At 41.9% G+C, this 288,358-nt stretch overlaps 3 protein-coding genes across 16 annotated transcripts in view; 2 read left to right on the plus strand and 1 right to left on the minus strand.

Annotated features, from left to right (window-relative positions):
- Window positions 1-223: 223 nt before the first annotated feature.
- WWC1 (WW and C2 domain containing 1) lies at window positions 224-150,929 on the plus strand. Of its 2 annotated transcripts, XM_038412492.2 has the most exons (23): window positions 224-943; window positions 69,957-70,066; window positions 80,359-80,562; window positions 89,283-89,359; window positions 90,252-90,331; window positions 94,434-94,563; window positions 95,031-95,159; window positions 97,546-97,619; window positions 105,963-106,205; window positions 110,137-110,226; window positions 113,227-113,759; window positions 124,656-124,764; window positions 125,373-125,453; window positions 126,514-126,600; window positions 127,542-127,734; window positions 129,267-129,419; window positions 133,200-133,297; window positions 134,261-134,414; window positions 136,325-136,489; window positions 139,467-139,559; window positions 140,746-140,976; window positions 147,698-147,819; window positions 148,383-150,929. In XM_038412492.2, the coding sequence occupies exons 1-23, from the start codon at window positions 825-827 to the stop codon at window positions 148,447-148,449; spliced, it is 3,342 nt and encodes a 1,113-aa protein (XP_038268420.1). In that variant the 5' UTR covers window positions 224-824; the 3' UTR covers window positions 148,450-150,929. The 2 variants fall into 2 exon arrangements, with proteins under 2 accessions (XP_038268420.1, XP_043346946.1); XM_043491011.1 differs by lacking the exon at window positions 125,373-125,453.
- Window positions 150,930-153,307: 2,378 nt separating this feature from the next.
- Window positions 153,308-183,668, plus strand: RARS1 (arginyl-tRNA synthetase 1). Of its 3 annotated transcripts, none has more exons than XM_038412495.2 (15): window positions 153,308-153,462; window positions 159,467-159,601; window positions 160,584-160,772; window positions 167,798-167,909; window positions 169,032-169,132; window positions 172,858-172,979; window positions 173,263-173,383; window positions 173,752-173,881; window positions 174,832-174,936; window positions 175,967-176,145; window positions 176,860-176,969; window positions 178,517-178,622; window positions 181,121-181,293; window positions 182,468-182,715; window positions 183,454-183,668. In XM_038412495.2, exons 1-15 carry the CDS (start codon window positions 153,418-153,420, stop codon window positions 183,561-183,563), a joined length of 1,986 nt encoding a protein of 661 aa, XP_038268423.1. In that variant the 5' UTR covers window positions 153,308-153,417; the 3' UTR covers window positions 183,564-183,668. The 3 variants fall into 3 exon arrangements, with proteins under 3 accessions (XP_038268423.1, XP_038268422.1, XP_038268424.1); XM_038412494.2 differs by lacking the exon at window positions 153,308-153,462 and adding an exon at window positions 153,497-153,606; XM_038412496.2 differs by lacking the exon at window positions 153,308-153,462 and adding an exon at window positions 156,630-156,729.
- Window positions 183,669-187,711: 4,043 nt separating this feature from the next.
- Window positions 187,712-288,358, minus strand: part of LOC119859806 (rho GTPase-activating protein 7-like) — a 114,848-nt gene continuing 14,201 nt past the window's right edge. The window contains exons 1-15 of one of the 11 annotated variants that reach the window (XM_043491010.1): window positions 273,292-273,413; window positions 268,446-268,524; window positions 214,373-214,444; window positions 211,686-211,767; window positions 210,724-210,787; window positions 205,061-206,445; window positions 204,449-204,619; window positions 203,507-203,666; window positions 201,462-201,660; window positions 199,813-200,044; window positions 197,365-197,479; window positions 193,793-194,005; window positions 193,086-193,303; window positions 191,664-191,837; window positions 187,712-188,875 (exon numbers count right to left, since the gene is read on the minus strand). In XM_043491010.1, the coding sequence (XP_043346945.1) occupies window positions 188,758-188,875; window positions 191,664-191,837; window positions 193,086-193,303; window positions 193,793-194,005; window positions 197,365-197,479; window positions 199,813-200,044; window positions 201,462-201,660; window positions 203,507-203,666; window positions 204,449-204,619; window positions 205,061-206,445; window positions 210,724-210,787; window positions 211,686-211,765 (3,129 nt within the window). In that variant the 5' untranslated portion in view covers window positions 211,766-211,767; window positions 214,373-214,444; window positions 268,446-268,524; window positions 273,292-273,413 and the 3' untranslated portion in view covers window positions 187,712-188,757. Of the gene's footprint in view, window positions 188,876-191,663; window positions 191,838-193,085; window positions 193,304-193,792; window positions 194,006-197,364; window positions 197,485-198,422; window positions 198,611-199,812; window positions 200,045-201,461; window positions 201,661-203,506; window positions 203,667-204,448; window positions 204,620-205,060; window positions 206,446-210,723; window positions 210,788-211,685; window positions 211,768-214,372; window positions 214,447-216,668; window positions 216,830-221,920; window positions 222,483-222,651; window positions 222,787-259,916; window positions 259,928-268,445; window positions 268,525-273,291; window positions 273,439-288,358 lie in introns of those variants that run through there. The other 10 variants (XM_043491008.1, XM_043491009.1, XM_038412486.2 and 7 more) reach the window with 10 other exon arrangements.

The following is a 288,358-nucleotide window of genomic DNA, read 5'->3' on the forward strand; positions in this document are numbered from 1 at the left end:
CTAGCCCAATCTGCCGAGGGGCGAGGCTAGCTTGCAACGCCCCAGCCCATCGCTGCCTGGGGGAGTAGATGCCTGGGGTGCGGCTGAGGGCCCCCGCCGGAGCCCGGGGAAGGGGTGCTGAGCGCCCACAGCCGGTGCTGCTCTGTGCCCAGCCCCCAGCGCCTCTCCGCCTGGGCAGAGGGAGGCGCTGTGCTGTGCCCACCCCCGTGCCCTGGGTAGGGGGAGGCGCCTGCCTCCGGTGCACCGTGTTTACAGTAGCGGCGGCGGCAGCTCCGCGGGGGCAGCGCTTGTACCTGCGTTACAGGGAGCACCTGGAAGCGTGAGGCGAGTCCCGCGCTCCCCGGGGCAGGCGGGGCCGGGCCGCGGCAGGGCGCTCGGCCCCTTCCCGGAGCAGCTCCGCCGGCGGAGGTGCCGGTGCCAGGCTGGGCCGGGAGCGGCGGGAGAGGAGCCAGCCCCAGGCCCCGGGCACTCGCCGGGCTGCAGGAGCCGAGCGGAAAATGGAGGCGTGAGGGGAGCCGCCGCCTCGGGGCGCTGGACAGCGCTGGGGAGCCTGTGCCGGTGATCGCCTGGCACCGCCCCAGCGCCGGGCACCTGGCGCCGCCCTGCATCGCCCGTTGGCCCCCCGAGCGGAGGATGTGACTCCCGCCGGTTCCTCCTCGCAGCGGCTGGGCGGATCGGTGCTGCCCCCGGAGGCTCTGGGCCTGGCAAGGGAAGGGAACCCTCGCCCACCCCACCCCGCTCTCTTCCCCCCACCGGCTCCTTCTGCTCTTGCGAGGAGCCGGGGCTGAGCTCTTTATGGGGCAGTTCAACCCGGCCTGGAGAAGATGCCAAGGAAGGAGCTACCTTTGCCAGAGGGCTGGGAAGAAGCCCGGGACTTCGATGGGAAAGTGTATTATATCGACCACATCAACAAAACCACCAGCTGGATCGACCCGAGAGACAGGTATGAGGCCGGACCGGTTTGACGCCCTCGCTGCCTTTCAGGGAAGCCAGGCAGGTGCAGGGAGAGAGGTGTCTGTTCACCCAGCCACCGCCTGCCCTTGGGCCGGAGGGAAGAGGCAGTGCAGGAGCACAAACAAAGAGCCCGATGCTAAAGGGGGACCTTCTTGAGACCTACACGGGGGCTGGCTGGACTTCCCCGACAGCTGGCCCAGGAGATAGCTGTGTTTGTTCAGCGTGTGTTGCTTCAGTTGCCAATGGCGCAGACCAAAGAGGCTTTATTACCAAGATCTGTAGAGCACCCAGCCGGGTGCACGTTTATATGGCTCGGATTACTTTGATTTACCCCCAAACCACTTCTCTTTCTATGGGGAGGGAGCTCGCACCGCTGTAGGATATACCGGCAAAAGCTCAGTGTTAGGGGACCAGCGCAAAGAGGCTGGAGAAAGTGATGTAGCTAGCTTGAATTTTGCTTGATCCCCACAATCTTTTGTCAGGGCACTGCTAGGTTGCAGCTTGACTCATAATAGCTTTCATATGGGGGGGGGGGGAATGAATACACCAGACCATATTTTCTGGTGCTAATCTGCTACTCTTGGTTAAGGTTTTTAGTAAACAAGTGATTTGGTTTTGGTTGATGAATAAATGCATTGATCGACCATATTTATGTATTGATCCTGATTGGCATTTCTAAACGCTTTTCTCATACAAATTAAAATGGTTAGGACTAAATTCTCTGTACCTCCTTCAATGTGTGGTATGGGGACTTTAGATTCAGAGGGGTGCCTGTTGCCACCTCTGCTGAGGAAAGGCTAATACACACAGCTGAGGTTTAATTGAATAATATCAGTATCTTACATTCCTCAGTCCAAATGCATCCGATGAAGTGAGCTGTAGCTCACGAAAGCTTATGCTCTAATAAATTTGTTAGTCTCTAAGGTGCCACAAGTACTCCTTTCCTCAGTCATATGTATCCCAGAAAGAGGACCTGTACTGTTTCAAATGTTTCCAAGCTGCCCCTCAACTTAAAGGAAGACCACACCATCCCAAGCCTGCAGTTTGACTCTATTGAGATGATTCAGTTTATAATCTTTGATGGAAGAGGGGATTTCCACTCCTGTAACTTTGGCTACTCAGAGCCCGACTTATAATGTTCTTTTTGCCCTCTAATCATAAAAACTGACTTTTTAAAGTTTTGATCCTTAAATACACCATGATAATATCTGACTATAAAAAGTGTGACTTGGGAAGTTTACCTTGGAATATCTTAGTTGCTTTAAATTTGTCAAACTATTAACATTCTGCAATTTTGGGCCACATTCTTCTCTAGTTAAACAGGTGCAACCTGACTGATTGCCTTTATTATTTTTGCACTGCTGACACTCAGAATTGAGTTTAGTCTTTTGTTTAAGTGTGTTAAACAGTGGAGAGTTAAGTGGCAGTGTAACAGCTACTTGGTAACCATTAGAGTGTTAATGAAAGTGAGAGACATCCCTTGGTTGATGTCATGACTTTCTAATTGTCCTGTATGCTATAGTCAACCTCTTGCCCAGCTCCAAAAGCACCCTTTGCTTGAAGAGTTGTCAAAGATCTGTTTTGGTGTGCTAGTAAAGTCCTCTTATATGGCTACCCTTCAAACTAATTTAAAATACATAAAGCCACCACCTTATTCTCACTCTCTTTTTTTAAAATCTATTTACAACCTGCCTCTGTCATGATGTCTAGAAATCATTTATGTCCAGCATTGGTAGGGAAAGTGGTCAGCTGAACTGTTTTTCATTTTCCTCAGCCTTCCATCAATCCCTCAAACCTAGACTGTAAATTTTCTGTGGCAGGGACTATCTTTGTTACATGATGTACAGTGCCTAGCACAATGGGGTTCCTTGATTGAGATTTCTAAATGGTATTACAAATATTTGGGGGAAGGGTCCTTGTTCTGGCTTTTGTTTCCAATTTCATACTTTTCAGATAAGTGTCTTGTCCCCTTTGTTACTTCAGTGCTCTTGCAGATCTGACATGCAAGCTAAGCTATTCGTGTTATCAAACATATTGAGATCACCCTTGCTATTTGCATTGTGGTAACATCCAAAGAATCCAGTCAGGATTGGTATCTAATTGTGATGTACTCTACAAACACATAGTGATGATGGGGCAGGGACTAATGATCTAAGATCAGTGGTGGTATTACTATATTATACTAGTGCTATACTATAGCACATTCTAGGCTTTGGCCCATCTCTTTAAAACAAATATCATGACCTACGTTCCCATATATTATTCATGGAGTCATTCATCTCCCACAGTGCTTTTCTTTTCATTCATCTCCTTGTACACCTCTACCCCGATATAACGCTGTCCTTGGCAGTCAAAAAATCTTACCGTGTTATAGGTGAAACCGCGTTATATCGAACTTGCTTTGATCCACCGGAGCGTGCAGCCCCGCCTGCCCGGAGCGCTGCTTTACTGCGTTATATCCGAATTCATGTTATATCGGGTCGTGTTATATCGGGGTAGAGGTGTATTACTCTTAACCTTCTTTCTTGACCTCTTTGCTCTGATGTGTGCACTATTCTTGTGTTGATCATTATTATAAATTACAATCAAGGTATTAAAAGCACCTGCTGTGCATGCACCATACCAATTACAGACTTAAGTAGACAAAACATTTGAAAAGTAAGCCTCTTTTTAAAATTTTACAGTTAAAATTAGCAACATATGATCAATTCAGTTTTCTTGCTAAACTATGGAAAAGTCGCTGAAACTGTCAATTATACTTTAGGAGATGTAGGGTGTGGGGAGACAGAGAATGTTAACAAATTTTAATTACTTGTATGTTTACTGCAACTGAAGAAGGGAACTGTGCCTCAAATACTATGTTAAAATTTCTAAATGCAATAGTGATCTACATCTATAAAATGTCACACTTTGTACTTTGATGAACTTCAGGATTCTCTGACATAATGAAACAAAATGCATCCGATGAAGTGAGCTGTAGCTCACGAAAGCTTATGCTCTAATAAATTTGTTAGCCTCTAAGGTGCCACAAGTACTCCTTTTCTTATTGTTTTTTTAGATGGTCATAGTCCAAAACAATTATAACGAGCACAAGGTGTTACAGAATGCTCCTGTAATAATTTTAAATAGTTAAATGAAGTAAGTCTCTTAAGAGAGTCTGTCTTGTTGTGTGTTAATTTACAGGTCTGGTTCTAGCTAACTTTTTAAATTGATTATTTCTCCTTCCCCCAGCAATTGATTCTTTGTATCAGTTTTCCATTATATTTGTCAGGCTGTCGGTGCCCACACATTTGTTTGATTCTAGCTCAGTTATTCTCCGACAGCCAAATGTTTGTTAGCCATGAGAATGGATGATTTGTCCAGTTACTAACTTTACAGGATTTCAGGGAGCAGCTGCATTCCAGGAGTAGTCTTTTGTGTGCACCCTTATTCTTCTAATGAAACTAAAAACAAACCAAAAATCTGTTAGCACTAGTGAGGACTAATAGGGGCATCTAAAAATCCTGGTCTTTTCCCATATAGGTAATCGCAATAAAATATAAACAATTGCAATGTACAAATATGAACCTTATTTTAGTTGCGTGTATTGTGCTACTGCAACAACATGGACTGTTTTCATAGTAGCAGCCGTGTTAGGCTGTAGCTCACGAAAGCTTATGCTCTAATAAATTTGTTAATCTCTAAGGTGCCACAAGTACTCCTTTTCTTTTAACATGGACTGTGTATTTATTTACTACTGATAACCAGGTTTTCACTGTTTTCTACAAAACAACCGGATATATGAAATTTCTCAATGATATTATGCTAGAAATACATAGGCCTTGAACCTGAAGCTGTTCTTTCACTGGTATGAATTAGGAATAATTACTGAAGTTGTTGGAGTAACAGCAGTGTGAAACTGATGTGAGGAGACCCACCAGGCCCTAGCATATTTTCAGACTGAAATGATTTTTTACCTAGTACTGTTACAAATAACCTTTAAAATTACCGTAACATGATTCACTGCAATTGATAGCAGTTTGTAAATAGCGGCAAAGAGTCCTGTGGCACTTTATAGACTAACAAACCTATTGGAGCATACCCTCTTCATTGGATGCATGTATTCACCCACGAAAGCTTATGCTCCAATACGTCTGTGAGTCTATAAGGTGCCACAGGTCTCTTTGCCACTTCTACAGATCCAGACTAACATGGCTACCCCTCTGATAGTTTGTAAATAGCTACTATTTTTTTTTTTTTGGTGTGTGTGGGGAGGGTCTTTCGTGCAGCAAAAAGGCAGAGCTATTACATAAAAAAGTGATTTGTTGTAAAACAACAGATTGCAATGGATATGGTGGCAGATATGACTTAAAACGCCTTTTTGAACTCATTTCCTTCAAATTGGCCAGATTTCAAGTTGACAATGCGCATATAATATCTCGTCAATTCATTCAGTGAGACACAACTGGTAACTAAAGATAAGAGACTCAACTTTTAAAGCTTCCCTAAATCTCTCTTTGCAGTTTAATTTAGTATAAAGAAATATGATTAGGGATACTGTATAGGGGCAGTGCTTAAGTTTGTCTATATAGTTTTTGTTATATTAGTTGATGTTGGATTCGTAGTTAGACATGTTTTGTGTTAACTGAAGCTTGTTAAATGAATTATTGCAGGAGTGTGTCTGGGTGCAGACATAATGGAACACCAGGAAACTTTAGATACTTAGGAGAAGTGACTGGCAGAAAGTGGGTTCTATAATCATCTAAGAATCAGCTGAACTACTAGAGTTGATTGTATCAACTGAAATTATCCAATTTAACTGTAGAATAGAATCTTTGGCAAATTTTTTCAACAGTCTATCATTCTCCTGTCCATTAGAAGCATGGTGTCAGAGCATCTTCTTGCTTATATGTATAAACAGACCTAAATGATGTATGACAGCACCAGAAGGATTCAGAAGTTTGCTCTCAAGCCGAATAGAATGAGCCAAAAATTGTATGGTGTGCTGCAAGAGACCTGCCTTCAAAAGCTGACCTGAATTTCAAAGCCCTGAAGGCTTCTGTAGCCTTTAAAGAGATGAGGAAGGATGGTCTAACTCAGGAGTTCTCAAACTTCATTGCACTGCAACCCCCTTCTGACAACAAAAATTACTACATGACCCCAGGAGCCTGTGCCCCACCGCCCCAGGTGGGGAGGCCAAAGCCAAAGCCCAAAGGCTTCAGCCTCAGATAGGACACCTCTAACCTCAGCCCCAACATGCAGGGCTGAAGCCCTTAGGGTTCAGCCCCAGGTGATGGAGCTCAGGCTTGGACTTGGGCTTTGGCTCTGAGTGGTGGGGCTTGGGCCCCTGGCCCCAGCAAGTCTAACGCCAGCCCTGGCGACCCCATAAAAAGGGTTCGCGACCCACTTTGGGACCCAACCCACAGTTTGAGAACCGCTGGTCTAACTTATTGCTTTGAGCCTCAGTTTTGCTTTGGCCTGTGTTACAATGTTCCCTTCTGCCTTGAATCCATAGCTTTGGTCAGCACAGAAACAAGTGTGAGGGATCCATGTCTGCTTTCTCAATTGGTCATTGCAGAAAGAGAAGGATGTATAACAAGAGTGGGCAAACTTTTTGGCCTGAGGGCCACATCTGGGAATAGAAATTGTATGATGGGCCCTGAATACTAAAAAAAAATTAGGGTTGGGGTGTGAGAAGCGGTGAGAGCTCTGGTTGGGGGTGCGGGCTCTGGGGTGGGGCAGGAAATGAGGAGTTCAAGGTGAGGTAGGGGCTCTGGGCTGGGGCTAGGGATGAGGAGTTTGGGGTGTAGGAGGGTGCTCCGGGCTGGGACTGAGTGTTTCGGAGGGCGGGAGGGGGATCAGGGCTGGGTCCAGGGGTTGGGGTGTGGGAAGGGGTGCGGGCTCTGGGGTGGGGCTGGGGATGAGGGGTTTGGGGTGCAGGAGGGTGGTCTGGGCTGGGACCAAGAGGTTGGAGTGGGGGACGGGGATCAGGGATGGGGCAGGGGGTTGGGGTGTGGGGGGAGACTCAGGGGTGCAGGCTCTGGGAGATGCTTACCTCAAGCGGCACCTGGATGCAGCTGCATATCCCTTCTCCAGCTCCTACCTGGAGGTGCGGCCAGGTGGCTCTGCACGCTGTTCTGTCCATAGGTACCACCCCTGCAGCTCCCATTGGCTGTGGTTCCCGGCCAATGGGAGCTGCGAGGGCAGAGCTTGGGGCAGGGGCAGCATGAAGAGTGGAGCCCCCTGGTAGCCCCTACGTGTAGGAGCCGGAGAGGGGCCATGCCACTGCTTCTGGGAGCTGCGTGGAGCAGTCCCCAACCCCGCTCACAAGCTGGAGTGGGGCAAACCCCAGACCCCGCTCCCCAGTGGAAGATCAAGGGTTGGATTAAAACAGCTGGTGGGCCGGATCCGGCTCGCAGGCCATAGTTTGCCCACCTGGGTATATAAGGAGTGGAAGAACTTTTGAAAACTACTGTTTTGAGCTTAAAGGACAAAGATTAAGAAAAAACAACTATAATAAATTGCTTGTATGTTGCATGTATGGCACCATTTTAGTAGCATACAAATGTTGTACAATACAAATATTTTGCAATGCAAATATCTTAATGTATATAAACAGTGGATGTTCACATGATGGTAAATCTTCTCTTTCCAACAACATAAGTTTTAGACTAGAAAGCTGTCAGGCATTTCTAATGGCCTGCTAAATTATTTCACCTAGTCAAGTGGCTTAGTCACAGTGTGTTTCTGCAACATGAAGTTGAAGTAGCTACTTATTTATGAAACTATGAATGATGAATTCTGTCCTTAGGGCTAATTCAGGATTAGGCTTCCTACAGACTGGTGTTCCAGAGACCTTCATTACTCAATAATGCATGTTCCTGAAACAATCACATTTTCTGAATGCATCCGATGAAGTGAGCTGTAGCTCATGAAAGCTTATGCTCCAATAAATTTGTTAGTCTATAAGGTGCCACAAGTACTGCTTTTCTTTTTGCGAATACAGACTAACACGGCTGCTACTCTGTAACCATTTTCTGAGTGACCGCTTCCTTTGTGCTGACGTAGACCACTCAGCACACATCTTGATACAATGGAATTAGAATTCTCATGGTCATTTTTCTTATGCAGAAGACATACCTGAATAGTAATTTAGGCCCTAGGTTTTAAGCTGTTTTTATGATTACTGCTTCATTTTTACATAAGATAAGAGCAAAATCCTAGAAACATGATAGTTCAGGCTTGTATCTGATCTCAAACTTAGCTGTAAATCAGGAATTGCACCAGTACAAAATTAGCTTGATTTGAGACAAGAATCTCACTCATCTTTATAGAATAGAGAAGAGTGCTTTGATTCCAACAAAGGTGTTGTCCCTGGATCCTGCTAGGGAAATGAGGGTATAGTTCCATCTTTGGAACCTATGACTAGCTGGAGTCTGATCAAGTCTGAAACCCCCTTCCCCTCTGGAATGGAGGAGCATGTTCCCCACTGCCTTCTCCAATTTTAGGTCCTCACCACAGTAAATAGTTCTATGCATTCATGCCATGATATGTCTTCCAAGTTTACCTCAGAGTGAAATCGACTGAACTCTGATGAATTCACCTCTGATCACTAAGCAGTGAAAACTGGTAAGATTCTGGCCAGTTCTCACTTTTCTGCAGCAAAGCTGCAATAAGCATCAGAGGCATTAGAACTCTGTAGACTCTGGAATACAACAAACATTAGTTAGCCTTCCAAATGTGGAGTATAATCTCTGCAATCCTAAAGGCTAGAAGACCTTATAAATTGAGAGTTTAGATTTTGCAGAAGTTGATGTTTGGCTGGGATAGCTTTCTACTCCAAGTTCAAATGGATTTCCAAACCTTGGCTATATGAGCCTACAGAACATTAACTCTTCTGAAAGGGAATAGAGCTTCCAGGAGGAGTACATGACTAATAGGAGAAAGATGCCATTTAGGGAAAATGTAGAAGTTTTATTCGCTACAGGTTTAATTTTCTTGTACAGGAATTAAGATTGAAACAAATCCTTAGAATTTAGGAGTCATACTTTTGAAAATGCTGGCTATGGAAGGGTTAGACCAGTATGTATCTATGGATTGCAATAGCCTGCATAATACTTTTTCAGGTTTGATGCGATACTTCAGTGTGTTTTAGCTCCTCTGTTTGGTTTTACTTTTGAAACAAAATTTCACAGCCATAAGTATAGCTCCGTGATTCACTGTCCATCTCTGCTATTGGCAGCTCAGTGCATTAATCTGCTTCAGTGGAATGCAATTAAATTTAGCTAACTAAAATGTGAAAGCTCTCCAAATGCCTCAAAATAAAAGGGCAATGAGAAGCACAAACAACAAATAATGGTGCCGTGCTGATTTGCAAATGAAAACCAATAGTGTAAGAAGGAAAAATCTCAAAGATGTGGGGCATTTCTTCTCTGCTTTTGTTCTGTATCCAGACTATTTTCAGCATGCATACTGGAAGAAAGAAATGTGGTTTATGCAGCTGCAGGCTTTCCTAACCTAATGCCTGCTGTTGTCCTTTTTTATTGGTAGCCAGCCAAATACCCGGTTGTAGTTATGTGAATCTGTTTCCCTCTCACATATACACTCTCCAAAGATAGTTGTTAAATTCATTATAAAGAGCAGTCTGTTTAAGTTACTGCTAAGAGCCAGAGTACAGATTTCACAGGATTCTGAGTCTAGCCCTGACTGTGTGGGTGATAAAGGGAACTGAAGACCCTTTCCTTTTCTCTATGAATTTTGTGTTCTTGTGTTCTTCAAGTACTGTGCTTGAATACATTTGTTGTTTTTTTTTCCAGAGGAATAGGGTTGAGTGGGTTTGTACTGTACATATGTATGTGTGTACACACATGCTTGAAGGGGGAGGATGGAAAGCAGAATTATTGACAGGTTTCAGAGTAGCAACCGTGTTAGTCTGTATTCGCAAAAAGAAAAGGAGTACTTGTGGCACCTTAGAGACTAACACATTTATTAGAGCACAAGCTTTTGTGAGCTACAGCTGTAGCTCATGAAAGCTTATGCTCTAATAAATTTGTTAGTCTCTAAGGTGCCAGAATTATTGAGGCATTTAAGACTTTGTTTAAACGAGAAACATTGAATCTTACAAGATGAACTGAATGTAATTGGTTAGGAGGTGCTTCTAATTGAAGCAAGTCAGTGAATCAGAGCTTGAATGGGGAGCTAAAATCAATTTAACCTCTTCAGGCATGTAAATCAAACTTTCTTTTGTTTATCTAAGACTAATAAGACAAACCCTACATTGGAATTTGTGATCATTTTATGTGGTTGCAAAGACTACTTGTAGTAAAGTATGGTTCTGTTTTTAGTTGAGTTTTAACACTGTCATATATGGGTTGGGGGAGGCGTATTACTGTTAAGCATGTATCGCACAATTTACCCTCTGAAGTATACTGCTATGGCTTTCATCTTAACTATAGTAGCCTCTGTCACTAGCTTTGTTTCAGTATGAGAAAAGCCTTGTTTTTTTCTCCTGTGTTAGATTGATATTAAATAGGCTGCATTACTTGCCTAGCCTCCTCATTGATCTCACTGCATGGCCAATTGACAAGGTATATCCGCTTTATTATATAAATATTAGTATTAAATAAGAGTGTGAGCTGAAATATCAAAAATATTTTGATTCTGAGAGAGCTTCACGAAACTGAAAGAGGATGGGTATAAGAACAAGTCTTTCCTTTCCCCAACGGGGAAGTATATGTGTAACTCAGATGAAAGCTGCTGAAACATGATTCTTTTCCAGTCAGGTCCTTGCTTATTCTTAACTCTTTCGTTAAGAAATTAATAGCAATGTGCACTTGGTCATATGGTAAATTGCAGGAAAGGCATAAGCATTTGTCTCTGTCTAGAAACTTAGCCCTGATCTATGCTACAAATTTATGTTGATATATCTACATTGCTCAGGAGTGTGGAAAATCCACACCCCTGAGTGACATAGTTATGCTGACCTAACCTGCAGTGTAGACAGCACTTTGTCCACAGGAGGGCTTCTCCCATTGGCATAGCTACTGCCTCCCAGGGATGTGGAGTACCTATGCTGACAGATGGAGATAGCATCTTCACTAAGTGCTATAGTGCCTGTGCCACTGCAGCACTGTAAGTATAGAGAAGTATAGACTACTTAGTTGTAGTCTGGAGAAAAAATATCTACTTCCAGGATCCTTAATTTGTCATCAGTGACATTACTATAAAAAGAAAAGGAGTACTTGTGGCACCTTAGAGACTAACAAATTTATTAGAGCATAAGCTTTCGTGAGCTACAGCATCATGCATCCGATGAAGTGAGCTGTAGCTCACGAAAGCTTATGCTCTAATAAATTTGTTAGTCTCTAAGGTGCCACAAGTACTCCTTTTCTTTTTGCAAATACAGACTAACACGGCTGCTACTCTGAAACCTGTGATTACTATAAAATACTCCCTCCCAGAGAACATTTCTCTTCCTTGCCTATTTATCTCCAGGAGATGTGCCTAAAAACTTCTTGATTAAATCTTTAGTCAGGTATTATACTACATCTCATTAATCATCTCTTTGGTTAAAACACAGAGTGATGCTTTGGAAACTTTTTGATACATCTCATTTTAAAGAACTCCACAGCTATGAGAGCACTAATATATTTTTGGAAACTTTTGCATCAGCCAACTTCAAGACTTTGATAGAAGAGTTACTTTATCTGATATCCTCAAGAAGAATTCAAGGTTGCAACTGGTAGTCAACTCAAATATGGTTGAAGCTCTAAAAAGAGCTGTCTTGTATCCAGACTTCACATTAAAATGTTTGATCAGTGGCGGATTTAGAATTAATGGGGCCCTGTGTGCAGCTTCATTTTCAGCCACCCCCGCTTCCCCCCAGGACCCTGCCAAGAAAAAGAACATTCTTTCTCATCTCCCCTCCATTTTTCATTCTTTTTTTTTCATCCTCATCCTATAATGTCAAGTAAATGAAAATAACATGAGGTACCTTGATTGGGTCAGGGAGTTGGGGTGCAGGAGCGGGGGTGGGGTGCAGGCTCTGAGAGGAAGTTTGGGTGCTGGCTCTGGGCTAGGGCAGGGGGTTGGAGTGTGGGAGTGGGGCAGGGGGGCAGTGCTTACCTTGGATGGCGTGGCTCTGGCGCACACACCCCTCTGGCAGTGGCTCCTAGGTGAGGAAGGCCAGGGGGTCTCTTCGTGCCGCTGCCCGCAGGTGCTGCCCCCACAGCTACCATTGGCCGCAATTCCCAGCCAATTTGAGCTGTGGAGTTGGCACTTGGGGCGTGGGCAGTGTATGGAGACACCCCCACCCCAGGGGCTGCAGGGACATGCCAGCCACTTCTGGGAATGAAGTGGCATGGAGGGAGGGTAGCAGAGCGCGCAGGGAGCCACCTTAGCCCTGCTGCTGCACGTCTCTACACACTCCTTGAGGGGAGGGGGCCAGCAGGTCTCCGTGCACTGTCAGAAAAAAACCCAGAATGGTCAAGGTGAACATATCTGGGCAAGATGACTGTCAGTATGTTTGCTAGCACCCTGACAAAAATGTTAGTATCCATGTTAATTAGAGAAATAGATCTGTATAATGCATAGTTGTTAAGCTCTTTTCCTGCTTTAGGAATGACCACATTTTTGTCTCTTTCCATGAATCTTGAATGTCGTTCCCCTGCAATATCCCATTAAACAATTCAGTTGAAATAGAGGCTATCACTTGCTTCAGGGATTTATGCTCCCCAGTAAACTCATCGGGACCTGCAGTTTTGTTGGATTTTAATTCCCAATTACAGCTTCATTTGGAGCAATTTGCCCATCAAGAGCTGCCACATCATCTTCTGAGAGCTGATGATGTTTCATGCTTCTTATATATCTATAAATTCAGGATTTGGATGTTCTGAAGTGTACAAAGTATGGTAAAAGTTAGCAGACGTTTCAGAGGTCTGTTTGATGCCAGTTCCTAAATCTCCCTTTTTATTTCTAATCAGTGAGATGGCTGATTTATTCTTTTTCTTTAACTTTCTGGCTAAAAGCCTGTCAGTTTTATTGCCCTTTTCATAGTGTTTTTCTTTTAAGTATTTGCTTAGCCTTACCTGTTTGTAACAGGCTAATCTTATCTCTTACTCTTATAGCTTTCTTGCAATTCTTGTCCTTGCACCCAGTACAACCTGAACAGTTTTTAAGGAACCATCTCTAGATCTACTTCATTTCTTTCATTGTGGTGTCTGTACTAAACCTGGCACCAAAACTACTAATGGTCTAAATGTTTGGGAGGTTAACTGTTAACATGCAAATTATCTTGAACTGCTTAGCTGTCTTCAGTAACTTTGTCGTCTCAGAGAGAAAGCATTTGTGTGTTAAGTTTATTTTTTTTGAACAATCAGTACTGCAGCCATACTAACTTGCCTCAGTCCGTCTTTGGTAAAGTTTCCCAAGGTTCTTTTTTTCTCTTCTTTATGTTGCCTTTTGGATGATCTTATATTAAAGTGGCCTTTCCTATTGCATACATTCTGATAGCATTCAAATACTTGTGCATACTCTTCTTACTTTTGACTTTTCCTAATTGTTGCCTACATTCAAGCAGAAATGCCTAGAAATGCTAAAATTGAGTCAAACTTCTATACTTTTCCCATTCTTTAGGGCAGTCAGTCCAAATTCAGTTTGCTTAAATTACCTTGAGTTTGTTCAAGTTTCAGAGGCAGGACATAATGTGCTTTACACCTGCATCATGTCACTAACCTGTAAGATGAGCTGACAATGTTATCTCTTCAGTGTATTCAGGGTAAGGTTCATGCTTAATCAAAGAGATGCTGCTTCATTCTTTAACAGCTATAAGATTAGAATGTTGTAAAGCTCTTTAGTCAAGCTTTACACTGTTCAGACCTGATCTTCGTTCAGAATGTTGCCACCTTTTTCCCTCTGATCTGATCATGTGATGCTGTCTCTCTCAGACTTTCACTTGTGTATTTTAATTTCTGGATCTATTAGTGTTTGTGACCCAGAAGAGTTCTTTCATCCAAGTACCTGTTTATTTCCTTCTTAAATATATATTCACAACATTAGCCTCTGTTGCTGCCTTTTATTATCCCAATTTTTCACATTCAACCCATCGGTGTAGGAAGGCATACATTCAGAAGTTGGCTACATAGGTATGACTCCATTAACTTGCATTGCTCTGAATGTGCCCCATGTAGCAGAGACCAGAATCTCTCTGAATAGAGACTTCAGTACAAGTAGGGCAGAGCTTTAAGTTGGAATAATATTTGTCACTAATTCACTTTGAGTGAAAAGTCCTTGAATTCATTTTTGAAGTTATTTGTAGCGATATTCATGTAGGCTGAAATCAATGGAACTACTCAGAGTATTGTCCTATTCAGAGGAATTATCATACTGAATAAGACCCAAGATCAATCTGGTCCAGTGACCTATCTCTGACAGTACCAGCACTAGATACCTCAATAGCTTCTTGTGGCAGTGAGTTTCACAATTTCATTACATATTTTGTAAAAAATAAAATAAAATAAAATAAAAAAATTTTGTTTGCATTTCCCACCTTTTAATTTCACTGAATGTCCTCCTGTTCTTTTGAGACCAGGAAAATAAAAGCTCCCAATATACCTTCTCTAGACCATTTGTTGTTTTACATACTTTTGTCATGTTCCCTCTTCATCTCTTTTCTATGGTGAGCAGTCCTAGTCTTCTCAGTCTCTTCATATGACAGTTTTTCTGATCATGCTTGTTGCCCTTGTCGGATCGCACTCCCGTTCATCAGTTTCCTTTTTGAGATGTGGTAACCAGAACTGCACACAATATTTCTGATGAGGCCATAGCAATGATTTATATAAAGGTAACTATAACCTATGTGTTGTTGACTAGCTCATTCTTTATGCAACCTATCATCTTGTTTGTTACTTTGATCACAGCTGCATGTTAAGTGGAGTTCTCATCAAGATGTCTATAATGATGCTCAGGTCCCTTTCTTGAGTTGATTTAGTTAATTTAGAACCTTGTCAGACGTAAGAATAGCTTACGTTTTTCCCTCCTGTGTGTGTTGCTTTGTATTTATTGACATTGAATTTACCTTGCCAAGGTGTTGCTCATTCACCTGGCTTGTTTGATCCTGACTAACTTAAATAACTTACCCACCTGAAAAATTGTGCTGCCTCAGTTCATTCTCCTTTTTTTGAGATAATTAATAAGTATATCAAACCACACAGAACGTTGTATGGAATCTTGAGGCACCCGCTCCTAGTCTTTTTCTCTTGCTTCCAGTGACTGTTCCACTGTGGATAAATACTTTAAATAGTCATTGGGCCAGAAAGAAAGAGGGGGAATGACTCTGTAGTCTTCTAGTTATGTTACTGACCTGGGAGGTGGCAGACCCAGGGTCCAGTCTCCCTGCTCCAATCACTCTTTCATGATTTATCCACAGTGCAGACAGCATCAACTGAGGAAGTCCCACATCAGAATATCCTATTTCTCAGTGGCTAGAGCATGTCTCCTGTGAGGTGGAAGACCCCTGCTCAAATCCTTCTCCTCTGGTGGCAGAGAAGGGGGAACTTCATCCCAGGCAAGGCCTCTGACCACTGGGCTAAAGGTTCTAAGGTGGGTGGTGGCACCTCCATCTCCTCCTCCTCTGGTTAGATTTTGAATGGTACCTGATCTTGTAGATGACCTCTGAGAACACCTCCTCAAATACCTACAATCAGTCTGGGGACTAGGTGGGAGATTGGCAGCTGGATTCCTGGAGGGAGGCAATAGTTTGCATGCCAATGCAGAAACATGGTCACCTGAGTGAGGTGTAGGTGCCTACAAGGTTCAGCAGCAGTTTTGTGGATCACAGTGGAGCCAAAGCAGGGAGTTAGGTACCTATGTCCCCGGTGTAGGTGCCTAAGTACTTTTGTGAATCAGATCCCTAGTCTATTTTTGTTTAGGTTTTTGTTTAATTCCTTCATCTGACACCCTAGTGACATAACAGAATTTACTTCCATTCTTATCCTTTCCCTGTTCTAGTTCATTTGTAATTTGCACCCTAGCTGTCATTGGATACACCGATACCATTGTGTTACTCACTCTTTTAACAGACGTCTGTCTGACTTAAGTGCTCCTCAGCTCCCATTTGCTTTCCCAGAGCTCCTCCACCCCCCAGCTATTTATTTTGCATTCCAGAAGACTGTTTCTATTTTAAAATGGAGACCACCCCTCTGTCTAGGCTCCACCTTCTTCCAAATGTACCACAGTACCTAATGACAGGTTTCAGAGTAGCAGCTGTGTTAGTCTGTATTCGCAGAAAGAAAAAGAGTACTTGTGGCACCTTAGAGACTAACAAATTTATTTGAGCATAAGCTTTTGTGAGCTACAGCTCACTTCATCGGATTTTCCATGAAATGCATTTTTTTTTCCACCAAATGCATCCGATGAAGTGAGCTGTAGCTCACAAAAGCTTATGCTCTAATAAATTTGTTAGTCTCTAAGGTGCCACAAGTACTCCTTTTCTTTTTGCGAATACAGACTAACACGGCTGCTACTCTGAAACCTAAAACAAAAATGTTACACACCTCTTTGGAGATCTCGGTCTGTCTTTCCCTTTAACCATCCCCTCCCCTTTTTAAATCCAGCCTAAATTCACTCCACTCCCACACACAGAGTTGGAGCTCTGCAAAAGGGGATCAAGACAGTTAATCAAAGAAAATTTCTCTTGCATAGTCTCTTAAGCATTGGCCAATGAGTTGCTATCTGAAACCATTACACACTTCCCTGCCTGTGTGCAGTTAGCCATTTCTTGAATTAACCCCAGGTTTCCTTACAGTAACCCTCTTACAACAAATTTTATTCCTAAACTATTACAGGCTGCTCCAAATCTGTCACAACTGCATACCCAGCCATCTCAATTCTTGACTGAATCACCTATCATCACAGCTTGTTTCTCCATTGTAATTCCATCCCCTGGAGCAACCTCTTTGTTGCATGAGGAATTGTCATTCATCTCAGATTGAAGGAGGGCTCCCTTGAAGGGTGTGTGTCCCTCAATTCCACTTCCCCAGTCCTCCACTTGAGCAAGCCAGTTTCATGAAGCCTGTTCTGAGGTGTGCCCACTGAGCAATATCCCTAAGCCATATATTTAAACAGCTCTGTCCCACTCTTCTTTCAGCTCAGCAACACTGAGCTCTACAGACCATGAGCTGCTTGCACAGGGTGCATATATAAATCACTTGGCCACAAAGGAAGTACTGATACGTTCTGCACTCTGTGCAATAAATTGGGTAGCACTCACCCTGATTAGTCTGCTGCTGGTCTCCTTCTGCAAAAGAAGACTGTTATTTTTAACTCTGAGTAGAGATGGATTTAACTTTTGTGAACTGCTAACTATTCAGAGGAACTATTAACTATTCTCCATGCATCTGAAGAAGTGGATTTTTTTACCCACGAAAGCTTATGCCCAAATAAATCTGTTAGTCTTTAGCCACCAGAATCCTCATTTTTGTGGATACAGACTAACACGGCTACCCCTCTGATATTCAGAGAAAAGGTATATATATAAAGGTTTTTAATTTCTCAGTCTACTAGCCTATTAATCATTAAATTTAGAGCCTGCTTCTCCATGATGCCTAATTCCCACTTAATCCAAGATCCCCTGTGCTCCTCCATCTGTCGCCTATTCACTCTGTCTGGGGCCTCTCTTCACTCAATGTGAGAGGTGGCAAAATCTGGCCCTAAAGACTGTTGGATGATGCCTCAGGCTTAGTGCCCAAAATCTGTTCTTCTGTTTATTTATAGGTTTCAGAGTAGCAGCCGTGTTAGTCTGTATTCGCAAAAAGAAAAGGAGTACTTGTGGCACCTTAGAGACTAACAAATTTATTTGTTAGTCTCTAAGGTGCCACAAGTACTCCTTTTCTTTCTGTTTATTTATGTAGCTCCCTTCTTGGTGTAGGCTTGCACTAATTTTAATGTACAATGTTTGGGAATTTGACTTGGTCATCTAGGGTGTTCTTTTCTGATTAAGAGTACAATATTAAGATAGGGAACTTTTTAATTAGACATGTATTCACAAACAGACTTGCAATGAAATGTTTAAATTAGTTATTTCTGTTCCAGTATAGACAAATGCTTAAGTATATCTTCATGTTTCACTTTAAGGTTTTGCCCTGACAGATAAGAATATCTGATTCCAGGGCCTGATCCTCCTCCTCCTCCTCTTATGCTAGTATAAATCAGAACTAATGCCACTGAAATAATAGAATTACACTAGCATAAGGTCAGAATTGGACCCCATGAACCTAAATTTACAGCCATAATTACAGAAGTTCTGATCATACTTAACCTTAAACTTTTTGGCTCCTCTGACTTTTACAGGCAGGATGCATTTTACAGTCCAAGATCAGAGACTCACATGTCATTCCTCACCTTCATACCCCTTGCTTCTCTTGAACGACATCTCTACAGAGAAGTGCTTGGACCAATTTCCCCACGATTCTCTTTCCCTTCCACTGACTTCAGCTGGAGTTGTGGGTGCTTAGTACATCTAGAAATCTAGACCTACAATGTGTCAATTTGGGCACCCAAAATTTGGCCCTTTTTTGTGTCAAGAAGATGCACTTGGGGCCTGATCCTGTCTCTGACTCGGGAAAAGAAAACTCCTTTGGTTTCTTTTGATCTCTGAAGGAGGCTGCCAGTGTCAGCCAGCTGAGGCAATGGTATTTAGTCCCATTTGGTTTCCCAGTATATTGGGAAACTTTCAGCAAGGGTATAGCTCGAAAGCAAAAAAAAAAAAAAAAAAAAAAAAAAAAAAAGTTCTCTGGTAAAAATAAAGGTAAAGCTTAGGTTCTGACAGACATTTTGGAATAAAGTAGAAAGAACAGATCATGGTTAAATGGTCCTGGACCCAGCCTGCAGCAGAGGATAGCCATTAGACTTGCGGTCAAAGTGGCATTCTGAACAGTCACAGGTGGTGTTTTTACAGTAACCACCAAGAAACACACAGAATGAGAAATATGTTTGCACTACTGTTGGGTTGTAGATGTACTGCTCTGCTGCACTTTAACCCTTGTGCCCCATCGTGATTCTTCATGGTGTCTTGTGCCGAGGGTTTAATGGACTTATTGTGGCAGACTAGCATCTGTGTGACTCTCATGGCTGGCCTCTTGGGGTTTGTGTACATTGCAGTATAAACCCAGGGGTTAGTGGAACTCAAGTCAGCTGACCCGTGTTAGGGAATCCTGGACTTGAGTGTGTGTGCTGTTTTTTTAACTCATGTTTCTAACCCATGCTCTAATCTGGGGCTTTGGCATCCATGCTGCAGCATACATAACTGAGTCAAACCAACCATATTCCAGAGCCTATAGTGTCCTTCCAAAATGTGGCTGCTGTAGCCCTATGACCATGACACACTGTGGGCAAGCTTTACTGCCTGCTCTGCACGTTACAGGAAGTTTGAACAGCTCACCAACACAGCCTGCTGAGCAGCCATTTTGGCCTGTGAGCTTCCAGCTACCAGACGAAGTCAGCAACGTGGAGGAGGCACCATTTGAAGAATTTCTCCTGCTTGTGCTTTCACTTCTGTGTCAGGAAACTGGCAGAGCATCTGTGAGGTGCTAGTGGACATTTTGGCACTGTTTTCTGTCCCACCGAAGGTACCTGACAGATTTCCTGATGGAGCAGCAGGAGGAGGAGGAGTACCCTGGAATGGCAGATCTGCACTGAGCAATGCTGCTCAGTACAATTGACATATCTGCTGATGCTCCCTCATAGGCCAGCTCTTCTGACGCAGGGTAACAAGCACATCCTCATGAAGACCTGAGTTAACCAGCAGTGAGTCCAGAACTTTTGCATGAAGGCGGCTATATAAAGAGACAGAGCTGAGGTCACCCTTGCCAGTCCAGAAGCGGGTTGCTATAACCACTTGTTCCCTCTATAACCACTTGTTCCCTGCTATAACCAGTGTTCCCTCTAATTTTTCCCCACGTGTGTGCGGAATGAATTTTATGTGCGCCAATATGGAGGTGATGTGTGACACATCACCTCCGTATTGGTGCACATAAAAAAATTCATGTGGTGGGGGTGGAGCTGAGGGGTTCAGAGTGTGGGATGGGGCTCAGGGCTGGGGCAGAGGGTTTGGGTATGTGGGGGGGTGAGGGCTGTGGGGTGGGGCTGGGGATGAGGGGCTTGGGTGCAGGTTGCCTCTGGGTTATCGTGGGGAAAGAGGACTCCCCCCAGCTCTCTTCCCTGCAACACCTGGGCTGGGGCTGGGGGAGGTGTCTCTCCCCAGCATGGCAACTCTGGGGCTGGGGTGCCTCTCCCCTGGCCATGGCAGATCCAGGCTGGATTGGGGCCGGGGGTGGGATGCTTCTACCCCAGCTGCGGCAGGTCCAGGGCTGGGCTGAGGCCAGTGGGGAAAGGTGCCTCTCCCCACTGAGGCAGGTCCGGGGTTTGGGGGAGGCATCTCTCCCCACTGCAGCCTTGCATGCCTGCGTGGCACTTAATAGGTTGCTGCAGCTTAGAGGGAACTTAGCTGGCTACCCTAGATTGCTACAGATCCATTGTCAGGTTGGGGTAGGAAAGTCAACTGTGGGTAAAGTGGTAGTGTAGGTAACTGAGGCAATCAGATGTGGTTTACTCCAAGGTGGCAGGCACTAAAGGTATCTCGGATGTAATTGCTGGCTTTGAGAAAATGGGGTTTCCAAATGGCGCCAGGACTCATGTGCCCATAATTTGACCTTGTCAAGGAGCAACTGAGTACATAAACAGCAAAGGGTACTACTCTATTGTTATGCAGGCCCTCGTGGATCACAGAGGCCGATTTATGAATGTCAGTGTGGGCTATACTGGAGAAGTTCACAGTGTTTTTTCGATGCTTGGGAGTCTATATTCATGGACAGGCTGGGACCCTCTACCCACCAAATGACATTGACACAAACGGAGTTACTGTACCCTTGTTATTCTGGGGGTCGTCCTCACATACCCCATTTTGTTTTGGCTTATGAAACTGTGCTTGCTTCCTTGCTGGAACCCTGACCTCTGTCTTAGTGACAAACTTTCCTCTTTCCTCCTGCCTGTCAGCATGCCATTGCTCCAGTCTTGTGTTCCTCTGCTTCTGGTATAGGACTGGCTGGTCTGCCTTCTCAAGAGCATCAACCATAACTTCATCACGAAAACGCTTCCTTTTGGAATGCTCTGTGAAGATACATTGGGCCAGGGATTAAGTTCCTTATAAACGGTGGGCAGTAGAAATTGAGGGGCCTGAAATAGGACAAGAAACAGAGGGTTACTGTCTAAAGTAGCTCAGTGGAGGACCACAAAATTAATTCTTGTAGACTCTCAAGGACCTAAAATGTTATATTTCTAAACTGAACCATCATATATTGTGATGGGGATGCTTCAGTCCATCTACTCTCTCTGAACACAGCCTTGTTAATCACAGTTACAGAATTGCAGAGACAATGGTAAGGTTAAAATTACAAATTTTTTTCTGTTTTATAAAAATGTCGTCATAACTAATCGGCATATGGAGCGTGTGTAGCGAGGTGTGGGTAGTGCCATTGCTGCAAACGTCTTTTTCTATCATTTCAGGTCTTTCACACTTTGGAGGCCATGACTGTTCTTGTGTGCCCTACTGGCAGAGAGAGATGTTATTCCAAGCTGCTGGTGGGAAACTTGCAGTGTATGCAGCCAAAGTATGCGAACATATAGTGATTGAACAGCATATTGTGCTCTAAGATGTGAGGGAGTTGCATTTATTCACTTGTGAGAGGGCCCTTTGCCCTTATGACTAGTAAAAATTGGTGGGGAGGTTTGGGTTTCTCTGTACTGGCTATGTTTGTTAATGCTTCCTCTTGTGAAATCAGGATGTCACCTGCTTTTACACAGCAGCAGAGGCCCCCGCTCAACAAGCCATCCTGTGACACTAAGAAGCTTCCCATTTCCCACCCCTCACCTCCTTATTTCTAACCTACCATCCTAAGGTGGTGCTGAAACTGCTGCAGTCACACTGAACTTGTCCTTGACCTCATACAGTCTGACTGCAGGCATGAGTCCACTAAAGTAGCATTGCCATTCATGGTTGTCTCTTGCTGAGAGGTGTAAGCATCAATGCATTTTTAACATTGTCCAGTAGGCTTTAATTTTCATCCACGTCAGCCAGATTGAACAGGTGAGACCCACAACAGTGTCTGTTCCTTCTTGGACATCACATCGGGGGTTCTCACACAAAGTAGAAAGGTGCCATTTTGTCTAAGGATTTGCCTTCGGTGTTCAGTGTGTTTGGCTAGTAAGGGAGCTAGCACCACTGCAGACACTCACTAACATTAGAAGGCATTCAAATTCTCTCCTTTCATTGATCCCAAACACTGCAGTTTCTATTATCTCTGTATCACCAGTTCTTCAGACAGATCAGAAAGCATAAGTTTATTAACTTGTTTAATCTGGAAAATATTGACACTGATGCAGGAGAAGCATTGTAATTAAAGGAAAGTGCACACTTGGTGTCTCAATCTTTTACTGGAGATCCTTGCAATACAGTTTGCAGTTAACATCCTATAGGATCCATTGCTACTCCTCAAATCTCCTAGGAATTACCATACTGGATAAGACCTGTGGGCTTTCTAATCCAGTATCCCATCTCTTGTCAGATGTTTGTCTTGTCAGTACCAGATGTTTCAAAGAAAGATGAAGAAACCGTATAGTAGGCAAATAGGGATATTATATGTTCCCTCCTGAAGTCTCATCCTAATAGCTAATCATGTTTTAGCCAAACTATTTGGTTAGCTATGGATGAGATGATGTGGGCATACCAACACTCATACTGAGCATTCTGCTTTACAGTTCATAAAGCCCTGGATGATGTGGGCTCCATTTAATCTTAAAGCTAGCCTCTCTTTTGATGCTCCATTGTTGGAGTTAGTCTGGATTGCTCTGTTGGTTCCAAAGATCAAATTGAGGCTGGTTGCAAGGCATCCTCTGGAGGGCACATATTTCTGAAATCTGTTCTCCACAGTAGTCAGCCGGGCCTCATCTGGTATGCTTCAGGGAACACTGCAAAATCTAGATAGCCCTTTAAATAAACCTATGGATGTCTATAATAGATTTTAGATAGGTACCCACATGCTTTAGCAATAGCCAGCAATGTATATTAACACATTCCTTAACAAGTATTGAGTGATCCATAAATTATAACCAAATAACTGGGTCAGGCAACTTCCTATATTTGTACTGTGCCTACTGCAGTGGGGGTGGGGTCACTATGCACTACTGCAACGCAAATAAATACATAACCGTGTCCAAGCACAACAGAAAAACAACTTTCCTCAAATGATTAATAGACTCCACACAAGTAATAAACACCATAACTGTTGTGATGTCCATTCTGAGGCTTGCTTGATCGCTTGGTTCCAGGTGAATGCAAATGGCCTTTCAGGATACTAATGACTTCTTGTGGTGACCTTTCAGATAGTATCTTTCTCTCTGGCTACATTGTTTTTACTTCGACCAAATGTTTATCTTCATGCTATCAGTGTTCGCTTCTTAAGTGCTATTTGAAATGGTACTTGCTTTGTTTCAACTTCTTACTATAATTGTTTGTTATAAAATGTTACAGAAGTAGACATTTCAGCAAAAGTATGTACCAGTTTTTCCCTTCCATTGGTCTTGAGCTGCTGGTTCAGAACAGTGAGTTTCTTACATTCACTTTGAGGAGTATTTCCATTTCCTCTATTTATTTTTTTTCATTGCTTTTTTGGGACTGTGAGGTATGCCAAAGGAGTCATGTGTAACTTCCAATAATGTTAATCTATAGTGAAGAGAATCTTAAAAAATGTGAACAAAGGTAATGGGTACAGAGATGTCTGAGGCTGTGTAAACACTACAAAGTTTGGTCGACTTTAGTTATATCAGCTTACAGCCCTCAACTTTTGTATGTTGCTTGAGTGCGTGTACCCTTGGCTGCTTATTTGAGTGCTGAGTGTCCTCAAAGAGCTGGAACAATAGCACATGAGGTGTGAACTGCCCTCTTCTTCTCAGATGTGACACAGCAGTGATTATTTAAATAGTCAACATTGTCAATTTCCTTCTTGAGGTAGGGCTTGTCTACACTGGCACTTTACAATGCTGCAACTTTCTCACTCAGGGGGTGTGAAAAAACACCCCCCTGAGTGTAGCAAGTTTCAGTGTTGTAAAGCGCCAGTGTAGACAGTGCACCGGCTCCCAGCGCTGGTAGCTACACCCCTCATGGAGGTGGGTTTTTTAGAGCGCTGGGAGAGCTCTCTCCCAGTGCTCTGCCATGACTACACAAGCCACGTTAAAGCACTGCTGCGGCAGTGCTTTAACACTGCTAATGTAGATAAGCCCTAAGAAGCGGGGCTGTGTGTGTGTATTGCAGATCTGCACAATTTACTAAGTCACCACTCCTTTTGGTGTCCCAAGTGTGTGGCACTGGGAAAATACCACCACTCGTTTTCCCTAGTCCAGGAGCCAAGAAGGCCCATAGGTATAATCAAGCCCCACTGAGGGGTAGTAGCAATATTCAATGAGTCCAGCAGAGCCCACATAATCATACTCTGAACATCTGCCTGGTGTACTATGAGCAGTATCTCACTTTGCTGACTCTTGTGGGCAGAGCTTGTTGGGTGGGCGGAGCGTGGAAGAGTACCACCACCTTAATGCCCCAGTTTGAGCCCATCTTAATTGGAGCTAAATGCTTCAAAGGGAAGAAGACTCTCTATGTGGGCTATCGATAAGCAGATGCAGAGACCATGTCTATACTAGGAAAAAACTTGTGTTTTTACCTTGTTAGGTAAGGTGTTAAATTCCTAATGTAGATAACACAGTTCTGGGGCTTGCTTTGTTTAGTTCACATGTTAAAATCTTTTCTTGTGCATAACACCTGAAGAATTGGGCTGCTAATCAGCCATTTTCTCCTCCTGGTGCTTCCCCCAACTTTGTGAGGAAGCTGTGGGAACAGTTTTTAAAACTGATGCTCACAGGTTTGGCTCTTTACTAGATCCTTAAATAATCATATGCTTTTTTATATTCACCAAAGAGTCTGAAATCCTTAACTTTGAAGCTTACTTTAAACAATAATCCTATTTTTAGGATCATAGCAGTTAGAGAGGGGAAAAGACTATATCTGAGTATTTAGTGTATCCCTGTGAAAGTGAAGAATAAAATTTCCCAATAAAGGATTTATCTGATAATAAGCCATTCTATGGGGGTTAAGCCAATCAAAGGAATGGACTTAGTTTTCAGGTACTACAAATCACTTCGATTTTATTTTGTCCCAAAATAGTCAAACTCTATCCCAAAGAGTGTGTTTAACCCAGATAGGTGCCAGAGCCTCAGTGAAATCCACTAGGGATTTGGTCTTTAGGGTCATGACTTTATGTGGAAGGTACTCAGATATTGCAGTGATGGATGGCAGTTTGAGATCTTTGACTAGCTAAGGGACGAGAGCGCAGGTGGCATTTCAGAAGTAGCTCTGAATTTCCTGGTTTTGTGCCATTATTTGTATTATCCTTTACAATTAACAATATTGTAACATTACAATTTACAACATTTTCTTTGTTCTTTAACATAAAGATGGAAATGTATCAATGAGCACTTGACTCTCCAAATCTGTTAGGGTCTCTTGCATAACTGTATACTCAGTCCATTTTTAAAGAATATATTGCTTATGCATTTGTTAAAGTTAAAGTACATTTTTAAAAAAAATGCAGCTTAATCCCACTCACACTGAAGTCAATAGAAGCAGGAGTAAGATCTTACAAATAAGAACAAATAAAGCAATCAAAGGGAAAGCCCAGTGTTTTAAGGGCTGACAATTTACAGTGCTATCTGTCAGGTAATTCCCTAGGACAAGTACCTCCATCTGGCATCGTCTCAACCGTACAGTACTTCTTAATGGCTCAGAGTGGCTGCTGTCATAGCGACCCAGGGATTCCCTCTGTGCCAGAGCAGAGTCCAAAGGGACCTGAGTTTGGGATTAAACTCTTGATTAGTTGCATGATAGTGAATGGTGCCACAGGCTTAATAACTGAGCTGCTTCCGCCTTTAAAGTAAAGCAAATTACCAATTTCAGTCTCTCTCAACCTTTAATTACACCTTCAAAGGGCATAGTTTTTTATTTTTTAAAAAAGGTTTTTACGTTAAAATCTGTGCAGTGTCAGCTTGTTGTAAAATGTTTCTTTTATGTTGCAAGCATCAGAAAATATGGAGGGTTAAAATCAAACACTGACCAAACTTTAAATTAGTGATGCTGTGCAGGAACTTATAGGTCACACATATTCGGTTCACTTCTTGGAAGTCTGTCACTTTCAAAGATACTCTAATATACTGAACACAACTGTTTTTAATATGTGAATTGTACTTGCCTCCTCGTGATATGTCTAGGCACACAGATTTCAATAGTGAGATACATACAAAGCATAAATCCCAGTGTGTTTTGACAACTAACGGTAACATACTGCCTGCCTGCATACTTTCCCCTGTGAGTCCGGGGACAGAATAGGCTCACTGCTCCTCCTGCATGTTGTAAGAGGTGACTAAAAGGGGGCTGCCTGGAGAGGGATGGACTCCGCCAGGTTAGAAATTTGCTCAAGACACGCCATATGATGAGCAAGTCAACCATGTCCATACCGGATTGATCGCAGCCTGGGTTAACAATGACGATGCCATCTGTCTCACACCAGGGCAGACGTGACAAGTATACTACTGGTGTAACTCCAACAAAGAGGATCTGTGGAAGAGATAACATCACTATAGCCACATGGAATGTAAGGACATTGAGACAAATAGGGAGGTTGAAGAACTCACATACAAAATGGAATAATATACCTGGCACCTTCTAGGAATCTCTGAGGTCAGATGGAAGAATTTTGGAAAGGTACTAACAGAAGAAGGCCACGTACTCTATTACAGTGGAGAGGACAAACGTGTCAATGGTGTAGGATTTCTTGTGCATAAAGATATCAAGAATTCAGTATTAGGATGCCGCCCAGTGTCCAGCAGATTTATTTCCATCTGTCTAAAGGCAGTATCATTTAATATCACAGTGGAACAAGTCTACACCCCTAAAACAGACTATGACGATGAGAAAACTGAAGATTTTTACAATCAGCTCCAAGACATAATCGCTAAGGTACACAGGAAAGATATCCTGATTGTACAGGGAGATTGGAATACTAAAGTGGGTACTGACGCACAGGCAGATTGGCGAAATTATTGTGGCCCTTTCTATAATGCGGTAAACAATGAGAGACAATTTAGACTTTTGGAGTTTTCCAACTATAACAATCTGGTTCTTGCAAACACATTAGGAGCACATAAAGCATCCAGATGATCAACACGGCATGTACCTAATGGTCAACATCACGGCCAGATTGACTACCTCATGGTGCAAAACTGATTTCATTCTGGGATTAACAGAGCTAAAACAAGGAGCTTTCCCAGTGCTGATATTGGAAGTGATCATGACCTTGTGATGCTAAATTTTTGGCTGCGGCTAAGGAAAATAGTCAGGCCAAAGTTCACCAGAACCAAGTTTTGACTTAGAAAGACTCAGAGACAAAAACATTGCAGAGTCATTCCAAGCAATGATTGGTGGAAAATTTGCCCTGCTGCTTGCTTTAGAGGAAGACATAGAAACAATGACCAACAATTTCAACGCTGTAATGAATGAGGCAGCAATGGACATTCCTGCGAAACACTGTAAGAAGACAAAAACCATGGGTCACAAATGAAATACTACAAATGTGTGACATTAGAAGAGAACTTGAGAGACAAGAACAGCACGGAGGGAGCTGATAAATACAGAGCGATAGGCAGAAAGATCAAGAAAGGAATGAAGGTGGCCAAGGAGATATGGACTGAAAAACAATGCTCTAAAATTGAAGAGTGTATCAATAATAAAAATAGCAAACAAGCTTTCCAGGTGGTAAAAGATCTGATGAAGGAAAAATAGGCCAAAGCTAACGCAATTCAAGACAAAGAAGGAAAGAGTCTTACAGAAGAAAGGGACATCATCAATAGGTGGACAAACTACTGCTGTGATCTATATAACCACCAGACAAATGGAGATCCTAGTGTCTTAGACAGCCCAGATTCAACAGAAGAGAAGGATTTTCCAATACTGTGTGAAGAAGTGGAGACAGCTGTGAAATCGCTCATGAACGGAAAGGCTTCAGGTATTGACAACATCCCAGCCAAACTGATGAAATTCAGAGGAAAAATAGTAATAGATGTACTCACCAAGATTCGCAACAAGATCTGGCAGACCATTGAGTGGCCCTCCGCGTGGACACAGTCACTAATCATCATTCTGCCAAAGAAAGGCAACGTGCAATTGTGCCAAAATTACTGAACCATAAGCTTAATTAGCCATCCCAGCAAAGTGATGTTGAAAGTCATTTTGAACAGATTGAAGCCACAAGCGGAGAATATTATTGCTGAAGAATTGGCTGGCTTTCATGCTGGAAGAAGTATCACAGAACAGATTTTCAACCCTTTGTGTTCTATATGAGAAGTACACCAGCAGGACATCTACCATGTCTTTGTTGACTTCAAGAAGGTGTTTGCCAAGGCCAGCAGTGCAGTTCTCATCAATGGCACAATAGGAGAGTGGTTTTGCACCACTGTTGGAGTCCGGCAAGGCTGCCTTCTTTCGCCCACACTGTTCAACATCTACTTGAAGCGCGTAATGACTGATGCCCTAGAAGATCATATATGCACAGTCAGCACTGGGGGGGGGGGCGAACAATCTCAAATCTTCGGTTCACTGATGCCATTGACAGCCTGACAGGCAGCGAAGATAAACTTGCCAACTTTGTGAAATGATTGGATGAAACCTCTGCAAAATACAGCATGGAAATTGGTGAAGAGAATACCAAGCTGATGACAAACAAAGGTGACAGGATCAGCTCACATATCACTGTCAGTGGACAAGAGCTGGAGACAGTGAAACAGTTTAAGTATTTGCAGGCAATCATCTCTGATGAAGGATCCAAGACAGAAATTCTGGCAGGAACTGCGCAAGCAGCAGCAGCAGTGGCAAAGGTAAAGCCAATTTGGAGAAATAAAAACATCTCCTTGGAATCCAAATTGAAACTGCTGCATGAATTGGTCATCTCCATTTTTCTGTATTCATGAGAGATATGGACCCTTACAGCAGAACTTGAATGGAAAATACAGGTAGTAGAGATGAGATACTTCTGTAAAATCCTACTTTTTAGGATCTCCTACTTCAACCACGTCACTAATGAAGAGGTTCGCAACATCATCACCCAATGTGTTGAATCATATGAAGACCTCCTGATGACTGTGAAGAAGTGCAAGCAGAAGTGGTATGGCCATGTAACAAGATGATCTAGCCTATCCAAGATCATCCTCCAAGGGACAGTTCTGGGGAAGAGAAGAAGAGATAGACAGAAGAAGAGATGGATTAACAACATAAAAGCATGGACAGGAATGGACTTCATGGAGACTCAAGCACTGGCACACAATCATCAGGAGTGGAGACAATTGGTTGATTGCTCATCAATGATGGTACCCCAACTACCAATGCGGTTATGAGAGTGGTGGTGGTGGTGATGATTGATAGGTGCCCTGTATTGTAAACATGCTTCAAATATTATTCTTGAACAGTTACCTCTAAATTATATACTCTGTTTTTTTTCTCTGATACTATCCCTAGATCATGCCAGTCCTTGAACTTCTCTAACACAAGCACAAACATATGCATGCACGCACCTGCACACATAAGAGTGGGCCACAATTAGAGTAATCTCTGTGCTCTCTAACTCTTCCTGGGCTGCAAATTCCATCAAGAAGGACAAGGAAAGAGGAGGGACTGTTGTCCACTCCCCTTCCCATGCTGGCCAGCAGAGCTGGTTTCATAAGGGACCATATGTTGCATTCCCTAGAGGGGAGTAACAGCAGTCGCACTGCGTGCCAGGGATCTATGGGAAGTACAATGGCTCTGGGAAACCCCACTGGAGCAGTGCAGGGCTGTGACTGACTCAAATAGAGCACTAGTTTGTTAAACACCTTAAGTTAGTGGTGGGCGACCTGCGGCTTCCAGTGGACGGTCAATGTAAACAAACTGTCTTGCAGCCTGCCAGCTGATTACTCTGAAGGGCTGCATGCGGCCCATGGGCCGCAGGTTGTCCACCACTGACTTAAGTGCTGCACACCACTGGGCTGGGACTGAAATGAGTTTTCTGGGGCTCAAGCTGTCAAAACTATTGCTTTTCCTATGTGACTGAGCTAATGGAGCCGTGGGGGCAAAAACCTAACTGGCTTCGAGACTGAGCTTCATAAATTTTTGGAGGGGATGGTATGATGAGACGGCCTACAATAGCATGTAGCTGATCTGTGACCGCTGGCAGCAATATCTCTAATGGCCAGTGATGAGACACTAACCTGGGGAGGGCTCTGAGTCACTACAGAGAATTCTTTCCCAGGTGTCTGGCTGGTGGGTCTTGACCATGTGCTCAGGGTCTAAATGATCAAATTTGGGGTTGCGAAGGAATTTCCCGTCAGGTCAGAATGGCACAGAACCTCAGGGGCTTGGGGCACAGGGCACTTGCAGGTTTCAACTAATGTAAATGACAGAGGAGGTAAGACTAGATGATCATGATGGTCCCATCTAACATTAAAGTCTGAGTCTATCTTGTTCTGCTGCCACAGGCAGAGAGGATGGGTCAGCCTGTGAGTTGTCTGCATTTGGGATTGTGTGTTAGGGAAGTCCCAAACAGCTGCTATGCTTAAAGATAGGCCTGATCAGTCCTGTGTAGAAATGTGCTGTAAGCATACAGTGGGAATTGGACAGTCACAGTATCAGGATGAGTTTTTTCTTCTGACTATGCCACCTTCCTGTTAGCCTTGCAGATAAGTATTTTGTTAATTTGCATTAATACCTTGGATGTATTCAAGGTGCTTGCCCTTGACTCTTGGTCTGCCTGGAGGCAGGTAATATTCCTCAGCTCATCCGCTCTGAAGAGGAAGGTGTATACCAGCCTAGGTAGCCAATTTTAAAGCAAATAATAAGGCTGAGGTTTACTGGCTCAATGGAATGTGACAGGTTGAACTGGTATCCAGGATACATAGAAGGTGGGAATATAAACAAGGGCCTACCACTACATTCTTGGAATTTTACTTCAGCTGAGACAGGAGGGAAGTGAACAGGACTCTGAAGTGCTTGCAAATTCTTATCTAGATAAAAAAAAGGTGCAACAGTGAGCACATTCCTCCTAAAGAAATGCACTTTACACTGTACATTACCTACCTACTGTAACAAACTGCTTCTTATTAGAGGTCCTGTAACTTCCTTAGGAAGTTATTTTCTTCTGTAGCTCATGAGAGGAGGGTATAAACATTCCTCTGTTATTTTAAAGTGCATTTTGCCAGGAGGAATGGCTCTAAGTGACTGTTTCTCTAACATTTTTAAATGGAGTGCAGTAATCTGATAAAGTATAATGTGGGCAAATATGGCATCGGGGCAAAGTTAGAATGCTAGAGGAGATAGCAGCCAAGTCACAAACTCGGAAGTGTGTTCATTCTGTTGTAAAAAGAAAAGGAGTACTTGTGGCACCTTAGAGACTAACAAATTTATTTGAGCATAAGCTTTCGTGAGCTACAGCTCACTTCATCGGATGCATTTGGTGGAAAATACACTGGGGAGATTTGAGAGAACATGAAACAATGGGTTTTATTATACACACTGTAAGGAGAGTGATCGCTTAAGATGAGCCATCACCAGCAGCGGGGGGGGGGGGGGGGGAAAGAGGAAAACCTTTCATGGTAACAAGCAGGTAGGCCATTTCCAGCAGTTAACAAGAACATCTGAGGAACAGTGGGGGGTGGGGTGGGAGGGAGAAATACCATGGGGAAATAGTTTTACTTTGTGTAATGACTCATCCATTCCCAGTCTCTATTCAAGCCTAAGTTAATTGTATCCAGTTTGCAAATTAATTCCAATTCAGCAGTCTCTCGTTGGAGTCTGTTTTTTGAAATTTTTTTGTTGAAGGATAGCCACCCTCAGGTCTGTAATTGAGTGACTGGAGAGATTGAAGTGTTCTCCGACTGGTTTTTGAATGTTATAATTCTTGACGTCGGATTTGTGTCCATTTATTCTTTTACGTAGAGACTGTCCAGTTTGACCAATGTACATGGCAGAGGGGCATTGCTGGCACATGATGGCATATATCACATTGGTAGATGCGCAGGTGAACGAGCCTCTGATAGTGTGGCTGATGTGATTAGGCCCTATGATGCTGTCCCCTGAATAGATATGTGGACAGAGTTGGCAACGGGCTTTGTTGCAAGGATAGGTTCCTGGGTTAGTGGTTCTGTTGTGTGGTGTGTGATTGCTGGTGAGTATTTGCTTCAGGTTGGGGGGCTGTCTGTAAGCAAGGACTGGCCTGTCTCCCAAGATTTGTGAGAGTGATGGATCGTCCTTCAGGATAGGTTGTAGATCCTTGATGATGTGTTGGAGAGGTTTTAGTTGGGGCTGAAGGTAATGGCTAGTGGTGTTCTGTTATTTTCTTTGTTGGACCTGTCCTGTAGTAGGTGACTTCTGGGTACTCTTCTGGCTCTGTCAATCTGTTTCTTCACTTCAGCAGGTGGGTACTGTAGTTGTAGGAATGCATGATAGAGATCTTGTAGGTGTTTGTCTCTGTCTGAGGGGTTGGAGCAAATGAGGTTATATCGTAGAGCTTGGCTGTAGACAATGGATCGTGTGGTATGATCTGGATGAAAGCTAGAGGCATGTAGGTAGGAATAGCGGTCAGTAGGTTTCTGATATAGGGTGGTGTTTATGTGACCATCACGTATTAGCACCATAGTGTCCAGGAAGTGGATCTCTTGTATGGAATGGTCCAGGCTGAGGTTGATGATGGGATGGAAATTGTTGAAATCATGGTGGAATTCCTCAAGGGTTTCTTTTCCATGGGTCCAGATGATGAAGATGTCATCAATGTAGTGCAAGTAGAGTAGGGGCATTAGGGGACGAGAGCTGAGGAAGCGTTGTTCTAAGTCAGCCATAAAAATGTTGGCATACTGTGGGGCCATGCGGGTACCCATCGCAGTGCCGCTGATTTGAAGGTATACATTGTCCCCAGATGTGAAATAGTTATGGGTGAGGACAAAGTCACAAAGTTCAGTCACCAGGTTAGCTGTGACATTATCGGGGATACTGTTCCTGATGGCTTGTAGTCCATTTTTGTGTGGAATGTTGGTGTAGAGGGCTTCTACATCCATAGTGGCTAGGATGGTGTTTTTAGGAAGATCACCAATGGATTGTAGTTTCCTCAGGAAGTCAGTGGTGTCTCGAAGATAGCTGGGAGTGCTGGTAACGTAGGGCCTGAGGAGGGATAACTATTTCCCCATGTTATTTCTCCCCCTCACCCCACCCCCCCACTGTTCCTCAGATGTTCTTGTTAACTGCTGGAAATGGCCTACCTTGCTTGTCACCATGAAAGGTTTTCCTCCTTTCCCCCCCCTGCTGCTGGTGATGGCTCATCTTAAGTGATCACTCTCCTTACAGTGTGTATGATAAAACCCATTGTTTCATGTTCTCTGTGTGTGTATATACATCTCCCCACTGTATTTTCCACCAAATGCATCCGATGAAGTGAATTGTAGCTCACGAAAGCTTATGCTCGAATAAATTTGTTAGCCTCTAAGGTGCCACAAGTATTCATTTTCTTTTTGCGAATACAGACTAACACGGTGGTTGTTCTGAAACCTGTCATTCTGTTGTAGAATAGCTATGGAAATCCTAATGCACATCCCAGCAGTATAAGTAGCTTCATGACAGAGAAAATTATAGGACTTGCAGTGGGAGAAATCCCTTTCTCTACCAATATATCCAAAAATAATCAAACTTTTACCATTGATCCTTAAGTACGCACTTATCTTCTAAGCTCTACCCCTGCTGGTTATCTCACCCAGTATGCATAGAATAGTAGTACAAATCCCTCCCTAAAAATGCTTTCCACTCAACTTTTAAAGGGCCACTAATGTTCTTTTTAAATTCCTCTCTTCCTCATTCCAGCTATTGTACTTGTAAACTTGCTTTCAGCAGTGGCAATTTAGTGTTTACTATCTTACCACAAAATTGCTTGCGATAATCTGACAGAACTATGCAATGTGTGTGCACATAACTGTTTGAATAGCAGTAACTTGGGCAATGTCACTACGAGGACAACTCATGACAAATAACTTGTCACTGTTGTGTGCATATGGGTAATAAAAAATCATAAATACGTGCATTCCATTAAACACAAAGAGCTTTCCAACTTGCACGTGATGATATGGTATTCTTGGCATTTAGCTTAGAACTAGGGGGTATGCATCTGATATAAACTGCTTAAATCTATTTTATTTTTATTATCTTTCTGGAGGAGGGAAGGAGAGCATTCCCTGTACAGTATGGGCTCTTTCCTGCTCCTGATTAAGTCAATAGTAATATTCCCATTGCCTCATCCTGATCCCAGTAAAATCATATATTTGTTCCAGAACAGTGGAAGAAATAGTTGCTAAACAATGTACCTCTTGCTTATTTAGAAACACCATAGTATCTATGGGAGAATGAAGGGCATACTTATGTCTCTGTGAACTTATGTTAATTTTTCAGTTGCAGTTGTTGATGCCAAGAAAATCAGGACAACTGCATAGTCAGACAGAGAAGGATCTGAACTCCATAAAGAGAGCTTAGATTTATGTGCCGCTGTCAAAACTTTGTTAATCAACTCTAGAAATTCATTTTCTCCCTATAGCATGTTATCCACTTAGCCTTCCCAAAGTTATGCAGGACCCATTATGAAGGCAACATCAAAGACATTTACGCTCTACTATATAAAAGACGAGAGAGGAGACACAGAATCAAACACTGTTTCTTCTGAAATTACTACCAACCTCCTTTACCCTGAGCCAGGGGCATGTGCAGGAATAAAAATTTGACCATTTTTGGAGGGGCACGTTCTGTGCTCTCCCACCACAGCCTCAGGCTGGAGGAGCTCTGTGCCAATTATAGAGGGGGGGCATGCCTCTGTGCATGGCTCTGTTCTGAGCTAATGTCCGAAGCCACAAATCTGATGTACCAACACCTTTGATCTCAGATTAATATTTTTTTTCTTTGGCTGTCTGCAATCTTCAACCAAATATTATATGCTAATTATCCTATCTGTTGACACTGTGGTTTCTCGTGAACATAATATTTTTTTACAAATGTCCTGTATTTCTCATTTAAACAAGTGGAGTTACTTTTTAACTTAAATCTATACCAGATTTCTAACTAGAAGCTTGAGTGAAATGCAGAGTCTTCAGTTTCTCAAAGCTTATTTTTGGTAGGTTATAATTATATAATCCCTTAAACCCTTAATAATAAAAACAAACTAATAACCAGGCATCCTACTATGATAAGAACAAATCACTGGAAGGAGAGCATCATCAAACACTGACCCATTTACATCTTCCACTTCAGAGCTCTGAAATAAACAATTTGTGTGGTCATCCATGTATTGTTGTATAACCCACTCCTGGGTGTGGTGCTCTGTTGTGTGTTTATGTGCGTTCCCCAAGGAAATGGCAGAGTAGATCTATGGTACAATTCTTTCATGTCCACCCCTCTTCATTTCAATAGAGTTGTATTGTTGTGACTGAATGAAGAATTTGGTTCTGGGATCCCTGATTGGTCCTGAGCCTGTGTAGTTCCTATTGACACCTGGAGGCGGGTGGTGTCCATCTCTCTTAATCAGGCCTGTAGTTCAGAAAACACAAGGAAGAATATTACAATCTGCTTTTGTAGTGTTTGGAGATGTTCCTTTATCTTGCTGGAATCTTTCAATAATTTCAGGAGTGACATGACATCTATTTGAAAAGCAACGGATTCTGATTGCAGGGGGAGATGTTATTTGAGAATAATAGGGAGAGCTTTTGTGCTTTAGTTTCATTAAACAAATTATAAAGGAGTGGAGAAATTATAAGAAACAACTTTTGATGTAAGTGGTATCTTTTGTCTAGTATTAATGGGGGAGTATCACGGGGTGGCAGGATTTATGACTTGCATCGTGATTCAGGGCTCTTCTTAAACTCCTGCTGAGGGAATTTTTTCAGACCTATTGTATGGGGGTAACCTCTTTACTCCACCACAGTATAAGAGGTGGGCATGAAAGAGCTATGATCAGATTGGGAGGTCCTGTAGGAACAGCGGGGCAGTTGTGGGCTGAGGTTTATGTTCTGTTGTCTGTCACCCTCTTCCTGGCGTTTGGTTTCATTAGCAGTTTGACCTTATGCTCTGTTCATACCATACTCCATATGAAGTCTATGAAGACATTTTTGCCCTTCCATTCCCATGCTTCCTACTAACAAGAATGAGTTTGTATTGAGTGTATAGAGATTGCTAATACCAAACTGTGTAAAATTTAACAGGTGAGAGTAAGGTTTGTACAGCACTCTCATATTGCTTTATTGCGTAGTCATTAGTTATTTAATGGTATATATCACTGTTAAGTGGTCAAGGATCAAATCATTGTAATAAGCAGCTTACATCTTGCAACATTTTTTTAAAAAAGCTTTTGCAATTGGGCTTTACAATTCAGAAATACAAATAGGAAGGCAATGTGGCCTAGTGGAGAGAATACTGGACTGGGACTCAAAGACCTAGGTTCTACTTCTGGCTTTGCCACTGAGTTGCTGGTTAACTTTGGACAAGTCATTTCACTTCTTTGTGCCTCATTGTTTCCATCTGTAAAATGGGGTTAATGACTTAACTCCTTTTGTAAAACACTTTGAGATCTACAGATGAAAAGAACTAAATCCTTGGTAGTGTCAGTCTGACTTGCTCTTTTCCACATTGGAACAAAGGGTAGTGCCAGAAAGTCTTATTTGTACTTGACAGAGATTGCATGAAGGAAAGGTATGTAAATAGGCAACTTGCTAAATAAACATTCAATAAAATGTTTTGACTCTGATAAACTGAGATTTGTCACTATCTAGATATACTGTGGCAGAGCAGAATGTGTATAGGCATCTTATAAGAGGCTGGACCCATGTAGTATAGCGTTGTTTTCCTATCTTGCTGGACGGTTTCTATAGAACTCCATAGGCTTTTTGCAGAGCCTTCAGGGTTAAAGCTCAAATACTTGAATTTTGGACTGATGATAGTGTAGATGCTAAGGGCCAAATCCTTCTCTTAAATGCATAGGTGTGACTCCTATTTAACCTCAAGTCGGGCCCCACATGTATATCCAAAGGCATTTAAAATGTGTCCTCATACATGGCTCAGGAAGGGTGTAGAAAAGGAAATGACTAGAAAAGAAGGCGGTTAAGAAAGGGGCAGTGCTAGCGCTGCCTATGTGCTTATCTTTCAGCCAGAAATCAAATATGGCAAATCCATGATATAATTTGGAAGAACAAATTTGTATTTAAAGTTTATATGGAAGATATAAAGATCATATGCAATAGAGCAGTGAGGTAGCACAGGCAGAAGAGTTGAAGGGGTAAGAGGAGTTGCTTACATTTAGGACAGACCAATAGCTAAACTCCAGAATGAGTCTCAATGCTTTTGACAAAATACGTTTGTCTCTTGTCTTGTTGAGTGCCTGCCTGGGAAATGCAGACTTACACCATTTCCTTAAAAGAACAAATTGCTGGTGTCTGGGTAGCCACATGTCTCATTTATCAAATGCAAGTAGCAGTACCAAATCACTTGGGCTTTGTGTGCACCACCAACAAGGTAGGTTTGTGTGTGTGTGTGAGTGTAGGATAAGGTGTAGTGGGTTTCACATTGCAGAATCCTAGTGGAGACAAGGCACCTGTAGTTTTTACTGTTAGGTCGCTAGGTGAGGTCAACACTGAATCGAAGCCTGTGATTGATCTCACCTACCTATCTCACAGGAAAAACGAGAAAGGTGTCTCATCTCCAGTAGGAGAGCTAATGCATGTTTGCTATCTCACTGCGAAAAAACCCACTTCCTTTGGACTGAAGACATGATCTGTTTCTTCCAATGCTCTTGGTGCCCATTTATGATTCTTGATCACAGACTGGTTTATTTCTAGTACTTAGCTGTCATGGTTTGAATGTTTGTATTTCTCTTAGGTTGGACAATGAAAACTAATGAAGTCAGTAATGTTTGTTCACAGACAGTTTCACTTCCAGGTTCTCAATGCTACAGTATTGGGGATATATTTGTTTTTAAGCAACTGTTTCTACTGATATTCTAAAAATGTTGTGGGGTATTTTCATGGTCTCTGCTTGACATATTTAATCGTTGGTTCAAATTTGAGTTGAGTATACCTTTAGAGGACATTGGCAAGTCAAAATCTAAACAAATTTTGTGTTTTCCAAAAGGGGAAAAAAAAAACACTCACAAACAAAAACCTTTGTTTCAGGTATGACTTTTCCTGGAGTCTCCTAACCAATTTGTGTGGTTTTTACAAGCACATTTGTTTTGTTTCTTAAATATTTTTCTTTTACCTGTGACTGTGAATTGCCCACAAAGAAAGGCAATTCAATAAATATACTGCCAGTGTGCTATGAAGGATCATTCAAAATAATTACAATTAAATGATGCTTGTCCAAGTAAATGAATAAAACTTAGATTGTGATTAAAAAAATCTCCTATTTGGGTGCCTACTTGCTGTTTGCAAGTTTCAGTGATTATTGATTTGCACTAATGCCTGGGACACCTGAAATTCTTTTGCATCAGAACCTGTATGCAACTTCCCTTCTCTGTACTGGTCAAACTATAGATGTACTTCAGAAGTTTTTAATTATCAGTTAGACCTTATTATAAATACAACCTCTGGTTCATGAGAGTAAAACCAAGGTTGTAAGATTGTACTGATGAACCTGTCTCTTTGTCCCCTGAGCTTAAATTTCCCATGATGTTTTTGCACAGTTTGTCCATACACCCTATGCCCTCTGCTGGTTTTGACTTTCTCAATAGTTGATCTGAATTTCTATTTGTCCTGACTTAGGCATTCAAGGAAAACCATTACATCAGAACCAACACCAGGGATTATAGGGCTAATGCACAGTATAGTGGATGCTGCTTATTAGCAATCCTGACATTAACAACTTCTGGTGAATTGCAGCGTTTTGCTGGGAACCAATCCCATCCCATTGACTTAAATGTTAATAGGATTTGGATATTGGTAACAGCATGCTGCTTATTGACAACTTTTTGGTGTACATTCCCTGGCTGCAGCCCTACAAACCTACTGTGGCTAGAAGGGGTGACTGTGGGCAGGGCAGCAGCTGGGCGAGGGGCTGCAGCCCAGGTGTTGGGGTTTCCACAAGGTGTGTGGTATCTCTGTGCTCTTTGGGTTGTGCTCTGCCCTAGTACCAGGTCTGGGCTTGGCTCATACCAGCACTTCCTTCATTGGCTGCAGCAACGCACACCTGCTTGTGGCTCTGCAGAGAGGGAAGGAAATGCTGGAATGGGCTGAGCACCAGCCATAGGCAGGTTTGTGGGACTGCAGCTGGAGAAGGAAGCTCTGGGACATGCCAAGCACTGGCTGCAGCTAGGCTTGTGGGGCTGCATTCAAAGAAGGCACGTCCCAGCGCTTCCTTTCCTGGCTGCAGCTCTGCAATCCTGCTTTCCAGTTATTGGCAACCTTTGGATAATAGCAACTTTTTGTTGAGAACCAAGAGGTTGCTAATAAGCAGAATCTATTGTATGTGGAGTTGAAGTCTCCTACATTAACCGTTGTTGGACCAATTAACTAGGTGAATTGACTTTTTAAGCTTTCCTTACTCACTTGAATAGCTACTAAAGTCTCGTATCACACCTTTACTATGAAATCTCTTTAATTCAGAATAGAAAAGCCAGAGAAGTCCCTCGCCTAGGTTAAGGTGATGGATACTTTTCGGTACATGGCATATCCACTTAACTTCTTCCTTGAAGACTTGGGATCCTCACACTTTTTTTTAATTAACCATATTTTATAACAGGTAATCTTAAAAATACTGTGGAATACAACAGCCATGCAAAAATTTGATTCCATTATCTTAATCCTCCACTGCAAATTACATTGTGTCTCTGCATTCATATTAGCTCAGTCTGATGTGAGGGACAGGGCTGATGTGCCCTGCAAGGTTTCATTTCATTTGAGCTTAGGTGTTTTTTGTGGTATCTGAAGAGACTGGGCAGGGAGCGGAAGATAAGCAAATGCCAGTTGATGATCTTGATGCCACTTAAGGATTTGTTTACACAAGAGGTTTTATTCTAGTTATACCGGTTTAACTCCCTTGTGGGGATCCTCTTTCTTATTCCAGAATAAAATGGACCTTTTTAGACTTCATTTAAACTGCTTCCCAAGTAACATAAGCTAAACCAAGAAAAGATAATTTTATTATGGAATAAGAATGACCACCTCTGTCTAAATTCACAGTATACCTTATTTATACCATTTCCCATTGTTGACAAGCCCTGATTGAAAGGATTGAGGACCAAAGCCTGAAGAAATGCAAAAGAAACCATCTCTTAGCTAATGGGCATTTGTGGGGATGTTATTTGAATATAAGCAAAGATCAAATATTTCCAAGTGCTTTATGAAACTGCAAACCTGTAGTTTGTTCCTCCCTTCTGTGTGCCTAATTCAAAGATTCAGAAGTTCAAGCTTGTTCTCTTGAGACTTTTTACAGATATTTTTGTGAGTTTTCCAGAACCATATAGATTACTCTAAATACAGCATATGGGCGGTATATTAAACAATTGTTCTGAAAATATTTCAGTCTCTGTACAGGGGTGCTGGAACAATTTGTAGAGTGGGAGGTGCTGAGAGCCACTGAACCACACTGTAAACCATGTATATAATGGAAACAACTTCAAGCCAGGCGGTGCGGCAGCACCCTCAGCACTCCTAGTTTCAGCATCTATGTCTTTTGTATGCATGGGCGATGTGACTTTCATAGATTCAGTAGCACCAATATAATAAATTGCATGGGAATTGCTGTACCAGGGCAGACCAGTGGCCTGGTCATCTGTAATGGCTAAAATATTAAACTCTAGAGTAGGGGTGGGCAAACTATGGCCTGGGGGCCACATCTGGCCCTTCAGACGTTTCAATTTGGCCCTCAAGCTTGTGCCGGGGAACGAGTTCCGGTGCTTGCCCTGCTCTGGTACTCCAGCTAGGGGCTTGCCCTGCTCTGCTTGTGCTGTGACTCTGCGCAGCTCCCGGAAGCAAAGGCATGTCCCCCATCTGGCTCCTATGCATAGGGACAGCCAAGGGGCTCTGCAGCTCCCATTGGCTGGGAGCCATGGCCAATGGGAACTGCAGGGGTGGCGCCTGCGGACAGGGCATTGTGCCGAGCCGCCTGGCTGCGCCTCCACATAGGAGCTGGAGAGAGGACATGCTGCTGCTTCTGGGAGCTGCTTGAGGTAAGTGCCACCTGGAGCTTGCACCCCTGACCCCCTCCCACGCCCCAACCTCCCACCCTGATCCCCCTCCACCCTACTAACCCCTTGGTCCCAGCCCACAGCACCCTCCTGCACCCCCAACCCCTCATCCCACACCCCATTCCAGAGCCTGTATCCCAAGTTGGAGCCCTCACCCCCCCCTCCGCACCCATGCCCCAGCCTGGAACCACTTCCTCCACCGTGAGCTCCTCATTTCTGGTCCCACCTCAGAGCCCGCACACCCAGCCAGAGCCCCCAGCCCCTCCCATACCCCAACCCCCAATTTCATGAGTATTCATGGCTTGCCATACAATTTCCATACCCAGATGTGGCCCTCGGGCCAAAACGTTTGCCCATCTCTGCTCTAGAGGAAGATGCAAGAAACCCTTTGGTTGATAATTTACAGAATAATCTGCCCGTAGCAAAAGTTTCTTCTTTGCCCCTATTGGTCAGTAGTTGAAATATGTTCAGAAGCATTGGGTTCATATTCCTGATAAATATTTTAGCCCAGCTAATGTTACTCTGGTCTTAACCATAAAAGGGCTCCATACATATAAATGCTTAATCTGCTTTTGCATATTGCTAAGCTTTTGGCCTCTGTCGCGTGGCAATGAATTCCACGTGCTAATTATGTACTATGCATTATTAAAAATCCTCTTAGTTTTGAAGGGTACTGCCTTTCACTGGCTCACTCCTTGTTGCTGTATCATTAGGATAAATAGAAGCCTTGACATTATATCATGTCTGTGATTTATTTCCTTTGTAATATTTTCAGTCTCTCAGTGCCCCTATCTTCATTGTGGGTCTCCCAACAGACTCTTCCTATTTGTGCTATATCTGTTCAGGTACAAAAATGCACAGTATTCCAGGTGACTGACTATCACTGATGGCACTAAATTTTCACTGTTTACTATCTATCATCTTCACTTGCGGTGGCTGCTGCACACTGAGTTTATATGACTCAGCCTGTACTGAAATACAGGCTTTTCCTACGTGACTACTTCATTTAGAATCCAGCAATGTGTGTTTTAACAGGTGTTTCCTAAACTGTATCCACCAACAATCCACTATCTTCCAAGAGAATAATAAAATAAAATGAGATTCTTAAATATAAAATGTCTTCACACGCAGTGGGTGTGGAGAACCAATAAGGCCAAATTGTGGCATTTAGCCACTATCCTGTGGGCAGGGGAGGGGTGCCATGCAAAGCTGTACCACCTGTGCAGAGAAACTTTGTCTCTGAGGGATGCTATCCCTCTCTAAGTGGCTGGGTGCACGTTGGGACTAGGCTTGCTGCATGGCCTTTAGAACGATACAGCTTGTTTCCTCTCATACAGCTGGCCTGAGTACTTGGGCCAGTGACCCCCTTTGGACAAACTCTGGGAGCACTCCTTGTAAACTGCATTTATGACAGGCTCCAGAGAACCAGAGGCTCCCTGCATGCTCCCCCTGTGTATCTATTTAAGGGCCTGTCACAATCTCTGGCTCTTAACATGAATTTAGCATGATTGGGACTCAATTATTGTTCCTACCTTTAAAGGAAGGGCAGTGGAACTCCTCGTGGACCCAGATGAACAGATCCCCAGTGATCATGAACATGGGGAGGGAACAACTTTTAAGTATATCACTCGGTTTTGAACTTTTCATATTTGTCTAATTCCTTAAGTTGATGGACTAACTGATGAGTTGATCAATGCCAAGAAGAACCCAATTAAAAAACAAAACTTTTAATTTAAACTGTTTGTGCAAGACAGAAATTACTTGACAGATGGAAGTGTTTATATGTGCTCCAGAAGCATAAAACACTAGAGGGATGAAGAAGTTTGGCCAATTGGATTCCTCATGTGAGTAAAATTGTTCATGTGGCAATGACTGTGATATATCATTTGTGGCATGAATGGGTAAAAGGTACGGTGGGTACAAATATGTTGCAAACCTCAGGCATACTCAGGCTTTGTGGTCTTGATAACCAAAGGCCAGATTGGCAGAGGCCCTGGAGGTTTTTCGTCTTCCTCTGTAGCATGGAGCATGGGTCACTTGCTGGAGGCTTCTCTGCTCCTTGAAGTCTTTAAACCACGATTTGAGGACTTCAGTAGCTCAGACACAGGTGAGAGGTTTTTCGCAGGAGTGGGTGGGTGAGATTCTGTGGTCTGCGTTGTGCAGGAGGCCAGACTAGATGATCAGAATGGTCCCTTCTGACCTTAGGATCTATGAATCCGTTTTGTGGAACGAGATATTCTGAGACTTTCTGAAGGAGCAAGGGAAGAGTACTTTGCTCAATTTAATTGGGAAGCTGTTCCAGGCACAAGGAACAGAATGAAAAGCTAAATCAGGAGTGAACAAAGGGAGCAGTTGAAACCTTGAGTATATACCAGTATCTATATGTGACTCTAATAGCATTTATACTGAGCTCCTCACAATAGTATTGGAACCCCTTTCAGCAGAAACCTAAAGAGTTGGCTGGAGTGCCCTGCTTACTTTGTGCTTCAAATTTGAAGGCTACACAGCTTGCCAAAGCTAATCTGTTCCCATAAGCTGCTCCCTGTAAATCATTGCTGGAGGGTTACATATGTCGCCATCAAGACATTATTATTTTCAAAACTAATGACTGTTTCATAACCCAAGTATATTTTGAACATGCCTATGCTAGACTTGAACTTAAGATTTCCTACTATGGCATCAGTGGTGTTGAGAGTGCTAATGTAGGCAATCTGCCAATCTCTAAACCACTGTATGGTGGTGCTGATCAAAGCAGGAATAGACACGGTGAAAACACTGGTGGCTGCTTGTGTTCAGTCTACACCAGTGTATCTAGCATTGGCAGCTATCACTGTGAAGAAAGTGTTTTGGCCTCATCTGTACTGAAAGACAATCCTTCATGGCCTAAAACAACCAGCCCAGTTGCATGTTAGTCTTCCTTGAAACTGTAGCATTAACGTTTCTCCACATTGTAATACAGTACAGTAAAACATTTCAGGTAATTGCACAAAATTAGTGAATGCTGACTGGATTTTTTGTTGTGCTTATTAGTGCTTCACCTGAAGAGAGAATGCTATAGTGTTCATGCTAACATACAGTGACAAATTTCAAATTCCAAAACAGTTTCCTGAACTGGAATTCAGACTATCAGCTAGAATGGAAGGCACTGAATTATGATTACTGTAAAACAAGTGTGGGGTTCCTAAAACTATCTATTCCATCATTCTATTATCGATAGACATGAACCCACATTTTAGGGTTATGTTGTGACTTGAGACCATCTCTCCCTATGATTTTGTATAGATTCTGGCTCTGCTATTCATGTCAGTGAGTTTTGTATAATAGAGCAGGACTTGAAAATTCTCCACCCACATCCATAGTGAGGGATGGTGAGATGAGGAATTAGAAAATTATGAAGACATTAAGCTCATTTAGTTGTAAAAGGAACCTCCCACAAGTTGTGATCTCTTCTTGAGTCTGTGCAAAGATGGCTCATAGCTTTGCCAAGGAGCTGCAGAGTGAAATTTAAAAATAGTTAATTTCTTTCCTGCTATTGGGAACTCTAGGGGAACCAGTGAAACTGTCAGGAATCAAGTCAGTTTCATTCTGCCACTCCTTTGGGAAATATATGAACAGCTGTTGAGGAAGACAGTGGAACTACTCACTGTAGAGGGCCCAAAGAAAGGAAGCTGCAGGAGGGAGAAAGGAAGAACTCTTCTTTCTGCAATATTCAGGAGGCCTGGGAATGTGTAGTGTTACCATCAGTGATAATAAAGGAAACCAGTTCTGAGGAATACTGCTGTCTACGTTCCTTTGCATCACTTTATTCTGGTTTTGGTGTATATTCAGTTCATGACTACAGACATAATTCTTAGATTTGTTTCACTCAAACAGAAGTTTTAAAAGGAGCTGCAGCATTTGCCAGAGCTGTGACTGCAGCCTTAAAGTAGATAAAGGGCATGATCCTACTCCCCCTGGTCCATCATCTTAGTGACACCAGGGTCAGGCCTGTAATGTCATACAAATTCACAAGCATCGAAGTTCTGTGTTAAGGGAGCCAGAAATTCAGAGAGAATGTGAAGCAGGAGTGGCTATACTCAAGGCTTAGAACAAAGTCCAAGTTAAAGTCTTCAAAATCTTGTGCCATTTGATCTCTCATTCAGTTTCCTATATGGTTATATGATAAGCTGTGTCTCACATTTTTCACTAAGCAAAACCACTGAGATCTTGACTGTAAAATTCCCCAGTGTATAGATAACGAAATGTAAATTTCATGTAATTTGAGTCCTTTCTTCCTATAGCATTCTCCCTGCTTGCCTGGAAAGAACTTTCTGACTCAGTTTGTGTCTGTAAGCATTTATCTATTTTAGGAATTCTTAACATTTCACAATGCTGTTGCTAGTGTTCATATGTTATAAGAACATTCTCAAGTGTTGCACCTTTTTATGAAATAGCTTGGGTAAAAGCTGTGGTTGGAATAGGTAAAGAGGCTGCCTACTTGCAATGCATGCACAGACTGGATTAGAAAGCTATACCTTGGACAACTCTGTTGCATCACACTATAAAAAAAATTCATATACATTATTTAGTTTAATAAAAATCAAATTATTATGATGTAATTTCTTGTATGGAATACTTCTGAAGTTGTTTTAGCGTTACGATGGGCACTAGCCAAAATTCATCTGATCCCAGAGCTAGGTGGGAGAAGTTGGCATTGCTGTCTCTTTTTATATAAGTTCCTCTCAACCTGTATGTACTTCAAAGCCCTTTACAGAATGACCAGTTAGCTCCTGGAGGGGCAGTTACCATGTAGTTAAATGAACCTGCCTTCTCATGACTAATGGCAGCCTGGGATATTAACCTGTTTAAATTAGAATATTGACTTGGAAATGAGGGTTACCGCTCAGCGTATGTCTATGCAGCAACTAGACCCCCGCAGCTGACCTATGCCTGCTGACTCAGGCTTGCAGAGCTCAGACTGTTTGATTGCTGTGTAGACCTCCAGGCTTGGGCTGTAGTCCAAGCTCTGGGATCCTCCCAGCTTGCAGGAGGGAGGCTCCTGCTCAAGTCCAGAAGTCTACACAGCAATGAAACAGCCCTGCAAGCCTGAGTCTGCTGGCTTGGGCCAACTGTGGGTTTTTCTTTGCTATGTAGACATACCCATAATCTCTTCATAAAGTGCAAAGGCAGCTTTAACTTGCACCTGGACAGCTACTGGAAATGGTTCTTAGGGTCTCCAGTTTCAGGGTTTATCAGAAGGATGCCCCTCTTAATCACCAATGCTGCAGAATACTGCACTATAGGGTGGCTATTAAAATATGAACCCCATCCTAGAAAAATTTTAAAGAACTCTTACCTTATCTCAGCCACCTAAAACACATGGGATTAGGTCATTCTTATGCTAACGTTTTAGCAAAAGATCGTAGTAAGGTCTTGCAATCCTACTGGGGTTGGTGTAACTAAGGGCACAATTCGGCCACATGCATGGCTGTTGCTTCTTTGGATACTGATAATGGGGCTTGCACTCTGTTCTCATCACCTCTTCCCTAAATTGTTGGAGTTGGAATCCAAGAGAGTGCTTAGTAGTCTTAGGTTTATGGTGTCTGGGTGAAGAAAGACCTGGCAATGATACCATCAAAAAGAACAAATTTATTTGAGCATAAGCTTTCGTGAGCTACAGCTCACTTCAGAATGCATCCGATGAAGTGAGCTGTAGCCCATGAAAGCTTATGCTCAAATAAATTTGTTAGTCTCTAAGGTGCCACAAGTACTCCTTTTCTTTTTGCGAATACAGACTAACACGGCTGCTACTCCGAAACCTATCAAAAAGAGCCTCTTTGCTGCCACCCCTCTGGCCTCCAAAGGTAATTCTATCCACTCTGAGAAGGCACTCAGAAGGAAAATCAAGTTACTATAGTGACTAACTGCTCTGATGTTCTTGAGGATTGGAGCAGAAAACTGAATAATAAATGTGTAGGTGTATATACATCACAATTGCTCTTGTAAAGAGAGGATTTCTATAGTCTTAGCAAACTTCTTGCTGCGATAACTGTGCTATACAGTCTAGACCAGACTGTCACCATGAATCTAAGAATAAACTGCATTACTTTTATTTATTTTTTAAGGCTTGAGACGAGGAAAATAAAAATTCTTTGTACTTTAATATTGCCTTTCATTAGAAAGGCTCTTTACAAATAGTGTGCCTCCTACCATCTATGTGATGAATAGTAGTTGTTTACGCTTTACAGATTGGCAGACTAAGGAACGGAGACTAAGTAACCTGCCCGAGGTCATCGTATAGCTCAGAGGTGGGCAAACTATGGCCCACAGGCCACATCCAGGCTGCGGGACCCTCCTGCCTGGCCCCTGAGCTCCTGGCCTAGGAGGCTAGCCCTCGGCCTCTCCCCTGCTGTTCTCCCTCCCCTGAAGCCTCAGCTCGCTGCGCCACCGGCTCTGTGCTGTGCGGTGGCATGACTGGCTCCAGCCAGGTGGCACAGCTGCCTGTCCTGGTGCTCTGGGCGGTGTGGCTGTAGCACCGCCAGCCACCGGTGCTCCGGGCAGCATCATAAGGGGGCAGGGAGCAGGGGGGGTTCGGGGTGGTGCAGAGGTGAAAGTAAGCCAGTACGCCCTGGTATGGCGTACTGGTAAGAGTCGGTGCACTGTACTGGGGCAGCCCAGCTTCCCGATGAAGTGAGCTGTAGCTCACGAAAGCTTATGCTCAAATAATTTTTTAGTCTCTAAGTTGCTACAAGTACTCTTTTTCTTTTTGAGTATCATAAAAGATTTTATGTGAGATCATGTGATCTACTCAGAAAAGAATTCTGAATTCATTAAATAAGATTACAAATATAAACACACCCTTCATTTCTTTGAAGGTATAAGAGGGCCACATGCCATGGGGGTCAAAGAGGATTTAAGTGAAATGTAGAAATTTGAAGCTCCATTGTTATCTGAGGAATGCTCAGCACTGGAGAGCTACACAAACTGTGCAGTACATAGACACATCACACCAAGCAGTATGTGTGGCTTCGGCTATGACCCTTAGGGACCAGGAAGACGTACTGAGACCAAAAGGTTATAAAGATGACTTAGTATCTTAAAATGTAAATGAACTTTTAAAATAAATGCCAAATTGATACATTGAGTGTATTATTAGCAACCTATTCTGATATATAGAGGTACAGTTCCATTATTCTGTAGCTTCAGTCAAAAACCTTATTGTATATGGATGTGATGTTTACAGCCACGTGTAACAAACTGCCTGTCAATCGAAAGTCTTGTTATACATGTATTTACCTTCAGATTTATATCTAATGAGGTTTTTGATTGACAACTGAGGAGCTGGATGGAATATATAGAGACTTTCTGAATTTGAAATGAAGGGCTCTCTGATCTAATAGTGTTTACACATGATTGTGTGCCCGTTTATATATTATCTGAATTAATAAAAATGAATCCACTGACTTTAGCTGCCTTGGTAAATAGAAACATACAGAAAAAGCACTGAAATGTTAAAAATCAACATAACTTGCAATATTGAATCAAGGAGACTATCTGTATGCCCTTCTGCATTGGGGAACTTACTTACTTATAAAGCATTTTGATGCATAAATATTTAAGAATTATATGGAGTCTTAAAATCTTTCACAAATTAAGGAGATGTTTAATTCTTAACTTTCTAGTTCCTGTAGAACATGAGGAATAGCACTAACTTAAAATTTTTTTTTTACTAAGTCTAAAAATCCTAAATTAGCTATTACATATAAGTGTATTCTCTTGCAATGCAGGAGCCTTTTTCATATGCTAACAAGATTGGTCTCTGCCACAGCATATTCTATCCTGTGCTCACTATGCACAATTCAATAGCATGGTTACCAAGTGAGAAATGCTAAAAAATAGAAGCTTTTCAGAACAAGTAATTCTGGGCCTCCTAAAAGCCTAATAACATCAGCTTCCAAAATATTTCATTGTTCAATTCCACTTAGGGTATGAACTGTATCAATTGAAGACAATTGTTTCAAAGTTGAGGCTGATTGATTACAGAGGAAATTAAGGAAAGAGAAAAGAAAGCAGTGAAACAACTGACACTACCTTGTGTGTCAAGAAAATTAGTCTTGAAACTCCAACTGAAACTATTACACTGATGTCTTTTCTCTCTCAAGCAGAGGTAAAGCAGCTAGAGAGGAGATGAACGTAGGTGTTTCCTCAGCAGATGCTTGGGAATGACTTCAGGTGGCCTGGAAGCACTGAGTTAGGCTATAATTAACAGGAATATCGTTCTTGTCAGGCACTGTCTGGCTGAGGTTACTTGTGCCCTCTGGGTTACTGAAAGTGCTTCTCGGTCAATGACAAATCTAGGTGATGACCAGAGTTAATGGTTTATAGTAGCAGAGAAAGGCAATGGAGCAGGTTAATCCAGAAAATAAGGGAAAATATTCCTGTGCCTTTGTGTCCAATAAAATATAAGTAGGTTTATTACAGTCTTAAACTTCTTATAAACTTTTTAAATTCTGTATAAATCATTGCTCAGTTAATGGATGCCTAGGACTGATCCCAAATCTCTTATCCTTCATTTGAGATCACTGCCCCCAAGTACCGATAACTAACTTAATTTGGGGGCCAGAGTTGCATTGGAAATCATGGCCAGACCCCTTGGGATGAGTCTGGAATAGCAGTGTCCGAGAGCTGTATGAGCTAGATCTATGCTGTGTGCTTGGTTAGATTTCTGTTGTGAAAACATTACTGGGCAAGCTCACCAAATGGTGCTGGGCACGACAAATCATTTGGAGGTGGGCACGACAGATCATTTGGAGGTGCGCACAACCTGATCATATGTCATAGATTCATAGATACTAAGGTCAGAAGGGACCATTCTGATCATCTAGTCCGACCTCCTGCACAGCGCAGGCCACAGAATCTCACCCACCCACTCCTACGAAAAACCTCTCACCTATGTTTTTAGGTTTTAGAGGAGTGAAGTTTTGGAATAGCCTTCCAAGGGAAGCAGTGGGGGCAAAAGATCTATCTGGTTTGATCTTTAAATATTCAGGGTAAATAGGCCAAATCCCCTGAGATGGGATATTAGATGGATGTGATCTGAGTTACCCAGGAAAGAATTTTCTGTAGTATCTGGCTGGTGAATCTTGCCCATATGCTCAGGGTTTAGCTGATTGCCATATTTGGGGTCGGGAAGGAATTTTCCTCCAGGGCAGATTGGAGAGGCCCTGGAGGTTTTTCACCTTCCTCTGTAGCATGGGGCATGGTTGACTTGAGGGAGGCTTCTCTGCTCCTTGAAGTCTTTAAACCATGATTTAAGGACTTCAATAGCTCAGACATGGGTGAGGTTTTTCACAGGAGTGGGTGGGTGAGATTCTGTGGCCTGCACTGTGCAGGAGGTCAGACTAGATGATCAGAATGGTCCCTTCTGACCTTAGTATCTATGAATCTATGTCTGAGCTATTGAAGTCCTCAAAACATGGTTTAAAGACTTCAAGGAGCAGAGAAGCCTCCCTCCAGTGACCCATGCCCCATGCTACAGAGGAAGGCGAAAAACCTCCAGGGCCTCTCCAATCTGCCCTGGAGGAAAATTCCTTCCCGACCCCAAATATGGCGATCAGCTAAACCCTGAGCATATGGGCAAGATTCACCAGCCAGATACTACAGAAAATTCTTTCCTGGGTAACTCAGATCCCATCCATCCAATATCCCATCTCAGGGGATTAGGCCTATTTACCCTGAATATTTAAAGATCAATTAATTACATTCAAATACATAAATCCCATTATCCCTTCATACCATCTCCTCCATAAACTTATCGAGTAGAATCTTAAAGCCAGATAGATCTTTTGCCCCCACTGCTTCCCTTTGAAGGCTATTCCAAAACTTCACTCCTCTGATGGTTAGAAACCTTCGTCTAATTTCAAGTCTAAACGTCCTGGTGGCCAGTTTATACCCATTTGTTCTTGTGTCCACATTGGTGCTGAGCTGAAATAATTCCTCTCCCTCTCCTGTATTTATCCATCTGATATATTTAGAGAGAGCAATCATATCTCCCCTCAACCTTCTTTTAGTTAGGCTAAACAAGCCAAGCTCCTTGAGTCTCCTTTCATAAGGCAAGTTTTCCATTCCTCGGATCATCCTAGTAACCCTTCTCTGTACCTGCTCCAGTTTAAATTCATCCTTTTTAAACATGGGAAACCAGAACTGCACACAGTATTCCAGGTGAGGTCTCACTAGTGCCTTGTATAATAGTACTAAAACCTCCTTATCTCTACTGGAAATACCTCTCCTGATGCATCCCAAAACCGCATTAGCTTTTTTCACAGCCATATCACATTGGCAGCTCATAGTCATCCTATGATCAACCAATACTCCAAGGTCCTTCTCCTCTTCCATTACTTCTAATTGATGCGTCCCCAACTTATAACTAAAATTCTTGTTATTAATCCCTAAATGCATGACCTTACACTTCTCACTATTAAATTTCATCCTATTACTATTACTCCAGTTTACAAGGTCATCCAGATCCTCCTGTATAATATCCCGATCCTTCTCTGAATTGGCAATACCTCCCAGCTTTGTATCATCTGCAAACTTTATTAGCACACTCCCACTTTTTTGTGCCAAGGTCAGTAATAAAAGATTAAATAAGATTGGTCCCAAAACTGATCCCTGAGGAACTCCACTAGTAACCTCCCTGCAGCCTGACAGTTCACCTTTCAGTAGGACCCGTTGCAGTCTCCCCTTTAACCAATTCCTTATCCATCTTTTGATGTTCATATTGATCCCCATCTTTTCCAATTTAACTAATAATTCTCCATGTGGCACGGTATTAAATGCCTTACTGAAATCTAGGTAAATTAGATCCACTGCGTTTCCTTTGTCTAAAAAATCTGTTACTTTCTCAAAGAAGGAGATCAGGTTGGTTTGGCACAATCTACCTTTTGTAAAACCATGTTGTATTTTGTCCCATTTACCATTGACCTCAATGTCCTTAACTAATTTCTCCTTCAAAATTTTTTCCAGGACCTTGCATACTACAGATGTCAAACTAACTGGCCTGTAGTTACCCGGATCACTTTTTTTTTCCTTTCTTAAAAATAGGAACTATATTAGCAATTCTCCAATCATTCGGTACAACTCCTGAGTTTACAGATTCATTAAAAATTCTTGCTAATGGGCTTGCAAAATGTCAATCAGATGTTGGCTATTGGTGCATATTTCTTTTATCTCAGTTGCAAGAACAAAGCAGAGATATTCTTGCAGTTCTCTGTCAACTTCCAAAACTCCCTAGATTACAGAGAGTAATCTGTTGTGCATAAAACTGTATTTGTGTATGTATTACAAAATACATGCAAATGCTTATATGAACACCTATCTCTTAAAGGGAAAAGAGTAGAAGACTCCATGATGTCTACCATGGACCTTGCCATATAGATGTAATTAACCTTTGAACTGTTTGGATACTATGCCGATGGACACTATTAAAAAAGCTTAAGATCTCTAGCACATCTTTCCGTGTGTGCCTTTTTCTTAAGCATGGAATGGAAGTCTTCATGTATCTGACTTGGTTAAACTAGACTTAGAGCAGTAGTGAAATTCATCCTCTAATACGTTTTTGGCTGTCTTTCTGATATTTGGCTCCTGATGAGTTACGTTTTCAATACCTATTTGGAGCTGATTAGTTAGGAAGAGGTGATGTTCCCTTGCCATGTTTCTTGCTGCATTGTTGGCTAAACTGCTTGGTGTATCTTCATGAACAGCTCCAAGAGAAGGAAAGGTAGAGGTGGTTCCTTTCTGGCTCCCCTCCTGACTAGCTCTTGTCAGACTCTCTCCCACTACTGTTCTGCTGCTTCCTCCTCCTGCTCTTGTCTGATACCAGGAGGTGAGAACAAGTAGGCCCCAGATCCGAGTTGTGCCTGTAGCCTCTGCAGGGGAGCTTACAGTCTCATTCTTCTGTTTTTCAACACTATTGTTCCGTCACTGGGAAAGGAAGGAATGGCCATGTGGTTAAGACACTGGACTGAGACTTATGAAATCTGGGTTTAATTCCCTCTATAAACATCTCATGTGACCTTTGGTAATTCATGTGCAAAGGGATTTCCAAGAGGCCCTACGAGGTGCTCTATAGAGGATTTGGACACTTGGGGCATGGCTACACTGGGAACTTCAAAGCGCTGTCGTGGGAATGCTCCCATGGCAGCGCTTTGAAGTGGGAGTATGATCGGGCGCGAGCGCTGAGAGGGAGTGCTCCTGGTAATCCACCTCCATGAGAGGATTAGCTCCAAGCCTGTCTAAACTAGCGCTTTAAAGCGCTCAGACTTGCTTTACTCAGCGGGGTGATTTTTCACACCCCTGAGCCAGCGAGTTAGAGGGCTATAAAATGTAAGTGTAGATAAACCCTCAGTAAGGTGAATCTTCCATGCAGAATGTGGGTAGTGCTGTGCTGTCTGGTTTCTCAGCTGATTGCTCATCTCCTGGTATTTTTAAACCCACAATGTTGTTATGCTGTGCCTATGCTCTCCGTTTCTAAATATCTCCCACTTCTGAGTCACTTAATTTATGACACTGGATTTATAGCTTATTATAACAAGCTATAACCCACTAACCCCCTCTTTTTCCCCCTATAACTGCAGAGGTGTTAATAGGCTGCTCTGCATTGAATGGTCCCTTACAATATGTGCTAACTACATATGCTAAACAATCTGTTCCACCTTGCATTTTGCTGTGAGGCTGGGAGTACCTTTCCCAGACCTGAAGAAGTGTCTCTCTCAAAAGCTTCTCTCTCTCATCAACAGCAGTTGGTCCAATAAAAGATATTTCCGCATCCATCTTGTCTCTCCAGAGTCACTTAAGGGATTTCAATCTTCTTCTGGGATGTCTCTGGCCTGCTAAAAGAGTATCCTCAGCACCCTCAAGACCAATAACAAATAAAAACATTCAGAGTAAGGTCTTTAACCTTTCCAGTGAATCAGTTTAGTTCTTCTTAAAAACAAAATTAGTCCTTTTTTGAAAAAAAAAAACAAAAAACAAAAAAGAAACAACTTTGCAGATAGGCTTTTCTGAGAACTCTCCTTAGAAAACTGGAATGATACATGGTTATTAGTAATGTAGTGAAATTCTGCTATGCTCCTTTAATCAAAGATAGACTTTTCTATTTGCAGTGATGCTTTCATTATGAAGATGACACCAGCAAGTTAGCCAAAGAGAATTGTAAAAGTAAGGTCTAAATTTTTGTTGCGGTTGACTGACTTTTGGTGGTTTTCATTCTAGTGCTCTGCAACGATAAATAAAAATATGTATGTGATTTATGTATCACATGTACTCAGTGCTTTGGCTTGTCATTTGCCTCTGGCTGACTACCATTTCCAATTATTTGGTATTAGGATAAACGGTACAAAAACAGTTGAAACACCTAAGTAATTTAATTGTTTTTGTTTCTCTAAAAAGAACACTTCTCTCTAAAGCTAGCCCAAAAATATATTTTGTGAGCACAAGATTTTTAATAACCCTAAAATCAATAAAAGTTACTCAATTTAAAAACACACTTATGACAACAATTTTTTTTAAAGAGAATCATTCCCTTGATGTTGAAAATCCAAACTCTGTAGTACTAAGGATCTGAATGTGAACAGGACTATAAATAGAAGTGTAACCACCTTCATAGATTTCCATTTTCCAGAGGAAGAAACACACATAAAAGGGTATAACAGTGACAAAGGAGACTTAAACAAACAAAACACTTTCCCATTTAAGAATTCCAAGGTGATGGTAACAAATGTGGGTTTAAAACATGTACCTCTTTAGTTGAAAGTATCTCTTTAAATCTGACTTAGGACCCAACGCTTAGTTGATAAGTACCTTCAAAGCCTGACTTGAGGGTGCTTGGCTCATTGCAGGATTGGGCCTTGCATACCTGGGGTGAAATCCTCCCCCAGAGAAATCAATAGGAGTCTTGTCATTAACTTGTCTTTAATTTTCAAAAATACCCAAGTGACTTTGGATCGTAAGTGCCATTGACTTCAAGTTAAGACATGAAATTCAGTGAGACCTGCTCCTACATCACTTGGGTGCTTTTAGGTAATCTCTCCCCTGATGATGCAATATGATCTAGTCTCATTAAAGCCAACCTCCAGAGTCACCCACATGGAATAGCTAGCAGGATTGGGCCTTCATTTGGAACACCCGATAGAGCTGCATTTGATGGCTACACTTTACCTTTCTGTTTTAATTATACCCTTAGTCTTAACTGTCTCTTGCATAGGGACAGCATTATTCTGTAGCATGAACTTGACTAAATGTGAAACTTCTTTCAAGTGAGTAGGAATCTGAGGATTAAGACATGGCAAAATGTACTTCTCTCCAGCCAGATCAGTCTCTGAATAGAAGCTCTTTCAAATGTACAACTTTCTTAACTGAGAAACTTTCATTTTAAAATGTGCTTTATGCACTGTCTGAGTGCAGGACTGGAGCACGGGATCTCTAGAGTTTAAATTTGTTAACAAGACTATGTATAAAACATCTGGTTGAGATGTGACTTTGGACAAGTCCTATAAATTGTGGTTCTGCTCTGAGAAGTGACTATAAAAATGGCATAATGGGGTTCCATGTTCACTTCTATCAGGGTCTCATCTGGCATGATGCTAAGCACCACCCAGGAGATGCTACTTCCATGGATTACAAGGGAATTGAGAATGATCAGCACCGTGCAGGGTGAGTCATTGAGGGTTTGTCTAAACTAGGAAAAGAGAGGTCAGGGTCAGTGAAACCCTAACCTCAAAGTCCCTTCCTCATCTAGGCAAACTTTCAGCATCTTCCTTATCACATCTGATCAGTTTCAGTAAATACCCTTTTTCTTTTTAATTCAACTTATAATCTGAGACAGCTCAGTCATTTATTTTTTCATAAATTGCCACCAATAAAATTCTTTTTACATCTATTATCTTTGTAGATCCAACATAGCTAAGAGTGAGCAGGATTCTCTCTTTTTTTCTGCATCAATAAGGAGTGTTCATCAAGTTCCAGTTGGTTACACTTACTCACACACACTGAAGACTAGTGGTCACAGGTGTCACTGAGCCAGTAGTATGGTGACAGTAGGGTTATATGAGTGTAACCCAGGGCATGGCTTGGCCTGCAGATCTTAAGTCACCAAAGTTAGTCTGCCAGAGTGAATAAACAGGAACTGATTCACCAATGCTCCCTGGGCAATTTACACTGGCTACCCTAGGACAAAGTTGGCAGCACAACTTTGGTAAGGCATCTCTTGAGCAGAGGCAGATTAGGGGTTTGTGGGGCCATGGGCCAGAGCAAATCCCGCCCCCCCTCGCTCCACTCCAACACTCCTGATGGGGAAATGCGGTTGGGACATGGGGGCTCACTCCACCCTGCCCCTCTGCCCGGCACTCCTTCTGGGGAGTGGGGTTGGGGCGTGGGGGCTTCCCACGCTCCCTGGCAGGAGCGCCGGGTGAACAGGTGGAACAGAGCAAGCCCTCACGCCCTGACCCAGCTCCCTGGCAGGACTGCTGGGCAGGCGGGCAGAGCGGGTCAGGGTACAGGCATTTTTTGGCCCAGTGGCTAATCTGTCACTGCTCTTCAGGCTGGACCTTGTTGTCTGGGGAACAGCTGGCAACTCTGCATCTGCATGTTTCTGGTGTGGCAAGTGTTCCGGGGATGTGGAAGAGGCGTGAGTGGACTCTTTCTACAGTTCGAATGTTTTATGGCTGTTGTGAGACCAATAGGGCTCACACTGGGACCATAGCAGCCCACGTACAGAGGAGGCACACACTGCTTTCTGCTGTCCTGGTGCTGGAATGAATTGGATCCACAGTAAAACCTGATATTAGCCTTTGTCTCAGTTTCCCATCTCACAGTGGTATTGTGTTCTATTAAATTGGTGCTTATTCAGCTCTTTCAAGATGAGAAATGCTATACATATGTCATGTCATAGTGGGATATGTTAGGAACACTTAGTTGCATCCATTACATGGATCTATTTTATTGACCCTTAGGTAACTGAAAATCTGAGAAGGCATCCTAATGTATCAATGATTTGGACAGGAGAAAACAAGACTTGCTAAGCTTCCCCAGTTTATACAGCTATTTCACCAGTAAGCAAACCCTTCACTGTAAGCCTAGAAGAAACTGTGAAGTGTTTGTTGCCTGAGAAGTGCCTCTTCCTCTCAGCCACATACAATCTCTCAGAAGGTAGTGCATTTTTGATGGTGCTGGTTTATGCACAGTGTATGGAGTGAGCTTAATATCTGACTGTGGACTTGTAGGGGCACAGGGAAACTAAAGGAGGGTCTGAGGAGTAGCAGATGAGATGTTAAAGGTCTATCTCAAAGGAGCATCAATGAATGCATGGCAGTATGCTTGTTCAGTCTTAATCACAGAACAGGGGGAAAGTGTTGACCAAAGTAACCTCATGAGTGTAACTTCATTTGTCAGGCAGACACTGCCTGGAGTAAGGACCTAATCTTGTAGCGCTATCTCCCACAAATAGAACTGGGCCTATAATAGAAATACTGTTTTGCTACACACAAAAATCTAAGTGTTACTAACTTTCTCAGATGCTTCTGGGTCTATGCTTGGAAGCCAGAAGCCTGGCTTAAAAACCTTAGTTTGTTTTGCAGGTGGAATTTCTTTAGAGAAACTTATAGTAATATATGCACTAACAGTATGAAAGATAGATGGACAGGTGGGAAGGTCACAGGTGGTAAGAGCCCACCTTCCAAGTGGAATAACACTTGCACAACTCAGTTGGTAGAGTCCTTTAAGAATGTGTGTGTAGGGTGGGAAGGAATGGAATCTTCAGTATAGTTCCTGCTGTAGGAATGGTTACCACAGGGTCGTTTCACATAATGAGACATAAGGACAAACAAGGTTTGACTCCGATTCTGAGAACTTCAGAGACTACCTAAGACTACTAGTAACTGTCAGCGGTGATCTCTGTGTTCAAATCAAAGAGTAAGTTTCCAAAAAGGAGAATTCTGCAATTTTACCTTGACATGAGCTGTCCAAGTATTGTGCAAAAATGACATGTCGGTAACTGAAAAGAGCCTCACCTTGTAAATGCCTCATTAAATTCCTATTGCATAATGACTGTACTTAAGGAGGGAGACACCATCATCTTAAAACTACACTTGTCTGAAAGCTTGCCTATCATGCTATAACGACAAAATAACTGGAAATATCCCTATATCTGACGGAAGAGAGAACATTTTTTCCCTTCCTTTTTTACGTTTAGTTCATTTCATGAATCTGGCTATACAAAATACTGTCAAGTTCAGTTTCCACTATATATATATATATATATATATATATATATAACATCCCCGCCCCTCTGCGCCTTTCAAATAGTAACGGGGAGAGGAAAAATGGATGATAATTAGGAATCTCCTAAGTTTCATTAAAGTCACAAATATGTAAGGGGAGTAATAGCAGGCAGATGTAGTACCTGAAACAAAACTAGGTTTATTTTGTCAGCTTTAAACTATTTCCATCTCTTCACCATCTTGAGGTATCTATACTTGTATTTGAATCTATAATAATGCCCATCAGTATAAGAAATATGTCCTTATCTTGATACACCTCTCAGATGAACAGGATGCAACTTGCATCCCCTCCCTTGGGGGCACCTGCACCAAAACAGGTATAGAGTGCGGGAGAGGGCAGTTGGTACCTTTACACCTTGCCTAGGGACAGTAGCTTCAAACTGTCTGGTCACATATATATAAGAACCTTGTAAATGGATGCTACCTGAATCATACATCTTGCAGATGCTCTAACCCTACACAGTTTGTGGACTGTGCTGGCCATCTTCAGATCTCCCAGCAGATCTGGGGATGTAAATGGCTTGTACTGCTGCAAATGGATTTTCCACAGCTGGGGGACTTGAGCCTGGGTTCCCAGGGCAGAAGTCAAGGCATGAATCATATCCACTATCTTTAATATAAAAACAGGAATGTTTTGTAGCTTCTTCATACTGGACTTCCCACCATTGTAGATATGGTATTTTACTATTGGTCATATTGTCTCATCTCAAATGTCTGTTTACACCTATTTTTAAATGTCTGTATTAATCACAGAATTGTAGGACTGGAATGGACCTCAAGAGGTCGTCTTGTCCAGTCCCCTGCACTCATGGCAGGACCAAGTATTATCTAGACCATCCCTGACAAGTGTCTCACCTGCTCTTAAAAATGTCCAATGAAGGCAATTCCACAACCTCCCTAGGCAATTTATTCCAATAATTAACTACCCTGACAGGAAGTTTTTCCTAATGTCCAGCCTAAACCGCCCTTGCTGCAATTTAAGCCCATTGCTTCTTGACCTATCCTCAGAGGTTAAGAAGAACAATTTTTCTCCCTCTTCCTTGTAACAACCTTTTATGTATTTGAAAACTGTTATCATGTCCCCTCTCAGTATTCTCTTCTCCAGACTAAACAAACTAATTTTTTTCAATCTTCTCTCATAGGTCATATTTTCTAGACCTTTAATCGTTTTTGTTGCTCTTCTCTGGACTTTCTCCAATTTGTCCACATCTTTCCTGAAATGTGGTGCCCAGAACTGGACACAATATTCCAACTGAGGCCTAATCAGCACAGAGAAGAGCGGAAGAATTACTTCTCGTGTCTTGCTTACAACACTCCTGCTAATACATCCCAGAAGGATGTTTGCTTTTTTTGCAACAGTGTTAAAACTGTTGAATCACATTTAGCTTGTGATCCATCATGACCCCTAGATTCCTTTCACAGTCCTATATGTGTGCAACTGATTGTTTCTTCCTAAGTGGAGTACTTTGCAATTGTCCTTATTGAATTTCATCCTGTTTACTTCAGGCCATTTCTCCAGTTTGTTCAGAACATTTTTGAATTTTAATCCTATCCTCCAAAGCATTTGCAACCCCTCCCAGCTTCATATTGTCCACAGACTTTATAAGTGTACTCTCTATGTCATTATCTAAAACATTCATGAAAATATTGAACAGAACCAGACCCGAATAGATCCCTGTGGGACCCCACCTGTTTGTTAGACTCAGACCTGAACAAAAACCCCAGTCCAAACATCCTGGAACCTGGGAAAGGTATGAACTGTAGCTTGCCCCTGTTTTAAAAAATAGGGTGACCCAAAACCTCAGATCCAATCACCCCTGAACTTTGGAGGAGTACAGTTCAGAATTTTGCTTCTGAGGTGCCTCGAGGATGCATAGTAGAAATTTAATTTGTAAGATATACTTTGCACCTGCAGGACACATTCCACTGGAGAATCTAAAGCACTTTACAAGCATTAATTTAGCCTGGTAGCACCCTTGTGTGGTTGGTACAGCATTTAGTAGTATGCCCATTTCATAGATAGAGAAACTGAGGGTTACAAATTCAGGTCACTTGCCTAAAGTAATATAAGAAAACAATGGCAGATGTTGGAACAAGAGACAGGGAGTCAGGTTTCCAAGCTTCTTCTAATTAAACATATCCTTATGTTCAATGGAAAATAGTGCATGCAGGTATCTAGAACAGTGTATGAATATTGTAAGATCATGTATAGATTTTGAGCTTGATCTGCATGATGTAAACAAGTTGCTAAATAATCATTGCTTTTAAATCTATTTGTTACATTAATCCTGTATTACTAATCAAGTAAACCACTGGAAAGACTATTTTGAGGTTGCTGAGTGACTCTTTTTTGTGAGTGCTAAACATAGTTTTCACAAATAATTGAGGTTTATTGACAGAATGATTTGACTTCCTCCAGGTTCTGAATTGTCACTAAGCAAGTGTTCTGCTTATCATCCAGAATGAATCTACTTCCAGTGGTGAAAAAGCCTCTTTTGCCTTGGTTTGGATTGAGCAGAGAAAAATCACCCACCCAGGAGGAACAAAGAAATATAATAATACACAATGGCCCTAATAAAGCATCCAGTAATGTCATTCTTCCACATGTTTCCCAAACCTGTATAGAGATGGGAGCCCATCCACTAGAGGCTTTCATATTCAGCCATTATGGGGTAAATTACCAGAAAATAAGCGTGCAGTGAACAATTTAGGAAATGGGTCACCTTTCAAATTTATTATTTCAGCCATAAATAAATCCAGGGAAATGTTTAAATTTATGATAGAACAGAATAGGAGTGCAGTCTCCTTAGAGCATCATTCTTTTTAAAGAATAGGATTGTCCCTATTTAAAAGAGGAAAGGTTTCTGCTTAGTAACAGTGTAAATGCTCTCTCAAAGCCTGGAGGTAAAGGAGTGCCATTCTGAGACTTGTTGTGCAATCTGAATTATGGCAAGCATGCATGTGAATCACCCAAGGCAATAAGGAAAGGCCAACTCAATTTCTTGTTTAAGCTTGAATGAGAAGAATAATTAAGCTTGTAGCTTATGTTTTAAAATGTGACTTTTAGGATCCTGCCGTCTTGCTAGTCTCTGGTTTGTGGACCAAGGGATTGGAGGGGATGCAAAGAGCCCTAAACCTATGAGAAGAGAGGGAGGAGCCAACAGACCATGCTGACTTCTTCTTTCACAGGGAATTCTTCATACCTGTTCTGCACAGGTGGGGCTGTAAAGAGGGGATGCTGAGCCAAGAAGAGTGAGGGTGGGGAGTAGCCTCTGTTTATTTCTCATTATTATATATCTTTCTAAAAGGTGAAGGGTATATTAAATACTTTTACAATTATTTTACAGGGTTTCTATTTGAGAAAAGAGAGTACTAGCTTCTGTTGAGATGATTTTTCCTGGGTTAATTTGGAAACCATAAATATTTAAGTAAAATGTGATGGTCATATTGAGGCCTGGAACTGGAAGACCCTGACAAATGCTTTTGTATATATAAAGTGGGGTTCACAGGGTAGTATATGAACATTTCCATTGTCACATTGCTATAACCTTTCATCATATTATGCTGTATTAATCCTGTTCAGATTAAACCCTTCATTATTAGAAGTCTGTATTTTGATTAACAGCATCTTTGTATTCAATGGGAATTTTGCCCGAGTGAGGGCTACAAGATTGGGTCTTTGGGGCCAGATTAATGCCTGTGTTGGGAGAGACGGAACGCTGGTTGGACCTCTCAGTATGGTCTGCTGCTGAGAGCCAAGGCAAGGCTAAAGCCTCTCTGGGGCTGCTCTACAATAATAACCTGTGTTGTATTTGCAACAGGAGGTAACTGTCAGAGTGTGGTCATGCTCCCTCCAGTTCACCTCGCAGGGGCCCTTCGGCCAAAGCGTTTTCAGAGACAGTGCACAGATGTTGGAACTAGCTCTGCACTGGGCTGTGAACTGCTCTGCACCTGTGTGCCCCTCTGAGCCAGCATAGCATAGCTGGTGTGAAGTGGCTACACTGACCTCACATATATCCCATGTAAGGCCCATAGTCACTGGGGAGAGAATTAGACATTTTCTTGTGAAATGAAGTCAATATATTTAATGCTGCTGCTTTTTATAGCTAATGACCTTTTCACTTTAACCTTTTGGAATCTAATAGAAGCAGATGCAGTTGTAAGAATGAAAAATGAAAGATATCACTTTAGCTTACACAGAGATTGCCAGCATGCTTGGAGCTATTCCACCTATTTTAAGATACTGTACTTAGTTTTAGATAACTGATTTTGATTAATTGTTAATCAGGACCTATTTTTGCCTTCTTACATGTCTCTGACCTAGTTGGTTTAATTGGGTGGAGAAGAATGCAAATATTAGTATCTTTTTTTATAACATTCAGCATGTGTATATGGTGCTTTAAAACAATTGCCACTCGATACAATCATGAAAAAACTAAGTTGTAAAATTGCTGTAACTACACTAAACTCATCCCATTTTAAGGAACTGTAGATGGCCCAATGTTCAGGGCTTAAATGGAATCTTGGGCCTTGAGTGAGTTCTTACGGAATTTTGCTTAAATCTCCTGATGTTAGTTGGGGTAAACTTCTGTGCATATCAGTGGCATAACTAGCATGAGACGTTTGGGTGGGTCCCGACTTCGGGTGTGTGAGCAATGGCGGAGGGCAGGAGGAGGGAGAGTAGGAATGATCGGGGGGCCCACCTGTGTCCACCCCCTCTAGTCCAGCCAGCCTTCTGGGGGACAATGGATGCTCCAGCATGCATGGCTCCTGGCATCTATCCCCATCACACCGCCACACGCCAGGCCCGGTTCCCCGAGGTGGCAGGCCTACATTTTTGATAATGGTTGCTGCTGGGTGGGCCGGCTGGCCACTCTTCTCCTGCTGCGGAGTGCATGGTATGTGCATCGGGCACTCCACTGCTATGCCGCTGCTGTCCCTCTCCCTCTGGACATGCTAGGGAGTGGGGTGTGTGCATCCAGTGTGCAGCATCCTCCAGATCTGGGTGGGGCTAATGCTGGGATGGGAGCAGAACTGGTGGGAGGATGGGCCTGGATGCTAAGTGCGTGGGCCCACCACACCCACCCATAGCTAAGCCCCGGTATATATATGCATTACATTTTGTTATTCATTTAATGAATAATTGATATTCAAATCTAATATCCAAATCTAATCTGAATTTTTGGTGCCCAAGGAATGCAAGATTGGATCTGTGCTGGGAAAAGAAAACATTCACAAAGCAAATGAGCCATGAAGTGCAGAGTAGTGTAACACTGTAAAGCAAAACACATAATGAAATGAAGAGGAAAACTATTGTATAGAAACATTACAGCAATCAAACAGGTTATTTTAAAGGAATACAATAGTTTTGTTTCAGCAAAATGTTTGATTTTTTTTTTTTAATTATACTGATCTCTTTTGGTTCATCTGGCAGGTTGGTAAAGGCTTATTTGTTAAACATTGCAAAGTTTATTGAGGAAACCAATAAAGCAAGAAAAAAATTCTAGATTTATTCTGAATATGCTGCTGGAGGGTCAACTCAGTGACTGAATGGGGATAGTCTGAAACCTTTGTGTTTTAAATGTTTCATAGGGCCATGTCCTCCCCTGCATGTGCTGTTTCTGCCTAGGAAACAGGGAAACTTCCTTTACATTCTCTCATTTGGGGGTGTCTTTGTGGGCAGAAGTAATGGGGTTTGTTGCCAAAATCTCACCCAAGATCCCTGAAGGCCGGAGCCATCTATGTGCAGGCCTTATTTCCATGCTGGCTCTCAACTTCCTCCAGGCCTTAGTAGCATGGTTCCTGTGAGAACCATATCTCCAGATGGTTTAACCCATTGGCTTAGATCCCTCCCAGTAATGGAAGTTCTGCAGCCTGGAGAAGGATGGCAAGTACAGTGAGCTGCAGTGGAGGTGGAATAGCAGTGGAGATGGCAAATGATGGTGCAGAGTGGTTCCCTGTGTGCGGAGGAGGGTACCATGCCACAGAATTTGGTGCTTTTTCCTCCTCAATGGGCCTTAGTTTTGCCAGCTTTTTGTCTCCTCTGCCCATACTGAGAGGGCTGATGTGTCCTAAAGTGATTAACTTCCAAAAATATGATTAGATAGTGTGTCTTATGACTTCTCTAAAAATTTCTGAAGTCCAGTTGAATATAATTATACATGGGGGCCAGTTTATTTTGGAAAGAATATTCCATTTCTATCCTCCCTTGCTTTGTGGATAGGAAATAATAGTGATGTGCTAGCTATGACTATGGAGTTATAACTTGGTGAGGTTATAAATCCATAGTCATAGCTGACAGACTGCTGAAACACCATAAAATCTTGTGGGTAAACATGTAGGTTTCAGAAATAAAATAACTTGAGCCAAAGGTACAACATTGCAGCCAAGATTAGGAGAATAAAATCTCATATTGATAATATCATGAAGTTGCTTTGGACATATTTCTTTGTTTTAAAATATTTGTAATAGAATTTTATAGCTGTTTACCTCGTGATTTATAGTAATCCTTTACTGATGTGAATACTTGAAATCTATTTGCATGTTTTGAGTTTTGCTAGGAGTACATATTTAACAATTTGCTATAGCAGACTGACTGCTTCAAGGGAACACATCTAATAAGGTTAAACTAAAATGCAACAGAGATTAGGCTTAGAGACCTTCTTGTTGCCTTACATAGCTTTTATATGGGATCAAGGTTCGGGATCTGGAAACCTGTGAGACCTAGACAGTGACCAACTGTATTTTTTTCCTTGTCAAACATATTTTAAATGTTGGTTTTACCAGGCACATAAAAATACCCGTTTGTTCTAAAGTGCTCCTCTACTCTGAAAAGAAAAAAATATCCGGGATGGGAGAAGTGACGTTCCTTGTTTGTCCCCCAGTGATTCTAGATTAAATTTGCTCAGTTTACAAGTAAAGATGTTACCTACCTAGCCAGCCTTGCAAACTTGCCCTTGGATCTGAAAGCCGTGCTGGGTTCATCCAGGCTCATGTCTCGCACCGGTAATAAAAGTTGTGTAATAGGAATATAGTTAATACATCTGTAAATGTGTGAGCCAGAATAGAATCCAGCGCACTCTCCCTGCTAGCTCTGCAGAGCAACAGGTGTAAAATGCAGTACAAATGACTTCACTGACTAAACTCAGCAGAACTGACTCTAAATGTTTGCAGGGAGTAGGTATGTTGGGTGTATTCTCTATATAATTGCTTTTCTGACCATAACTGTATTTGAGTATAGATCACAGGTAGACTCTACTAGAAAAGCTAATAAGAATTGTTCTTACTGAAGTACATTAGAACGGCCATACTGGACTAGACCAGCGATCCATTTACCTCAGTATCCTGCTTCTGACAGTGACCAGTGTCAGATGCTTCAGAGGGAATGAAGAGAACAGGGCATCCCCTGTTGTCCAATCCCAGCTTTTGGCAGTTGGAAGTTAGGGATATCCATCACAGAAAGTTGTGTCCCAGATCACCTAGGCTAATAATCATGGATGGACCTATCCTCCATTAAATTCTCTAATTCTTTTTTTTTTTAACCCAGTTATACTTTTGGCCTTCTCAACATCCCATGGCACTGAGTTCCACAGGTTGACTATGCATTGTGTGGAAAAAATACTGGCTTGCGTTTGTTTTAAACTTGCTGCCTATTATTGTCATTGGGTGACCCCCGGTTCTTATAGATTCATAGATACTAAGGTCAGAAGGGACCATTCTGATCATCTAGTCCGACCTCCTGCACAGCGCAGTCCACAGAATCTCACCCATTCACTCCTATGAAAAACCTCACCCATCTCTGAGCTATTGAAGTCCTTAAATCATGGTTCAAAGACTTCAAGGAGCAGAGAAGCCTCCCTCAAGTCAACCATGCCCCATGCTACAGAGGAAGGCGAAAAACCTCCAGGGCCTCTCCAATCTGCCCTGGAGGAAAATTCCTTCCCGACCCCAAATATGGCAATCAGCTAAACCCTGAGCATATGGGCAAGATTCACCAGCCAGATACCCAGGAAAGAATTTTCTATAGTAACTCAGATCCCATCCATCTAATATCCCATCTCAGGGGATTTGGCCTATTTACCCTGAATATTTAAAGATCAATTACTTACCAAAATCCCATTATCCCATCATACCATCTCCTCCATAAACTTATCGAGTAGAATCTTAAAGCCAGATAGATCTTTTGCCCCCCACTGCTTCCCTTGGAAGGCTATTCCAAAACTTCACTCCTCTGATGGTTAAAAACCTTCGTCTGATTTCAAGTCTAAACTTCCTGGTGGCCAGTTTATACCCATTTGTTCTTGTGTCCACATTGGTGCTGAGCTGAAATAATTCCTCTCCCTCTCCTGTATTTATCCCTCTGATATATTTATAGAGAGCAATCATATCTCCCCTCAACCTTCTTTTAGTTAGGCTAAACAAGCCAAGCTCCTTAAGTCTCCTTTCATAAGACAAGTTTTCCATTCCTCGGATCATCCTAGTAGCCCTTCTCTGTACCTGCTCCAGTTTGAATTCATCCTTTTTAAACATGGGAGACCAGAACTGCACACAGTATTCTAGGTGAGGTCTCACCAGTGCCTTGTATAACGGTACTAAAACCTCCTTATCCCTACTGGAAATGCCTCTCCTGATGCATCCCAAAACCGCATTAGCTTTTTTCACAGCCATATCACATTGGCACATAGTCATCCTATGATCAACCAATACTCCAAGGTCCTTCTCCTCTTTTGTTACTTCTAATTGATGCGTCCCCAACTTATAACTAAAATTCTTGTTATTAATCCCTAAATGCATAACCTTACACTTCTCACTATTAAATTTCATCCTATTACTATTACTCCAGTTTACAAGGTCATCCAGATCCTCCTGTATAATATCCCGATACTTCTCCGAATTGGCAATACCTCCCAGCTTTGTATCATCTGCAAACTTTATTAGCACACTCCCACTTTTTGTGCCAAGGTCAGTAATAAAAAGATTAAATAAGATTGGTCCCAAAACCGATCCCTGAGGAACTCCACTGGTAACCTCCCTCCAACCTGACAGTTCGCCTTTCAGTAGGACCCTTTGCAGTCTCCCCTTTAACCAATTCCTTATCCACCTTTTGATGTTCATATTGATCCCCATCTTCTCCAATTTAACTAATAATTCCCCATGTGGCATGGTATCAAATGCCTTACTGAAATCTAGGTAAATTAGATCCACTGCATTTCCTTTATCTAAAAAATCTGTTACTTTTTCAAAAAAGGAGATTAGGTTGGTTTGGCATGATCTACCTTTTGTAAAACCATGTTGTATTTTGTCCCATTTACCATTGACTTCAATGTCCTTAACTAATTTCTCCTTCAAAATTTTTTCCAGGACCTTGCATACTACAGATGTCAAACTAACTGGCCTGTAGTTACCCGGATCACTTTTTTTCCCTTTCTTAAAAATAGGAACTATATTAGCAATTCTCCAATCATTCGGTACTATTCCTGAGTTTACAGATGCATTCTTGTGTTATGTGAAGGGATAAATAACACTTCCCTGTTCACTTTCTCCACAACATTCATGATTTTATAGACCTCTATCATATTCCTCCTTAACTGTCTGTTTTTTAAACTGAACAGTCCCAGTCTTTTTAATCTCTCCTCATCTAGAACCTGTTTCATACCTCTAATAATTTTTGTTGCCTTCTCTCTCCTTTTTCCAGTTCTAATGTATCTTTTTTGAGATGGGGCGACCAGAACTGCACGCAGTACTCAAGGTGTGGGTGTACCATGAATTTATATTGTCTATCTCTTTCCTGATCGTTCCTAACATTATTTCTTTTTTTACTGCTGCTGCACATTGAGCAGATGTTTTCAAAGAACTACCCACGATGACTCTCAGATCTGTTTCTTGAGTGATATCAGCTAATTTAGACCCCTTCATTTTGTATGTATAGTTGGGATTATGTTTTCCAGCATGCATTATCGACACTTTTTTCATTTATCGACACTGAATTTCATCTGCCATTTTGTTGCCCAGTCACCCAGTTTAGTGAGTTCCGTTCATGACTCTTTGCAGTCTGCTTTCGACTAAACTATCTTGAATAATTTTGTATCATAGGCAAATTTTGCCACTTCACTGTTCACCCTGTTTTCTAGATCATTTATGAACATTTTGAACAGCACAGGCCCCAATACATATCCTTGGGGGATCCTGCTATTTATCTCTCTCCATTATGAAAACTGACCATTTATTCCTCTCCTTTGTTTCCTGTTCGATTTTAACCAGCTACTCATCCATGAGAGAACTTTCCCTCTTATCCCATGACTCCTTACTTTGCTTAAGAGCCTTTGGTATGGGGACCTTGTCAAAGGCTTTCTGAAAGTCCAAGTACACTATATCCACTGGATCATCTTTGTTCACATGCTTGTTGACACCCTCAAAGATGTCTAATATATTGGTGAGGCATGATTTCCCCTTACAAAGCCATGTTGATTCCTTCCCAATGTATTGTGGGGATATAGTATATATCTATACTGTAATCGCTAGTATCACCTCTAGAGCCTTTTAAAAAAAAATTGGCATTACGTTAGCTATTCTCCAGTCATCTGGTACGGAGGCCACTTTTAAGTGATAGGTTACCTACCTCAGTTAGTAGTTCTGCAGTTTCATATTTGAGTTTCTTCAGAACTCTTGAGTGAATGCCATCTGGTCCTGGTGATTTCCTACTGTTCAATTTATCAATTTGTTCCAAAATTTCTATTGACATCTCAGTCTTGGACAGTTCCTCAGATTTGTCTCCTTAAAAGAATAAAAAGAACTTCACTTTTCAATTGTATTACACATTTTTGTAAAACTAATCTAATTTAATGTCGTTCATAAAACAGAATTTATTGCCATGCAATGACTGGCTCATGTCTCGGTCCCAAATGGTCCCACATTCCTCACCTCCTTACTATTGATTATGCAGCTTTAACTATTCAGACTTTGTAATTCACATTTCTTATCTTGTTCCTACTTGTCTACAATTTTTTTTTGAATGCATGACTCGCCCGCAAAGAGTCTTCAGTCTTTCAATTATGGGAGCAGAACTGTTTCTGGCAAAGTTCTTAATGTTCTCCTGTTGAATGAGTACTGGCTGAACCAGACTAGGGCTGGGAATTTTGTCAGAAAGTGAATTAATCTTGCTGTTAATTTAGACAGAAAGAACAACTTGTGGACGATCTCTAAAAAAATGAAACCTTTAAAATGTAGGCTTCCATTTTTTCCCATTGAATCTTTTCAAGAAGGGCTAATATATTTTAAAGCACTTAGCTGGAAGTTTAGTGTGTAAAATCAATTTTGTTTTGCATTTCAGGTATACTAAACCACTAACCTTTGCTGACTGCATTAGTGATGAATTGCCATTAGGATGGGAAGAAGCTTATGACCCTCAAGTTGGAATTTATTACGTAGACCACAATAGCAGTAAGTGATATATGTTTTGCAATATATTATTGTGTATAGTCCACTTATTTACTGATTCATTATGCATACATTATCATAGCATATTAGAAATAAGCTCCAATGGCCAAACAACATGATCACCACAAATAGACCACTCTCTGCACCTTGACTCCACCCAGAAGACCTAAATCTCCAGGAGCTGGATTCTCCTTCTTGCTGGATGCAAATATCTCCTTAGGACAGAGGTGGGCAAATTACGGCCCACAGGCCACATCTGGCCTGCGGGACCCTCCTACCCGGCCCTGAGCGCCTGGCTTGGGAGGCTAGCCCCAGCCCCTCCCCCGCTGTCCTCCCTCCCCTGCAGCCTCAGCGCACCACGCTGCCAGCACAATGCTGTGGACAGCCAGGCAGCGCAGTTGCAGAGCCATGGCCTGACCCGTTGCTCTGGGCAGCACAGCTGTAGCGCTGCCAGCCACTGGTGCTCCAGGCAGTGTCTTAAGGGGGCGGGAGGGTGGATAGAGGGAAGGGGAGTTGGGGGTATTGGTCAGGGGGCAGGGGTGTGAATGGGGCAAGGGTCCCGGGGGGGCAGTCAGGAAGGAGTTGGGGGGTTGGATGGGGTGGCGGGGGACAGACCGGTGTGGGGTGTCCGGGGGTGGTGGATGGGGCAGGAATCCCAGGGAGCCGTCAGGGGGGTGAGAAGTGCGCCGGGGGGGGGGAATCGGCTAGGAGGTGGGGGCTGGGCCACACCTGGCTGTTTGGGGAGACACAGCCTTTCCTAATCGACCCTCCATACAATTTTGGAAACCTCAGGCCAAAAAGTTTGCCTGCCCCGCCTTAGGAGTTGCATTCATAGTGTGAAGGGGAGAATTGGGCCTCTGCAGTTCATCATCCTCTATCTGCTACAAATGGGTTCTCTCTCCCCAGCTGATGAAAAGGCCAAGTTCCTAAAGGACCTGGGTGCTAAGGATGGGAGTCCACTCTCTGGGTGAAATTCACCTCCGTGCAGAGGGTCAGCTCAAAGCACTTAAATGGTGCAAAGACCTTGTGCTGACCTCTGCACAAGGCTGAATTTCACCCATTGTCTCTAAATACTTCTAGGAGTTCTGTAAGGGTATGGGGGGAATGTTTGCTTAATACAGCTCTTCATTCTCTCTCTTCAGAAGCAAAACTTTTAGTAAAGTAGATTTGGAATATAATAAAATAGTACACAATCTTGAGATTGTTAATATTTGTAGTTTTCATGCAGTTTCATTCTCAGCACTAAGAGGCTAAGCCACTGGATGCCCTCTTGGTAAGGCTGCTCCATGGGCCCCAACTATTCTGCATTACAAGAAGCTTAGACGGCTTTCAGAGAAATTGAGTGCAAACATGCATATTTATTCCAAAGTACAGTAGCTGGTGTGACAGGATCGGCCCAGATGGCTATAGGAGAGTAATACAAGGCAGATATATTATCCCCAGGCTAAGTAGGTCCCTTTTCCCTGGGTAAGGTAAGAGGGAAGATTCCAGAACAATCAGGAACCTTCTGGAGACAATTGAGACAGGCTGATTAGAACACCTGCAGCCAATCAAGAAGCTGCTAGAATCAACTAAAGAAGGCTAATCAGGGCACCTGGGTTTTAAAAAGGCGCTCATTTCAGTTTGTGGTGTGCGTGTGAGGAACTGGGAGCAAGAGGCGCTAGGAGCTGAGAGTGCAGACTGTTGGAGGACTGAGGTGTACAAGCATTATCAGACACCAGGAGGAAGGTCCTATGGTGAGGATAAAGAAGGTGTTGGGAGGAGGCCATGGGGAAGTAGCTCAGGGAGTGGTAGCTGTCGCACAGCTGTTCCAGGAGGCACTCTAGACAGCTGCATTCCACAGGGCCCTGGGCTGGAACCCGGAGTAGAGGGCAGGCCCGGGTTCCCCCCAAATCCTCCCAACTCCTGGTCAGACACAGGAGGAGTCAACCTGGACTGTGAATTCAGAAAAACGGCCAAGCTGAGGGCTGCCGTGAAGCTCCAAGGCAAGCAAATCCGCCAATAAGTGCAAGACCCACCAAGGCAGAGCAGGAACTTTGTCACACTGGATACATATTACAAAGGCTGTTGATATGAAATGTCATTGTAAGTGTGTTTTTGAGTTGTATTAGAATCAGCCCCCTGAAAGGCACAGCTTTTGCAAAGAAATAAACTTCATTTGCTGCACACTCTTGTTGTTTAGAGTATGGTAAGAGAGCAAGCCATTTTCCCAGTCACCTAATTATACCTTTTACATGAGAGTGTAAATAAGATCAACCTTAATAGGGTATGGTCAGCTTATTGTCTGTATGTGTTTTGAGTAACAATGTTATAATGGAAATGATGACAGGCAATGATTGACAACTTTGTGCACTGCTGCTGATATGATACAGGATTTCAGTGCATTTAATTTATGTATTTATTTTGGTATCATAGCAGCTTCTAGAAACCCAGATCAGATTTCCTGTTTAAAATATAGTTCTGATTCTGATGTTTGATACAGCAGTGTGTGTTAGAGATTCAGCTACTGTGCATGATCAAATGTTCCAAAAAGATCACAAATTATATGGGCCCAGGTGGCTGGCATTGGAATGACGACTGAGGTGAATGGCAGGGCTAAGGAGAAGCTCCAGCTCTGGTGGTAGGGTAGTACAGGGAGAGACTCCGATAGAAGTCATCCAAGAAACAGATGTGACTTGACAGATTCTTTCTGGAGAAGACTGTTCCAATCACCTGCCCAAAAACTCACCACAATGCAATGCCCAGACCCTTTCATAGTTACATTTCTACGATTCACATCAAAAGAAAGATTGCTCTAAAAGACAATAGTAAGGGAAAAAAACTACACTGAAGCTAGTAAATGGCGGGGGTGGGGGAAGGACTCCCCCCCCCCCCCCCCCAGGACTTCAGTGGAGAACTTAAAAACAACATTTTGTGGCAATTTAATTTCTGGTGTTCGTTGAAATAAAATAGGTTAGTTTTGTATGACTTGAGATGTATGTAAGCAACTGATAAACTGATCAGCTGGTTTTTTTTTTTTTTTTTTTTTGGACCAGGCAGCACACATATTTAGCTGGCCTGAAAATATGGCTGCAAAACTTGTGATTAGTTTTCTGGGCAAAATATATGGATAATTCTAGGTGGGCAACATGCCTGCAATTACCTGACTTGCATGTGTTTCAGTGTTACCCAATTTTCACACGAAAAATACATGTTCTCACATACACAAATATGCTAATTCAGAAAACTGCTAAAAATTTATCCTGTTCCTTACTTGCTGCCTTCCATGAGAATAACCTTGAGACAAATTGCAAGTAAATACTGTATGATAATATTTTTGTGTATTAAAAATAAAACAAGTATAGGTACTCTTTATTTCTGCCAAAAATAATAGTTACCCAACCTAACCCTGCATAAGATTGAGATATAAAATTCAATTCAAATATCAGGTGCCCCATTTCACTTCTGAAAGCGACCTGAATATTTTATCTTGTACTTGTATGGCCCCCATCATTCCAATATCTGAGAACCCCACAAACTTTGTGTTTACTTTAGCAACACCCCTGTGAGCCAGCGAGTATTAGTATTGCCATTCTATAGCTCAGGATACTGAGTTGCAGAGGTCTTAAGAGTCTTGCCTAAAATCAAATAGGAAAAGTGACAGAGTAGGGAATTGAGAGGAACTCTCATGAGTCAGTCCTGAATCACAAGACAACGTCTGAAATTCTGTGTCCATAAGCTAGTTGTTTTGCCAACACGTTCTCCAAGACTTTGAACACCACATTCATGCTCCCACAAGATAAGGGCTGAATCCTCAAGACCTACTCAGTTTAATTAGGTATGGATTGCTCCCTCTGCTGCCCGTATCCACAAATGGAGCAAACCCTCTGTGCTTGGAACTCACTCATCTCATGTGGGCATGCTTGTTGGGGAGAAAATAACTGCAGCACTTCCTCCTCCCTGCCCACAAACCTCCATTTCTAACACTGCTAATTCCTGGGTGTACAGGAAAGGGGAAGGAGATTGAGCAGGCCAGCAGGATGAGTACATGGGAGAGGGTAGGGAGTGTTGGCCTTCAGGTGAACATATTACGTTCCTCCTTTGTCCAATCCTACAGAGACTTACTAAAAAACAGTACATAGCCTGGGATTTACTTTTCCAGGAATCCTTGTCACCAGGGTGCTGGGGAACCAAAGGCCGTCCTGAGGCATGAATGGCCCAGACTCCCATGGGTACCTGAGGATTTTCCAGGTTTGGGAGCTAAGTGAGCCCCACAACTCCTTCTGGTGATAGGAAAACCCTGCCCTGATGGATTAACAGAGGACCTCCACAAGGGGAGTCTCTGGCGTGATCCCTGTGAGCCTGCTCCCCTGGGTTTTGCCCAAAGAGAGGGGTTGACGTGCATTTTTGTTTTTACTTAGTCATAAACTCCAGATGAAGACAGAGGACCAGCTTGACTCAGTGGGATTCTGCCTGAATAAGAATAATTAGATTTGCCCCCCCCCAATGAAATCACTTTATTCTAGCATATATAGAGAAAAGTAGGCCTTGCTTTGTGGAATAGACTAACTTGCTTTGACTCATTCAGATTGTCACAGCTAACAGATGCTCAGAGAAATACTTTGGACAGGGATATTAGAGGCAGAGGTATTGAAGGCAATTCTGTCATTAAACTGCAAGAGGAGTTGCTCTGTTAATCTTCCCAGCAGGATTCTAGAAGGAATACAAATCAGCTTTGTCTAGCTATTTCTTACCACTGACTCTTAAGAGAAGAACTCCAAGAAACTCTTCAGACAGGGAAAACTCCAAAAAATGTTCCCACTGACCGTCCAATCTTGCTAATTAGCATGGTCTTTAAGACACTATAAAGAAATGTATATAGTGTCTTAGTATGGTGGTATGAAATTTATATAGTGTCTTAGTATGGTGGCCATTTTTATTCAGTGCAGAGAAGGCATTCACTGAAGTTGGTTGGAAATACTTGTTCTGCTTGCTCCATAAATCTGGAGTAGACAACACTTTTCTGTAGCTGCATTGGGCTCCTGATACTTCAGTCTGATTCACATTGGCATATCCTCATTGAACTCAGTGCAGCTCTGCTCATGCAACTCTAATTGAAGGATTGAGGCCTGAATGACCACTGTTACTCCTAAAAGCTTTGGTTTCTCGCGGATGGCAAACCCCACAGATACTTGGCACCAGACAGTTTAAAGAATATCGCAGGTATGTTGGTGGCATCTTCTTACTCAGAACTAGAACTGGCTTGAAACTTTATCAACAAATTTTGATATCACTACCCCCATTTTCCAAACCAGCTCTATTCATAACCATAGTAGATCAAACCATATTCAGCTTTCTGTGGCTGATCAACAGACACATCTTGTGTTGGTTGCTTACAGAATCATTGGGAGAAGAGACCAAAGTGTTACCCACTCCCCAGGGACTATTTCATTTTGTCCTGTAGGGGAAGGAATTTTCAAGTGTGGTAGCAGATTTAAAAATTTCAGTCTAATTATAAGCAGTACACCTAAGGACAGAGCTAAATGAAATCTAATGCCAGCAACCAGTCAGATGAAATGAGCTGAGAACACTTCTAACCTACTATCTGAGATAAAGTAAACATAATTAAATTGAATTGCATACCCAGAATATTATATATCCATAGTATATTATTAATGAACTTCCCAAATTAGTACTTCTCAGACTGCAATACAACTTTTTTTCAGAGCTTCATTTGAGATAAGCCAAAATTCTCTTGCCAAACAGTGATGCTAACAAAGTGAGCCTTTATTCCTCAAACATGAAACCATTACAACAAGCTCTGAATGGAATGATAGACACAACCAAAAGCAACAAATTACAGAATATTTTGTGCTTGTATAATCTCTTCATCTGACAATCTCAAGGCACCTTGTCGCATCAACTGGGATGAATCGAGCCCTGTGCCTGAATTTTATTGATCATGATTGCATATTTTGTAATTGGAGCTCAATTAGTGCTGCAACTGAGGGAATGTAGCTTGATGCTTTGATGACTAGTTGTGATGAATTAAATGTTCTGATGCAAGAGATAACAGATTGTGGTCTCCCTATACAATTGCATTGTTGATCTTCTGTATTAGTTCCCTGCCAAGTATCACTTACCTGAATGAGTCACATTTGCCCTTGCTGTGTGTCTTATGTCAGCTGAAGTGTTCTCCTTTCAGCCCATCCTCCAATGACCAGATGTGGTTAGGGCTTCCTCCCTTTTGCAGGTTCCTCTCACCCCTGCCAGGGTTCTTGGTGCAGCACATTGATGCAGGAAGTGGGGAAGAATAGATGGCCAGCATAGCTGCTGATTGGTCCTGAGCATTCACAGGTCCCAGCATGGGCAGAGACAAGAGGGTTTAAAAAAATTCAGGGACAGAAGACTGAGAAGTAGGGAGTATGAAACTCCACCACAGCAATAACGGGGAGGACAAGGTAGTGGACTAGAGACCATGGTGAGGGGAAAGGTGAGTATATGTGAGCAGAAAACTAGGGGTCAAGGTGGTTTTGTGGCCAATGTACAGGATTGCACATCAGATCTGGGTTTTCAGTCTCCAGCTTTTCCTTGGTCACACAGCAAGTTAATAGCAAAGTCACATTGCCCGTGCCTCAGTTTACTAATCTGCAAAAAGGGATAAGAACACTGATCTACTTCTTGGGTAGGTGAAATCACCTTGCAATCCTTGGCAATATTAACACTACTTATGAGAAAGCAAACTTTTTAGTTCAGCCTCACTTCACATGCTCACATCTGCAAATGTCACTTGAACTAAGAACTGCATTGAAAAATGTGATATAGGTATGCTAAAGAGGGCTGGGGAAGAACCCAAACTGTTTTTTAAACAGCACCAAGGGAATACCTATCAGCTGTCACATTTTACAAAGATTTTTGCCAATTTTTTAGAAGTTCATAATGTGTTTCATGAAACTTTGAACAAACTTTGGTTTTTGAAAAATCAGCTGCTTTCTCTCAAATTCACACTTCTGAATTGTGGTGGTATCTCAGTTGCCCAAGTGCAAAATGGGGGTATTATGTTTAGTACAAGTAGTCTCTGAAAATATACAGTGAGAGATTGTAGCTATGGGTAGGTAAATTATCCCCAACTTACTGACCTGGAGACCAAGATTCTAAGATTAAATAGTATTCCTCAGATGCATTCTGATTTAATGTATTAAGCATGCAATTAGGAATCAGGAGACTGTGGTTTCTAATTCTGGTTCCAATGCTAACCTACTACATGATCTTGGGCAAGTCACATGCCTGGGAAGTTTCATACAGCTTCCTTGGGGTGTTCTGCTGAAGATTTGGCCCTTCTAGCTTTGGACACAAAGCAAAGTGAATTTTCCAAATAGAAAGAGCTGAGTGATTCACTGAGAATCAGAGTGGTTTTGGATTGCTAAAATTTAGGTGGGAGCACCGCTACTGGGATTTTCAAATTCTTGTTGCTTGTCTGATGCTGTGCATTCCAGATACTGCTCCTCTCTTTGTCCCTACTCTAAGGTTACCCAGAACTCTTCAGCAGCTTTCATGACCGGCTGGAACAGTGTATGGCCTCACTCACATCTTGAGTGGATGACAGACCTCAGATAGTGGAAACTAGCCATCGGTTTTAGAAGTGATTTTAAAACAGCTTTTCAGACCCACAGCAGCTCACATCTTGCCTACACTAATGGTAGCAATATTGAACTTTTGTGGGAAAAGGCTGTGTCTAAACTAGACTGCTGTGTCTCTTGGGATTTTGGTTTGTATTGTTTCTGTAACCTGTATGTTCAGGCTGTGTCAGTTATTGCATTACTTTCACTTCTTTAAACTGCCATGTGTGTGCTGCATGTCTCCAGCTACACATGCACAGCAAACACTTATTTAAAAACACATTACTGGAGGGATATTCTGTGTTAGGAGGCTTTCCCCCAGCATAATTGTGTCCCCCTTGTAGAGTAATGCCAACAGCTTTGAGGTCTTGCTTAAACTGCTGTAAGTATATCTAGGGTTTTCATCAAAATGGGTGTGCTTCTCTTGATCCTTTATCTTCCAGCTATGAAGATAATATTCTGGCTGACTTTAGACCTCTTCTGAGCTTCAGCTCTGGCAGTTTCTTCTAAATATTTAAAGAAACTCTTGAAATATGCAGATTAGTGTCCCACAGATGGTTTCAACCAGGCCCTTTTTATTAATTATTCAATACATGGTAACTAGACATCCTCATTCAAGCATTGTCAGTTCAGGAATCCTCCTCTAGAGCATTTAAAGTTAGCTGAATAATGGCAATTCCTGTTTTTGCATTTCAAATTGGCAATGGCACATACGGTAGAGCTGAGAGAAAAATGAGAAATTTTGAAACACTCGCTCACACCACGAAAATGAAATAATAGAATTAAAATATAAGTTGTATTAAGAGTGGCAACTTAAGTGACCCTTATGTGACTTTTCTTCATAGAAGGCTGTGAATTCATTGTATTGGAATAATGGAGCCCACAGAGTCCATTAAACTGCCCAGGATAGCGACAGTTCCATTATGTAAAAATGATTTTCCTTATAACAGTTCTCTCCCTTGCTCCTTTGTCTTAAAATGAGTAGAATGATAATGCTGTACAACCTTTAAATGGGGAAAATAGAAGTTTAGTCCTGTCTCAAGGCACTAATGACACAATGTAACTGGGCCATGTCTATAGTATAGGCGTGACTGCTACAATGCCATGGTATAGATGTAGACTACAGATATGGAAGATTTTTTTCCATGGGAACTACACTTCCTTGAACAGTGGTAGCTAGGTTGATGGAAGCATTCTTCCATTGACCTAGCTGCTTCTACATCAGTGGTTCCCAAACTTTAACAACCTATGAACGCCTTTCACTAAAATGTCAAGTCTCGTGAACCCCCTCCTAAAAATGAATATTTCCAGGGATTTTCTCCTTTACCAGAGTATAAATGATAAAAGCATTGATCTTGGAAATATAAAATTTGTTTTTATGACATGCTTATTACACACTATTTATTATTAATTATTAATCATTATAGTATTTTTATTACATTATGAAAATGGCAACACTCTTCCAAGATCTCACTTTTGTAGATCTCACTTGTATCACTTTGAATTAGCCTGTTAGAAGACAAGGCTCCTATGTTTCATCAAGGACTATCAGACATGAAACAGCATGAAGGTATTTAAGAAGCCAATTCAAAGAGTTCCTCCCACACAAGCATTCAGGTCTTGAGCAGTCCAGGCAAACAACGCATGTTACAACAAACCTTAAACTTGTTCTTCAAAATAATTTTTAAAACAATACTAGCTTCCTATTTAATTTTAAAAACAGCAAAAAATATCCACCTCCCTTTCCATTTCTTACAAGGGGTGTTGAAGTTTATCACACTGAGGAGATTTAGATATGCTTGGTTTGATCTGCTTAGCTCTTGGAAGTCCAGGGGCTCTGGGCTGCTGGCCCCATGCTATCCCTCGAGACAGCTCTGTCCGCCATTAGGGAATTTTTTCCTGAGAATCCCCTGTAACATTTTGCGAACCCCGGTTTGGGAGCCACCGCTTTACACTGAGGACTAGGTTGACATAGCTACAGTGCTCAGGGTGTGGATTTTTCACACCCCTGAATGTTTGTAGCAAAGTTGAACTGGGTTTGAAGTGTGGACCAGGCTTTAAAGGGATGCACTTAGCTACATTAAATGACTTAATTATCCTGTATTTGTAATATTTTCTAGAATCTGATTAAAAGATTGATTTCCTCGCCGCCCCCCCCCCCCCGCCCCACTACAGACTTAGTCCTTCTTCACTGCCAAACATTTTATTTTGCAGTCTTTGTTGCTGTGACTATAGGGAAGTCACATGGATAGTGTTGTATCTGTAACAAAGTTTTCCTTGGTTTGTGAAGTGGCATATATAAATTACATATTTAGAACTGATCATGGCCCCCAGTAGAGCACATCCGTGAAAAGTCTCAAGCCCTCAATATTTTTTTGGTCTTTATCTAAAAAAAAAAAAAAAAAAAGAATAGAATTGTTCCACAATACCTTTTTGCATAACTAGAATCTGTTGCTGAAACTAGCACTTATTATTTTACCATTTACCATTTTTATACAGTAATTCAACCAATTTCATTTTAGATCAGCAGATTGCTAGATACTTAGCAGACAAAAAAGATTTGGAAGTTTCATTCTAAACATTGACATAAGTGAGGGGAGGTGATGCTAGGCACACTTTTTCTCTTGGTGTCTTTGTTTTCTCTTGAGTGATATTATCCTGTCCATCTTTTGAGTAAGGACTTTTATCTCTGCTAAGAATCCACACAGATAGAGGACCCTCGTGTGCAATGGCGGCGGGAGCAGGAACTTATGCTGAAGGATTATCTGATACTGGCCCAAGAGGCAATTGCTGCTCAGAAAGAGATCTACCAGGTGAAACAGCAGAGACTTGAATTGGCCCAGCAGGAATACAGGCAGCTACATGACGTTTGGGAACACAAACTGGGCTCTCAGATCAGCTGTAAGTATTAAACTGTCTAGCAAGTGGGAAACAGCATCATGATACAACCAGGAAAACAAATTTGTAACTTGTTTTTGTAACTGGTTTTGGAGTAAAGTTAACTCTTTGCAGCTGGCTCCTGATAGGACAGACTTTTAACATCAAGGGCAGTGTCTTACCTATGGCTTATCTGTCTTCAAACTAAATCAGGCTAAAGAGGAGAGACACCAATATCTCAGGTGGGCAAATGATCAGTATGGGGATTAGCAAACTGTAAGGTAATTAAATGTAATTAATGCTAGATCCCCAACTGTGCCAGAAAGTGTGTGGTGGGAGGGTAAAGGGACACGGTCAGATGTGCCTATCTGCCACCTCTGTGCTCCTCTGAAACCTGGGGCTGTCAAGGAATGGTTTCACAAAAAGAAAAGGAGTACTTGTGGTACCTTAGAGACTAACAAATGTATTTGAGCATAAGCTTTCGTGAACTACAGCTCACTTCATCGGAACGTGAACATGTAGCTCACGAAAGCTTATGCTCAAATAAATTTGTTAGTCTCTCAGGTGACAAAAGTCCTCCTTTTCTTTTTGTGAATGCAGATTAACACGGTTGCTACTCTGAAAGGAATGGTTTGGTGCTTACATTCATAGCAATTCCCTGAATGCTGTGTAATTATACTTGTCAAGCAAATCCATCCACATGCACTCCTTACAATGAGGCTGGATGAGCAGTAGTGTAGAGCTAGCTGTTTCTCTTCCACACCACCCAAAGATTGTCCATGTGATGTTTCAAGTTAGGCAAAATAGATTCATAGATACTAAGGTCAGAAGGGACCATTCTGATCATCTATTCCGACCGCCTGCACAGCGCAGGCCACAGAATCTCACCCACCCACTCCTACAAAAAACCTCACCTATGTCTAAGCTATTGAAGTCCTTAAATCATGGTTTAAAGATTTCAAGGAGCAGAGAAGCCTCCCTCAAGTCACCCATGCCCCATGCTACAGAGGAAGGTGAAAAACCTCCAGGGCCTCTCCAATCTGCCCTGGAGGAAAATTCTTTCCCGACCCCAAATATGGCGATCAGCTAAACCCTGAGCATATGGGCAAGATTCACCAGCCAGATACTACAGAAAATTCTTTCCTGGGTAACTCAGATCCCATCCATCTAATATCCCATCTCAGGGGATTAGGCCTATTTACCCTGAATATTTAAAGATCAATTACTTACCAAAATCCCATTATCCCATCATACCATCTCCTCCATAAACTTATCGAGTAGAATCTTAAAGCCAGATAGATCTTTTGCCTCCACTGCTTCCCTTGGAAGGCTATTCCAAAACTTCACTCCTCTGATGGTTAGAAACCTTCATCTAATTTCAAGTCTAAACTTCCTGGTGGCCAGTTTATACCCATTTGTTCTTGTGTCCACATTGGTGCTGAGCTGAAATAATTCCTCTCCCTCTCCGGTATTTATCCCTCTGATATATTTATAGAGAGCAATCATATCTCCCCTCAGCCTTCTTTTAGTTAGGCTAAACAAGCCAAGCTCCTTAAGTCTCCTTTCATAAGACAAGTTTTCCATTCCTCGGATCATCCTAATAGCCCTTCTCTGTACCTGCTTTAGTTTGAATTCATCCTTTTTAAACATGGGAGACCAGAACTGCACACAGTATTGTAGGTGAGGTCTCACCAGTGTCTTGTACAATGGTACTAAAATCTCCTTATCCCTACTGGAAATCCCTTTCCTGATGCATCCCAAAACTGCATTAGCTTTTTTCACAGGCATATCACATTGGCAGCTCATAGTCATCCTATGATCAACCAATACTCCAAGGTCCTTCTCCTCTTGTTTTACTTCTAATTGATGCGTCCCCAACTTATAACTAAAATTCTTATTATTAATCCCTAAATGCATAACCTTACACTTCTCACTATTAAATTTCATCCTATTACTATTACTCCAGTTTACAAGGTCATCCAGATCCTCCTGTATAATATCCCAATCTTTCTCTGAATGGGCAATACCTCCCAGCTCTGTATCATCTGCAAACTTTATTAGCACACTCCCACTTTTTGTGCCAAGGTCAGTAATAAAAAGATTAAATAAGATTGGTCCCAAAACCGATCCCTGAGGAACTCCACTCGTAACCTCCCTCCAACCTGACAGTTCGCCTTTCAGTAGGACCCGTTGCAGTCTCCCCTTTAACCAATTCCTTATCCACCTTTTGATGTTCATATTGATCCCCATCTTCTCCAATTTAACTAATAATTCCCCATGTGGCATGGTATCAAATGTCTTACTGAAATCTAGGTAAATTAGATCCACTGCATTTCCTTTATCTAAAAAAATCTGTTACTTTTTCAAAAAAGGAGATTAGGTTGGTTTGGCACGATCTACCTTTTGTAAAACCATGTTGTATTTTGTCCCATTTACCATTGACTTCAATGTCCTTAACTAATTTCTCCTTCAAAATTTTTTCCAGGACCTTGCATACTATAGATGTCAAACTAACAGGCCTGTAGTTACCCGGATCACTTTTTTTTTCCTTTCTTAAAAATAGGAACTATATTAGCAATTCTCCAATCATGCGGTACTACTCCTGAGTTTACAGATTCATTAAAAATTCTTGCTAATGGGCTTGCAATTTCAGATGCCAATTCCTTTAATATTCTTGGATGAGGATTATCTGGGACCCCCCATTTAATCCCATTAAGCTGTTTGAGTTTCGCTTCTACCTCAGATATGGTAATATCTACCTCCATATCCTCATTCCCATTTGTCATGCTACCATTATCCCTAAGATCCTCTTTAGCCTTATTAAAGACTGAGGCAAAGTATTTGTTTAGATATTGGGCCATGCCTAGATTATCTTTAACCTCCACTCCATCCTCAGTGTTTAGTGGCCCCACTTCTTCTTTCTTAGTTTTCTTCTTATTTATATGGCTATAGAACCTTTTGCTATTGGTTTTAATTCCCTTTGCAAGGTCCAACTCTACTCGACTTTTAGCCTGTCTCACTTTATCCCTACATGTTCTGACCTCAATTAGGTAGCTTTCCTTGCTGATCTCTCTCATCTTCCACTCCCTGTATGCTTTCTGCTTCTTCTTAATCACCTCTCTAAGATGCTTGCTCATCCAGCTTGGTCTACAACTCCTTCCTATGAATTTTTTCCCCTTTCTTGGGATACAGGCTTCCGATAGCTTCTGCAGCTTTGATTTAAAGTAATCCCAGACCTCCTCTACTTTCAGATCCATAAGTTCTTCAGTCCAATCCACTTCCCTAACTAATTTCCTTAATTTTTGAAAGTCAGCCCTTTTGAAATCAAAAACCCTAGTTGCAGATTTATTTTTGTTAATCCTTCCATTTAGTTTGAACTGAATTAGCTCATGATCACTTGAGCCAAGATTGTCCCCTACAACCATTTCTTCTATGAAGTCGTCGCTACTCACCAAAATTAAATCTAAAATGGCATCCCCTCTAGTCGGTTCAGCAACTACTTGATGAAGGAATCCATCAGCTATTGCTGATGGAAAATCTGAGCCCTATTATTATTACTAGCACTGCTCCTCCAGTCTATATCTGGGAAGTTAAAGTCTCCCATGATCACGCAGTTTCCGTTAGTATTTACTTTACTAAAAACATTAAAAAGGGCTCTATCCAATATCCAAATTAGATCCCGGAGGTCTATAGCACACCCGAAGCATTATTGTAGAAGAGGCTTTACTAGTTATCTTCCCCAATGTAATTTTTGCCCAGACGGACTCCGTCTTATCCATTGCATCCCTTCTTATTTCTTTACATTCTACCTCATCATTGATATACAATGCTACTCCACCACCTTTACCTTTGTTTCTGTCTTTCCTAAAGAGCACATACCCTTCAATACCTGTAGTCCAGTCATGACTACTATTCCACCATGTTTCTGTTATCCCTATAATATCTGGTTTCACTTCCTGCACCAGTAGCTCTAGTTCCTCCATTTTGTTACCTAGGCTCCTCACATTGCTGTACAAACATCTTAATTTTTGCTGTTTGGCCTCGCTCACATTTTGTACCCTATTAGGCACAGTCATTCTACAGCCAGTATAACCTATTAGACTAGTATCCACACCGCCCTTGCTCCTTATATACATTCTCCTACCCACGGCGGTATCCTTTCTTACTTCGTCGTCTTCCCTCTCAATGCTAAAATCTGGCGTGGAGATTACCTGGACATCTCCCAGCCATCTCCCCCTAATTCCTAGTTTAAAGCTCTCTTTATCAGTTGTGCCAGCCTTGATCCTAGAAGTCTATTTCCTTCTCTACTGAGATGAAGTCCATCCCGAGAGAACTGTCCTCTTTCTGTGAACGCCTCCCAGTGGCCATACATCCCAAAGCCCTCCTTATAGCACCACTGCCTAAGCCATCTCTTGACAGTCATAATCTTGTCACACCGTTGTTGCCCTTCTCTAGGAACAGGAAGGATCCCACTAAAGATCACCTGAGCCTCAATTTCCTTAAGCGTCTTCCCCAGCCTAGCATAGTCTCCCTTAATACTTTCCAGCGAGAATCTAGCCGTATCATTTGTTCCCACATGAAAGATAATTAGGGGATTCTTTCCCGCTCCCTTTAGGATCCTTTTCAACCTCAGGTCTACATCCCGTATCTTAGCACCCGAAAGACAGCACACCCTTCTATTCTCAGGATCAGCTCTAGTTCAGGCCTGTCTATTCTTCTCAATAAAGAGTCCCCTATCACATAGACCTGCCTTTTTCCTGGTGACAGTGCCATTCTCCAGTCTCTCTCCTGTTCCCTCTGGCTGCAAGTTCTTTCCATTCCTATTTTCCCTTATAATCCTCTTCAACCCATCCTGTATCCTCCTGGGGCTCATATTTGGTGTAGTCTCCCTTGACTCTTCTGCTTTTCCTATAGGACTAGCCTCTCTTCTCTTCTTCCTTACCCTTCCACCTTCAACAAGTACCTGCTGAGCCCCTTCTTCATTTTCCAACTCTGCAAACCTGTTCCTAAGCTCTATTTCTCCTTCACTAGCCCATCTTTTCCTCTGCCTGGTTCTTTTAGTCACATGCTTCCACTGACCACTTTCCTCACCCAGTCTCCCCTCAAAATTCCCCAGCCCTGCTTCTATCTGTAAGTCTGAGCTTTTCCCTTCAGATACCTCATATCTTTGCTCCATCATCTGCTCAAACCCCTTCCTAAACTCCACGAGACTTTCCACCTGCATCTCCAAACCTCAGATCCTTTCCTCCATCAGCTCTATCAGACGGCATTTCATGCAGAAAAAACTCTTACCACGTCCCCCCTCCAGGATCATGTACATACCACAGCTTCCACATCCAGTCATCCTCAATGAGTCTTTCACTACAGGAGTCACTCCCACAGCTGCCTCCGTATCTGTCATCGCCTTCCCACCTAAGTCCTGTTAATCTGGGAAACACAAGTCACACCAAAAAGACCACCACTCCCCCCAGCAAAAGCAAATCCCAAACAAGCACCACAAAACAAACTCCTCCAACAGAACTCCCACTCAAACTCCCCTGTTTACAGCTCTGTTTGCTAGCTCCTGTGCCGCTGCAGCTGTCTGTCTGAATCAAGGACTGCTTCTGAAACTCTGGCCTTGGAACAATTGTCAATAGCTAGTAATGATTCAAATGTTCATCTTATTTCACAGATATGTGAACTGTATGATGACTGGAGTGTTCTCCTGCTTTGTAGCTGAACAGTCAATTTTATGAAGATTCCCTGTCCTCACTTTCTATATAACTGGTCTTCCAGCCACCTCTTCCTGTCCACTCACACTGCCTATTTTCTCTTTTTCTTTCATCCCACTTCCTACTGTTCTCTGGGTCTGTCTGTATGAGTGCTGGGCCTGAGTGCATCTCTTCCTCTGCTGGATGCTGACTTAGTCTAAGCTCAGCAAGTTGCCACACTGTATTTATTTTCTGAAATAACATGTATGGATGGCAAAATAATTTTAGTATATTATGTAAGTTTTCATGTAAAATGTTATACATTAGCACAGTGTTGGAAATATTCAGGTAGCGCACACCTACTTCTCTGGGCTTTGACATTCCAAACCACTCATGTTTATGTCATCAGAACACACTGATTTCCCTTTCTATCCAGATATGTCTGTAGTACTGTCTATGCATTTATATGCATTGCTATATCAGATCAGACTAGTGGCCACCTAATTCAGTATTCTGTCTGAAAGGGGTCTGTACCAGCTGCTTCAGAAGAATATGCATTGAACCCCACAAAAGGCAAAGTTTCTTCCTAACCCAATCAGTTAGAGGCTGGATAATGCCCTGAAAAAGAAATGATTTGTATCCCTTCCAAAACATTGGGTTTTTTTTAATCCTTATTGCTATAAACTTTAGATCAGTGGTGGGCAACCTGTGGCCCATGGGCTGCATGTGGCCTGTCAGGGTAATCCACTGCCAGGCCGCCAGACAGTTTGTTTACATTTGCATGGCCGCCCACAACTCCAGTGTCCCTGCAGCCCGCACCACTTCCCGCAGCTCCCATTGGCCAGAAACAGTGAACCGCGGCCACTGGGAGCTGCGAGCGGCCATGCAAATGTAAACAAACTGTCTGGTAACCCACAAGAGGATTACCCTAACAGAGCTGCATGCTCTAGATGTTCTCATTATCCACATAAATGACCAAACCTTTTAAAATCCTGCTGAGCAATTTTTCTCAATTATATCTTGTCAATGAGTTTTACAGGCTAATTCTGGATTACATTAAAAGTTGTTTAAGCATTTTAATTTTGCTGTCTTTCAGTTTCATTGAAATATTCATCTCTACTAGGAGGACTGTCATGGTTCCTTCCCCACTCTGAACTCTAGGGGGGACAGATATGGGGACCCGTATGAAAGACTCCCCTAAGCTTATTCTTACCAGCTTAGGTTAAAAACTTCCCCAAGGTACAAACTTTGCCTTGTCCTTGAACAGTATGCTGCCACCACCAAGCGTTTTAAACAAAGAACAGGGAAAGAGACCACTTGGAGATGTCTTCCCCTAAAATATCCCCCCAAGCCCTACACCCCCTTTCCTGGGGCAGGCTTGATGATAATCCTTACCAATTGGTACAGGTGAACACAGACCTAAACCCTTGAATCTTAAGAACAATGAAAAAGCAATCAGGTTCTTAAAAGAAGAATTTTAATTAAAGAAAAGGTAAAAGACTCACCTCTGTAAAATCAGGATGGTAAATACCTTACAGGGTAATCAGATTCAAAACATAGAGAATCCCTCTAGGCAAAACCTTAAGTTACAAAAAGACACAAAAACAGGAATATACATTCCCTCCAACACAGTTTATTTCATCAGCCATTAAACAAAAGAAAATCTAACACACTTTCTAGCTAGATTACTTACTAATTTAACAGGAGTTGTAAGCTGAATTCTTGATCTGTTCCCGGCAAAAGCATCACACAGACAGACAGAACCCTTTGTTCCCCACCCCAGATTTGAAAGTATCTTGTCCCCTCATTGGTCATTTTGGGTTAGTTCCAGCAAGGTTATCTTAGCTTCTTAACTCTTTACAGGTGAAAGGGTTTTGCCTCTGGCCAGGAGGAATTTTATAGCAGTGTATACAGAAAGGTGGTTACCCTTCCCTTTATATTTATGATGATAAATAGAAGTGCTCAATCTAACTTTGCTATGCCACTATTCCAGCTTGTATGCCAGTATGTCCCCTATCTCATCTCTTAAGTAAACAGCCCCAGACATTTTGGTCTCTTCCTGAAGCTTTTCCCTTTTTCTGAATCCCATTCACTTCTGTTGTATATTACTCAGGACTCTGTGAACTATAAACTGTATGCTCATGCTGGAGAGTTCTGATAGCATCCTGCTAATGTCTCTGAAAAGAAAACTACAGTTTCGTACTACAGGGCATAAATGGATCATTGCACAGATCAAAAAACAGTTTCCTTGTCGCTAGCTACCCCTTAAAATAGATCCCAGTGGTGCAATTATGTGCCTTCTGAAGCATAAGGGTTTTGTCCACTGATGAAGACAGGATGCTGCACTTTATGGAACATTGGTCTAATCCACAGTGGCACATCCTATGGTCTGCCACGTCCTCAGGCCCTTCAGAAGGCTGTATTGCATTCTTCAGTTTTCTTGTTATGTTGTGTATTTGATGGATTAGTTTACAAGAAAACCCTATTTTAAAATTGAAATTCTACGTATAATCTCCCCCCCGCTGCCTCCGGGGTGTGGTGTGGGTATTTTGTTTATGGATTTGATATTGCAGGAGACCAAGCAATTGGGCATGGACCTAGTGTTTGGACACTGTGCCAAGTAGAAGGGAGGGATTTTGATTGCTGGGAACTGGTGCCAGATCAGGACTTACAGATGGAGCATGTTCTGCACCTCCAACTTTCTTTGGCATGCATTCCCAGTGTGATTATTTGACCATGCTGCTGGGTACTGTCACACTGGAAGAAAAGATGCAGAACTAGCATAGGGAGGAGAAGAGGATCTTGAGGTGGGGGAGAGCTGCAGGAGGTCTTGTTTTGCTCAGAGTGTGGGGAGAGAGTTGGAGCATGAAGTGAAGCAGAGAAGATGAAAATAAATAAACTGGTCTCCTCAGGAAAGAGCATTAGGGCTCAGAGAATAAATATTGACTCTTCAGGTTGTGTGTACAGCATTGGAATCCCCTTTCAGATTTGTGTTGTAAAGCTCACTCTACCATAAAATAGAATTCTTAATTCAACATATTCTCTTCATTCCAGTGCACTCTGGCTCATCGTCTAGTTCTAAATATGACCCGGAGATTCTTAAAGCTGAAATTGCTACTACAAAATCCAGGGTAAGAAATACAAATGGACCTTTGCTTTCCACTAATGATCTTGATATAAATTATCAGAAATTCTCTGAAGTCAGTGTCCCAAAGTTAAACTATAACACATTTTTCTTGAAGGCTTTGAGCTTGCCTGAAAGCTGATAGAGGATATTTTGCTATTATTTTTGATATTATGAGCTTTTAACTAGGTGGTGACTTTGTACTGCAATTTCAAATACCTAGGAATGGTCTCCAGACACTGGTAGCTATTTTGTGTTCAGTTCAATGCAGATTTTTAGAGTGCTGTCCCTTCTCATGGAGACTTTACTTGTGGTCATTTTTGTTCCCAATCTAAAGTAGGTGTGTCAGGCTTCTATGGAGGAGCATAATAGAGAAAACTACAGGGTCCATGTGTTTACAATTTGCATTATCTTCCCGCTCTGTTAGTTGTACAATGAAATCTCTTAATGGGACAGCCCAGTAGGTGGCTTATATTATTGAAATTAAGCAGCTGTCTTATTATTTAACCATGTTTAAAAAGTCTGTAAAGATGTTAAACATTATTTAATAAAAATGACATTCATTGCATTCCATATTTGTCTCCTTTTAATCTTTATATGTCAACTTGTGTATTTAATAGTTAAGAATTTCCCATCTCTTGCTCCTAACTTAATGCTACATAACTTCTAGGAACGGGATGCATATATCTCCACTAGAGGGTGATTTTATAATACTGTCCAGATGAAGTAGTAGTTATGGCTATTCACCATTGTTGTGCTAAATTGATATTCTAGGAGATTCAGCCTGAAATGCCCATCCTGATTAAGCATGTTCTGATTGTGTGGATAATACTGTACCTTTAATCTTAATGGGTGTATCAGTCTGAAAATGTAACACTTTGCTCTTCCAATTACTACAGGTTAATAAATTGAAGAGAGAGGTAGCTCATATGAGGCAGGAACTGCAGTACAAAGAGCATGGCTTCCAGACGCTAAAGAAGTAAGTTTAATGCACAATCTCATTTTCTGGTGAAAAGTTCTTTCCCTCCTCCTCCCTTCCCCCCCCCCCCCAGTTTCTTTAGCTGCTTGAATAATGCAAGCCTTTTCTGTGCCTGCGTGCTCTCCTAGGATGTGAGCTTCTGGGCACACAACTGACAGACTCGAAAAGCAACACACATAGCACATAGTAGAATCTGCCACTTGCACATGAAAGTGCTAGTGTAGCAAATGTGAGCAAGCACAAACTGACTTAACTCCAAAAAGTACTTCCAACAATGTCATGAGGCCACATTATGTCATCATTTAAATTACAGTACTGCCCACTGCATCTAGTACTGCTTAACACTGATGTCATGGTAGGGCCCAGGGTCTTGATTCAAGGGTCATTGTTTTTAGGGGCATTGAGGAAAAGCTGTACAAAGACAAGGACCCTGATGCTTACCAGTGTAGGAATAACAGTTGGCATTTCTTGAGTAATGAGGCATATAGTGTAGGTGGTTAATTTTTACCACTTACAAATTCATGGAAGTGCCAGCTCCTCTCAGTAGAATTCCCTTGGGAGGAGGGAAAGACCAGCTGTCAAGTTGTTCAGCCTACTTCTGTTGAAGAGAATACACCACTTCACCATGACGTCTGTGCCCTGTTTAATATGCAGAACATGTCGAAACTGGTTTCCTTACAAATTTTTAGGAAGTCTTTCCTCTGTAATTTACAAACCAGTTGCTTAGCAGCTACTAGATTGGTTTCAGATATATGTCACGTCTCTGAGGAGTATTTATTTATATTACCAGACATCCTAGAACCCCTATGGATGGGCCGGGAGCCTGATGTGCTAGGTGCTGCACAAACATAGAACAAAAATGGCCTTTTTACAGCTTCTGTCAGTTGCTTCTTAAATCTAAGCCCTCCAATCTTTCTCCTGCTATGATGAATTCAAGGAGAAAATAAAAATATCCTGTTTACTGAAGGAAGATTTCCAGTGTGGAAGCAGGGAAAATGTGCAGTGATTCACTTTGCCTGTCATTAACCAAGAAGATTTGTTTAATGACACTTTGAAGGAAGGAATATATTAACTTCATGGAGTTTGATTTCTATTTTCTGATAGTGAATAGAAAGACTCCTAGGTTTGTCACACTCCATGGTTTTCAAGGGAAGGCAGTATCAAGATAAAAATTTGTGCTAAGGTACAACTATGAAGGAAGAAGAAAAGAAATTCCTGTTGCATGGATTTGTCTGCCTTTTGCAGATGTCAAAGACCTCTGGGGATAACTCTCAGATCTCAGTCCTTGCTTATACTTGCTGTGACAAAGCTCTGTCCTTGCCTCCATGGGTCCCGCATTTCCTGGCAGATTTCGCTAGCCTCAGAGGCTCACTGTGACCCTCCTTGTAACCCTTCTTTCTCTAGAGACAAGGGTCACGGTCTATTGAGCCATTTTCATCATAAGCCAGCGAGGGAGGTGAGGAGAAGTTATCCTTCCTTGCACAGTCTCTGTTGTCTCCCAGTCTCAGTGATTAAACAGGGGGCAAAGGTGGGGGCGGGGGAGAGCCCAGGCCCACCCTTTACTCCGGGCTCCAGCCCAGGGACCCTAATAGTATCAGCTATGGTAGCTGACCTTTTAGAAACATGACATGTACAATTCCCTGGGCTACTTCCCCCACAGCAACCCTCACTTCCTCAAGCTCCACTTCACCCTTACCTCAGGGCCTCGTTCCTTGTGCCTGATATGGTGTGTACTACTCAGCTTCTCCAACCACGCAACTTCTTCCCACAGCTCCTGACATGCACACCCACCTGACTAACTGGGAGGCTTTTAACTAGTTTCAGCCAGCCCCTGATTGGCTTCAGGTGTCCCAATCAACATAGCATTCTCCCTGCCTTCTGGAAAGTTCTTAATTGGCCCCAGGTGTCTTAATTGTCCTGGAGCAGCTTCCATTTCACTTAACCTGGTACCAGGGATTTGTTTAGCCTGGAGCTAATATATCTATCTCCCGCTACTTTTCTATAGCCATCTGGCCTTGCCCTGTCATATTGCATATACCTTAAAAAGAAAAGGAGTACTTGTGGCACCTTAGAGACTAACAAATTTATTAGAGCATAAGCTTTCGTGAGCTACAGCTCACTTCATCGGATGCTCATCGGAAGTGAGCTGTAGCTCGCGAAAGCTTATGCTCTAATAAATTTGTTAGTCTCTAAGGTGCCACAAGTACTCCTTTTCTTTTTGCGAATACAGACTAACACGGCTGCTACTCTGAAACCTGCATATACCTTGTTGCACTAGCATCTACTAGTATAAGTGGTATATTCTAACAATGTGTTTGGATGATCAAATTTGTGTAGGCAAATCCCATTTTCCATGCTTGCACCCGGGTGCTAGTATGCCAAAAGTGCCAGGACTAGCAGAAACCATGCTGAAGCCCTACCGAAATTCTGGCCCTGTATTATCAGGAAACCTAAAATGGATGATTAGCTTTCGATGGGTTGTGGAATCTGTAATTGTCACTTTAGGCAGAGTGGTGGAGTGTGTACTAGTTGTGGCTTGAAGATCTCTGTGTACAATATTTGTATCTATTAATGCCTAAGTGGTACTTGCATCTTAACCTGTTTTAAAATGTTGGAGTACATCAATCAATCCTGTACAAATATATTAAGCATAATTCACTATATGGTAGATCTGTGCAGATGCCCCCACAACCTTTCTGCAGGCTGCAGATCTTTGCCTGTTGCTGTTTGAAGCAGTAACAACAGCCATACCTCTAGGAAAATACTTCCTCTTACTCTCCCCCTCTCTGTGGTGGTCCTGCTTGGTCCTCGGAAGTACAAAGCTCTTATACTAGAATCGAGAAGAGAGTACTGTGAGGGGGGTTCATATGTTTTAATTTTGTACTCACCCTGAGGTGACACTAGCCTCACTTTGCTGCTAAAATGTGTCCGATACTCTAAAATTGGAGCACTGAGCTGACACTTTAGGATGCAATTTTCAGATTTATTTGGCATTCTTCAGGAATACCATAGTCCTTGGTTATACAAGTTTACTTACATGTTTTTATCATGTACTTTGTAAAATCCACTGTTTCATATTCTACTAACATAAGTGATATAGAAAATAACAGGAGCTCCTTCATCCTGAAGATATCAAAGTGGCAACATGCCCAGTACCTGGAGACTAATTAAGGGCATATTCTATAACACTCATGCCAAAAGTGTCTCCCTTGTACCATTCTCAATACACATTTAGACTGATCCTGCCGTTGTCCATGTGGAGAAATCCTTGTAATGTTCTACAGTTTTGAGGGGATCTTGCCAAGACATCAGAAAATACCAGACCTGAATATTCATCTTAACTTTTCAGCTGGGCCAGGTGCTTTCTGGAACATGACTTTTGGGCCTTCTAATTCTGAAAATGCTTATTATATTGTGAATGGGACAATTGATATATCTAATCTGTAAGTGATTATTGTGATATATCTGTAAGTGAGCATTGCAAACAGTGTTTGCAGTGTCAAGCTGTAAGTTATCACAGAGACATGAGAGACGAGTTCAATAAGTTTGTTCTGTTGACATTTACAAACACATGAAGGTGGACAAGTAAAAGCATCTATGTTCCAAATTCTGCTCTTCTTAGATGGGCATCAGTTTGGAGTAATTCTACCGGAATTTGACTCCCAACATATGATGTTGGCAATAGTAGGAATTTTATTTCACTGCACTCGTTTCTCATTGCAGGCATGTCAAAAACCAAAGGGATGGCATTAAAGTAGCCCCTCTTAGTTAGCTTCAGAATAGTGGAATTCTCAAGGTTAATGTAACTGCATATACATTAACAAGGTTAATGTAACTGCATATATTCAAAAGGGGAAAAGAACCATGATCATTCACTAACTATGTTGTCTCCTTCTTATGGGTGAGGACAGCCCATGATTAAGGGTGTTTACATGCTAGGAAGCGAACACAGAAAGTTGCATGTGTTTTAGCATTTGAAATGCCTTCACGTAAAATTTCTTTAATAAATTTGAACTACAGCGTCACGTGCCTAAATTATTTTGGGCATATCTTGAGTGTTTTAAGTCTCTTTTCTCTTTTTATTTTGTAACTGTTCATGCAGAATTGATATGAAAATGTCTGATACTCAAGGTGGATACAAACTTGATGAAGCACAAGCCATATTAAGTGAAATGAAAGCTATCAAGAAAGCAATCACTTCAGGAGAGAAGGAAAAACAAGATCTCATTCAGGTACTGAAATAATTTTAAATAATGAGCCATTGATGGAAAGGACAAGGCATGGCCTTGAAACACTCTTGCAAAGTAACTGGAAATGTTCACAATATCTAGGGCAGACCAAATCTTTTATTTCAAAGAATATAATTATTAGTTCAGGAGTTAATATAAAATGACCCAACGTTTGGAGTGGAGCTGTCATCCTTTTGGTTTTATTTACTGATCACAAACTCAAAGATGGTATGATGTGACATTGGCTTCAATTAAAGCACTTTATCATCCCCAGATCTCTAAAATGAGAGCAAGAACATCAAAGGAAAGCTTGCTGTGAGACGCTTGTTCCTAGTAAGGAACTATTTATCAGAGAAGGGTCACTGTGATTTTTACTCAAGCTTAAATATCTCATTTAATGTAATGATGTTGTGCAGCTGGTGATTTTTTTCTGGCAAGAAAATAGATGACTTTGTGAATTCTTGTTTTAGAGCTTAGCCAGGTTAAAGGATGGCTTTATGACTGACAGAGGATCACAGTCAGACCTGTGGGACAGCAATGCATCCTTATTACCTCCACAGTATCTGGATGTTAGCTCCCAAACAGATGTTTCAGGAAATGTGAGTAACACGTGACACAAACACATGCAAAAATGATTTCTGTGCATTGGATCAATGTTGTCATATTACAAGTCTTCAAGGTAGGGCACATAACTATTAATTGATGGGCCTTCAGAGTTTCAACATCAGTTTCAAAATGAAGGAGGTGGTAGTGGTGGTGGTACCTGTCCATTTTATAACTTTTATCCTAGTGGTTAGAGCACTTGCCTGGGAAGTGGGAGACCCAGGTTCAATTCCCCCCTGTCTGCCAGCAGGTGAAAGATTATTTGAGCAGGGGTCTCCCCTCTCCCAGTGGGGGCCCTAACCACTGGACTACAGAGATTTCTCTCTCTCTCTTCCCTCCCTCCCTCCCTTACTCCTCCTTCCCACCTAATAGTCATTGGGCCTGAGTGTGGGAGAGTGACTCCTATAATTCAGTGATTAGTGCACCCACCTAGCAGTTGGGGGACCCTGGGTCTGGTCCCCCTGCTCCAATCACTCTTTCATTATTCTGCCACAGTGGAACAGCTTCAGTAGGAGAAACTGATGGATCCCCCCCATCAGAATATCACAGAGCTCAGGAGGTGGGCTTTCCCACCTTCCTCCCCTGCTGTATCCTGGGTCTTCCATGTCCCACAGGAGTGCTCTAACCACTGGGCTAAAAGTTATAAGGTGGGTGACAGCAGCAGCTCCTCCTCCTCTGGCCAGTTCATGTGCAGCAAGAAGCAGCTAAAGTGTTTAAACCCTGTAACTTGAGGAGGTGGGTTCCAATTTGTGGATCTGAAGCGGAAATAAGCACCTCCTTACAGCCTAGACTTAGGCACTTATATCTGTTAGCAGGGCAGGACTTAACATATACTCTTCTGGTTGGCATCTCCCATTGGCTAGCTTTGGGGGCTCCCTGCCTGGCATGCTGGCATTTGTGGATCACATTCTAAGGCCTCTATCTCTTCCCATGCATTGTATAGGCACCTAACTCGGCTTTGGGGATTCCAGTGTTATTCCTGTGATTTTTTTTTTCTAGGCACCTAAAAGTTAGACACTATAATGCTCAGTGTTGCAAAGCCTAAGTCTCTTTGTGGATCCCACCCTTTGCCCCCCCTAAATATTTCTTCCTTGAGGCATGGAATATTCTGTTAACCCTTCAGTTATAAGACAAGCATTATGACATAGGGAATGTTTTGAGGCTACCTATGGACTTAGCTTTGAGGAAGATTACAAACTTGCAGGGCTAGGTCATTCACGAAGTTAGTTTCTACTAGCTGGGGATTTGAATTGTAAATGAGTAATGTTACCAATTTTTTAAAAATTTCAACTCTTTGTTACAATTTGTTACAATGCAACCCTGTGTAGAGGACAATCACAGGCTTATGCACCCCTTAAAAAAGTAAGTGGCACTTAAGTGGTGCATAACTCTGGTGCTGGCCCTCTCCACAAGAGTGTACTTTACCCTTGGATCCTATTCTTGTAAATGGGAATTATGAAATAGGTGCAAATCCTTAGGGCTTTAAAATTAATGATTCCTTGGAGTGAATTCTTCCAATGTCTGTTGATTAACATCCTTAACTTTCAAAGATATATAGAAGCCCTCTAATGCACACATCTTAACTTTTGCACATAAAAAAGGCGGCTTCTTGCCACTTCTTAATAAGATTTAATAGCAGGTTGCTGTAGTATGGTCTCGTACTAAAATTATAAAATGTGTGGTGTCTTTTAGCACCATAAACTTTCGTGGTGCTTTACAAACATTGGGCTCTGATCTGGCAATCGGATCAGTGTAGGCAAACCAGTGTCACCCTTGGCTGGAGCTCTACACAGGTGCAGCGGGGACAACCCATATGGATCAGATGGCAGGTTTGGTATCATCGTGACCAATCCTGCAAATCCTCACTTGAGTGAATAGTCCTTACTACTGTAGTTCTATTTGTGTAAGGCATCTATCAGCCCAGTCCTAATAGCCATTATGTTCCTTGCCCGAAAGATTTTTCAGTGTAAATAAGACAGACCAACACAACACATATTGTAACATTTCAGAAGAGGGAGATAGTAAAAATTACCTTGCAAAATGTCCTCCGCTGTAGTTTTAAATGCAAAAAGTCCTCCGCTGTAGTTTTAAATGGGGGAAAATCTGGGCCCCAATCATAGATGTGAATTAGTCAGCTTTTGCTGTACTCTATAACTGGAGAGCAAGATAACTCTTGCATCTTATATCAGTTTTTAAACACCTGAAGCACATAATCATAAAAAATCAATCAAAAGAAACAATTTTCAGTGTGATCACCTCTTGAATCTATGAATTTAATTCAATTGACAAGATAGCAGCATTACAATTTCAATATACAATATAGAATGTCTCAAGGCACAATAGCTGTTTATTAATTCACTGGTATTATACTTTATTTCCTAGTTTATCACAAGCACTAATAATCAGTTGGCTGAGAAGGTCAGATTACGCCTCCGATATGAAGAAGCAAAGAGAAGGTAGTTGGTGTTTTGTCTGTTGTTGCTTACCATCGGGACTGTACAGTTCAAAATGTAAACAGATATCTGTGACTGAGGGGAAAACCCATTAAGAGCACAATTAGAACATCAGTGGGGATGGTGGGGCATTCACTGGAACTCTGAAAGATCTTTTCTGCTCAGGGGCCAGCATGCAGCAACTGTTTCTTTGAAAGTCTCCAGCTTTTAGTGACAATAAAGACTGTATGGAATTGAAAATGCAAATCATACATTAGGATAGCATCTTAATAATTAACCGGAATACTCAACAGAGTAAATACAAATTTTTAAATAATCACAGTACAGAAGATAAACACAGATTCTACCCTTCTCCGTACTTACCTTATAAAATAGATGTATAAAAAAAATGAAATTTAAAATATTAAGAATAAATTGATTCACTTAGACTATAAAGAAAATTAATTTCACATAAGTCTTTTCTTGACCAGGTAAATAAAGCAATTGTCTGTATAACTGAAACATCATTGCTACATCCCAATATTCAAATTGTTGAGCTTGTGAGGCAAAAGGCTTCTGCATCAAAACCGGGGGAAGTCATTATAGTTCTCAAATGACAAAAGTAACAAAATAGTAAGTAAAGTAGCAAGTCTTCAACTTTGGGTGGACCTGGATGGCATAAACTATTGTGCCTCTGAATGCCTCTAGGCCTCCTCACCTAATGAGCCAACTGTGTTTCAAAACAGAGCTATGAAGTCCACTTTTTAGCTTAGTATTCAAAACTTCCAAATATTTCTCAGATCTATGGATCACTTTTAAATCAGAGCTTGGGAGACACATGGGTTGCATTAACACCTGATTATTTACAAACATCTTCTGTTCTAAGCTTAATGAAAATTCTTAAAGTCCTGACCTAACCTAGTTTCTGAAATCCCCAAGAATGCAGACGTTTGACTTGCAAAAGTCTTGAAAATGTTGAAGTTTTAGACTTAAGCTGTTCCTCCGGACATGACCTTGGAATGTAAATTCAAATTTTGAAATTGCAACTAATAATTAACATAGAGGCATTGTGCTTTGGTAGATATAGAGCATTCATCTACCTCTGCCCTACATAAAGCAGCTGGGGCATAGCTGAGGAGATGACGTATTCTCCTCAAAAATGTATTTGGCATTTCTCTAATGAACTTTCCATCCCCAAATTTCCACTATAGAAATTTAATGAGATAATATAATTCAATAATATAATTTCTGAGCACAAACGGTAGCTGTGAACAGTCTGAGAGCTTGTGCCATTAAATAATCCCCATGCACACTAGAAAAACAAAGAATTGTTTGCATGGACCATAAGGCTCTCCCCATAGTTTCCTGTATACATTTATCCCATTCACACCTGAATGTAAAGCATATAAACAGATAAGAAAAGCACTTACCCTGTTTGATATAGTGGTCATCAATTATCCATTTATGGAACTTTGGTTTATATCCAAAAGTAAATACTTTAGTTTTCAGCTAATCTATAGTTGTGTATACCTGCTGACAAAAAAATGCTAAAATCCCATAATGGACATTTCAGACTCAAAGGCATTTGGGACAACAAAACCATACCTGCCTATAGCAGGACACTGGTCAATTCAGAATTTTAGGGGCAAAATACTACTTCCCCTCAATAGGCCCAGTACCATTTAATATAAAAATTAAAAAGATAGGGGGACAACAAACTATGATACACACCCTTTATAATAGACATAGGATCTGTTAGATTGTCCTTCCATCCTATCCTAACCCTGGCCATTGTTTGGCCAAGAAGGGCTCTCAAAAGATAGTTAACCTGAGATGTTACCAAGCCCTTACAAGTTTCTTCCTAAAATGGCTTCTGTCAACAGACTTAAAAGCAAATTTCAAATCGGTAAAGGCCATATAAAATATTCCCCCATTGGGGGAAACAGTATTTGTAGATCAAATGTGAGAGCACAAAATAATTAACTATATCTGAGAAGCCATATTTCCTAAAGCTGGCTAGTTCTCTGCAAAAAGGTTACAGCTCTCAGCCTTAACAGGTATCTAGAATAGATTTTGAAGACCACATCTAAAAGGCTGATTGGATGATAATTCCCACGTTCATTTCTATCCTTCTTATCATAAAGTGGGACAATAATAACAGTAGACCAACTAGCAGGGAAGTTCCCGTATTATTGGAACCAATTTTCAAAATCTATTTAAAATTACAGAAAGTTTGCAACCCCAGGTATTTCTTACCTTCTTGATAGATTGGCAAAGTGGAATTAAAAGACAGGCCCCATATGCTGAGTCTGTAGGAAGAATAAGAATTTCTCTGTCCCCAGAACCCAGTGGAGCATTAGTCTCCCAAAAGAACCAAGTAAGCTACTGGGTACTTTTCCATAAGTGAGTCAGGGATTCAAGCACTATGTAGGGAGACTCATTGTAAAAAGGAGAGTCCCAGTGGGAAGAGTAAATATTCAGGCCTTATAAAAACAGATTTATCTGGAAAGATAAAACTGAAGGCCTGGAAATAGGGGTTACTTGATGTTAACTTAGTTATAACATTTAATTTAATGGAAACACAAAGGTCCAGACTACTTGTAGGTCTCCTGCTAACATTCTTAACATCCCTTTCTGAAAAGATTCAAGGGCCTGGTGATCGTCTCATCCTTAGCTAGCTGGGCTTCTCGAAGGAAAGGTCAATGCAAAGTGACTTGCGCCAGCCTAATTTTGTAATGTAGAGCAGGCCTAAGGGTATGTCTACACTATGGGGACTATAGTGGCATGGTGATGGTGCCATAGCTCTGCTAGCATATCCCCATAGTGTAGACCAGCATATACCATGGAATGGGTTTCCCATCACTGTAGGAATATCACTTCCCCACGTAATGGTAGTTAGGTTGATGGAAGAATGTTTCCGTCACCTTGCTGTATGTACACTGGAAGTTAGATTGGCATGGCAACGTTGCTTGGGTGTGGAATTTTCAGATCCTGAGCAACGTAGCTATGTTCACCTGAATTTAAAGTGTTGACCAGGCCTTAATCAAATTGGGATAAACAAGGTGGGAATTGGACAGCAGATACCAGCCATTGTGACTGAACCCTTGACCAAGACATGTCTTATAAGGTCTTAAATGGATATTTTAATGGCTTAATGACATATTTGACATCATTGCTGCAGCAGTTGGAGCATAACAAAAGTTTAAGTATGTTCTTGCGAGTACACTTAAGAGCACCCTTCCTAAAGGACTGCCTCCATTTTGGTGGGTGCAATTTGCATCAGCCATTGAAGTGCAGAAGCAGGTCTGACTACTTGAATTTCTAATCAATTTTGGCTGTGTAACACTGACAGACCTTGGTCGCCAGTGGGCGGGATCAAACCTGATACCTATGGAGCTTAGTGCATGAGCAAAAAGCCAACTGGCTCTTAGTGAAGGTTGTAGAGCAGACTCATTTTATCTCTCTCTCTCTAAGTGGTCTCGATACCACTAGATGAGACACAACACCACACCCAGAAGGTGTATGGGTTACAGGTACACACAGGTATAGAAGTGTACATGCACTGATTTGTTCCTGCAAGTAGGGAGCCACTTGTTTGGGGCAATAAAGGAGTCAGATTGCATATCGGGATAGCAAACAAACAATCTAGAACAGTGGTTCTCAAACGAGGGCCGCCGCTTGTTCAGGGAAAGCCCCTGGCGGGCTGGGCCGGTTTGTTTACCTGCCGCATCCTCAGGTTCAGCTGATCGCAGCTCCCACTGGCCACGGTTCGTAGCTCCAGGCCAATGGGGGCTGCAGGAAGGGTGGCCAGCACATTACTCAGCCTGGGCTGCTTCCCACAGCCCCTATTGGCCTGGAGCGGCAAACCGCAGCCAGTAGCCGCAATCGGCCGAACCTGCAGACGCAGCAGGTAAACAAACCGGCCTGGCCCGCCAGGGGCTTTCCCTAGACAAGCAGCGGCCCTAGTTTGAGAACCACTGCTCTAGAATGACTGTTCTATTTAAAAAGAGTAGTTAAAAATAAAACTAAGCATCCTTTCCTCCACTTCCTTCAGCCTCAGAGGTGATGGGCACTCAGAATGACTATTTGCCTGGCACCTCAGAACCTACTATTGCTGATTTCTTTGTAATGTAAATCTGGACTTGTCCATGAAAGATATGGTGTAAATACTCAGTCTGTGAATGCTGAAGGGCTGGAGTTTTCAGCTAAATTCCAAGTCGTTTGCAAAGCATTTATTCCATAACGATGAAAGAATTTTTTTGGACTTTAAAAGTGGGTTGTTTTTTTTTAATCCAAAAAACAAAGAATGGTTGCTTGCAAAGCAGGAGCAAATTCAGGGTTAGTTTTTTTTTAAAAAAAATGTAAGAATGTGTGCAGAGCATTGAGAGCAAATTCCATTGAAAAGCCATATCCATGCAAATGTATGCCAAGAGTGATCAGATTAATATCAAGCAATCCTCTTATAAAAATTCATATTCCTTCAAAATGCACCGAGGAATTCTTGTATTATAAATTAATGCCACTGTGAATTCTTCATTGGAGCACACTGTTGCACTTAATCAGGCAGTCAGAAACAAAATAGTTCTAAGAAGGCCTAAAAATATTCAGGATGAATTTCTAATAATTATAGAATTTAAATTAATTAAGAAGAAGCAACCCTACAGTGGGAACTGGCTCTGCAGTAAGAATGCTTCCCTTCCCCCCCCCCCCCCTGCAAATGTGGCTTCTTTGCAGAAAAGTGACAGAAAAAGCATTTAACATCCATTCTAGGGTAATAAGAATAAGTTAGGTAGGCTTAGTCCTGGCCAGGTTGCCTCCCTTTCATAGAGTCCTATGGACTTCTGGTCCTCCTGTGCTTTGGAACTGGAGAGCTGAAGTTGAATCCTGAGAGCCTTTGACAACCATAAAAAGAACAGGAGGACTTGTGGCACCTTAGAGACTAACAAATTTATTTGAGCATAAGCTTTCATGGGCTATAGTGGCTTTGGCAACACACATTTTTTCATGTTTTCTCTGTGTGTGTGTGTGTGTGTGTGTGTGTGTGTGTGTGTGTGTGTATATATCTATATATCTTCCTACTGTATTTTCCACTGCATGCATCTGATGAAGTGGACAGTAGTCCATGAAAGCTTATGCTCAAATAAAATTGTTAGTCTCTAAGGTGCCACAAGTACTCCTCGTTCTTTTTGCTGATGCAGACTAACACGGCTACCACTATGAAATTTGACAACCATGTAACAACGGCTTCCCCCTTTTCTGTGATCTTGCTAACTCTGACAAGCCAATCAGGGATTGGATTTAGTCTGTACCTGAGGGTGTATTTACACTAAGATTTTTAATTCCAGTTAGTTGGCTGCTGATTTACCTGAGTTAATAAATACAATTGTACATGCTCAGCCTAGCATAAACCTCAAACACTTTTGTGTTCTGGAACAATGTAGTATGTCCAGAGTACAGAAGAACTGGCAAACTCAGATTGGCAAAAAGAAAAGGAGTACTTGTGGCACCTTAGAGACTAACAAATTTATTTGAGCATAAGCTTTCGTGAGCTACAGCTCACTTCATCGGATGCATTTGGTGGAAAATACAGAGGGGAGATTGATATACACACACAGAGAACATGAAACAATGGGTTTTATCAGACACACTGTAAGGAGAGTGATGACTTAAGATGAGCCATCACCAGCAGCAGGGGGGGGAAAGGAGGAAAACCTTTCATGGTGACAAGCAAGGTAGGCTATTTCCAGCAGTTAACAAGAACATCTGAGGAATGGGGTGGGGGGGGAGGGTAGGGTGCGGGGAGAAATACCATGGGGAAATAGTTTTACTTTGTGTAATGACTCATCCATTCCCAGTCTCTATTCAAGCCTAAGTTAATTGTATCCAGTTTGCAAATTAATTCCAATTCAGCAGTCTCTCGTTGGAGTCTTTTTTTGAAGTTTTTTTGTTGAAGGATAGCCACCCTCAGGTCTCTAATCGAGTGACCAGAGAGATTGAAGTGTTCTCCGACTGGTTTTTGAATGTTAGAATTCTTGACGTCTGATTTGTGTCTATATATTCTTTTACGTAGAGACTGTCCAGTTTGACCAATGTACATGGCAGAGGGGCATTGCTGGCACATGATGGCATATATCACATTGGTGGATGCGCAGGTGAACGAGCCTCTGATAGTGTGGCTGATGTGATTAGGCCCTATGATGGTGTCCCCTGAATAGATATGTGGACAGAGTTGGCAACGGGCTTTGTTGCAAGGATAGGTTCCTGGGTTAGTGGTTCTGTTGTGTGGTGTGTGGTTGCTGGTGAGTATTTGCTTCAGATTCAGGGTCTGTCTGTAAGCGATTACTGGCCTGTCTCCCAAGATCTGTGAGAGTGATGGGTCGTCCTTCAGGATAGGTTGTAGATCCTTGATGATGCATTGGAGAGGTTTTAGTTGGGGGCTGAAGGTGATGGCTAGTGGCATTCTGTTGTTTTCTTTGTTGGACCTGTCCTGTAGTAGGTGCAGGATGCATCCGATGAAGTGAGCTGTAGCTCACGAAAGCTTATGCTCTAATAAATTTGTTAGTCTCTAAGGTGCCACAAGTACTCCTTTTCTTTCTGAAATCTGAAACCTCTAATAAATTTGTTAGTCTTTAAGGTGCCACAAGTACTCCTTTTCTTTTTGCGAATACAGACTAACACGGCTGCTACTCTGAAACCTCTCTTTATAGTGTGTATGATAAACCCATTGTTTCATGTTCTCTGTGTGTGTATATAAATCTCCCCTCTGTATTTTCCACCAAATGCATCCGATGAAGTGAGCTGTAGCTCACGAAAGCTTATGCTCAAATAAATGTTAGTCTCTAAGGTGCCACAAGTACTCCTTTTCTTTTTGCGAATACAGACTAACACGGCTGCTACTCTGAAACCTGTCAGATTGGCAACCAATTGACTTCAGTTTAACTCCAGTCTTATCACACCCTGAATGAGATGTGTAACTACTGTCCCATGAGGGCAATTTGCATGCCAAACTTCATCTTCCCAGCCACCAGCCTTTTCAGCTGTAGAGCTGTTAAAAAAGAATCCCTCCGAACAAACAAACAACAACCCATCTTTCATATTTTATATCAAAACTGCTGAACCTTTTTTTGTATAATCTTTCCACGAAAGTCCACGTTTTGTCAGAGAAAAAGCATGGAAAACTTCATCCTTAAAGGGGAAAGCTTCAAAAACCTAAGTGACTTGAGTCCAGGTAGCTAGAATAGAAATTTATGCAATCTGATCTGCTATATAGCTACCCACTAAAACTCCAGCTATTATTCTATTGAAACCATTAAAGTTACTGATATACCAGCTATTGCTGTTGATTCCCTTCTTTTGATTATTCAGTACCTATCTCTTAGGTTCTTGAACATATACTGCAGCCCTGAAGTACCAGTAACTATAAAGTTTAATATTGAGCTTTGGAATAATGCCTGTAATCAAAATAGTTTTTATGCAGTATCCAAATAAGTGACTAGTGATTCAGAGTCATATTTTGTCAACCCTTTGACTGTTAACATACACACACGTTGCTGCTGCCTGAAGTTTAAGTTTTAATGCTTCAATTTTTTTTCAAATCTGGACTTGCACTGAGGAACCTTGTTCAAAATAGCAGGGTGCCCTGAAACTCAGAGCTGAGGGTTTAGGAACAAGCTCATTCACACAGTATCCAGATGCATTAGTTAGGGTTAACGTTTGTTATGTTTATGTATACTTTAATATGGCCTGTAAATGTGCTTACTAAAACTGTTCAACATTCAATATTCAGATTCTTTTAGTACTAGCTAGCATCATATTAGCTTTGTCAATACAAGATCAGTTTTTTCATTTGAAATGCAAGTGACTTAATCTGGTATCCATAGAGAGCACTTCACAGCCCTGAAGTACAAAGGTCTCTCAATCCACAAAACAAGTAAAGCACTGACAGTGGCAGTGTGTATCAGCCTGTGTGTATCAGCTCTGACTTGGATGGAGCATCTCTAGGTTTAGACTAAGATGTTTTTCACTCCCATAACTTCTGTTGGGTACAGCTGGTGGAAGCAGTAGTGGAGGCAATTCTCAGATGGGTCTCGTATCTATCACTGTTAGAAGATGTGGTTAAAAACTTCTGGGTCTTACATAAGCTGCCATTTCCTTTGGTGCTGCACTGTTGACAATCATGGATCTGAAAAATCATAGTGTAAACAATGCCAGTGGGGGAGGGTAGTTCAGGCTCCACGCTGAGCAGATTAGCAAAGATGCTAATTGTCATAGTGGTTCATTTTGTGGACATGTGTCTAGTAGCAGCTGGGCTCAGGCCACTAAACACAAACACTGTATGTGAAGTGCTCTTTATTTTTTTTTCTATAGAATAGCAAACCTAAAAATACATCTAGCTAAACTGGATAGTGAGGCCTGGCCAGGTGTACTGGATTCAGAACGGGACCGACTAATATTAATTAATGAGAAGGAGGAGCTCTTAAAGGAAATGCGATTCATTAGCCCCCGGAAGTGGACTCGGGTTGAAGTGGAAAGATTGGAGATGGAGAGAAAACGTCTAGAGGAAGACCTTCAAGCTGCAAGAGATACTCAAAGCAAAGCCTTAACAGAGAGGTATGCAACCAGAGCAGAGGAAAGCTTAAATTACTGGCTTAGAGATAGAATAAGAATAAATAATCAAGTTTTATCATGGCAAAATAGCAAGGTGCCCTGAGGTTCTAGGAATATCCACAGGCAGCTGAGAAGTCTTCTGCTTTTAAGGTTTTGTCTGAAAAAAAGGTTTTGTCCCCAAGCACCCCTCCCCTTCTCATTTACTCTGTGTAATTAGCTGCTGTCCTACACAAGTATGCTAAAAATATATTCATGAGTATTGGAAAAATTCCAGACACTGTAGAGATCCATGATCACATGAGTTTTTACTATTGTGAAACACATCTAGCTAAATGAATGGCTCCTACTACCATTCTAAAATTAACTCCTTTACTTGGAGCTTATGGAAACACTCATTTTGGGATGTCACAAAAGAACTGAGGGTGGGAGCAGGGAGGAAAAGCTTATTTTTAGACACACTACTCTGTAGTGCATCCCCCTTTGTTAATGATGCCGCTGAGAATCCATTTGACTTCTGCATCAATCAAATTTTCACCCTCTATAAAGCACAGTGTACTCAGATATATGTGTACACTTTGAAGCGTGTACAGCTATGAACTTAATTAGTATTTCAGAAGTTCTCTGAAGTGAGATGAAAGAGTAAATTTCTAGCTGAAATTCTAGTAACAAATTTAAAAACTACCCTTGGCCCAAAGGTATAAATCAAGAAAAGCCTACAATGCGACAGCTGTTGGGCAGGGCTTCTATTTTTCAAAATAAATTATGACTTATGAACTTGAAGATACTTTAATATCATTAGAACAGGAAACATATAATCTAAATGTGCGAGTTCATTAAAATCTCCATCTGCTTTCCTCACTGCAAAACTTGTAAGCCCTGCAAGCTTGCTTTTCAGTGCTTATGCTGAGTTTTCTTTGAGGAAGAGCTAGATTCAATGAGAACTTCATATAGCTGAGTGATCATATTTTGCTTTCTAATCCCTATTGAATACCTGCTGTTTCAATTGCATGGGTTTCCCCACTTTTCCTTCTACTATGGAAAATGTTCTAACTAAGGGCAAAAATGCAAAATTTGCTCTCTTACACCATTGTAAATCTGAAGTAATGCTAATGCTTCAAAGGAATTTCTCTTGCTTTACCTACATACATATAAAATATGGTTGTGATGTAAATCATAGGAGTGTAGGACGGGAAAGAACCTCAGTAGGTCATCTAGTCTAGTCCCCTGCACTCAATGCAGGACTACGTAATAACTAGACTATCCCTACATGGTGACTAAGGCTGCAGCAAGCCAGGGTGTGCAGCAAACTGGGTCCACATGGCGAGTTGATGCGTGACCACTGGTGCACTGTAGATTCACACTTGCTGCACACTAACTGGCTGCGTAGACAACCTGTTCTTTAAAACCTCCACTGATGGAGATTCCACAACCTCTCTGGGCAATTTGTTCCAGTGTTTTAACCACCCGGAGTGGAAGTTTTTTCTAATGTTCACCTAAATATCCCGTGCTGAAATTTAAGCCCTTTGCTTCTTGTCCTATTTTCAGAGGTTAAGGAGAACAATTTTTTACCCTCTTCCTTGTACCAACCTTTTATATATTTGAAAACTGTTATTATGTCCCCCCTCATCTTCTCTTCTCCAGACTAAATAAACCATTTTTTTTTCAATCTTCCCTCACAGATCATGTTTTCTAGACCTTTAATCATTTTTGTTGCTCTTCTCTGGATTTTCTCCCAATTTATCCACATCTTTCCTGAAATGTGGTGCCCAGAACTGGTGCACAGTACTCCAGCTGAGGCCTAACCAGCATGGAGTAGAGCAGAAGAAATACTTCTCGTGTCTTGCTTACAACACTCCTGCTAATACATACCAAAATGATGGTGTGGTTTTTTTTTTTTTTTTTTTTGCAACAGTGTTACACTGTTGACTCATATTTAGCTTGTGGTCCACTCTGACCCCCAGATCTCTTTCTGCCGTACTCCTTCCTAAGCAGTCGTTTCCCATTTTGTATGTGTGCAACTGATTGTTCCTTCCTAAGTGAAGTACCTTGCAATTGTCTGTTTTGAATTTCATCCTGGTTACTTCAGACCATTTCTCCGGTTTGTCCAGAACATTTTGAATTTTAATCCTATCCTCCAAAGTACTTGCAACCCCTCCCAGCTTGGTATCGTCGTCAAACTTTAAAACTTTCATGTGCCCCAACTGAGCTGGCCTTGGCTATCTGTTTTTTTTATTGAAGAGTACTTGTGGCACCTTAGAGACTAACAAATTTATTTGAGCATAAGCTTTTGTGAGATAAGTGAGCTGTAGCTCACGAAAGCTTATGCTCAAATAAATTTGTTAGTCTCTAAGGTGCCGCGAATACAGACTAACACGGCTGCTACTCTGAAACCTGTTTTTTATTGGTGTTATAGTAGTGGTTAGAGGCCCCAAAAGAGAGTCAAATCAGATTGTAGTAGGTGCTGTATAAATATATAGTGAGAGAAGGCCCTGAACCCAGAGACCTTCTAGTCAAAATAGACAATGGACAAAGGATGGGAGAGGAAACTGAGACCCTGAGGTAAATGACATGCCCAGTAGCTTACAGAAGGTCAGTGATGGTGCTGGGAATAGAACTCAGTGCTTCTGATTGCCTGCCTAGTGCCATATCCAGTGGACCATGTTGCCCCTCTCTCCTCCCATTCTTTATGCTTTATTGTGTAAGTAAGTAAAGATTGTTCCTGCTCTCCTGTTGCTCTCTAAGTTGAACTCTTCAGGCTTGATGGCAAGGATTTTCCAGGAGAGATTTCTTTGGTCTGGAACTTGTTTTTTAAGCGGTCCAACGCACGTTGGCCATTTTAGACAGGGAGCTCTTCTGGCTGTCTTTTCTCTGACTGCTGGGGATTTTCTACACGGTGACTAAGTCTGCAGCAAGCCAGGATGTGCAGCAAACAGGGTCCACATGGCTAGTTGATGCGTGACCACTGGTGAACTGTAGATTCACACTCTCTAGCTTGCTGCACACTAACTGGCTGCGTAGACAAGCCTGGTTTTAGCTAGACTGGATTTAGACTCTTGATGGTACATGAAGCCTCAGGCAGTGTCAGTATATTACCTAACATTCATCTTTGTTTCTATTTACATAAACTAGATACCAAGTACTATGGTGAGGAGTTTCTAGTAAAGCTCCTTCAGTGGGAGGAGAGGTGTAGGAGGAAAGCGCCTGAAAAACCCACTTTTCCCATTAGAGGTGTGTGGAGAATCTCCCACTGAAAACCCAATCACAAATATATCATGCCTCATTACCAATTATAGAGGCAGATTCTGGGTCTGCTCCAGCTGCTTAGCACTGCTCTGGTGACATTAAACAGCTGAAGGAAAACAATGGAGCTGCGTGCACTCATTAGAATTTGAATGTGTAGAAATATATTTTATAAATCTGGAAATTACACTGGATCATAAATGTCTTTAGCTATGTGATTTTTTTAACCTATTTTATTTAGAGAAATATTTGACATGAAAAATGTATTCCCTCTCCTTTTTGAAATTGAGTGAAAGGATAATTCACAAACCCACATTTTCTGTTACATTGACCGTAAGACTCTAACTGTGTGATTGGCAAAATGCCTCCTGAGTTATCCAAAAGTGACCACCAAATGTCTGTGGACTGACCCTAGAAACACAGCCAGGTATAGTGCTTGCTGCTTTACCCAGAAATAAGCATTAGCAGGACTGGGCCCCAGATTTTAGTTTTCTTTGAAGCTGTTTAAAAAACCAAGCAAACAAAAAAAATGAAAATAGTATAGAACTATTTTACACAGGGCTGATTACTGTCCTAATTTACTCTACTTAGTCTCAGCGGAATTGCATAGTAAGGGCACAGTTTACTGCTTGGTCTTCATTTTGATATTAAAAAGTCATTTTAACTTATTGTCCATCTTTGCTGTCTTCTCTAGATTGAAGTTGAATAGCAAAAGAAATCAGTTGGTCCACGAACTGGAGGAAACAACACAATTAGTTGTAATGTTACACACCCAGCTGAAAAAGTGAGTTTTCAGTCTTTCAGAGATTTACATATGCTTTAAATGGGCATCACATGACTGTCCTTTCTCCCTTATCATAGTGCTCAAATTTTGTATAATAAGAGTTGAAATAATAAAATGCTTGGATTTGGGTGAGGGATGGGAGTAATAAGATAACTTATCACAGAAGTTGATGTTACTAAGGGTCTAATCTTAGCAAAGAAGCATGTATATTATGCCTGATAATTATGCCACTCACAGCACACGTATCTCTGAAAGTGGACTTCAGATTTATGCTCCTGCTTGTAAATGTGCCTATTGTATTTATGATATCTTTGAACTTGTTCTAATGAAATATTATGTACTTCATTTGTTCAGACTGTCTTTTTGGAAAAGGATAAAGTTTGAAGCTTTGGAGACTAGTACACGTATTCAGGCACTAAAATCATCCTCAGAACTCGATACAGAGTTGGCCCATCCATTGGAGAAATAGGGTTTCTATCAACTGGGCAAACTGAGCTGATGTTATTCTTTGCTGTTTTTCCTTTTGGCTTCTGCTCTGAGGCCTAGCCTCTTTCATTAAGGCAATAGTGAAAAGACTGGAAAGAAATTTTAGTGCAAGATATCTGACTGTTAGAGAGGCTACTTAGAACTATTGAAGATAGGTAGCTATTCCTACATGGTGAAGTAGGCATTATTTCTAGCGCTTGGAGCTGCGTCATGCATTCATTTCCCAGTTCACCGTGTGGGCTGTGTCACTCATTATTTCCTTACTCTGTGCACAGTACTTTCTGTTCTTGACACACTCACTCAATGATTAGGGCAAACACACGGTACGAGCAAATGCTTGTGTGCATGTATTTGCATGTGCAATATAATGAAGTTCAGCCAAACTTTCTGTCACAGGGAAAGAATAAGAATTCATCCTTTAAAAATGAAATCAGGCCTGCCCGGGGGGGGGAGCGGGGGGGGGGGAGAGTGGGGCAATTTGCCCCAGGCCCCCGAGCCCCGCAGGGGCCCCCACGAGAGTTTTCGGCAGCAGGTCCTTTAGTGCCACCGAACACACCTGGAGTGAAGGACCCACCACTGAAGACCCGCCGCTGTTTCTTCCGCTCTGGGTCATCGGCGGCAAGGGGTCCTTCCACTCCATGTCTTCGGTGAAGTGCCCCAAAGACCCGGAGTGGAAGGACCCCCGTCGCCGGAGACCCCAGGCCCCCTGAATCCTCTGGGTGGCCCTGAATGAAATTACAACTGTTTTATAATAGAGTGTATTTACTAGCTCTCAATAGTCTTACAAACATTACCAAGGTTCATACTCAAATGCTGGTGGTCTCTTTTAAGCCATGCTTCACACAACAGGTGGTTTTCGTAAGACTGATGTGATATACATCTGCCAACCTAGTGCAGAAGGCAATCTGTGTTAAAACTCTGCTGAACTCTGCATGTTTTCTTTAAAAGAACAAGCATATGGTATATGATTTATTTAGCACCACTCCTAGACAGCATTGCAGTTACTTAAGTAATGTTATGCTTATTAATTAGCATTTTCCTAGCTTTTTCAGCATTAGGAGGTTTTTTTTTATATCATGTTAAAAATAACCCAAGTGTAAGTTTTTAAACAATAGCAAATCTAGATTTGAAGTGAGGGCTAAAGGCTCTAAGACTACTAGTGTTTGCAGTATAGTACTTACTATGCTAAGTAGTTCCATTGACTTAAATGGAACTGCTCCGGGTAGTAAGTATTGTACTTGGTAATTAAGTATTTGTAGGATCATGCACCAAGGAATCCTCACTGGTAACATATGTGAGGCCTAAGGGGTTAAATAGTTCTGTTTTAGTTTGGGAATGGTATTTTATGTTGTTCTTGCTGATCTCATAACTGACACAAAAATACAAATTGTTCATCATCTTATTAAAACAAATCTACAAGTCCAGCGTTCTTACGTCAACAAAATCCTCTTACACACTTTACCCCGTTGCTTTCTGCTTCTCTTAAATAAAAGTTGGTGTGAATTTCTCACTTGTGAAGTGAAAGCCAAATAAGGCTAGCTTAAAACAGTCCTCGTACAGGCGTGCCAGTGTATTATTTCCTGATTTATAACATCTCCTATGTCAGTTCTGAGTTTCTACTGAGCAGAAACAATTGTGCTGCATTGTTCGGGTCTTTTTATGTGAAAAAGCATCCTCCAAGGACTCAGCTAACACTTACTTCACTTGAGATTAATTCTGATTTGAGGCAGATCTCCAGAGGTAAATGGGTAGTCAGAGCTGTGTTTAGTCACTCACTATTGTGGCATGGAATAACTGAGGCTGATTCTGCTTGGCAATGCTAATTTTTCACATAGATGAATTTTGCAAGTCAGTTCAGAACAGCAAGTTACTGGGCCCATCCCAGACAGTTGCAGGCTGAACTTCACAGCAGGCCGAATACTGGGTTGGAGTTTGAGGTTAGACAACTGGAAACCCTTCCTGTGACATGAAGGGATTGTCATCTCCTCACTGTGGCATTAAGCTCATCTTTCCTGTATGGGGCAAAGAACCTGTTCTCATGCTCCACCTTGAAGGTTAAGAAGAACCAGAGGGGCTCCACATAATTGAACAAAGAATGCTGTTACTCTAATCCTTTGCATTGAGTTGATGATTATTTGTGTGTGTGTGTGTGTGTGTGTGTGTGTGTGTGTGTGTGTGTGTGTGTAAGAGAAGGCTCATCGGATGATGAGTACAGCTTGTTGAAAAAAGCAAATTATATCACCTGTTTTCACTGAAGTTTCATCAATTCAATTTTGGAAATTTTCAATCAACTGTACTGACGGGTGACCATTCCTGTGTGGATTTTAATTCAAACTTCTCAGGGTGCCTAGGGCTATGGACTGGTGTCTTGTTGTTTAAAAGCTAAAATAGCAACCTGCACCAGCATTTTGGTGAGTGTGATGATGAGTCATGCATAAAAATGTCACAGTGTCTTTCAGAATTCATATGATGTAAAAGTCAAGCTTTCTCTGACATGTTTGTGTTTTTCTGCAGCCTCTCTACCAGCATGCTTTCCCTCTCTTCAGGCAGCAGCCCTGGCTCTCTTGCATCGAGCAGAGGATCTCTTGCCACCTCTAGCCAGGATTCTTCCACCTCAGCCAGTTTTACTGATCTCTACTATGAGCAGTGGGAACAGTTGGACTCAGACTATCAGAACAAAATCGACTTCTTACTCTTGGAGGGAGCTGCTGGATTTAGGCCTTCAGGCTATATCACCACTATTCATGAGAATGAGGTGGCAAAAACTCACAAAACAGATGCCACCAGTCGTATCCAGGCTCTGAGATCTTTGTCTGGGACCCCCAAATCAATGACATCCTTATCTCCAAGGTCATCTCTGTCATCTCCCTCTCCGCCCTGCTCCCCACTAGTGATAGACCCTCTCTTAACTGGAGATGCCTTTTTGAGCCACATGGACTTTGAAGATACGGAAATAAATACAAGTCTTTCTGAACTCTCTCTAAATGCTGGAAGTGGCAGCTACAGATTGGAAGAGCCTAGGGCTGGGGACAAACATCTAGGCCAAGGTATAGTAACAGCTCAACTTAAAAGTAACTTTAAAATCCTCTTTACAAAAATCTTTTTAGTTGGACAGCAAAGTAAGAAGCTAAAATTCAGACATTGCAAACATTGCTCAACAGCCTTTAGTACAAGGACTTCTGGCAGCCTCCATCCAATAATGCATTTGTGACATCTAACTATATACTTTACCCCAGCTGGACAACGAGTTAGTGATTTAATTCATATCCAGGAATGAATTCCTTTCCTAACCTCTTCAGTCCCTAACTAAGCTTAGCAGCATTTGATTTTTATTTATCCTAATGATTATTAACCAATTTAACAAATAAAACATCTTAACAATTTTTGTTTTTACAAATGTGAGAAATTAAAAGGAGGTAGGGTAGGAATTAGAGTTTGGGCAGCACTGGTAGTGGGGCTGTACAGGGCTCCCAGCACTGAGAGCAATGCTACAGGGTGTTCCTTGCATGGCCAAGAGGCCCAAGTCACCAGGACGGAAGGTATGGGGGAGGCTGCAGTCCTGGCTCAGCAGTGCAGAGACCACTGGTCAGGACTGCAAGGAGAAGGATGAGCCCCAGCCGTGGGGTGCTGCTGAACAGTTCCTGCTGGGGGGATGGCTCCTACTCAGCTGGCTGACGAGTGAGTGGGGCTATGACAGCAGAACTGCAGAGACCTCTCTGCTTAGCTGCAGAGCCAGTGATACCCAATCTCTGCAGGCACAAGATGTGAGGAAGACTGTAGATCAGATGGGATAGAGAAGAGCCCCCCAGCTACAGGGGAGGCCACGCAGCTGCTGAATGGCTCCTGTTCAGGGATGGAGCCATTCAGCGGCAGAGTGGCCTCCCCTGTGGCCGGATGTCATCCTCATTCTCCTTGGCCTGGCCAGGGGTCTCTGCTTTGCCCTGCCACGACCGCAGCCTTCCCCATACCATTCACCTGCAGGGATTGGATATCAAGAGGCCCCATGGCGGTGCAGGAGTAAATGAGTGAGACTGTGACAGTGGGGCTACAGAGGGGTCTCTGCATTCCTGCATGGCCAGTGGCACCTGATCCCTGCAGACACAAGGCAGGGAGTTTGCACTTGTGCCGATTGTTATGATCCATTTTTTTTTTGTTTTCAGTGTGTCAGGTGAAATTGACATTTACAGACAAATAATATAATTTGAATGCTGCCAAGCCTGCCAAAAAGTGTCTGTGTGTGTGCATATACACACACGCATACCTACAAGTAGGGTGGAGCTAATTTTCAAACTTGAGTGCCTAAATTAGGGTGCCCAGTTCTCCATCAAAGTGCTTAATTTGGCACTTCAGAGGTGCCTTGTATTGTATTGTATCTATTGTAGGTGCCTACTTCCCAAGCATAGAATTGAGTGCTTTAAAGTGGACTCCCTAAAAGGACACAGTAAAAAAAAGCTCACGGGCAGAAATCTGCAAGGTGGTTCTAGAGGTCAATTACTCAACTATTAAAGAACCAAAAAAATCCCAGGAGGTGCACACTGGGCCTGACTTTGCTCCCAGGCAATTCAGCGGAGCAGGGATGTCTATGTTATGTTTTGAGAACTATCTATTTCAAAGGCAAAGTCTCTTAGCAACAATAACTTGTTTTGGACAATAAGCATGATAAAAATGAGATACTTAAGAATACTGGATTTTTGTTAAAAGGGTTCAATACAGGAGCAAACACTTTCCTTTGTGAGGCTACTGGCCTGATGCAAATAGATTAAAAGCATCAGATACCAGTTAGTACAATCAATCCACACAGGCAGACACTAGCACCTGTCAGATTCCAATGGAGGTGGGGCCTATGTGAATGAAATGGTTTTATTTTCTACTTCAGTGGAGGAAAAAAAAGTAGAAAATCAACACTAGTGCTGTAGGGAACTACATAAGCTTGCAAAATGTAGCACTGGCAAATGGGTTTTAAACCCATCTAGCACTTTGTTCTATGGATATGTAAAAACACAAAAAAACGACATGAATGTAGGCGATCTAGTGAAATGTGATTACCATCTGATACCATTTAATATCTGAACAGTTGTCATTTTAAAGCTTCATTTCATAATTAAAATTCCCTAAAGTGACATTACCCTCACCCTACATGATAGATACTTTTTCATCTGAATATGAAACAGTATTTATTCCTGTTAAAACTGGGTGGTGATTTGTTTTAACCTGTTTAGCTCTTCACGATTGTCAAGGCTGTTAAATGAAAGCTAAAGTGTTAAGCAGATTAGAAGTGATTAGTGCTGTTATTCAGTCAGCAGACAAAGTAATCCCCATAAGTAGTTTATTTCAGGGCAATAAGGAGGAGAGATTTCACTCTCTAGGCATTACTCTCACAATTCAATGTAACACTAAAACATTGTGGCTGAGTGTTATGGCCTCATTGGACAACATGTGCTCACGTTTTTGTAAGCAGAATTAAATTGTATATCCCTCAGGGATTTTTTTTTTAAACAAACAATGTGACCAAGTCCTTGCTCCTTTGAAATATGCTTCCTTTTCCATCTTAAATGTGTGATGGTTAGAGTCTAGTTATTTATCATTGAGAAGTATCTAACGTGTATATAACAAGTGTATATTGGGCCAAACTCTGATGTGTATGCAGAGTAATTCCATTGAAGTCAAGGGTGAAACTGAACAGAATCTAGTCCATAGAGAATTATAAAAGAGCCCTATACTCTGCCTTCAGATGTTCATATGACCCACAGTTGCTTTTCTGAAAGGAGCTGAAATTGCATGTGTGAGAGATTAAGAAAAATCCTACTAAGAACAGAAATCAAATCCATGTTAGTGGTGTGACCAAATTTAATGAACTCAGATTTATGATGACATTTTATTTATACCTTATGCAAATGCATGCAATGGAGCCTGTGCAGTCCTCCGTCAGGGCACAGCGTGGGTCTGTAATAGGAAAAGATCTATCAGCAGTGGTTATAGCAAGGGACTTTGGCTATGGCTACACAACAGAGCTTACAATGGCAAAAGATGCAGTGCTGCTAGTGCAGATGCTGTAAGATGACTGGAGAGAGCTCTCCTGTCGACTTAATTATTCCAGCCCCTGTGAGCGGAAGTAGTTATGTCAGTGGGAGTAGCTCTCTCATCATCATAGTGCTGTCCGTGTTGGTGCTTAGGTCGATGTAACTTACATGGCTCAGAGATGTGGCTTATTCACACCCTTGAGCAATCTAACATATCCATGTAAGCTGTAGTGTATACATAGCCTGAAAGCCAATTGTTTGGTTCAGTTCTTGACTCGGGGAGATTCGGTAATTGGTATAAAACGGGGATTTAAAGCTTCTGCTCACTCCTTATCTCATTCTATTCCTTCTAGGAATGGCGCATCTTATTGGCAGAATGCTGTCACTCCTATAATTTAGTTGTAAGACCCTGAATAGGATAGAAAGTATTTTTTTTCTGAGATTCAGCCCAGATATTGTATCAAATTCCATATGGAATTTGGTCAGGATAGTAAGAGAGAGTAAGATATAGTTATTAGTTAATTTGATTATTATTAATTTGAATGAAGCCCTTAATGGTCTAAAAGGGTTATCTGACAAACACACAGTTGCACATAATTGGTGACTGCTGCCCTAACCTGTGTGGTTTTTGAGGGCTTCAAGTTCCATGTATTATCATGTACAAAGACTTGTATAAGACACCAATATGTCTCTTCTGCAGAATCACTTCAATGCAGTGTAAGCACAAATTCCTGATGTCTTTCTCTTCATGCATTTGTAAGAGCCTCCCATGTGTTGATGTTTTCTTTTTCACATGTTTAAATTTCCTAGCTTGAATATAATGGTATTAGATGGAAAAATGTTTGCTACTCTATGTTATCAGATAAATACCGTGGCTGTAAGATTTTAGTTTTTAAACAGAACTCCTCAGTGAATTCAATTGATGGTATGAGATGGCCCTAAAAAACACCCTCACAACAGTAATTCTGTAGTTAGAGACCTGATGCTGCAGCTCGTTACTAGTGTGACTAAGGGTATCCCAACTGGGATGTGGGAGGTCAGACTAGTGGTGGGGCAGGAGTAAGACCGAGTCAGGTACCAGGTGGTCAGAGTCTGAGACAGGCCAGAGGGCAGACCGAGCATCGGGCACCAGGAGGCAGACCGGGTCAGGTTACCAGGAGATCGGGGTCAGATGCCAGGTTACAGGCAGCAATTGAATAGCAAAGTCAAGGACAAACCAGGGTCAGAAACCAGAATCTAGGGTCTTTCACAAGCAGGATCTGGAGCAGAGATGGGCAGGCACTCTGTGTTGTTGCTCAGACAGCTCCCTTCATAGCTTCCTGGTTTAAATACTGGTACCAGCCAGTCAGTGGCTGGAGCCGCCACCTACATCCTGCTGCGCAATACTTCCCGCCGAGCTCAGCCACACAGGGTCCTCCCATGGACACCCAGCCTAAGCCCCCAGTGGTGATGCAGAGGTGCCAGCAGCCCAGAACCCTGTCCCTAGATTCCAACCCTAGAGGTTCTTACAAAGGATTTGCAGGACTGGGACCTAATTCTCTTAAATAAAAAAATACACTGAACATTTATCAGAACTTCTTAGACAAAATTTTAAAAATTAAACAAAAAGTCCTCTGCTTACTAATTGGGATGAGTGCCTCTTAGAATGTTCCACAGCTGCTGAAGAAGGGATTTTCCTTCTCAAATCTGTCTTGGTTTGATGACTGTGGAGCATGAGTAGGCTGGTATTCACAGGCAACCATCAGCCCCATTATGCTTACTCTGAATATAAAGCCTTTACTCTGGAAGTGCCTCCAGTTGTGTGACAATAGGGTTGCCAACTTTCTAATGGCAGAAAACCGAACACCCCTGCCCTTTCCCTGAAACCCTGTCCCGCCCTTCTCCCAGTCCCCCCCACACTCACTCCATCCCTCCTCCCTCCATCGCTCTTTCTCCCCCACCCTCACTCACTTTCACCGGGCTGGGGCAGTGGGTTGGGTTGTGGGAGGGCTGGGGATGAAGGGTTTGGGGTGCAGGAGAAGGGTCCGGGCTGGGGCAGGGGGTTGGGCTGCGGAGAATGAGGGCTCCGGATAGGGGTGTGGGCTCTGGGGTGGGGCCATGGATGGGGTGCAAGAGGCGGCTCGGGGCTGGGGAAGGCGGGTTGGGGTGGAGGAGAGGGTGCAGGGTCCCAGCGGCATTTATTGCAGCTCCCAGGAAGTGGCTGCCAGGTCCCTGCAGCCCCTAGGTACATAGGTGGCCAGAGAGGCTCTGCATGCTGCCCTCGTGCCCACAGGCGCTGCTCCCGCAGCTCCCATTGGTCGTGGTTACTGGCTTTTGGGATCTGCAGAGCTGGCATACTGGGCGGGGCAGCGTACAGAGTCTCCCTGGCTGCCCATGCACCTTAAGGGCCACAAGGACCTGGTGGCTGCTTCTGGGAGCCATGCAGAGCTGGGCAGGCAGGGAGCCTGTCTTATCCCTGGGCCACTGCTGCGCTACCGACTGGACTTTTAACGGACTGGTCAGCGGTGCCAACCTGTGCCACTAGAGTCCCTTTTCAACTGGGCGTTCCAGTCAAAAACCGGACCCCTGGCAACCCTACCCACCTGCTGCTTTTAGAGCTTTTCTAGCCTATTCAGGATGCCTATGGTATGTTAGCTCTGATAGCTTCTATTTTCCATAGCACCCTATCCCAAATATCTAAGCACTGTGGCTGTAGTATCTAAATACTTGGTTTTTTACTATTTGTATATGGTAGCACCCTCGTTGTACTAGGTGTTTCCCAGACAGAGCATGATCCTTGTCCTGAAGAATGTGAAGGTTTTCACTAGGGCTGTCAAGTGATTAAAAAAAAAAATAGAAGTTAATCGTGCAATTAATCGTGCGGGTTAAACAATAAAAGATACCATTTATTTAAATATTTTTGATGTTTTCTACATTTTCAAAAATATTTATTTCAATTACGACACAGAATACAAAATGTATGGTGCTCACTTTATATTTATTTTTATTACAAATATTTGCACTGTAAAAAACAAAAGAAATAGGTTTTTTTTCAATTCACCTAATACAAGTACTGTAGTGCAATCTCTTTATTATGAAAGTTAAACTTACAGATGTAGAATTATGTACAAAAAATAACTGCATTCAAAAATAAAACAGTGTAAAACTTTAGCGTCTACAAGTCCACTCAGTCCTACTTCAGCCAATCGCTCAGACAAATAAGTTTGGTTACAGTTTGTAGGTGATAATGCTACCTGCCTCTTGTTTACAACGTCACCTAAAAGTGAGAACAGGCGTTCACATGGCACTGTTGTAGCTGGTGTTGCAAGATGTTTCCGTGCCAGATGTGCTAAAGATTCTTATGTCCCTTCATGATTCAACCACCATTCCAGAGGACATGCGTCCATGCTGATGATGGGTTCTTCTTGATAACAATCCAAAGCAGAGCGGACTGACGCAGGTTCATTTTCATTATCTGAGTCAGATGCCACCAGCAGAACGTTGATTTTCTTTTTTGCTGGTTCGGGTTCTGTAGTTTCCGCATCTGAATGTTGCTTTTTTAAGACTTCTGAAAGCATGCTCCACACCTCTTGCCTCTCAGATTTTGGAAGGTACTTCTGATTCTTAATCCTTGGGTCGAGTGCTGTAGCTATTTTTAGAAATCTCACATTGGTAGCTTCTTTGCGTTTTGTCAAATCTGCTGTGAAAGTGTTCTTAAAACAAACATGTGCTGGATCATGATCCGAGACTGCTATAACATGAAATATTTATGGCAGACTGCAGGTAAAACAGAGCAGCAGACATACAATTCTCCTCCAAGGAGTTCAGACAAAAATTTAATTAATGCATTATTTTTTTAACGAGCATCATCAGCCTGGAAGCATGTCCTCTGGAATGGTGGCTGGAGCATGAAGGGGCATACAAATGTTTAGCATATCTGGCATGTAAATACCTTGCTATGCCCGCTACAAAAGTGCCATGTGAACGCCTATTCTCACTTTCAGGTGACATTGTAAATAAGAAGCAGGCAACATTATCTCCTGTAAATGTAAATAAACTTGTTTCTCTTACCAATTGGCTGAAATTGGTACAAGAATTGGAACAAAAAATAGGACTGAGTGGACATGTAGGCTCTAAAATTTTCCATTGTTTTGTTTTTGAGTGCCGTTATATAACAAAAAAATCTATATTTGTAAGTTACACTTTCATGATAAAGAGATTGCACTACAGTACTTGTATGAGGTGAATTGACAAATACTATTTCTTTTATTATTTTTACAATGCAAATATTTGTAATCAAAAATAATAATATAATGTGAGCACTGTAGACTTTTACTCCTGGGGGAATTCTGTGCAACTGCACGTGCACAGAATTTATGTCCCCTACAGATTTCTTTGCTTCCCCGCAGAAAAATGTCTTTCTGATGGGGAAGCAAAGGGAAGCCACAGGAGCAGTCATACAAGTAGCAGTATGTTTTGGGTGCCCAGGGCAGCCGGCAGAGAAGGGGAGGCAGGGCGTGGGACTAGGAAAGTCCAGTATGATGCCTCCTACCATGTGCTGGGCTCAGCTACTAGTCCTGACTGGGCTGGGCTGGGGACAACAGGACTTCCTCTTCCCCTGCATGGCATCTGGGACTGTCAGATCCACCCCCAGATTTGTCCCCTGGCTGTAGGAAGCTCTGCAAACTCCTTCCTCACCTCCCATCCCCCACCTCCTGCTCCCTGCACCCATTGCTTCTCAGCTGCAGGGGGAGGGATCTCTGTATGGGGAGCTGCTCCCCCATCCACCTAACTCCCATGCATCCAGACCCCCCCACACACAGATCCCCCCCACAAGCTCCACTTACCCTGCACCTGGACCACCCCCAACAACCCACCCGGATCCCCATCCTACTGAGCCCCAACCAGCTTCACCTGAATCTCCAACCCACTGAGCCCACCTCCCCCAGTATCTGGACCCCCTACTGATCTCCCCACATCCAGACCCACCCTGCTGAGCTCCAATCACCTTCACCTGGACCCCTGCAGAGTCCCATGACCATTGCACCCAGAATCCCCTAACAAGCCCCTGTGCACCCAGATCCCCCACTGAGCTGCCTGCTTCCAGATTGCCCCACACAGAATCCTCTCAACATACAACTGGATCCCCCCACACTAAGCTCTTCCACACTTGGATCCTGCCTTGCTGAGCCTGCCGTCCATGCCTGGTGCACCTGGCATGGAGGGGTAGGGCCCTAGGGTGTTTCCAGGGCAGGCCTTGTCCTTGCACTGTGTCAGGGTTGGGTGCAGCCTCACAGCTCAGTCCGTGTCCCTGGGCGTAGCTTCACAGTGATCTCCCACCTCTGTGCAGCCAGTGGCCTGTGCTCCTCAATGCCATGCTGGAGCCTCCACATTTATTTGACAAATAAAATTTGCAGAATTTTAAAATACTGTGCACAAATTTTTGGATTTTGGTGCAGAATTTTAATTTTTTGGCTCAGAATGCCCTCAGGAGTAACACTTTGTATTCTGTGTTGTAATAGAAATCAGTATATTTGAAAATGTAGAAAAACATCCAAAAATATTTAATAAATTTCAATTGATATTCTATTGTTTAACAATACGATTAATCACCATTACTTGTTTTAATCACCATTAATTTTTTTCCCCGTTAATCGCGTGAGTTAACTGCGATTAACCTACAGCCGTAGTTTTTACCCTTATCTTCTGCGTAAGTCAGTGGTGGTTTGGAATGGTTTGTTTTCCTTCCCTATATTTCAACCCCATTTTTCTGGATTACTTTTTTTGACTTCCAGTTTAGAAGTTTTTCTCTTTTAGAAGCACAAAAGGAAAGATTCCTTGTGGGCCCCAGAAGCAGGCATGGAGCTCTTGTAATAATGGCTGAGTCTGGCTTGTCTCCATTCAGGGAAATGTGAACTGGTAACACAGGGGTGTATTGCCTGCCACCTGAATGAACTTGACACCCAGAATGTGTAAGTGGGAGAAAGCAAAAACAAAATAAAATTTTAATAGAATTAAGCAGTCTCCCTTAATCTCAGAGAAGGATGGTATGTGAGTTGCGGGGCGGGGGGGGGGGAGGGGAAACGGGAAGAAGGCTGGAAAGGAATAGTCATTGAACTAGTAAAGGAAAGGATGCTATCTGTCCATTGTAGCAGTATCCTGAAGAGTGATTCTGAATAGAAGGACTTCATTTTTCTGGGCCACAAATTTCTCAGCTGAAGTGATCAAAAACCAGACACTTTCTGGTTGAAGTGTTTAAATGGTATTGGTAATTGAAAAGGGACAAAGAGCTCTAGTGAGTGAGGACTAACTTGCCTAGGAAAAGAATGAATGTATATATGTATATGTGTGTGTGTGTGTGTGTGTGTGTGTGTGTGTGTGTGTGTGTGTGTGTATATATATATATGCAAAATATGACTTCTAACTTTGTATTTTGTGGGGCAGTGTGTAAGTCTTAACTGACTGGCTATAAAACCAGCTACCAGAGAAGTTTAACGTTCATATTAAAGACCGGGGAGTAAAGGCTATGCCACGGTAATGAGGAAAGAAACAGAGATTAATCATGCCACCCCTTATATCTGAGCCATGAATACAGAGCTTACTTTGATACCTACAGTAGTCCCATGGATTTCAATGGGAATATAGCAGGAATAAGTCTGCTAAGACAGCACAAGAAAAAATAAATAGGTTTGTGAATGTCATTTTTAGCCCTGTATTCATCATCTGCCTTATTTAATGACTGATCTACTACACCATGAATGGTTGCTAGCCTGTTTTTACATTCTAAGGGGAAAGCTTAGATTACTTCTTTCACTGACAGTACTGTACAGGGATGCAAGGGAAAATATTCCGCAGCAGCATCTTATAAAAATAACATTGATACTAGTTCACACTGTAACCTCTGAGCTGAATCTTTGCAAAATTAATCAGCAATTATAGTAGTGTCATCTGCAGTTAACTGTAAAATAGTTTATTTTATAAGCCCCTGCTTTCATCTGTAGTATTCACCTTTTGGACTGAAATTTTCAAGATTTGTCCCTATCTGACAGTGACTTTTTTGTGTGTGTGCAGAAGTTTGAACAAAAATCTTTCAACAGTTTGAATTAGAGGAGCGTGAGGAAATAGATTTGTTTTATGATCTATTCTACAATAGGGAAAAGTCAAACTACACTCTTTAAACAGGACTACAGCCAAAATGGCTAGTGTCAAACATAGATACAGTCCTTAATGGAATACATGCTTTGCTAGGTTTGAGGAATGGGGTGCTATTAAAAAAAACACACTATTTTTACATCTGACTTTTTGCATGGCGGTCCTGGAATCCCCAGTGTGACATCTTTGCACTGTCACCCTGCCAAGGCTGCTGCTCTCAAGGTAACACTGGTACAATGTGCATGCAGAAGATTTTCTGAAACCTAAACAGCAAAACCTTTCCCCTTCTCTTCCAAAAATAGCCCTGAGTACAGTTTGGATAGCTGAAGTTAAGAGAGAGATCTAAATTCGATGTACAGCTAGGTATAGCAGATAAAATTCATATCCCACCACATACCTCAACCATTCTTTCTAGGTTCTATATTTTTCGTTATAGGTTTTGGTAGCTCAAATTGAGGCACCCTTCAGACTATGTGGAGAGGCTAGTCCTGCTGCTGTCTTTGCAGTGTCTGCTGTGAGCTCATACACCGGTGGATGGAAATAAAGAGACTGCTCTTCCTTCTGCTGTATTAGTTAAAGAGAAGCTTTTCAGTCACCATGGCTGTCAGTCTGGCCCTGTCCACCAGGACTAATTTCACACCAGCTAAAAAGTAGTTCCATCCAGAGTCAGAAGCCTATTATCACTTGACACATGAGTGAAAGAAAGACACTTACCTTGAAAGCTACAGTTGCTGATGCACCCAGCTCTTTTTCATTAACACCTTTGTTTTTCCTCCTTTCATTTTATCACAGGTGTAAATTCAGCTGGAGGGGCCACACTGAAGGTGGCATGTGTGTCAGCTGCAGTGTCAGATGAATCTGTTGCTGGAGACAGCGGGGTGTATGAGGCAGCTGTACAAAGGTATACTCCAGATTTGTTTAGTAAGAAGCTCATGATTCAGATATCAAGCCAACGTTACCAGACATGATTGTAATCCTTTTTGTAATTTGGTTAAGATATAGACTCTTGGATTTTACCCAATATCTGTAGACATGAGAGGTAGGGCAGGCAGCACTGCCTGTTAAGGTTGCCTGATACTTTCCATCATATAAACAACTAAAAAGAGGTCCATAATTTTGCCAAATATAACTGTTTGGGCTGAAATATTTCATACCAGGTGTCTGCCTCAGGCTGAATTTCTCTGGAAAACTTCAGCCAAAAAGATTCAGCCACTTCAGAGAATGAGGCCAGGTGGCATTTCCAATATAGCTTTCACTCCTTGAGTTTGTGTTGCCTCCTATCTCACATTTTTGCTGGCAGCAGAGGGGAGGCATGTAACTCGCTGTAAATATGTATCTCTCTTATATGCATATTTAAGGGGTTTTGCTTTCTCTTATTATTTCTTTAACAGACCCATATGCCCAGTTCCCTCCAAAATTTGTGTGGAGAGGAGAAAAGGCTGTGCCTCCTAAATTAACTGTGTCTTATTGAAATTCCACAGGCCCTTAATTGTCCTTGATTTCTTTCAGACTCTGTGTGTCAGAAATGGTAATGTTTGACAGTGATCATACAGAAACAGCTGGGACTGCAAAAGTGCAAATTGCTATGAAGTAAGCTGGGTGGCTTCTGTTGTTTTTGAGACTCTGATCTTAATAGTTCTTGATGTATCTTGTTCTCATAAGACTTGCATGCTCTCTACAGCCTTCTCTTTCCAATATCTTTTTTTCTGTTATTGGACTAATCTTGCTTAATGTACACTATAAAGCGTGATTATCACCTTGTTATCTGGACACTCTGAGTCTGGTTTTGCTCTCACTCACATCAGTGGAAATCTATTGGTGTTACGTTCACCATGGTAAATCAGCAATGAGAGAATTGAGACCTTTTGTTTGTGGCCTCAGTAGACTAGATGCATCATGGAAAAAACAGGATTTGGTCTCTGGATATCATCTTGCTGGGTTTCTCCATCCCTTACTGACCAACTAATAGGGTGGCTATTAGTAACCCTAATCATAAAATGGTAGGCTAAATTGGCTGTCCCATCTGAATGGTAAGAGCAGCAAGAGGGTTTGGCGACATGATGGGCCAGATATAGAGGGCCTTACTCAAATGACTGGGGGACCACACCAGAAACAGCTCTGAAAAAATAACTAGCATAAGACCACTTAATTTTATTTTGTTACTGATGTTATGGATTGTTTACTCCTAACTTCTTCAGCATAAAAATGCCTGAGCCACTGGGCATTCTTAAATATAATTAATTTTCTTTTAGTATGCTATTTTCCCCTAAATATGATTCTATATATTAAAATCTTATTTGGAATTCAGCTATTTACCTGAATAACAGGTAAAAATACTCTAATGCCTTGGTTCAAATTTATAGTACACCTTATCTGAATGACTTAAACCACTATATGTCCACTGGTTGTTATACAAAAATGTTATACATAACTAGAATGTGATTGATTGAATTATACATAACAACCTATCGGAAAATAATTTTTAGACTCCCTTGGTGTAGTTCTCTTGTCAGATTTCAAATATCTTAGTGCAGCAAATGTCAAGCCAGCAAATCTGAAGGTGTCTTGAAAACAGAACAGTCTTTCATTGTGTCTAAGACAGTTTTGTTGTTACTAATGTGTCTTCTCACATTTTTTCCAATTAATTCAGGTATGATGACAAAAATAAACAATTTGCAATATTAGTCATGCAGCTGAATAATGTTCCTGCTCTAATGTTACAGCAAGATCAGAAAGTGTAAGTAGATTAAATAAACATAGTAGAAATGGTTGTAATAGACTTCATTAGGGATCTCACACATCTTAGTTTATTTTTCCATTTTATTTAATACATGTAGCCCTCTAAACGCATCCCATTTTTTATCCCACATTTACCATCAGTTGTGAGCTCATACATCCACATATGGAAATGAAGATGAACTTCCTGCAATAACCTTTAGATTCATTTATTTCCTTTGTTAGGAAAAACTTATATGGAATTAACATTTAACAGGCAAGATTGTCAGCTGTGGCTGATTGCTCAGTGCAGAGTCCAGATACATGGACTTTCATGGTTTGCCAGTCCCATTCAAACGAAAAATTAAGCATTAACTCAGTAGATCACATTCACTGCTGCCAACAAGATAAATGGAAGATGTTGCTTTCACATCAAAAGTGCTATGAATGTCATGTATGTTTAGCCAGCAGCTATTTGGCAGTGTTTCTAGCCCTTGCAGTCCCACATTTTTGGTGCAGATTTTTTTTCCCATTTGCAACTAAAGTTTTGAGTATCGTAAGTACAGCATTACAAAAATCCAACACTTCAGAAGTTCTCTCCAGGGCATTTAAGCTTCCTATTTTTCTCCATTTTCATTCCCTCTCTTAATGTTTTTTTTTCCCCTCATCTAAATGTCAGTGACTAGTCAGTGACTTTAAGAAGACTCTAGATCCTGTTTTTAGGTACATAACTCCACTTGTCCTAAAATCATAATACATTTCATGTTTGTTTTTAACAATTTATGTGCCCTAAAAAGTACTCACTGCTATAGATGAGATTAGTATTCCAAAGAGGAAAATCTGACTATGATAGATGCTCTCACAATGAATTGAGTAAATAATAGTGTTTTGTGATTTATGGTAATCTCATAACAGATGCTTACAGCAAGTTAATATGGCACTAATTAAAATATTTTTCAATAGGAACATTCGTGTGGCTGTTCTTCCTTGCTCTGAAAGCACAAGTTGTTTGTTCCGCACAAGACCCATGGAAGCTTCAGACAGTCTTGTATACAATGAAATATTTTGGGTTTCGATCTCTTACCCTGCTTTACACCAGAAGACTTTAAGAGTTGATGTTTGCACTGTGGATAAGTCTCACCTCGAGGAGTGCCTGGTTAGCATTCATTTCTGTGTGAATCTTTTCTTCTATCTCTTCTGCTTAATTTGACAAATACCTAGTGTTCTCAAAACTTAGATTTGGCCAGTTATGCAAGCTTCCCTTACTGTTCTTAGCTGTAGGACCCTGTAGAGATGGACTTTCACTATATCGGAGAATCCCAGTTATGCCAATATGTACAGTGGCTTAAGGTCTGCATTAGAAACCCAATTCCTCAAACCACTAGACTCCTCTTCCCTTGTGACTTAAGGGTGGGAACCACAATTTCCACCCACCCTTTAGGGAAATGTTCTGTAGAATGTAATAGAGAATGATCTCCTTTGTAGAGGATTTTTTTAAAAAAAATCTGTAGAATTCTATAATGGAGGCAGTTTTATTACATTCTTAAGGATTTTTACAAAATCTTTTTAGAAATGTGATCATTTCTCTCAAATTCTCATTTCTCTCTCAAATTCTGTAGAAGAGCGTAAAATTTGTAAGGACCCCTATAATTTCCATAGAACTCTGTTGGTATGAGTTCAGTTATCCTTTTTAATGATTAGTATTCCCTTAGTAAGGGAGTTGATTTCAATGAAACTGCTTCTGGAGTAAGATACTTTACTTAATATGAGTAAGATTTATAGAGCTGGGGCCCAAGTAATAACAAACCAACAGAAAGTTAATTCAGTTTGTACGTTTCTGGAGTCTTTCACATCTCCCTTGGTAGATGCCATTGTCTACATACATTTTGGTTGGGAATCCCACCACACTTTTATTGTGTTCCTTATTTGCTACCTTCACCTGCGAACCACACTTGGGCTTAAGAAACAGCCTCTGTATTCCAAACTGATTTCCCATCTGGTAGCCTACATGCTTATGTGCCTCAGTAAACTCCAGATTGGACTGAATTTAATTGCAGGAAATCTGTGCAATAAAAAGTACACTGTACTTGGCTAATGAATAGTGTCTGCTCAAGCTCAGGTCATATAAATTGTAACAGAATTCCAATATATCGTGCATATGCCATGATGTAGTAAAACAAGACAAAATGAGGGTTCACAGTGGATCTAAGCTGAGTGGACACAAAAACAAGGGGAACCTTTTTAAATGATCAATCGCAAGCACCTATATCCGAAAGAGCAATTTGATGAGCCCTTAAATTAGAAAAGAATCCATCTCTTTTTAATTGTTGTCTTTTATTCTTGCTAATTGAAAGTGATTGCAAGTTACCATGGCCACAACATAATTGTTCATCATTCTTGACACTTATTTGCACGCAGCTGCTGAAGTGAACCTTTCTTGTGTACTGACCCTTGGAAGCCCCCAACAATACGGTTCAGTTTAATATCATCCAATCATCACCAAGATGATGTCTGAAATAGTGAGAGAGTGAAGATTAGTGGTGGTGGTAGTTTTTTCTCAGGGACAACTAAACCTTCAGCTCCCAAAGCCTTGGTTTTTGCTGTTACATATTTCTGCTGACATTTTATTGCTGCAGTCACTTCTTTCTGAGATGGCACTGACAACTCTTTTTTTCTTGGTTCCAACAGGGTGGGGCACAAATTAGCCTTGCTGAAATATGTAGATCAGGAGAGAAGTCAACACGCTGGTACAACCTTCTTAGTTATAAATATCTTCAGAAGCAAAGCAGAAAACACAAACAAGGGGATATTTGTTCTGCAGTATCCTGCGCTGAAAAAACAGTAAGGACAAGTGCTAAAAGGAAGCTTGCATAAACCTCCTCTATAATATATTACATTGCTGAGAAGAAATCAGGAGTTGTGTGATTGCATGGCATTCTTATATGTAAAAAAATTCGTTATGATACTAAATGGGTCAATAAAACTAAAACTAATCGAGGCTGGCACAACTGATAAAGAGAGCTTTAAACTAGGAATTGGGGGGAGATGGATGGGAGATGTCCAGAAAATCTCCACGCCAGATTTTAGCATTGAGAGGGAAGAAGAAGAAGTAAGAATGGATACAGCCATGGGTAGGAGAATGTATATAAGGAGTGAGGGCGGTGTGGATACTAGTCTAATAGGTTATACTGGATGTAGAATGACTGTGCCTAATAGGGTACAAAATGTGAGCGAGGCCAAACAGCAAAAATTAAGATGTTTGTACACCAATGCGAAGAGTCTAGGTAACAAAATGGAGGAACTAGAGCTACTGGTGCAGGAAGTGAAACCAGATATTATAGGGATAACAGAAACATGGTGGAATAGTAGTCATGACTGGACTACAGGTATTGAAGGGTATGTGCTCTTTAGGAAAGACAGAAACAAAGGTAAAGGGGGTGGAGTAGCATTGTATATCAATGATGAGGTAGAATGTAAAGAAATAAGAAGCGATGCAATGGATAAGACAGAGTCTGTCTGGGCAAAAATTACATTGGGGAAGAAAACTAGTAAAGCCTCTCCTACGATAGAGCTTGGGGTGTGCTGTAGACCTCCGGATCTAATTTGGATATGGATACAGCCCTTTTTTATGTCTTTAATAAAGTAAATACTAATAGAAACTGCGTGATCATGGGAGACTTTAACTTCCCAGATATAGACTGGAGGACCAGTGCTAGTAATAATAATAGGGCTCAGATTTTCCTAGATGCGATAGCTGATGGATTCCTTCATCAAGTAGTTGCTGAACCGACTAGAGGGGATGCCATTTTAGATTTAATTTTGGTGAGTAGCGAGGACCTCATAGAAGAAATGGTTGTAGGGGACAATCTTGGCTCAAGTGATCATGAGCTAATTCAGTTCAAACTAAATGGAAGGATTAACAAAAATAAATCTGCAACTAGGATTTTTGATTTCAAAAGGGCTGACTTTCAAAAATTAAGGAAATTAGTTAGGGAAGTGGATTGGACTGAAGAATTTATGGATCTAAAGGTAGAGGAGGCCTGGGATTACTTTAAATCAAAACTGCAGAAGGTATCGGAAGCCTGTATCCCAAGAAAGGGGAAAAAATTCATAGGAAGGAGTTGTAGACCAAGCTGGATGAGCAAGCATCTTAGAGAGGTGATTAAGAAGAAGCAGAAAGCATACAGGGAGTGGAAGATGGGAGGGATCAGCAAGGAAAGCTACCTAATTGAGGTCAGAACATGTAGGGATCAAGTGAGACAGGCTAAAAGTCGAGTAGAGTTGGACCTTGCAAAGGGAATTAAAACCAATAGTAAAAGGTTCTATAGCCATATAAATAAGAAGAAAACTAAAAAGGAAGAAGTGGGGCCGCTTAACACTGAGGATGGAGTGGAGGTTAAAGATAATCTAGGCATGGCCCAATATCTAAACAAATACTTTGCCTCAGTCTTTAATAAGGCTAAAGAGGATCTTGGGGATAATGGTAGCATGACAAATGGGAAGGAGGATATAGAGGTAGATATTACCATATCAGAGGTAGAAGCGAAACTGAAACAGCTTAATGGGACTAAATCAGGGGGCCCAGATAATCTTCATCCAAGAATATTAAAGGAATTGGCACCTGAAATTGCAAGCCCATTAGCAAGAATTTTTAATGAATCTGTAAACTCAGGAATAGTACCAAATGATTGGAGAATTGCTAATATAGTTCCTATTTTTAAGAAAGGAAAAAAAAAGTGATCCGGGTAACTACAGGCCAGTTAGTTTGACATCTGTAGTATGCAAGGTCCTGGAAAAAATTTTGAAGGAGAAATTAGTTAAGGACATTGAAGTCAATGGTAAATGGGACAAAATACAACATGGTTTTACAAAAGGTAGATCGTGCCAAACCAACCTAATCTCCTTTTTTTAAAAAGTAACAGATTTTTTAGATAAAGGAAATGCAGTGGATCTAATTTACCTAGATTTCAGTAAGGCATTTGATACCGTGCCACATGGAGAATTATTAATTAAATTGGAGAAGATGGGGATCAATATGAACATCAAAAGGTGGATAAGGAATTGGTTAAAGGGGAGACTGCAACGGGTCCTACTGAAAGGCGAACTGTCAGGTTGGAGGGAGGTTACGAGTGGAGTTCCTCAGGGATCGGTTTTGGGACCAATCTTATTTAATCTTTTTATTACTGACCTTGGCACAAAAAGTGGGAGTGTGCTAATAAAGTTTGCAGATGATACAAAGCTGGGAGGTATTGCCAATTCGGAGAAGGATCGGGATATTATACAGGAGGATCTGGATTACCTTGTAAACTGGACTAATAGTAATAGGATGAAATTTAATAGTGAGAAGTATAAGGTTATGCATTTAGGGATTAATAACAAGAATTTTAGCTATAAGTTGGGGACGCATCAATTAGAAGTAACGGAAGAGGAGAAGGACCTTGGAGTATTGGTTGATCATAGGATGACTATGAGCTGCCAATGTGATATGGCTGTGAAAAAAGCTAATGCGGTTTTGGGATGCATCAGGAGAGGCATTTCCAGTAGGGATAAGGAGGTTTTAGTACCGTTATACAAGGCACTGGTGAGACCTCACCTAGAATACTGTGTGCAGTTCTGGTCTCCCATGTTTAAAAAGGATGAATTCAAACTGGAGCAGGTACAGAGAAGGGCTACTAGGATGATCCGAGGAATGGAAAACTTGTCTTACGAAAGGAGACTTAAGGAGCTTGGCTTGTTTAGCCTAACTAAAAGAAGGTTGAGGGGAGATATGATTGCTCTCTATAAATATATCAGAGGGATAAATACAGGAGAGGGAGAGGAATTATTTCAGCTCAGCACCAATGTGGACACAAGAACAAATGGGTATAAACTGGCCACCAGGAAGTTTAGACTTGAAATCAGACGAAGGTTTTTAACCATCAGAGGAGTGAAGTTTTAGAATAGCCTTCCAAGGGAAGCAGTGGGGGCAAAAGATCTATCTGGCTTTAAGATTCTACTCGATAAGTTTATGGAGGAGATGGTATGATGGGATAATGGGATTTTGGTAAGTAATTGATCTTTAAATATTCAGGGTAAATAGGCCAAATCCCATGAGATGGGATATTAGATGGATGGGATCTGAGTTACTATAGAAAATTCTTTCCTGGGTATCTGGCTGGTGAATCTTGCCCATATGCTCAGGGTTTAGCTGATTCCCATATTTGGGGTCGGGAAGGAATTTTCCTCCAGGGCAGATTGGAGAGGCCCTGGAGGTTTTTCGCCTTCCTCTGTAGCATGGGGCATGGTTGACTTGAGGGAGGCTTCTCTGCTCCTTGAAGTCTTTGAACCATGATTTAAGGACTTCAATAACTCAGACATGGGTGAGGTTTTTCATAGGAGTGGGTGGGTGAGATTCTGTGGCCTGCGCTGTGCAGGAGGTCGGACTAGATGATCAGAATGGTCCCTTCTGACCTTAGTATCTATGAATCTAAAAGTTTGATTTAGGATGCAACTTTTTACCTGACTGATGGACCTTTCCTATTTTTTTCTGAGGTTTACTGTGAGTATGGAACACTCACTCTGATAGCTGATGGGGTTTAGGAATGAATTTTGTCTTTAAATAAAGCCCTTTCCTCTATACAGGACTCTGTATCTGCACTGCTGGAACAGACTGCTGTTGAACTGGAAGCAGTAGAGAAGATGGAAGAAAGCAGAAGCACTTTAACTAGTGGAGAGAATTGGTAGGTGGCATCCTATTCGCTTATCGTAGTATAAGAATCTGTGGATTCTATGGGTTTGACACTGTTTCAGATAAGGATGTCAATGAGTCAAAGTTTAATGTGATAATATGCAGACAAAGGTGCAATTGTGTAACACTGAAATGTTTCTAGTAGCTGATCAAAGTTCTTGAACTTTGCAGAAGATCATTTCAGGCATCTTTTTCTACATCAATAGAAACATGCTGTAGCCACTGAAACAGAAGAGCATGTGCTTGAGAATTGAGACTAGAGCTAGTAAAAGTTAAAATTAAAAGAGATAAAATATATTAATCTGTGGTACATAGTGCTTGATGGACCTGTGAAATACCATAGCTTCAGTTCACAGGGATTTGCATGAGCTCTTTAATTGGCTGTGATTACATGGTCAGTCCCACATTTCACTGAGTGTTGGGTTCAAACCAACCACAAAATTCAAAGCAAAACTTAGCATGAACCTTGGTGGGAAATCTACCAAAATGCATAATTGAGCTCAGGTTTCCCAAAAGATTCTCAAGAACATGTTGTTTAACACAATTCTAGCTTTCAAACTGAGAGTATCTCAGTTTGGAGGAATTGCCAAGTCAGCCTCCTAAACCCACCATACAGTTGGACTATCAGCACTAAGTCAAACCCAAATGCACCAGACCCAGTATACAGCTTGTGGCAGAAACTGATGCGAATGTATTAAACCATAGTCATCACCTTACCATAGAATGAAAGATGAGAAAATTCCCTTTAACTGTTTCACTGCTGGTTCTTCCACTCCAACCGGCGTGCTTTTGTTGTTCCCTTGTTCCATGGGACATCATGAGATATCTGGTACAACTGGCAGCTCTAGAGGTTTTTTTGATCAGTGTACTTAGGACAACAACCAGCATCAAGGATGCTATGGGGGTATTGTCCCAGGTGGGTCCAGCCCAGTAACAGAAACAGTTTATATGACAGGCAAGATGAGGAGGTTGCTGAGCAAGAAGAGCGGGATGGGAACAGTGACAATGAAGAAGAAGAAGAGGAGGAAGAATTCTATGATGGAAAAACACTCTGGGAGGCAGAAGAGAATCCAGAATCCCAAGTGCATGCTGAGTCAGTAGCAGTAAAGGTAAAGCCCAGAGTACATGTTGTCGCTTCCAAAAGGCTGATATTTAGTAAGATGAGTTAAGCACTACATTGTTCACTAGTATTATCATCCCTAATCGCTGGTCTTGATGCAATTCCTTCTGTTCTTTGCTTTCTTGGAAAATTACATGGAGTGTTTTTCTATTTCTTATATCATCACAGCAAGCAGCATTTCAGGGGAAATAAGAGGCTTGGTGGAGTAATTATCATACAGTGGGATGAAGGTTGTGGGAAAGGTGTTCCACTTGAGTTTGCGAATGTTTCCTTTTATTTTGTTTTTGTTCTAATCACTGTGGCCCAAACAACTTATCACAGACCTATCAAATGAAAAGCAGACTTACTAACGCTAATGTGTTCATCTGCAAAAGTGCATGTACATATATATTGTGGCCATTCAGCCCCGCATTTACCAAAAACCTCCTGCTTCTGCATAAGCAAATCAGGTCATTCAGATGCTTCCCTGTTCAGTTACCTGATTTACTCATGCAAATACAGGAGGCTTTTGTTGCAACAGGGATGTACATTTGCATCTAATTCATTTTGAGAGGAAAGCCCATGAATTTGCATTTTTGGAGGAAAATTTGCTGCCACAGCTTCCAATATATAGCCCTCTAATGTTTTGTTTTGGACTACATACTTGTCATAGTCTGAATTGCTCGTCTCTTTCTACTGCTGCTTTGAAGTTTTAGGATTTAAAAAGAGCTAAAAACAATTCTGAGTGAAACATCTTCATATTTCTTGATCTCATCCTTTTCCCTTTGTCTTATTCACTTGTGATAAGTTTTTTTTGTGGGCCCTGTGTTAATCATAGAATCGTAGGACTGGAAGGGACCTGGAGAGCTCATCTAGTCTAGTCCCCTGCACTCATGGCAAGACTAAGTACTATCTGCTGCAAAGCTGACCAGGCCAATGTTGAATTAAGGAGAACTACGGCAATCACATAAAGTTTAAGAAAGCTCTTACATTACAGTCAAACCTCAATTTTAAATAACACTACATTTATGAAATACCTATTTAATCCAAAATACCATGTCCCCTGGTCTTGGAAGCATTCTTCACCTAAGCACTGTCAGACAACATGATTAACACATGGGATCTCCTAATGCTCTGAAACACAAAAGCAATTGTCATTGATAGTATATTGGGGGGAGGCAGTTACAGGGATAAATAACAAAATGGTAAATATCATAATGCCACTGTATGAATCCATGATATATCCGTATCTTGAATACTTCATTTAATTCTGGTCACCCCATCTCAAAAAATATATATTAGAAATGGAAAAGGTACATAAGAACATAACATAAAATGATTAAGGATGTGGAACAGCTTCCATAAGAGGAGAGACTAAAGAGACTAGGACTGCACAGCTTGGAAAGAGATGACTAAGGGGGGACAGGGTAGAAGTCTATAACATCATGAATGGTGTGGAGAAAGTGAATAAGGAACTGTTATTTACTCCTTCACATAACACAAGAATCAGGGGTCACCCAATGAAATTAATAGACAGCAGGTTTACAACAAACAAAAGTATTTCCTCACACAACATACAGTCAATCTGTGAAACTCATTGCCAGGGGATGTTATGAAGGCCAAAACTGTAACTGAGTTAAAAAAAGAATTAGGTAAGTTCATGGAGGATAAGTCCATCAGTGGCTGTTAGTCGAGATGGTCAGGGATGCAACTCTATGCTCTGGGTGTCCCTAAGCTCTGATTGCCAGATGCTGGGGCTGAACGACAAGGAATGGATCACTCGATGATTGGCCTGTTCTGTTCATTCTCTTTAAATCATCTGGCACTGCCACTGCTGGAAGACAGGATACTGGGTTAGATGGACTATTGGTCTGACCCAGTATAGCCATTCTTATGTTTATTAAAGTGTGTTTCTTTCAGGTGGATAAAGAGACAAACACAGAGAGCCTTGCACAATCTTCTACTGTAGTTCGTCCAAAAGAGAAGAAAGCAGCTAACCCCCCACAAACTCAATTTGTCAGAAGTAGCACCATAATCCGCTCCAAAACATTTTCGCCAGGACCACAGAGTCAGTACATCTGCCGGGTAAGGAATCCACATCCCCAGACTTCGTTGTAAATGTTTTTCCTGAGTGACTGCACAGTATCTTTAGTTCATCTGATAATACACTGCACTGACGGTCTGAGCTGGGAGAGTATACAGCATCCTCAGTGACCATGAACTTCAGTGGGAGTTGAGGGTACAGCACCCTTTCTTGACATTGTACATCAGAAGACCACAGAGCATTTCATACCTGTTAAGTAAACCTCACAATGGGAAGTGATAGCGGAATCACTACACACTCCTGAAATGCAGCTATTTTAGCAGTCATACCACAGCAGCACAATACAGTGGCTTAAGCAGGAAGTGTAGAGAGAATGAATATAATTAAAATGCTAGCAGGAATTTAGGTAGGATTAAGATAATTACCCAAATTGGAACTTTGCTGTAATAGTGGTTTTAGCACCTGCAAAGGTTCTTTAATAAACTAAGTGGTCAGAACCTCACTTTGCCATCTTTGTAGGAGATGTCACTTCAGTAGCATGATATCCCTGACACCATGCTAGAACGTTAGTGACTGACATTACAGAAAGCATAGTTGTCTTGTCAACACCAAGTTAATTAGCCACTGATCTGTAACAATCTGGGGTAGGCAGCTTCCAGAGGGCAAGAGCAACACACCTCTGGACAGGTATGGCCTCATATCCTGGCAGTGAAAGACCAGAACGCAGCTCCAGAAATGTGGCATTCCTTATACAGAAGTTCTGGACCCACTGCTGGTCATCCCATGTCTGTATGATGTAGTCCCACTGCTCTGTGCTTATGGTCCTGGTCTAGAACTGTCACTCAGCATAGGGAGATTCCTTTGCCATTAGAAACTGGATCAGCCATCTCCAGTCCGCCATCTCCGCAGACCGCTTGCACATCTTGCTTAAAGCACACTGCTGTATTCTTGTGGCACCAAGCCCCTGCCAAGTGCCTGCCACCACATCTCATGCCCTGGTTTTTCCTCTTCTTGCCAAAATAGTGCCAGCATTTGGTACAGAGTCACTGAAGTGAGCTGTAGCTCACGAAAGCTTATGCTCAAATAAATTTGTTAGTCTCTAAGGTGCCACAAGTACTCCTTTTCTTTTTGCTCTGACATGGACCATGACTTGCCACTGGTTGGAATGAAGGCTCTAGACAGAAATCTGAGACATGTCAAACTAGAACTGGGTCAATTTGGGTGAGTTAAAATAAATAACAATTACTAATTAAAGTGTAGACATATGTCAGCCAAGAATCTCAATGTCTTACCAAGGTGGGCAATTAATTCTACAAGTGAGGAATATGAGGCATAGACAGATTAAGTAAATTGCCTTAGATCACAGAGTTCAGAATAGCACCTTGTCTAATCCTTAGGTGCCTTTTGTAACCAGAGGAAGCCTTGCTGCATTTAATGCTGCTTAAAGCTGGATATTAGGGTTATCATCAGACAGAGATGCAGTAAGTGTCTGACTAGTGTTTATCTTCTCTAAAATCAAAGGTCATGATGGAAATCAGAAAGCAGAGAATGACTAACTTCAATTAGCAGCACTGAGGGAGTGTGAAAGACTCCACGGTGCTGTGTGTGACACTAATTGAACGATCTGTGTACTGACTGAGGATGTCAGTGCCACCTCTTTGATTAAATGTTTATTCATAATTAATTAGTTCCAGGATTGAGGATCAGGATAGACTATAAATAACTCCTTTAGCTTCAACCAGTATAGAATACAAGTAAACGCTATCAGGAAACTGCTTTTGTGACGTACGTGCTGGTCTAACTGAGGATTGAGGTGTTCTAATAGAACACCAAGGGCTGCCTAACACTGAGTGCAGCAAAACAGTCCTTGGAAAACCCTGGGTATCCAGTTCAGACGAAATCAGGTTCACAGGTGAACTGTTTTTTGCCTTTGCTTTAGCTGTGAGCTTAATTTTCTTCATGACAATCTAGACCTTTGAATTGTATCTTCTCTTTGGCCTCTGAGCATTGAGCCATATAATAAATAACACTCAACAGGACATTTAGGCATAGCAAGGAATATTCATGTCTCAGGGCACTGGAAGGTACATGGCCCAGGGCTCAGTGGTTTCAGTATCCAAGGGACGCCTAGACCTTACTACAGATGCATATCCTGGAGTACAGTAAATTAGTGCTCATATCAAATGGAACATTTAACATCACAGTTGTGCATAATAGGTACAACCTTGTGATGCCAACCTGCACCTTCTCAGTGGTAGAATGATATCCTGGAGCTCCCTAGCATGCAGGAGGCACATGCCTGCTCCTCCAGCCCTTGGATTTCTGCATGTGCTCTCCTGAATGCCTGGCCCAAAGGTACACAAGGAGAGAATTGTCCCTAGGCTTGGATTATGATTGTGTCCAGCCACTATGGAAGTAGCTCAAAGAAAAGAGGTTTCTTGCTCCGCGTTGCCAGGAATAATCTGACCCCAAATATATAAAATGCTGCAAAAAAACCTGAAAAAAGTCAAGGTATCCACATGCTACACTAAGTTAGCTTCATATATAGAAATAGTTTGTTTGAAAAGGAAAAAAAAAAACTTAATCCTTCTCCAATGTTATGCTCTTCTTATTCACAGAAGTTACGGATGGAAATGACTTAATCCCCAGCCAATGCAACATTGTTCATTACATCTTATTATTTTAGTCTCTTGTCTGACCTAGTTATTGCTGTTGAGTAGGGGAAGGGGACTGTGTCGTGACATGTGCAGTGTTCTAACAAAAAGTGATGGTATCTTCCAACCTCTTCTCAAACAGCACCATTGAAAAACAGAGTGGGGAGACCAAGAAAGGACCGTGGCCATAGAAAAACAGCCAGATTTGGGCACTGGGTGGGTTTCATTGCACTGTAACATGTGACTGTCTCGGATAATTTTCAGTCCATGGCTTTCTACAAATGTCTGCAGCTCTGTGGGCTCATTCGTAATAGCCTTCCACTGCATGCTTGTTTTATAACAATTACTTCTGTCTCTTTTTCAGCTAAATCGCAGTGATAGTGATAGTTCAACACTGTCTAAGAAACCACCCTTCGTTCGGAATGCTATGGAGAGGCGAAGTGTCAGAATGAAGCGGGTAAAAACTTCATCTACAAATTTTTCCCTTAGCTGGCATTCATGAAAACAAACATTTTCTTAAAGCATTGGTTTGTGAGTTACCAATAGATAATTCTATTAAAAAGGGGATTAGCAAAGATAATTCAGGTTAATTTCAGATATAAGCCACCTGTCTTCATGTGGTCATAGCTTTAAAAAAAAAAATTCTCCATTTTGGCAGAAATGTTCTTACTAGTCTGTCAAAAGGTGACATATGTCTGCTCCCTTGAGTTACTAGAACTCCCACTTTGAAAAATTATTTCTCACAATTTTCCTTCCAAACAGAACTCAAAAATAGCTAAATTTTTAAATGTGGCATGAGCTCTCATTGGCTCATGTTCATGCCAAAGGAATTGGTGGGATAACTAATTTGTAAGCAATTGAAAATCACTTTTTCAGATGCACATTGAAACTTAAAAAGAAAAGGAGTACTTGTGGCACCTTAGAGACTAACAAATTTATTAGAGCATAAGCTTTCGTGAGCTACAGTTCACTTCATCGGATGCATTTTACAGACTAACACGGCTGCTACTCTGAAACCTGTCATTGAAACTTAACAGTGCTTAATGAAGCTCTACAGCCATTAGTGATATCATTGTGCATGTTCTTCTATGATGTGAATGGGGTGGAATTGGGCTGCTGTCCTTAGGAGACCACTGAAACATTTTGCATGATGCAGAGTGTAACTGTCTGATTGAAATACTCACCTTTGCACTCCTAGACACTAATGTGCCTGATATTGGGTGCAGGAGAAAATCCAGTGGTGTGAAACCAGTGCTAATATGTTGTTTTGCAGCATTCTGCAATATTCTGATAATTGAGCTGTAAGTATTAAAGTAAAATTATATTCTGAGTAATGGTGTAAGGAAGACACTCCTCATTTCAGCCCATTGTCAGGTAAGTACAGAAGCCCTTGGTTACTTCGGATATCACTAGTGTTGATGGAAGCTGCAGCATGGGCAAACTTACTTATAAGACTTTGCTAGACTGTGAAACTGCAAATTCGGGTGAGCAGCTACTTTGCAAAAGCAGCGTTACCAGAGATGTCGCCTTTCATCTCCAGAATATTGTGCATTTGAGAAGGAAGTGGCCATTGCACATATTCGGACCAAATGGGAACAGTTTGATACTTTTTTTATTTTAATCATAAATCCCTTCTGTTCCAGCCTTCAGTTAAGTCCTTTAGTGCAGAGCGTCTAATCCGAACTTCATTAGACCTGGAGTTAGACCTGCAGGCTTCAAGGACCTGGCACAATCAGTTAATGCAAGAGATCTCTGTACTGAAAGAATTGAAAGAACAGATAGAACAAGCTCAAGGGCAAGGTGAAAAAGAGCTGCCACAATGGGTAAAGGATGATGAGAGATTCCGGCTTTGGCTGCGACATGTCGAAAAAAGGGTGAGTAATTCTGACTGGGTTTTTGTAAATATGTTTAGCCAAACATATTTTCCCAATCCTCTAGAGACCAGAATGTTCAAATCTTTAGTACTGCTACCTTCCAAATCTTCCCCCTTTTTAAATAAACCTATTTTTTGGAGCTTTGTATTGAAGCTTCTGTTTTATTAACTTTACATACTGGCAAATTATTAGAATTGTAGCCCTTGCAAATGCAGGAGTCTTTTCCTACAATTTGAATTCCACTGTCACGTTTCATTGGATGCAAGGCCAGGCACAGGAGGAGTCCGTGACGGGTTCCTCCCCGGGGTGCCACCTGGAACTGGAGTACCACTGAGGCCTCTGACTCACCAGCCTGGGCTCCCTCTCACACTCTGTTGCTGTGACAAGCTGCAGACCCGCTCCTGGTCCTATACTTCCACCAGCATTCTCACAAGTAGAGACACACCCAGCTGCAGTTACATACCGGGCTGACCAGCCACTGCACAAACCAACAATAGAGACACTACAGCCAAAATAACCACCAGCTTCCCAGTCTAGGACCCCAGAGCTGTACTGTCCTGCCCTGGTCAAAACCCTGACTAATATGAATTTATTATTCAATTCACCTCCCCCTCAGTGTGGAGAGGAAATGCAACAGCCTTTGCCCCTTGAGCTAAGATTTCCAAGTACTTCATTCAGACTCGCTGGTTTAGATAAAGCAAAAACAAGTTTATTAACTACAAAAGATTTTAAGTGCTAGCAAACAGATCAAAGCAGATTACCTAGTAAATAAACAAAAACTCAAACTAAGCTTAACATAGTAGAAGGATAGGATTTGAATGAACAATCTCTCACCCTGACTGATGATACAAGCAGGCTTGCAGATTCTTAAGGAACAAGCTACATTTGCTTTGCAGCTTGGGATGCCCGGGTTTTCATACACAGGCTAGAAATCCCTTTACTCTGGGTCCAGTACGTGCCCCAGTTCAGCCTTTTGTTCCTTAGGTTTTTTCCAGGAGTTTTCTTGTGTGGGGAGTAAAGAACAACAGATGATGTCACTCCCTGCCTTATATAGCTTTATATAGCATATGGTGGGAACCCTTTGTCCCAAACTCAGTTTGTGGAAAAACACTGGTATCCAAGATGTAGTTCCGTGTCATGTGGCCTGGTCACATGCCCTTGAATACCTTGCTGAGTCATGATCGCCATTACTTACAGGCTGTCTGGAGCCTTCTCAGGAAGGCTCACCCAATGGGAGATAAGCTTCTCCTAAGACCAGTTGTTCTTCCTAATGGCCCATTACCTTGAATAGGCCCTTCACAGCCAGCTGTCTAGACTGGAAGCATTTTGCCTAGTGGGTATCACCCAGGTGTGACTACATGTGAAATACAGATACATAGTCAATATTCATAACTTCAGATACAAAAATGATACATGCATACAAATAGAATAATCATATTTAGCAAATCATAACTTTTCCAATGACACCTCACATGACCAGTCTTGTGCAAAATTCATTCTAATTATGCCATAATCGTATCATAATAATATCAATATGAAGAATATGGAGTGCAGTGTCACAGAGTCATTGGCTCCAAGTGGTTCCTGCATGTAGAAGGATAGTACCGATTGGCTACTCCTTTCTTTTGGCTAGCTCCATTCTTTTCAAAGCCCAGTGGCAGTCTTGGAAAGCAGTGATGAGAGAGAATCTTTAACTTAATGTACCGACTGAACGTTTCATAAATGATCTTTATCAGGCACACACAAGAGTTGCATGCTGTGGGGAAAGTCTGTTTCATGCCCCAAGAAGGAATATGTTGAGATCACAATTTTGGGGGCTTTGATCTTTGTTAGTGGGGGAATGAATGCCCAGACCATTAGGGAGGGAGGTACTAGAATGTCTCAGTAAAAATGGGGTCTTCTGGATTATCTGCATGTTGGTTAACAAAATTATATTCTGTTTTGCCTTCTCTGAATCTGTGTGTATTGATGGATTATAAAATGCTGTAATATGTTTAAAGTACTATAAACAGCCTTCTAGAAAAATCTGAAGTCCATGATTACAAGACGCTGTAGGATTTAATCCACAAACTCTGCTGACTATCCTGGACCCAGTTCTCCTGCACTTACTTATGGTATCATTGGAACTCCTTATAGAACATGGTACTATTTGGTAGAAGGGCTTGTTTACATGGAGACTTTCATAGACTTTACTGCTTTAACGATACCAGTAGAAATTGCACTTGTAACCAAAGTAGTTTTAGTAAAAAACCTGTGTGTAGACTAGGCCTAAGTGCTTCAGAATAAGGTCCTCTGCTATTAAACATGCATAATTAATGCAAAAGTCAGAGCTCTTATCTATCTGGATTTCAGTAAGGCATTTGATACAGTTCCACATGGGATATTTAGTTAAATTGAAGAAGATGGGGATTAATGTGAGAAGTGAAAGGTAGAAAAGGGACTGGTTAAAGGAGAGACTACAATGGGTCATACTGAAAGATGAACTGTCAGGCTAGAGGGAGGTTGTGACGGGTTGGATCACAGAAACCCCCTTGGGGCTGCCAACTGATATGCCAAGACTACTTCTGCCCCTGCTTTCCCTGCCAGCTTGGGACTCCAGCACCCTGTCTTGTTGAGCCAGACCCGCCAGTCTGCTCCAACACAGACACAGGGTCTGAATCATGTGCCCCAAAGCTGCAGACTTAATTGAAAGCAGCTTAAGAAATGTTCCCGTCTTTAACACTCAGATGCCCTACTCCCAATGGGGTCCAAACCCCAAATAAATCCATTTTCCCTGTATAAAGGGTACACTCATAAATTGTTCACCCTCTATAACACTGATAGAGAGATATGCACAGCTGTTGCCCCCCCCCCAGTATTAATACATACTCTGGGTTAATTAATAAGCAAAAAGTGATTTTAATAAATACAGAAAGTAGGATTTAAGTGGTTCCAGATAATAGCAGACAGAACAAAATGAATTACCAAGCAAAATAAAACAGAACACACAAGTCTATATCTAATACCATAAGAAAACTGAATACAGCTAAAAACCTCATCCTTAGAGGAATCCCAGTAAGCTTCCTTTTACAATCAAATCTTCTTCTAATCTGGGTCTAGCAATTATTCAAACCCCCTGCAGTTACTGTCCTTTGTTCCAGTTTCTTTCAGGTATCCTTGGGGGTGGAGAGGCTACCTCTTTAGCCAGCTGAAGACAAAATGGAGGGGTCTTCCATGGGCTTAAATAGACTTTCTCTTTTGGGTGGAGACTCCCTCCTCTCTCCTATGCAAAGTCCAGCTCCAAGATGGAGTTTTGGAGTCACATGGGCAAGACGCATGTCCATGCATGACTCAGTTTTTACAGGCAGCAGCCATTGCTTACATGCTACCTTGAACGTCCTCAGGTAAACTTCTTATGTGGATTGGAGCCTTCCAAGATCCATTGTGCATTAAGTGCTTCTTGACTGGGCACTTAACTTGCAAATTCCTTTCTAAAGAAGCTGACCAAATGCCTTACTAAGGTTATTTAAAATCAGACAAGTATACAGCCAATATTCATAACTTTGAATACAATAATGACACATGCATACAAATAGGATGAATAGATTCAGTAGAACATAACATATCTCTGTAAAGGTTAAATGGCATATGTAGCATAAAACATATTCCAGTTATGTCATTTATATATTCACAAGCATATTTCCATAAAGCCTTATGGGGGCACCATCCCAGAGGGTACTAGTAGCGTTCCTCAGGGATTGGTCTTGGGACTGGTCTTATTTAACATTTTTATTATTGACCTTGGCACAAAAAGTGGGAGTGTGCTAATAACATTTGCAGATAAGATAAAGTTGGGAGGTACTGCCAATACAGATAAGGACCAGAATATAATACAAGAAGATCTTGACGACCTCGTAAATTTGAGCAATAGAAATAGGATGAAATGTAATAGCGCAAAATGCAAGGCCATACATGTAGGGACTAACAAGAATTTTTGCTATAAGCTGGAGATGCATCGGTTGGAAGTGACAGAGGAGGAGAAAGACCTGGATGTATTGGTTAATCACAGGATGACAATGAGCCACCAGTGTGATGTGGCCATGCAAAAGGCTAATGCAATCTTAGGATGAATCAGGCAAGGTATTTCCAGTAGAGATAGGAAAGAATTAGTAACATTATACAAGGAACTGGGGAGACCTTCATCTGAAATACTGTGTGCAATTCTGGTCTCTCATGTTAAAGAATGATGAATTAAAACTGGAACAAGTGCAGAGAAGGGCTACTAGGATGATCCGAGGAATGGAAAACTTACCTTATGAACTTGACTTGTTTAACCTAACCAAACGAAAGCTGAGGGGAGATATGATTGCTCTTTATAAGTACTTCAGAGGGATGAATACCAGGGAAGGAGAGGAGTTATTTAAGTTAAGTGCCAATGTGAGCACAAGAACAAATGGATATAAATTGGCCATCAACAAGTTTAGGCTTGAATTGGACAAAGGTTTCTAACCAACTAAACCTAACTGGCTTCAAATCTGAGCTTGTTAAGGTTATGGAGGGGATGCTATGATGAGACTGCCTACAATGGCATGTAGCTAATCTGCGACTGCTAGCAGCAAATATCTCCAATGGCTGGTGAAGGACACTAACTGAAGAGGGCTCTGAGAAATCTTTCCAAGATGTCTGGTCAGAGGATCTTGCCCACATGCTCAGGGTCTAACTGATCGTCATATCTGAGGTCGGGAAGGACTTTTTCCCTGGATCAGATTGGCTCAAGAGTTTTCATCTTCCTCTGCAGCATGGGTCACAGATCACTTGCAGGTTTAAACTAATGTAAATAGTGGATTTTCTGTAGCTTGAAGTCTTTAAATCATGATTGAGGACTTCAGTAACTCAGCCAGCGGTTATGAGTCTATTACAGGAGTGGGTGAGTGAGGTCCTGCAACGTGCAGGAGATCTAACTAGATGATTATGATGGTCCCTTCTGACGTTAAAGTCTATGAGTCTGTGTGTAACCCCTAACAGAAGTGGCAACTTGTTTTAGTTTTCCCGCTTAACCTTGCAGTTGCAGATCTCTATTATAAGCATAAGCAAACAGAGTGCTAGTCACTTTGGTTTTCAAATATCTAGTGAAACTAAATAAGCTTACACTAGAATACAAGTTGCTCTGGCATTTGTCTTTGAAATGCACAAATAAATGGGTCTTGTGATTCAAGTTTGGGAATGATATAATCTCCTTTGAGAGAAATCAGTAGCAAGATTGGCTATTAAATTGGTAGAAAAAGGCAACCTCACGTTCTTCTTCGAAGTTGGTCACAGCTTCTGTCATACTTTGGCTGACTAGAAAACCAAACCAGAGGATAGCGAAAGATGACAGACAACTTGACTGATGTTTATGTAGTTTCAATATTCATCTTATAGCAATTGTGCTTTCAGAAAACACTGGGTATAAAAGAAACATAAGGCATTAACTAAAACTTTTGTACAAGTATTCATTTCGGTTTTACATCACTAGAATGGAAATCCCAGGTGTCCTACCTTATGTCAAAAGGAAATGAATTGGGAATATTAATCATGCAGGATTCCCAGTTGGCCGTAATAGAAAATGTCTTTTTTTTCCCCAGATTATTAAAACTGCATTTTATTTGACAGTTCTGAAAGCATCTACCATCAAGGAGTGGGTTAAATGGCAGTGATGAAAAGGATGCTGATGAAAACTGGAAACATTAAAGATTATTGCACAAAACAATTTTTTCTCTTTCTGAAAGTTGCCTTTCTGTTCAAAGTGCATTCCTTTTCTCTCTGGAGAGTCTGAAAATAAAACTCAGTGCTTCAAAAAGAATGAGATTTATAGATAAGGTGGGGGAAGCTTCAGGAATGGCTGAATAGCCCTGAGTAGAGGTAATAGCAAAGTAGGCAGCTTTCTGGCACATTTCACAAAAAATGGGATTGTTCTTTATTTGATTATGATAATCCCTTTGATGATAGACTTCTAATTGTTAGCTAAACTTTCAACTTTTTTTCTTCATCTTAACTAGTTCCTCAGGTTAGTCCAGAGGGAGCGCATCTGGAGGCATACTGCTTTCATCCTCTTTCATATGAAAGGCACGCATCTCATCCCTCTTATACTTCAGCTTCATAATCTTGTAAATGCCACATTAAACACACACACACATTGAGCCATTGACTTATATTATTCCTTCTGCATGAAGTTCACCCAGGTGCTCAGGGCTCCTTCTACACCACACAGACTTTGCAGGGATCCCTATGCTGGAACTGAGGCAGACAGGATTGATGTGCAGGGGGGCTTTTGCATCTGCTGTGCAAGGGTTTCATTCTGGCTCTGAACAGGCTGGCATGCAGGGGGCTTTTGGGGTTGAGCTGCTGAGGGTACTGCTACATGCTCATTGAAGCTGATCCGCTGGCCTCAAACCCCAGAGGGGTTGCCCAAGGGTCAGCAGCCACAGTTCCAGCCAATAGGTTGGAATAGACATTGCAGAAGGGCTGCATTGTATTCACAATGAATGGGCATATTAGAGGTGGAAAAATCCTGCTAAATCTTATTCCAGCTTCTATGATTTATGGCCCCATATAGTTGATCTCACCAGAATGCCTTTATTTCTCTCTTTTAACATACAAATGAAATAACCTTTTAATGTGACATGAGCTTATTGGTTTAGGGAAGAATCAATTGGTATCTTCTATATTGTACATAAGGTTTCACTCTCCATCACTCAATTAGGCAGAGAAAACCGAACACAAGTGTGAGCTGAAAGCGGATAAAATGATGAGAGCAGCCACCAAGGATGTACACAGGCTGCGAGGACAGAGTCGTAAGGAGCCCCTGGAGGTACAATCATTCAGGTAGGAATGTCTCTAAAGAGGAGAAAGTTATTGCTGCAAAATTTTCTTTTGCGTAACTTCACTTCACCATGAATTTAAGTGTCCTTTACAAAAGACAATTACTGTACTGCCTGAATTAGAGAGATTTGCATTTTCTTATCCAAGACTAAAATCCTGCGCTCATTTAAATCCACAGAATTCACATTGATTTCAATGAGAACAGGATTGGATCCCAATATTTTCTTTATCAGGCAGTAGTAGAATGCTGCTTATTTGTCTATTCCTTTGTTTAATAAATGAATCACCTATGGCTGTCTTATTGTAACACACTTATGAGACCTAAAATGGTATGATAGTAGCAAAACGATGCTTTTTTGTAACAAGTACAGTTTTGTTAGTTTTACTGTAACCACTTACGATGCCTGTCTCTGAAATGTAAATACGAGGCGTGTTTTGTGTGTGGTGAAGCATGGGGCTTTTATTTTTGTGTATTAGTTGCCTGGGCAGTCTTTCTTCTCTTAGAATGTCCAAATCTCTGGTGGATTCTTTATTGTATTAACAACTGATGGTGGTCTTCTTTTTAGAGAGAAGATGGCATTTTTCACACGACCGAGGATAAACATTCCAACCCTCTCTGCAGATGATGTTTAATCACCATAAAGTATTTGTTTTCCCTGACCATTCCATAAATACAGTTTTAGTTTTGCTGAAGTTATTTATGTGGTATTATGAAGGTACCAAGTCATTTGTACATTAGAGCTTTTGTCGTTTTTTTAATGTCTAAAGACTTTTTTAGTTTTGTTCTATCATTAGAAAAACCAGCATTAAAGTGACAAGATTGTATAGTTTGTATATTTAGGAATGTATTTTTGGGAAAGAATTTTAAATAAGAACAAATGCAGCCTGAAGTGCTGTTCTTAAATAATATTCTATTTAGACTTATTTTGTACAGCTCTACCTTTTAGAGGTTTTACTGCAATAAAATAAATCTGAAGGAACCTCACTGCTATGTTCTATGGCTATAACACATCAAACTCTTCCTAGTTAATATTGTGTTCAATATAGAGAATGCAGGGAACCATTTTTTTTATTCTGAAGTGCTGTGAATGAATACTCTGAGCTGTGAAGTGTTTGCATTTCCTGCTAGGTCATAAAAATGGGTGTGGAGTTGAAATACTTGCACTTTTTTGAGATTTGTACTTTCAGCTCATGTTTATAATGGATCTGTTTGTTTAACAAGTTCCAAAAGCCCATTGAAACCACTGCTATAGGAGGAGGGCTGCATGGAACACAAGTCAATTTTAGGGTTTTTTTTAATAAAGTCAGCTTTCTGGATGAACTTACCTTTTTTTTCTCTTTTTTGTTTTTTTAATACAACTATTCCCATCAAGTGGGGCACAGCTAACTCATTCCTTTTCTAATCCACTAACCTGGGATAGCTATTCTATCATTTTTAAACTCTATTTTCAGAGTATTTTTTAGCAAGTAACTCAGTGGGACTTAGGCTCCACAGTCATTCAGGTGCTTTTAAAGATTTTTGTCCTTACATATAAAGAGAAGACCCTACAGTTGCTTAAGAATATTTTATTACTTATTTTTCTACAGTTTAAAATAATAACAATGCAGAAAAAGCAACTAATATATGTACACAAATATACAAAGCAAACGTGTGAAAGCACCAGTGTTTAACCACCCCGTCTTTTCTAGCACATCCCAAATTGATTTGCATGATATACTTGACAGCTTTGTCACTAATTCATCTCTGCAGACAGTTTAGTCTTTAATGCATGTGTGACTCTGAGCCCATCTTTTAGGTGTGGGTGTTCAATCCACATTGGTGTTTCTAAGAAATGAACTACGCAGTTTATTTTATGCTCAAGTGCCAATTGGAGCATTCAAATGGCAAGTTTGGATCCATTTTATCAAGAGATTGTGCTTTCCATAGTATTAGAAATACTATTTATTTTTCTTGCACTCCCATAGATTGAATTCCCCCTCACAAAATTTAATTGTATGCATTCCTTTGGATCATTAATTTGTTTGGGGCTTTTGGTGGCTGAACATGTTCTCCACAGAATAGAGCACTGGCAGTTTTATATGATACAAAAAATACTTAAGTGAGTAAACTTACACCCTCTGTTCTACAAAAATGGACGGTTCTAAGTAAATAAGACTCTCTGCAGATTGAGGGCACTACATACTAATATATATGAAGGGCCACAGTTAACCCGTGTGAGAAGGTGTAACTCTCCTGAAGTCATAGAGCTGCACCCCGGTGCTGAATTTGACCCAGTATTGTACTACAAAGAATCCAATTCAAATTTTTAGCCGTAGAAGTTGCACTGTTTTGTAGGAGTGGGAAACCCCCCCCCTCATCATTTTAGGGCCTGATCAAAGTCCCGTTAAATTCAAAGGAGTCTTTCCATTAATTTTAATGGGAGTTATATCAGGCCCTCTGCTAGGTCAATACAATGCATTTCACTTCTCAGATCTGTTGTTGGCTGTTTGTAAAAGATTATTTTATGTCAAATAATGGATTTCCAGTCAGTAAAAATAAACTATGAAACTTGGTGTATTGCTGCTAAAATCAGAAGCTCTTAAAATCTTATAATTTTGTAGTAAATTACCTAGTATTGAGTATTTGAATGATGCTGCTTTAAAAAAATATCTACCATATTGCCGTACACTTCAGAATTATGAAAAAGAGATGTGACTACTTTGTCCAGAATTACTGTAATTGATAGCTAAGTTTTTATCAAACTACTAGCTGCTTTGTTATATAATATTTGGGTAATTTAACTTTGAAATTGCTGATCTGAATGATTTTTATTGTGCTAATTCTTTATTTTCTCAAAAACTTCTAACCTCTCCAAACCACCTTTATAGTTATGACTCTACTATGGTGGGGTGGAATTGGGGAGAGAATGCAATTAAATCCAGAATGAAGACTAAATTACGTTAGTCTCTGTCCATTAAAGCTGACAAATACTTTTAAAATGCAGGTCTCTTGATGTATATACTATTTTTCTATGTATGAAACATTTTAATAGGCAACAACTATACATTTTTATCCTATGTATACTGTAATGGTTTTGTCAGAATTAATGGTAATTAAAAACGTTACAAAATTACATAGTTGGTCTACACACTTGTATGTTTGGGGTGGGAATAGGGGATGTTTCAGAACTAACTTTAAGTTACAATCATGGCAGAGTCAGCCATGGAGGCAGCGTCACTAGTCACTGGGCAGAGTCAGCCAGGGTGGCATGAGGCCAAGGGAGCAAAGAAAAAGGATGGGAAACAGGCTGGGAAGGTGGTGTGAACACCATCTTCAGTGACATTATTGGCCTGCTGGGAGGATTTAAGGACTGGTACTGGCCCTAAGGTAAATGTGTTTGTAACCCCAGTTTATACCTTTGGAGCAGAGACCCCTGCCATAAGCAGTGAGGTGGAAGAAGAGGAGGGAAGATGCAGCAGGGGGTTCAAGCTCGGACCTGTTCAAGACTCCATCACAGTCTAGCCCAGTGGTCTCCAAACTTTTTATTGTCATGGCTCCCCCTTACCGATAATGTAATCTGTCCGTGTTCCCCCCTACTTCCAGGAACTGAGATGGGGCTGGAGCTGTGGCTGGGGTCATAGCCTGGAGCGGAGCTATGGCCAGGAGCCGGGCCTCAGTTGGGGCTGGAGCGAAGTTGGGTAGCGCTCCCTCCCTGCCCACCATGGCAACTAGCCCCAACCCTGCCACATCCCCATGAACATTCCTCCGTGGCCCCCTGGGAGGGAGTGTCCTACAGTTTGGGGACCACTGATCTAGCCAGTCCCACCAGACAAGCGCAGATGAGCCCAAAGAAGGGAAAGGACCTTGGATAAATGTGTGCATACATTTTTCCTTGCAGGGTTTAAATTAAAAGGTAGCACCTAGCCCATCCCCCAGTTAACAAACACAAGTATTGACTTCTCATTATTTTACTTGTATGAGACGAGGTATAAATACAACACATAGAGGTAGAGTTGGCATCTGTTTTTCATTCTGCTGTTGGGTTAGGCTGTGGCAGTGTGAGGGAGAGCTATGTAGAGCATCGTATTTATGCATATAGGGATGGCTCTTGTATTCTCAATGAAATTTCAGAGAGATACCCTGCAATCCTCTCCCAAAGGTTTCTAGGGATGGTTCCCTTATTTCTTCCTTTGTGGTATGACACTATCCCATTCCACTCCATGGTAAGACTGGCTAACACAAATGTAGTTAACAGGTTAGTAGTATATGGGCTCAGGTGGCTTCCCGGTGCCAATAGCAGCTATGTTCTCTATACCTTTGTTACCCTCAGCACTGAGATGTCAGCTAAAACCACCACTGCTGTAGCACTATAGTAACAATATTCAGTGCCATTGCCCTTTACTCTTACCCATGGTATGGGGACCAAAATTGTATTGTTTTGTGCAACCAAAAATCCATCACACCCCTTGCCATTACTGTGGCTGGGCCTGGAGAGTAGTGCTGTGCAGAGGCACTTCAATGCTGAAGCATCAATGTCTTATTAAAGCGATTGTGGGAATAAGGGAAATAACACTACAAACTGTATGTGGACTATTGCTGGTACTGAACTCTGGGAAATTCTTGTAATGGCATGGCAGTAATCATTATCTCCAGCTGCAGCCTCACAATGACATAAATTCCCCTCTACTCTGTAAATTCTTCCTCCTTGACTCTGCTGTAGCAGCTCACCTGTCTCACCCACCAAATCTCCCCTATACCATATCAGTTCATGCACATATATGGAAGCACTGCCATGCAGCTGAACAGAGTCACTGTTGCTCCAAGGAAGGAGGGTAGTGACTGGCACTGCATTCACAGCTCCTGGAGGACCAGCCTGGCCTCAACGTGACAAGGCCTGTGAGGAAACATCTTTTATCGGACCAGGTTCTGTTGGTGAGAAAGACAAACTCTGCAGCTACATCGAGCTCTTCTTCAGCCCCCAGGAAGAGCTCTGTGTAGCTAAAAAGCGTGTCTCTCTCACTAACAGAAGTTGGTCCAATAAAAGATATTTCCTCGCCCGCCATGCCTCTAAAATCCTGGGCCTCACTTACACTCTGGGTCTTTTTAAGAGTCAAACCGCACCCCATGGAAAACAGGGAGAGCCTCTATTTCCAAACAGCTCCACCCGAGGCAGGCACCCTTCAGTAAAGAGGGGCAGGCTCTGGCGGGAGGACACTAACTCCTACCCTCCGTCGGCGAGGACGGTTCAGTGCTCACCGCGCAGTTGGCTACGCGCTCAGATCCTCCACTGAGGGGCCCAACCAGCGCTGTGCCTGTGCGCCCATGGCTCACGGTTCCATGCTGTCGGCAGCCCCGCGCCTTCACCCACGCTGGCCTCTGGCGAAGGAGGGCGGCCTCCACTCCAGCCCGGGGCTAGCCCTGGCCGGCGGGGCCCGCTCTCCTACGAGTTGCAGGGCCGGGCGCGGCGCAGCGCAGCGGGACACGCACTAAACGCAGGCGCGAGGCGGGCCCTGCCTAGGAGTGGGGCCGCCCCTTCCCGTCTCCGGCGGCACGTTCCTTCCGCTTCCGGCGCGTAGCTGTTTCCGCTTCCGCTTCGCCTAGCCACCGGGGCCCCGGTGAGGATGGAGGCTCACGTGGCTCAACGTTCCGCTCGGCTACTGCAGCAGGTCAGCCCCGCCTCCCCCGGCAGAGGGACGCTCGCCCCAGCCCGGGTGGCTCCATACAGCGGGATGCTCTGGTTCCCACCCCCACTTCCGTCCTGGGCTGGGGGCCGGGAGCCCGCGCCGCCCGCAGCCCGTCCCCGGGGGCTGGTGAGGGACCTGGGTCTTCTTGGCACACGGGCTCAGTGGGTGGGGCGCTCGTAGTGGGGAGTCTGCGGGGGATGTCTAACGGGGAGGCTGCTCCGCCGCCTGGGCGGGTCCAGTGGCACCAGCGGGGCGGGGGAGGCTGCGACCCGGGAGGGTCCAGGGGCACCGGCGGGGAGGCTGCTCCGCGGCCCGGCGCGGGGTTTCTGTTGGCCCCGGGGTAGGCAGGCTGCCCTGAGGCCCGGGAGGAAGGTGGCGCTGGGTCTGTAGGGGTGGCACAGGGACCTGGCTTGGGACTCTATCACAGGATGTGGGTCTTTGGAGGTGAAGTCACACAGCGCCACAATGCCATGGTGACACTTCACCAGCTTGAGCCACTGTAGAAAAATCAGGGCGATCTTACCAAACTGGGGCGGTGGCACCTTTGGGAGCATCTGCCTGTTGCTTAGATTGTAAGCACGTCGGGTGCAGGGACTGTGTCTTTGTGTCAGGCAGGGTTGAGTACAAAACACGCTGCTGCCGGCTGGCTAGCAATCTGAGCCCTGCCAATTCCATGCTGACGGGCCAATATCCCAATATACTGCTGCCTCTTGTGACAATGGTGCTGTACAAGATGCCAGCCTGTAACTTCATTCCACCCCAGCCTGGGATTCTGTTAGTGCTCCAAGGTCTTCTCTGCACACAGGTTTTGTATCAGTATAACTATGTTGGTTAGGGTGTGCTTTTTAAAAAAAATGGATACAGTTATACTGGTACAACCCCTGATGTGAATGCAGTTCTGCTGGTATAACTGCATTCCTGCTAAGGGGATTGTACCACTTTAGCTATACTGGCTTAGTTGAAGCAGTACGTTTGTGTGTAGGAAAGCCCTTAATTATTTCAGCATATGTGTCAAAATCTCAGAGAGAGAGAGAGAGAGAGAGAGAGAGAGAGAGAGAGATCTGCTATGCATTGTTGGTCATTCACCACATACAAACACCCTGCTTCCTGATCCATTTTGCTCTACTTTCCTTGCCTCTTCTTACAAGGGTAGCCACCTAACTATTGTGTCACCTCAGAACTGCTGTACACGGTTTTCACCTTCAGAAGGAAAGATTAGTCACATGTAATAAATCTTGTTGGTATTCGACAGGCAAAGTGTATGTAAAGCGTGATTGCTGAAGAGAGCAATAAAATGAAGGTAGGAAAAGGTCAGAGGCAAAAAAATGCACAGGAAGACAAGGAAAGAAACAGATGGGATGAGGGAGGTAAATAGAAAAAAATGAAAAGGGAGACATCAGACATAAAAGCACAAAAATAAAGGAACTATGCTGCCCATCAGAGTTTAGAGAAGGGCAACATTAGGCCTAACTCAGTGCAACTCACCATAGGTGAAGGGATCTTCAGAAACCTATCTGACTGCAGGATCAAAGCTCAATGTGTGAAGTTAGCCTTCTCTTTCATATAATAAAAGTATTTGTCCAATTCTTAAGTAGTATAATGACTTTGGCTAAAAAAGGTAATCTATAAAGGGGAAAAAATGAGTTTGTTTTGCTACTTTGCGTTGTGCTCAGAAGGCCAACAAGTTTTAGTTTTTTTAGAGTTTTTTTCCTGCTTTGTCTCCATTAGAATTCAGAGTTTTTCTGCCCTCGAAGATGGTGGAGACCTAGTAGGAGTGTGACAACACTTAACAAGAGATTTCCTGAAAGGGAAAGAGAGTTTGAAGTTCTTTTTATATTTTGTTTGATAGTAAGATCTGCTTAACTAAATGTTTGGAAGAAATTATGTCTCTGAAGGAGTCTATAGCTTGTTCCCTTCTGTGGAGGTCTCAGAAAAGTCCCACCACTTGCATCTGAAACCTCAAATGAGTCTTCCAATAAAACTGAGGAGGTCTGCCATAAAAACTCTTGACATTTCGGATGTAAAAAATAAATCATAAAAGGTAAACACCAACCACAGTCAGGCCTTCTTCATTGCTCATAAAGAAAATTCTGATTCAAAGTTTACTATTTGGGCTGACAGCCCAGTGTTAGATCACTGTGAAGTGGGGTTACATGAATACCAGGTAGGTCCATCAGCCTTTCCCAGTGAATGTGGAAGTCTAACTCATCAATTTCTGCACAATATAAGCTTTCATATTAATTAAAATAAAGAAAAGTTTGTCAGAGATGATAAGGAAGAAAGTCTTCCAAATGTGAATGGATGTTGCTTTGTCTTCCTGAGTTTGCTAGTGCCTCTGCTCATTTTGTGAAGCAATGGCAGTGTGAAATAAGAGAGACTGTGGTCCAATTGGCTGCTGATGTTCAGAAACTTGTCAAAGTCATGTCGCTTTCATACACAGCTGCTTGGGAAAGCTCTGACCAGCAGCAGAGTCAGGGATTTTGCTTCTGAGGAAGAAGACCTTCCAAAAATGGAGATGGGGGAGGGGTGAAGTACAGGAGTTCCCCCTCTCCATAGCTGGCTTCAGAGGAACCACTGTGAGTTGGGTGAATGAGCCAAGCGCTGATATCTCTCTCAGGTGCAGATGACGTGCTGCCAGGAGATTTATGGGCAGGGGAGGGGAGGGGAGAGGAGAGGAGAAGAGGCAGAAAGCTCTTTCTCCTTTCAAGAGCTAGAGTGGGTGGAACTTCAGCTCTCCAGAGATCTACTAGCCAGAGGCTGAGAGGAGTGATCAAGTCCAGAGAACACTCTGCCAGAAACTCATCATCCCATGTGGAGGTTGGCCTCTGGAATTCATTGGCATATACACACTTTGTCTTTTCTGTCTATCTGTGATTTAGTTCTCTGGCTTGTAAGTGTCTAGTACGTTTTTCAGGCCATGATGCAGATTGACACATGACGAAAAATTCGGGATATAATTCTGATTATTTTGTGTGTGTCTGACTTCATCTGACACTACCTCTCCTCATTTCTTCTGATACTTGCCCTCTTCCTTTGTAGTTGCTTTTGGGGCTGGTATCTGTGGAAGAGAATCTTAGGCATCAACTAAGTTTAAGGGCAGTACTGATCTTGTTAAAAAAAAAAAAAAGCTTTAGATTTTGCATTCACAGGTGAGAGGAAGATTTCTAGATCACAGCTGACCAAAGAGCCTTTGGAGATGGCAGCATGGCTTAATGCATTCATCACAGCTTCTCATGAGGTGGTCATCAGGTATGACCCACTATTGACAAGTTGTGTTTAGTCCAGGGAAAAGGTTACCTTACCACAGCAGCAGTGAGGCAGATGGCCCTTTTTCCTTCCCTCTCCTGGTTTTCTTTCTCTTGGTTACACATATAATGCCTTCTCCCACTCTTGCTCTTCCAAACTCTGAGATAGTATGAAAGAGAAGTCGCAGATAAAAGAGAGCTGATTTGTTAAGCCTTTGCATGAGTGTACTTGTGCACCCAGGTTTGATGGTATGAATTTCAGATAGAAAATACAGAATTGATAGTATGCTCAAATAAATTTGTTAGTCTCTAAGGTGCCACAAGTACTCCTAAAAAAAGAAAAGGAGTACTTGTGGCACCTTAGAGACTAACAAAGTACTCCTGTTCTTTTTGCGGATACAGCTTAACACTCCTGCTACCCTGAAACCAATTAAATCTCTGTCTCTATTCATTTTGCAAGATCTTTAACTTGTATTTCAGTCTGAAGCTATTTGAAAATGTGTCTCCAAATGATATCAAAGTGCAAATAGTTTGGAACAGTACAAAAATAAGAGGAAGGGTAAGAAATATCCTGTCCACCAGTTAGGGCATGGGGTTTTTTTTTGTTTGTTTGTTTGTTTTTTCTGTTAGAGCAAACTGGTCATTGATTTATTTCATCTTTGACTTGCATTTATTTAAAAACCAAAAGTTAAATACCTGGATCAGGGAGCACCTGTATATGGAAAGTTTTAAAATGGTGGAATACTGTGTATAAAGGAAACCTCAGGAAAGATAGTTTGCTCTCTGGCTGATCACAGGAATTCCTATAATGCAATTTTATCATGAGTCTAATGATGATATTAGGTTATTTTTCTTAGAGACCCTAGAATCTCAAGAGACTGCATGAGAATCTCAGCCTTCAGTAAGTTTTTGGCCTTCATGCTTGTAGAGAAAAATTTGAAAATGTGAAGCATGTTCACCGAAGAGCTCAGAAAGCAGATAAAAAGAACCCCACATTTATTATTTTTAAATACATGTAATTTTTTTACACCAATCTCATTGGGGGGGTTTGTGTCCTGACTCACGATTTTGGTTTGCTTGAGGTAGACAATACTGGAATTCTTAGAAGATGCTGCTCATCTTGAAATACTAGGAAAATATAATTCCAAAAGTTTTAAAGACCCAAATTGTTCAGTTGATACAAATAAAAAGGAACATGAGGTCACATGACAAATTATTAATGAAGCTGAGCTGTGGTGCTCTTGCAATGCAAATGTTTCTATTCTCTTTGGCTTCTATGGCTTGGAACTTTGGTAGGATAAAATTGCCCATTAAATGTACCTCTTTGCTCTGCACTGTAGAGGGAACCAAATGGAAAGGTGAACGGAAGCTCCATTCCACGTTGTCTCCCATGGAGGCCCCTTTGCTTTAGCTCTGCAGGGTTGGGCTTTTTGGCTTTAGGGGAAGTCTGACTGGAGCTGGGAGAGGGGAAAACCTAAGGAGCAACCAATCTCTGGAGCATGCTTCCTTGGAAATCAGCCAACCACAAGTAACTATTGATGGGAATTCTCTGGGTCTTTTACCCTTATCAAGGGGGAAGTATCAGGAGCTGTGCTGCGAGAGAAGAGAAGCGGTTAGGCAGTCAGATGGGAGTGAGCGTATCTGCAGAGATAGCTTCACTGTTCCCTGTGAATCAAATCCCCGAAAAGCTGTAGCCTATTCTCTTGTGTGTGAGACCATTGTCTCTCCCTGCTTGCAGTCAGTGAGTCAAAGGGTATGTTTACACTGCAATTAACAACCCGCAGCAGGATCAGAGGTGGTTTCATTGCAGTGTAGGCATTCGGGCTCGGGCCAGCGCCTAGGCTCTAGGACCCTGCAAGGCGGGAGGGTCCCCGAACTTGGGCTGCTGCCTAAGCTGCAACATCTACACTGCAATGAAACAGCACCTTAGCCTGACCCCTAAATGCATGAGTCAGCTGGCACTGGCCACCCACAGGTGTCTAGTTCCATTGTAGACATACCTCAAACTTCTCGAGGCTTGGACTTATAGCACCCAGTGTGGATTTATCCTCAGAGGAAAATGTGACCCTGTGTTTGGGCTGATGAAACTGAGTGTGAAGACTCTCAGCCTGAGGGGGACTTTTAATAAAATCAGAATGGTATCTGTGTGCCTTTTTTTTTTTTTTCCCCCAAAAAGAAAGGAGTGGGGGGAGGGGTTACAACTTTGGAGCTACTTAGCGTTAGCTGTAGCCCTCCCAGCCCTCAGTTGACAGAGGAGAATGGCTTACTGCACTGAATATAGCCTTATTGTTCAGATTTTACTTAAAGGGCTATTTTTCCTTTGTACAGGAGTGGTTTTGTAAGGTACTTTTTTCATCTACAAAAATAATGATGAGCTGACCCTGCAGATGCTTACCCCTTTGAGGAGTCCTATTAAAGCCCCAGTGATGTCTTTGAAGCTAATAGGGCTACTCACGTGAGCGCAGTTGCTCTGATGTTTAAGTGTGTGAGAGATCAAGACCTATAATTACTCTGAATTTTCATTACCAATATACTAGTATCAGTGTCAGAGTCTGTCAAAAGAAACTTGTGCTAATTGTTGCTAATTACTCTTTTATAGCAGTGTTCAGCTTTGTTAATGTTTTCCTTTTGGACTATATTTTAAAGAAATGAGCTAACAATCAAAGTTCTGATGCAATCTACTCCAAGAGTTACCTCAGTTGCAAACACAGCAGCTGACATTATTTTATTTTATATACCAGGAAAAAGAGATCAAGATCTTGGCTGCAGAGATTGATAGACTGAAAAACTTTGGCTCCTTCGAAGTGTCTCCAAGTTTGGAAGGATTGCGAGACGAAAACGCAAAGCTTAAGTACCGGCTAAACGTTCTTCAAAAGGTGAGGGAGGAAAAAGGGATTGGCAATATAGTACATATTGGTATATGCTTTCTTTCACATCACGCTAAGAGATTTTATTTTGTTATAGCTAATGCTAGGTAACAACTTGTTCACCCTGCACTCTGGTGCCACAGTTGTAAATGGTATATTATAAGAGCTCTGTTCTTTCACAATTCTTTGGACAGCGTGGCTTTTTGATAACATTTTGGTATAAATTGCTTGTAGACAGTTAAGCATGCCCTATAATCTCTTCTGCACTCTTGGAGTAGGGCACGCCTGTTAGAGTTGAGACCCTACTGAGGTCAGCTAATGGCCACATACATAAAAGTATGAAAAGGTTTGCTATACCTGAATCAGCGAAAGTATTAACACTGTTAATTTCAAAGGGTAGGGGCTCTGTCCTAAAAATCCGGGAATGAAGGTTAAAGTGAGAATGGTAGGAGAAACTATTTAATCTAGAAAGTAGTAAAAACAGGGAATAAGGTGTTGCTGTGTAAAAGCAACAAAAATAACTGGCATATTTCAGAAGAGATATTTATTTAATAAATGTGTGTATAGGATGAAATTAACGCCAAAGCAGAGGGATCCAGGCAAATTCCTGTGCATCATATGAACCACCCATAATGCATACAGTATGAAAAGGCCCAGTCTTTTCCCCATTGACTTCAGTGGGAACAGGGGCAGTATTAAGTCCGACCATTGTCAGTAAGAAGTTCCTGAAATAAAATTTGTAGCGCTTACTTGAGAATGTTTAACTGTAGGGTACATCCAAAGACTATGTACTGTGGAAACTGAAAGCCAAGTTTTTTGGTGATAATGCTTTTATCACATGATGTTTTTTGTTGTTTGCATTTCAGTAATACCTAGAGGCCCCAGCCTGATCTGCTCGGGCTTGCCGGGCAGCTTTTGAGCGAGAGTGAAGTAATTTCTTCTAGAATATGGTAACCTTAGTGTTTTGTGTTTTGACATTGTTTTCTTTCAGAGTCTTCAAGAGGAAAGAAATAAGTCTATGAAAAGCATGATTAATATCAACAGCCGCATTCAGGAGATCTTTAGAAATGCCATCAAGGCTGCATATCCAGATTTAGAAAACCCCCCACTAGCAGTCACGCCAAGTCAGCAGCCCAAATTTGGGGATTACCAGTGTAACAGTGCTATGAGTATAACAAAGGTAACTCTATTTAAAAACAATTCTTGGTGCATGGAACTTCTGTGGGGTCTGAAGCTTTCTAATGATATATCCAAAGCAATATCATGTTCTATATTAGACACGTTTAAGTGTCTGATCCTGCAGTCTTCACTTATGTGATGACATTGAGCTTGGGGAATTTTGGGTGCAATAGGAACAGGCCCCTTACACTTCTGTTTTGATGAATAGTGCAAGACTAAAAGGATTCTGAAGACCATCAAAGCTAGCTTAACTACCTCTGAAGTCTAGGCTTTTGTAGCTAGGTAAGGGGCAGTGTTCGTGCATTCAAGGGAGTATGTGTTGCTCTTTTAACATTTCAAGTACTTTTCAATTGCAAGTTAAAGAGACTTGAACCTTAATTATTTTATTGCCATAAATGCTTTACACTTGTTCCACTATTTCTCCTCACCCTAAACACACACTTACTACAATGTTGTAGAATGACTTCTAGTTGTATTAATCAGACAACAGTAGAACCACAGCCAGACAACAGCAGAACCTAGGGTGGCCAGACAGCAAGTGTGAAAAATCGGGATGGGGGTCGGGGGGTAATAGGAGCCAATATAAGAAAAAGACCCAAAAATCGGGACTGTCCCTATAAAATTGGGACGTCTGGTCACCCTAACAGAACCCCATTTATCTGACCCTCCCTTTACTGCAGGGGTCCCCAACGCGGTACCTGCGGGAGCAATGGTGCCCACCAGGGCAGTTGTGTGAGCCCACAGGACACTGTGCCACCAAAATGCCACCGCTGAGTGTGGCCGCCGGAGAACCGCCTGCCGAAATGCTGCCGAGAAGCGTTGCAGTTTCTCGGCGGCATTTCAGCAGCAAGGCTTCTTTCCGCTGTCGCTTCTCAGTGTCATTTTGGCGGCGGGGTGTTTGGTGCCTGCCACAGTCTTTTGGGAATAGGAATGTGCTATTCTCACAGAAAGGTTGGGGACCACTGCTTTACTGGTTCTCCACAGTTACAGAACAACCAGGACTGCAGGGCCAGAAGCAGGCAATCTAAGATGGCACTGCAGCATCCCTTTTTCTCATTCTCCAGTTTCTCCAGAGTTTTGATCATTGTCCCAATTAGACCAGATAAACAGGATTCTGCTATAATTGGGCCATGTGGTCTCATGCACAAATGCAGTACTTTTGGCACCTTATTTAATGAATGTAACATAAGTCAATGATGTCAGGCTTGGTATGCCCCAAAATTATGCATTGCCTGAGCTGCACACCACCAACAAAAGATAACGTGCTGCAAAACATACTATATAGTTTGCTGTCGTGTGCTCTGCAAACTACCTGTGAGAAAACAGTAATATTAACCATTATACAGCAGAGTTATTCCAAGAAAGTTGAGAGTGGGTGATGAAAAAAGAGGAAAAAAAAAAAACTGCAAGAAGGGAGACCCAGTAATGCCTTGTGAGAGATGTAGGATAATAAAGGAGAGAAGGATGTCAAGTAATAATGCATGGCATGGAGTTGTTTTAGAGTATGTCTTCATTGCAAAGTTAACCCAGGTGATGGGCACCAGGGTCAGCCTACCTCGGTTGTGAGCAGCCACACTGCAGAGCCACTCCTGAGTTACTCTGTCCTTGCTGGGGCTGTATTACCCAGCTGTGTCACTAGGACTTCCGGGGTATATCTCAAAGTTCCTTATGCTGCAGTAGACAAGGCTCTTCGATTCTTTCCCAGTGAATTGTGGAAGAACTCACCCTTCTGGGCACATGGGGGAAATTGTGGGAAGATGTTGGAGGACAATGAGTGGCTCAGCCTTCCTGCTCATTGCAAAGTGTGCAAATTACCAGTCCAAGTGAGAGCAGTACTTAGGCTTTAGTCTATACACCCAGACAAGCCAGCTAGTCCAGGTAGAAAGCACCACCAAATTCAGATCAGAGGTTATTGTTTGTGGACAGGAGCTGGGCTAAGAACAAAACCTGAGTAAGAGCCTGGTTAGCTCTTTAGCGAAGCTACAGCCAAATTTGCAGGTTCTGGGTGAGCCCTGGGAATGTTCTTTGGTTTTTAAATGAGAGAGTGAATAAATCCGGATTGCTGCCTCTTAAGAGTGTGTTTGATTACTGCAGCTACTTTTTTTTCCCATTTCCCAAGAGGAGGAATGTTTGGATTCTATAATTTCTGGAGAACACATTTTTAAGAGCAGTCTGATTTTTAAAAACTATTTCAGATCTAAGCAAAAAGGAAGCAGTTCTGATGAAATCAAATGAGATCAGCAATGTCTCATAAAAAGAAAAGAAAAATGGAAACAAGTCTTTTGTCCAAAGAATCAAGAAAACTGACTTCTCTCATAAAAATCAGCTTGTCATAAAAGCCCTGGAGTATCTGAGAGAATTGTCTTTTGGACTAGCTTTGATCTGTTCTGCCCCCCACCCCCAAAAAAATCTGTATTAGTTTTTATATCATCTATTTATTTTACATAATCTATAGATACATGCAGACAAGGTAAGGTGCCTTTCTTAATTTTTGCTTTCCCCTTGCCAGTTTCAAGTTCCTACTCCATATCACTGCAGTGCTGGAGCTATTTTTTTTAAAATGATCAGAACTATCCTATCCTAGCCAAAACTATCTATTTTTCATTGGCTTTGGTCTCAGAGGGCTGATCTGTTTTGACTAAACTTTCTCCTCGGGCAGACATCAATCATGGAAAATTTCAGCCTGAAAAGTTAATTTGTCGACGTTGTAGGCTACTGAAATCTCGGGATTATAATGGAAATTGTTAGGCAACTTTAATAACAGGTATTGCTGTTGAGAGAGAGAGAGAGAGAGAGAGAGAGAGTGTGTAAATTCTTTGACACCTGGTTAAAATATGATTAGGGTTCCTTGACGGTTTTAGTGTTGCCCTTTTCAGAGTGTAATTTGGCTACTGAGGAGCAAAATAAAACAGGAAGCAAATGAAGAGTTGGAAGGGGTTGGGTTATAATGAGGAAGCAAAATTAGGCTGTGGGGAAAAATGAGTAACTTAGATGCATTGTGAGCTAACGGAAAGTGAATTTCAGTCTAGCTGTGAAAGTATCCAAACTTCCAATTTGTTCATGTCTTTGTCTCTTTATAAACATATGTCTTCCACACTATAATTCTCAACAGAAGTAGCTTTCCTGTTTTATGAGTTTTTTCATTAATAAGGGTTTATTAATTTATTAAACATCATATGTCTTTATTTCAGAGCCCTTGTTGTAATAAGCAAAATGCTTGTCTCTCCATGGCATACCTACAGGGGTTGTTATATACAGCTGCTGTGCAAACTGCCTGTCCCATGGGGTTTCGCTCCTGGGCAGCATTGATACGTGCCAGACAGCAACCTCTTGGTTTGAACTGCCAATGCAAAAACAGCCCTCACAAATGTGTGTTGTCTTCCTTAGATCTCATTAGCATATTTTGACAGCCTCAGCCGAAAGATCTGTCTGTCTCTTAGCGTAACAGGTCCTTGGGTGACTGCACAGATACAAACTTTGAGTATTGCCTTTTTTCTTTTTTAATATCTCTTGACCGCCACTTTACCCCAATTAAGTCATTGTTAGGATTCTCATACAGTACTGTCTTCTCTGTGTCTACTTTGTTTTCATTATTTGATGCCCAAATGCTTACTCGCATTTGAGGATCATTTATATAGTTTCTCAGGTCCCAGACTGTCAGAGGAACTGATGCCTTAAGGCTAGCTGTATTGGACTTTGATACAGGCTTCGTTCTTTCCTTACGCATGGCTCTAGAACTCTCTGCTGTTCATACAGGACTAACAAATGGAATTATAAAGGCCATGTGGCCTTTCTCCCTCCCCCAGGAGCATGATTCCAATTCCAGTTAAGCTCCCTTGTTATAACGTGCACCTTGCTAGATCATGTGACTCCCAAGAACTGCATTCAAAAGAGACAGAAATCTGTATGCTGCTGCTGTGTGGTAGCAGGAATGACTCTGACCCCTGGGCAGCACTGATACGTGCCAGCCAACAGCCTCTCCGTTTGACCTGCCAATGCGGAAACAGCTATCACAAATGTGTTTAGTCTTACTGGGAGCTAATTAGTATATTGTAACTGAGGTTCAGCCAGAAGAACTGCTAGCGTAACAGATATGTGGGTTATTGCCTTCATAAAGACTTGGATACCGTCACCTGTAATCGTTGGCTCAGTATTTATTACCCCTGTTTTGGCAGCTTATCCCTTGTTGAGCCGTTGATTAAAGTTATTGCTGCTGAAAAGAGAGGATTTTTTCCTTGCCTATTCTCAAGCTTTACTCAGGCCATGTTGTGTTGATGAATCGTATAGTGTTGCATTATATCTGAAACTGAAACTTGTTAAGCTGTCACATTTCATGGTGGACTGGATGTTAACAATATAAACATCCAAGAGTCTGGAATCCAAATCACTGAGAAAATAATAGATCCTGTGGCCTTGGTGTGAAATGGTGCTTACCTTGCAAGGTGCTAGACATTTGAAAACAGCGCAGAATGACAGAAGAAAATCAAACTCCATGAAACACATTTTTATCTCAGTTTTCACGCAGTGTGAATGCATAGTTTGTTCAGTGAATTGATTTATCTCACAGAATTTCAGGTCCTCAATGCAATTTTAAATATTAGGGCCCTCTTAAAGGGTAACTTGTAAGATTCAAAGACTCAGGGGACTTGGGAACTTGTGTTCCTCCTCTCTCCCGTCCTGTATTAAGTTTAATGGAAAGAAATGCTATTTTACAACAAATTTGCTAAGCTCATAGATATTTAATTGCACTGTTCTCCTTATAGTAGTCCTAATGCAAGACGACAGATCTGCCTGATTGTGATTCACATATCAGAACTTCATTTGCAATACTTAATGGCAGCCCAGCTCAGTCATGTAGTTATTTCTCTGAGGTAATAGTTTTACAGATACACTGTGAGATTAAAAATCCTCATAAAAATAAAACCAATACATTTCCTTCACTTTGGTAAAAATAACACTTTTGATTACCAAAACTAAACATTTTAAAATTCTGATTTGCCCATCCCTGTTTATATTGAATAGTTATTTTTCATATGATTCTTCTCACTTTTGTTTTTTTCCTAGTCAGTGTCACATTTTGGCTCTCAGACACTAGCACACTGTTGTAATGTGTGAGTTAAAAATTGGTTTAAAATCTGATCTTCGTTACATTTTGTAAAGTAAATTTTGAAGATTTGTATGAAGTTTTGGCGCTCTACAGAGGACTGATATGCCCAGTTTTTGGACAACAAGGGAAAATTGTAAGGGACAGTGTGGACAGTGCTTACTTTTTAAAAATCTGTTTTTAAGACTGGGCATCCAGCTGGTGGGATTTTCAGAGTCACTGCTGTATGATGCTGTACACAGCAGGCATGGCTGCCCTCCCTGTTTCTAAATATCACTCCCCTTCACTCCAGCTAAAGTCACTCAAAACACTTTAGCAACCTTTCATTTTCACCCAGGGCCTGCTAGGGCAGTACAGTGACCTCACGTGCACTTGGATGGATAGAAAATCCCCCAAAATGAATTTGGCCATGATGTGAGAGAATTAGTCACTGATGTTTTTAAAAGTGATTTTAAAGCTGCTTTTACCTTTCTGTGCTTGGAGCAGTAATGGGAGAAGCAGAAAAGGGCAATTCTACACACACTCATCAACTTTTTAAATGCTTGGGCAGGTGCAAATAGCCAACTGAGTCCCTCCTCAGATGCTGGGTACTATGGGGATTTTCAGATCTGGTTTTGGCTGCCTCCAGGGTTATAACTAAATTAGAAAAGAAGGTGCTTTTTTGTTTGTTTTAAATTCAATTAGTGAACAGGATTTGAAACAGCATTCCGCGCCTAGTGTAGGCACAGTCCAAACCACACTAGCTGGTTGTGGTGTAGCCTGGAAGGAGCTTAGGTTACAGCCAAGACCAGCTAGCATGATTTGAAAGGTTTTCACTAGGTGCTGAGTGGTGCTTCAAATTAGGTTGGCTAACTCGATTGGAACAAACAAAAACCTAACCTAGAAAAGGCCCAGATTGCCAGAGTGCTTAATTGGGGTGACCTGAGAACAAAAATGTATAGTCCTCAACTTTGTTTTCAACTGATTGACAAGGTGGATGGCTTTAGGTGTTTTGGACAACATTTTACTATTCCAGACATCAGTTTTACATTTGTCACCTACACATAGGCTACGGGAATGGCCCTTTTGCAAGGTTTCATTGGTCATTTTTGCCTAAGTGGCATCTCTGTCAGGTGCTCTGTGTACAGTGAGAGGACAAGATCAGAAACAAGAATAATCGAAGCCAAACTCAACAACTGCTGCCTCCAGCAATGGTTCAGTTTCAACAGCTTTCTTGGTATGGACATATAGGAATGGAAGACCAGTGAATTCCAAAGTGTGCGTGCCAGCGATCATATGGATGCCAAAAGTTTTGATGGCACAACAAGATTGCCAGTGATAGACATAAACTGAATATACAATCAGACCACTTTAAGCACCTTGCCAGAGATCAATCCGAGTGGCTCTTGGTTTGCAAGAAGGCCATGTTTCTTTGAGATTTGCCATTGGGATTTTCAAAAGCACCCATGCAGATTTTCTGGGGGTTCACATAGCATATGCAAATCAACACTTCAGATATGGTAGTGAGGCCTGGAAACCCAGTTTCGATCAGCGTAAAAACAGGATATATTTAGACCTCTGGTGTGCATGATGAGCAAAGACAATATTTGAAACTAGCTAGTTATATATATTGCAGTTATATTTTTCTTTGCACTTTTCTGTTATAAACTGTAGTATCACCAGGGACATCTTAAGGTGGTACCAAATTCCTCACGTCTTAGGACCAGATCTTGCTAGGGCTTTGTGTGTAGCACTCCTATTAACTCCCATGGGAATGCCATGTGTGATATGCTTACAGAACTAAGTTTTAATATTCCACAGAGAATATTAGAAGAGCGGAATTTAGTGGGTCTTGTCAGTGTAGTATCAACTCAGATTATATTTTATTTTCCATCAGATTCCCCCAGGATTAGATTGTACTGAATCCTCTCATTACATTTCAGATGCTTCCCAAAACCAACGAACAGAAAGTGAGCCCAAGAGAAATTGCTGATAACATTTCCAGAAACATTCCTGACAATGAATACATTGAGAAGGTTGAAATCGCTGGTCCTGGTATGGTCGCTCTATTGTTGTACCTTCCCAACATTTAAATTTGATGTTGCAGCTATTCTACCAAGTGACAATAAAGGAGACAAAATCAAGTTTGATTATTTTTTAGCTTTATAAATAGAATTAAAATCTGAATTACATTCAGTTTTGCCTGATTAATTTGGCAGCATAAAATCTGCTTAATAGCACTTGCATTAGAATCTGTGGTGAAATCCTGGTCCCAGGGAGGTCAATGGGAATTTTTCTAGGCTTCTAGGTTTTGTCCATAGTACAAAATCACCACCAGAATTGGCAACCTTGTTGGCTGTCTTGGGAGAAAATTATTGGGCCTAGAACCCAACCCATGCTATTCTCTCATCCTCAGAGGAGATCGTTCCAGCTCAGAGTTAAGGCACAATGACAGAGCAGTGTGGAAAGTATGACACGACTACTGCTCATGCTCCAAAGGAAGTAGAAGACTTCCGTCTCCTTGGCACTCACTCTGACCCCTTTCATAAGCACCAAATAAAAGGAAGTATTTTGTGGATTGATGGGGAAGGGAATTTCTTCCTGCAGCTCAGTAAAATCAAAGCAGTGCCCATATGTTCTGCGAGTCTGAATTTTTCTAAATGTGATACTGTGGTTTTAAATATATGGTAATTGGTGGCACTTGTACATAGAACATAGCCTCATGTGCATAAGTGCCTACAGGATAACTCACTGGAACAGCTTTGTGTAATGTCACTTACGTATATAAGTGTTTGCAAAATGTATTTGCTAAACACCCCAAGATACATTTTTGTCAAATATTTCACTCTTGGGTTCACTCTTGATTACAAAAACCCCAAAGCAGGTTATGTACTTAGCAGATCTTATAGCATTTGATATGTATAGTTTAGACATCTGTGCTTAATAGCAATTTTTTTTGTGGAAAACGGTCTCTCATAACATGGTAAATTAACTATCATTTTTTCAGAGAGTGATCATTCTTATGGAAACAAAAAGTTTATTAAAATGTTCTAAAGTTAGTTTTAAATACTGTTTTCTCCTTGTATCTAGGGAATTCTGAACTTTGGTACTAAACAAAATTAAATGGCTTTCAAGGATACTTTTATAGCACCAACAACCATTGTTTTTCCTCTAAAGGTTTTATTAACGTCCACTTGAGAAAGGATTTTGTGTCCAAACAACTGAGCAGTTTACTGTTGAATGGAGTTCAACCACCGGCTATTGAAATCAGGAAAAAGGTGTGCTAGTAAACTTTTATTAAAGTTTCAATACTGCTTTCAGTACAATAGCAAGTGCTGATGAATGGTTCTGACTCTGATTTTGCTTGGTAAGCATGTACTTTCTTACTGAGCTTATAATGAAGCTTTTAACAAACATTCCAACTACAAATACACAAGTTATTACTATTTTAATAGGTTTCAGAGTAGCAGCCGTGTTAGTCTGTATTTGCAAAAAGAAAAGGAGTACTTGTGGCACCTTAGAGACTAACAAATTTATTAGAGCATAAGCTTTTGTGAGCTACAGCTTACTTCATCGGATGCTCTAATAAATTTGTTAGTCTCTAAGGTGTCACAAGTACTCCTTTTCTTTTTACTATTTTAATAGTGGGCACTTCAGGGTTGCAGCTGTTGTGGCAGAGGGGGAGACTAGGACTGACTTGGCAAGGAGATGTGTACGAAAAGCCTGAGAAGCGGAGACTGGGTTTTTAAGGGGAATGGGACATGGGAACATGGGTGGGAAAGAGACAGGAGAGGGACAGGTGGGAGGGAGAAGAAGGGGTCAAGCTTGAGAGAAACGGACAGAAGAACCGGTGCCCACTCTAGTACTCTCCCTTCAGAGCCTGGAATGAAGCCTGTGATTCCTGAATCTCACTATTCCTTTTTTGTCAGCAAATATCTGTGCAGACCATGGGCAAAGTGTATGTCTCATCCCCTTCTCATGCGGTCCACATAGAGGACGACAGTGTACTATCGCTATCAGTTACTCAGCTCAAGTGGGAGAGGTCTGTGCAGTGGATCTAAAGGTTTCAGTCCTGCTGATAACCCATGAGGATGTCCGTATGATGCCACATGATGGAGTTTGTTTATTCAGTTTGCTGCTTTGAAAATCTAGGAAACTACACACTCAAAAACTGTTAAAAGAAGGTTATTAAGGTTGTAAAGTCAAGTATCACAAGTTCAGAAAAGCCAGAATTAAGGTTGCCTGTGCAACTGAATGCTGCCCTTGAGAACTAGATTCTATCCTGGCCTGTTCATCTCAAATTGGGCACTCAAAATTAGTGGAAACTTTTAATCTTCATCTCTCTGTGCCTCAGTTCCCCATCTGTAAAATGTGAATAATATTCCCTCCTTGCACCTGGGTGTGGTGAAAATTGTTTGTGAAGCAGTCAGATGATATTGTGATAGGCACCATAGAAAATCCCATGAGGAGATTAATAATTCAGAGTTGGGTTTGAATAGTGTGCAGCAGATAAGGCATAGGGACACACATTGAACAATGAGAAAACAAAATATTGAATAGCTTCTCATTAAATGAGCACCATCCATCCTGTGCACTGAATGAAGCAGGGATCCTGTGGAAAAAAACAGTATGTCATTATTAGGGCTGTTGATTAATCACAGTTAGTTCATGTGATTAACTCAAAAAAATTAATTGTGATTAATCGCACTGTTAAACAATAGAATACCAATTGAAATTTATTAAATATTTTTAATGTTTTTCTACCTTTTCAAATATATCAATTTAAATTATCACACAGAATATAAAATTTACAGTATTCACTTTATATTATTTTTATTACAAATATTTGCACTGTAAAAATGATAAACAAAAGAAATCGTATTTTTCAATTCACCTCATACAAATACTGTAGTGCAATCTCTTTATCATGAAAGTGCAACTTACAAATATAGTTTTTTTTGTTACATAACTTCACTCAAAAACAAAACAATGTAAAACTATAAAAATCTAAAACTTTAGAGCCTACAAGTGCACTCAGTCCTACTTGTTCACCCAATCACTAAGACAAACAAGTTTGTTTACATTTACGGGAGATGCTGCCCACTTCTTAATTACCATGTAACCTGAAAGTGAGAACAGGCATTTGCATGGCACTGTTGTAGCTGTTGTCGCAAGCTATTTACGTGCCAGATGCGCTAAAGATTCATATGCCCTTCATGCTTCGGCCATCATTCCAGAGGACATGCTTCCATGCCGATGACACTCATTAAAAATTAATGCATTAATTACATTTGTGACTGAACACCTTGGGGGAGAATTGTATGTCTCCTGTTCTGTTTTACCCATATTCTGCCATATATTTCATGTTATAGCAGTCTCAGGTGACGATCCAGCAAATGTTGTTCATTTTAAGAACATTTTTACTGCAAATTTGACAAAATGCAAAGATACGAATGTGAAATTTCTAAAGATAACTACAGCACTTGACCCAAGATTTAAGAATCTGAAGTGCCTTCCAAAATCTGAGAGGGATGAGATGTGGAGCATGCTTTCATAAATTTTAAAAGAGTAACACTCTCTGATGCGGAAACTACAGAACCCAGACCACAAAAAAGAGAATCAACCTTCTGCTGGTGGCATCTGACTCAGATGATGAAAATGAACATGCGTCAGTCTGCACTACTTTGGATCGTTATCGAGCAGAACCTGTCATCAGTATGGATACATGTCTAATGGTGGTTGAAGCATCGAGGGACATATGAATCTTTAGCGCATCTGGTACGTAAGTAACTTGCAATGCCAGCTACAATGCCTCTTCGCACTTTCAGGTGATATTGCAATTAAGAAGTGAGCAGCATTATCACCCGTAAATGTAAACAAACTTGTTTGTCTTAGCGATTGGAAGTCAGACTGAGTAGATTTGTAGGCCCTAAAGTTTTACATTGTTTTGTTTTTGAATGCAGGGTTTTTTTGTACATAATTCTACATGTGTAAGTTCAACTTTCATTGTAGAGATTGCACTACAGTACTTGTATTAGATTAATTGAAAAATACTATTTCTTTTGTTTTTATAATGCAAATATTTGTAATCAAAAATAAATATAAAGTGAGCATTCTACACTTTGTGTTCTGTGTTGTAATTGAAATCAATATATTTGAAAGTGTAGAAAACATCCAAAAATATTTAAATAAATGGTATTGTATTATTAACAGCGTGATTAATTGCAATTAATTTTTTTACTCGCTTGACAGCCCTAGTCATTATGTAATTGAAATTTGTATTATATGTAAATGCATACAGAGTCTGACCTCAAATCTTGCATTTCCTGATTTCTGAGTGCTTGACTTTGCAACTTTAATAATTTTCTTTTAACATAGGTTTTTGTATGCCTAAAATCTCTGTACATCCTTCTTGTTTGTTAAATGATCGTCCTTTACATAGCTTTGTATAAGTTTCTTGTGGGTACAGGGGTCTGTGCCAATGGATCTGATTTTCAGGATTCGGCCTAAAAAGGTGGTTTTGCTCTGAATTGTTTGCTGGAGTTTGGAGCTAAAAGCCACATTTAGAGTTTGATGTGCCCGCTCATTGGGTGGCTATTCTACTTTTTAAAACCTATCCTATGCTGTGTAAAAGAGAAACATTTATTTTTAATTATTAAAGATTTGTTTGTAGAGTGTAAGTAGGGATGCAGATAATTTTCACAGCCAAATATATGTTGCAGCCAGAAGAGTTCTAGACATTTAGAGCCTGATTTTCAAACCAGCACCAAACTATAAAATGACTACAGTTATACACACACAGAAAATTTGAGCTTGCCCAAATATCCAGTTGTAATTGACCATTTGCCACATGCAAATACATCACTTGTGTATGCAGTCATGGTGACTGCACGTATCCATGAGGCATGTATCCACAATTTGCAAATCTTGTCCTGTGAGCAGGACATTGTACAGTGCATCATTTAATAATGTTTCTCCCTCTTCATTTGTTGCCTTGTCAAAGGTGGTGGTTGACTTCTCTTCCCCTAACATTGCCAAAGAGATGCATGTTGGTCACCTGCGCTCGACTGTTATTGGAGACAGCATGTGCCGTCTGTTTGAGTTTGTGGGCTATGATGTTCTGAGGTGAGCACTGCTGGACTTGGCGGACAAGTTTGTTTATCTCGATTTATACAAGTGCATCAGTGATGCTTGTCTGTCTGTTCTAGCCACCCTTAGTATAACTTAAAAATACATCAGAACTAATACCCTGAGTGTAGCAGCACAGTTCGGTATTATCCCCCCCCAGCAAGCCATGTGACTGAAAAGCTCTAATCACCCTTCCCCCGCCAACAATGTTCAGCCTGTTTTAGTTCTGATTTCTCATACGATGCATAATTTTGTTTTGCACTTTCTAATTGTTGGCCAGATTAAACCATTTAGGAGATTGGGGCACCCAGTTTGGAATGCTCATTGCTCACCTTCAAGATAAATTTCCGGATTTCCTGACTGTTTCACCACCCATTGGGGATCTCCAAGCTTTTTACAAGGTATTTTAGCTAATATGTCCGCTAGTTCTCGTCTTACTTTTAAATGAAGCAATAATTCAGAACTGTTGTGAATGATCAGTATAACATTGTTGAAACAAAATGAATTTTAACTGGGTTTGTTAAAGAAGTAAAGAATTGCTTATTTTAGTTTATGAAATACAAGTATCCGGTCTCAGGAATTGTATACTGATTTAGTAAAAGTAATTTTTTACCCTAAGTAATTTAAAAGTAAAAAAAGTAATTTTTTATCCATTAAGCCACACTGCTTCCCTTCCACCAAATACAAAATTACTTTAAAGCAGAATGTCAGAAATACTGTTTTGCATAGGAGAGAAAAGACTTTTTCTTACGTATTGTTTTTAACCTAGGAATCCAAGCGGAGATTTGACACAGAGGAAGAATTTAAGAAGCGAGCCTACCAGTGTGTGGTCCTACTACAGAGCAAAAATCCAGACTTCATTAAAGCATGGAAACTGATCTGCGATGTATCTCGGAAAGGTAACAGTTAGTGTCTATTTCTTTAAACCAGTGTTTGTTTTAAGTGGATCATTTTATGTTGATCTGAGACACAAGTTGTTCTTTGGAAATCGATAAAATTCGTTGGGATAAAAAGGAGCAATATGGCTGAGGAAGGTTTGCTCCATAGAACTCCACCATCCATATCAGAACATCAGAGCAGGATGCAGAATTCACTTAAAATGAATACAACCGCACTTGAAAGCCCCAGGATCCTCAGATTTGCCCCAAACGCATTATGGATGTTGCCCTTAATACTATCTGGAAGAGTGGTTTTGAAGACTTAGCAACAATGACATTAAGCACCAATCAGCATAATACTTAGATGTCACTCTACATTGGTGCTAACAAATGTCTAATATTAGTAACAATCGATCATTTCCAAACAAAATGTCTGACCCTTATTCTTTCCTGCACCTCTGTTTAACAACCTGTGTTTCAGAAGCAGACAGAGGAAAAACCCTTCATCTCTTTCTGACAGCTTGTTGAAGTGTTTATGTTGTATAGTATAGTATTGCTGTGGCCTGTTTTATTTATTAAATGTTACTTACCTCTGTAATGTGGCATTCTGTCCAGTATGGCTCAGTAATTGAAGGTTTTGCCCCATTGCCTTAGTATCTGAGTACCTCCCAGTGACTGATAAATTCAGCCTGACCACCCCACCCCCGAGGTAAGGAAGTACAGTAACTCTATTTTACAGATGGGACATGAGGCGCAGAAAACAAGTGACATGCCCATGGTCACAGATTGCAAGAGAGCTGGAATTGAACCCAGATATCTTGGTTGCCAGGCCTATGGCTTAGCCTCAGGACCATCTTTCCTCTCATTTCAGTCATATTTTAGGGGGCCTATTTGCTTCGAGTCTTAATACAATCAGTCAAAATCTTGTACGTATTGGTTTTTTTATAGTTCTCTCTGTTTTCCCTACTCAGAGTTCCAAAGAATCTATGATTGCTTGGACATTAAACTAATAGAGAGAGGGGAATCGTACTACCAAGATATGATGAAAGATATTGTGCAAGAATTTGAAGACAGAGGTAACATCTTCCTTAACTAGTCAAAAAATCAACAATTGTCTAGTTGCTTCATTTTTTTTAATGTTTTTTCAGTTTGAGAGAGAGAGTTAATTTCTACTAGTTTGTTTAGAGACCCTTTCAAGATTAATGTTCCCCAGATTAGACACTTGTCCTTCCCCTCCATTATATTTTTGACTAGAAAATGTTCCCTTGCTGAGGGACACAGGCTATTATTCCTTATTTTTGTCGTTCAGAAAGGTCTGGGAATTTGGGGCTCCCAGGACCCCCCCGCCTCTAACCACCCCCCAGGACCCAACCCCCATCCAACCTCCCCTGTTTTCTGTCCCCTGACTGCCCCAACCCCTACCCACACCCCTGCCCTCTGACAGGCCTCCGACGTCCTATCCAACCGTCCTCTGTCCCCTGACTGCCCCCTGGGACTCCCTGTCCCTGATCCAAACCCCCCCGCTCCCTGCCCCCTTACCCTCCTGCTGCTCAGAGCACCAGGATTGGCAGCCGCGTAATTTAGAGTACTGAGGCAGGCCAGCGGCTCTTGCAGCCGACCTGCCCAGCAGGAGCTTGCAGCCCTGCCGCCCAGAGCGTGGCGCGGTGAGCTGAGGCTGCAGGGGAGGGGAGACAGTAGAGGAGGGGCCAGGGGCGAGCCTCCCCAGCCGGGAGCTCAACTGCCAGGCAGGATGGTCTCCCGGGCCATAGTTTTCCCACCTCTGCACTAGTACATCAGGATACTAACTTACAGTTGTTTTAAAATCAAGCTAGAACTCTCTTAATGATAGCCTGTTATTTCACCAGCAAAACTAGATTTGTATAAATCTAGGCTCTGTTTGCAAATGATGATTGGTGGTGGTTTTGTTTTTTAATAAATCAAGCATTTAATGTGACCTGCACAAAATGGGTAGAATGTGAATAGATAGGAGCAACTGGTTTTCACAAGCTTTAGAGCATTATCACTTTCTACATGTAGCATCTAACAACTTGCATATTTCTGCAAATCTCTCCTGAATGCTTACCCTCAAATGACCTCTTTCCCTAGGATTTGTACAGATGGATGACGGGCGGAAGATTGTGTTTGTCCCAGGATGCTCTGTTCCTTTAACAATCATGAAGTCAGATGGAGGTTTCACATATGATACATCTGACTTAACTGCTCTTAAGCAAAGGCTACTTGAGGAAAAGGCTGATATCATTGTTTACGTGGTGGATAGTGGGCAGGTGAGTACCCCGACCTCTGCTTTGTTCTTCAGTCAGTCACTAGATATCGCTCTAGCCTAGAGGACAGGGGATAGAAGGTGTTACCACCTGATGGCTATTTATTGGCCCTTATGTGAAATTATTTGGTAATTACAGTCCAGTTCCTGATGGGCTGTGGGCCAATCACAGAATTCGCCATCACAGTTTAGACTCGCGGCCATCTCAGCAGAGCCCAAGGATTTAACACTCCGGGAAACTAAACTATCCGCACATCCAGGTCAGTGCTGAATCTGAATGGCTGGAGAGAGTGATAAAAACCTGCACTGTCACTGTTCATGCATTGCCTTATCTGTGGAGTCTCCAGAGCTGTCCGTTGAGTACCTTTCACAAGCATTTATATTCACTTAAATGGGAACTGTAAAATGCAGGCAGTGGTGATGTACTTGTCACACACTTTTGTACCGAGAATTGGGGAGGGATCTTTAAAAGTATCAGGCATTGATACTTTCTGAAAATCAGAATAGTCTGTAGAAACTGATGACAGTAGTGGTTCGTCATTACAAGTGTCCTGTGCAATGAGTCTAAACGTGATCAGTCAGGGAAGCTTTATTTTTCCTTGTAATAACACTCTTAGTACAAAAGCATTTTCCAGTATTTATACCAGAATTTTAATAGGAAAAAGACAATTGGAAAATGCAGTTGACAACTGCTTTTTATTTTTCTATTTCTTTGCAGTCAGTGCACTTGCAGACAGTATATGCAGCAGGTCAGATGATTGGCTGGTATGACCCTGCCGTGACCAGAGTAGTCCATGCTGCATTTGGAGTGGTACTGGGAGAAGATAAGTAAGTTAAATGAATAGACCATTTCATGGTACATTTAATGGATACTGTGATTACACTTGCCAGGCTGTCTCAGCATCAGACAACAGAAAAAGAGAAGAAGTCAGATCATATTGCAGTTTTCACAGTCAGATTCCAGTAAACCTTGTCACGTTGTTTGAGACACATTCTTGTATGAGGACCTAAAATGCAAATATCATACAAGTACTTGGACTTTGAAAATTTTGCTTTACATGTTGACATCTAAAATAATGAAAAAACAAAGTTCACTTATTAATGAGTTTTTTGCATGTCTGCTGTGACTTTCTTTCTATATATTCTGTTACTATTGTAAAAAAGTGCACTATTTTTCTGGAATCTAAACAAATCAGATTTTTTGGTGGGTTTTTTTTAAAGCCACCTCTTTTTTCATCCCAAACAAACTAGCTCTGCCCTGTTTTTATTTGAGAAAATTCTATCTTAAAAAACAGATTTCTTGTAAATGAAGTTCATGTATGTCTAAATTAACATTGCAAACCAGTGTTTCATTATTCATTGGTAAAGTAACTGCAAAATAAGAAATCTGAATTTATTTTCCATAAGAAAAATATTTTATATATTATTCTGGCTAGATTGTGGACTTAGATTGCATTTTGTTTGACAAAATTATTCTGTCTACTCCATAGCAAATGTGTTTATAGCTTGTGTTTCTGTTTTGGTAATTGGGAACACTATAACCCCAGAATTGTCCTGTAGGATTCTCTCTGTGAAGGGGATATATAGCTAATTCACCATTTTTTTTTTTTTTTTTTTTTACAATCCTATTTTATCCTTTTGCTATAAATAGAAGTATATGTGGCCCACAAGAGTCACAAACTAATTCTAGTATGGCTTGAAATTCCACGTCTGTTTTTCGCACCTTCACACTGCAGTATTGTGACTCTGTGTCACAAGGAACATATCGCACAGCATGCTCACATGTTGTACTGTGGGTCGGTGTGACTCCACTCTAAGCTATGTCCTCTGTCTTCCTCTTTCTGGTGAAGGGGTGGTTTTCGTTTCTCCTTCACCACCTCCATCTCCCTTGGGCTGCATGGAGATTGAAAAGGATCCCAATGCCCCTATTCTTGGCCAGTTACTTAGTACTCCATCTCAAGCTCCTCTTGCTCCTCTTAGGTGATACTGCAAGTCTACATGTAGCTGAGAGTTCACATGCTGCGTCCTTGCTATTGCATTTCACTATTAAAACAAAGCTATTTTCCTGACAATTGTTGCTCTGATGGTACAGGAAAACTGTCCTACACATATAACTGACACCCTGGCCAGCCAATTGTAAACTTTCTTATTCTCCAATTACAGTTCTGATCTGCCTTATAGGCGCACCAGTTTGATGCCTGTTTTATACATTTAACTTGGGGGCGGAGGCCATTGGAATGTGCAGCTGAATCTATTAAACTTTTGAGAAATGTGGGCCACCCAAGTAATTGTAAGATTTAGTTCTGCAGAGGCTTGTATATAGTGCTGATTGTGAGCCGTGGGGTTTCTATCGAGCCATGTCTATGTGCTTTCAGGAAAAAGTTCAAAACTCGTTCAGGGGATACAGTGCGGCTCATTGAGCTACTGGAAGAGGGGCTGAAACGATCAATGGACAAACTGAAGGACAAAGAGCGTGATAAGGTAATTGTAATGGCTTACTTTTCTTCTTGGAAACAAGTATGTGGTGGTTTCATCATGTACTGGATGCTTCTGTATAATGAATCCAAGGGGAATATATACAGAGCAAGACTTTCCCCTCCATCATATTATATTGCTCACTGGGCTTATTTTCAGTGCATGTTGTGATTAGCAAGCAGCTCTGTTTTATGGCCTGGAATTGTTCCTGACACCAGTAAGAGAGGCTCCCCACCTCTGAAGCTCTTAAATTTCGCTGCACTGTGGACTAGACACTGATGCTAATTCCTAATGGATGTAGTGCAGTTCTGGGTTAATCACAGCTCATTTGAGCCAGCAGGATTGGACTGCAGGCAAAGCCTCAACACTGGCTGGACATTGTAGTTTTGAAACATACCGTGTCTGGGGGCTTGTCTGCATGGGGAAGTTAGTGGGCAGGAAGCTAGGGTGTGAACTGAAAGCACGCTAGCTGCTCTGCACTTACTGTCCGTGGGGACATGCTGAATGCCCTTGGACAGTTTAGCTTAATGCACTTCTCAAATGCCTTAAGCTATTGTGCAAGAAGTCTCCCTTAGTGCATAGTAAGAGGGTCCACATGTGTGCACTAGGTATTCCTCACTAGCTACTGTCGGCTTTTTCCCTTTGGTGACAAGCCCTGGAATATTTATTGCACAGTTGGATCCAGGAGAATAAATTAGAATGCTAAAGCTTTCAGTGCTGGAAGCATTTACTGTAGCCATCCCCGCACCTCTCCTTGCTCTGCCTGAAAATGGTGCAGAATGCTGAGCAAGCTGCTCTTCAGGAACAGCTCGGAATCTGAGTTGTAGGAGACTGTCCCAGCCTGGTGCCAGGAGCCTTTTGGGAGAGCAGGGATTTTTAATAGGGAAAAGGATGAGATATGAGCCAAGGTTTAGAAGGGGGCAGGGTGTGAGATGGGTAGGAAAGGGACAGCCAGCAAACAGGGAGTTGAGGATGGTAAGCAACTCCAGGACTTGATCCTGTTTTTGGGACAGACATTCTCTTGGCAGCTAGAATAGGTAGGAGAGGTTAGTTAGGTGAGGGATGTCACAGGCCATAGAAGAGCAGGAACAAAGGTCAATACACTAAAAATGAACATTCAGTCCACCAGGAACCCCATCTTAGCACTCGCAGAGCTGCCTCTTGCCGCAGCCATACCAGTGTCAGCAGTGGCCACCTAGTGGAAACAATTAAAAAAAAAAAAAAAAAGTTGGGGCAGGTCATGTTCCTTGTCTGGTGAGAGAAGTTCCTGCATTGTAAAACAGCATTAAATCTCCACTGTATGCAATAGGGGACACAGCCGATTCCTTAAAGATCCAGCAGGTGGTGGTGGTAGAACACAAACCACTCAATGCGGTTTTCCAATCAGTGCAGCCTTTGCTGCCTCCCTAGGCAAAGATGTATGTTGAGACAGTCAATTTGATTCACTCGCCTTGATGTGAGCTCCAACATGGCTCAGACCTTTCCTCTCTCTGAGTTGGCTCTGTGGCATATCTACTGGAATCTCTGCGGGATTAAACTCCTATGGGCTGTAGCTAGTTATTTGCTAAATTGTTGGAATTAAAGCACGCATGAGGCTCCAGAATCGCAAAGGTATGGAATTCTATATCAGTGCCTGAATTGTGGACAAGTCACCCTCTGATTTCAGTAGGAGTGATGCTGTGTTACAACAGCCTCAAAATAGCTTCAAAAATGCATAACACGGCAGTTTGCTCTTGCGTAGCTTTCAACTGTGTCGCCTTGGTACATACTGTATTCCACTATGTGAGGTGAACTAATTTTGAAGAGATCCTCATTTTCTGGAACACAAGTTGAAACTTTCAGACCATACTGTTATGGTGGTGGGGAAGGAAGGATGCCCTTTAGAATATAGGAGAGCATGCTAAACTGTTCCTATACCTCTCTGAGGTCAATCAGACAGTGGGGCAAAATACTAATTTACAATTACATGACATTTTCTACCTACAAAAGCACTTTACCCACTATGCAACTTCACCACTAATTAGTGGGGGGCCACAACCAGCTGACATTTTGGTTAAAGGCCCTGGGCCCAGGCACTAATCTTGCTCTCCATGCACAGAAGACAGGGCCTCAGTTTTAAGAGTCACAGGAACAACACCTGCATGGGACTACTTTGGCAGCAGGAAGTGTTGTGCTGATCCTGCTGTTTCCAGATAATCGGGGTATCCACTTTATAGTAAGCCTTGATGAAATAGAAAATTCACTTAAGGGATAAGCAAATTTGGCTGAACAATCATCAGTGCTTTGAAATGGGTTCTAACTAGTTAATTTCCCTCTGGAAAAAGCAGAGTCAAAGTCCATGAGTTGACCATGTTTTCCCCCAGCATGTTACTTGGCTGGTGCCTCTAGAATATTTCCTGCTGAGGCCTTTCCATTTCTCTGGATTTGTGGTGAAGCAAAGCATGCTATGTGGGAGACAGAATGGTTACAACTTGTTTTTTTTTTTTCTTTTTGGTCTTCTATAGGTCCTAACTGAAGAAGAACTGAAGGCTGCTCAGACATCAGTTGCTTTTGGCTGCATTAAATACGCTGACCTTTCCCATAACAGAATGAATGATTACATCTTTTCTTTTGATAAAATGTTGGATGACCGAGGAAATACAGCTGCTTACTTGCTCTATGCCTTCACTCGAATCAGGTAGCTCAAGGGTATTTTGGTTGCTTTAAAACCAAGCTTAAAATGAGTTGCCCTTTAGATTGCAAAAAGTGTAATATGTCTATTCCATCTTTTATTAACTAAAAATAACAGAATTCCTAGGGAAATCTCAGCTGTGGTCTCCTTTGCTCTCCTGCCGCTTACTCAAAAAAAAAAAAAAAAATTATTTGTGTTTGGGGCCTTAAGCCTGTTTCATTTTGTTTCCCGAGCTGCTTGCCCTGATGATATCCTTAAATGCCAAAGGAGGAGTCTAGCTGGACCCCTCTGAAAAGCTCTGCCTTGTTTAGTGTAAAATATCTACCATGCTTCATAACAGCTTAGCGTGAACTTTGTGCTGGGCTGACACATCATCAGCCTTGGTAAATCTGTTATCAGTATTAGAAGGTGGGGTGTGCTGTGATCTAGGCCCTATGTGTTCTGAGAGGGCGTGGAAGTGGAACTCCTTCTTGGCCAGCCACTGCAGGCTGTCCTTCCAGCTGGAGGGAGAGCATATCTAATTTTTCTAGCAGTGTGGTCATTGTCTTGTTTTCTGCCTTCATGTCTAGATGGAGCCTACTTAGTGAACATAGTCAACTCCCTACCTCAGAAAGGGCAGATCTGTGTGGAGAAGTTTTCCAGGCAGGCATCTCTGAGTGACATTACAGGGTAGTGCTCTCTCCCAAATGAATATTTGTATAGGCTTATTAATAATTACATAGCCCACTCTCACAAGGGAACTGTGCACCACCACCTCTTTTGGGTACCTGTCCCTGTTTCCCTCTCCCATCTGTTACTGCTTTCCCACTTTTTTTCCACGGCCCCCATGTACACTTGAGCCCCCAGGCTTCTTCCCATATCAGTACCTGGTCACCTTTTAGCTTCTCATCCAATCTTCCTCTTGAATGCGTGTGCAGTCCCTTGCTGCTTCCATGTACTAATTCCTCCACCCAGTGCATGCCTCCTGCATTGATTGCCTATGTTCTTGCGATGTACTGAAACTGAATATTTTTCTTGCAATTCAGGCCGTTTTCTAATATCCATTCAAGTTACCACTCCGTAGCTAGATCATTCGAATCAGAACCCCTTTGCTTTTGACCCTTCAATCCTGTTGCAAAATTCCATACATAAGCATGACCAATGCTGGGCTGTTTTTTTGTTTGTTTGTTTTTTTTGTCAGATCTATAGCACGTCTGGCCAACATTGATGAAGAGATGCTGCAGAAGGCAGCTAGAGAAACAAATATATTACTGGACCACGAAAAGGAGTGGAAACTGGGCAAATGCATTCTGAGATTCCCTGAGATTCTGCAGAAGATTTTGGATGATCTCTTATTACACACACTCTGTGACTACCTCTATGAGCTGGCCACCACCTTCACAGAGTTCTATGATAGCTGTTACTGTGTGGAAAAAGACAGGCAAACTGGTGAGTGCATCCCTTAAACTTGCTTGCAGTGAACACATCTCTGTGAGGTTGTAATTGGAGAATTCTAATGATACAATTGATCAGGTTTGTATCAGCATTCCAGGCTGAAAGGTCATAATATCCAGGAGTGGGGAGTCTTAACTTTGTGTTAAGAATGCTGTTACTCCAGTCATTCTTGGTTGCAAGATAACAAATGCGCAAGCATGTCAAGGCAGCTTTTTGTTGTTCTTTCTGCAGAGCTATTGCTAATAGTAAATAATATCTAGTTTTTTGTGACCGGTGTTACTGATTTTTATGAACAAGTGCATGTCTTGGTCTATTCAAAAAATAGAGCTACTGCTGTGTTTGAAGGAGGGCTGTCTGTGGCCACATTGACTGCTCTTTCTCTGCTTTACAGAAAACCCAACAGTTCCCATTTATACTTAAAAAAAAAAAGATTCACCATATATATAAAAGCAACCTACAAGTTTTCAGAATAAGATGAGTTTTCCAAGTGCTAGCACATGTAACAAAACTCTCTCAAGCAGAGAAGAAAGTGGGCATTAGTGATCATCTCTTGTGAAAAATGCTACTTGCTGTACCACTTGAGTGTATTAAATAGTGCATTTTTACCAATCCCTTTTAGTGTAATGGAAGCTACATCATGGAAATAACACAAATGCAGTGACTGTAATGTGTAATCTGTGATGCCTCCTGACCATCTAATTCAAGCTTGCACTATTTTTCTTTCTTCTTCAGGAACAATAGCAAAGGTGAACATGTGGAGAATGTTGCTGTGTGAAGCAACAGCTGCCGTTATGGCCAAAGGGTTTGACATCCTGGGCATCAAACCAGTCCAGAAGATGTAACTACTTCTGCAGTTGGGCCTCTTGTATTTTACTAAACTAGTTTTCTTAGCTGTCATAGTGGAGTCTTATTCAAAACCTACTTTAAGAATAAAAAATTGCTAACATCGTGTGGATTGAACTTTGTGTATTCTGCCCTGTATGTGAGTGGCATATTGTCGGTGTGATGTTTTAAAGGATATGCAACTTACACACAGGTGCCTGAATTTATATATCGCACGATGAATAGGTACCTAAAAAACAAGGTCAAGAACGCATCACTAGTGTAACCTGGAAGAGAGACAAAGAGAGAGAACAGAGCTGATAAGTGTTTGAGGGCTGCACCTTTATTAGAGGTGCTTTGTCCAGGCTATTACAATCTGAGTATTTCAACCAAAAGTACTTACAGAAAAGGAAGAAAACTGAGTAAATACAAATCTGAGGAAAGTGGTTAAATTCATATGCATATTAACATTCCAAACTTCCAAAATATATAAATCTATGGTACCTGAGGCTGCCCTATGCACATTACATTGCATAGCCTCATGTAAGTGTTTTTCAATAGCTTAATTCTTTGGAAAGATGCAGTTGTAGACACACCAGTTAGATCAGTGATACTCAGATCGCCAGGGGTGCAGGAGCCAAAGAGTCATAGTAGTGCAAAGTCATTGTTTCCTTTACTATATATTCATATTTAAACAGTATGCGAGGAAATACTTAGTTTTTATTTATATTATTCTCACAGCAAAAGGACTGACCAAATAATCAACTACACGGGGAGACAAAGATTTAGCTTATTTTAGTACAGTACCTTAAGCTAATTTGAAGGAAAATGGGAGTGAAGTTCAGTTGAATCTGTGCCAGTTTTGCACCTTAGTACTATAGAGCTAAAGTAGTTTCACCCATCGCTTGTCTTAAATGCAGTCTCACTTATCAGCGCCTAGACAGTTGAAACACTGTTTCTAATACTTATGTAGGGCACAGGGATGTGGCAAAGCTTCCATACATTACTAGTAGTTGGCACATGTATGTTCTGCATCTACAACAGTGCCACTGAAGTCTAAGGGCTTTTTTTTTTTTAAACTATTGTAAACTAGAAATAACCTGCTTATACTGCCACCTAGCATATCTCCAGCCAAACAAAGAGTTTCCTCTCAGGGCATTTAAAAAACAGGTTTCAGAGTAGCAGCTGTGTTGGTCTGTATTCGCAAAAAGAAAAGGAGTACTTGTGGCACCTTAGAGACTAACAAATTTAACTTTCATTGGATGAAGTGAGCTGTAGCTCATGAAAGCTTATGCTCAAATAAATTTGTTAGTCTCTAAGGTGCCACAAGTACTCCTTTTCTTATTGCATAACACTAACCGCTCTCACTTTTAAGTATGGTACACTGGACTTTCTAAAGCTTACATATTACGGAGTGATTTGTTTTTTAAAGTCACTTGCTGTACCTCTTACAAAATTCAGTATGGCATCCCTGACCATATATTGCTATATTTTTACATGCGTTGTCATTGTTTGTGCTTACATCTAAATGTTTATGTTGTTTGGGTTGCTTATTTTTTTTTAAAAGAAAAGCTGCATTAGCATAGGATGCAGTGTACTGGAAATAGATTTAGATCCAAAGTTGTGCAAATCTCCAGGTTTAGCTGTGTGACTTGTTAGCAGCTGGTAGCAGAGCTTTTACATTTTTAATCTCTAGCTCAGGAACTTGTCACCACCTACATTTCCAATGCTGCAATAAAGTTAATCTGGCAGCATTACTATGAGTATGTGGGGCCTAGAGTCCAGTTTTCACTGGGGTTTAAGAGCAAAATGGTAAAGCAGCATTAAAGTCTTATACTGGGTCAACCTATTTTCTGACAGTGCCCATTGCTTCAGAGGGACTGAACAGAGCAAGCAAGCAATGAGTGACCCATCTCTTTTTTTTGCTTGTGGCAAAAAGAGGCTAGAGACACAGAGAACGTGCCTTGATTGGCCTATTCTCCATGAACGTATCATGTTCTTCCTTTAAACCCTGTTAGCATAGTTTTGGCCATCACAATGTATGTTCCATAGCTTGACTCTGAGTCATGTGAAGAATAACTTTGTGCTGCCTATTAATTTCATTGGGGGCCTCCTCAGTTATGTGAAGGAATAAACAACACTTCCCTTTCGCCACACCATTCATGATTTATCATATGCACCTTGTAGCTGTCTGCTTTCTTTACTGAACAGTCCCACTTTTTTTAATCTCTCCTCCTAGGAAGCTGTTCCATACCCATAACTGTTGCTGTTCACTGTACCTTTCCAATTCTAATATCTCTTTTTTTGCAATGGGGTGACCAGACCTGCATGCAGTATTCAAGATGTGAGCATGCCCTAAATTGATAAAGTAGCATTATCTATTCCTTTCCTCAAACATTGAAAACAGCTGCTCACGGTACAGTAAACAGAACAATCCATCTAAGGTCTTTTTCTTGAGCGGTAACAGCTAATGTTGTGTGTGTAGATGGGTGTATATTTCCCAATGTACATTACTTTGAATTTCATCTGCCATTTTTGTTGTGTAAATCAGTAAGAGCCCTTTGTAACTCTTCACTGTCTGTTCATGGTGGAATAATCCCCATACAGCTCCCCTGGGAGACACCACTCTTTAACCTTGCTCCTTTCTGAAAATTAGCCATTTATTCCTACCCTTTGGTTCTGTGTTTTAACCAGTTATTGCTTCACTAGGGGCCCTTCCCTCTTGTCTCTAACAAGGTCCTTCACCAGAAGACTTGTAAAAGTATTTTATCAACTGCCTCACCCTCAAAGAATTTGAGTGGAGAGGTCTCATTTCCTGTTGACTCTTCTATAACAGCTTGTGTTTATCTGTGTGTCTGTTCTTTTTTTTTAGTTTGCCTGGTACTGAAGTTAGTCTTACCAGCCTGTAATTGCCTCACCACTGCAGCCTTTTAAAAAAAAATGGTTGTCACATTAGCTAGCCTCTAAGCAGCTGGTATAGAAGCTGATTTAAGTAGGTTACATACCACCCTTCGCAATTTCCTATTTGAGTTCCTTCACAACTCTTCACTGAATGCCTGCTGACTTATTACTGTTTAATTTATCACCGTTCCAAAAAACCACCTCTCTTGCCACTTGCCTGGATAGTTCCTCAGCATTGTCACCAATCGCTCAAAGACTGAGTCAAAGAATTCACTTAGCCTTCTCTTCTAGTGCTCCTTTAACACCTTGCTCCTCCTGATCCTGATGTGCTTTAACTCTGGCAAGTTAACAGTCAAAAGAAGAATTTGAAACACACAGCAAAAAAAGTTTGTTCCTTTCTGTTCTCCTCAGCAGGATTTGACTTCCAATTTTTAAAGGGTGCCTTTTTACCACTTTTACTTTGTTGGTCCTCTTTTCTGAGTTTGGTGCCACGCATATGGTGTTTTAAGAAAGTTTCTATGCCCCTTGCACACAATTCACTTTTGTGCCTGTACCTTTTAATTTCCATTTAACTAGTTTCTTTATTTTTGATGTAATTCCCTTTTCTAAAGTTAAATGCTACTGTGGTGGGCTGTGTGTGTCTCCCATCCCCCCCCCACTCCACATTTTTAAATTTATATTAGGGTTGCGCTATCAGCAAACATTTCACCTCTGACCAAAACATGTGCTCAAGTTAGGACTACTAAGCCCCACAGGGACTTGGTGCTGGGCACTTCTGAGAGCAGCGCAGGGCCTCCAGCACCATCACGGGCAATGCCCCAGGCCACCCAAAAAACTAGATTTATTTACCCCCCAACCTAGGCTCTTGTTCCTATATATTTTGTACCGTCATCATACTATGTCCCATTGATTGTCACCCTTCCACCAAGTTTCTGTGATGTCTAGTCTATCACTATCCTCATTTAGTACCAGACACTCAAGTTCATCTTACCTAAAAAGTGACTGCTTGTATCTAAATACTAAGCTGTCAGCCCTTATGTGATAGAATTGAATGGGACTCTGAATGTCTCTTCAATTCCTACTTGTGCTTTATGGTTATGGTCAACCACACTAGCTCAGAGCCACTGACTGATCTGCCTGTTGTCCAGATATCCCAGGTCTTATCTAGCACTAAGAAAGCTAGTGGTGATTCAGAACTTCTACTAGGTGTTGATAAGACTCTGATAACATTCACACCACCCTCCACGTGTAAGGATGTAACATTGCATGGCATATACCTAAGCAACTCTTTAATCACAAATGCAACTGTGAATAAGTTCCAAGACATCATAAATCCAGGACAAGTTAGTTTCACAGGAACAACTAACAAAAGACTCAAGCCCCACTCCCACTCCACAGCTGTATAAAGCACTTAATCCTATGAATAGCACCTTAATTATCTATCTATCTATGTACACATACTTTTTGGCTTTCAGGATGAGCAGCTTATTAAATGTACAAAAGGAATGTTTAACCATGATTGCAGTTCAGTAAACAAGCACAATGCCTATGACTGAGCTCAAGTGACTTCAGTTTCTGCTAGGCCATTCACACAATTTCTGCTGAGAATTTAGCTTGGCTTATGGCCTTTAACAATTGAAATGAATTCCTAAAGCTTCAACATGGGGAAAGTAGGCAACGCTCTCACATGAAGGAACTTTACCCATAACATTAAACAACCACCCCCACCAGATTTGGTTTCCTATTATGTAAAAAGGAAGTATGAAGAGTTAACAGCATATGCTAAAGTATTTAGCTGCCTCTAGAAAAAGGCTAGGTTTTCAGCCATATTTTCAACTGTAAAGAGGTTAAAATTAACTTCACATCACCACCACCTTATTCAATAAAAAGAAAATTCAAGAGACATAATACTCTACAATGCATAAAAGTCTACATCTTATAAAATACTTAATGCGTATTTGGAAAAATACCATGTTCTTAGTTTAATAATTTACTTTATAACTATAATTTTGAACCAGCATATTTTGTCTTTCCTGGATGTAACAATTGCATTTTATAACTTTGTATATATACACATTTGACATTTCAGCTATCTGTGCAGCCAGTTCAAGAACAGCTTCCTGAAACTGGGGGGGAGGAGGGGAGCAGCTTTATAAAATTACTATTTTACATTACATTTATATGCCATTACAAATTACTTCTTGGTTTATTAGTTTTAAAATATAGGCAAGTCTCTTGAGTCTGTAGCTTTTAAAATGATAGCAGAGGAGCAGTTCATTCCTCTGCACCAGCCTCTGTTTAGAACCAGGTGCTTTAGATTTTCGTTTCCTTTGTGTCATTACTGAGAGGTTTGAAGGAGTCTTTTATCCTCATCAGTTCTGCAGCACACATATGACCAAAAACCCTGTTGTACCATTCTGTTGTTCGTCCCCTGTAAACCAAGAAGTCAATATATTAGTAGTCCTTAAAAGATATTTAAACAGGACTAAGCAATTAATTTTCTCTCTGTCCACTACCTTCTTAATGTGTAAGCACATTATCAATCATTTGTACTGCAGTAGTGCCCCCACCCTCACTGTATGTGTGTACATACAAAAGGCCACTCCTCCCTGTAAAATAGCCTAAAGAGGGGGGTTTAATGCAAAAATGCCCTAATTCCAGTGGAGAAACATTGGAAGAGGTTCATTTTCTTATCACACCTAGTTATAGTAGAATTTTTGACTGGTCATCATGGTGTTAGACATTAATGACATTTTGCTAACTGCTGCAAATCTCTTCCCAATGGGTGCTGGGGGTATATCCATCAAACCTTCCAAATGAGCCATCATTTCTGCTCTTCCTCCAAGAAACAAAGTTTTTGTAGATGTTGGTAATATTTAATAATCTTTAATTCAGGTGCCATGGTCTACTATTTCAGAAGTGACTAATGGCCTTTGGATGCCCACCATGACATGTCAGAAAGCGTTGAGCATCCATTCTCTGAGCCATCAAGGCTTAAGGTGTTTAACGCTGAGCACCCACTTGCAGAGGGAGCGGCCCTCATTTAGTCACTTTTTGACAATGTAGGTGTGTTGCCATTATTATAGCGCTGCAGGTAACAGATAAGCCACAAAGAAACCTCTGCAAAACCTCAGTGCTCCACCTACAGTAGATCCACCATGCCTTAGCCTAGATCAGAGATGTAGCTTACACTCCAATGCATAGGATCAGGACATATGTCAGCTGTCATTTAGGACATCAGAGCTAGGTGCCAAATCCTCAAATGCTGATGAAGTCACTGATATTTCAAAGGAAGATACTGGCTCAGCACCTCTGGTATTTAGACCCTCATAATTCAGCCACATGGACTCCTGTGATGTTGAATGTTCAGCAGTGTGTAAATAGCTAAATACTATTAGCATTCACACCCTGGGGTCTTTCTGGGAACATGCCATTTAGGAAACACACTCCTGATGAGGAAAGCCCAAAAATTTAAAGCAAATTGCATTAAGGAATTCCTTTCCATTTACCTTTTCCCACTGATCACCTCACACTCTGCCCTAAACTTGTAACTGAATCACTTATACAGTGACTCCCCTGCTTACTCAAAACTAGGTTTATCCAAATGGTGTCCTCATTAAGGCAAGTAATTAGATATTTACATAGTGATTGCAGCCATTCCCCAACAAAGATCCACTTGTTTTTCTGTTCAGTGACATCGGTGGCTATTTCACAGCTTGATGCAAACTGTTTAGCCGAAGTGGTGCCACTTTACTTGGGATTCTCACCCCTTTGGGTTTTGGTTCATTGAAACAAAATGTAGCAATTCAAGTCCACTGGACATTTCACGGTATCCTCAAAGTTGGCTCACATTTCTGGGAGCTTTCCAGAACTCAGACAGGAGGAGAGAGTCATGCACAGAGGTAAAGCACATATGAAAAAGAGAGACTACAGTATAACACTGTGCCTCAAGTATTTTTAAAATTGAGACATGAAATCTGAAGTTGACCCTTCCAATCTCTCCAGCAAGACCTTACAGAATAAGTCACATTTTTTGGCAGCATTGGGGTTACTAGAATTCATTGTTCTTGGGAAGAATATCTAGTGTATGAGTGAAATCTAACTTTCCTCCAACATCATAGGACTCGAGTCTCTTCCACCAGCTTATTTATTCTGAAACACCATGGAGAAAAAAAATCCCTCTACATATAATACTCCATTAGCCTGTCTTTGATTAAACTGTGTATTATGTCCCCCTCTACAAGTCAGAAGCAAAGCATATCCTGCAGAACAACTACTTTGTGCATGATTTTGAAGCTCCCACTTAACCAAAGATTCTGCATGTGCCCCAAGATGTTAAAATATTGGGGGTTAACCTGTACCTGTTTGTTGTTTTAGGGAGAAAGATTAACAAGAGTTATTTTGGTTTATAGAAATCTAGCTAACAGGCAGCCCCCATTGTAACTTACGAGAACATGCATTGGCTCCACCAGCAGAGAATGTGAAGCAATCATCTTTCCCAGCTTCTAGATATTCAGCATAGGATTATACCAGTTGCTTGCTGTTTTCTACCTCTCTCCCCGTAAACCTACACAGATCATTGCAGCCACAAATAGGGCAGAACTATTATAAATAGCTCTCTAACAGCACACAATAACACTGTGCTACAGCTTCAGAAAGGATGTGATGAATAGTTCTAGTACTCAGGGTGTTTGAGGCAATTAATATAAAATTCACAATAAAAAAAACTCAGTAAAAGATTATGTAGGGTGTTAAATACCATCTGTCCCAATGCCAAAATAGCTTTGTTTTTGATACTCTGGGGGGACAGAATACTTCTCTACAGTGAGCACAAACTCAAACCTGTGGTAGACAACCCACTTGGCAAAGATGTCTATGTGAATACACAAAATAAATCAACAGGCTCTCTTATCCAAAGACTTCAAAAGCGTTTTTACTCAGGTGAGGAAGTAGCATTATCCTAATTTCACAAGGGGGAACTTTTACAAGGAAGAGAGGTTTGCCCTAGATCATCCAGCAAGTTAGTAGCAGAGTCAGGAATCGAACCCAGACCCCAGGCTCGGACCCTCTCCATTTGAGTGCTAAGTATTATTTTATGTTAATTTCCTCTATGTTACTGTAGAATACATCTGACAGAACATATTGGTGGCTGGAAAGGTGTGCTCAGGACCCAGCAGCTCCATAGGGCTAAGGTAAAGAAGCATAAACTAAAATGATACCTCGTGTCTGTCCGGCAGACGTGAGTCACTTTGGATTTCTGGGAGCCAACTGGTTCTATGAGATACTGACACAAAAGGACATGGGCCAAAATCCCATGCAGAGTAGCTCCTTCACTGTCAACTGAGGTAGCTGCCAAAATACAGGTGCCACTTTGGGGATCAGTCCTCCAAGTCCTAGAACAAAGGAGGACATTTTTAGGATGTTTCACACAGATGTTTTCACATGGCTGGACAATCGGATGTTCTGCCTGTGGTGTAAAGCAATATTCTGATGGGCAGAGACCAATTCAGTTAATGCACAACATGAATAAAAATCTTTTCCATGCCTCAATCCATATGGAGGAGGCTTATAAATCCTGACATAAACGATCTATTATTTGTGTTGCACTAGCACCTACCGGTCATGGATGAGGGTTCCTTTGTCCGAGACACTGTTCAAAGGCATAATAAATACAGTCCCTGCCCAAACAGTTTACAATCCATATAGAAGAGACATACAGAGGGGCTAACTAAGTGTGTAGTGTAGATTAGGACTTATGTCAATATATTGCTCAGGGATGTGGAAAATCCATACCCCTGAGTTACATAGTTATACTTGACCTAACCCCCTGTATAGACAGCGCTATGTCAATGGGAGGGCTCCTGTCAACATAACTACTGCCTCTCTGGGAGGGGGATAACATACGCCCACAGGAAAAGCGATGATGTCGATGTAGGTAGCATCTTCATGAAGTGCTACAGCAGTGCAGCTGCACTGGGGCAACAAGCCCTAAGGATCCCAGTGTTGCAATCAGATTCCTGCACCCACATGAAACCACACTGCATGTGAGCACAACGATCTGCTCAAGTAGATCCAGGGGCCTAAATCACCTGAGCAGATCTCAATTATCAATTGAAGTCTCCCACCTATACCTTCTTAGGAAGAAAGAGTGATAGAATAGGATCTATTCATTGTCATACCGGGCTAGAATTTACATTTTTCTCAGACTCAAACCAAGGATTCTCACACTGGGGGATAATACAGCTACAACAACAAAGGTTTGCAGTTGTGCTATAATTTTTTTTTTTTTTTAGAAGAAAAGAGGCAGGAATGTGGCAACAATTTCTGAATCTCATCAGTGTAAGCCTCCTACTAAATCTGTAAGCTCTTTGGGGAAGACTGTTATTGTTATATGTGGCACATTTGCCTGGCAAATGAGGGCTCTAGGCATTACCACAATATACACCGTATCACAATAATGTACAATCAGATCGATAGTTACTTACTCAGTAGTTATCCTGAAACAACACAGAACCGCATCCCTTTAGATTGACATGGAACTGGAACAACCCAGCATGAAATGCTGGGAAGAAACACGCACCAAAGTTGGGCTATAAATTGTGTTTGGGAAACCAACGAGAAAAGTCACATCAGTTCCTTACCTCAAAACCACATACTCCCGTGGCAGGAGGGGTGACATGCTTTCTGTTGTATAGTGATAAACATCCGTTTCATCATCCCAGGTCTCTAGGATTTTAGCCTGCTGCAGACTTGGGTCCCACAGATGCTGCTCTGTCAGTATGCGTTGGAGGATTACTTTAGAAGCGGCATTGATTTCAGTGGATGCCTTCCATAAGCGGACGTGGTAGTTATCTTCCACCTTAGAAGACAATTAATGGACACTAGTAGTTTACTGGGAGTAGATTTAGTGATCCGTTCCACCACTCCCTCCCTCCAACAGAAACCTAGACAGCCTTTCAACAAGGTATGTGTTATAGAAGAATGGTTCTAGGAGCCAAAGTGTAGTAAAGGGGGCTGTATAATATGAATAAACTGCCCCGTCAGCATGGATTATGAGTACTCATGTTTCTGGTATCTACAATTAAGGCCCTCCCTTAACTTCTTCCTATAAGATAAGGGTGCGCCATAGATGAAGAGTGTGCAAGTCACAAATGGGCAGCTCAACTTTGATTAATACTAGACTACAAATAAAAGGCACCAGGGAGTTGCCGCTAGCTCGAAAGGGCTCTGGGGCAATTGCTGAATGGATGTTAGGCAGAAACACAGCTAGTTTCAGCGCACCTGCAAGCTCAGAAAGGTGCATAATTATTAACTGCCATCTTTGCTAACACCCCAGCATCAGATTTACCTTTTTATTCGCCAATTGCACACGTTCCAAGTTTGAACAAGTAACCCAGCTCTTGAACTTTTCCTTGGCATCTCGCAGCAAGTCCTGCATGGAGTTCTCAAGGGAAATCAGCATGGAGTGCCTCATTGAGGCGGTCTGATTAGAAGCCCTTTCACTCAAGCCATTCTGTTCGTATAAGTTATCACAACACTGATCCAGGCAATAGTCGGGCATCTGCAAGGGGAGGGGATGTTGGATTCTAAGCACAATCCCATTACATTTATTCTTACACAGGGAGAAAAATCTACTAGGATAATGATCCTTAAGTGAATGTGAACTCACTACTGGAGACTTTATGTAAAAGTTACAAGTGCAAAAGCAAGTGCCAATGAATATTCTAAACTGTTCCTTGAAAGAGCTGGACTTGCTAATGCGATGAGACTGTGAATGAATGATCAGCAATCAGGAGCAGCCCAACACATTTTATAGCATTAGATGTGAAAATAAAAACCACTGCCCTGAGAAATAGGAAAGCTAGTTTAAGGAATGACCTCCTCTCTCAGAGTTGGAGCACTGTAGTGGGATTCCTACATTAAACCCCTGGCTCTTTTACCACTTCAGTGTGCAATGTGGGACTAGTTGCTTCACACCCATCTGTGTTGAGGCTTTAACTATAATATTTTATCTCAAGAAATCAAATGACTAAGTCCCATTAAAAGTGTATTCTGTCTATAAATGTGTTTAAAAACTATGCTTATTAAATCCCAACACCTCTAAGAAGAATTTATATTAATTCTGCAGAGACAGAAACTGAGGTAAAGGAGCATGACTTGCTCTTCCATGGGTTAGGCTATCTAGATCAATTTCAGATGAAAGCCACAGCCTCAAATGTTCCAGGTAGGAAGGTTACAGCATTTTCTGGCTCATACCAAGAGACAAAGTAAGGTTCAGACAGGAATTTCCATTTCTCAGCAGCAGTTCCTGGCTTACTGACAACAAGGTAGAGATGACTGATCGGAGATGAGATACACTATCTCCTTTGCATGTACACAACTTGCCTGACCTTACAGAGCATGCCTGGGGAACTGCTTACGTCTTTTATACTATGCTGGCCCAGGCTGTGGAGCCAGCCATCACACTGATTATTGTGGGGCCACTGGCTGCATAGGAAGGAGGACCTGCCTACTAGGGAGAAAGAAAAGGAGTACTTGCGACACCTAGTCTCTAAGGTGCCACAAGTACTCCTTTTCTTTTTGCGGATACAGACTAACACGGCTGCTATTCTGAAACCTACTAGGGAGAGTATACACAAAAGAGAGTTTTCAGAGTAGCAGCCGTGTTAGTCTGTATCCACAAAAGGAAAAAGGAGTACTTGGGGCACCTTAGAGACTAACAAATTTATTTGAGCATAAGCTTTCGTGAGCTACAGCTCACTTCATGCATGCAGTGGAAAGCTTATGCTCAAATAAATTTGTTAGTCTCTAAGGTGCCACAAGTACTCCTTTTCTTTTTACAAAAAAAAAAGAGTGAAAGAGTACCCCAAGGTCTCATTAAAAAGTACAGCCAACTCCATCACCAGGAGAGACAGACTTAATGGGCTGAGAATTCTTCTCTGATAAGAAAGCCTCTCCCGCATGAAAGAGTTTGGCCAGTCTGGCAGAAGCTGTGATATGGTTAATGGAAGAGTGCAGAGGGTTGCGGGTATGCTTGCATAGGGAGAACAGAGCTCTTCTCCAGAGCAAACAACCCATAACACTTCATTAATGTACTGCTCTAGCACCCACCATCAGAGTCTCCCAAGCTGCTTTGCAAAAGTGACCTAGCTTCTCAGCAAGTGAGCTATTATCCCCATGTTACAGACACAATAATTATAGGTTCCTCAATGGTAGTGACACCACTGCAAATCTGTCACAGGACATCCCGCACCACTGCAAAAAGGGGCTTGCTTGATTGGGGCTTACCAGGACCCTCTGACACTGGCGGAGTGCATCTACATTGGGAGTTTGCATCTGTAGCTACCCCAGCCCAGGCCTACATGACTTGCCCTATGTGACAGCCAGTGGCAAGGCTGGGAACAAAACCCTGAACTTTCACTAGTCCCTTCGTTTATACATGTTATGCACCAGAATCTGTTGCAGGAGGTGATGGCTCTTCTTTTCCACCCTGTTCTTTTGCAGCTTCTTCCCCTGCCCCCCATCCCTTTTCTATGCCCCCTCCCCACCCTCATACTGCGACATTTCTTTCCCATGCTCACCCTTCAAATACAAGCCAACACTGAACCTGCATGCCTAAGCCAAGGGACGAGGCTGCAGGGATTGGAACATCCCACCCTCCTTGCCTGTGAAGGTATTTTGGAAAGCTCCAATGGCCCCCCGTGAAGCTGAAGTTTTTCCAACGGGCCATTTCAGCACCAAGGTGGAAGGGACAGCCTGGCACCAATTAACAGACGTGAATGCTGCCAAGGGGAGTGGCAGAAGTGCCTGAATGCCAGACTGATTCTTGATCCTTATCCAGCTCTTGCCTCAACAGCGTAACTGCAGACTCCCACGTGCAGGTCAGTTAGCCTGCTGGAGGGAGCTAACCAACTGACAGCAGCCTTCACAAGAAGAGGAAAAATGAGGGAGGAGAGGATGCAATTAGCTGCCTTCCCCAAGGGCTCCAGCGAGGGAGAACGTGCACATTCCCCCTTGTGACGGATGTTTTAAATCACTCTGGGATGGCGAGCTCCCTTGGTTACACGCTTATCATTAGAGCCCTGCATCCCACAGATAGAAGGGGCTGGTCACTGCCTGCACGTAGGCTACACTCAGCTCAGGGTTGTAGAGATGCCCTACCCGAGTCAGTTAAATACTGGATATAGAGGATTCCTGGAGGCATACGCCTGTGGGGTAAGCATTGCCAGGTAAGGTTGCCAAGTTATTTCCATCTCTAACTGGTAATACATTTAGAAACGCTGTCCTAAGCCAAGATAGCTGAAAAAAAAAAACAACTGCACAGAAATGGGATATCTTAAACAAACTTGGAGTTGGGTCTTAAAAAGAATCCTGGTTCTGAGCTCTCAATACAGTGTGGCTGAACCAAAACCCAAACCCCACCTCAACCTCTGTGGCTCGGACCCACCCCCCAAGCACACAGATATATGCAGAGCCTCAGAGGACTGGGTTTAATCACAGGAAGAAGGAAACAGATGGCAAAATGTGATTCTGCTAAGTACCGTACAGCAGATACTATGACCTCTGCAACAGAATTCTCCCTGTATTAAGGTCAGTAGGACACAGATACCACACCAAAGTATTACGAATTGCAAGCAGAAGAAAGAGCAACAGGATAGTGAGTCATAACTTGGCCCAGGGAAACTATCATCCTCAATAAAAAACCCAAACCTTCAGGGGTTGTTTGGATTATTTTAAATTGTATTCAAGAAAAAACAGAAGGACATTTACTCTTGCCAATAGGCAGCAAAGAACTTGCAGGCATGTCCAATTTAAGCTTCAGGGCTGGAGAATCCTACTGGCATATTCACTTTTCTAATGAACATGATGAAAACTTTCCATAATGTTGTAACATAGGGGGTGTTATAGCAAGAGACATACCTGGAAAAGTCTGTTGCATTCCATTATCATGTGGGCCAGGCCTTGGGTGGCTGCCAGATTTTCACTCAAATCTCTCTGGTCTGGTTTTCCCAGGCTGTACTTCCTCTGGCTGGACCTAGAGAGAGGGTTAACAAGGATTTTTTTTTTAAAGGCACAGCAGAGTAAATAAAAAAAAATATAAAAAGAGGTGAAACACAGCAGCAGCAGCCTGGAAGCTCTAGGGAATTTTCTCATTTACTCTGAATTTCTGTGTTACAATGAGTCTGAATTTCTGTGTTACAATGAGTTCTGTAAACAAACAGTTTCACTAGACAAAGTCTTCCGTCATCACTTTCACATGGACAACATTGTGAAAGCCACAGTAATCGTGAAAAGTAAGCTGTATAGAAATGGTAGCCTTGAACCAAACTGCTGAGATACCAAGGAGCACTAGTGCTACTGAGGCTTACCAAAATTTTACAAGTAATACAGTCTTTTACTGAACATTAATTAGACAGGATTAGCCAAAGAAATTAATGAGCTCTCATTGATGTGTTCAGCACGAGTTAAGTGTTTAGTTACATCAACCACCTGTGCACTCTATCTAAAGACTTTTTATAAAATCATCACAATCCACAAAAGTGCTGCTATATTGCTGTTTTGCTAACTCATGTTATCAGCATTTTAGGCTCTTTCCAGACATAATCTTTATATGACACTAGTAACACTCACTCACAATAGCTTTATCTTGGAACATTCCTACTGAACAACTTTAAAAAAAATGCGGGCAATAAGGACCCTTGACTATTCCTTAGACCCAAGCCTTTTAGAATATGTCCCTTTGAAGTCTGAATCCTAAAATAAAATATTAACAACTAATTATCTGAATTTAAGATTCAAAGCACCCTTGTTTCTAAAATGATTTTAGGCTCCTTGCTGTTGCAATGTAGAGTTAAAAGTAAATCCAAATGGTACAAATGTGGTCTCAATCTCACAAACATTACAGATTGCTTAATTCTGGTTGGGATTTGCAATTGAAAAGCTATCAATCACTCTGCCACATTCCTGGCTCCACTCACGTCTTCTCTGACTACGATCAGCAGTGCTGTCATTGTTTCAGCTTCAGTGTTAGCTCTTCCCAGCAAGAGCTGAGCATCACAGGACTTGTTTTATAGGCAGATATGCATCTTGAGATGATTTGTGCTTCTTAAAAGCAAATTCTTCACATTTTTCATCTCTATTTACTTTTCTCAGAGTGTCATTAAATCTGAAATGCACAAACACCATGCATGTGATATGCTTCCTCACCTAAATGGAACGTAATATCCTTATCATTAGATTGCATAAGATGAAGAAGCATCTGCTTTGACAAGGGCATGATGTTTTTGTCAAAAGAAAACAGCCCTTTCCTGCCTTGAAACAAGTTTATCCACAAGCACAGCCATACTGTATAGGAAACAAACAAGACCTTACATTGAGGCTATACTAGATCCTGAATGAGCATTCTTAGCAGTTACTGTACTGATTCTACCTAGAAGGTCCTCCATCGCTGCACAAACTGCCAGTAAATGTTACACAGTTAGGATATTTCAGAGTAGCAGCCTTTTCCGCAAAAAGAAAAGGAGTACTTGTGGCACCTTAGAGACTAACAAATTTATTTGAGCATAAGCTTTTGTGAGCTACAGCTCACTTCATCGGATATTGTTGCTTATTAAAATTAAAATCACTCAGTCCCTCAGGCATCCTTATCACCAAATAGAATTAGTACCCGAGATAGCTACAAGCTTGAAACTAGCTGCAGGAGCTTGAATCTGCAGCTGGGTTTTTACATGTAAATACTAACAGGAGTTAGGAAGCCCACTCCTACCCACTTCTCTGGAATACAGCCATCTCTATTGCATGTTACTTGAGTGCAAGCAGAATTATAAAAAGCAAATTTTGTCAGGAAGACTATTCTGAACCCTCTCTTCATAAGGCACAGATGGAGTGGGTTTTTTGCTATCTCCTTTGGTGTAGATATTGGGAGAAACCTAATCTTTGAGTTTTTTGTAGTGGAATCAGGCTAAGCTAATGCAAAGGATAGGTCTTGCCACCTTTAGAACCTTATGCCAGGCCCGTCTTAACTAACACTTTGTGCATCCACAAAGAGGAGGATTGTCTTAGCATATGATGCTCAGAGAGAGGCGGGTTTGGATTCCTGAGATAACTGGGGCCCAGACTACTTAGGGCTTTGAAGAACAGGGCCTTAAAATTGATCTCGTATTTGACAGGGAGCCAGAAGAGCAGGAGGGTGATGTAGTCTGATCTCCCCCAAGGACGGAGCTGTCACACATGGGACAAATCTGGAGCACTTCCAGACTATTTTTTTTTTTTTAACAGGCAAGGTACATTTTGGCTCATTTTATTTATGCAGTCAACATGGTACAGAAAAACTCTCATTTAACAGTTCAGCTGTTACGACAATGATACCTAGATGATGATGATGATGATGATGATGAACTCTCTCGCCTTAAAGTATTGAGATGAAACAAGGATGGTGCGAGACAGACTGCAATGTTGGTCGGAGTCATCTGGTTTTCCTCAACAAAAGCAACTACATCTCGGAGAAAGAAGAGAAGGATTTTCAGAGCTTCCCGATTTTCGTCTGGGAGCAGAAGAATGGCAGCCTGGACTGCATGAAACTGTTGATCCTTTGGCAAATCTGAAGATAGAAGAATTAGGAAATTCATGAGAGAGTTTGATAAGATAAAACATTAAATAAAAGAATGAACACACTATCCCCTAAATAGGGCATCAATTCCATACATCAGTTCTCCCATTACTCAGAATCATAGGACAGTCCTCAGAGATGGCAAAGACCTAAAAGGCCACTATTCCGGGTGTCGACACACCTATTTGCACCAGTTTAGTAAAGCCAGTTAATTTAAGCCTCCACAAGAGGTTTACAAAGTGGTTTATTTCAGCTGGTTCTAAAGCTCTTCGTGATAGCCTTATTTCAGTTTCTTAAGTCTGTTTAAAATCCAGATAAGGGCTTGTCTATACCTGGAGTTATTCAAAGACAGTTATTCCCTAATAACTCCCTGTTCAGCCATACTTACTCCAGAAGCAGTGCGCCCATTGGGGTAGGCTAAACAGGAACAACTTTTTACTTTAAAAATAGCTTTTTTTATTTAAAATCTTTATTTTAAATTAAAAAAAAACTTTACCCAGAGATTTAGGATATTATTTCATGTTCTACAGACGGGAAATAACAAGCAACTAGGACTCCTGTAGTCAAGGCGTTGCCTCGAGGCAGCAGGACGCATGTTCCTTGTGTCAAAGTAATGTAATGTAATACAACAAAACTCAAGATTTAATCTTTTTAGAAAGCTTGTGGTTATTTAAGGTTTAAATGCCTTTTCCAGGTTACAGAAAAGATAGTCATTAAAAAACCGTGAGGCACCAACATCACATGCCTCCAGAATAAGTCCTTGCTGTATCTCAAAAATGAATTCAGTTAAAACAAAACTATTGGAGACAGAACTAATTCCAAGCAATTGCAAATGATGTAGTTTGCCTTATGGTTTATTCTTCTTTCAGACAATGTAGACAGGCTGACAGAAGAAACAGGAATCAGCTGGTATTTCCAGTGAAAACGCCATACCAAAGGATATGCACTCATGCTAAGAAGTACCTGATCTCAAGGTGCAGTCTTATTGAAATGAACAAGACTACTTGCATAGTCAAGTGCTCCTCAGTGAGAGTAACAGATTATGCCCTAATTTAATATATAGAAACAACAATTTAAAAATCAAGTCAGAACACCAACCACAGAGTACTGTTAAAGGGAATGTGTGTGACAGAGAGAGAGAGAAAACACAAGGGTGAGGAAAAGAGTATGTCACATAATCTGAGACCAATATTTTCATATTGATTTTAGAAGCCCATCTTGAGACACACTGGTTCTTATTTGAGAAGTGCTGAGCACCTGCAGCTCCCATTGACTTCAACTGGGCTTAAAGAGGTTCAGAACTTCTGAAAAGTCCCGCCTCCAGCAGCATAATGTTGGATTCTCAAAATCATGTGTGACTTTTGGCCTAAATGTCCAAGAAACTCAGAAAATTTAAAAAATTACATACACTGATAGATGTGGAGGAAGGATTCACAAAGCTTGCTAGTGAATATAGGCTCAGGAAGATCTCGGAAATACTGCTTTACCATATCTGCCACATCAAACGCCGACTGCCCTTCGTAAGTTACATTGTTTGGGTCATTTTCATTCATTTCCCTTAAAGAAAGGATCCTAGATTTAACGCCTGATTTTCTGAACAGGCCAACCTATTAAGAGAACAGACAGACATAAGAGCCCAAACCTAAATCAGAATAAGCAATTTTTCTCCTTAACTCTGACAGTGAAGTACTTATGATGGCTGTACATGCACACACTGTACATGGGACATGATTTTGCTCACAGGTTACATTAAAATATATCCCCGGCACTGCTTTGAAAAATCAGCTACTACCAATGCACTCTGATCTCTTTAGCAACAGTTTGGAGATTCCTTATTCTCCAGCTGAACCACACTGGAACTCTTGGTGCGTCAGTTAACCCAAGAGGGAGAGTCCTCACTGAAGACTTTTCATGTAGGATTTTTTTTCCTTTTAAATCAATTTGTATTGGCTCTCTCAGTTTATATCAACAGGATACGATGTTAACACTAGGTCTACAAGTTGCGAGTGCATTTTGGGCGTTGTGTATCAAAGAGAAAAGGGTTTATACATAAGTATGAATTTAAATTAATACCTAGGTAACTGCATTAAGCACTGAGCTGGATATCCAATCGCATAAAGTTTCACATGCCAGTTATTTAGAGTTGGATGAAAACCAGAATTTCCATTTTGTGGAAAATTCCAATATTTCAAATAAATTAATTTCAGTTTGGAATGAAAATTGGAAATTTTTAAATTTTCCATGAGACAAAAAATTCTGAAAAATTTAATTTGGATAATGTCAAAACATGCCATTTCAATAACATCATTTCAATTAATTTTGTTTCAACTTTTAGAATATTAAAGTATTTAGTGTTATATATTTTAATATATAGTAAAGTTAATGTTTTAACATAATATAAAGTCAAAGCCAAATTAACCAAAGTGATACTATTGAAATGACATGTTTTGACATCGTCACGGAATATATATTCCATTTTTAACTGCAAGATATAAATGTATACACTAACACCATAATATGTATTTAGATCATTTTTCATAATAATATTTGGTTATACATGTCTACACAAATCTGCAAATTAAACACTGTATTGACAGATCTTCCTTTAATATGCACACAATGACATACAAGGCAGCTCCCCACTTCAGCCAGTTTAGTTTTCAATGAAGAGAGACTTTATCCCAAATCCAGGACTCATGTAAAATGAGTTTTCTAAGTGAACTGAATCTTTTTTTTTTTTAAAAAAACGAAAACAAAAAACCCACAACCCTCCATGGGTTTACGTTATACGAGAAAAAGATTAATGAACCCTAACTAGATTTGTGATCCAAACAGTTGGAGAGATGGAAAACTTCTAACTTTACAAACTTTCCCCATTTGTATTACAGAGGTACTGCAGCATATAGCATGTGGCTCATAATTGTGGGCACTAATCTGCAAATATCTTCAGAGCAGCGGATAAATGTAATCACAGCCCTATTATATGTCATAAAAAGATACAGCTCAATTCTTAGAGATGTGAAATGAGAATTCAGATGTGGCAATGCTTTCAAACTGTACAGAGCAGAGACAAAGGGTGCTACAGGTGTTAGATTTTGCTTTTTACCACTAAAGTACCTCTAAAAGAAGGCAGTTTACCCACATTTGCCAAGTGAACGGAACAGCTGCAGGTGCTATAGACAAAGAAGGGCAGATAAATTTATACTGGGGTGGAAATAAGGTATCCACAAAAGGAGAACAATATTGCTATTTCATGTAGGGTGCCCACTCACGCCTGTTCAGACACCACTGTTAGAAGCCTTGGAGAGGAAAGAATGTCCTTGAAAGGGTTGACAAAGCAAAAGAAACTGGTAATCACCTCTCTAGGGGCTCCAAGTTAAAAACATCCATGGAATGAAGGGTCACTCAAGTCATATTTAGATTTGTTTTATATATATATAAATATATATATACCTGGTCAAGAAAGTGGCTTCTTAAGTACTCCATGGCCTGGATAATGCTCTTTGGAAGCGGATAGCTTGTTCGCTGAACATTTAGCAGTAATGGGACCCCAAATACATTTTTGTCCTTATAGTCAGGGGCTTTGATTTTTCTAATGAACTTTGGAACAGTCCTGAAAACAAAAATAAATACATTCGAACCATTAGCTGCCCTTCCATTCAGGCAGTTTAGAGCAGGGGGCACTGGGAATCTCCCCTCCCCCATCCAAAAAACCCCTCTCTTTATGCTGTTCACATTTAGGAAGGCGTGTGCCACCTCTGTTCCTTCCCCAAATGCTGCAGCCTTATTACACTCATGGCAGCACAAAGAAATCAACACTTAAAAATACAGGAACAGCCTAGGCTGTGTGTCAGAAATCCCTTAAATTAGCAGGGTGCAGCTCCCATAAAGAAATCCTCATTTCAAGCTGAAACTCTTGCAGAATACACTCCCATCCTTATGAGAGAGAGGCAGGTTCCTCTGTTGTGTCCCTACATTCAGGTGTTAGAACCCTGCATAAAGATGCAGAATTGTTATTGCTGATCACAATGGCAGGTGAATTTTATTTATTTATTTAAGTTACATCAGGAAAGAAGGGGTTGGAGTGGGTCTCTGTCCCAGACCCTAATTCCCTTTGTCTCAGAAAAGTCCTTTCAGAGAAAAGCCCTATGAACGGGCAAGCTTTGAAAGAAAGCTTGGACTGTCACTTAAGTTATCAATAATGCCAAACTGCAGGAAAGGGTGACAGTCCGGGCAAAATCCTGGCCCCATTGAAATCAGTAGCAAAACTCCCATTGAGATAGTGGGATCAGGATTTCACTCCAGATGTGCATACTCAGTACAGGGTAAGATATTCACCTGCTTTTGCCAACTGTCATCTTTCCTGAAGTAGAATATGTTAACACAACAACTTACCAGTTCCAGCCCTGTTTACTGGAAGGAGAGTATTTGTCCATTAAAGCAGTGAGTTTCAACAAAGCAAGTTTCTGTATTCGGTTTAGGTGGGCTGCTGACTGGTTATCTATTTGTACAGAAAGGCTTTCCAAGTTTACAGTCTCCTCTGTAGACCAGTGTCGCCTCTCATATCTAAGGAGTAAACATTATTTAGGTTAAAGGAATGTTCTTATTGCTCATGTCAAGTCTCTGCCTAAAGCAATGGAACACCTATGGAACATTTTGTCCTATCAATCACTCACTTCAAAAGTGACCTGTTTCCAAGCAGATTTTGGTTGCATTTTACATAAAAGGTCTAGGCTATGAGGTACTGCACCAATGTGAACAGTTCAAATTAGAGAGAGGAATGAGCCACAAAGTTTGGATCTGGATCTCTCTCAGTGTTTATGTGACCATCACTGTGATACCACAGCACCTAATGCTTGGATCTGGTTGGTTCTGGTTTTTGTCTAGTTGAAATGGATTTACATTTCTCATTGTTTTGAGAAGGTGATTGTGTTTTGGACTGAGGGGAAGTTCTTGGAAGTAGGGTAAAAGGAGGAGGGGAAGGTTATAAAGAAAAATGAAGCTGACCTGTTGGAATGTGATAATGATGATCCCATCTCTGAATCTGTTATGTATGCCAGTTCTGGAGAATCAAGCTCATTGCCATGCTTGAAGTTCTGTTTTCCATCAGCAGCTGGTACATCTGCCAGTTTCTCTTCTGAATGCTTTTTTATCTCAAGGTGGATTTCTTTAGGGGAAGATGGACAAGGAGAGGTTGAGTCGTTCGCAAAATCAGAGTCTCCATCGTCTGAGAACTTCTCAGTCCACTGATTGACCAACTTTCTGAGCCCATTGACATGTTCCATAACATTGTCTAGTTCTGAAAAAACATCGTCATCACTAACTTCCGGCATCTCCATCTTATTAAGATGAACAGGAATGCTGGGCACATTGTCATAGATACTCAGCCTGTTATCTATAAATGACAAAGGACTCAGAGGGGTCTCAGACTCCTTAGAACTAGTTCTAATTCTGTTCCGCCTGCATCCATGAAAGCTTCCAGTTCTCCAGTTCACAGAAGTGTTGTCTGTTGGAGATAAGAAACTGTTTGTAAGTGCTTTGGGGAAAGTCCCAGGCTTATGGCCTTGTGGTACATGAAACATTTGGTTTGCATGCAAATTGATTTCATTTTTGAAGTTTTGCTCAGATACATCATTCCACATAGAGCGCTTACTGGAGTCGGAGTCCTCCGCATACACACCTCCCCGTTTAGCATAACTCCTGACTTTGATAACAGGACTCGGAGTGCTCACTGTGCTGCTGGTTTCAGACTGGCTGCTGCTGCTGCAAGTGTGGGGAGAGTAGGAAGAATTTTTTTTTGTCTGGCTGTCAGATAGGTCACTAATATCTACACAATTAAGGTTCTTCAGCTTCTCTTCGTTCAGTCCCTCCTGAAGAACAGGTTCACCAATAATGGGTTTGGCCTTTGACTGAGCAGCTCTCTTTATACTGGAACGCCTTATGCGCAGTTTCTCCATTTTCTTTAGAAAGCTCTTCTCCTTTTTTTGTGGTGGTTTATCCAAAAGCTTCTCCTCGCTGATGAAGTTTAAGAACTCACTAGGGGAAGGAGAACAACTAAAAGTAGAGTCAGGAGAGGCCAGTTTACTTGAGGAACATCTTGAGGAACTAGTGCTGGTCTCAACATCCTCAAAAGTCTTAGGGAAGCTGATAATGTCACTGTCCCCACTGCTAGTACTGTGAATTGAAGACACATCATGCTTCTCTCCTTGGTCTGAAAAAGGTATCTCCTCACTACCAGTGCTCTTAAGTCTTCGACTCTCTGGGACTGATGCACTAGACCCTTTTTCAGGGAAACCTTCTATGCTCTCCAGGCGAGACCATCTCTGACTGCACCTCTCATAAGCCCATTTGTTACTTATAGCACAAGGTTCATCGTCTTCGGATTCATCACTCTTAAAAGTAAAGAAAGTACAGTTCAAGGGGTAAAGTCCAGCAAGTTTTAAAATATCTAAGATGCAATAAAAAAGGAGGTTTAACTTTTTATGCTTATTTGAGTCACTGCAGTGCTTTTAAATTTAGATTTCTACATTGTAACAACATTCAGCCTAAAGCACTTCAGCATGAGCGTTGTTTTGCTAATTGAGACGGTTTGGGGAGAGGCAGCACTTAAGCATGCTGGTAGCTTTGTTAAAAGAGAACAGAACTGACTGGATAATGACAATTCTGTTCCATGACAACTTTCAAAGTTTGGTTTCAAAATCTAGTTTCTTTCAACATCGGAACAAAGCCAAAACCCCTGGAACATTTTAATAAAAGTGAAATTGTGTTGAATTGTCTGTTCTTTTTTCAGATCAAAACCTGAGCTTTTCTATTAGGGAAGGGGGTGGCTGGGTGGGCAGGTGCATGTAGGGGAGGGGTGTATCTGTCTGTTCCCAAGGTGGTGGTTAGAGCACAGGCTTAGGATGCAGGAGACCCAGGTTCAAGTCCCTGAATCAGACAGAGAAGGGACTCAAACGTGGATCTCTCATATCCCGGGCCAGCACCATAGCCACCAGGCTTGGCTGTCTCTCCTATCCCCAAAAACCTTCTCAAAAGAGATTTGTTTCCACAAAATATATTGGCTTCAACAAAATAGCATATTTTGATGAAATTTCATTTAGTCCAAAGTGTTCCAACCAGCTCTAAAAGAGATATTGAATACTTTCAGGGAGGCACAGGGTGGGATTTCTGGAAGTAGCTAAGTAGGGTGACCGGTTTTCGACCAGAACACCCGGTTGAAAAGGGATCCTGGCAGCTCCAGTCAGCACCGCTGACCAAGCCATTGACTGTCCGGTTGGCGGTACTGCGCAGCAGGGCTAGCAGGCTCCCTGCTAGCCTTCACACCGTGCAGCTCCTGGGAAGCGGCCGGCATGTCCTCCCTCCGGCTCCTATGAGTAGCGGCAACCAGGGGGCTCCGCACACTGTCCCCGCCCCGAGCGTTGTCCTTGCAGCTCCCATTGGCCGGGAACCACAGCCAATGGAAGCTGTGGGGGCAGTGTTTGCAGACGGGGCAGTGCGCAGAACTGCCTGGCCACACCTCCACACAGAAGCCGGAAGCGGGGGAGGAGGGGAAGACACATGCCGCTGCTTCCAGGAGCTGCTTGAGGTAAGCACTGCCCAGAGCCTGCACCCAGACCCCCTCCCGTGCCCCAACCCACCTACCCCAGCCCTGATCCCCCTCTGACCCTCCAAACCTCTTGGCCCCAGCCCGGAGCACCTTTCTGCATCCCAACCCCCTGCCTCATCCCAGAGCCCCCTCCCATACTTCAAACATCTTGGCACCACCCCCCAGCTCTGAGCCCCCTCATCCCTGGTCCTATCCCCAGCCGGAGCCGTCACCCTCTCCCGCATCCCAACCAACTGCCTCACCCTGGAGCCTCCTTCCACATTCTGAGCTCCTCATTTCTGACCCCACCCCATGCCCACACACCCAGCTGGAGCCCTCACCCCTGCCCCTTGAGCCAGCCCAGTGAAAATTAGCAAGTGCATGAAGGTGAGGAGAGTGAGCAACAGAGGGAAGGAGGGATGGAGTGAGCAGGGGCGAGGCCTCGGAGAAGGGCCAGGGGGCGGGGCAAGGGTGTTCAGTTTTGTGCGAGTAGAAAGTTGGCAACCCTATAGTTAAATGACTTAGGCACACTAGTCCCATTGACTGTCCAGGGGCTTTGTGCTCTTAAGTGCTTTGGAAAAATACATCCGCAGTGCCCAGTCTTTAATTCTCTCCAGCCACTCATTTGTCTGAAAACAAAAGACAGTTTTAGTAGCCAACAAACAAGTTAAAAATGTATCCAGATCAAAGGAAGAGCACACTGAGTGCAATAAAACAAGTGTGAGTGGGTTCAAGTTACTGACAGCGATATAAGGAACTTTTCACCTAATAGCATAAGAGAAGCAAAACCGTCCATAATCAAAATCCCATTCTCATAATGGGCACCCACACTGGCAGTCTCAAAGGGTTTGTCCGTGCTATGGAAAATGATATGAGTTTTTTAAAACAACACGATAGTTAGCTCTCTTTAAAATCCTAGTGCAGAATGGCAAAACTGTCGTTTTAACCCATGTGAGCTAGTCAAGGGAATCCTAGGCTTGTCCCTAGTGTGGACAAGCCCATGGAGAATGAACTACCCTCTCACTTGGAGATAAGAAGGTGGGTGAGGAAAGATAATTTATTGGACCAACTTCTACTGGTGAGAGATGCAAGCTTTTCAGCTTCGGCTGTGCCTACACTTTTGGTCTTTCAGGTGTTTAAACCCCTTTACCTCCAAAAGACAAAAGGTTTGCCACAACAAGCGCCAGTGTAAACAGTATGTTGTAGGCAGGAGCACTCTCCTGCCGCTAAAAGTCATGCAGTAGATGCTGTTTCTCGGATCTCCTGCTGACAACACAAATGCTGCTCGTTGGAGGTAGAAGTTTTTTTGTCAGCATGAGAACCGAGAGACAGCATCTACACTGCATGACTTTTAGCAGCACAGTTGTGGCGACATAGCCATGTCGCTAAAAGCTTTGTAGTGTAGACATAGCCTTACACAGAGCTCTTCTTCAGGTCTGGGAAATGCATTCAGTGTCACAGCTAAATACAAGGTGGAACAGATTATTTAGCATAAGTAGTTAACACATTTCAAGGGACCATTCAAGGTGAAATGGCTCATTAACACCTCTCCAGTCACGGAGAAGGGGGCCTAGGTAGTTTAATAGGTTACAGACTGTTGTAATAAGCCACAAATCCAGTGTCTCTATTTAAGTCCATGATTTTTAGTGTCTAGCAGAGTTATGAATTTAAGCTCCCAGGCTCATCTTTTGAAATGCAGATTTCCTTTGAGAACGAGGAGAGAGGTCAGACAAAGTATCGCTTTGTGAAAAGTATTCACTCACAGGTGATCTGGTGTGTGTGTCTTTTATCATGTTTCTGTGTGAATTAATGCAAGAGCATAGTGATTGTCTCATTTCACCCACATAGTTGTTATTGGGCCATTTAGTGTACTGGGTGAGGTACACCTCCATAGGCACCAACACCGTGGGTGCTCCAGGGCTGGAGCACCCACGGGGAAAAATTGGTGGGTGCTTTGCACCCACCAGCAACCAAGCTCCCCTCCCTGACCCCCCACCCCACCTCGCCTCCGCCTCCTCCCCTGAGCGCACCGCGTCCCCGCTTCTCCACCTACCTCCCACCGCAAAACAGCTGTTTCGCAGCATAACAAGCTCCAGGAGGGAGGGAGGAGGAGCGGGAACATGGTGCGCTCAGGGGAGGAGGTGGGGATTTGTGGAAGGGGTTAGAATAGGGGCAGAGCAGGGGTGGAATCAGAGTGAGGCCAGGGGTCAAGCACCCTCCAGGGCCAGAAGTCGGTGCCTATGTACACCACCATGTTGTTTTAAGACTCGTGGATCTTGAAAGGTGTGTTGTGTGGGGTGTTGATCATCAGAGCGATGGAGATATTTCTACAGGTTTTGCATCTGTTGTTCTGGCAGGGTCTGTTGCCACTTTGAGTTGGTGTGTACTGGTCTAGGGAGAGCTTGCTTCTGATGATGAGTTTGGAGAGGTTAGGGGATTGTTTGAAGTCCAGAAGAGGCATGAGTATAAGATAAGAATAAGAGCTTTGTGTAAGCTCAATAGCTTGTTGTTCTCACCGATCTTGTCTCTCCAATATCCTGGGACTAATACAACTACAACAACACTGCAAAACCTCACCTATAGATCAGTTGAGATACAGTGGCTAGGAAGCTTGCACAGAGCCCTCTTCTGAATATACATTTTCAGCCTCTGACTCAGAAAAGTCTCCCTAATCAGGGCAGCACTTAAAAACATGTTGAGTTAGTGCCCCTGTGCAGTCCATTTGTCAACTCATAAGCATTAAAAATCTCTGAGTAAAACTTTCATCTTACCAGGCAATGACATATGTACCAAGTTATGCTATTTTTTTAAAATGCTCTATTTGGCTAAGTTACAAAATGAAAATTGATAACATCTTTAATTAGATTCCTACCTTTAATTTTTTTCAATTGAAAATGCATGCGTTTTGCAGGACAGGTTTGCTCATTAACAACTCAAATTAAAAACAACAAAAAGGTAAACAATTGCTAATCCTTAATGGATTTTCTTCAAAACATGCCTGCCACTTTACATGGTTTGTTTTAAATACCATCAAGTAATTTTTTTATTTTTAAACCAAAATGACAACCAAAATTTAAAGACATACCCGTTTTCTCTGACGACTTATTTCCACTTTCATTGCTGCACACTTGTTCAGTGTATTTAACCGTCTAGGGGAAAAGAAAAAAAGGACTGAAGATTTTAACCCAAATTATTTTCTTAAATAAGAGCAAACAGACATTCTCATAACTGCTCTTGAATTCTTAAAAACAGAGTCTGAACTTCTGCCAGTAATAACTGACTTTCTGCTGTGGTTCCTGAAATGCCCCCAAACCACCAACCCAGTTCTGCAGTTACATGATGTTGTCTACAGCTAGAGTTCTCCCCTAGCCAAGTCCGAAGAGAGGACTATAACCAATCAGAATATTATTTCATTACTAAAAGCTTAAGAAAACTTTGGTGATTGTGAAGGATGCTACATCAATGTAAGACTTTGGCAAAGAAAAAAATCTTGGTCATATTAATGTTTTAAAAAAACATAAGAAAAAAAAGTGGGACTAAGGTAGATCATTAGGACTTTCATAGGGTTTGTTTTTGTTTTGTTTTTTTTTTTAATCATTTTGGTGGAACTGCAGAATCAATAAGGCCCCAAACCAGCAAAGCACTTAAGCACGAGTAATCGCTTTGACATCAACGTGAAATGCTGAGATGTAGTTCCAGTAAATAAAAAAAAAGTGACAACATTCTAATGTGATTCTGATGGAAAATGGATTAAGGAGACCCAGAGTAGTATTCCATCTCACTCTGTACACAGAGAAAATAGTTTTGCTATAGAGAAACTCATTCAGGCAAGCACTTAAGCACCTACTTCACTTTTAAGTATGTAGGCCATTGGTTTCAATGGGACTTAAGCATTGCTTAAGAGCTTTCTTGAATTGGGATGTCAGACAAGTCATCTGTTAAAGAAAAAAAACATACCCTCAAAAAGAGTATGTTAAATGCTAAACACTATAAGCATAATTTTCATGTGTGCTGGGCTGGGGGAAAACTCAAACTAATAATAATTACCTGTACAGAGAATCAATAGCATCTCGATCTAAAAATTCATGATCTTTCCTCACAGTTTTGATGTCGATAGGAAACTGCATGTCTGTGAATACAAAATATTTATAATTAAGCTTAGAGGGTTTAGATTTTTATCAGGAAAGATTGTTAAACATCAATTTCATCATACACACAAAAAGCAATGAAAAAAATATATCCATCAATATTAAACAAGATTTACAGGTTAGGCAAAGAAAGAAAAATGCTGCTTGAGAACTTAAGAGTTTGATTTAAGGCTATTTACTTGGCATATTTTGATATGTGATGTATGTAGACAATTTGTGTTTTAATGGTTATAAGCTTTAACTTTTTTCTTCTCAACAACTCATTCATTGCAAGTCATTAAATAATTGTCTGACCCTTCCACTGCATGACCTCTCCAATAATTTCCCGCAACTGTGAAAATTAAAAAAAAAGAAAACGTGAAAAAAAAGCTTACAAACACTGATATCTGTTGAAATTATTTTTTAAAAAATGAAAAAAAAAATCAAATTCTGCCAACCCTACTTATAGTCTTTTCACAAGGATCATAATATGAACATCTGCAAAAATGTTAAACAGTACTTGCCATCACATTTCAGTTTAAGCTAGATAAAACTAAATATAAATATACATACATGCAAATGACATGTAAATAACCAAGGGCCCAATCCTCCAAGCAATTACATACGAGTAATTTTACGCACATACCCTCAATGGGATTACTCAAATGCAGGGCCATCCCGGGGTTGGGGTGGGGGTGGTACCCGAGACATAGGCGCAGAATTTCCATCTGCCAGGAGGGGGTGCTCCCCCCAGACCCTTTCCTCACTCCACCCCTTCCCAAGCCCCCACCCTGCTTCTTTCCACTCCACCCCACCCAAGCGCACTGCACTCTCACCCTTCTCCCCTCCCCAAACCTCCTGATGCCGTGAAACTTCTGATCCACGGCAGGCAGTAGGCACTGAGAGGGAGGGGGAAGCACTGATTGGGGAGCCCGCCAATGGGCAGGAGGCACTGGGGAGAGGGGGAGCTTCTGGTAGGGCAGCTCCTTCTTGCCCCTCCACCCGCCTGCCGCTCGCCTGCCCAGCTCACCTCCTCACAATTTTTTCAAAAGGGTGGAGGCCCCCAAAGCGTGGGGCCTGGGGTGGTCACCCCGATTTGACATACCCAAGGGACAGCTCTGCTCACATGTATAAGTGTTTGCTGGACTAGGGCTCCGGTGTTTACAAGACTAGGCTATTAGGTTGCATCAAAACCAAGGTTCTTCGTTTTATTTAACTTAAACTGAAATGTGATGGCAAGTGTAGTCTAAATTCTTTATCAAAAACCACCAAAATCACTAGTCACAATAAAGTTACGAGATGGCAATACTGCCTACATATGTTTATAAAACTGGAATTTCTTACAAAAATCTTGTGTATAGGAAGGACTTTCCCACTACACACAGCCTAGACTTTAATGAGATCAACAAAACATGCCACACTTGAGTAAAGCAGTTCTCCAGTTTAAAAGTATGACTAAAGTTTGACAGCCCAGATTTTGTGATATACCCTCCCAGATCAAGGAGCCTGCTAGTTCTACTGGCAATGTTTTTCTTGGATTCTTTTCTAGATCTTACTGACATTTAAATATCAAGTGAAGTCAGAACACTGCATTCCATCCTCAGATTAATTCAGAGAGTATTATACAGTATGGTACATTGAGTATCTACAAAAAATGTAAGGTTGCATACAAAATGCTAGTTTATATCTATGTATTTCAGTCTGACAAAGGATATCATGAGACACCACATTTTAAGGCATATGACTTCCAAGCTTAGCTTTGACTATTTGATTTCTCAATCTTAATGTTGCAATCACTGATTTGTTTGCTGGTTTGTTTTAAAGAAAAGAAGTGTTGCCAGTGATGTTTGTAAATTCCTTGATCTATAGCTATTTAGTTTCATGTCCCCTCAACCCAGCTATCCTAAATCAAAAGTTTAGACTAATAAACAAATATTAAAAAGCATACTTCTAATGTGCAAACATAAACTTTGTTTTTAAATGTTTATAACTTCAAAATGACAATAACTTTTTCCAAACTTGGAATAACCCTTGTAGCCCAATAACACTGTGAGAACAAGCTGAGACTGAATTTATAATCTATTTGAGACATTTCTGATTGGAAGAGTATTTCCCCCTCTCCTTAAAAAAGTGGTTCAAACAATTATGTTCAAGCATTTTTGGGAGGGTGGAGAGAGAGCTTGAGGGATTGCTAGGAGTGAAAAACTAAACGTGGAAAATTTCAGTCAAAAAGGAAGGAGATTGAAAAAGTACTGAGCTATTAAAACGTAGGGAAACTGAAATTCAACCTGAATTGCAATCTCTGCTACCAGAGCCTACTACTCATATTTGGTCCTTCCCCCTCTCCCCCAATCTTTTTTTTTTTTAAAGCACTTTACATTGCTGCACAAACATTGACTTAAGATATAGTTTCCGTGTGCACAGCACAACTCAGCTGCATGTTTTGTTTGATAAACTGGATCAGATGAAATTTGTAAGAATTGGTTACAACAACATGGCTATGCTTACAGTATAAGTGTGGTCAGAGGTTAAGCCTGAGTTCTGAAAAATTTATTTTTTAAGGGATTCCAGTTGGATTTAATATCAGATGTATGGATCATACTGTACCTTCAAATAACTGAGCATATTGGGGGAAACCAGTAGCCCTCAGCCAGTCACAGGCTTCTTTGGCTTCAATTTCTGTAACAAAACAAAAGGTTGATTTTCAGTGATTAACAAGAAATTTAGAGATCAAGCAATTGGGGTGACTTTTATTAAATAAGCAAGTTTATTCTGTACGACTCCACAAAGGTAGATTCCTGAAGAATCCTACGTATGCGAGTTCTGCTAGTTTACCATTTCAAGGACAAGAACTTGTTTTATGGCATGTGTACAGACACACATGTGCACATACACAGTATTTATTCCACCGTAGATGCATCAAACATACAAATATGTTGAAAGTGGGGTATATTAGCTATATAGTGTACAAGTCTATGTCATCCACCTGTGAAGATCTGTGAAACATCTGTTATACGTTGGAATGAACAAAAAAGGATATATGATACATATGTCCAGCTACCGGTCCAAGATATCAATGGCCAGTCACACATACTGACTCTTAGGTAAGACAGCAGGACATACACCTAGCACAGAACACTACTTTATTAATTAAACTGGAAGACTAGCACACCATTAGTAACACTAGACACCACTTACTAGTTCTTAGTAACAAGAATTTGCCCCAGTATAGTACCTGTTGGTAGGGTCTTTTAATATTTTGTTCCTGGCCCACTATCAGTTCCACTAGGCAGTTACTTCAGAACAACAGATATCAGGAATCAACAGCTCATTTTATAGCAATTATGGCCAATACTACAACATTCCCACAGGAGCAGAGGCAAAGCATAACCTTACAGAAATACAGAACACTCACCAGATGCCTTAAAAATGTAAACAAGTTTAGTATGCTGTTGGAAGAGCACATACCAGCTGCCTCTAAATTGTGCCAATATTGGAAGTTACTGGTGTCTGTTGTGGAGGAGAGGAATCCTCAACTGCACTCTTCTCCTTCCTAGGGAGGCTTCTAGTTGAGGTATGAGTCCAACCAAACTGTCAGGGCTTGTCTGACATATGGACAGTCCCTATACATTCTCCTCAAATCTTTACAAAGAGCTTCAGAATCTGGCATATTAGACTGAAGGAACAAACTAGTATGTTAAAATATGTTTTCTAAACAAAACAAAAAAGTGTTCTATACATCTATGCATAGGAATACATAGCCTGATTTCGCTTGAAATATTCAGCAGTAAGTTACCAGTTTAGTAAGGTGAAGGAATTCATCTATGTATTTCTATTTTTTTTCCATGAATTTACTGCTTTGCTCCTTTTTCATTAAGTGAATTTTAAATGTCTCTCTCTCTCAAACTTCTTTTTAATAAATGCAAATGAGCTCAGTTTGATTAATTTAGGTAATCCTATTGCAATGCACACCCAAGCAACCCATTTTCACTTCAAGTAAGGAGGTAAGTTGAAATGACATTTGTTTTAAACAGACTGATGCACTTCTCTTCACTTTTAAAATTTGTCACAAATACTTATTTCTACCACTATTCCAACTTCACCCAGTCTAAATACACCATTACTGCTGCTCTCATAATACACATTTCAAGTCCAATTGCCCTCAGTTTGCACATAATTTCATCAAAGCATAGCCTTTATTAACAAAATCAGGAACAGATTGATAAATCACACACACATTCTTAAATGACATACCCTCAATAAGAGAAAAGAAGAAGAAATCTTTAGGCATTATCTTTACTAGGAAAAAAGCTTTGTTCTTAACTCCAGCTGTCTTCACTAGAATTTGACCTTGTGTTAGGTAAGGCCATTTGTAGTTTTCACACAAATTAGCAGGCAAAGGAAACCCTAAACTCATCTTAATCTTTAACTCAACCTGCTCACTCTGCAAAAAATAAACTACGCCATGCCTTGTCTTCATTAGAACTTTAAACTCATGTTAGTTAACTCAAGTTAAGCACATCTTTTTTCCAGCGAATAGGGAAGAGAGTCTACATAGTCATATAAACGTTAAATAGTTTCCCAGGTTAAAGTAACCCAGAGCTTCCTTCCTTACAGCTGCATTTCCACTGTGAATTGAAACAAGAAAAAGCTAATCCAGGAATGGCAGTTTAGAAAATGTTTCCGTTAGTAATTTTTCCATCAGCTCATGATCCTGGACACAATGACCTTTTCACCCCAGTGGTGGTCCATTCTAGAACAAGGTTAAGGCAGCTTCAGAAAAGTTGTACTGCTGACACTTCTATTCTGTAGCTAAATGAACTTTTACCTTCAGGTATTTTAATATAGCACTGTACACAAACGTTACAGACACTACAAAGTTCTTTACTTTGAATAGCTTTACCTTGGCCTGCTGCCACTCTGTGACCAGGCTTCTGTACAGGAAGCATCAATACACTTCTTGCTCTACATCTGTTCCAATGTTAGAACTTTTGAAACGATCTAGCAGTTATTATTTCACTGCTAGAAATGGTTGCCAAAATTCTCTAAAAAGTCTGTGGATGCCACTGAAGTCCAGGGAAGATTTAGGTGCAGCTCCTCTTAACTCTAATGGGGAATTAAGATAGTTGAAAAATAGAGTCCCAGCTGTTTAGATGTGATCTAAGAACATTCCCCACCCCCACCCCCAACTGTATCAATATGATACTAATCAACCTGAGAGGAGGCAATAAACTTTATCAAAAGGAAGATTTGTGTTGACCTACATTAGGCTCCTCATGTGCCAGGCTAGTTTTCAGCCTGACAGAAGGAAATTTAAGACAAGCACTGTCTGAAAGGCTATTTTGGTAACAATGGCATACATATTAAATAACCAACTGATGTTTTCTATGGATGCACACAGAGTATTCCAACACTCCCAAAATGTTAACAACTGAAAAAGGGGCAATATTCATGAAGGCATGGCACTGTATTGCATCCACAATACAGTATCAGCCTTGGGCACCAAGTATTAGAGATGTAAGTAACAAGGTACTTATAAATCCTGGTTTAACTAAGCTACTAAAATCATGAATATTATTACTCTGTAAACTAACACAGTGCTTTAAAAGTGTAGCTAAGAGACACCAAAGCTCAGTGAGGACTAAATTGGAGTCTGAGATATCCTTACAGAGCCCATCTCCTTACAAATAGTTATTTAGCCTGTTGAAATGGTCACCCATTTTATTTTTTGATCAGGGAAGCAACATAGCCTACTAGTTTATGCAGAAGAAAGAGACATGAACTCTAGACTTCTAATACCTGCTCTGTCCCATGGCCACTTTGCCCCTCCCAGTCTCAGTTCTCTCCAACTATGAAATCAAGATATATATTTTACTTTAAAAAGGTATGGGAATTAATAAATATTTGGACAGTTCTTGTAACTTTGTGTGTTAGCCACTATCAATAACTACCAACCTCACTAAATTATTACAATTGGTTTTGCCCCTACACAGTTACACAGATACTACAACAGGATCTATCAATAGACTTATTGACCAACTTTTTAAAATAGATATGCTAGTAAGCACAGGATGATTCTAACGGATTACTCTTTTTTGATGCCAATATAGCTGCTCAGATGCTTGTAGGGAAGTAGTCAGCCCTTCCTAAATAGAAGCAGGAAATGGGAGATCCTTTGAAAAGCTGGCACAGGAGTGACACTCCAAATTCTATTACAATTACATCCTCTTTCTCAGGATTGAGCAGAAGGCAGATTCTTGGAGATCGTACGGCATTATCTGCATATGGTATGAAATACCAGAGTGACTCTGACATGGCAATTCCGCCTCACACATTAAATACACTGTTTGGTTTTATAAATATTTAAGCAGTTGGAAAGTTTCCATTTCCTGCAAGCCCCATTAGTTTATCAGAGATTAGAGGCAGCACTTTAAAGTTAGCTGTTTTCTCTTGAGCCAAAGGTGATAGGGTCACTGCCAAATGTTTATGGGAAGCAAAACACAAATGCATGACCTGTGCCAATTTTCCATATAGGATTGTAATATAGAGTTACGTAGGCTGGTTATCAGATAACCAAAATTTAGAAGGGACGATTATGTCCAAAAACCAAACAAATGCTCACATTAATATGAATGTTCATGTTTTTATTAAAATGTCAATGAAGATTTGAATTTAAATATACCCTCTGCAGTGTTTGCTGCCCAAGAACAGAAGCACTGTGCTAATATAGGAAAGGAAGAAAATGAAACTAACTAGTCTAATCTCAGTTTAAAATGATGAAATACTTCATGTAAACAAGCAGCATGAATGGTGACTAGTACTTTAGAATTTAAAAATACTTTGTTTTAATCATTTAAGATATTAGTAACAGATAAGGATATTTGTTTAAAACTAAAGCATATAAATTTATACTTGATGGTATTGCTGCAATATATTGAACATAAAACTCATTCTTAATGTATTTTTTTTTTAAATAGTTGTCCCTCACTAGTGCTTTCTTGCATTGGAAAGCTATAATACCTCCATCATCAAGGTAAATGAACATCTTTCACCTTCACAATGTAGTTTTCCAGTTTTGATGGATAAGAATTAATTATCTTAATTAATTAGCCTCTTACAGTTTGTATGGCAACTTCCACTTTCTCTGTGTGTATATACATATCTTCTTACTATATGTTTCATTCTATGCATCCGATGAAGTGGGCTGTAGCCCACGAAAGCTTATGCTCTAATAAATTTGTTAGTTTCTCAGGTGCCACAAGTACTCCTGTTCTTTTTGCGGATACAGACTAACACGGCTGCTACTCTGAAACCAAGAATTAGACGGCGATCAGGGTTTAAGTACATTGAAGGGGGAGGGTTTTTAAGTCTGAAATTGTTCCAAAACCTTACAGATGTGCAAGAACTGTTATGAACATTCCTGCTGTTTGCAGCAACTCCCAGCAATTATCCCAGGACTTTCCATTTCAGTAGCACTAAATTGCATAAGAAATCGCTATGAAAAGTAAGATTTGCTCAACGCTCCCAGCTCACCAGGAAGCGTAGCAGCATCTTCTTCTCACTCACAGCAGGTACAAAGGAGATAACAATTAGTGTAGAATTAATTTTAACTTTACATGATAGGCTAGGATGCCAATTTGAGGCTATAGAAACAATTCAAAAGAGTTTTGGTCCCTCTTGATCCCTGTGTGACACGTGAAGGATTTTTTCCATAATACACTAATCTTACTATGACAGCAAAAGGCAAACCTACAATAAAAATACAGCAAAGCAAATGGCCCCAATACTAGTTGGATGCTGCTGCCTCCTTCTGTTACTGGCAATGCTGAATCTATTGTCCTTCTCAACCACCTCCATCTGCTCCAAAACTGGAGTCAACACGTATGGGACATGCTTAGCAGCTGCAATAGCCAGATGCCAAATGCCGGAATGCATTGTTCCTACAACAAATTAGCCTACTAAGCTAACAGATTCTTCATGAAGCCTCTTGCTTGGTTTCATTGTGGGCTGTGCTTCAAGCTGTTGAGTTAACTCTGGGGCTGATATAGGGCTAGGTAAACCTACTTATAAACTTATTAGTCCTTCCTGACATCCTTGGTCTGTATTCCAGGTTGCATCTGTAAAATTTCATATCAGTTCTCCATAAACTTCAGTTCCTAGGAAGCCAATTCCCATCTGCACATGTTCTGTGAAAAACATGTCCATTGGACTAGATCCACCCAAATCCCAATGTGTTGCCCACTTGTACACCAAAATCCCAACAGGTATCACAAATCAGATTTCTAGCCTCCGGCAGCACCACAAAGTGTCAATTCTTAAACAGTTACCCTTTATTTAAGACTAGGATCAACATGTGTCAGTAGACTATCTAACCAATGTTCAAGGTTGGAATGCCTTGCCTCCAAAACAGACAGTTTCCACTGCCCTGCTTAAAATAATATGCCAAACAATCCCTGGTTTGTAAGACTATCATCAAGACTTGGTTCAACAAGGATAAGTGCAGAGTCCTGCACTTAGGAAGGAAGAATCCCATGCACTGCTACAGGCTGGGGACAGACTGGCTAAGCAGCAGTTCTGCAGAAAAGGACCTGGGAATTACAGTGGATGACAAGCTGTGGGGGGATTTGATAGCAGCCTTCAAATACCTGAAGGGGGGTTCCAAAGAGGATGGAGCTAGGCTATTCTCAGTGGTGGCAGATGACAGAACAAGCAGCAATGGTCTCAAGTTGCAGTGCGGGAGGTCTAGGTTGGATATTAGGAAACACTATTTCACTAGGAGGATGGTGAAGCACTGGAATGGGTTACCTAGGGAGGTGGTGGAATCTCTGTCCTTAGAGGTTTTTAAGGCCTGGCTTGACAAAGCCCTGGCTGGGATGATTTAGTTGGGGATTGGTCCTGCTTTGAGTAGGGGGGTTGGACTAGATGACCTCCTGAGGTCACTTCCAACCCTAATATTCTATGATTCCAAGATACATTAATCTATGGAGGTGGGAATGGGAATAAGTAAGTGTATTCACTTAACTTTCACATAATGCTAATTAACAAACTTAATTCTCTTTTATTAGCCCAACAAAAATGGTCATTTGCCCTGGACAAGAAAGGGAGTAAGATTTTGCCAGGTTAATTTATGCTACTGATTTTAACATCCAGAAATGTAGAGGCAAAAAGATTTGGTCTTCCTTCCTCACTTTATGGTAATGCTGGTGCATCTGCTGGGTCACTGGAATGTGACACTGTATAACTGAAAAGTATTAAATATCAAATATCTAGCAGGAATGCTTTAAGCCACTAAAATAAACTATCCCAAGCTGGCCAGCTCAGTGTGAACTTCTGTAAGACTATCAGTATTTGATGATATAAACCATCTATTCTTCCATTCTACAGGTGAACAAATCCCAGCAAATACCATTTGATATAGTAACACGGGCAGCTAATCTGCAAAGTGCCAAATTCTACTTCCATCCAGGTCAGGGGTCAATCTCCATCTTTGCCAATAGACAGTATGTTAATGCAGTTTGTTGATTTTTCAAAGGCACACAGTAAAATAAGCTACTGAGTTTAACTAATGAAATTTCCTATAGGAAGCACAGCAAATCTCTCAGAGTAAGCATCTGAGAGAAGACTAGCATAAACAAGAGCTATTACAATAAATTGATTTTAAAAAATGTACATAAAATCTAGAAATCAATCAACATAGCCAGCTGTAATAGAAACATTAAAAAAAACACAGCAGTATCCATCTGAAATCTCACCAACCAAATGTATTTACAAACACTTGTAGTTCTAAACAAAAAAATTATACTGTACAATCCACTTAACTATTAGATGTCAAAATAGCAGCTGCGTTAGTCTGTATTTGCAAAAAGAAAAGGAGTACTTGTGGCACCTTAGAAACTAACAAATTTAGGGGCACTGATTGCATCCGATGAAGTGAGCTGTAGCTCACGAAAGCTTATGCTCAAATAAATTTGTTACTCTCTAAGGTGCCACAAGTCCTCCTTTTCTTTTAACTATTGGATATAATTGTTTCTGGCTATTCACCTCAATTAAAGGTGTATGCCCTCAAACTCTTTTGCCTAAAAAAGTACATTCTGTTTTCTCTGGAGTACTGCTCTCATTGTTTCAATGTCACTGCATGCCAGCATATACACTCACCCACATTACAACTCTGTCCTTGGGAGTCAAGTCTTCCAGTATACCCCGAAGACACAACCATTTGCTCTGGCTCAGCTTTGCCATCAATATCTCGGTTGTAAACTCCCTGGACCCATATGAATTTGAGCAGCACTTTGTGCATTATCAATGTTAATTGGAGAGTCCCTGCCAAATATTTAAACCATAATCTCCTGGCAAGGGGAGGGGGGAAATGCCACCACCCCTTACACATGCCTATTTACTTGTTTTGAACCAAATACACTTGAAAATTAAAAGTCCTGCTGTAATTATAAGGAGGAGGAGGAGGTTTTATTTGTAAGTGAGCTAAAGCGTAGCCGTCACCTAACTGCTCTGTGCCTCAGTTTACCCTAGAGCGGGTATTGCAGGAGACACACGATCAGCGAGTTCAAGGTCAAGATGGTCTCTGAAGAATCTAGGCCAGTAGTTGTTGTTTAGCGGCAGAATAAGGCCAGGAAAAAAGAAAACCCCCGTTCTCACCCGGCCTGGCCAGAAGCCCGACTGCAGAAAGACTTCAGCTAAGAGATGAAAAACTGGAGAGTGCCCAACTCAAAGCCGCCCCCGGCCAGCACACCGGAGGGAACGAACTGGGGTGGGGGTGGGGGTGGGGGTGCTATTCACTGAAGTTAGGAGAAAAAGACAGTCCCCCCCCCCCGCGCGCGCGCACCCCACTGCCGCCCCCAAGGCAGGTTTCTGAGCAGAATTACCGCCACCTTTGCAGGGGGTCCGGTCAGAGCCCCGCAAAGCGCGGGCGGGGCCGAGTCCCCAGCCAGCCAGCGGGGGCCCCAGCCCGCGGACCCCCTAGCGCCCAAGCGTCCCCCGCCGCCGACCGGTCTCGGCCCCGCTGCTCCGCTCCGCGGACGGCCCCTCTCCTGCCCGGCCCGCGCACTCACGCGCCACTATCACCCTGCCGGCTCCCCGCCGGCGGCGGGCGCCTCGAGCTCTTCCCAGCTGCGCGCGCTGGCGCCGGCCGAGAGCCGCCCGCGGGGCAGGGCCCGTGGGGAGTCCGCCAATCCCGGGCTCCCCAGCCCAGCGGGGAGGGATCCGGCGCGCAGCAAGCTGGCTACGGGGGGGGGGGGGGGTGAACAGCAGCTCGGCTCCGTCCGCGCGTCAGGTCCCGGCCCCGCCCCCGGGGCCGCTGCCTCGGCAGCCTGGCGGGCTCCCGGCCAGGGCCCAAAAGGGTGGCAATGAGAAATCAACTTCCCTACCCGCGTGACTGAGGGCCACAAGGGGGTCTGGGCAGCCTCCTGTTACCTGCCCCCCATTTGACAGCGGGCTTACCGAGAAGCGGAGAGCGATGTAGCGCTAGGGAGGAAGCCAGCAGCCTCCGCCCTGAAGCCAGAACCCGCTTTCTTCCCCTCCGCTCTGATCCTTGCCCGTCAATGGGCAACAACTCCCGCACGGATTTTTCCCCTCCTGGCTGTGTTATCCTGGGGCGTGCACTATCGTTTGTTAAGAGCGGTAACAAGGGCCCTGAGGAATTTTTCCCCAATGAATTAAAATTAAGTTTCACTTAAGTTGCTGCCTGCCGTGCCACGTAGCTATACGTGCACACACCGGGGAGGCTGTGCTCAAAAACTGGTACACCAATCTCCCAGAAAAGCTGTACCCCAGTGTTCTGCTCTCATACTATTAGCATTGGACGCTTGCACCTCCAGCCTTTGATAAAGAAAAGGAGTACTTGTGGCACCTTAGAGACTAACAAATTTATTAGAGCATAAGCTTTCGTGAGCTACAGCTCACTTCATCGGATGCTACTCTGAAATCTGCAGCCTTTGATAGTTCACTAAATAAACTTCCAAAGATTCCGATTTTTTAAAGATAGGTCGGTGTTTCTGTGCTCAGCATTGCAATGCTTAACTGATTTAGACCTTTAAGACCCATTGATTGTTAAGGTGATTTTGACTCCTGAATCAGTTTAGTTATTGCTTGCTGAGCATAGCAAAACTACATTATTTTAAAAATCTGGGCGGTAGGACCTGTCGACAGGGGGAAGTTATTGCAAAGTAAGGTAAGGTATGAATTTAAAGTTCAATAGCTTTTCCACGCCAGCTCCTGGAGTGAATACTCTTATTTGTCACTAAGAGAGGCTGTTAATCCAGTGGGCTACACCTGTAGGTAAACAAGCCCTAATAAGGAATTTTTCCTCAGAAAATGAAGTTTCATCAAAAAATGGAAGCGAAATTTCTTGATTCCCTCTGATTTATGGGGCATCAAAAATAATAGTTGCTCCTTAAGCATACTAGAATATTACTGTACAGCACACATTGTTAGCAGACTGGGAGGGGTGGGTGGGGAAGAGATCACAGAGAGGAGGCAATACATCAGATACATATTACTACACCTCTGTGCCCGGGATCGTCAAATCTATCAGTTTTTCCATAACAACTCCCTAATTTCAGACGTTTCTAATGAAAGATTTGTCACAGGCCAGTTCATGATAATTAGCAGGCTCACATTTTTGGTGACACTACCTTGTTGGTCAAAGAGCACCTCACAACACTACTGCAAGGCAGGGCAATGCTATTATCCCTGTTTTACAGATAGGTAACTGAGGCACTAGATGACTTGACCAAGGTAACATGGGAAGTCTATGGCAGACCCAGGAATTGTTTGCTAGTCTCAGAGTCCCACGTTAGCATCTGAACTACCGGAGAGTCTTTCCTCACAGGTATTGATAAAGTCATCCTGTTTAATCCACTTGAGCGTGTTTGTAAATGGGTTTTGTTGCATAGTACATCAACAATACAAACTCTATTTAAAAAATCCTTAAAACCAACAACCACCATGTTAGTTTACTTAGAAAAGTAGCAACTGTGTATTGTTTGGATGGGGAAAACGTAAAGATAGTTAGGATGTAGGGGATATTCTCACACTGGTCAGAGTCAATTGTCAGTTCTTTAGTTGTGTACCTGGTGTAACTGAGATCTGAAGAGCCCCAGGGCAACCAGGCATGGCAAGACCTATAAACTGAACTTTACACTGGCATAATAGGCTTTCAGAGGGGGCTTCCCAGTATGGGTAGGCACACACCAGATCTGCTGGAGCTGGCACACTAAAAATAGCAGTGTCTGCAGTGACACAGGCTAGCCCCCTGAGTAAAACATACTCGGGGTTGGATGGGCTTTTACTGAGGCTGCCACCCACACTGCCATGGACACACTGCTATTTTTAGGTTTCAGAGTAGCAGCCGTGTTAGTCTGTATTCGCAAAAAGAAAAGGAGTACTTCTGGCACCTTAGAGACTAACAAATTTAGTAGAGCATAAGCTTTCGTGAGCTACAGCTCACGAAAGCTTATGCTCTAATAAGGCATCCGATGAAGTGAGCTGTAGCTCACGAAAGCTTATGCTCTAATAAATTTGTTAGTCTCTAAGGTGCCAGAAGTACTCCTTTTCTTCTTACTGCTATTTTTAGAGCACCAGCTGGAGCAGAGCTAGCACATATCTGTCTACCTGTGCTGGGAAGTACCCTCCCAAATGCTGAGAGATATAGTATGTCACATGAGTATCATAATGTAATTTGGCACTCTCTTGATTGTGTGTTAAAGGGATGCAGATAGTTTAATCATCACTTCACACTTTTGATTCCATTTTCCCCTACAGGCTGCTTCTAGGATTAGCATCTAGACTGCTTTCAGAGTAGCAGCCGTGTTAGTCTGTATTCGCAAAAAGAAAAGGAGTACTTGTGGCACCTTAGAGACTAACAAATTTATTAGAGCATAAGCTTTCGTGAGCTACAGCTCACTTCATCGGATGCATCTAGACTGCATCTGCATTAGAAATTTTTCCTTAAAATTTCCCACTATTGTTTCCAGCAGCCCTTTGTTGTCTACTCCTAACTAGAGCTGGCTTACATAACACTGACTGGCTATTGCCACTAGTGCTCCTACTGTTGTTCCAATTATGGAGCTAAACCTGTGGTAGTGCAATGGTGTAATATATCCACTGATGCTTTAAAAACTCCCAAACCCAACCTGGATCTATGCTGGTTATGTGATATGTATGTACCTTGTAACCGATACTTGTAATCCCCCATAACCCAAGCCCGATCCCAGCTGTAGAGTACCTTCCCTCTTAACTTGTGTAAATTTGATTTTAAACATTAACTTTAATAATTTTTTTAAATTTGTAAGAAAATGTCTAGGGCAGATAAGACCAAAGATTAGAGTGGGGAAGTTTCTATACTTTGTACAGTTGAGAGCATTTTGTGTACAATCATTTTGCGGTTTCCCCTTTTGTGAGGATTTTTCACATAGCAGCAGTGGAGACAAAATATTGTTTCAAAAAGGGAATGAAAAAAAAAAAAATTTGGTTGCAAGACTAGTACCTGAAATTGCTTTTCTATTTTAAGCAGTCTAGATTTCAAGTTCATACTGTCCTTTTAACATAACAGACTTCCAACATACTGTACTAACAGTCCACGCGTTAAGAGGCCACACATTACATATTGACACAATGCATCATAATGCTTCCCATAAAGCATAATTTTATGCTCATATATTAAGGAAGATCAAAGGGGCTATAGTACCAATAAGTCTATGTGGGAGAGGGTATAAATATACACACACAATTTCTAACAGATTGAAGTCACCAACCCAATACAGCTCAGCTGAGGGAATTCCGAACAGCCCAGGCACAAGTTTTCAAATATGCACCAACGTACTAGAGCTGGGCATGTCCTGATACCCTTCAGTCAATATTAAAGACACAAGTTAATGTGCCATGGAGATTATATTGGGTTCTATTTGAGGTGGTATTTGTAATTGCACTGGGATTGCAATACATACATTAAATGATAAATGTTTTGTCATTAAAAGAAAATTAGAAAGTAAAGTTAACATTACTATTTCAACCAATACAAGCTAGAAAACAGATGAGAGACAGTCTATGACTCTAGCTAGATCTTGTCAATATCTGTTCGGACATAAAAGTAAAAAAAGATCCTGAACAAAAACCAGTGTGTTGTTTTTCTAAGAGCTGCTCTAGAAATTATTGTGGGGAAGTTCTATGGCCTGTGTTATACAGGAGGTCAGACTAGGGATATGTCTACTTAAAACACTGCAGCGGTGCAGCTGCGCCAGTGTAGCACTTCAGCATAGACACTGCCTGCCCTACACCAATAGGAAAGCTTCTCCTGTTGGTGTAGGAAATCGACTTCCCTGAGAGGTGATTGCTAGGGCAACAGAAGAATTCTTCCACCGACCTAGTTCTAGTCTATGCCTGGGGTTAGGTCGGCACAAATATGTCTCTCATGGGCGTGGATTTTTCGTACTCCTGAGAGGTATAGTTTATACTGAAATAAATTCCTAGCATAGACCAGAGCTAGCTAATCACAGTGGTTTCTCTGGCCTTAAAATGAATGAATCTATAAATTTAGATACTATAATGTAGCAATTTCCTTGTTCTTGTCAATTTATAATTCCACGACGTGTTATATATTACATGGATTAAGCATATAGGATCTCTCAGGCATGTTTAAAATGAGTCACTAATAGTTGACACTACCCAGCTGTGTTCAGTTCAGGGCCAAGTGATTCTGTTTGCACCCACTGAGAATTAACTGCCACAACAAGTTCCACAATTTATTTGGCTGATGTAAGTAACATGCCAATGACCTCAGCTCTAGTTGGGTAGCTTCATATTCTGATATCAGTGCCCTGTTATATTATTCTAATATGACAGACATTACACTAACCGTTTACATCTGTTTCTTGGAGGAAATCTATTGCACAAAATGATTCAGCTGTCAAATTTCTCAAAATTTCTCAATTAAGATGTTAGTTTTAAATCAGATTTACTTCCTTCACTTTCCATCAGATATAGATAATCTTTCTACCATTGCAGAAATTCCAGATTTTGAGAGAGGCTATTTTACATGTCAATGACTTTGTTTCATTTGAACAGTCCCAGACAAGCTCTTGTTGATTTTCTCAGGGCATCTTGCACCTTTTTTGGAGCTTAGATACTGTTCATCGTCACAAACTAAAAGGTCTCAAGCTGTAAATTTCTAATTAAGAAAAGGATCTAAAAGGTGGTAGTGGAAAAATCTAAAACCCATCAGTTCAGTGAATGGTAGCATGATTAATTACAAATCTGGGGGAAATCAGAAGACTTGCATTCTATTCCCAGTTCTTATGAGTGACTTACATGTTCTTAGACAGGATTCCTTGGACTTTTGCAAGAGATAAACAAGATTTGGTCTCATGATTAAAACCCATTTTGGGTCCCATCTACACTGCCAGACTAAACCATATTTTGGGACTATTGTGTTATAATGAGGTCCACTGGCATAACAGATTTTATGGAATAGATAGTACCTTTCAAATTTTGCTTATGTGGACTTAGTCTAGACAAAAATAGTTTGTGGTCTGAAATATGCACACTCTGTTGAGCAATGCACTCATGTGCTAAAAACATTCTGAACTTTGTGACTGATCACAGATTTCTCTGCATTTGCTGTAGGTTGTTTTCAATGTACCCTTTAATTATATATTTTTAATAAACCAAAATGATTTAATTAACCAGCCTGATATGATATTTCCCTAATGTGGCTGATCTCAAACTTGTAAACATTTTCCTATTCTGTAATTGCAAAGGCCACATTTTTTTAAATTAAAAAAAATTAAAACTCTGTCCACATTGTTTCTGGAGCCAAGTTAAATCATACATTATGGTGCATTATAATAAAAATATTTGAACAACCTTTATGGATGCTTAGTTCCATAAGATACCGGATTATAATGTGGTTTGGCTTCAGAAGCATACCTTAGGTTACTATTCATACATTTTCCTTCAGATACACTTTAAATCATGGTTAGTTTGGTGGCTTTTGAATTGTTAAATATTATGAGTAGAAAGGGGAGACCCTCGAAAGGATGAGATGCTTTGATCATTCTTCAGGTTCAGATACTTATCCAAAGTCTATAAACCACTTCAGATTGCAAAACTGGGTTAGAAATTTCCCTAAAACAACGTCTTGTGATGTTTAGGCACTTCCAGTTTGGAACCTGAAGTGCACAGGGAAGACAAAAATGAAAGAATGAAGTAGTTAATCAATCAAATATACTTTTAAAACTTCAAATAAAAGTTCCTTTTGGGTTTGGTTTGATTTTTAAGTGAAGATTTTAAAAGCAAGGTCAAGCAAGTTTCTATCCAATCCATTTTGTCCAACCCCTAATTGTGATATCCTAATAAAGTTACAATTTAAGTGCTCCATTTGTTAAAATTGCATCTGGTTACCACATGGTAAAAGTGCCCCTCAAAACCTGGTATTTTAAGACTTGTAAGGAGCCAATTCTAATTTGAGTGGATCTGGCCTCTAAACTGGCAATTCTTTATGACAGAATAAAGCAACTGTATTATTATGCTCTTGATTCACTGAGCACATGTGCTAGAAAATGTATAAACCTGATTATATAAACCTGATTTAGGGTATCCAACAGAGATTAATTTAGAAATTGTTGCCAGTCAAGTAACAGACCCACCCATTTAATGTAAAAAGTACACACCCTTCACTGATTAAATTCTCATCTATGCACTGGGGTTAAGAAGACAGAATGTATTATTGTCAACTGGGGAGAACATCTGTAGACAGAGTTTCTATATAAAATAAATGCTCCATCTGTATGATCATACAATCTTTTTCCCACTCTAATTTTCCTTTGAACAACTGCCAGTATGTGATGCGACAGGAAGAAATGATAGCATTTTAGTACTATTTCAAAGAGTTAGTTTATTAGTAAACAATATTTACACTGATCTTGAATGCAAGCCTCATATTATATAGGTAATTGATCAAGAACAAGTAGGCAGAAGAGACTGTTAATATGGTAGGGCCTGGTCAAGTACCATGCAGCCATGACTGAATGGAGAAGGGCTTCAGAAGGCCTTTGAGGTCAGTTTTGAGTATGTAGATGCTGATCCTGCACTACGATGGAGGTGGATGGACCCATGCACCCACAAAGAGTCCCACTGAGGTAAATGAGACTGTGCCCCTGCACAGGGGTTTCATGTTGCAGCATCATAGGGCTTTTAGATTTTAAAGTTCCTTGAGACAGAGACTGTGTGTGTTCTACCATGTCAAGGCCCAATTGTACTAGATTTTGGAGGAGACCTTTAGGTGTCACCATAATTTATATAAATACATCAAAATCACCAAGCCCAGTTCCAGGGTGGCACGCTGTAGAGATACGCAGGACAGAAGCGTGAGACAGTAAGGAGATATTTCCCCACTTTCCTATGCTCCATAGTTCCCGATTCCACAGCCCATCCATTCCCACTACCGCAGAGTCATTCAGCTTTCATATTGCCACATCCCAATAACTCGAGTAACTCTCTGGTGCTGAACTTCCTCTCTTCCCGTTCATATCCATGGGTTATAGCCTTCTGCTTTCTCGCTGTCTTGCATCCAGTACAGAGCTATTGGACAGGAAGAGTCCAATACCACTGGATTGGGGATACTTTCACAAATCACCTCTGCTGAATGCCTGACACTGGTGAGATTCTGGTGCTGGATGGCACAAGTAAACACCCTTAGTACTTTGCAAATATTAAGGACACACCATCCCCTTTTCAATCCAAAACTCTGTCATCTGCTTATTGTAGCCAATACATGTAGAGATTTTATACACGGTATCTCCAAATCAGAGGCATTCCGGGTTGCTGGGACTTCTAGATTTACCCAAATATGGTGAAAGATACTTCAGCAAGTCATCTTGGAGCAGCTCACTTAAAACAAATTCACGAGCTGTTTCATGAACAAAATTAACCTTTTCATAAATGGAAATGAACTTTTTCCCGTCCCTTATACTTAACCAAAATCATAGAAATTGCTCTGAAAGTTATTCAAGCTACTTCAGACAGGCACTGATCCTGTCAGTGGAGTCACATCTCATTAAAACCAACCCACTGCATATTTTAACTCCGATGTCATTGGAATATTTCCCATGTAAACATGAATCTACCAGAGATCCCACAGATCACCTCTCCCTGATTGTCTCACCCCCACCCCCAAATAAAGAACTGAGTAAAGGAATGTCCTGAGCTCTAATTCTGGAAACAAAGCCAACTTCATTTCAGCTGTGATTAACTTCTGTGATCATTTTTAGTGAAGGGTGTTCTGCATAGAAGTACTGTTTCACCATAATACTTTATGCTCTATAACATACAAACTACTAGATAAAACATTCATAATCACACAGAAGTAGCATCATTGTCTCAAAAGCAGAGGCCCTGAGGTTTATTTTAAACAGTCCACTGGGATCCTCAGACCCCACCCCCACACTGGCTCCTCCTGAGTCATGGGGATATTTCCTTTGGTTACAGATTGGAGGGGACTCTCTTTCCGATCAGTCTGTACCACCTCAGAGGGGGTTATGTTCTCTTCCCACCCCTACAGCATATTCTATGATTCCTCTGCAGCCCTCCTGAAACATCATTTCAAGGAAAACCCGATCTGGAATCCGAAAACCTCCCCACCACATGGCAGCAAAATATGCTGCCAATGCCACTTGCCCACCTAGGTGACTACCCCATCACATTTTTTAAAATCATTCCAATTGTTTTGGCACACTTTTTTGTTTAAGAGATAAAATTAATGGCTTTTGCTTTTGGCAACACACATATTTAAAGGTATCATATAGGAACTACAAAGCACTACATTGATGGAACATGAAGTTTTCCTCTGAGCACCCAAAAGGCAGGAAGTGCCACAGCTAAGACTGAACACATTTCTAATCGTCTCTTTATTACCATAGTTAAATACTGTTCACCACATACTACACTGTATTTTTCTGCCACCTAAGACACACATTCAGCATTGCATGTTGCCAGGGTTCCCTTTTGTGTACGTCAGATAGAAAGGATATGTTCAAAAAGCAAGCTGGACATTGTGTGGCCAACAAATATCCAGAGTTGTTATCGTTAATGTTGAAAGAAAGTTTGGAATGGGAGATAAACTCTCATGCCTCAGGGCTTAAGCCAATCTCTAATTATCACAGAATAGGCTGAGCCTTTAATGTAAGCATATTCCTACTGCAGGATTTCTTGCACTTTCTTCTAAGGCATGTGGTGCTGGCCAATATCAGAGCCAGGATACTGGAGCGGGTGGATCATAGAAATTGTCATACTGGAATCCGACCTATGTTCCTATCTACATGAAGGAACTCTGGACTTACTCTGGATCACACAGCAAGTAAGTGTTAAATTTGAAATCTATATCTAATGAACTAGAGTATTCCTGAACACCCGGAAAGGAAGTCAATTGGTCAGTTTTTCCATTTGTGAAATGCAGCTAACACCTTGAACTTGAATAGTATTTTTTCATCTCATCTCAAAGCACTTTGTAAAGGGAGCTACTCATGCATATCCACCTTCACGGATATGGCAGCTGGGGTACAGAGAGACTAAATGAGTTTTGGCAGACTCAGGAGTAGAATCCAAATCTCTTGGCTCCAGGGTCAGTGTTTAACCCATGATGCCACAGTGCCTCCTCCTAGCCAAGTCCTTCAGGGTATGTCTACCCTGCAACTAAACACATGCAACTGGCCCATGTCATCTGACTGGGGCTCAGGGCTGTAAAATTGTGGTGTAGACGTTCAAGCTTGTGCTGAAGCTTGAGCTCTGGGATCCTCCCCTACCTCCCCGACCACAGGGTCCCAGAGCCCCAGATCCAGCCCAAGCCCAAACACGGGCCAGCTGTGGGTGTTTAATTGCAAGGTAGACATACCCTTTGAGCGTCTGTTTTTAGTGGCACCCTCTGAAAAATTTAGAGCTTTTTCATCCAGCAAACTCAAAGTGATCTATGGAGGTAGGTTTGCAATACTTCAATTTGCAGAATGCCTAACTAAGCACACGTGTTTAAAGCCATTTGCCTGAGAGGCACTTCCATCTAGAAAATAAGCCTCTGGGTCTACCGCATCAGCGACCTACACTCTGTTCTCAGCTCTGCACTGAGAGAGAGAGAGTCAGTCAGTCACGCTACATGCACTTGAACAGCTCAGCCTTCCTGTCTTCCCCCTCTCAAGCTTTCCAAGAATCATCATTTTAGGACAGACTCCAGCTTTTGCAGTGAAATTTTCCAGGCTTTATCATTTCACAGATTGATGAAGTTCTCAAATTTAAGTTTGCAACCTCAGCTATTACCAGGTCTCCACTGTAACAGTTCATTGAACTAGTTTCCTTGTAAAGGTTAATTGGTGAACATGGGTGTATTTTAATGTCTATTGCTATGCATGTCAATTCACACTAAAAAACTGCTGTAGTGAAATCATGTTTTTTGTTTCTTGGGACAATGTCACTATGGGTGCCCCAAGCCTGATAAGCCTCTTCAATACTCACTTCAATAGAGTCTCACTCTAGTGAGAAGGGAGGGTCTTGTGGTTAAGGCAATTGTCAAACTCAGGAGAACTGGGTTCAGAAGCCAGATGTGCCTCAGACCTCAGTGTGACTTTAAGGTGGTCACGTAATGTGCTTCAAGTCCCCATCTGGGAAAAGTGGACAATCTTTATTCTCCCATCCTTTGTCTGTCTTATTGTTTAGAGAAGGGATGCATTATTTACACTGTATTTACTATGTTTCTATGTAGAGTGTCTCGCACAATGGGGCCCAGATCTTAGGGCTAGTCTACCCTGGCAGCGCTTTAATGTGGCTTGTGTAGTCATGGCTGAGCGCTGGGAGAGAGCTCTCTAAAGCGCTCTAAAAAAAAAACCAGCTCGACGAGAGGTGTAGCTAACAGCGCTGGGAGTGCAGCTCCCAGCACTGGGGCACTGTCTACACTGGTGCTTTACAGCGCTGAAACTTGCTGCGCTCAGGGGGAGTGTTTTTTCAGACCCCTGAGCGAGAAAGTTGCAGCACTATAAAGTGCCAGTGTAGAGAAGCCCTTAGACTCTGTTGTAATACAAAAGACCAAGTAGAATAACAGAATTGGAATCTGAACATTGCAAAGCACTAAAGCAGTTCAGACTTTTTCCTATATGAGGAGACATAAGAGTTTTATTCCACTAGAGTTCACATTGAGTTAATTCAACTCAGTGCAGAGGGCCTATGCAATGCTCTCTAATGCATCATGTAAGATGCATACTAGCAGCTTAAGCAGGTCTTAAATGGTCAACCTTTTATAAGTCCCTTAGCAGTTTGGTGAATTTTACCCCAAAAGGCTATTCCATTGTATGCTTACATGATTATGCATTAGATACTTTAAGACTGGAGTATTTGCCTTTGTCTGTTACATAGCTATGCAACAATTAACATTTATAGAAATGAGAAAAGCCACTTGCTAAGATCACAACTTTGGTACTCAGTTTCTGGGTCTAACTCACTGGAATGAACTATATTGAATCCTTTGATTACATTCCTTTATTATTTACAATTCCTAATGCCTTCAAGTAAAAGTGTTATTTGTTTTGGATGAAACATTTTGTTTATGTAGGGCAAATTAAGGCCCCTGTTTAACATTGTGAAATCTTACGAGTTTTGACATACTGATAGCTAAGTATGAATCAGTTCTTTGTTTCAGTAGTTAATACAAAAGCTGGCTCCAGATGCCTCACTGTGAAGACAAATAGTCTACACGTACCCAGTCTCCACTCCAAGGCCCAGAATAGTTAGGATGTGCAGGCAGACAGGACTACTACTAGAGTCAACACTAGATACTCAAACGTGCACACTCCCCCACCTAACAGAGTAAGGTATATTCACACTTGGTAATATAGTTCAAATATAAGACTCTTTACAGAAGAAGAAATCACATTAATGCTTATGCACGGTCAGTTTGATCTCACCCTAAGCAACAGCATTACCAGGGAAGCATGTTAATTTCATCTCATTTTGAGAGAGAGAGAGAGAGAGAACAAATGTGCTTCCTGTGCCCAGAACTGGTCACATTATTTTGCACTGTAGTAACTGCAGCCTGGTAGTTTTGAACCATGTCCTCAGGTCATAGGTGCTTTCCCTCCTTATGGAAAATGCATCTTTAAAAAAATATAAACGTTTATGATATTCTCATGAAGAATTGCTGCAGGGTTGATTTCTCTCTTTCTAGTTTTCAGTGAGGAGTAGCAGATAACTAATCCTCCAGGGTAGCACAGGGAGGGAACTGTGACTCTTAGTCACCTTTTCCTGTTTGTTTCCCTCATTTGCTCCAATAAGAAGTAATCAGTGACGGTCCATACCAGTAAATGGGGACAGTCTACAGTTTGATTGATTCATCAAAAGCCTCCTAAACCATAGAAAGCAATGACTAATTACACTGCTATCTGATCTAGCTAATATGTAGCCGCTGCACCCTCCCACTTACAAACACCTTTCATCTTAATTAATTAGCCTCTTACAGTTTGTATGGCAACTTCCACCTTCTCTGTATGTGTGCATCTATCTATCTTCTTACTATATGTTCCATTCTGTGCATCTGAGGAAGTGGGCTGTAGCACACGAAAGCTTATGCTCTAATAAATTTGTTAGTCTCTAAGGTGCCACAAGTACTCGTGTTCTTTTTGCAGATACAGACTAACACGGCTGCTACTCTGAAACCATTCAGAAAGAGGGGAAGGGGAAATATATTGCACAAAAATATATTAAAATTTGAAATAAAATATTGCTCCGAGTGTAAAAAATAAGTTAACAGCCCTGAATTGACTTATGCACTAGTCTTCACTGGCTAGTAGAGAGCCCCAAAGACTGGTCTAGTCAACTGGCCTTTCACACACAGTCAGCTTGCCATATGTACTTAGTGTATCATAAAACTGGTGTGGGCTTTTTTAGATGTTACTTCTTCCCAGGGCTTGACTTTCAGGACCAAATGATCAAAGGGCCTCTGAAAACACCTCATGGTTCTTGCAGACACCTCTCTCTTGGCAGTCTGCCATGGCCAAAAGGGGGACAAAGACCCAAATGGAGAGGGGGGGGTGGAAAAAAATTATTCAAGCTGAAAAACAAACTGCTGTAGGATTACTTCCTTCTGGGTAAATAACTCCCCTTTTGTAACCTCTGCTGCATGATTCTGCACCTTTGAGGTAAATTGTTTTCAACAATAAAAGTTAAGGTACACCCATTGTTTTCTGTGTAGGACGTATATAACTTTAATAGCAATAATATCTAAAATAGCAATAATAGCCCTCAAAATTAGATTAGCTGACAGGTATTCTGTAGACATCATACAAGGTAATAAGAATCATTTGAATACATTTCCTTGTTTCATGGCCACTTTAAACACTACAGCTCCAATTTTGCAACCATGAATAAGCATCTGTTTTAGTCTTTCCGAATATAAAATGTCCTGTGCCAAACAAAATTAGAAAGTAAAGAGTTACAGATTGAAATACATGACCTTAGCAGAACCTGCAGTAATATCTTGAGTTTCGTCGTACCCACCCCATCATGATGCAACTCCATCACAATGCAATTTGGGGGTGGTGGGGAGGAGGAGGAGGAGGAAGAGGGGAAGGAGTATAGAAAGCATAGGAGAGCTAAAGGAGGATAAGAATTGGTCATCAGAGTTGGCCAAGAAGCTGAATTTCCATTCTGAGAAATTTTTGGCATTTTCAGTTCAACACCACAAAAAAACACAACAACAACAACCCAAAAACCTCAAAATTTTCATGGAACTGAAATTCAACAATGTTTGATATTTGTGTTTCCAAAATGAAATGTATGTGCCCCAGAAGCCAGCCTGGCAGGCTGCCTAGCTCTCTGGGCTTCCAGGTTAGCAAGTCAAACAGGTAGCCCAGGGAACTGGGCAGCCCAGGAAGCCTGCCAGTCTGCTTGGTTTCCATCAGAACTGTCAATATAAAAGAGACATTCCCACAGAACATTTTGTTTCCATTGAATCAGCATTTTCCAACAGAAAACAAGTGTTCTGTATGAAAATTTTCAACCAGCCATAGCAGTAACCTAAGTCAAGGTAACAAAATGAATGCAGTAATGCACCCAAAGATGGGTCAGAACCAGAACCCAGATCCAAATACCTCCTAATTGCAGGAAAGCACCACAATATATACATTTTACATTTCAGGACTAACTCTGAACAAAACAAAATAAAAAAAATCAAACTTAACATTTTAACCTTTGTATCAATGGAAATGTGTAGAATGTGTGGAAACTGGTGCACTTTGGTACAAAAAGAAGCTTGTATATCCTATTAACCATGTGGTGACCCTGCAAACAGGCATAATTTTACCCACATGTATAGTTCATGCTTAAGAGTTTGCAGGATCGAGACCTATGCTATATTCTTCTCATCCCAGTACTTATCCGTGCAACCCTTCACTAAACACCTAAGTATCTTCAAAAAGAAAAGGAGTACTTGTGGCATCTTAGAGACTAACAAATTTATTTGAGCATAAGCTTTCGTGAGCTACAGCTCACTTCATTGGATGCATTCGATGAAGTGACCTGTAGCTCATGAAACCTTATGCTCAAATAAATTTGTTAGTCTCTAAGGTGCCAAAAGTACTCCTTTTCTTTTTGCAAATACAGACTAACACGGCTGCTACTCTGAAACCTAAGTATCTTCATATATGCACATGTATAGGGTATGCACAGCCTCCCAAAAGAAAGAAGGGGGGAAGTATTCTTCAATCCTGCTCAGTCCCACTGCTGTGAGCAAAAGCTTTTGAGCTAACACTTGCTTGTTTTTACTCACATTGTACTTCCCTCTCAGCTGACATTGATAATGGAGCACTTTTTCCAGACTTTATATTCAGATTTCAATCCTGAGACACATTCAGATGTGAGTAACTTTACTCACTTGAGTAGTTCCACCAATCTCAGTATTTGCATGATTGGGGGTCACATTCTTTGCTGTATAAGAGGTTTTTAAAACTAAGTAATTTTTCCTGCTTCTGAGGAACAGACAGCTCTCATGCATACAAGGAGCCAAGCAGCCTCTTCAGATGTCAATTAAGAGACAGCTGTCTCTGGATGTTATCACATGACCAGCTCGGAATGCAGCCAAGATGTCCAAGTCCATTGGAATGACATCGTAACAAGGCATCTATGCAAAGGGACGGACGGACCCAAAATCTGAAGAGTTCCAAACACTTCAGCAGCAGAGTTTGGGAAATGAAGAAACAGTTGTAGGGCTGGGAAACAATATATTTTAATGCTTATTTTCAAGAGGGTCAGAAAGACAAAAACAACAAAAAAAAAACCCAAAACCCACAACCCATTTACTCTTGTTTAATATCACCTTACTCCACAAGGGATATCATTGACCTCAGTGGGTCTAGAGCTATTATTACTGTTACTACTACTCCTTGTGGAGTAAGGTGCCATTAAATGTGAGTAGAGGCTTGTCTACAGTTAAAATGCTACAGGCACAGCTTCATTGTTATAGCACTTCAGTGTAGACACTACCTATGCTGACAGGAGGGGTTCTCCCATCAGCATAGGTAATCCACCTCCCTGAGAGGTGGTAGCTAGGCTGACCAAAGAATTCTTCTGTTGACTTAGCACTGCCTACATTGGGGGTTAGGTTGGCTTAACTATGCTGCTCAGGAGTGTAGATTTTTCACACCTAAGTGATGCAGTTAAGCCAACTTAATTTTTCAGTGTAGACCAGGCCTAAGTTTATAATAATCTCTCTCTATCTGTCAAACCTGCAAGATCAGCAAGGGATTTCTTTCCCCTTATCTCCAAATTTAAAAGTTTTTCTTTCTTCCAAAAATGTCCCCATTATGCCCCCTTTCATTCAAACGATCTGAATTTATTGGTAGAAAAAAAAACAAGGATGGGGTAACTTACATGTGACAGCTGCTCTTTGCCATCACATGCTGCTGTTTATGCAATACTGTGAAGGCAGCATTAAAGAACATGAATTCCAGCTGTTTCCCTCTTGCCTAGCCACATTTTTATTTATAAGACCATGTCTATATATAATCACGCCCTGTATTCGTTTTGGAAATAAATTACTCAACAGCATCCCATTAAATAGTCCTCCAAATAGTAACTTTGATTCCTCCTCTTGCAATAGTGGATGAAAACCTCTAACTGCAACTGGATTGCTGAATTATTTGGAACTAAGTGCAGTATTTGTGGTGACACTCTCTATTACAGCCCATCCTACTCACAGGCATTCAGCAAGGAAGGAACACACTCACTGAATAGTCTCACTTGTACCAATTAACGGAATAATTATTTATTGTTGGAATTACAGGAGCACCTACTTATCCTAACTAATGATCAAAGCCTCACTCTAGCAGACAAAGTGAAGAAGACAGTCCTTGCCCCAGAGGTCTCACAACCTACATGGTCAGACTACACACAAGAGGAAAAAAAGAGTAATAGGGTGTGGGAGAATGGGAGGCTGAGTGAACAAGGTGGAACAGGAAAGCAAAAGTCACAGCTCATTATTTGCCTAACCAATGCCAGCCAGGAATGAAGGTGAGTGTACGAAAATGGATTAAAAATCTTAGTAATGTATTACTGAGCCAATTAGCTCTCTCCAGAAGAGAGAGGTGGAAGATGGGGGAAAGAGACTTCTTAACAGTCAAAAGTAGTTCTTTAAATGAATTTAGGATACACTGAACTACTTATCTTATTAGCACCTAAACTAATCATATCATTTTTGGGCAGAGCAATATTAAAAAGATCATATTAATACTTTCAGTCTTTTCATGCCAAAATGTCTTAAAGGAATAGAGGGAAGCTGAACAGGAAATTCAGATCATGATATATGTTCTCTGTAGATGTGTGGTCAGGCAAATTACTGCTCATTTGTGATAACCTAAACAATAATTTGATACCAACAAAATTCTCAGGGTACAATTGCATTAGACACTTACTATTTGGCTGGTTGGAAATCTTCCATAAAAGTTTGGCAGCACAGTGGGGCTAAGGCAGGCTCCCTACCTGCACTGGCTCCATGCCGCTCCCAGCAGTAGCTCCTAGGAGGAGGCGCGGCCAGAGGGTCTCTGCACACTGCCCCCGCCCTGAGCGCCAACTCTGCAGCTCGCGTTGGCTGGGAATGGGGAACTGCGGCCAATAGGAGTTGCGGGGGTGGTGCTTGCAGGCAGGGGAGCGCACAGAGCCACCTGGCCGCCTAGCAGCCACTGCCAAACATGCTGCCGCTTCCAGGAGCCACCCGAGGTAAGTGCCGCCTGGGAGGAGCCTATACCCCAAACCTCTGCCCAGCCCTGAGCCCCCTCCCACACTCAAAGTCCCTCCTGGAGCCTTCACCCTGAACCCCATCCCACACCCTAACCCCCTGCCCCAGGCTCAGCCCTGAGCCCCATCCTACACTCTGAATCCCTTGGCCCCAGCCCAGAGTCCGCACCCCATCCCACACCCCAATCCTCTGCCTTAGCCTGGTGAAAGTGAGTGCGGGTTGGGGAGAGCGAGTGACGGATGGAGGGGGGCTGCAGTAAATGGGGCGATGGGGCCTTGGAAAAGGGATGAGGCAGTTGTAAGAAAGATCTCAGTTAAAAAAAAAACAAAAAAAAACAAAAAACCCCCCACAACAGACATTTCTTGCCTTCAATTAAGGGCTAAGAAGCTCACAAGATTCATCTTAGTAACCCCAAAAGACCCCTCCAGTAAAACCAGGGAAGACTAGACTTGACATTTTGGATATCCAACTTTCCCTCATCACAGAGGCAAAAAAGGGCCCTAACCTTGAAACACTGCAGACTTCTAGTGGAAACTAGCCTTACACATTCATCACAAGTAGAAATATGTAAATTTAGTCTATGAGGAGAAATTCTGCAAAAACCCAATAAAAGTTAGAGACCCTGAAATTCTGGGATTAAAACTTTTAGCACATTTGATTTTCCATTTGCTTTGCTGGCAGTCTTCAACCAAAATGACAGACTAAGAAATATAACTCCAACAGTCACTTTAATGTCAATATGCAGCAGAGGGGGCTATGGCAACAAGGGGCAGGGAGTTCAGGGAAAAGCAACACAATTAAGGGGCTGGAGGAATTGACTTGTTAGGAAATATTAAGAGCAAAATACATTTAGTGTGGCAAAAGACAACTAAAGTTGAACAAACAACTACGGTTGGGTAAAATTTTCCATCAATTTTTTTTAAATAGAAAATTAGGTTTTTGACTAAATGAATATTTTTGTGGAAAGCGTCTGCTTTCCTTGAACATTTTTGATTTTTCATTCAAAAACTGAAAAAACTAAAATTCAGTTTTCAGTTGCTGACAATTTTCAATTTTTGGAATTTGGATGAAAGCGCAAAGTTTTCTACCAAAATATCCTCTATTTTCCCCATCCACTCTAATGATAACCATCTACATCTGTCTATTGAGAGGGACAGAAGGGAGTAAGCTCCAGAGAAAAAGAAATGATTTAGCTTAATGCAAAAGATTTTAACTAAGTCCTGGGATGAAATTAAGAAATGGATGATTTAGGCTGAATGTCAGGAAAAGCTTCTTGACAGAAATCTGTTAGATTGCTAAATAATTTCCTCACGGATAGTGGATGAAACCTTATCACCTGGGACATTTAAAGCAAGACTGGGCAAAGCATTAAATACATTGACGGGAACAAATGTGTATGGTCAGAAAAGAGGACTGGATGACCAAAGATGCCATCTCTAATAAGGATAAGTTTAATACAATTAAAGCTTTGAAACTGCTTAACAGCAGGAAAATGATAATATAAAAAAGATCATCAGATACAGTAATGGAGGTTCAGAGAGCAACTGTGAGAAAGTAGAGAGGCTACTTTTGGAAGTGATTCTCTTACCAGAAGCTGAGGACAATGTAAACTTTCTAGGGACTCCAGGATTTTATAGTTACTCAGAAAAGTTAGGAGTTAGAAAACCGAGGCACAGAGGAAGTTAAAGTTAACACACTGAAAATAGGAGTCCCCTAAAGGTATTGGGGAACAAATGAGTTCCCCGAAACATGGGGAACAAGAGGACCCAGACAATTATAGACCACTCAGCCTAACGTTGATACCTGGTAAGATACTGGAACACATTAAAACATTGATTTGTAAGCATGAAACTGATCACTAGATTGATTATTCAATCTATAATAATAAATTGAAGTGATTAATAAATAAATCTAGTGATTTATTATTCAAATATTGCTCGGGCATGCAGGAGTGAAGTCAGGAAGGCCAAATCACAACCTGGAGGTGCAGCTAGCAAGAGATGTTAAGAGTAACAAGAAGGGTTTCTTCAAGTATGTTAGTAACAAGAAGAAAGTCAAGGAAAGCACGGGTCCTATACTGAATGAGGGAGGCAACCTAGTGACAGAGGATGTAGAAAAAGCTAAAGTACTCAATGCTTTTTTTGCCTCTGTCTTCACGAACAAGGTCAGCTCCCAGACTGCTGCACTGGGCAGCACAGCATGGGGAGGAGGTGACCAACCCTTTGTGAAGAAAGAAGTGGTTTGGGACTATTTAGAAAAGCTGGACTAGCACAAGTCCATGGGGCCAGATGCGCTGCATCCGAGAGTGCTATAGGAGTTCGCTGATGTGATTGCAGAGCCATTGGCCATTATTTCTGAAAACTCTTGGCGATCAGGGGAGGTCCAGGATGACTGGAAAAAGGCTAATGTAGTGCCCATCTTTAAAAAAGGGAATGAGGAGGATCCTGGCAACTACAGGCCAGTCAGCCTCCCCTCAATTCCTGGAAACATCATGGCGCAGGTTCTCAAGGAATCAATTCTGAAGCACTTAGAGGAGAGGAAAGTGATCAGGAACAGTCAGCATGGATTCACCAAGGGCAAGTCATGCCTGACTAATCTAATTGCCTTCTACGATGAGATAACTGGCTCTGTGGATAAGGGGAAAGCAGTGGACACGTTGTTCCTTGACTTTAGCAAAGCTTTTGATACGGTCTCCCACAGTATTCTTGCCAGCAAGTTAAAGAAGTATGGGCTGGATGAATGGATGATAAGGTGGATAGAAAGCTGGCTAGATTATCGGGCTCAATGGGTAGTGATCAATGGCTCCATGTCTAGTTAGCAGCCAGTATCAAGTGGAGTGCCCCAAGGATCGGTCCTCGGGCCAGTTTTGTTCAATATCTTCATTAATGATCTGGAGGATGGATTGCACCCTCAGCAAGTTTGCAGATGACACTAAACTGGGAGGAGAGGTAGATACGCTGGAGGATAGGGATAGGATATTAGAGGGACCTAGACAAATTAGAGGGTTGGGCCAAAAGAAATCTGATGAGGTTCAACAAGGACAAGTGCAGAGTCCTGCACTTAGGATGGAAGAATCCCATGCACCGTTACAGATTAGGGACCGAATGGCTAGGCAGCAGTTCTGCAGAAAAGGATCTAGGAGTTACAGTGGACGAGAAGCTGGATATGAGTCAACAGTGTGCCATTGTTGACAAGAAGGCCAATGGCATTTTGGGATGTATAAGTAGGGGCATTGCCAGCAGATCAAGGGACGTGATCGTTCCCCTCTATTTGACATTGGTGAGGCCATATCTGGAGTACTGTGTCCAGTTTTGGGCCTCACACTACAAGAAGGATGTGGAAAAATTGGAAAACGTCCAGTGGAGGGCAACAAAAATGATTAGGGGACTGGAACACATGACTTATGAGGAGAGGCTGAGGGAACTGGGATTGTTTAGACTGCGGAAGAGAAGAACGAGGGCTGATTTGATAGCTGCTTTCAACTACCTGAAAGGGGGTTCCAAAGAGGATGGATCTAGACTGTTCTCAGTGGTAGCATATGACAGAACGAGGAGTAAAGGTCTCAAGTTGCAGTGGGGGAGGTTTAGGTTGGATATTAGGAAAAACTTTTTCACTAGGAGGGTGGTGAAACATTGGAATGCGTTACCTAGGGAGGTGGTGGAATCTCCTTCCTTAGAAGTTTTTAAGCTCAGGCTTGACAAAGCCCTGGCTGGGATGATTTAGCTGGAGATTGGCCCTGCTTTGAGCGGGGGTTGGACTAGATGACCTCCTGAGGTCCCTTCCAACCCTGATATTCTATGATTTAAGGCAGTAAGATTATTCTAAGTTTACAATAAAACGGAATATCTTGTAGGGAATAGAAAAGAGGAGGAGGAGAAAGTGGGTGATGGGACAGCATGCAGAGGGGGAGACTTTCAATGGCACAAATGGTAATCAGGTGCCTAGTCCCAATTGGTGAGTTAGGCCTCTAACTGCCATTTGTACCTTTAAAAATCTCCCTCAGCAAGTGCATGTGCATAGGCATGGACCGTGAGAGTGGAGGTGTGAGAGGCAAGAGCATTTGGCAGGCCACCAATGACAGAGTTCTCCATAAGGAGTACTTGTGGCACCTTAGAGACTAACAAATTTATTTGAGCATAAGCTTTCGTGAGCTACAGCTCACTTCACGAAAGCTTATGCTCAAATAAATTTGTTAGTCTCTAAGATGCCACAAGTACTCCTTTTCTTTTTGCGAATACAGACTAACACGGCTGCTACTCTGAAAAGAGTTCTCCATAAAAGTCGAGACCAAATGGTACAACTTAAAGACAACCAGAGCACCAGATGGCATGGCGCTGAAGTGAGCGCATCCCCCACTCAGCTTATGCTCCAGCCAGTGTGAAGGTCTCAGAAGCTATCATTCAAAAACCCTTCATTTTCAACATTTCACCCCCCCCCCCAAAAAAAAAGTTTCCCCATTTTTCAGCCAGCTCCACTCAACAGCTTTTCCTGGATTCTCCTGATTTCACGCAAAGCACAACTACAGGCTTCCAGTGCTCGCCTGGTGAACTCCAATCCCTGACTGGCTCTGCAAAGAGCTCTCCTCCACTACGGGTCTCAGTGGAGGTCAGCGAAGCCCTCCTTCTCATTACCACACCTTCCTTTCCAAACGCTGCCATCTAGGGCTAGATGAAGAAACCACAAATCACCAGTGGAAAAGTGCCCCACTGCCCATGCACTGGATGATACCAGAAAGATAAGGACCCTCCCTCCCACACAATAAAGGAGAATGAATTACCCAACCACACATTAAAATAATGCAAACCACTCTCCAAAGGGAAGAAGAAAATATTCCTTCTTATACATGCAAATTTCTAGGAGATAGTTATGAACTACAATCATATGCAAAGAACTATCAGTTGCTGCAATAGTAGTAACTATTCTAAATTGTGGTTTCAGAGTAGCAGCCATGTTAGTCTAAATTCACAAAAAGAAAAGGAATACTTGTGGCACCTTAGAGCTGTAGCTCACGAAAGCTTATGCTCAAATAAATTTTAGTCTTTAAGGTGCCACAAGTACTCATTTACTTTATTCTAAATTGTGTTATAAAGAAGTAGATCTGATGGCTGGAGGCAACGGGGACAATTGCATTGTACAGCTTAAGTAAATTGACTTTCCATCTTCCATCCTTCTTAAAATCCCCATGCCTGTGACCATTAGAATTGTGCAGTGGTTCTGTCGTTAGTACAATCCAAGACTCAAGTTAACACATCCTCTCTCTCATGTTGCAAGTTTGACATTTTTAAAAGGGAGGAAAAAATTATGTTTACGCTATGAGTTCCAGGAATTTTCCCAGCTATAATTTTTATCATCAGACTAAACAAATTGAAGAACTATATCTTTATTAATGAAGTTTATATCTTAAAAGGTAGGTCAGTCAATACAGGACAGGACATTTTGTTTTGTAGTTTCAATACACAATTAAATTATTTGATTTTAAAAGCTCAGGAAACAGAGGGATTTGTAATGGTTGTTTAGGATTCCCTTATGTGTTGTTCCTGCAAGGACTTTCGGTGACAGGGGATGGATCACTTGATGATTACCTGTTCTGTTCATTCCCTCTGACGCACCTGGCATTGGCCACTGTTAGAAGACAGGATACTGGGCTAGATGGACTTTTGGTCTGACCCAGTAAGGCCATTTTTATGTTCTTTTGATGCATATGCTTAAACTTTTTTCGTTGTGATTTCTCCCATCAAAATCAATGGGACCGTGCTCCGTGGATTACGGTTAGCATGTGCATATGGCTTTGCAGGATTTAGATCTAAATTACTACCCTGTGCTTCCATCCTAATGTGATGGGCAGAGCAAGGTCTTCGAGCTTAATTTCATTCTTCTATTCCTCCTCATTGGATGCCTCAACTGCCCAGTCATTAGACTAATGGTGTCATTAAAATATTGTCAGGATGCCCTTAAGTACATAGGCACATACAGATTCAAACTTCGTTCACAAAATAATAAAGCAACTATGAGCATTAGATCTGGGCCATCCCTTATCAGCAGTACTACAATATACACCAATGATTCAAAGTACTGGAGATTACAGTAAAATACTACAGTTTCTACTGTAAAATCTTTTTTAATATAAAAACATTCAGCTATCTTTCTGGGTACTCTATAGTTCCTGCCACGCCTGTTCTGATGTTGAGGTTGCCATTCTTCACAAAATACAGCACCATCGTTTCTATGCCACCAGAGATGGAAATGATGCTGTGCCACAATAATTATACAGTACATTGAATGTGGAGTCCTTGCTCCGAAGAGCTTGCAAAACTAAAGGTCCTATCCGGTTCCCACTGAAGTCACGGCAAAGCTTGCACTGACTTCAGGGGGAGCATGGCTGCCACAGAAAACCAGGCTCTAAAATGGCAAATTAAAATACTTTATTATTTGTATTCCTCCTGGAAAGGGAGGAGAGTAATTTGAAGCCATGATTGAAGTCCATCCAAACATTCTTTATGTTGATGATATAAGCTGTTTTCCATAAAAGTTTATCTAGATTTACTGGATACTGGTATCACTATGCTAAAGCTCCTGAATGATCAAGGAAGGAATTTTAAAATGAGCTATATTTAAAAAATTAGCTAATCCCTCTTTATTCTCCATCCAGCCCCTAAATCAAAATATGAATATAAACACTGTATCTAGCTTAGGAGAATGTAAAGAATAACTAAAAGTGTCCAGAAAAAATCTGTATTAATTGATTGTAAAAAGAGATTTAGATTAGAGACCTAAAGTGAGGTTTTTCTGTAGCGTGAATTGAGTGGTATTAACCCAGGTTTGATAGCCCTGGGCACCAGATACATCGCGTTGTCAACTTTCATGATTTTAATTTTTCATTAGACTTGGTGTTTTTCTTAAAGTCTTAGCTGCCGGAGTCAAATGATTAACTGAAAATCTCAGTTTTCATCGCAATAATGTTTCTAACCCTCACAGAAAAGGAGAAAAGCTTAAAACATGAAGTAATTGTGGCCTAAAGGCTCAGGAGCCAAATGACAAATAAAAATAACCCAGTGTAAAAAACAAAACAAAACAAAAAAACCTCATGATTTTGGGGACCTGACCTGATCCAAATTTCTGGATAGAACAGATGCAGCAGTAATGTGAGCTTCCCCACAGGAAAAAGGACATTGCTGGGTAGTAGCACAGAACCATTTGCATTTTTGGAGCAGCTTCACTTTTCTGCTTGGTTCACTTTTCACCTGAAACATGATCAGCTGTTCAACCGCGCAGATAACTTCTCCCTCTCCCAAACCTCAACACCATAGATACAAAGAAGAGGAGCTGCTGAACAATCTCTGAAACAGGGATTCTCAGACTCAAGCTTGTGCCCTATGGGGAGGTGGCTGGTCACATGATGCTGGCTAGTCTCCTACCTTCCAGCTACTATACTGCATTGAAAGACAGCTAAAAATACAGTACATACTTTCCTAATGTTACTTTTTCATGTAAGCAATTGCTGTATCTTCTACAGGGGTGTTATGCAATCATGAATGGAGGAAGAGTGTGGTCTCAATAGACAGGCTGACTATTTAAAGTTCAGTCCTTACTATAAAATGGCAAATGGAGGTGAGAAAAGATGAATTGGAGTCTGATAGGCTTCTAGGTTTGTTTTTTGCCAAGCTTCTCGCTCATCAGCCAAGCCCCACTGAATTAAACTGAAAACTACAGACAATTTGGTCATTCAGTGCAACACACATACACCCCTTATTTGGGTATAATTCTGGGAGAGAAATTTAATTTTTATTCTACATTATTTAAGGCCTTCTCCAACATCAGGCATGGGGGGGGGGGGTGGGATGAGCAGCAGCATCCATACTGTTGGCATGATAGCCTCCAGCATGGAAGGTGGGAGCCCCTCATTTCATCCTGTTGCCACTGACAAGAACAGCTGTACAGAGTAGCTGGTTGATAATCGGTGTTTTTTTCTGCTATGGAGAATGAGGAGAACTATTATTCCCATCACATTCCAGGAGGCAGAATTTCCTCCATGCACGGCACTGTTGATAAAACATTGACTACAAGCCAAACAAACTCTTGTAAAGAACTCAAACAAGAGTAGGAAATACATTTTTTTTAAAGTCACTTATTAAAGCAGAGCTTCGTCATACGGTTTTCACTGCTTCCGTGAGAGGTGAACCCAGAAAGGAAGTCCACCCAATTTCAAAGTTATATAAATGAAAGTTTCGTGCTGCTTCCCACCTGATCTTTGCCAAAAACCAGAGGATATTACATAAGAATGTTAAGTGCCCTGTGTTTGTTTTGCTCAGTTTTCATGGATTTCATGGATTTTGGGATGAGCTCAGATTATTGACTAGCAACAAAGGGATTGCTTTTAAATCAGAGGTTCCTCCAAAGTTCACAAAAAAGTGAACTTTAAATAAGGGATTTTTTTAAAAATTAAAAAATGCTTTTCTAAATGAGGAAAAAAACAGCCCACCCTGCTACAAAGCCTGAAGTCAAAAGAAGGGATGGAATTCACTAACTGGATGAAATGTATAGTCCGCCGCACAAACTCTTTATATTTGGGGCAGGGACTGTCTTATTATATGCGTACAGGTGCCTAGAAAAATGGAACCTCTACACACTATTGTAACTAATAATCATAAAAACACCTTAAATTTGTAGCATTAACATTATATGTATTCATGCAATATGTAAAATCTATTATTTTGCAATCTTGTTAGCACCCCTTGGAAGTTTACACTTCAGATCTTCCTTCTGATAACACTTGAGACACAGCTTGGATAAAGAGAAATGGATTCCAAGCATGGTCCAAAATTCAGTTTAACCCAAGCCAATAATCAAGATGGTTTGAAAAAGTCTAGTTAATTTATGTTAAAGGGAAAAAAAAAGTGTCATTACTGGTAGTTTTTCATTCCCTTTTGTTCATGTATTTCCTACCTCCAGTTAGGCTAAACATCCTCTGTTACGGTATCTTGACATTTCTGTATATAGCCACCATGTGAAGTGCTTCCAACAGCACAAAAACACTTGCTCTTGGGAGATTTCCAGCTCTGCTTTGCAGATTTTAGACATTCAGCCAGCATAAACGACCTGGTTCATCCAAATAGAACCTCCAAAATTTTTGCGGTTCAATCAGTGCTAGCTAGTGTCACAGCTCAGGGCAACTCAGTCTGTAGTCCCCCTCTATGGTCCAGCAAAGGGCACCCACTCTAGACTTCCAAGACATCATCTCTCTTGGATGCAGACATGCACTTCACTCTCTTCTGAGTAGAGTATTTCCAGGCTGTACAATTCCCAGACTATACTTTGGTATCCTCAGCAAAAGACAAGCTGCCTACTTGGGCTTCTTTTGCCTTCTCTTCAGAGACGCTACACAGTGTAGTACACTGTGGTGTACAGTTACCACATAGCTATATCTAGGCAAGCACAGATTATTCTTAAGGTAAAAGCATTTCAGAGAAAACTAATAAAAGAAACTACACACGTTTATAAGCTTACAAAGGATCAGCCCAGTTCTAACATGGGCTCTGGCAAATAGTCCTTCAAAACCGCACACAGGGGTTTTCCTATAGTTTCAAGTTCATAACACTCTTTGCTCAGCACAAGAACACTCATGACTCTGTAAGTCTTTCATTTATCCACTTTGGGCCTTTGAAGAGACCGTGAATATGTTATAAGCCAAACAATGGTTTTCTGCTCAAGGCGCAACTTCAAAAGGATGGATTCAGAGATGGGTCATTTGCATTCCCCTCATCTCAAATGTTTCCTAGGAAATCCACTTCACACATGTTGTCCCAAAAAGTCCTTTGAAGTTCCTGGTGCTTCCCAGAGATTGCATTAATTCTGACTTCCTCTTAAAGAAATTCTATATACTCTCACAATAATATATAAACATTTGCATTTTTAATACATTGGACTCCTCAACCTTACTGAATTAAGTATTTTAACTTAATTCCATAAAGTTTGTTTCAGATATTGTCATATCTGTCATGGTTAGAGTGCAGTGTCCTTCCAAAATAAAACAACAGGGATTATCTTGAGGAATGTTTTTGGGCCTCACCTATTCATTTTTGGATCTGTGATACTTTGAGAACAACATTTAGCTCTTCTAATGGCCAACAGGCAAGGGCATTTAATATTGGTGTTTTGGAAAATTCTCTATTAACTCCACTTTTGTTTGTTCTTGACTTGAAACAATGTTATTTAACACGTTACATGCATTTTTACATGCCACAGTCAGGTTGAGATCTGTAGTGAATTCTGAAGGAACAAGGTGCTCCCTAAAGGAATGTCACTTGAGAGAAATCCAGAAGAGCAAGTCATAGCACAGTCTTGAAGAGCTATGCTAAATTATGTTCAGTAGTTTGAGAGAGTAGGGTCCTGCCCTGGGCAATACAGATCATTGCTAAGGCCTTTACATAAAATGGGAGGGGTGGAGAATTAAGTGGGAAGAGTCAGTGTAAAGGAAAAATTTGAGGCTTCCCTATTATAATCTGTGTTGGTCTGTAAATAAAAGAGAAGTTTCTTCTTTTGACTGTTTCCCTGTGAGAAGCCAGTGTAATTAGCCTTGGGTGACAGGTACATATTTCACAGGTACCTTGCCCACCCCATGTTCCTGGTTACAGTATCTACCTAATGCATCTAAACCTGATTGTATTATGAAATTAAATTGGTGATGAGTTATTTGTTAAATATATATGCATGTTAGATCTTAAGAAATTGAGAAATATTTTATTTCCTTGGCACCAACTCTCAGGCTTTCAAAAGAGGGCTCCTCTTCACTCTTTCTTGTAGGAAAAAAACCCGGGAGGTACAAATTACTATGTACTGGAGCTCACAGAATCTTTGGACTGGACTCAGGACCACAACAAAAGTAGGAAGGAACGGGTGTGAGAAAAATCCATAGTCAACGGCAGGCCCCCTTCCTGATCATCAAGTTCAATATAATTATCTAAGCTACTATAATTGATGTAGTATAAATGGTTTTTAATGGAGACTTAAAAAAAGCTTTTCAGACCATGTCTTCCTGTGGACGGAAGAGAGTTCATGTGATAGTCAGCTACATTGTTGAGCTTTACATTCCACAGAGATGCATCACTTTTTTTACATAAAAAAAAATTATAAATCACTTCTATACCTCTGTAAAATACATGGCACCTCATGTCTAAGTCTAACTATGTTCATAGTCTTTGTGCAGAAGACTGTACAGCCTATGGGCGGATCCTGAAAGGTTCTGATCACCTGCAGTTCTCACTGATTTTAATTGGAGTTGAGAGTTCTTAGCAACTTCAGGGGGTTATCAGTTAGCAGAATTAGACTCTAAACAGTGGGTCTGGACAATGTAATTAATGTTTTTCAGATGTTTCTGCCATAACAGGGAAAAACACAACCATCGAGAGATGACCATTCTTATATTTAACTTCTACTAGTAAAATGTTAAAGCCTCATTCAAATAGATCAGAGATTGGCCCCAAATAAAGTCCCAGAGCCATGCATCTGCAAATGTAAGAGTAGTTTAGTACTGGATCCAAACTTTATAGCTGACAGTTTCTCTCAAATGGGCAGAACCACAGTCTCTCCATTTGGTGCAGAGTTGAGATCCAGATATACTCAATGGCTTAAGGCCTTTTTTTTTTTTTTTAAACATTGTGACTGTTTTTAAAGCTCAAGAAAGTATAGAGTTAATAGAATTAACTTGAGCAAGGCACCATATACGATTCACCATTCTGTTCTGTCCAACACACCTTAGCCTGACCTACATACCACTTCAATTCCTTTTTAAAAGGCTGGATTTCAACCTCATTCTCCAGAGGCACAAGACTTCCTAAATGCAATTCATCATTCTTCATATTCTTCTTCAGATTGCTAGCAAAGGTGATTCTGTGTCACTGCCTTTGTTTTACCTGCATGGTACAGCATGTCACGAGGATACATTAGAACTAAGTATTATCAGTGGTCCTGCTGCACGAAGAATGTGAAACATGTATAGTAAATCCCACTCATTCCTCACTTATTTTTTAATGCTTATTAAAATGGATTGCTGCACAAACAACTCCATTCTTTCACCTCCTGTATCTACACGAATCACCTGCCACCTCCAGATGAGAGTTCACTCCTGGAATAGAACTGTGCAGTTAGCAAAATTAGGAAGATACAAAAGGAGTTTAATATACTTGAAGTTAAAACATTTTGGTAAATGAGAGGACATAAAAGCACTGGCTAAAATAAAACAGTATGTATAAACCAACCTCATAAGAATTTGACAAGAGTTTCCATTAAAAAGATTCCAACTGATTGTGAAAAACATTTTTAAATAAACGGTGGTTTGTTTTAATCTTGTGAAAGTGTCTTTTTTTTTAAAATCCCATTTGCCCTACAAGATTAAATTCACAATCAACTGAAAACCAGAACTATGACTGAAGTATCTTATTTAGGGTTGCTAGGTGTCCTGTTTCCATTAAAAGTCCAGTCTGCGGTGCATCAGGGATTATGAGCACCTCCCGGAAGCAGTGGCATGTCTCCCCACTGGCTCCTACGCATAGGGACAGCCAGGGGGTTCCGCGCACTACCCCCACCCCAGCCGCCACCTCCACAGCTCTCATTGGCCGGGAACTGCAGCCAATGGGAGCAGTGCCTGCTGATGCGGCAGCGTGCAAAGCCGCCTGGCCGCACGTCCGCATAGGAGCCAGAGGGGGTACATGACACTGTATTCCCCTTCTGCCCTCCAAACCCGTTGGTTCCCTTCTGGAGCCCCCTCCTGCACCCTAAACCCCCCATTTCTGGCCCCACACGGAACCTGTACCCCCAGCCCAGAGCCCATACCCCCTCCCACACCCCAACCCTCTGCCTCAGCCCGGAGCCCCCTCCCCTACTCTGAACCCCTCGGTTCCACCCTCCACCCCGGAGCCCCCTCCTGCAGCCCAATTTCCTCATCCGTGGCCCCACCCTGGAGTTTGCACCCCCAGCCAAAGCCCTCACCCCCTCCCACACCCCAACCCCCTGCCACAGCCTGGTAAAATGAGTGAGTAAGTGAGGGTGGGGAGAGCAAGCAACAGAGGGAGGGGGGATGGAGTGAGTGGGGGCAGGGGATGGGACAAGGGTGTTCAGTTTTGTGAGAGTAGAAAGTTGGTAAACCTAATCTTATTAGCATGTTAGCTGATTAAGCAGTACTGATTTCCAACTGTATTTAGGCACCTAAAGAGGCAGACAGGTTAAAATCCATTGATGTGCCTAAGAAAGTTAGGTGCCTTTCTGCATCTTTAGGTGCCTAAATACTTTTGGAAACCTGGGCCCAAGGTTACTGAGCCCAGAAATAAACTGGAAGATGCACAAAGCCTCTTTGAGAACCTGTCAGCAAGCCAAGTACACCTGTACCTTTGTCACAAGATCCTGACACAGTCACCTCTTCTGGTGACAACAAGCATGGATTAATTGGGTCCACACAGTAACTTCCACCCCACCCCACCCTCATCCTTCAAACCATCATTTATTTAGCCATATTGGTACAAGTGCATTCTGGGAAAATCTGGAAAGCTAATCCATGATGCTTCAGCTGGAAATTGAATGGCAGGGTATTATGCACAAAGAGCAGCACCAGCAGAATATGGAGTAATGCATTCTGGGATTTCTTACCACAGAGACCGAGGGGAGGAAGGAAAGTCTAGTTACATGAGTAGTTACAGGGACCCTTCTGCATAGTAAAAACAGTGTTACAAGCTGGTTACAGGAAGATGCAATGATTATTAACCAGGGCTTTGAGGCAGGGGTGCTGGAACAATTTGTACAGTGAAGGTGCTGAGAGCCACTGAACCAAACTGTAAACCCTATATATGATGGAAACCACTTCAAGCCGGGGGTATTTCTGCACCCCTAGTTTCAGCACCTATGCTTTGAGGTGTTGCTTGGGCACAAACAACATTAGTAACTGGTTACAAATGACAGGTGTCAGAGTAGCAGCCGTGTTAGTCTGTATTCGCAAAAAGAAAAGGAGCACTTGTGGCACCTTAGAGACCACTGAATGCATCCGATGAAGTGAGCTGTAGCTCACGAAAGCTTATGCTCAAATAAATTTGTTAGTCTCTAAGGTGCCACAAGTAGTCCTTTGGCTACAAATGGTTCAAGTCACAGCATGGACCGTCGCAATGGCAGCTGAGTGTCTCCACCCAGCACGGCACTAAGTACAGTAGCTGCAGCTAATATTCATTAAATCAAACTCGATTACACTCCTTCCACTTTCAAGCCCACTCTCCCACACAAGCCTCTAATGGCCCAATGCTGTAATTTTCCAACTTTGCTTCTAGTTTTGCTTTTTGTTTTATGGATACATAAACATTTCTCTCTTCTCAGTGTTTAAGTTGTGTACATAACTCATGCTGACTTCTTCCTCTCTTACTGAGGCGCACTCCTTATCCAGATTTCCGTCAGGGATCACAATGCTGCTTATATGACGCACTATTTGAAAAATCTCTCTCAAACATTAAAACAACATTTCTGCTGGCATTAGATGTTTAGAAGACATCTAAAAATGTCAAGAGTACCCAAGCTGGTTGAAGCACAGCACTGAAAGGATTTTATGGGACATTCCACAATCTCAGTCAGGTTAGACTGGCTCATACAGAGCCCCTGGCAGGGTCAGGAGATGGCTCTCAGAAGCCTGAATTTAAAAAAAATCTTCAATAAATCAAGTTAAAATCCTTTTAAGTCTCTTTGTAAGTGAGGACACCATGCTATAACCACTACATGTCATAAGCATGGGTATACTCAAGAGTGGTGTGTAGGGGCTATAGCAGTGAACTGGAAGTCAAGACTCCAGGGATCTATTCCTGGCTCTGTCTATCTCTGTGACCTCTGTCAAATCATTTAAATGCTCTGTACCTGACTCCCAGTCTGCTGTTCAGCAGCGAACACCACTTACCATCACTGACTAACTGTTCTATGCAAATTCAGAGAGAAGGATGTAGATTTAGGTCTCAAAGCTGCCATAACTAAGCATCTCATTTCACTCAGGATTATGAACTGGCAAAAGCCCAGCTAGGATATTAACTGTTATTCATATTGACATTTTCTATAACATTCCCACTTATCATAGGATGTCTACGGACATACAAAACACATGAAAGAGACCACAGTCCAGTCCATAAAGCAAGCAACATTTTTGCCCAGTTCTTTTATTGGCAACATACTGTGGCTGTAAGGCATGATGCAACACAACCTATTTTTCACAGCTGAACAAAAGCCTTTTGTCTCCATTACGAATTTACAGCAGTGGAGATACAGATATTGCACGTGTGGGTTTGACCAGTGTTGCTGCTAAGGTAACTAAAGCAAGAACTTTTGCATTGAAAACATATTGAACCAGAGTACTGCAAACATTAAGGGACCTTGAAATCTGTCCCATTTTTCTCTTGTAGCTGCTTTGGAATAGCAGCCCTTGCTTCAAAAAAGAAAACAAAAGCTTGTGACTAATAAGCTAACAGACATACATAAAGCTGTGTATGCTACAGTGTACATCAAATCCCACAATTTAGGTGGATGTTTTAGCCAAACTTTTTTTTTTTTAAATGGATGGATTGGCCTATATTATAGGTTTTGGAGCTGATGGCTGGGAGTGGGGTATGCTGTACTTGGGAGGGGGGGTAACGAGGAAGGTAGGGTTTTGAGCACCTGGAATGTGAAGCTCCTAGGTTTCTTTCTTTCAAATGGAAAGCCTGGGCCAGTGGCAAAATCAAGATACTAGAAGCCAAGAGGCCGATTTTTCTGCTGACACAGATCTACTGTGTGATTCGGGGCAAGTCACTTAGGCCTCCTGTAGATTAGGATTTAGAAGGCGTTAGCTAACACGTTAACAACCTAGTATAGACAAGGCAGCATGCTTTTAATACATGCTAAACTGGTTGATATAAAGCTTTAACTTGACCACTATAAGACATGTTAAAGGCACACTGCCTTGCCTACACAAGATTTAACACTAATATGTTGTCTAGACTAGGATTTGGAAGGTGTTAGGAACATGTTAACAGTTTAGTGTAGGCACAATAATATGTGTTACAGTGGTCAAGTTAAAGCTTTATATCTACCAGTTTAGCATGTGTTAAAGGCATACTGCCTTGTCTATACCAGGTTGTTCATATATTAGCGAACACCTTCCAAATTCTTGTCTGGAGAAAGCTTCTCAGTCCCATTCTGCCCCCACCCCCATCCTTTGTGAAAAAACAAAAACAAAAACCCCACCCCTTCAAAAGACTTGGGAAGCTTAATTTGAGATAATACAAATCCATTAGGTATCTCTTATCTGTATATCTCAAAGTACTTTCCAAAGGAGAGATCATCCCCATGTTACGAATGGGGAAAATCAAGTACAAGGAGTCAAGGACAGAGAGATAAAGTGACTTGCCTAAATTCTCTGCCATGGCAGAAACAGAAATAGGATCCAATCTTCTGAGTCCCAGTCTAGTGCCCCATCCACTGTATTATACTCCCCAAGCCAAGAAATTTGGTTCCAGATTTCAACTTTTGCCAAAGTTTTGTGGTATTGAAATCTCAGTATAATGAGCTGGCCAGTGTACATGAACCACTGTCCTCTACAGGATGGATTCAGAACTTCAAGACTGTGTCAATCATAAGCCATATATAGCTAACAATTTAACTCTGTGGCTCTCAACTCTGGTACACTGCTTATTCAGGGAAAGCCCCAGGCATGCCAGGCCGGTTTGTTTACCTGTTGCGTCCGCAGGTTCGGCCGATCGCGGCTCCCACTGGCTGTGGTTCACTGCACCAGGCCAATGGGGGCTGCAGGAAGGGCGGCCAGCACATCCCTCAACTCGCGCTGCTTCCCACAGCTCCCATTGGCCTGAAACGGCAAACCGCGGCCAGTGGGAGTTGAGATCGGCCAAACCTGCAGACGCAGCAGGTAAACAAAGTGGCCTGGCCTGCCAGGGCTTTCTCTGAACAAGCGGTGGACCAGAGTTGAGAACCACTGGTTTAGCTGAAGAGGGCAGGGTGTGTTCTTTTAGGATAGGAAGACTGGAACACTCATACTGGCAGCTGCTGCTGTGAAGTGCCAAGTGGCAAAATTAGTTTCCAGCTGTGAAATTCAGATACATTTTTGTAACATTAGTCACGAGTTGAGGGCTGTTTGGTTCCAGTGGGTTGGCTTAAGTCTATCTCTACTTAACTAACTTTGTTAGCTCCTTGGAGTCCTCATATGGGAGATTCTATAGAAATACAAATGTGGTTTTTTTCCCCCCAGGGATGCCCCCACTTCATCTTTAAGGAATAAAACAATTTTAAAAAAAATTGGCCACTGCTCCCTTGCAGTGTCAAACCAGCATAAGCCATGACAGCACCCATATGAAATATTTTACCATTAAAGGCTTTAAAAAAAAAAAGCGTTCAAGATGATATATTGACACCTAGCAATCTGAAGTATTACAAGCTTTATACGGCCCCATTTAAAATTTATGGTGCTTTAATGAGAGGGAGTTACTCTCACTCATACCATCATATTTTAGTAATAATTTCTGAAGGGTTATTTAAAAAAAAACTCACAGCTGAGCCGTATTTGTTTTTCTGCTACATTTAGAATGTGCCAACACTTAAATCATCAGAGTGTGTAACTTTCATATTTACTATACCTTTTACAAGCATGCTTAGCATACCACCCGAGAGAGACTACTGAGCCCACAGAAATGAGGAACCTGGATTAATTTAAAGGAGAACATTTCACAATCCATCTCCCCAGAATACAAGAGCAAGAAGCTGCTCAATTAAATTAATGGCAAGTAAATATGGAACAAATAAAAGGAAATTCATCTTAACGCTATGGCTAGCCACAATGTGTAATTAGATACTGATGGAATTCAAACTCAGGCATTGTGGCTCGAATTTTTTTAAATGGTTGGATAATCCTAAACCCACTAGCAATAATTATTTTTGTAGACTGGCATGATAAGCTACAAGTAACAAGAACTCAGGCCTCAGAATGTAAACTGACAGCCACAGAGGCGCCAGATGCTCATTACTCTATATACTGCTATATGAGTAGGTGCATTCTGGAGTGCTGGTTTACCTTCTTCCAAAGCATCTAGTAATGGTCTCTGCCCAAGAGAAAGGCTACCAGCTGGATAGATCAATGATCTTACCTATTATGGTATATCCTGTGGTGATCCAGCAGGAGGTGCTATACTACACCTTTGACTATCATATATGCTTTAGGAGACCTAGCTGTGGCCCAGAGGTTGAGGAAAGGGAAAGGTGGATTGAATAGAATAGAGGCCTCACTGCTCTCTATATTTCAACTCTTAGCCCTAACACCTACTTTAAGTTGTACTAACTAGAACCTAGAACTTGGATATACCGAAAGTCACACAAAGTACATTCCAGCCTCCTCAGCTCTGCAACAGTTAGTATTTTATTATTTACTTAATGCCCCAGAAGGCACGAGGTTGATAGATAAAAGACCCTGAAGAACATATGATCTACTGACAACAGTTTCCGGAGAAGGGGAGAGGCAAAGGAACACAATACACGATTGTAAAATAATTTCACATTCCTACTTGTGCTACTTTCCCCCGCTTTGCTGATACTAATCCAAGCCTCAGAGTAGCAGCCGTGTTAGTCTGTATTCGCAAAAAGAAAAGGAGTACCCGTGGCACCTTAGAGACTAACAAATTTATTAGAGCATAAGCTTTCGTGAGCTACAGCTCACTTCATCGGATGCATTTGGTGGAAAAAACAGAGGAGAGATTTATATTCACACACACAGAGAACATGAAACAATGGGTTTATCATACACACTGTAAGGAGAGTGATCACTTAAGATAAGCCATCACCAGCAGCAGGGGGGGGGAAAAGGAGGAAAACCTTTCATGGTGACAAGCAAGGTAGGCTAATTCCAGCAGTTAACAAGAATATCAGAGGAACAGTGGGGGGTGGGGTGGGAGGGAGAAATACCATGGGGAAATAGTTTTACTTTGTGTAATGACTCATCCATTCCCAGTCTCTATTCAAGCCTAAGTTAATTGTATCCAGTTTGCAAATTAATTCCAATTCAGCAGTCTCTCGTTGGAGTCTGTTTTTGAAGCTTTTTTGTTGAAGTATAGCCACTCTTAGGTCTGTGATCGAGTGACCAGAGAGATTGAAGTGTTCTCCGACTGGTTTTTGAATGTTATAATTCTTGACGTCTGATTTGTGCCCATTCATTCTTTTACGTAGAGACTGTCCAGTTTGGCCAATGTACATGGCAGAGGGGCATTGCTGGCACATGATGGCATATATCACATTGGTAGATGCGTAGGTGAACGAGCCTCTGATAGTGTGGCTGATGTGATTAGGCCCTATGATGGTATCCCCTGAATAGATATGTGGACAGAGTTGGCAACGGGCTTTGTTGCAAGGATAGGTTCCTGGGTTAGTGGTTCTGTTGTGTGGTGTGTGGTTGCTGGTGAGTATTTGCTTCAGATTGGGGGGCTGTCTGTAAGCAAGGACTGGTCTGTCTCCCAAGATCTGTGAGAGTGATGGGTCGTCCTTCAGGATAGGTTGTAGATCCTTGATGATGCGTTGGAGAGGTTTTAGTTGGGGGCTGAAGGTGATGGCTAGTGGCGTTCTGTTGTTTTCTTTGTTGGGCCTGTCCTGTAGTAGGTGACTTCTGGGTACTCTTCTGGCTCTGTCAATCTGTTTCTTCACTTCAGCAGGTGGGTATTGTAGTTGTAGGAATGCATGATAGAGATCTTGTAGGTGTTTGTCTCTGTCTGAGGGGTTGGAGCAAATGCGGTTATATCGTAGCGCTTGGCTGTAGACAATGGATCGAGTGGTATGATCTGGATGAAAGCTAGAGGCATGTAGGTAGGAATAGCGGTCAGTAGGTTTCCGATATAGGGTGGTGTTTATGTGACCATCGCTTATTAGCACCGTAGTATCCAGGAAGTGGATCTCTTGTGTGGACTGGTCCAGGCTAAGGTTGATGGTGGGATGGAAATTGTTGAAATCATGGTGGAATTCCTCAAGAGCTTCTTTTCCATGGGTCCAGATGATGAAGATGTCATCAATGTAGCGCAAGTAGAGTAGGGGCATTAGGGGACGAGAGCTGAGGAAGCGTTGTTCTAAGTCAGCCATAAAAATGTTGGCATACTGTGGGGCCATGCGGGTACCCATCGCAGTGCCGCTGATTTGAAGATATACATTGTCACCAAATGTGAAATAGTTATGGGTCAGGACAAAGTCACAAAGTTCAGCCACCAGGTTAGCCGTGACAGTATCGGGGATACTGTTCCTGACGGCTTGTAGCCCATCTTTGTGTGGAATGTTGGTGTAGAGGGCTTCTACATCCATAGTGGCTAGGATGGTGTTTTTAGGAAGATCACCAATGGACTGTAGTTTCCACAGTGGTGTCTCGAAGATAGCTGGGAGTGCTGGTAATGAAGGGCCTGAGGAGGGAGTCTACATAGCCAGACAATCCTGCTGTCAGGGTGCCAATGCCTGAGATGATGGGGTGTCCAGGATTTCCAGGTTTATGGATCTTGGGTAGCAGATAGAATACCCCAGGTCGGGGCTCCAGGGTTGTGTCTGTGCGGATTTGTTCTTGTGCTTTTTCAGGGAGTTTCTTGAGCAAATGCTGTAGTTTCTTTTGGTAACTCTCAGTGGGATCAGAGGGTAATGGCTTGTAGAAAGTGGTGTTGGAGAGCTGCCTAGTAGCCTCTTGTTCATACTCCGACCTATTCATGATGACGACAGCACCTCCTTTGTCAGCCTTTTTGATTATGATGTCAGAGTTGTTTCTGAGGCTGTGGATGGCACTGTGTTCTGCATGGCTGAGGTTATGGGGTAAGGGATGCTGCTTTTCCACAATTTCAGCTCGTGCACGTCGGCGGAAGCAGTCTATGTAGAAATCCAGGCTGCTGTTTCGACCTTCAGGAGGAGTCCACCCAGAATCCTTCTTTTTGTAGTGTTGGCAGGAAGGTCTCTGTGGGTTAATATGTTGGTCAGAGGTGTGTTGGAAATATTCCTTGAGTCTGAGACGTTGAAAATAGGATTCTAGGTCACCACAGAACTGTATCATGTTCGTGGGGGTGGAGGGGCAAAAGGAGAGGCCCCGAGATAGGACAGATTCTTCTGCTGGGCTAAGAGTATAGTTGGATAGATTAACAATATTGCTGGTGGGTTACGGGAACCATTGTTGTGGCCCCTTGTGGCATATAGCAGTCTAGATAGCTTAGTGTCCTTTTTCTTTTGTAGAGAAGCAAAGTGTGTTTTGTAAATGGCTTGTCTAGTTTTTGTAAAATCCAGCCACGAGGAAGTTTGTGTGGAAGGTTGGTTCTTTATGAGAGTATCCAGTTTTGAGAGCTCATTCTTAATCTTTCCCTGTTTGCTGTAGAGGATGTTGATCAGGTGGTTCCGCAGTTTCTTTGAGAGTGTGTGGCACAAGCTGTCAGCATAGTCTGTGTGGTATGTAGATTGTAATGGATTTTTTACCTTCAGTCCTTTCGGTATGATGTCCATCTGTTTGCATTTGGAGAGAAAGATGATGTCTGTCTGTATCTGTGCGAGTTTTTTCATGAAGTTGACAGATTTCCACTCTATACGGCTAAATTCAGTGCCTTGCATAATGACAGGTTTCAGAGTAGCAGCCGTGTTAGTCTGTATTCGCAAAAAGAAAAGGAGTACCCGTGGCACCTTAGAGACTAACAAATTTATTAGAGCATAAGCTTTCGTGAGCTACAGCTCACTTCATCGGATGCATTAGCCTGTCATCTTTTGTAGGGAATTTTTAACTTTGCCTTTTTCAGTTTTTAAACATTTTTAAAATAACTTTTGCTTGTTCCATTTAGTTTTAGTTTTAACTCTCCACCCCCTCCTCTAATTAAAATTCTGCCTCACTACCACCACCACCACCACACACACACACACACACACACACACACACACACACAACTACCTCCGCTGCACCCACTCATATTGTTCCTTAAGGCTGGGCTCTGCCTGTTCCCCAAGTACTTTAGTCCCTCACAGCCCTCCACTTGCTGCATGAGGCCAAGCAGGGGTGGAAGCAGCCCAGAGGCTCTCATCCCTAGAGGCACTGGGTAGCTGAAAGAGAATTTCTTCATGCTCACAGGGGCGTGGTGAGGGAGGGCTACAGTGATGGGAGGCCGAAGTGAACTCTCACTGAGCCAGCTGATGAGCAGGAGGGCAGAACACTTCAGGTACCCTCCTGATCCCTTAAAAGGGAGTAGGCCAAAATCACATCCACATTCAAAGTGCTGAAGTAAGGAACCTCTCAGCACATGAAGCACCTCTACTTAGTGGCTTTTTCCCAGGAGGGCAAGTTGGGGGGAAAAAAACAGCCAGAGTAATTTTCTCCATAGACTGACAGGTTTTCAAGTTTGAAGAAACAGAGGCAGTCTCTGCCCTGAAGATGTTACAGTCTAAACAGACAAGACAAAGGGATGGAAGGTGCACAGATCGGTGAAGTGACTTGCCCATGCAGGTCAGTTGCAGAGGTGGGCATAGAACTGAAGTCTTACTGTACCAGCCTAGTGCCTACCCACTGGACCACACTGCCTATATTTTGAAAGCATCAACAGATATCAGTTACATTCTCTTATTGTGTAGAGCTGGCTAGGAAACTCAATTCCACTTCTGCAAAAAAATGAGGTTTGGAAAAATTTTCAGATTTTCTGATTCAGGCTGCGGAAAAAACAACAACAACCAAAAAAAAACCCAGAAAAAAAACTTCTAAACTTTTTGCCAAGGTGGAATTTTGCCAAATTTAGTTTCGGGAACGTTTTGGTGTTTCCAAAATAAAATACGTTCCCTGCATTCTCAGGGTCCCTGGGAGCTGGAGCCTTAGCTGCCTGCCTGGTGGGTCCCTAAGGAGCCAGGGGAGTCTGGAAGCCCTGCAGTCACCAGGTGGGCTGCCAAGGGGTCGGGAGAGTGAACTGTCAGGAAATCTGCCTGACTTTCTTAAATAAATAAATTAAAATTAAATTAAATTAAAAATCCACCCAAACTGACAAATTCCCATGGAATGTTTTGCTTTCAATGAATCTTCATTTCCCGACAGAAAGTTGTTCATTTGAAAAATTTTCCAACCAGCTCTGTTATTCTGATACTTCAGATTGTATCCAGGATGGTAATTTATGCACTAAATCTAAGAGCTGCAACACTAACCAGGAAGGTGTTGATTTCCCTCTTGGTTTACTTGTTTGTTTCTGCACTTTGGCAAACACCTTCGCCTTTTGTTTTCTGGGACGATTTCAGCTCAGTTTTCCAGGCATGGGGATTTTTCACTAAAAGTAACCAGATTTAATTTCACTGCCACATTGAGATGGCTATAAATCTCAGCATGCCAATGCACAACAAGCCTTGAGTACGAAAGCCCTGTTTTACTACAGGCCAAATAGCAGTGTCTATTTCAGCGATTTAAAGTGTTTTTCAAATAACACATTTGCACAGCTTAAATGGAAACATATTGTCAGCTTTTGGCAGTTTAAGTGCAAACATCTGTCTTGAAAGATGTGTGGTACCACAAGAGCCTTTCTGATAGGAAGTCAATCAATAGAGATATTAACTGGAACTGATCTGAGGATTTAAGATATTCTAATTCACTCACAGAATCATAAACAGACTAATTTTAAATGTCCTATGATGGGAATCACACCTCTGCTCCTGGGAGGCAATCCCACAGCCTGAGGGAGTTCAAAGAGGCTTCCCACAGATACTTAATTCTAATTATTTTTTCCCCTCTGAATTTCATCCTAGTGTAGCCTTATCTATAGTTATAGGTCTCTATAAAAATATTACACACCCCAAGGTGAGGGTTTACAGCTACTTCAATCTGTGAGAGTCCAGCTCCCAAAATGGACTACAGTAGAGAGGTGATCAATCAGAGGAGGATCCTATGGTGCACAACAAACACTACATAATGCTCTTTCTGTAATAATTATTTTTACTAGCATTACAATATACACATAGCAATCTGGTAAAGGAGAGAGAGACGAATAGAGAATGTGTTGTATTTGCATGACTCACACCATGCTTTGTGGGAAAACCCAGAGTTAGTCCTCCTCTTCCTCACCAGGATCGCCCCAGTGGTTGGCATCTCCCCCATCAAGGCACACAGACACGTAATGTATCATGCTGACACCCATGGGGCTTCATACATATTTATGAAAGTTTTAACCCCTTTTCCTTATTTGAACTTCACATCTCACGACTTTTGGGATTCCTGTTTTTTACAGGCCAACTCATTACCATTTACATCACCTTATCACGACAGTAACCTTAAGAAAGTCTCTGACATTCCACCCCGGCTACCAACAGCCATCCTGTCTACTAATCTCTGGTAGATATTATTAACCACATGCAGCAATTATTTTCAAAACATCAGCATATCACAAACAGAGATACAAGCTCAGCAGGTTTATTATTAACTTGCTTATGCTAATTTTATCCTAGATCCTAGGGCCTAATTTGGCTAAGATAAATATTTTACAGGCAAGGAGGCCCTATGTTACAACTTTAATTAATGCATATGTTGCACCTTTATAGCCTAAATATCCTGGATACCTTTTGTCCTTGGCTATGCTACTACTCCTAATTATTCCTGTTCAGGCACCCTGAACATTTCCTCTCTCACCAGGGTGCTTACACACTATTAATACTGGAAATAGTTGTGTTATAACCACTTGAATTGTGGTAGCACTTTGGCACTGACCAGTCATTGACCAGGACCTCATGGTGCTAGGTACTGTACAAATGCAGAACAAAGACTCAGCCCCTGCCCCCAGGAGCTTCTCCCCAGTGGCAGAAGCCTTTTAGTCCAGCTATCCACATTAATTTTCCACAAAAAGTCAGCCCATTCATGCCCCTGTTCACTTTTGTTGCTTTTTTCTTAACTCAGATAGGAGTTTAAATGATGTTAATGTGTATGTTTACATTTAGAAGGCAGTCTCCACATTATTTATTGCAATTTATATAACAAACGGATGGACTTCTACCTATCTACGTGTACAAGTATCCTCAGTAGCTTTATAAAATGGAGTTGTTACAACAACTCCATCAGCCTTACTACAGCTCCAGCAGTTGCCTTTAAGCAAAAATAACGAGGCCTAAAGAAGACACTGAAAAATGCTCTCCACTTACCATATCCCCACCACAACCACATGGTCAATAATGGTCAATACATTGGAGCTATTTGGTACAAAGAGGAGGAGCAAGTGTCACAGGCAAGGGGCAAGTTTTTTGGTAGCTTCATGGCAAAGTAGAGTTTTAAGTATGATAATGAATTATTTTGCAGATATTTATGAGCAGCTTCTCCCAAGCATGACAGGCAGCATGAGAATTGAATAAGAGGTTGATGAGGCTGATGTTGTGGGCTGATCAGATGTAAAATTTGGCCTTTCAGTTCTGAATGAGAGAAAATAGGTGGGGCAGGGCTTGACCACGAAGGGCATTAAAAATGAAGACAAATAGCTTATTTCTTATGCAATAGAGAAGGAGGAGCCAGTGGAAAGATGCAAAGAAAGGGGTGACATGGTTAAAGCAACTGGGTAAAAAAAATTATCTTTTCAGCAGCATATTGGAGGGACATGGATAGAGTAAGATTGTCAAGGCCAGAGAGAAGGATGCTGCAGTAATCAAGATGAGAGCATGGATGAGAGTTTTAGCTGTGTGGATAACTAGGAAAAGTTGTATCTTAGAGAAGTTATGCAGAAGATTCTGCAAGACTTAAACATTCTCTATGTCCACACATTCAGGGTGAGGTCTGAGTTGAAGATGACATCCAGTTACTGAACTGATTGACATGCAGAATGATGGCATTGTCCATAGTGATCGAGAAAGGAAGCGTGGGGAGAGCTTGGGGAGGAAAAAAGTAGGATCTCTGTTTTAGCCATTTTGAGCTTGAGCTGCCAGCTAGGCATCCACAGGGAGATGTCAGAGAGACAGGCTGACATTATTAATTTCGACAGGCTGGAGCAGGGACACAAATCTGTGAATTGTCCATATAGAGAAGGTAGTTGAATTTGTGTGTATGCTACATGTGACTCCAGTTTGGAACAGGGGTGTTCCATCGCCTGTTTACAACACAGCTGCAAATTGTACTGTGGACGGGGCAGACCAGTATTTTTAATCTGTGCTCTCTAGTTGGCCTAAAGCCCAAGACTTGCAGCTTTAGTCCAGTTATTGAATAGGTAGGTCATGTCCACACTTCCTTGACATAACTAGGTCAAGGGACAATAGTGCTGCAATTGGTTCCCTTCCAGTCCTTCGCTTCTAACGAAAAAAGAGACTAAGGTTTATTCTGCTCAGAGCTTCAGACAAATTCTCTAAACATTCCTACTTTTGAGAAAAAACATTGTAGATGCACTGGGGAAAGTCAATTAAGGAATCCCAGAGGGATAAGTGCCATTATATTCTTATAAATCATATTAAATATGCAAGCTCTTCAGGGCAGGGGCTTGTCTTGCTGTATGCATTGATGGACCATAGCACACTGTGGGCATTACACAATAACTGTCCTATGGTGCCTGATATCAGAGTCTATTAATTATTTGCATTATGGTAGCATATAGAGGCCTCACTAGAGGCTGGGGTCCCATTGTGCTAGACAGGCCCCTTACATTCCAAGTAGAGCAAAGGGGCAAAGCGTGACACTGGAAACAGGCACAGAGGTGAAATAACTAGCACAAGGCCACACAGCAGGTCACCGGAAGAACCAGGATTAGAACTCAAGTCTCTCAAATTACACTTTAGCGTCCTCTTCGCTGGACTGGACTGTCTATCAATGCTAGGCATTGGCCTCTTCAGAAATGCCTTATGTAGCATGTGATACAAGGGGTTTTTCTGCACTACAGTTAGATTCCTTCCAGAAATGCAAAGTTGGCTCTTAGACACACCCACTATAGTGCTCTCTTGCCCTTGTCAAGTTAATGCACTGTAGTCATAGCCTCATGCATAAAGAAGTGGTAGGAAAGTTGCATAAGTGCTGTGTAAGTCCTTGTGACCATACTTGGTAAGTATTTTGACTGAGATGGATGTGTCAAAAGCATTTTTTACCAGTGTCATTTTAGCAAGCTCCTTCTCTGCCACCTCCCAGCATCAGGTCCTGTCCTCTGAACTACACTGCCATCTCTCACGCTCTTGGGAAGACCGACTTTAAAATAAAAATGTGTAAACATATTCCCCAAACTCAGGAAGTTCAAAGGTTTCACAAGTTTATTTCCCGAAGTGCAGAGGAATTCAGCTGTTTCTTTAGACTCACTGACTGCCGCACAGCAGTGGTCATGAAAGGGAGGTGTCCCTTTGAGGAAGTGAATTCCTTTGCCAGCAAGTGGGTGGACAAAGCATCGGAAGACAAAGTCATGACAAATATTTTAAAAAAAGTCAGAACAGGAGGATAATGTTTTGAAGAGAACAGGTCCCTTTGAAATTCTCTCTGGGTCAGGAGACTGTGTCGGGATTTTGCAATGGCACAAGGCAGAAGAAAAGGAAACTGTCCAGAACAAGAAGCAGACTTGCACTGCCAGGACAAGTGGCCCAGCAGCTCCACTATGCACTACTAGTACATACTTGTATTTGGGTTTATGAACGAGAGGGGGCGCAAGCGTGGATGGGGATCTCAACTGCTGCAGAGATGGGAGGGGGTTGCGGGAGGACAGGACTGGAGCAAGTATATCAGATTCAGTCTGTGTCTGCTCAGAACAAAACTGCATAAAAAACACAGTTGTGTCATTTGGCAGGGGCTGAGAGAACACCGTCAGTTGATGCAAGTTCACACTTTCACATTCTAGATCCTAAGAATTGTCAATAGGGGGCTTCTGTGCCTCCAATCCCAAAGGTCTGCAGGATGCGGCCTGTCACCTAAGCTCAGGACAGTGGGAGCTGGACAGCTATCGGGACACAGGAAACGCCACAAAAGACGTAACACCTAAGACGACAAAACACAGCAAACCATGGAGTAAATCTCAGCAACCATTAGGAATATTTTATAAAGCCCTTTTCTCATGCTCTTTCCTGTAGCGTGGAGTAGACACAGTAAGAGCCAAGACAACTCTGGTAGGAAGCCATGGGGAACTGTGTGATGAAGGCAGAGGTTGGAAAGCTGGCGGAGTCTGCATATGACCAGTCATATCACCCTTATACCTCTCTCTCCTCCCCCCGCTAGTCACATGGCCATCCAGTCAGCCCAGACTGGCAACAGCTGCAAAACTACCCTGAGAACCACCCCGTCCCCAGAGAATTTCCCCTCTCTACATCCTGCCATTGCTCCTCACCTTTAGACAAAGCTTGAAAAATCCTCTTGCCTACTTTACCATGGGCAAGTAGGACATTTTGCTTTGCAAATTAGCGAGCTTAAATTCCGCAGATATTGCTCTAACTTTGCACTGAAATAAGTTTTCAATTCACCTTGGTTGTGACAACCTTTCCAACGTGAACTGCTGCAGTGCTGTCTTCCTCAGCGTGCAAACAGATACCTCAGTGGCTCCTGCTCAGAGTTTTGACAAGCAACAGCAAAAGTGAAATTAAAAGAGTGATTTAAAAAAAATAAAACAATCTGTTCTTAAGTTTCCTAAGCAAAACTTGTCCCAGTCTGAGGGCTGAGATCTGACACACACAATAGCTACATGTAAGGGACTTGAGCATAGTGGTTAGAGCACAGGTCTGCACACACCAGTAGTTTTAGTCTCTGCTCTTACTACTAGCTCACTGTGAATACTTGGTAAGTCAGTCTCTGTTTCTTGATTTCTGTAAAATAGGGGAGGAATAATAATTACCTTCTTCAGAGGCATGAGGAGAGACTTAACTGACTTTTGTGAAGCACCAAGAAATCCTTGAATGAAAGGGTCTACAAGCAGTACAAGGAACCTTATTATGTACAGCTGAAAACCTATCACAGCTTCACACCCATGAGTTCTGTGATTTGGGGGTTTTCCTTGCCTTGTTTAAAAAAAATCAGACTGCGTTTTGAAATTTGGTGGGTGCCTATGTAATACCGACAGACCCCAGTCGTCAGCGGTGGGCAGGCTTGAACCTGGGACCTCTGGAGCTTAGTGCATGAGCCTTTGCAGCAGAGGTGGCCAAATTATGGCCCGTGGGACCGTTCTGCCCAGCCCCTGAGCTTCTGGCTGGGGAAGCTAGTTCCTGGCCCCTCCCCTGCTGTCTCCCCTCCCCCACAACCTCAGTTTGTGGCGCCACCAGTGCTCTGGCCCACTACTTCTGCTGAACAGCACAGCAGTGTGGCTGGCTCTGGCTGGGCAGCGAGCTCCTGCTGCTCTAAGCAGCATGGTAAGGGGGCGGGAAGCGGGGGGGGGGGGTGGATAAGGGGCAGAGGGTCCAGGGGGATGGTCAGGGGACAGAGGAGGTTGGATAGGCGTGGGAGTCCCAGGGGGCCTGCCAGGGGGCAGGGGTGTGGATGGGGTCAGGGCAGTCAGGAGATAGGGAGGGTTGGTTAGGGGTAGGGAGGGTCCTGGGGGGGCAGTCAGGGGACAAGTAGCAGGGGGGGTTGGATGAGTCGGAGGTTCTGAAGGGGGCAGTTGGGGGCGGGAAGTGGGAGGGGGCGCATAGGGGGCAGGGGCACAGCCTTCCCTACCTGGCCCTCCATACAGTTGCACAACCCCAATGTGGCCCTTGGGCCAAAAAGTTTGCCCACCCCGGTCTACTGCATGAGTTAAAAGCCAACTACCTGCTAGCTGAGGCTGTAGAGCAGACTCATTTTAATCTCTCTAAGTGGTCTCAGTGCTACTAGATGGGACATACCACCACACCCAGGAGGTGTGAGAGTTACATACTTCCCCTAGCTGAGGAAGCACATCCCAAGCTTCAGAGATTTCCCTGCTGAAATCCCAGACAAGCCCCCACTTGTAACGCCGACAGACCCCGGTGGTCAGCGGGCGGGATCGAACCTGGGTCCTCTGGAGCTTAGTGCATGAGCCTCTATTGCAAGGGTTCCGAAACTGGGGGTTTGACCCCTCAGGGGGTCAGAAGGTTATTACATGGGGGGTTGAGAGCTGTCAGCCTCTACCCCAAACCATGCTTCACTCCAGAATTTATAATAGCGTTAAATATTAAAAAAAAAAGAGTTTTTAATACATAAGGGGCAACACACTCAGAGGCTTGCTGTGTGAAAGCTGCAGAGTACAAAAGTTTGTACAAAACTAGTACAAAAGTTTGAGAACCACTGCTCTACTGCATGAGCTAAAAGCCAACTGGCCCTTAGCTAAAGCTGTAGAGCAGACTCATTTTCTCTCTCTCTGTTAAGCGGTCTCGGTGCCACTAGATGGGACAGAGCACCACACCCAGGAGGCATGTGGGGTACGCCTACCGTGGTAAAGACTGAAAAGAGACATACCGGAGAGTTGATGTCTCATACATAGTTTTAGAGTCACAAAACAAATTGGCTAGTTCCTGCTACATGTAAACTTTCATGTAGAACAGGGGTTCTCAAACTTCATTACACCACGACCCCTTTCTGACAACAAAATTTACTACACCAGAGGTGGGCAAACTATGGCCCGTGGGCCACATCCGGCCTCCGGAACCCTCCTGCTTGGCCCCTGGGCTCCTGGCCAGGGAGGCTCACCCCTGGCCCCTCCCCTGCTGTTCCCCTTCCCCTGCACCCTCAGCTCACTGCACCGCCGGTGCAATACTCTGGGCGGCGGGGCTGCAAGCTCTTACCGGGTGCTGCAGCTGCAGAGGGGTTGTCGTGTCTCTGTAAGTGCCATGAGAGATGCACTGAGGTAAAATCAACTTAGCAAAGCAACAGCTGAACATTATCAGGCAGCAGAGTGGGATACCTAAGCTTAGAGCTGGGTTTTCTGTCTTCCACTCTTCAGCTCATTAAGAGACTGGGCACTGAAAAGTCATGTGCCTGTTGGCAAGGCTTGTTGACTCCATAGCACTCTTTTACCTGATGATTTAGGTACTGGCTGGTCCAGAAAAGAACTGCGTGCCCTACCCTGGAGATAGGTGAGGGTCCATGTGATGGTAACTATGGGGAAGAGAGAAGGCCGAGGGAAGGGCTAAGGAGTTCAGAGCATAGAGAGCCCCAGACTCTGTGCAGCCAGAGGGAGGGATGGGAAAGCTCTCTTGGGCAGGACAGGGGAGCCAGAGTTCATGTGGGAAAAGAGGAAAGGACTATACAGTATTAAGACAATGGCTAAATTCTACCCCTAGTTTTACCTGTGCAATCCCAGTGCAGTCAATGTGGGTTGTGCTGGTGTAACTAAGAGTGGAATTTGGCCCTGTGTGTTAAAGGGCCTGATTTCTAGCTGAAAGTTTATCTTGTAGTCTGATTTTCAGCACCTGCCACTCATTCAGGACTAGCTTGCTGTCCTTAATGACAACCTTTTATATGGGTTCACTTAGGTTCTGACAAGGACACCTCATTTAGATAGCATACAAGTCCTTTTGCAGCTGTCAACTCACCATGCTGGGTAAAGAGGTTAGAAATGCATCAGTTTATATCGTCAGCCCTGGGTGACGGGGCTCAGGTTATAGGCCCCCTGTGTGGGGGTCGGGTTTTGGCTTTCCCTCTCCCCCACCTGGGGCAGCAAGGCTCAGGAGGGCTTAGACTTCAGTCTCCCCTCCTGGAGTCATGTAGTACAGGGGTGGGCAAACTTTTTGGCCTGAGTGCCATATCGGGTTTCTGAAATTGTATGGAGAGCTGGTTAGGGAAGGCTGTGCCTCCCCAAACAGCCAGGCGTGGGCCCAGCCCCCGCCACCTATCAGATTCCCCCCTGCTTCTCGCCCCCTAACACGCCCCCCCCCGTGATCTCTGCCCCATCCACCCCTCCCTGTCCCCTGACTGCCGCCAGATCCCCTGCCCCTGATTGACCCCCGCCACCCTATCCAACCCCCCCCCTTCCTGACTGCCCCCTGGAACCCCTGCCCCCATTCAACCCCCTTGTTCCCCGCTTTCTGACCGTTGAGTTGAGAATTGAACCAGTACATAAAACTATTGCAATGTGATTAAATAAATCCTTAGGAAAAGACCAGACCTTCACCAGGGAAATTTCATATTCTTTTCTACAATATTCCATAGTCTTGATCACAAAGGTCAAGCATTATCACTGCTCCCAAGTCTTCTCTATTTTTTAATTTGAAACTTTTTAAACCTGGAGTCAAGTTGCTTGAGTTACCAGAGTAGGCTCTGGGATTTCTAGACTCTCGAAGCAAGTCAATTCTTCAGTGCAAAACTGTTCATTTCATATTCCATGCCCTATTCTTGCAAGTACACTAAAAGCAAAATTTGGGGGTATTGACAATGGGGGTATTTGGGGGTATTGACAATGCCTATGACTTCTGACATTTAAAATACATATTTCCATGATGTTCACTACATGAATAACCTCACTGAGATTTTTTCCTTAACACTTGCATGACCACAGACCTAGTCAAGTATCATAATATTTAAGGGATTAGAAATAGGTCTCTAATTATTTAATATGGAAAGGGGAGTTGCTTATAAGTTGCTTTGGAAGCAGTCAGTCCCAAAAGTAATTACCTTACCTATATAATCTGTTCCACAAGAGGTTCCTAGTAATAGCCCAGTTCCTGATAAACTGAACCTTAGGAGGAAGTGTGTACATGGCTATATCTTCATCTACAGCATTAAGCTCTCCATCTTAGTTCATGGAGGAGGGACTGGGGGGGGGGGAAGCACCAACAATTATATTTTAAAGTCACAGTGCTCATGCTGAGCATGCCCAGCAAAGCTTCTCATTGATTCCCAGGAAGGAATAGATTTAAACTCCCGCCCCTCCCAAAAGCTATTTGCTTCTGGTTGAAATGCTCTTGGATATTGGAAGAAGTCTCACAGATATTCTGGGAGAGCTGGTATATTAAGATTGCCTAATACTTTCCACTATAAAGCATTCTTGCAAACTTTTCTTTGAGTAATTGTCAAACCTCTATTGTTTGCAGCAAGCCTTTGATATGGGATAGCTGGAATCCCCTTGGGGATTCCAGCAATGCCTTTTCTTTGTCCCATGAAATTTTACGTAGAATTAGCTGAGATAGATAAAATCACTAATTCCCTTCTCTGACTTGCATTCCTCAGGGAAATTCTGACAGCCTGCCAAAATCACTGAACATTCTGAGGCCACTGCCAAAGCGGCAGCACATGCTATACTAGGAACTTGGGGGTGTTGGCAGAACATGCGCTGGGGAAAGAGGCAGGCGAGGCTCCTCTCCCTGCTCACCAACAGACTCAGCACATGGCTTTAGTGACCCATTAAACTCCCCTTTGTCTCACCTTGACCAGGGGACACCACATAGGGCAGGAACTCCCTCAGATCTCAGGCCAGGAGAAAAAGACACCATACAGACTCCGGGCAACCACTCTCCAGCATGTGGTGCTAGCAGCCAATCCCCTCTCTGGGACAACACCTGGGGCAGGACATCACCCAACTCTGGGTGTGGGGAAGAGAGACAGCCAGGTTCAGCTGTGCTACCCTCAGACCATATCCTAGACCCAGCAACCCTTACTGCTCTGAATAATAGCCTTCTCCTGCTGGTGCTGTTAGTGCTAGAGCTCACGTAGTAGCAGTCTATACTACAGTGCTAGACATGAGGGTTCAGACCCTACTGGTGATGTGTGTTTTGGGCAGGAGATGTACAGTTGCACATAACAGAACTTCTTTTTATTGTTTTCTTTAAAATAAATACATAAATAAACAAACCTAGGTTTTTGCGACCATAAATCTGGCATTTCCTAACTTTTTGAGGGTTTTACTTTGCAACCTACATTCTTTTAACATCGCTTTTTTGTGTAATTATACATAGACTTGCTCATCCACAAAGGTCTCAAGGTTAAATCAGCTGCTGAGATAGCTTTGAAAGAGCTGTGCCATGGATTTCAAACCCTGGAGCACAGGAAAGAAAAAATTGACCTGCTGGCCCCAGACAAGACAGTAGAAAAATGGCTATCCCTCCTAAACCTGCTATGCAGTGGCTTTGCTGGGAGTACAGCACAGCAGCAGTTCCAGTACTTTCTAGACAGTTCTAGTTTTGCTCTCCCTTCCCCATCTTGCTAGCAGAGAATGAATGTGGAGGGGTTAAGCCAAGAGCTGCATAGCAATGCAGTAGCATCTCCCATCTCAGGAGGAGGAGGCTCTTTGGGCTTTCCCCAGTTCTCAGTGTTGGGAGAAAGAGTATAGGGACAGATCCTCAGCCTACACCCCAGAAATACCATGTGATCTCCAAGCAAAAGACAGAGTGTTTTAAGCACTTAACATAAATCTAAACATTTTATAAAGTGAATATAGTTTTCATGTCCAGGGGTCAGATTGTCAATATGAAACTTTCTATTTATCCACAAATTAGATACAGCATAAGCAACACATGTTCCTGACAACATGCCTCAGCCTTACACTGGAGGGAGCACCTGGAATGGATAATAGGTTCATTCAGATTTTATATCTACTCTCTGATTGGCTAGTGATTTTCAGTGATTTTGCTGAGCATGCACCTTCTGAAAATCAGGCCCCTTTAAGGCTGCTCATGTTTAGCACCCAAAAATCACTAGTCACATCTGAAAATCTTGACTGTATATATACATGCATATAAATACTGGAGCCAAGCACATATAGGCACTTCTTGTGCTGAGATTGCAAACAATCAAACAGAGATTCTCCCACCTGGGGATATGAAAAATAGACAAACTGATTTCGCTTCTAATGGCTTACATTCTGTGGGAGGAGAATTAGCCCAAAGGGTGCCAATTGTCACAGTGGTATTTGTGATGGTGACACACCAGTCCACTAGCAACAGGACTGAAGCCACAGCTCAGTTCATATCAGCCATCAAAACATTCGGCAGATAAGACAAACTTCCGGCATGGGCTAGATTCAAAGCAGTGACCTTAAAGTAAATGGCTGTATCCTGCTGCCAATCCTCTGATCTTCTTTTAAGTACATTTTTAACATTCTCTCATGCCAAGTCAATAGAATTTAAATGTCACATTACGATAAGATCCCCTTTCCAGCATGCTCGGATCATACCTTAAGTATAGACTAATCTCACTTGAATCATAAGGGCATAGGCTTTAGGGAGTGAGCTAAACCAGATAAGGACATAAGTTGAGGAAATGCTAAATATAGGAATTTGTGATTTATCACTGGAGATAAACCCAGCTCATCAGCTGCAATAAATAACAGCTACTTTAGCTGTGCAGGTTGATGTATCAGTTCAACAGTAGAATAAACTTGTTACAAAACCTAATAGGTGTTTTCTTTGGCAGCAGCGAGAGACATATTTTAAGGCACCAGGAAAAAAATGAAAGAATTTTGAAATGACCAATTTACTAGAAAAAATCCCTTTTGGTTTTAATCTCTGGGATCATAGAGGTAGCAACATGCACTGAGCCAAATTCTGATCTCAGCTACATGATCCAAAATCCAGTGTAACTCCAGTGGAGACATTGAAGTCCATTCCACGGACACAGACTGTGATCCTGTTAAGACATACAAGTGCTCCATTGAGCTCACCATGTTTAAAATTAAATGTGTGTGTAAATCTCAGCAAGACTGGAGCTTTATTCCAGATTTACACTAGTGTGATGGGGAGCAGAATTTGGCCCAAAGTTTGCATTATTCATGGTGAAAAACCTACTTACTGGGAGCTCTGGACTACCTTGAAAACCAAAATGGAAAGGCCTTCCTAGAGAGATTTGTTTCCATGTTGCAGCTGATTCTGTGTACCACTTATCTTTATTGCTCTTATTAGGATTGTTTGACCTTAAATGTTAAAGAATAACATGAGTCAGAATGAATGTTTAGTATGTACCAGATATTTTTATTTCATGTTTGTGGAACTTTTTTATGAAGCATTTCAGCAGAAATTTTTGTTACAGCTGGGTAACATACCTGGGGTGACAGACTGTAGCTGTAATCTAACATTATTTGTCTAATTAAAAATGCAATGAAAAGGAAAAATAAAGACTGAGAGAGATGAAATAGCTTCATTTTGGTGCCTCTTTTTCCCCATTCACTTCACCTGGGACATCAGTGGCTCATTGTTTTGAGGCTTTGTAGTAGCTGGAGTATTTGTAGTGTCTAATATAGTTGTGTTGTATTTCTTGTATTTCTAAGGTGCTTTCTATCCATAGATTCTATGGTACAGTTTGATTCATTTAAGATTTTTACTATATTTAACTCTGCTTTCTTTCACATATAGTGCCACTTCCCTACTAGCATGACCAACTCTGTTGTTCTTGTATAATGTGTACCGTGGTATTACTGTATCCCATTGATTGTCATCGTTCCACCAAGTTTCTGTGATGCTGAGTGTATCAATATCCTCATTTAATACCATGCACCCAAGTTCACCCATCTTAGTATTTAGACTTCTAGCATTTGTACAGAAGTACTTATAACATTTGTCAATATTTAGTTGTCTGTCCTTTATATGATGTAATTGAATGGGACTCTTTTTTGTTTGACTGTTTCTCTTCAGCACCTACCTGTGTTATACCAATAAAATAAAAAGCAGCAGGCTCTTATTAAAGGGGAAAAAGCAAAATACCACATTTATTATGAATACAGAAAGAATCATAGTAAGCAGTTAAGAAAAGGAGTACTTGTGGCACATTAGAGACTAACAAATTTATTTGAGCATAAGCTTTCGTGAGCTACAGCTCACTGCTCACAAAAGCTTATGCTCAAATAAATTTGTGAGTCTCTAAGGTTCCACAAGTACTCCTTTTCTTTTTTGTGAATACAGACTAACATGTCTGCTATTCTGAAACCCGTTAGTAAGCAGTTAGTTATAGCTATAACATTCCATTCAATCTCATATTTATTCACACATTCATTCATACACACACACACACACACACAGGTTCTGCAAGGTTGTTATCATAGTTACCAGCCTTAGAGTTGCTCATGCCAAGCCACTGGCCAGGTGGCCTGGACATGAGGCGGGAGCAGGGTCTTGTCAGATGCACATCTGATGCTCCTGGAAGTTGGTTTGCAGAATCAGACCCCAAAGTTCTCACTTTCTAAAGTCCATTTTTATAGGAATTTCTTCCTATGCCAGTCTATGGGAATTGCTTCATCATGCTGTTGCTGAATCAATCAGCAGATGGCACATTCCTGATGGCTCCGTGCTGCCAGATGTTATCTTGTTCTTTGGTTCTCCCATTCTTGAGGCTGTTGGGTGGATTCCAGTCTGCCCTCCGGTTATTTCCACTTGACGCCTTCTTCAGCCGATGGACACTGGATTCTTAGGCTGGCACCTTCCTGATCATTCAGTTATTATCCACACCAAGCATCCATCCACATACATCCTCTATCTCTATTTTAATCACAATTGTTAACAAAGCGAGATGAATACAACTAAAGGGTGGGGAGTCTATGGGTGCTGTTTCTATTGTTACAGAGTATTGCTTTGAGTCTCTCTCTCTGTGAGTAGTTGTTGTTACAAAGAATTGCTTTGAGAACAGACTCCGTGTTAGAATGTACTAACACAATTAGCAGCTTGCAAGTTTCACACATAGAGGGAGAGAAACAGTACCAAAAACCAAGAGACCTCTTAATTAGTAATACCCTGGAATTTAAACTATGGGGAATCAAACTCATGTGATTTTAATACAGAACTTCTTTAATATGATCCAACACCTGTACTTTATCAGCTTCTAGCCTCTCTTTGTTACTAGGATAGAGTATCTCCTTTAATAAACCCTCCCCTAGAGTGATGTCTCTGTCCAAACTGTGTGCTCCTTCATACATCAGCTTCCCCCCAGCCCTTAGTTTAAAAAAGACATTTTTAATTTTATATGCCAGCAATCTGGTTCCATTTTCGTTTGGGTGAATCCCATTCTTCCTACATAGGCTCCTTCTTTCCCAAAAGATTCCCCAGTGCCTAATAAACGTAAATCCCTCCTCTCAACACCACCATCTCATCCATGCATTGAGATTCTGCATTTCTGCCTATCTAACTAGCCCTGTGTGTGGAACTGGAAGACTTTTGGAGAATACTACCATGGAGGTCCTGAACTTCAATGTCTTACCTAGCAGCCTAAATTTGGTTTGCAGGACCTCTCTCCGACTCTAGGGCTAGAGCTAGGGTAAAATTTCCGAAAGTCCCTAAATGATTTAAGGGGCTTCAGTTCCATTGAAGATCACTGGATTTTAATGGTATTTAGGCTCCTAAATCACTACGGTTATTTAAATTTTTATTTAAAGATTCCTCAATTCCTATTCCTCAAAGATACAGACTTTAGCAAAGATACAGACTATTGCCTGGAGGCTGTATCTGCTTGGAAACACTAAGAAGTAGGCAGTCTGGGTAATAAAGTAGGAGTCTGGGAACCAGAACTCCTCCACCTAAACTGATCAGTGGCATAAGTGAGTACAACTCCATGAAATAGTATCATGTGTATAATAGATATGCAGGTACTTTAAGTGATATACCCAAGGACACAGTGAATCAGTGGCTGAACCATCAGCAGTGCCTAGAGGCCCTATTTATTACTGATCCAAACAGGATCAACTGAATTGACTTCAGTCAGCATTATACTCACTTAGCATATGTACAAAAAGGGGTACAGGGAATTGAGTGATTTGCTGAGGATGAAACAGTAAATCAAGAGCAGGGTTGAGCTTAGATCTCAAGAGCTAATTTCAGTCCAGCTGTAACCAAGCATAACTTAAGCAGTGAATCTGGCCTCTGAGATTCTCTCCAGATCTCCTGTTGACTAGCTTTTGGATAAATATTTTGAGCGCTCTGTGCCACAGTTTTCCCCATCTGTCCATTTCTCCACCTGGAGGGCATGTTGTGAGTCTAACAATGTTAGTAATGTGCTCTGAGATCCTCAGATGAAAGACACTAAGTCTTTGTCTACACTACCAAGTTTTGTCACCAAAAACTACCTGTTGGCGACAAAACAGTGAGAATGTACACACTGCAATGCGACTTTTGTCAGGAAAAATGGCTGGTCTTGGCAACAAAAAAATACCACCCCTACGAGAGATTTTTTTTCTTTTCTCCTCCCTTTATTGTTGACAAAGAGCCAGTGTAGACACTGCTTCCCACAATGCCTGCCCTGATCACTCTCCTCAGTGTTTCGATCTCTGATGCCATGCAGGCATTTGCCCCTCCCCTTTCAAAGCTGCAGGAAGTATCTGACACAGGGGTGGGCAAACTTTTTGGCCTGAGGGCCACTTCTGGATATAGAAATTGTATGGCGGGCCATGAATGCTCACGAAATTGGGGTTGGGGTGCAGGAGAGGGTGAGGGCTCTGACTGGGGGTGCGGGCTCTGGAGTGGGGCCAGAAATGAGGAGTTCAGAGTGCAGGATGGGGCTCCAGGCTGGGACAGGGGGAATGAGGGCTCCAGTTGGGGGTGCAGGCTCTAGGGTGGGGCTGGGGATGAGGGGTTTGGGATGTAGGAGGGTGCTCCAGGCTGGGAATGAGGGGTTCGGCAGGTGGAAGGGGGATCAGGGCTGGGGCAGGGGTTTGGGGCATGGGGGGGTGGCACAGGGGTGCAGGATCCAAGCGATGCTTACCTCAAACAGCTCCCGGAAGCAGTGGTATGTCCCTCCTCCGGCTCCTATGCGGAAGCGTGGCCAAGCAGCTCTGTTGCGCCTTGCCCCATCCGCATGCACCACCCCCACAGCTCCCATTGGCCATGGTTCCTGGCCAATGGGAGCTGCGGGGGCGGCACTTAGAGCGGGGGCAGTGTGTGGAGCCCCCTGGCTATCCCTACATGTAGGAGCCAGAGAGGGGACATGCTGCTGCTTTCAGGAGCTACAAAGGGTGGCCCCAACCCCACTCCCTGGCTGGAGCTCCAGACCCTGCTTCCCAGCAGGAGATTGAGGGCCCAATTAAAATGGCTTGTGGGCTGGATGCAGCCCACCCCTGATCTGACAGCTCAGTGTGCTGCTCCGTTTGGGGAACAAAGAGCAAATCATTGGAATGCTCCTATTCTGCCCTGCACTAGGAGCGAGGAGGAGAGATTGGTGTGCTGCTTTGACATTCCTCAGCACAGAGAGCTCACAAAGCTACTCATGATGTCGCTCTGGGCAGCTGAGGAGGCTGTGGCAGAACTCGGAGGGAATCCTCCCTAAGTGCGCAGCGATCAGCTCCACCTTCCCACAACACTGCACTGTGGGATACATACCCACGGTGCATTGCTCACACTGTCGATGATGGTGCCCACAATGTGGACATGATCTGTGGACAGAAGGAGCAAGTGTGAACACCCTTTGGCGATTTTTTGTCCACATTTGGGTGTTGACATAAGTTTTGTCGACAAAACTTGGTAGTGTAGACAAAGCCTAAGTAACTTGGATCATATATCCATGCTGCCACTAACAACATGACGATCTGCTACAATGCACTTACCAACAAGCTTTTCAGATCTGCTTTTCACAATCTACCTTTTAGGTCAAATATTTCTGGTAAAGGCAATTTCCTGTTACCTAATTTGAATGGTTAATTTAGTCATTCTTCCACTAATGTTCAAGTGTTGTTTGAAAACATCTAAACAAGAAAAAACCTGAATTCTTCTCCCTGAACATTCTGTGCCCTCCTCTTCGGAATGTTACTTAGGTGCCAGGTGCTGGAGTGAATCCACAACATGCCAAAAGGTGGATGTCATGTGTTCTATTCCTCTTTATAATAGACAGTTTATGTTTGTGTTGTGGTTTTGGAGGCAGTTTGGATTTTGCATAGGTTGTACTTTACATGCCCCAACTGTTGGGCGTAGTCTGAGTTGAAATGTTCAGTGGCTCCATTAGATAGAGATCAACATCCTTATTAAAAGAGCCCTTAATATTTATCCACTACCTATTCCCAAGTCACTGTCATTTATTTGGACTTGATGGCTTACAAATTGCAATCAGCATCTGAGCCTGTATAGAGAGGCTCCTGAGTTTAACTCAGGTGGTTTGGAATTCCAAACCATGAAATAAAGGGAGAGTCAGTATGGGAATGATCCAAAGCCCCTGAAATCAATTGAAAGACTTCCATTGATTCTATACAATTTAGATCAGGCCCTGTTTCTGGTAGGACACCAGTTTATTTCAGCAAGTTGTTAGTCAGCTCCTTTTCTTACCCATTTCTGGGGGGAGAACACAGTTTTGGTCATTTGTTTTTACTGTGAAATTTATTGGCTCTATGTGTCACCAAGGTCCTCTTCACCCTTTCTTCACTTTCCCAGTAGTTGCAATGAGAATTATTCCAGCTCGGGAGTTGTTTAATTTATTGTTTAAAATACTTGCTGAATTTTAATTACCAGGGTCCTGATTCTGCTGTTACATTGGCATAAAGTCAGCAGTAATGCCACTGAAGTCAGTGGAATAACACAGGGGTAAAGCCATCATAAGTGAAAGGAGAATCAGGCCCCTAGATACATCTGTGCATATGCATGTGTTTCTCTTAGAAACCATTTATGTTAGGCACTCCGGTGAAAACATCAGAAATCTATCTCACTGGCAGCTGCTAATACCAATCCTACTGTTTTTCTGCCCTTTCATTAGGAAGTCCTATGCCCCTGGAAATCACATCCACAGGAAACAGTAAATAGACTGGCTTGTAGGTCTTCCAGTAGTTTGGTATTGCTGGGGGAGGTCACGTTGGAGAATGAATTTGGGATTGGTGACAAGCACAGAAAATTAACCATCCCCAAATGTCAGCACTTTGCAATGAATTTCCTGTTCTAAGTCCTTATTAGCCATCTATAGAAATAAACCTTTTAGAAAATGTCTCTCTCCCATGTATGTCACTTTCATCATCAGATGGACTAAGGCTTCACTACTTCCCCTTTTGGCAGCAATTTTATGCTGAACTAACATTCATTCACTGTTAACTGCTTGGGTTTGACTTGAAAGTTCTGTAAAAACCTATCGGCATGAACCACTGATTTACCTATCTGATTTCTCTTTGTCTATCTGCTTTTCATTTTGTTTTCTTCATTCATATAGAGAAGCATTTATGTATAACCTTAGGCTGGTTAGCAGAAGAAGGGCTCTGCAGTGACCATATCTCTCTCTCATGCTGCACATCAGATTCTGAGCATGTGAATTAGGACCAGTTTAAGAATTAGGACTAGTCCTGGTTCCAGGGACTAGAATGTAGGTCCCAGGTGTTACAAGAGTGCTTTATATCTGTATATATGTAAATATGCATTGTTGTTGTAGGCATGTTGGTCCCAGGATATTAGATACAAGGTGGGTGAGGTAGTATCTTTTATTGGACCCAATTCTGTCTGATGTGAGAGATAAGCTTTCGAGCTACACAGAGCTGGGATACTGACACTGCATTAGCTTCCCAGACCTGAAGAAGAGCTCTGTGTAAGCTTGAAAGCTTGTGTCTCTCACCAACAGAGGTTGGTCTAATAAAAGATATTACCTCACCCACCTTGTCTCTCTATATGTAGTTAGTCATATTATAAGGTACCAATAGACGATGCTCAAGAATATGTAGCGTTGACTGTGGGTAAAACTGAATAACTGAGTTTTTGGTTTGGGGACTGAACTCAATAATTTTAAAAAACTGTCTGATTCAAATTGAAACTGATTTTTTTTTGTTTTTCATTTAGTTTCAGTGTTTTTCACTCCCCTTTTTAATTACCTACGTTTCTAAACAAAATACAACACAAAATCTCTCTCCTAGATATTTATATAATCCCCTCATGTGCCTTACAGTCATTAAAGAAATTCTGCCCCTCCCCCCTTGTGAAGGAGGGCAGTATTATTCCTATTTTACACCTGGGGGACAGGCACAGGAGACTAAGTGATTTGTCTAAGGTCACACAGGAAATGTGTGGCAAAGCAGTGAACTGAACTCAGATCTCATAAGATATAGGCTAGCACTCTAACCACTAGACCACTCTTCCTCTCCAGGGTGCTCAATCCAGCACCTTTTACCAGCACTACATTCAATGAACAAGAGAAACAGAGACAAAACTAATTAAAATACATTTTGTCATGGCAGCTGTTATGGCTGGATGGGACTGGAAGGATACACCCAAATCCAAAGATGGAGAAAGAAATATTTTGGAAGATTCCTTCTATTAATTCTGAACAGCCAACTGTGAATTACCTTCCACTGAGCATAAGTGGATTTACATGTATTCTGGATTCGTGCTGTGAAAAAGGCCATCCCCGCCAACCAAACTGACTGTGTTTTAGGTCAAGAAAATTCACGTGGTAATGCTTAAATAGTGCCATGTTGCTTTAGTTCTACCTCATTCATCTGTCTGCTACAAAGAGAATGGGATCCACAGTGTATTTGTAACATGATGCCGGACATTCAGAATGCAAACCGTCATTATAATTTACCCAAATATAAAGTTCCTCTTGTTTAAATTGACTGTCAGGTTTGAAAGTGGCTCAAGGAAAATCCCTAAGATTTCTCTTCCCATCTGCTTCAAACTACTCTCCTGCATCTATAATTAGTAAATTAATTAGTTGAGGCTGTAGAATGTTTGGACATGTAAAGTCCTATGTTATGTTATTATTAGACATACTGTATTCCACATGATGTTGGAGGCTCTATCTAGGAAATTAGATAGGTGGTGACCACACAAGCTAAATCTGTTATGAAGAAGGAGGATTTAAATTAAAAGTTAACTTTTTTTCTTTTAAAGAAGTTTTTGAAAACTACAATCTTTTTAGGAATGTTTTTCTTAACTTGGTGGAGTTTTTCAAAAAGTCCTCATCACTGACATATTGACTTTCTCCATGATGCATTACACATGCTTAAATGGCATGTAGAAAAGGCATGGGAATGGCATGTCTGCACTGGACTTGTGAAAAACAGGAATATTTAAAGAAAAATTCACTCTTCAAAAAAATGTGGTTTGTGAGGCAAAAATATCTTCATTGTTTTATTCTTTGATGGCAGAGATTCTGAAGACATATTGCCCACCACATGCAAACTTGAAAGGACTCTTCGTGTCTGGAATCCTTATAGGTAACTTCTAAGCACACAGCCATCCAAAGTGTGTGCTGGTAGTCAGTCTTCTTGAGAGTTCAGGAATATAACTATAACAGCAGCAGCGACTGTTCCAGAGACATTTGGAAATCAAAAAGGTCCAGTTTCTGCTACCCATACTCACCATGAGTAGTACCCTAATGCTCACATAGTCCCAATGAAGTTAATGGGATACCTAGAAAATTAATCACAGGTTTCAGAGTAGCAGCCGTGTTAGTCTGTATTCGCAAAAAGAAAAGGAGTACTTGTGGCACCTTAGAGACTAACAAATTTATTAGAGCATAAGCTTTCGTGAGCTACAGCATCCGATGAAGTGAGCTGTAGCTCACGAAAGCTTATGCTCTAATAAATTTGTTAGTCTCTAAGGTGCCACAAGTACTCCTTTTCTTTTTTCTAGAAAATTAAGTTACTACTCAGGTGTGTAAAGGTATCAAAATCTGTCCCAATGTAAAGGGACCGAATAGCACATGGTATTAGTGAGGAGGTGTAGACCCTTCAAGCTGATAGTAAAAGTCACTAGCTCTGGATGGGAGTTAATGACATTCTGATGGCTTCTTCGGTGGCTTGGGTGAGAGGAATTTGATGGTCTCAATCCAATCTAAAGACGGCAAGTATTCACATTTCACAAAGTACCATAGCAAGTGATACCAACTGACCCCTTTGCTGATGTTTGCATTGTTGTTGTAGCTGTGTTGGTCCCAGGATATTAGAGAGACAAAGTAGGTGAGGTAATATATTTTATTGGACCAACTTTGGAGAGACAAACCTTAAAGCTTACACAGAGCTTTCAAGCCTACACAGAGCTCTTCTTCAGGTCTGGAAAGCATACTCAGAGCAAGGCTACACTTGCAGATGTAGAGCGCTTTGAGTTAAACCCACCTTTGGAGAGAGCAGTAGGAAAAGCGCTACAGTCTGTCCACACTGATAGCTGCAAGTGCACTGGCGTGGTCACATTTGCGGCACTTGCAGCGGCATTGGGAGCGGTGCATTATAGGCAGCTATCCTACAGAACACTTTTTCCCATTCTGACACTGTGGCTTGTGGTAAGGGAGCAGGGGTGCGGGGCATTCTAGGTCCTGTCCCAATGCCCCCGTGATCCCAGCAATCCCTGTGCTTCCATCCACATTTGGTGCCATCTTTCAACATTTTTTGTACTGCATGCTCTGTCTTCCCTTTCAGTCTGCTGCAATGGAGCCCAAACTGCTGAGGAGTCTGCTGATGAGTCTCGCCAGCACGTCACGTTTGGCAGTGGAGTTATTCCTTATGATCCAAAGTGACAGTGAGGGCTCCGATGATGATATCGACTCGAGTAACGCATATGACATGAGTTTGCTTGTGGCATTCATGGACATACTCACCAACGTAGAATGCCACTTTTGGGCTCGGGAAACAAGCACTGAGTGGTGTTATCACATCGTCATGCAAGTCTGGGATGATGAGCAGTGGCTGCAGAACTTTTGGATGAGAAAAGCCACATTCATGGGACTGTGTGAGGAGCTCGCCCCCACCCTGCGGTGCAAGGACATGAGATTCAGAGCTGCCCTGATGGTGGAGAAGCCGGTGGCTATTGCAATCTGGAAGCTGGCAACTCCAGAGAGCTACTGATCGGTCGCTAACCAATTTGGAGTGGAAAAGTCGACCGTTGGAATCTTGTTGATGCAAGTTTGCAGGGCCATTAATCGCATCCTGCTCAGAAGAACTGTGACTCTGGGCTACGTGCATGACATTGTGGATGGCTTTGCACAGAAGGGTTTCCCTAACTGGCACACACATTCCAATTCTGGCACCAGCCCACCTAGCATCTGAGTGCATTAATCAGAAGGGGTATTTCTCTGTGGTTCGCCAGACACTTGTGGATCACGGTGGGTGTTTCATTGACATTAACGCAGGCTGGCCTGGAAAGGTGCATGACGCATACATCTTTCAGAACACTGGCCTGTTCAGGAAACTGCAAGCCAGGACTTTTTTCCCAGACCAGAAGATCACCGTAGGGGAAGTTGAAATGCCTATTGTGATCCTTGGAGACCCCTCTTACCCTTTAATGCCATGGCTCATGAAACCCTACACAGGGAGCCTTGACAGCAGCAAGGAATGCTTCAACAACAGGCTGAGCCAGTGCAGAATGACCGTGGAGTGTGCTTTTGGCTGTTTAAAGGGCCGCTGGTGTTCTCTGTATGGGAAACTGGACCTGGCCGATGACAGCATCCCCGCTGTTATATTCACATGCTGTACCCTCCATAACATTTGTGAAGGGAAGGGTGAATGATTCACTCAGGCATGGAACTTGGAGGTTCAACACCTGGAGGCTGAATTTGAACAGCCAGAGAGCAGGGCTATTAGAGGGGCCTAGTGCGAGGCTGCAAGGATCAGAGATATCTTGAGGGAGCAATTTGAGGCTGAAAGCCACCAGTAATGTCTGGTGCCCTGCACGGGAGTGAAGTGCAGTGGTTCCAATTTTAGTAGGAATCTGTGTTTGCTACACTGACTTGCAGTGCCTCTTTCTTTCCTTGGCTAAGGTATCTTTTACTTTATGCAATAATAAAGAATGTTTTCAAAGCCAAAAAATCCGTTTATTGAAAAGAAAATTCATTTATTGAAAAGAAACACAACTGCTTGGGAAACAGAAATGGCAAGGGGATGGAGTAGGGAACAGTACAATCACAGATTTGCGTATGTCCTGTTATCATACTCGGGCTTCCTGTCTGGAGTGCTGTGCAATGAGTGCTGCACTTCAGGATGGCTATATTGCATGGTGATGAGGGTTGAGTGCAGTGGATAAGTGTTGTGGTTTTCAGGACTGGGTGGTGAAGCTATAGGTGTTGGAGGCAGCTGGTGGCGATAAGAACCCGGATGTTGGGGTAAGTGGGTTGAAGGTGACATGGGGACACAAGGAAAAGAGTTTTGGGACAAAAGCTGCAGGGGCGGGTGGGCATAGTAGTGCTGCCTGCATGGCTATGAGTGCCTGGATAGAGTCCACTTGGCTCTCCATTATCCTTATCATCTGATCCGTGCTTTGCTGCCGGAGCACCGCGCTTTTGTGCTGGCGCTCCTCATTCTGCTGGAGGATCCTCCTTTTGCTCTCTCGCCACTCCTGCACTTTTTGATTTTCATTACTTGAATGCTGCATTACTTCATACAACATATCTTCCTTGTTTCTATGTGGCCTCTTTCTGATTCTTTGGAGTCTTTCGGCCGGTGATAACATGGACGGTTGAGATCTCAAGGTGGCATCTGTAAAGGCAAAATGCAACACTTAACAGAGGCAGCATTGTTCACACCAGACAGAGCAATGAGTCCCCCCTACTTAAGGGCAAGCACAGTCTACACAATAGCATAATTTGCCCATCCCAAAGCGAGTGCACATAACCCACGGGAGCCCCGAAATGGTGAGTAAGCACAGAGTGAAGCGTGACTGATTGTTTCATGGCTGTACTGTCCTCTGGGTTTCTCTGCCTGGGGGAGAGCCAACAGTGGTAGGGGGCCCCTATACTGAACACTGTCCCCACATTTTCCACAGGAGTTCTTCCTGGAAGATATCTCATTGCTGAGGGTGTCCTGGGAAGCAAGGGAGGGTCTTCTACTGCAGTGCAGCTTCTGCACTGGCCCATATGCAGCTAGCCTGTGTGCAGCAATGGTCCCCCCGCCCCTCAAGACATAGTGGCATGGACAAGTTAGCCTGACTGGGACAAGGACCACAGTGGCTCTTCCGAGAAACCTGCCCAAGTTCTGGATGAGACCTTTGAAGAGATCACTGAGGCCAATTACCGTGATGTGAGAGAGCACATCAACGCCCTATTCCGCATTCAGGTATGCATGCAGCCCGAACCCTCCTCGCCCCAAGAGCCCGCACCAAGTAACTTCCTTCCCAAAATAAAAGCTGCTTACTGGGAACCTCCTCTGGTGTTTGTACTTCCCCAAGCACCGGCTGCTGCAGCTGGCTGCCTTCCTCCTGGCTTGAGAACAGCTCCTGGCTGCATGCATCTAGGGATTCCGCGGTGTCTTCCTCCACCTTAGAACCCTTGCTCCCGCTTTGCTCCTCCTCCTCCCGGCTTGTTGAACTGGGCTCTGAAGTGTCCATTGTAGTACTTGGAGTGGAGGTGGGGTAGCCCCCAAATATCGCATCCAGCTCTTTGTAGAAACGGCCGGTTGCAGGGGCAGCACTGAAGTGACTGTTTGCCTTGCGGGCTTTGTGGTAGGCATTCCGCAGCTCCTTCATTTTCTCCCTGCATTGCAGTGCATCCCAGTCATGGCCCCTTTCCATCATGTTCCTTGATATCTGTCTGAAGGTATCATAATTCCTATGGCTGGAGCCCAGCTGGGACTGGAGAGCTTCCTCCCCCACAACACTGATGAGGTCCAGCAAATCACCATTGCTCCATACTG

This window comes from Dermochelys coriacea, chromosome 8 (assembly GCF_009764565.3).
Source record: "Dermochelys coriacea isolate rDerCor1 chromosome 8, rDerCor1.pri.v4, whole genome shotgun sequence".
In the NCBI taxonomy this organism is placed as follows: domain Eukaryota; kingdom Metazoa; phylum Chordata; order Testudines; family Dermochelyidae; genus Dermochelys; species Dermochelys coriacea.

Excerpts from the sequence above, each read along its gene's own strand:
- RARS1 (XM_038412494.2), top strand. The coding sequence starts at position 153,526 with ATGCTCTGGTTCCCACCCCCACTTCCGTCCTGGGCTGGGGGCCGGGAG. Across the intron at positions 153,607-159,466 it reads CAGCCCGTCCCCGGGGGCTG|GAAAAAGAGATCAAGATCTT; the intron begins GTGAGGGACCTG and ends TTTATATACCAG. Across the intron at positions 159,602-160,583 it reads GGCTAAACGTTCTTCAAAAG|AGTCTTCAAGAGGAAAGAAA; the intron begins GTGAGGGAGGAA and ends GTTTTCTTTCAG.
- WWC1 (XM_038412492.2), top strand. The coding sequence starts at position 825 with ATGCCAAGGAAGGAGCTACCTTTGCCAGAGGGCTGGGAAGAAGCCCGG. Across the intron at positions 97,620-105,962 it reads TATGAAGAAGCAAAGAGAAG|AATAGCAAACCTAAAAATAC; the intron begins GTAGTTGGTGTT and ends TTTTTTCTATAG. Across the intron at positions 147,820-148,382 it reads CTGGAGGTACAATCATTCAG|AGAGAAGATGGCATTTTTCA; the intron begins GTAGGAATGTCT and ends TCTTCTTTTTAG.